Source organism: Solea solea, chromosome 16 (genome assembly GCF_958295425.1).
Source record: "Solea solea chromosome 16, fSolSol10.1, whole genome shotgun sequence".
In the NCBI taxonomy this organism is placed as follows: domain Eukaryota; kingdom Metazoa; phylum Chordata; class Actinopteri; order Pleuronectiformes; family Soleidae; genus Solea; species Solea solea.
In genome coordinates, this window is record NC_081149.1 from 8766517 (window position 1) to 9006251 (window position 239735).

Consider the following 239735-nt stretch of genomic DNA (forward strand, 5'->3'; position numbering starts at 1 on the left):
GTCCGTACACCCACTTTCTCTTTACAAAGTACCACGATACATTACAGGCACATGCAACAATAACATTACACAATATCACAGTTTCCACTCTTTGTGTATAGTGGTGGTCTTACAGATGTAATCTGTCTTCAGATAAGAAAGATTTGCTGTTTGTTTTAGTTGAGGAAAAATGGAAGATTTGTTGTTTCTTCTTTTTTGGGGGGGGGATGTTTGGGATTTGCCGTTATCTCCATCTTGTTCTATCCACACTGCAAGACACACAATCAGCTTATCAGCTCAGTCACTTCAGTGTCTCCTGCAGTGAAACCCTGCTCTGTTTCATGGCAGCAGGGGGGCACAGGGGCACGGTGGGGGCGCGGGGGGCGGGGGGGGCCGTGGCCTGACAGCCACGGCCATAACTTCCACCGAGGACATGGAGGTCATGATCTGAACTTGTTTTTAATAAAAATGTTAAACCATTAAAGTCAGTCCTGATTAAATTATCAATATGTCTCTAAATGAGCCAATAAATGTTCAACTGTTATGCTGTCAAGACAAAACCTATGTTGTAAAGATTTATTTTAAAGCAGAAAATCCTACTTTATAGCTACCATGTCTGTTTTCAGCTGGCGGTTTAAAGTTTGAGGATTCACTTGATTTAAGACGAGCTGTTTTCTTATTTAACCGAGCCTATATTTGAGTCTTTTTCAAATAAAAGGAAATCCTCATAATCTTCATGATTTCAACAATCATTTTAACAGTGAACATTCAAGGTTCAAGGTTGAGACTGTAAACATACAAGAATATAAAGATATATAAAGGGGGGAAAAGGGAAATATAGATTAAACGATATTGAATACTCTAGTATGTACGGACTATAAATATGTATGTATCTACGTATATGTAAGTATCTGTATACATATACATACCAAGTAATAAAGATCTGTCTAAACAACAGCAAGTAACATTTATTTGATTGAAAGTGTTTTCTGCAGAGCTGGGAAGTGTAAGTGGGAATAGAAATGTTAATTATCTCTCAATAGTCTCAAAAATATCGTCTTCAAGAGGAAACTTTTCTTTGATAATGAATCAGTGAATTTTCTTACACAAAAGTTTGTCATGAAGCAGAAATGTCGATAATGTCTCAAATCTCAGTTTTCTCATTTTAATCAAACTTATCTTTGAGCCTTTTGGGATGAAAAAAGGGAGAAACGTGTGGAAAAAACCTTGAACATTACAAATTAGTTTGACTTAAAGTGATTTTCTGCCAGAAAACACAGAAGCACAGTATATTTCTCTCTCATAAACGTGCTAATTGTTAACTCTCTGGCTTAAAAACGACCACTTCATGAAGAAGAAGAAACCTTTGCTTTGTCATAACTTCGTAACAACACGTTTGTCCCTAAATGTCAGTTTCCCTTTTTCTGTCAGTGGGAAAGTTCTAGCATTCACATGACATTAGGAAAATCCCTGTATTCTTAATTCAGTCCGGCCTACATTTGAGCCTTTCTCCAAACTGAGAATTCCTTCTAATGCTATGATTACATAGATTATTTTAAAATGACACTTTCAGGGCGTGTTGTTCTTGGAAAACAAGTGGGCAAGAATCCTTTTTTTCCAGATTTCCTGAACTGTGAATCATGTGAAGTTCATCTGTCGAAAAGTGATGTTAAACTGTGTTAAATGAGAGAAAGTGTTCACTCGGCACAGTCTCACATCCTCTTTGGAAACGCTGACTGTAAAGTGACCTTTAGTGAGGCCACGTCTATAGAAAACCCTCCCGTGAAAAGCATGTACGCCGCTGCTTGTCCTCGCATTGTCCGAGGACTTAAAGGACTTTCCTGTCTCTGGGCTCCGTATCGATTGTGTCGCGACAAAGGCGACACAGTGTTGAAGTCGCTCACACGGTAATTGGGTGTGCTCTTCCATTTGATCTCTTCTGTTCACCTCTTCAGCCGCGGTTGAGTGAAGCAAGAAGATACCGCGGTGCACTTTCTGCTCATTTGGAAACTGGTAATGAAACACATCATTGTGAAACTTCGCCCTCACTTCCTTCCCTTTTCATTTCATCGCCTCACAAGCACGACAGGGCTTAAAAATATATATATATGTATATATATATCATCCTGAAACTGCGTTGCCCCGAGGACTGAAGCGACACATGTGAAATGTGATCTATATACGGTTTTTTTTTCCCTCCACATAAAACCCAACAAGTATGGACAGAGCGGCCTTGGTCTTGATTCTTTCTCATACTGTTAAACATGATTTAACCTTTACCACGAGTCATAAGTTATGTCACTTCTGTGAACAGATGTTTCAAATCTTCTTTGGTCCTTCAGGGAACGAGAGAAAATGTCAAAAGTGGGTGGTAAGGGAGCTGATCATACATAAAAAAGAAAAAAGGACAAAGGACACATTGGCATGTAGACTAGTGGAGCCGGGAATCGAACCCACAACAAGTTGAAAGACGACTCGCCCGACCACTGAGCTACCCGTCGCCCCCTAATGTTTGCCTTGAGAGGACCAAACATATCCACTTTAAATGTGATATTATATTTATTTCACTATATCATCATGTCGCCATAGGGTCCACACGGTGTTACAGTGGCTAGTATTGTTGCCTTACAACAAGAAGGTCCCCAGTTCAGATCCCAGGTCGATCAAGGGCCTTTCAGTGTAGAATTTGTGTATCTGCAGGTATTCAGTCATGAAGACTCTAAACTGACTCTGTGTGAGAGTGAATGTTTGACTCCAGCTCCCCATGAGAGAAAATGTGAAAATTCATGTTGTCATAAATACACTACACAAACACACTATTCATTTCTGTCTGACTTCCACACAAGGTTTCATTGAGCTGCAAACAAAGTGAAAGCTGATCTTCAGTTTGACTCAAAGTTAGATAAAGCGGAGAAAGTGTGTAATTAACGACGCAGCGAGTCCCAGTGAGAAGTGGGCCACTGTGACAATATCTGACTGAGACGGTGGTGGGAACCGAGGTCACTCAGGAACTGGATGGTGTTTTCTCAGCGGAGGAGAAAGAAAAGAAAAGAAAAGAAAAGAAACAAACAATACCAACAACAACAACAGTATTCTTCTCAACACTGTGGTTTGGTTAAGGAGGTTGTGAGAATTCCAAAATGCAACCAACTGTGTTTACGCAAGGCAACAAATTTATGGTCTTGCCGTTTATGAACTCGCAGTGGAAGAAGGACAGCGTTCTCACAGTGTGATGTAGAAAGGCAAGACAATGGAGCATAAGTCAACTAATTAAATGTCATTGTTAATGGATAAATATGTGTTCCAGATTTGACATGACATCACTTTTTATCCTAGTTTCTAACAGGATAGTCCTGCTTTAATTAAATATCCAGAGGTGGAAAGAGTACCGAAATATTCTACTCAAGTAAATGTACCACTGTTTTGATAACATTTTACTTCAGTACAAGTAAAAATACCAGCCTGCAAATGTACTCAAGTTAAAGTGTTTAAAATGTACTTAGAGTAAAAGTGACTTAAGAGTTACTTTTTTAACAAGGTTGGGCTTCTTTCTTGTGTCATGCAAAAAGGACACAAATCTCACGTTAATTGTTTTTAATTAAAAACAAACCTTCACAAATGAAAGTGCTGACAAAATAAAATGTGTAAACACATAATGTATCGGTCACCATGGGTCAAAGGTCACAAATGCTTTCTTACTCACTCAGGGACCTTAATTAATGCTCATTCACCTGTCCTCACCATCATTCACCTGTCCTCACCATCATTCACCTGTCCTCATCATTCACCTGTCCTCACCATCATTCTGTCCTCATCATTCACCTGTCCTCACCGTCATTCACCTGTAGTCACCATTCAGTTGTCCTTACATGTCATCGTTCTCCTGTCCTCATCATAATTCACCTGTCCTCATCATCATTCATTTGTCCTCATCATTCACTGCCAAAGTTTCCGTGTGTGAATTTAATTTTTTTTTTTTTTTTTTTAATTCAGAGGGTTTTTTTTACTTGGTAACGGATGTGATTTAAAACATAGTGAAGTACAGCACTTCCAAGTAATTCATTACTTTCCACCTATGCAAATATCCTATGTCTGCTTAAATTCAGAAAAAAAAAAAATAATAATAGCAATATAAGCACAAATCCCGACAATCTATGCCACAAACAAAAACAGTGCAGTCGCTGTTTGCAGGTCGCGATGGGAAACGAGATCCAACCAGAGGAGTGGAGATGGAGAGATCGATTACGCTGAGGTTTTCCCAGGATCCCACCTCTCTCCAGGGAGAACCAGCCTCTGCTCTGGCGCTCTGTGGGTCTCTCTACTGTCATTACCAGCGATGGGAGCCACAATAGGTCAGAGAGATGAGATAACATTGTGAACAGTGGAGCAGCAGGTGAGAGGCTCAACACGGCACGATTAGATATCCGGGTCCCAGGGTGTAGCATTGCCTGGGGCCTCGGGGGCCCCGGCCTCCACCATCTGCCGGGGTGAATTCCTCCTGCTGGAGAGGAACTGCACAAACTGTTGCTGTGGGGCGTCGCTTTGAGTTTCTCTGGTTACCTTTTATGGCGAGGAAGTGTTACACTTTGCAGCTCTTTTGTTACATAGTCCCAAACGCGAGCTTTAAAGAATGCGAAAAATATAAAGAGTGAGATGCAGACAAAGGAGTGAAACATTCTCTGTTGTTGTTGTTGTTGTTGTTTACCGTCATTAATATTAATGCGGAACCTTTCAATAGAAACGATGGCGATTAAGCCTGACAGCTCCAAAAAACTCTCCGTATAGCAGTGTTTGGAACTAATGTCACCTTGTGATGTTCCCATGCTGCACACAGGAAGTGATTTGTTCTATGACTTTATGACACATGGAGCATTGCGTGAGTAAAGCAAGACGGCTGTAAACAACCTTTAGCACTATTCAGACTGGATTAGTTGTACATGTGTAGATGGAATCTGATATTTACCAACACAAACTGAAATGGAGCAGGGAGGAAACAATGTGTTTAATTTCAGTTTTGGGAGAACATTGATTTCAGTCTGAGACCGTTTGGGAAGAGATTTATTTACCTAAAGCAATCAGAAGTCCTGTGCCTCTGACAAGTGCTTCCGACCTTCTTTTGGTTTAAAATGGTGTTCATCATTGGCGGAAAACACCCAACAGATGCTTCTTCAAGCACCTCCATGCGTGTAAATCCACGGAAAAACTACTTGTTAACAGGATATAACGCAATATTTACACACATATTTACTGCTTGTCTATTAGCACAGGATAAGTATCACCTGGGGTCATTTTTCTAGATGCTTTCATCCAAGGTAAAAGTCGTCGTAATCTTTACTGACACTGTCAGGTAATGATTACAGACGTGGCACATTCAGATGGGACTGAAACCAATGACAAGCTCTGATGATAATTACTTATACCAGTGAGTGGACACCAGTGTGATTTACAGGTGGTATCGTCCAATAGGAGCCTGGTTGTAAGTGACGCCCTCTAAATTTGCATTTGCAAAACCTCAACCTACACAGCAACAGCTAAATTCTGAAAGGCTTTAAAATGGGACTTCCAGCATATTATGACACATGGAAAGTTGCAGAAAAACCCTGTTGTTTAACAGTTTGATGGGATAAACACCTCTTGGCCCCGCCCACCCCTGCTCTGCTGCTGTGTACACACAAACGCTCCCTCTGTCAGGTCTGATCGTACCAGTGACATCCTTTCTGTTCACCAAAGAAAAACTGAATAAAAATCAGCTAAAAAGTTATTCACTGCAGCTTTAATATGTTGGAACCACAGTTGTCAAACTGTGGTATGAGAACCACCAGTGGTACACAACCTTCCTCTGGTGGTATCTGAAGGAAAATCAGAACTACTGTTCTACTCTATATATCTATAGCAGGGTGTGTGATCAGAGTGTGTAGGAAAATGAAACACATAACAAAATAATAATAGTTAGAGTCACCGTATCTCCCGCTTCATGTTAATCTAATGTCACTATACCAGTGTGTGAAGTATGTGAGGAAGAGGAGGATGATGAGAGCAGAAAATCTTATTGGGAATAAATCTGCCTCCTGTGAAAAGTCCGTAGCTGACTTTGCTCGACCTTATTGACACCACTGTATTTTGGTCGATATTTCCTCAGGTGGTACTTGGTATAAACAGTTTGAGAACCCACGAGTTAGAACACAGTGTTCTCTAAATGTAGAATGAATGTAGAGCGGCTGTTACGGAACATGCTACAAACGCAGTCCAGATCCTTGCAGGTTTTTGCAGGGGGTCCCCAAGTGTGAGGCCATCACTCAGCGCGAGCACACCCCGGGGGAAGCTCCGATGACAGCCGTGCTGGATGGTTCACACGTGACCCAGGAGCACTCCGGCACGCAACAGCCCCACCGTCCTGTGACCCTGGCTGCCACCGGCCCGCCACACTTTGATCTGACGAACCCTGCTGCTGTAAAATCGGAGATGCCCGCCACGCTCACACATGCCAGACATGCACTCTGTCACACAGGCAGGCGCGAACACGGCCCGAACATGAGAATATTGAATTAGGAGCTGTCGTGCAAATATAGGATGTGGTTGCAGGGATCTTGAGTTACCAGACAAGGCCAGGTGAGGGTCAGTCAATCACGCTTTTGTAATCGATAGGCTTTGATATGAGGCTCTTCAGGAGTCAACCAGCAGCGCTGAAACCTCAACCATCGGGTCGGTTTCACTCACATAAGAGTCGCTGTTTTCATTCTCTGCAGCGTTGATGAGACTGAAGAAGATCCACATCTGTTAAATCAGTTAAAACAATCTGTTAACGGTGCTGCTGCACACATCAGACACTGATCACTGTGACCAGAACCTTTAACCTGACAGTTATAGATCTCGACATGCTCATCATCCTCCAGACCGTATACACTTTCACCCTGACAGTGAACTCATCCAGCCTCAAAAGAACAGCCTTAATATACTGAAGTACAAACTGTGGTCGTCTGTATCCATGGTCCATGCTTGATATGATGCGTATTTTTAACGACAGGATGTTTTCACACAAACGTCCGTGTTTGGTTCATGAACAGTGTGTGTCTTTGTGCACATCTAGAGCCCATGATGACTTGTCCAGATGTGGACGGTGACCCCGTGCTGACCCTTAATGGAGGCCACAGTGCTCCTGTGGGGTGAGATGATGAACACTGATGTGTTTATGCTGCAGTAAAACAAAAATGAGCCGGAGGAAAATGCATGGAAATGACATAAAAATAGTTTTAAAAAAGCCATTTTGTTGCCATTAAATTACCTATAAAGAGAATTATACTCAATCAGCAGCTGGAGTGACTGAGCTGAGCTGATTATTTGTAATGTAATGCAGTCATACTTAAATGACCGCTAGGATCAGTCACAGAGGGGATTAGAAATGATTCAATGAGAGATTAATTCTCTTTTAAATACATAATCAGTCAGCAGCTGCAGTCAGTGACTCATGAGTACTTTATCATTTGACGTTACAAACTGACGCACTACATTAAATGTATGCAGTAATACAAGCTTTAATCAACATATAAGTCAATATTTATCAAATATGACAATATGCGGTAATGGAAAATATCAAAATAAAACTTTGGAATACCTTACGTTTTAAAAAATTACATCTGTCGGGAAATGACTATATTTTCTGTGAGTTTCTTTTTCTTTTCTTGAGTCTATCCTATGCAAATATTCATTCTATACTAATCCTAATCATTGGACCTGGGGGCCACTGGGTGCCTAATTTGGTCAGTCTATTATGATATTTAACATAATTTCCAAAATAAATGTGTTTTTTTGTATAACGAACAATAGATATTTCACAATATAAATGTATTTATGACGTGCTTTGAATCTATTAAGTAAAAAAAAAATCAGACAATGACGACATTTTCAAACGCAGGCTGAAGACCCACTTTTTAAATTTGTCTTTTCTTTTCTGCAGATTTTCTATTTTAGTTTTTGCCTGAGTTTGGGTTGTGACTCCTTAATATGTACTCTATAAATAAAGTTTATAACTTGTTATTAAGTGGTGGGCCACATGATATTGGATCAAGGGGCCACGAGTTTGACACCTCCAAAGCGTTGCACAGGGAGCTGGATCCAATCCCAGCTGAGACGGAGTGAAAGGCAGGCTACATCCTGGACACATCATCAGCCTTGAACGAGGCCAAAACACAGACAAACAACCATTCACATTTACTCACAAGCAACAAGTAACCTCAGCACAATCTGCACAAGGAGAAGATTTAAAAAAAAAAACACGACCGGGATTTAAACTTTTAAACTTTTACCGTGAGGCACCAGTGTAACCACTGCACCACAGCGTGCAGCTCTTAATACATAAAGGGGAAAATAGGTGCAAACACAGTTCTGTTTTCACGCTCAGCCTCAGATGAGGTTTTGTCGTTCTGCTCGTTGACAGAAAACAGCCCAGAGGATGAAGGGCTTCGTCTGTGACAGCCAAGGTTCCATCACATAAAATAATCCCCCATCTGTTCAGTTCATCATCCACAGTCTGAGCCACTGCTGCCGTGTTCCTGTCGCGGAGCAGTCGCTGCTGGTTGCTGCTGACAACCTCCACACAGGCCGGCAGCAAACCTCCCGCTGGGCCACCAGAAGGCCTGTGTTTTGACAGCGGACAATTCCCCTCATTGGGTCGACTCTCTGAGCTAACATCCCTGCCATAAGACACACAAGTAAGCACGACTGCCACGACGCTCTGTGACACTGGGTAAACATGCTGGCAAACTGAAGTGAATGTGTGTGTGTGTGGCTTTGTGAGGACCTAAAAACCTATAAACCACAGGCAGAGAGGACATTTTGACTGGTCCTCACATCTTTAAAGGGCTTTTACTGAGTTAAGACCTGGTTTGAGGATTAGAATTTGGTTTAGGTTAGGGTCAGGCCAGTACCAAGTGAGGTCCTCACATCTTTAAAAGGGCTTTTTCAGGGTTAAGACTTGGGTTTCAGGTTTAGGTTAAGGGTTAGGCATCTAGTTGAGATGGTTAAGGTTCTGGTAAGGTGCTAGGTAATGCGTTATATCGATGACGTGTCCTCACTAAGATATAAAAACACTGAACAAATCAGTGTTTAATGGCTGTAATTGGACAAAGAAGATGAATAATCATCCCTCTGTCTGGATTTAGTCTCTAAATATGTTTTTTTGTCACAGAAAGCTGCCAACTTGAACTGACCCGAGACTCTTCACAGGTCACCAGTCTCTGATGGATGTTAGCAGTAAAGCTTCCTCTGTACAGCTCGCCCTCACCTTTTGGTGACGGCTCCAAATGGTAGAATCAGAGTTGTTTAGCAGAAGCACAAGATGGCTTCTCCATCACTGAGACGTTGTTTTTTTTTTTTTTTTACCCTCGCAGAATGTTTTTTGTCATTGTTTATTTTCAAATCCGCCAGATATGATGTACGATGACGTGTTTTGACCGCTCGGCGTCTATTTATGATCAAACCCAAGAAGAAAAATCAAACATTTGTAACCGCACATGTCACACACATAAATGGAGCTGGGGAGGGCATTGCCAAAGAGTGCATAACAATGCCATTGTGTCACGACAGTTAAGATCAACTGTGTTTACCAAACAATAAAACAATATTTGGCTCCAAACATATTTGTAAGACTCTGTGTCATGTTCAGTTTCACCACCGAGCAACAGCGTCATCCTAACCCCGGTTTATTATGGTTGCTTGGACTTTTTGAGGGATCTGACCTCTGCCCTCAAACAAACACTCTGTGGGAGCATGTATGGACTAATGTGGGCTCGGCGGCCTGCTGGGCCGTCATGCTCCCTGGGGTGTCTGCTCCATGAGAGGGCCATGTTATTCAGAGAACATCCCGGGGCCCTCCCACCCTCCCGTAGTGTCTGCGCCTGTGGAGAAGAGGACCTGGGAAAATCCCAGTACAAGACGAGGACACTTTGTGGTTTGAAGCTGCCGTTTAGGTAAATATTGTAGCCTGGGTCAGAGCTGGGACAAGAAAAACACAAACGCGATAACAGCCATTTGAGGGGAAAAGCTGTTTTCTCCAAAGCAAAGTTTCAGACTGATGGTTGCTCGTACTCTCTGCTAATTGTCAGAATCTCACATTCACCACTTTCTCCTCTTTACGTCGTCACCATATGCTCCACGTTCACTGGAGCGTTTGAAAATAAACATGTACGGCATCATTATGTTGATAATGATGTGGCGCTGAGGGAACAGAAGGCCGGGGCGGAGTGGAGGACGGAGGAGGGGCTTCACATGAGTCCCATACAAAAAAAAACAAAAAACGCTGCCATGATCTGAAGCAGAAATAAGGACAAATGCAAATGACTCCGCTGGTCCAGAAAAACACTGAACGTCTTTATCTGGACCTCAGACGCTGCTGAGCATCAGTGTGGCTGTGACTTTACAAAGGAATAAGGTTAAAAACAAAGCCCTTTGTTTTCTTGGACCCCAACAATTTCACTTAAAGTCACTTAAACATCTCAAACAGGGAGTGTGGTTTCATTCACTTCTTTCTTTAAATCCTGCTTGTGAGTCTTTATTTCACTCAGGATGAGATTGAAATAAACTGACATGACTGTGAAGAAAACATTAAATAATTTGATTATAAACCTGAAAAGAACCTTATTTTTTAGTTTGTAATTCATTTCTATTGTGAATGGGCTTCTGTATCACGTGGGCCTCACTGTCCGTGAACCAATGAAGTCATAAAACTATATAAAGTTTTGTTACATCCAAATTAAACTCAATGTATTTCACAAGTGGCTTATTGATGTATTCACCCATGACAAGTTCAAGTATGTGGCTGCTTATCAATAACAAAAATATAGTCCTTTGTCGCCCTCTGCTGGTCACATATGCTTTGTGCAAATTACATGTTGAAAACCACTGGGTGGCGCTGCCGTGTGCATGCAGTTGGATTTCTAAAACAAACTTTTGAATGAATTATTGGAAATAATAATTATTCAGCCCCTACCAATATAATCAATTAAAATGTCCTGAATACTGTCCCTTAGTGTCTTCTTCAGTATGTGCACTTAGTTTTTCTATTTTAACACACAGTTAGTTGTGTGGTCATATCTGTTGTTCACACTGAGTTGATTCAGCAGTTCTTAATGCCTTGATGTAATTTCATTATTAATTTTCAGCTCAATACTCCCAATAACCTTGAGTTTGTGTTCATTCTTAACCATATCTTGTCACATGATACTTCCTTTACTTCGCTAGTTGTGTTTAGGATACTGTACGTCAGCTGACTGAGCGGCTGACTTCAGTTAATTATTGTATAATTAAAGTTGTGAACCATTGTTTGTATTACGTTACAACACATCCAACCTACTGCGCTGCAATACTGCAGTTTGCAAAAAAATAAATGTTGAGGATAACAACGATATTAAATCACGTGCCATACTTAATCATAATCATAATTCTACGGTCCTGAATGGTGGCGCTAGAGCAAATGTCTAAATTTCAAGAGTTACAAAATTCCTGTTTGAGCAACTTTCACCACAGTGCAGCCTTACTTGCTAAGTTTCTTAACACAGGGAGTGAGGAATTATAGAATGACAATAAATAGATCCACAAGTGCATGAAAACGATTAACAAGCACAAAACCTGAGCTAAGCTGACTAAGCCATTTCTAAATAGACAAATAATTTGAAGATCAATTAACCAGTGTCTTATTATTAAAACACATTGAATTCTCTACATGTTCAATAAGAATTTCTGGTTTATTTGCACCATATAACAGAAATTATTTAAACTAAATGAGTAGGTGGACAAAAAAAAACTATCATGCTGAGGTTTGGTAAACACTGATCCAGCACTGATATCTTATAGAAATTAAAAAATGTAATTGTGATATTTAAATATACTGTAGTTCACCTGTTGAAACTATAAAGCCGTTTCAGAGGTTGGGTTCAAGCTCCAGGTACAACACAATATTAATACTTTCGTATCTAAAAATGTGCTTATAATGAATAAGGTATCAAGGGCCTGGTCAATGCTGTGTCCATGTTTAATTACATCAAATGCACCAACATGGTCTTTATCCAGTAAGTGCTAAGAGCGAAACAGAGGTCCTTCATCAACAAGCTTTACAACTGTACTAGCACATTGATTATAAAAAAAAGTGAATAAGGTCACACGCCTGTATTATTTAGTAAAACAATTAAGACTCTTAAATACCAACAATAAAAGGGCAATTTAAACAAGGTTTTCTTTATTTGACAATGAGACAAGTCAGCAAACAGCCGCCTTCCTGTTCATAGTCTAAAATTTCTGGAACTGCTTCTTGGCTCCAGCCGCCTTTGTCACTTTAAGGACATTGAATCTCACGGTCTTGCTGAGGGGCCTGCACTCTCCGACGGTCACAATGTCTCCAACTGAAACATCTCTGCAGAAAAAAGAACACGATACAGACATGTTAACAGGTGGTTAGAGGTGAGGTGTTTCTCTACAGTGTGTCAATGTAAGATTTATCTGTAAAAACTAAACTGCATCAGTGATTGCCAAAAGGCAGTGTCGTCAGTGCTTCAAGAGCTTGGAAGACCATCGTGAGAAAAACATCATTTGCAGTGCGTTATTACTTTACCAAGTTTTAGCATCAACTGATTTATACAGCAAAACACAAAATTGAGACAGGACTTAAATTAATTTGACAACATTCACTCATTCCCATTTGGTATGTTTAAAATAAAACTACACATGCGGGAGATGTACCTGAAACAAGGTGACAGGTGAACAGAGAGGTTCTTGTGCCTCTTCTCAAAACGGTTGTACTTGCGGATGTAATGCAGATAGTCACGTCTGATAACGATGGTCCTCTGCATCTTCATTTTGGTCACCACGCCTTTGGAAGATCAACAAAAAATGTTTAGAAACAGCTTTCAATGGTCATAATGGATAACTTACAAAAAACACAATAGGGAACTGAATGGCACACATGACAATGCACCTTTCATTTAAATATTTCACTGTCACTTAACTACATCAGTGTTGCCATTAGGCATTGTCGTCAGAACCCAATGGGCTTGGAAGACCATCGTGAGAAAACATCATTTGTAGGACAGTGACCAACAATATTTGATATTTAGTTAATGTTATGTGCTGGTTGTGGCTTGGATTGCCTCAAGATGTATTGAGGAATTGCACACCGTTTAGTGGACATCAATAGTGGCACATGGGTGCTTTTGAATCTATGTAATTCGTTCACGGGCTGAATTAACTGCTCCAATAATGAAACATCTACTAGATAAGTATTTACATAATCCCGCCAATATTTTCTTGATTCATTAAATCAACTTGAACACTGCATTTTAAGAGCAGTAGATTCCATACAAAAAACTACTGGTGCAATCCAAGCCTGTGCCAACAGGTGAGTGGTTCTCGGATGAGATCAATTATTGAACTGACCAGAGAGGATACGGCCACGAATGGACACATTTCCAGTGAAGGGGCATTTCTTGTCAATGTAAGTGCCGTCAATAGCCTAGAAAAACCACAGACAGATGTATTAGTGTCAAGTAAAAAAATCCGTAAAATGAAAAACATTTATAATGGACTGCATCAGTTTTGCCAAAAGGCATTGTCGTCAGAACCCTGTAGGCTTGGAAGACCATCGTGAGAAAACATCACTTGCAACTAAATAACTTTACTTTATCATCAAAGATTTGCTAGAAGTGTCAGGCCTAAAAGTTACCTCTCTTGGGGTTTTGAAGCCCAGCCCGACACTTTTGTGGTAGCGGGGTAGCTTCTCCTTGGCCTCCTTTCCACCATCTGTGGCCAGAACACGCTTCTTGTTCTGGAAGATGGTGGGCTGCTTCTGATAAGCCCTCTCGGTCTGTCAGAGAAATAAAAACAGGAGCATTATTTTACATTACCCTTACCATATGAAGAACACATTAAGTGTGGGCTCCACACTTGAACACCAGGGCGACTCATTTCAATATTTCCATCTTAACGTCACATGCTAGTACCTCTTTTGAAATATAAAGTTAGCACAACCAATATATCTGCGGTTCGTGACTAGTATTTTGATGACAACTCGTTGGCAAAACCAATATTAACCGAAAAAAAGATGCGTTATTAAAGTGGAACTCGTAGTACCGGGCTAAGCTAACAGGTTAGCATCCCGGCTAGTACAACGCCACACGAGGATATGCGATCGGCAACAACAAATGTCAGCTGTTACGGGTTAAGTTTGTTCAGAAACTGTTCGGAATCGTGTGTAAGCACCGTATAATAGCACATACTCAACAAAAGCGCATCCATATGTTTAGTATAATGTGTATTTTTCGATTTAAATTCGCCACGCCGTTTTTCCAAACGTACTTGTGCGTCCGCCATCTTTGCCTGCCGAGTCGTAAAGAGGCCTATGCATGCGCGCGACGGACGGAAGACGAACACGCACCGGAAGTGACGTTTACGTAAAGGCGAGGCACAACACAAAATAGTCAGTATTTATTTATTTAGTTAGTTAACTAGTTAGTAAGCAACAGTGGCTTAAAATTGAATAATTTAGCTTTCTCAGTTTCAGAGTGCAGGCTGTTTCCTGTCACATTAAACACACCTGTGCTTTTCAAAATGGTCAACTTTTGATGATGAGTGTTACTATTATTTTATTTCTAAATTCAGTGACAAAACATATAACACTTTACAGGGAGAAATGCTAGAGGCAACCCCTACTGAGACAACTTGTGTACAAGACTATTGCTATACAAAATCTGTAGTACCAAGAACATTACAGAATGTCATATCAAAATGTTGCTTAATGCTTATATTTTAGACATTGACAACAAGTGCAGTTTTTGTAACACTGATCCAAGATAGATAGAATGTATATACAGCAGTGTTATGGAATTAGAAATAACATTAAAAACATTCAAAGTCATTTTCTTTTATTTGGATAATTGTAAGTTGCACCTGTGATTAGTTGACCACAGCTGGGGATAATTAGCTGAGTTAACCAGTGAGAGAAACACTGCTGAGGCTGATTAACCAGCCTGATATAAGAAGGTTCCTGAATCTGTTTCAGTTTGGGTCTGTGTTGTCAGCGGGGAAAGACCTCAGAGGGTTTTGTGTTTACAAAAAAAAAAAAAAAAAAAGCAAATCAGTTTCTGTTTTTTGTTTGTTTCCTTGAGTATTTACTCCTACTGTTTAGTTTTTGTGGAAAGGAAAAGTTTACTGTTTTACCAGGGTATACACTCAATTAGTTTCTGCACTTGGTTGAGCAAATATACACTAAATCATATATCATAATTACCATAACTCAAGATTTTATCTGCTCATTATTTATTCATGCATAGTTACAATCTGTCACCAAAATGTCTCTCGATTAAAATAACTAATACTACTAAGAATATTTTGATAGTGGAATATAATGACAAATAGTCTTGTCGCCCTCACATATGCTTTGTGAAAATTACATACTCCTCTAAATATTAATTTACATATATGTGTATGTATGTTTGTTGCCCTTCTAACCTCCAAAGACACTGAAATTGTAAGTTATGACAATGCCATACCTCTCTCTTTCACCACAGCAGTGGTTCTCAAACTTATTTATTCCCAATAAGTTAATTTATTGGGCCACACGGTTGGTTTAGTGGTTAGCACTCTTGCCTTTGCAGCAAAAAGACCCGGGTTTGAGCCCCGGTTGGAACAAGGGCCTTTCTGCATGGAGTTTGCATGTTCTCCCCGTATGTGCGTGGGTTTTCTCTGGGTTCTCTGGCTTCCTCCCACAGTCCAAAACATGCAATAAGGGGATTAGGTAAATTGGACACTCTAAATTGACCATAGGTGTGAGAGTGAGTCTATGTGTGTGGCCCTGCGATGGACTGGCGAACTGTCCAGGGAACTGTCCCCACCTATCGCCCTATGTCAGCTGAGATTGGCACAATCAGAATCAGAATACTTTATTAATCCCCGGGGGGAAATTGTTTAAATGTTAACACCCCCCGCGACCCTCTGGTGGTGGATAAAGTGGTAGAAGATGCATGGATGAAGTTGATTTACTCTCTCATCTCTTCCTCACATACACTTCACACACTGGTATAGTGAAATTAAATCTAATTATTATTAAATGTATTATTCCGTCTCACACAGTCACTGAACTGAAATACACCAGACTCTTCTGTTAAATATTAAGATTTTTACAAATGTCCTTGCTAAATGTTGGAGATTAACGCATGTTTTCAGGATTTTTAAGTCTTTTCAACTGATTTACAGTACAGCATTTTTCAGTTTGATTCCCGCGGTGGACGTTGCACTCATGACTCTTCCAGTGACGACACTTTCTGACCAAGCAGTGGCCAACAGTCTGTTGACGTCACATTTTAATATCGGCTCAGCTCACCTGGAAGAGCTGAGGAGGAGCTAAAGAGCTGCAGGTTGCAGACCCCTGGTATTGTGGAAAAGCACCATTAGTAGTCTCTTCGTTGTAGTTTGGCAAACTAGGGGCCCCCAAACAACATCTTGCATAGGGCCCCCACAAAGCTAGAAACGGCACTGTTTGATATGGATACACTGAAATTCTTTAATTTGTATTCATTTGAAAAAGCAAAAACAAAACTCATGTCTAAGAATCAATCTTAGACAAGTGGGCTGAACCTTGTTTTATAGGGGTGTCTTGACAGTTTTTCAAAAACAAATATTAATATTATTATTTTTATTTCCAATATAAATAACATGATTGTACACTCGCTGGGTGGCGCTAATTGTTTTTAAAAGCTGGCTGCAAATAATATGAAGAAGTAAAAGAAGAAGAAGTCCGTACGGAAACAGAGGCGATCCTGATCTAAACAGACGACAAGATGGCATCTCGCTCGGGAGGAGGCGGTGAAGGTACGAGTTAGCATCACCAGGCATTATTACATTAAATGGAATGTGACAGTGGCGCCAACGATATGGTTCACATATATAATGTTACTCTTAGACAAATGACGGTTGTTCTGGGGCTGTAACATTAAACCGAACTGAGATTAGCTCAGGTGTTAGCGCATAAACATCAGGCTAACGCTTAGCACGACTAGCTACGACGGTGAGTTAGCAAACATAGAAACGAAACATAAACGTGTGTTTATATTAGCGGGTTAAACCCTTTTAATATGATAATGTCAAACACCGCAAGGCTCTCTCTGACTCGTTATGTATAATATACGACGGAGCTAATACTGGATTTAATGTCGGTTAATTAACTTGTGTGGACTCCGTGTACGCGCCGCCGCCTTTGTAAACCGCAAAAGATCTCTGACGGTTTTCACACGGTAGATGGAATAAAAGTCACTTCTTTAGAATTTCGAACAGACTATGCAGTGATTTAGGTGAAGATGAGGCACGTTTTACATTGGCTATTTTTAAACGGTGCTACTAACCATTAGGTGACCTTATCTTTTCAACAAATGTTTGAAACTGTTTTGAAATCTGTATCTCGATCACCAACATAATTTCTTTCTACCTTGGGTGTACAGTGGTAGAACATGTCATATTACCTCATTTAGTTCTTAACGTTTCAGTTTCAGTTGTGTGTGTGTGTGTGTTTGTATATATATATCACACACGTCTTTCCTTCTGCCCAACTGAAGAGGTCATATGTTCTGTTCTGTAGTGAAAGTAACAACATATTTTTCATACTCATGATGCAGCAGATGTGGATGAAAATTATCTTTATTGTGCGCAATAAATAGGCATAAAAAAATAATACTGGTTGTAGTAGGTGCTAGCATAGAAGTCAAAGAGGTAGCAGCTTTTTCAGCCCACTGCTATTATTATCCATATTGGCAGATGTTGGCGTCTTTTTGCCAATATCCGACAATATATTTTTAAAGCCAATATCTGCCTATATCGATAATAATGTTGTGCATCTCTAATTTATAATTGTGAAGGTGTGGTTTATCTAGATGAACTCTGAAATATGACTTAAAATTAGTCAGTTGTTCCCAAAATTAAATTGCAATTTACAAATCGCAAAGACTGTAATTTAATTTAATAATCTCCCATGTTGTTTATCCAATATAAACTAAAAACAGTAACACCTTCCCATTGGGAAAAAACATATCATTCAAAGTTTCTATCCTTGCATCCATAACAAGGCAAATATTGAACTGAAGCTAGCCATGTGAAATTATCCAATAGCATTCACAATATATATCTTAAATGATCCAGTGTTTACCTAGTTATGATCCTAATATGAATATTTTTCTATATTGTAATATCATGGTTGTGAAAATACATGTTTATTATTTATTACCATTTCCTTGTTGTAGTAATCATCATGTGCTTGTGAACAAGCACAGATTATTTGGTTATCAATTCAGTTACTTTTGATTGGATGATTTAAGACTGATTTTTGTTTTCCAGGAAGCACCAAAGATCAGATTCTGGAACTAGGAGCTGTTCTGTTGAAGGAGTGAGTGTCTACTCTTCACATTTCCTACTTTTATTGTTTTGGGCAGGTAGTCATATCATACATATCATTGTTTTTCTCTGTGCCCCCTCTTTGTAGTTTCATCTATGAGCGGGTTCAGAGGCATGGAGATTGCAATGCTGTCCTGACCAGGACTCAGCTGGGTGGAGGAGAACTGTGTGACCCCAACCAGAAGAAGCTTGCTCAGTGTCTGCAGCAGATCGGCGACGAGCTGGATGGAAATGTCGATCTCCAGCGGTAAACTACCCTATATCAAGGTTTTGTAAATAATAGTTTTGTAATTAACCTGCTAACCTCATCCTCGTTGCTTTTTCCAGGATGATAAATGACTCTTCACTCAGACCCACAAAAGACATATTTATGAGTGTTGCCATAGAGATCTTTTCAGATGGGAAATTCAACTGGGGCAGGGTCGTGGCACTCTTTTACTTTGCCTGTCGACTCGTCATCAAAGTAAGCAACGTAGCTGTCAAAACCAAAGAAACTGAGCCATATCTGTGTCATGGGATTACTGTGGTGTAACAAAGCATCTTCCCTTTATGTCCTTCTCAGGCTCTTGTGACTCAAGTTCCTGATGTTATCAAAACCATCGTCAACTGGACTTTGGACTATCTCCGTGAAAATGTGATCAACTGGATCCGGGAGCAAGGTGGCTGGGTAAGGAGATGACTAATGTATTTGCAAACAAATTAGTCATTGCTGATTTCCTGTAAGGCATATTCACGTCTTATGATTTTTAGGAGGGTATTCGTTCCTACTTTGGCACTCCTACGTGGCAGACGGTGGGTGTTTTCTTGGCTGGTGTTCTTACCACTGTGCTCGTCATTCGAAAAATGTGACGGCTATGAGAAGAGGAGGGAGGAGAAAGATGAGGAAGGACCACAACCGAGGGCTATGGGGACAGGAACAAAAACATGATGGACATAGGAAGAACAACAGAAAGACGTTAAGGCAGGGTTGAACTGGAAGGACTTGAATCGAGCCTCTTCTGTGTCCTATTCATTTGAAAGGATCGGAAGCTTGACTGAACGAGCACTCGCTCCTGTGGTTCCTACACCACTGAGGAGGTGACCATAGAGCTTTGCATGATTACATGCACAAAATGTGGTGGGTGGAAAGTTTGTCATACTTCAACAGGGAATATGTTTTAGGTAATTTATTTTTTATTTGATACAGATTAAAGGGACACTGTTTCCCACCTACTACTTATTCTTTAAGATTTCCTTCTTTGCATTCATTTCATTGTTTAGTTTTTTTCTGTTCACCCAACTTGCTTCTCAGATCTTCCAGCTCTCTCCATCCATGGCATCATGGTACCTGTGTGTTAATGAATTTCATCTTCATATGTATTTGTGAGTGTTTACTGGTGTGCATCTGTTATGATCTGCTGGCAATGAACACAATAGTGGGTAGTCACATCCTATCAAGTTAAAAAAAAAAAAAAAGCGGAGATATTTTCTCAAAAAGTTTGTCAGATTTAGCGAGAATACGATACAAATAAAGACATGACACTGCTGAGTAACGTGTCCCAGCTAATGCACAAATCAGCCTTATTTCAGAGCCACAGCGGGCCGTCATGTGAGTCAGTCTAAATTCCTGCCGTGCATCACATTCAATGATATGCTGTCTTTGGGTATTTTCACCAGTGTTGCAATCACCGTGTGGCTCCCAGTGAAAGATTCTGCCGAGAATATCTAGATGTCGAATGGAGCCACACGCCATGGGCCGATGCTTCCGTCGTTTGTGGACGAGGTTGCACTGCAGACACAGAATAGCACTGGATTGCTCACAAATGTTTACCTCACTTTTTACAGTACTGTATTTTTACCTGAATTGTTCAAACTGCAATCTTCTACACACAGCGAAAGGCTTTTTATACATTTTTCTTGTGCCTTGGTGTTTTTTATTTTATTTTTCCAATGGAGTCATTTTGATATTCTCCAAATTTTCACTGTTTTCTATCACATTTGTAATGCTGAAACAAGTTTGAAGCCTCCCTGAAAATCCTTTTGCAGTGACCTTGTATGTTTAAAAAAAATATGGAAAATAAATCTTTTAACTGTTCACATGGATGAAGCTATGAAGTGATTACTTGATCACGATGCCTAGAACAGCATGAATACATGTGTATGTATTTAGATTTAGAAAAGTCAAGCTCTTTGTAGGAAGGTTTGTAAGTGTGTGTTTTGTTATTCTGACCTTTCATATCAGTGTGTATAACAGACAGGATTCACACTAAACAGTGTTACATATATGCAAATTACCTGCATGACATCCACCACATCGAGTTCTGTACTTGTAAAAACTTTGGCCTGATAATGGTGGTGGCAGAGAAGGTCAATGTGGCCAGAGACGACACTTACGTTTAATGTCGTAGTTTCCCTTGTGTGTCATGTCAAAAACATGAGCGTGAAATACAAACCACTAAACTCAACCTGTCGGGTTGTTAGTATCAATTGCGAATGGATGTTTAGCATTTTTCACACAACTTAAATACTTGCATTACCTTTATTCGTAGTACGGGAAATGTCTGTTTTGGACAGCAAGGACTTTGCACAGTCTTAAAAGTTACAAATTTAAAGCCTAGACGTAATTGAGGGAAGAAATAATGTATCACACTACATATAGGTCTGTAGAGTTTATTGACTTGCATTATATGCAACAAAGACACCACAGAATGCTCAGCAATTTCAGTCGTAGATACTGTAAGTAAAAAAACAAACAAAGGCTACATAACAACATGGTCATTATCATATGAGGTCATTTCTACTAAACCTGCAGTTCAGGTCTTTTTCACCTCGCACAAACGCATTGGTCCTCACAACACAAGACAAACAAAAGGCACATGTAAAAATTCAGCACAAGGTGATATTATCAACAGTGAAAGTAACAGCTGCTGCCAATGGAAGGGTAGAGAGAGATGTAGGCTCTATCTTGTCTCCAGCACTCCGTCTCTGATCCGCCACCTCCAGACGGGGCTGAAGTCAGGCGCAGGAACACAGCAGAGTTCCAGACCAGATTCCTGCACCTCCTCGTCATGAGCAATCTGCTGTCCCTCTTCCGTCTCCAGAGTGAACACTCTCTCTGAGATCTAAACAGAGAAACATGCATAAGCATTCAAACAGTCAAATGCCACTTGACACATGAGAACACGGCACTGTGAGCCCCTCACCTGATCGCTAATTCCAGTGGCGATGTGGCCCACTTTCACTCGGCGTGTCTCTCTGATCCGGATGCTTCTTCTGCTGAAGTCTCTGATGCAGACATCCACCCCTGATCCAAGCACAAAGCAGACAGGGACATCATGTAAGGAGAATGATATTATATTTCACAAAAGAAGAGAGAATTTAATGACGATCTTACCTTCAAAACAGCAGGGTGGTGGTAGCTGTGTGTGACCCAGCAAATCCATACTGAAGACCTGCACATCTGGCTGGCTGTTGTAAGAGAAGACGCCAGAGCTGAAGTCGTCTCCTGGGCTCAGGGACCAGCGGCCAGAGTCCTGAGATAACATTTTATTTTTTTTTAAAAAAGGAACCCAAACCAAACATCCAGTCTGTTTGCATGGTGTATTTCTTTTTTTCTAAGCCGTGGCAGTGTATGTTAGGTTACCTTTTTGTCCCACGGCTCCCAGTTTGAATACGCTTCACTGCTGAGACAAGACAAGAGCTGCACCTGCATCTCCGCAGACTGAGGCTGGGACAGACTGCTCAGGTAGAAATCTGCGAATAAACCGAAAAAAGCATAATGAGCACGGTTCAAACTTACGCCACACCGAGGCAGAAGATCGAAAACCAACCCTCACCTCGCTCCAGTTTACGCAGCTCGAGTTCCGACACGGTGGTTATTTTGTTGCTCCGCTTGTGGTTTGGCTCGTAGATCAGTGTCTGTGGACAGAACAGCGAGTTTGGCTTTGACTCGTCCTCTTCTTCTGCATAATCTAGCTCCTTTGTCTTCCTCCCCGCTGTGATTGTGTTCTTTTGATGTTCCTCCTTGTCGTCATCACAGTCGACGCTGCTATTGATGAGTTGCAGGGAGTCGGAGGGGTTGCTGGTGACGTACAGCGGCTCCGTGTACGGTCCCTTTACCGGACTGGTGAGGCCTCCAACTGTAATCACACATATCACATTAATTCTTTATAAACCGCTGACAATTATTATTTCAAGGATCACTTTTACAGGCTTGACTTGATTTTCCTGATGAGTGTTCATCATATCTGTTACTGCCCGTAGTTCCCGAAAGGAAAACCTAAGTAAACAAGTTATATTTTACTTTAGTTGTTATTAATCTATAATGAAGCTGGAATTGACCATCAGTTAATGACAAGAGAATACAGTTTGTATTAAGATGCCAATATAACACTATTTCTGAGAGGGGAGTTGGACTTCTAAAAAGGTGTATTTTTATTTGGAAAGCATAGAAATCAATGAAGTCACAATGAACTGCTCCATCTGTGTGTTATTGCCATGTTATGTATGTTAGGTAATGACACATAATCAATCGCTGAAGAGCACAACAATTCTGGTAAACCGCTGATAACATGGCAGCCAACAGGCGCACAATGAAAAAACAGGTTTTACCCACTTAACAAAAGGCTCACCTACGTGTCTGCCATATTTTAAGAACACGTTTGCCACTTGGTGTCGCTGTTAGATTCAACATTCGATTATAAACCTCTTAAAAAAATATTGTAGACTTATGTAGGTGTAGATTTTATTAGATCCTTTTGTTAAGTGGCTAAAACTGACCGCCATCTTATCAATGAAAGCATGAGTCCAGTTCCCGTGGTGGTTCATGGAGACAGTTGTCAATGGTGATAATGCTTCAATACCTAATTCAAACACCTGACGTATTCCTTTAACTTTGTTTTTTTCCTTCTTGCATTGATGAGAAAACTACAAAAACACACTGTGTGCACAATCATTCACCTTCTCTCAGAGCTCTGTCAGTTATTTTTCTGAGGGCTGACGCTGACGCTCTCTTGGTTGGGTCCTTCTGCAGTCCTGCCTTCAGGGCTTCCGCTGTGCTCGGGCTACAGTCAGGGGGGGTCTCTCTCAGAGGCGGGGGCTCGTTAGCGATCTGTAACCGTTACAAGAAGGTGGTTTGACATGGATACTGTGAAAAGCACACGGAGCGTAATGTGATAAATGTACCTTCAGGTAAAGTCTACAGGTGTAGTATCTTGTCCAAGGTTGACACCCGTTGAGCATGTGCAGTAACATGCAGCAGCTGCTCCACACATCTGCTTTGGCTCCGCGGGGTTCCCCTTTCACGATCTCAGGGGACATGTGGGTCTCCGTGCCCTTTAGATCTGCATTGAATTACATTGGGAAAACACGGGATTCAGACGTGGGATAAATTACTCGTCGTCTCAACAGAAGCGATCGCGTTACACGGTTGCATATTTACCGTTGGACACGCTGAGGCTCTGTCTCTGATTGTCCAGTCGCTCTGCGTGTCCAAAGTCGCACAGGAAGGTGTGTCTACCGTCCTCCGACAGCAACACGTTGTCAGCTGTGGGGGGGAAAAAGAAGCAGATACAGTGCATTCATCTGCATTAAGCACAGTGCTTAACCTCTGCTGCTCTTGCACAAGCTTTATAAATACACGTCTGAATACAGTGAATTAAATCGACTAATCTCAAATCCGTGCAGGGGCACTTTTTCCATAACTTGAGCCGAGTATTTTACAGCATGGACGACATTATTAGAAACGCACAAACTGAGACGGCACAGAAACAAAGGGGCTAAAAGGAGGGAAATATGAAGTCACTGCAGGACAGCTGCTGCAGAAAACTAATGTGGAATGAATGTGGAGACTAATAAACAGGCAACAGATACAGAGATTTGGCTTTACTGCCTCGGTTTTCCTACACATTACAGACACCAGGTGGCGCCTGAACTGCAGAAGCAAAACTGTCCTTTTAGTCTTAAACGTTTGTCTTCCTTTTATGCAGTTCCACTTCTGTTTTTCTCTTTCCTTCTTTTTTTTTTGGGTTATTTCATTTTCATCCCCTGCCTCGTCTCTGTCCAGTTTCTCCTGTCATCCTCTCTCTCTAACTACTTCCTGCTCCTCGTCACACCCACGCAACCCCTAGTTTCAGTCTCCCTTTTCTCTTCTCCTGCTCTCCTGAATCAGCGCATGCGCCGTCTCTCAAAGGCAGCGGTGAGTCACACTGTGGGAAATTCCCAGCTCGTCGTTTTCTCTCTCTGTGGTAGTCTGGTTTCATAACACAGGTGCTGGAGATCAAATCTACACTGTGTGACACTTGTGTTCCACGCAACAGCTGCACAAAGAACCAAAACCTTTTAATGACAACTAATTACACTTAATGACTCTGTTTTCATCTTTCACTAGGAAACACAAGTAAAACATTTTGGTTTGCGTTGTTTGTTCACTCTGAGCCGTGTTGAAATCAAGCTTTGGGTTAGATGCCGTTTAACACTAAGATTACACTTATAGAGGATTTATAAATGTTTTATAATTAGGGAGTTATAACACATACGATTAAATAGGGACAACAGTGGTTTGTTGCTTGCCAAATAGTGAGACAATATTAATGTGTGAAAACTAGATTTAGAAATCCTTTACAAATGTTGTTTTTATGTACAGTTGTATCATTTCTTTCAATTTATTGTGATGGAGTCCTGCTTCTCTTTATAATCATTAATTGGGAGTTAAATAAAAAGAAAAAGGGCAACAGTGGTTTGTTGTTTAAATTTTGTTATTGTTGCCAAACAGTGGGACTGGGAGTATAACTTGTCTATAATTGTGTTTTGTTTATTTATAGTAATCTAAAGAGACAAAAATCTGACTTCATCGTGCTGTGTTCATCCAGCAAAAGTTACATAGTGTTGCTTTTAAGTCTTTTTGTCTTTTGTTTTCCATATATAAACAGCTCTATTTTATATGTTGTTCCAATGTAGATTTTAGAAACTCCTAGGATGGACATAAGACATAGATGTTGTGTTTGAAAACAAACCTAACTGGATTATTAGAGCATAAGTATTGCTACAAAGATATATAACAAATACAGACGAGAAAGGAGGTTTTCATTGCAGCATAACTATTCATTTTTTGTTTGTAGGAAAAAAGAAATATCCCTTTATTATAGCATACCTTTAATATCTAAGTGCACGACTTTTTTCTTCACCAAGTACTCCAGCGCTGTTAAGACTTGCGAGTGATAGTGGAGACTTAAATCCTCTGGCAGCCGGCCTCGCTCCACGATCAGCTGACCCACAGAACCTAGAACAAACAGATCAGGTCAGAGCAGGACACCGACTGTCGTGTTACCAACACAGCATATGATTCATCCTCTCTGTCTTTTATTGTGAAGCGATGAGGAGATGTCTGAAGCAGAAGGCAAGGCTGATGACAAAGGAAACAAAAGTGAGCTAAGTCGTGTTTATCGAGCAGGCATCTCATCTTTAAAGACGTTTGGTGTAATTTGGAAGCTCAACAGTCATTTCTACCCACAGAGCCGCCCACTTTCATATCTCGACATGAATCGTATCAGTATTTCTGTGCACTTTGTTATCCTCACAACACACCTATTCGACCATCTCAATGCTCCGCCTGAGCAGCAGCAGCAGCAGCAGCAGCAGCAGCACTGGCTGTTATCAGGGAGTGTTTGTGTAAAAGGGGAGAAACGTTTACCAGATTTATGGTCCATGAAGAGGAAAACATTTGGCCCCTCTCTGACCACTCCGAAGAGCTCCACCACATGAGGAGATCTGAGGGCACTCCACGCACCCACCTCCTCACTGTTGAACCTCTTCCAGTCGATCTGTGAGAAATCAAACCATAATCACTTATGACCAATAAAACTGGGGGGGGGGACACAAAAGGGAAGATAGAGTTTGTGTCACCTTTTTAACAGCAAATCTGAAGCCTGTTTTGACGTCTTGAGCACTGAGCACTTCACCACATGATCCTTCCTTGATAAAATGTGAAAGCACAAACTCCCTCCCTTCTCTGTACTCTGAGTCCACAGGCTGGATTTTCTGTCAGGATAAAAAAATATATATTTTTTAACAGCATTTAACACAGGTAGAGGACAGAACATAAAATCTAGTGACACTGAACATACTTCGTTGTAAAAGATTAGCCCCTCGTTGCTGACAGAATCAGCTGCTGAAAGCTCGTACTCATCTTCTCTCGCATCCCTCTCCACCGTTTTGAAAAAGGGCCACGCGTAGCATGGGTCCCCCTGACTCACACTGCCCCTGAGGCCAGCGAGGGCCAGTGAGCAGTCCCCCAAACTGCTGAGGGAGTCAGAGTCGCTGTCCTGCCCGAAGGAACCGAGACCAGAGAGGGGGCCACACACCTGGTCCCTCCAGTTCAGAGGAGAGCAGCTGGAGCCTGTGTTGTAAACCTGTCGGCTGTAGAGAGGAGGCCCTCTGTCCTGCTCCTCTGAGTTTTCAACACTGCTGGAGCAAGAGGCACTGAGGTTGCTGTCACCTTCCAGTGATGATGACTCCTCCTGTAGGAAGCAAACAAAAAACAGGGTAGATGAGGCTATAGAAAGCTGGGAATGTCAACACAGAAAGTCTCAATTTATTCTTGAAGATTGTAGAAACACTACTCTCAAGTACTCTCACTTCTTTATAATCCTAGCACATAGTACACACACTATAACTTCTTCTTCTTAGCAGTTTCAATACCCGTTTCACAACTCAAAGAGATGTAGAAACCAAATTTCTTACCAGGATCTGGACCAGAGAACTTCCACTCTCCTGTTCAGGGACTCCAGAGGGCATTCGATGTCTGTGTGGCTGCTTCTCCTTCTTCTCTGGCTTTTTCTTCCCTTTGCGTTTCTGTCTTTTCCTGTTCTTTTTCCTGGGTTTGAACTGCGCTGATGCGGCGCCCGGCTCCTGGACGGAGGCTGTCGTTGGGCACGCCACATTGTTGTGCTCTGAGGGAAGACTGGTGCAGAGAAAAACAAATGTTGAGAAACATGAACTTCATTCCAGACATGGCATTAAACAATAAGGTGAATAAAAGAGTGCAGGCACAGTTGTGGCGCTAACGTCATACCTGCTGGTGAAGCAGTTAGGCGAGGGAACAAAGGAGCGTTCAAAACAAGATGGACTAAATTCCTGGGAGTCCTGGGTTTCACCTGAAGAGAGCAGCGTTAATGTTAAACCGTGTGTGGATGTAGTTATTCATTGTGTTTATTTTATCAAAGAAATATTTAAATATATGTACATTCAGCCTGGGCAATGAAGGTTGAGGTCTTCAGTGGCATTTCCCCAATTTGCTCTGCAGTTCCCTGTGTCAGGAGTTTATTGAGTAAAGGGCTATAATGTGCATAGCCCATTTTGATGCCCTTCCCCTCGTCTTCCTCCTCCTCCTCCTCCTCCGTCTCCTGGTCAGTGGCCGTGCATGACGGGTACGGCCTCTTCAGCTCAGCCTGGGGCGAGCCAGAGAACGGTGCTGTCGAGTTGAAGATCCTGTGCCTCATCGCCATTTCATCTGTTGGATCTGCGAAAAGAGAGAATCAAACACAACTAATAAGTTACTTTCCCCAAAAGTTGACTGAGGACATACTGGTTGTTTCAAGATAGAATAGAAACCCTTTGTTGAAGGGCTGTAACAAATTAAGCAGCCAACTACTTTCTTGATTAATCTTTTTTGTTAATAAAATGTTGTTCACAACACATTTATTGACGATAGACGATTGATTACTAAATGAGTCGCCAACTATTTTGATAATTGATTAATGTGTTTTTTTCAATAATTAAAAGAAAGCTTCTTAAATGTGAATAATTTCTGGTTTCTTTGCTCGATATAACAAAGAAATCATTCAAACTGAATACTTTTGGTCTGTGGACAAAACAAGACATTCAAGAACATCATCATTTCCTGGTTTTGCAAACACTGATCAACAAACAAACAGCATGTTTGGTAGTTTTGCCTTTCAGCAAAACTTGATTGTCAACATTATAGTTTCTCATCAATTCATCAACTGATCGCTACAGCACTTGTGACATGTTTGTTATATAGAGCTACAGCTAGTTTTATTGTAATGGTTTTAACTAAATGTTGGTTATTTTCAGTTTAGCAGAAGGATGTAATTAATGTTGTTTGCTTGTTTTCATCCATTTTGTTTTATTTAGTTTATAACCGGGCTGTATTTATTTTAAAATGCATGTGACTGAAACCACAGGGCTTGGTCTGTTTCAGCAGTAAACACACAAACACACACACACACACACTTCAGTGCAACAATGACATGTTTTGTACTGTGGCTTCAGAGCATAATATACATCTGCCTGTTTGAAGTTGAACACATTGAGTCGTGCCTTGTCAGTTGGGGGAGCGTGATGGTCACTTGATTATCAACATGAGCTGAGAGTTTGCAGTCAGCAGATGAGACAGGAAATTCAACCCCAGCCTTGTTATGACAGTTTACAACCATGTTGCACTCTGTTTCAGTGATAGGACGTTAAGAATGGCACAGCTTGGGCACAGCTGGACCGATTCTCTGATAAGGATCTGCCTTATTACCTGCCTGTGGCTCATACTTCATAATCAGCAAAGCATGTGTGGCAGTAAAATCACCGTCAAATCGACTTTATCTCCTCTCAGCACTAGTTATGTGCATTGAACGAAAGACCTAAGACTCCAGTTGCAGCGGGTTGCATCAGTGCGTCCTTCACACTCGATCACAGTGTTTCCCTGTCGCTTAACTTTTAACACTATCTGCGCCGTACTACTTTATTGAACAGAGGTCATACAAGGATAAACACCAGAAATCTCCTGACGTCTTGCCTCTCTACCAAAAACATTGCCCAGGCAGTGTTTGCGTTTAACAACGCCGACACAATTGTATAGAGAGAGGAGAAAATCTGACACCAACTGTCAAATTTCAGCTAAAGCTGTAATGTCATTACCTTGTGAGGCGACTTCATGCAATGCAAGATTATCCTGAGTGAAGCAATTCAACTGTCACTTCCTGCTTGAAACCGCACTCTGATGAATTTACGTGGAAAGGAAATATAGAAAAAGCCTCTGCAATAAACACAAGCACAAGAACAGCCCTGTGGGTATGTGTGTGTGTGTTGTGTGAGTGTCTGTGAGGGCGAGGGGTGTGTGTGTGTGTGTGTGTGTGTGTGTAGACATACCACCGGATGCCAGTTTGATCTGCGATCCCCTCCCTTGCTGTGAATAACGTGTCATCTACATGTGTAAAACTAGGTGCTCTGTTTGTCTGCCTTCGTCCTTCATGGTCTGATTCTCACTAACAGTTTGGCTCTGTCCCTACTACTCTTCTCTGTCTAATGCTGGCTCGTAGCCAACAGGGGGAGGAGCTGGCTGACTTATGGGAAATGCATCTCCACTTCCCCATATTTCCCCCCTCCCTGCGTGCACTCCGGCGGGGCAGGCTCACTCGCTCTTCCCTCCGACTAGGTTAAAGGATAACACCCTCTGTTATGCTTTTGATGTTTATGATCAGTGACAACACCAAAATGTCAGCTGTCTGTGACCTACTACCATTAAGATTTAAACACAAAGAAGTAGGACACGGCAATATTCAATAACAGTAACTATTTTGTTAAATATATGTCACTACAATGTACACACTTTGAGATAAATGCTAGTGGGGTTTTATCCATGGAGAAGATTATAATATCAATTAACCAGCTTCTTCAACTTTCACCCAGAGGCAAAACTAGATCTTTAATTATCTGACATTTTATAAACGTCAATAATTTCAAAACTTTAATAGGTTTTTGGATGACCATCGTTAAATGTCCAATAAGAGACAGACTGGCAAATAACATGAAGTCAAAAACTCCGCAGGACTTTTCCACTGCATGCATGTTGTTGATCTTTTGCATGCACACATACACCTACAAGACTATAACAAATGTAAAGACTTTTGTGACCTTTCATGTCATCTGTCATGTGAGTGAGCAAAAGGCTACTTCATGATAACCCCCACACTCTTTTTCATGTCATTAAAATACCACTATAATGCAGTGTTTTGTGATAAGAACGTTCCTCGAGTGGGAAATTTGCCACAGAGCGACTTTAAAGCAAGTGCAATAAATGTCGACTGACAAGCGGGTGAAGTCAGGCGTCCTCTGAATTCATCTCAAATAATCTCACTTGCTTTTCCTTTCAGCAGCAAAAACTCTGCAACTGTGTGAGAATCGCTATAGAACACAGGAAGTTTAGAACACCTCATGAAAGGCTCTGCTTCTCCACGCCACTAAATAACAAGTTGCTCGCTGCTTCCTTTATCAAACTGCAGACACTGTCATTGTCAGTTAGAAATTGTTTGTGCCACTTTATAAGCCACACACTGGTTTCTAGGAAGGAACAACTGTCAAATGTTCAAATTTCCAGCAGCAGTGATTGATTTTGAATCAACAGAATGCATGGGGAGTGTGTATCATCAGCAGCAGCCATCATTGTCTGAACACAATATAGCAAATAGCTAGATAGTAGTATATACCTATGCATAACAATTACAGTGATTATTCTACCAATTAGCTCCTCAATTAAGATACGGTGAAATAAAATTAGACAAGATAAGATGTAGTTTGGCATTCCAAAAGAGACCATAAACCAAATATGTTGGGTTTTTCATTAATTCAGTTTAAATTGAACATTTTTAGTCAGCCTTAGTCAGTTTTCTCATTGTCATGTAAACACGTTAGCTAGCTCCATTTTAGTCGGACTAATGAGTGATTATGTGAATCATAGTCCGATTACTCCAGCATGTATGTGCTAAGACGGGCTGGAGACAGACATGGCATTCTGCTCATGCATCAAAATTGTGACCCCGGAAGTAGAAGGAGACGATGTATAAATTGCAGTACTGCTGCCGGAAAAGAGACCCAAAGAACCACATTACGATCCCTTTGTTTTTCTGTAACGTAAAATTCAACAGGAAACTGATTCAATACGTACTAGTTTATAGAGAGATTCAGGCGGAGTGAGATATACATGACAAAAAAATTGATGTTCTCCTCCGCATTTATACTCGTACTTGGACAAGTTGTCCGATTGCATGTAAACGTACTGTTGGTTGTAGCCTTGGACCCTGAAATATTGAGATGGGTATTTTATTAACCTTAAAAAAATGTAATAAGTTGATTCAATTTACGTTTGGTCTAAATACAATATGTAAAAAGAAATCTTTAAAAATAAGTCTTTCATTTTTCTGTCAGTACAATAAAACACACCTACAAGATAGTAACTTCAACTCTGCAATCAAGCTGCATCAACACTTCTCTGACCACGTCGACAAAATCTGAACAGTGTAACTTTTCACAGAGACAAGAGATTAAAGTTGTTGCCGGGCTGTTGCATTGGTTTACATCCAAATGTATGTTTGCAAAGTGATTTGGAGCATTCGTACAAGAACCTTGAGCCTTAAATACAATCAGACTTCAGGTTTATAATCAGTTATGACTTTGCTTTGCAGAGAAACCCTGAGTTTATCACCACTTAGAGTTGGTGGCCACTCTGAGCCAAGTTCTGCTGTACACCCACGCAGATTAATGAAATTCCAAAGCTTTTAGTAAGGAAAGTGAAAAGGGACTCAACCTGAAGTTGGCCACAGATGAGACACAGGCCAGAATTCCTCAAGAATAATGCACGCAGATTCTCAGGAAACTGCCCTGCGAGACACATGTCCACAGTGCGGCTAAGAAACCGGCACAATTTTTTTGCATGTTAAAGTTTTGTTATTTCGACTCTTTTGTCACACCCCTCTGTTTCTCTTACCTTCCCCTTTTCCTCCGAATTATAGAGGAAATGAAAAACAGGTTGCATTGCGGTCAACAACACGATAAAACACATGCATGTTTGGCAGCAGACAGACAATAGTCATCTGTTCCCTCCAAAGATAAGTGAATGACTGTATATTAATCTGAGGGGGTTGAAATATTATTACTTCCACTGATATTGACACTGTCAATGGAAGTATTGACAACAAGACCAAGAATGGTATAATTGTTCATCTTTCCTTCCTGTCTAACACTAAATTAAAATTAAGATGGACTGTTCAGAAAATAATGTGTTGGCAAAATAATTAAAAATAAGTTTCAATCCTACTTTAAACATTGTAAAATGAATGCAGCATTTGTCTGCAGCACATCAGTATCTGCTGATATTCACCTAGTTGATTGTCATCAGATCAGTGATACAGATGTGGATGTTTAACTGGACTATAATACACAAATAATAGATTAAAATAGCTAAGGAACTGATATTTTGTGAACAAAGGTGGTATTTGTATGATTGCATTTGTAATTATTCAAAGTGCTACAGAGTGCGACTCTGAAACACTGAGATGAAGATTTCTTTGTATCACTGAGGAACGAAGGACGAATGAAGGAACAACAAAAACAAACAAATAAAAATCAGCATCTGTATTTCCAACAGTTAGTTCAAACATATGGATCGTATTTACCCAAAATTACACAATCGGTGCTAACACATTCCTACATTTTAGTGACAATTTTTTTTCTTTTTCAATCAAGGACCCAGGTCAGTGTAAATCCAGACCCTGGGTTTTGATTCTGGACCAACAAGAGGTGAGTTATGCTGTACATGTGAGATGCAAAGCAGTAACAAAACTTTGGGGTTGACTCATGTGAGCAGCTAAATCTGGTATGAGTTTATGATGGCTTAAAGGGCCGAATAAGAGCTGACAATGGCATCACATTAAACAGTTCAACATACTGGAGTGGAAAACATTATAACTGCTCTTATGTGGACTTACGAGGTGCAGTTTAGGGTTGAACAACTTATTGTTTTTAGGTTTTTTTAAATTGAAATTGCAATTTGAACCACCACATTTGCATGTTATTGCAAGTTAAGTGTATGATTTGCCCATTTCAACAGTAAAAATTGTACAGCTAGGTCCTTTTTATATAATCTAGTTTAGTTCACTCATTTGCAAACAATAACAATGTTATTAAGGCTGCAACTAGTGATCGTTTTTAAAATCGAATAATCTGTCTATTATTATTGTTTAACAACATTTTTTCAAAGACATTTAGTTTTTTAATATTTTGTAACTGTTTGGTCCATAAAATGTTGAAAAATGTTTTTCAGTGTTTCTCAAAGTTGGAAATGATGATATTCTCAAATGTCTTGTTTTGTCCACAAACCTAAAAGTAGACAGTTTTAATGATTGTGATCTGGAACAAAGAAACAGAAAATATTCACATTTAAGAAGCTGAAATATCTGAAAACTAGTTTTAATTCTTTAAAAACCGATAAATCGATTGTGAAAATAGTTGACGATCGATTAATAATCGAGTCATTGTTTCAGCCTTAAATATAAAACACATGTTGTACATTTACGTCAGAAAACAGAGTAGTTAGTATTTTGAACTTTGAACTAAGAAAATTATATTGCAAATTGCAATTGCAATATCTGACAGTAAAATTACAATATGATACTTTCCCCAAATCTATCATCCATAGCGAGCACAGCCAGTCAATTTGCTCAAATAAATAAATAAAATTTAAAATAAATCACTTCTTTACAGTTTTCTTATGTATTATGTCTCATGTACATCCGGGTTCTGAATGTACATCTGACATCCACTGACATGCTTCTTATGTGTTTATTTTCTGGTTATAATGAGCCTGTTCCTTTAGTTTTAAGATAAAGAAATTTGATTTAAAAAAAAGGGGGGGGGGGGGGGGGGGTCCTTGAAAACTGCATAAGCATTTAATAAGCAACAGCAAATGACAAGCCGACATAAAAGTAGATCTGTGTTTTTAATCAGAGACATCTGGCTTCAATAGGCGTACGTGCAGTTAAAAAAAAAAGAAGAAGAAGTTAGATGACCTAAACCGCTTCAACTTTCAGTAACAACACCTTAACAAAGCTACACTTTGTGGTGATTCTCATTACACATTCATGTACCAACCATATAAAAAAGCGTGTATCACACAGTGTCTCTGTGTGTGTTTATAGATTTTACAGAACTAAAACACTGAACTTCCTTCTCGCCACATTCACCGCCATTCCACGTAAAACTTATCACGACATGTTTCTCAGCCACTCGTTCACAACACGAACATTTGAATTAACCAGTCGTTACCTCGAAATAAAACATGTTACATGTTATGTCCGTCAGATGTTTATCTGATTAAACACATAAAGAGTAATAATAGATATTTTTCTCTCTCGCTTACCGATGCTTCCAGTTCTTGTTAGAAGGCGTCGGCCGATGGCGAGCATCGGATTTGTCAAGCTAACATAATGGCGACCGCAAAAATTTCAAAATAAAAAAAACTATGTTCCCTTAATTTAACACCAAAATGATTAAATCTCATGTTACTTATACATTGTAGAAACAGTGGACATATTGTTTAATGCTTGCTCACTGTGTAAGTAATATGTGGTATAGTTATGTGAGTTGGACATGCTTTTAATTTGAAGTGAAAACCACAGTACTTCCTGACTGTGCTTGTTTTATTTTGACAGTTCCTAGAGAAAGTGGTAGTTTGGCAAATGACATGGTGAGATTAAACTCCTGAGGGGCCACAGAGCAGCAAGGGGCCCGCAAAAACCCAATTAATATCTAACTGCAGTAATTACCCTTTAGTTGAGTAATCAATAAGCCAGTTGATATATTGATAATTAATCCTTTCCAGTGGGATTTGACCATGGGTCTAGAGAAGATGGTGCGTTCCATTTACATTGGAAGTCGGAACTGAGTGTGACGTCGCCTCCGAGTTGACTGTCTTCCAGTTGAGAAGTTGGAAAATTGTATTTAATGTAACAGAAATGTAATAATACTATGTGAGCAAATCCTATGTCGGAGTTTGTAAGTAAATCTTAGTTCAACTCATAAATTCCGACTTCCGACTACAACTGGAACATACAAGTTGTGGTCGGCAGTTTAAAGCTACTCAGACCAGAGCAGCTGGGACGTATGTTCTGCACACAGGAGGACAAACTTGGGATAGCAAAATGACTTCAAATTCAAAGATGCCCAGGAAGAAAATGTCCAAATTAAAAAAGGGGAAATATGCAAGAAAGGTCATATGGTGAGGGATGTGCTCTTCTTGTAGAAGTTGTACCACTATACTAATTGAGTGACTCTTTTCATCCGAGTTGTCTAGTTGTTGCTCTCTCGTTAGAACCTTTCTGGTTGCATGTATTGACAAAAAGGTGCCACAAGATGGAGCCAGAAACTATGGACTAAAGGCACTTACTGCAGACATCATTACCTTCTCTTCACTCATGATAGTCTATTTGGTATGAAAACTAAAGAAAATTAAATATGAGATGGCTTAATAACTTGAGTATTGTTGTCTTTTATAGCCATGGTTCTCAAACTGTGGTACGCATTCCAGCTTCCTCTGGAGGTACTTGCATATACCAGGGTATGTGATCAGAGTGGAGCTGAGGAAGTTTGACTGGAGTGTGTAGAAAATGAAACAAATCCCCCCCAAATATATAATAAATGAATTAATAATAATTTGAGTCACCTTATCACTCACTCCACCTAATTTCACTATACCAGTGTTAGAAGAATATGTGAGGAAAAGGAGGATGATGAGAGAGCAAATTATCTTAGGGAATAAAGGGAATAAGTCTCCCCCCTGGGAAAAGTCTGTAGCTGACTTTGCTATTTACTTACACCACTGTATTTTAACGTTGGTGACAATGGTGTTACTTCAAGAGCTCAATGTTTTGGTACTTTGAGAATCTCTGTTTTAAACACAACAAACAGCTAAAAATATCAGCAAACTCCAACTCCTCTCGTCTAGCACTGATGTTCATATCTTGTGCATACACTAATACATTTCTGATGAAGGCAAAATATGTTTGTAAGAAATGTCACTGTCAATCTCCACCAAATTTGAACAGAAACTGAAGAAAGACAATAAAATTAGATGACTGACAACAACAACCAGTGTTTTTGATTAGTTAGTCGATGACCACAAATCAAATAGAGCTGGGCCAAAATAACTCTCTGAGTCTTATACTAATATTGACAAACTGTAATTTACTTGAGCGATTTCAGCTTCAGGCAGAGATGTCCTGCAGAGCTGCAGGACATTCTGTGTTCGCACCATGTGCTAAAGAGGAAACCGATGATCTGTCAGTTTCCCCTTTTTTTCATTATCAAGCAAAAATCCTTAAATATCTTGGTATTGTGACACTTGTGTGAACGAAAGCCAAGAAATTCACAAGGCAAAACATGGACTTATTTTGTGTAAACAGAACAAGTAAAATGAGATTTCATAGTAACATTTACTTGGATATTTGGGAACAAATGAGATAACTTTTGTTTAACTAATATTAAAGCCAAGAAATAATATTTCAAATTAAAAAATTTTAAAAAAAAACTCAACCTGGTGTTTCTGTCAGTTTGTCACACGACTGCCAGGAAACCTGACAAACCAACTTCATAAAACACAGTCTTACAACACCCCAATTAAGAAACACTGAGAGGATTAAAAAATTACTATTTAATTCAGACATAAACAGTTTGTTGAAATTACATTTTGGTACATTACATACAAATCTGCAATTTATCAAATCACCTGTGGCCACAATTGGCTTAATATAAATCTACAACAGTAAATACTGAAGTGAACATCAACTTTAAGGCCCAGTGTATAAAATTAGGGTGAAATTGCTTTCATTTGGCATGTTGTTTCTTAATATCCCAGAATGAGCCTTTTATATTTATATCAGGAACTGTTTTAACATAACAGCACATACAGTAGCTTCTCCGACACACGTGTAAGGTAAATCATATTCAGCTGCAATTTGCAATAATAAATATTTGTAGATTTTACACACTGTAGCTGAGAAAATGTTGAGCTCTTGAGGTAACACCATTAACACCATTTTTAGAGTTTGTTTTCTACTTTGATTCGATTATATTTTAATTTTGTATAATTGTTGTATATATTTTGGTTAATTGAAAATAAAACTTTTAATTCTATCCAGTGTGCCTATTCTTTTACCTAAAATAGCAAGTATGTCTCCTAATGTGCACAGTTTAAAATAATAGTAATATATAATGAATGCTGCCATGTTGATATGTGACAAAGTAACGTGATGGAAACATTCTGGGAACCGAATGTGCAATCAAAAACTAACGTTAGGCGAATGTTAGGAAAATTTCCATGTCAACCTCAGGACAACCTAGGGGGGGAACTTTCAGGGAACGTTCCCACAACTTAAAGGTAACTTTCCCAGAATGTTCTGGGAACCTTGAGAGAACATTCTGTAAAGGTTGTATGACGGTTGTGACAAAGTAACTCTGGGAACCAAATGTGCAACCAAAAACTAATATTAAGGAAATGTTAAGAAACTTTCCATATCAACCACAGGACAACCTAGGGGGAACCTTCAGGAAACGTTCCCACATCCAAAATGTAATGTTCCCATAATGTTTTGGGAATCAAAAATTGTTAGCTGGGTTATCACCAACGTTAAAATACAGTGGTGTAAATAGGACGAGCAATATCAGATTTCGACTTTTTACAGGAGGCAGATTTATTCCCAATAAGATCATTTGTTTCTCTCAATATCATTCCTCTTCCTCATACTTCAGACACTGGTATCCTCAGCTCAACGCTGATCACATAAACTGGTATATACAGTAGAACAGTATTTCTTGTTTCCTCCAAGTACCACCCGAAGAAACTTGTGTACCACTGGTGGTACATGTACCACAGTTTGAGAACCATGATATAATTTGAACACTTTTCAAAATTACATTTCAAACGGAGTGAATTATTTGTATTGTTTGTCTGTACAATACTGACATAGTTAAACAAAATAACACTATGTTTGTGAAAATTGTAAACAACATGTCAGTTTATGGTAAGAGTGAGTGACTCGTTTAGCGGAGTGCGCATCATCATCACCACAGCTCAGCTCAGCTCCAGGACTCAGACGGAGCGAGCAGACGAGCCGATGCTGCAGTTGTGTTTAGAAAATGGCCGACAGATTTTCTAGGTTCAACGAAGATCGTGATTTCAAGGTAATGTGTGGCAATTGAAGGCACCCCTGCATGCCTTATAGCGCGTTTCGACGCTTCTTGACATGCATGCGGACTCAAACGGGACGAACAGCCCGGACACCACAGTGTATTTCGCTCTACATGTCCCCCTCGCTAGCACCGCAAGCTAGCACAGCTAACGCCAGTTCGCTGCGGCTCTACTGGATTTAACTTCCCTCACGTCTCAGTGTTTGGCCGCGTTCTATACTTGACTCCACTCGTTGAATGTGAACTTTAGCATTCGTTAATGTGACACTTTTAAACGGCTGACTGTTAAATACACACCAACGTTTAATTTGCATGTTAGTGACCTTGGGTAGACTGGTTATTTATCGACATATGCTAACGATCTATAGCTAGCTAGCTAGCTAGCGCGCAGGTAGCAAATGCGAATGCACATTGGTTGAGCGTTAGCCTGAAACGGCTGTATCATGTTGACAGCGATACTTCAACAGCTAGTTAGCACGAGTAAACTAACCCGGTCTGCTTCACTGGGTAAATCAATCGATTGCATTACACATAACGTATGGGTTTACTACTGACTGAGTGGATTAAAACACACATTTGACACTTAAGATAACATATATTAAGAAATTCAGGGTTGCAACTAATAATTTCATTTTCGTAATCGATTAATCCGTCGATTATATTCTCGATTTATTGAGTAATTGTTTGTTCCATAAAATGTTGAAAAATGCTGATCAGTGTTTCTCAAACCTGCAAAATGTCTTGTTCTGTTCACAAACCAAAAGGGATTCAGTTTGAATGATTTCTTTGTTTATGGAGTGAAGAAACTAAGATGGAAAAAACGGATAACTTGTTATAATTCTTTAAAAAAACACTCAAACCAATTACTCAATTAATTGAGTAATTGTTTTAGCACTAACAAAATTCCTTGGTCACTCATTTGCTGCTTTTTCCTCCATGCTTTGCTTTGCTTGTACCTCCATTTGATGGCATTTCCCTGATAATGTTCTATGCTTTTCTCCTCTAAAGCATTTTATAAACAATAGCCATTTTCTAAATGAACATTGACATAATTCTAGCAGCTCTAATCTAGACCTGCAAGGATTAATCAATTAGGTGATCAACAGATAATCCAAAACTACATTGTATAATAGTTATTTGTTGCACACAAAAGCATTCATGTTGTAAAGGGATATTGGTGAGTTTGTCTTTGTCATATGATTTTAAAACATATCAGGGCTATAACTAACAATTATTTTCATCATCTAATAATCCGTTGATTATTTTCTCGATGAATCAAGTACTTGTTTGGTCAGAAAATCTTGAAAATGTTTGATCCGCATTTTCCAAACCTGCAAATGATGATTTTCTCAAATGTCTTGTTCTGTGCACAAACCAAAATTATTCAGTTTTACTGATTTTTTGTTATAAGGAGCAAAAAAAACAGAGAGCTTGTTTTGATTATTAAAAAAATAACAAAAACCTTTTGTTATGACTTGTGGCCTCTTAAAACATCAGATGAAGTCAGCTTGGACTCCAGGAATGTCTTACTAGCATTTTAAGGAGAAGATGTGATCATCTGACTCGAATGTTAAGCTTGAAACGCGTTTTAACTATACCATTGACTCTAAAACAGTGTAGACTGGACAAAGTAGGATGCTAACAATGTCCCTGTTTTGCTCCATGTGTTTGGGTTATTGATGAAATATACAAATCTCGCCTCCTTGGTGAGTTTGACATTTCTGTTTATTCCAAACATGAGTTGAGTCGCTGAATTTTACAACCATTTATGGGCTTTGAGTTCTTTCACATGTCTATCTGTAATCTCGGACCACACCCCGTAACAGTCAAACACAACATTACCAGCTAGACTGCAAAACCAATTTGACATGTATATTTTCTTACTTGGCTGGGTTTTTTTTTCCTCACCATAAAAAAATCTGTCTTTCTTCATGGATAATTTATGTCCTTCCTCTAAATCTCTCAGGGTGTCATTGCACAACCTCTTAAATGCATAAAAACATATTAACCCATCAAACAGGAATGCAACCCTGTGCGAATATAGACTTTTTGACATTAGTGGAAAAACACATCTGGCTGTACAAGAGAAGAATACTCTCTGGTAATGATGGTGTGAACAATTTTATTGCAGCATACGTGTGTCATATGTGTACATTTTTCTATATATAGTGTAATTGCGAGTACAATGATTACTTGTATCCGTTATCCAATTACAGATCAAAAGTGCCATTTGTCTTGGTGTGACTTGTGAACTAAGTGGAATGTTGCTGTGTCAACAGTGATGTTCAGGCTGGGTCAGACAAAGGGTTTAGATGAGAAATTTAAATGCAAACCTAAAGGGAGGCGCCTGTCTCCTTAAGTCTCGTTAAGCTCCTTAAGTCAACTGTTTTGATAATTGATTAATTATTTTGAGTGTTTTTTGTTTTGTTTTTGTTTTTAGAGAATTAATACAAGTTTTCTGATTTTTGAGTTTCATAAGTCTGGTGTCTTTGCTCAACGAAATTATAAAACTGTTTTGGTTTGTGGACAAAACAACAATTCATAATTAAAATAATCATTAGTTGCAGCCCTATGCCCTATATTTCGAAGATAACATTTTATTCTGTAAGTAAGACTCACTTAAAAATATGGGAATGGTTTCTGAACTCAGGAGAGTGAAACTGGCTGGCATTAAACATTTTTGGTTCATATAACATGGGTTATTTTTGGTATAATAAAACACTGATGTATTAAAGTTGTGCTAAAATGAAGAACATTACTCACTCTTTTTATTACATTGCAGTTGCTGTTTGCTTAACATTTAGTCTTGTATCTACTTGATCTACCCATGGAAATGTTGTGGTGAAATAGTGAGCTTATCAGACATGCTGTGAAACCCATGGCAAGTTTAAACATGTGCATAAGGAGAAGTTTGTGTTATTGTTTTCTTCCCTCTACACCCACTGTGTTGGTGTCCAGTGGGAACTCAGTATTCGGCTCTTTTTTATTGAGGTGATTGCAGTGTGGTCTGAATGAGTCTGTTGAGCGCTGCTCCAGCTCAGCACAGTGGAGCTCTGTTTGTGAGATCTCTGTTGTGAAGGCATTCATATGCTCAGTATTCAGAAAGTTTCTCCCTGACTTCATGGATAGAGCTTGCTGCCAAGTAACATAGCTCAGGAAACACCCACAGATGGTCTACCTAATATCCACTGCACAACCAGTCCAACAGCTTTGTTGATTTGCATTGTTGTTGCAGCATTAGCATGTGGCTCATCTTAAGCTGCAGAAACATACAATGGAATTCACGAGCAACCGCAGAATTGGCCAGCAGTAGCTATCTCGTTTCCCGATGTAGGGTGGAATGGAGCATCCATATCACTGTTGTAGCACTAATGGGAATTTACTGTTTTACTGCCCATCGAAGCTCAGAGAAATGAGTGCATTTCAGTGCAGCAGTGGTGTGATGTCTGTGTACCAGAATCAGGGGGTTGAGGAAGCCAATAGCAATGAAAATAAGAAGTAATTGTCTTGGGCATTGTGCTGATGCCACATCAAGTGGTCTGGGCAGAAAGCGAGGAGGAGGACACATAGGAGGAGAGGGAGGAAGCCATTGATTTGTTCGTAAATAAATCCACCTAATCCCTGGCTTCAGTCATGCTGATGCAGGGTCTTGTTTCATCTGAATTAATGACTGCCAGCCTGGCATCAAATCGCCTCATTATTTTGAGATGATTTGAGTGTTTGCTTATCTCTACAAAGCCAGTCTCCCTAGAGAATATGTATGGGTAAGTCCTCATGACCCAGCCCCATGGTATCATTGGTCTTCTCTGTTATCTATATAAACTGTAAGTAGACGAGGGCTATTTTTATTTGATTTATTTTTTGATAATTTAATTGTCTGTCAATTATTTTACCAATTAATCGATTGGTTGTTTTGCCTTCAAAATGAATATAATGTTTTGAAATAGTTGCAGGTTATTTCAGTAATACAACCTTAAATAGGCAAAAGGGAATCTCTCATTGTCAGGGGTTACTAGCAGCTAGTTAAACAATAACACAGTGGCATGGACTGCTTTGGAACATGACATTTTTATGCTTGTGTGAAGGTCCAGAAAAAAAACAGGCACACACCCATGACCTTTATCTCTCCTTTACTGCAGAAGTGAGGAAGCCATCTGTCTCGGAGCAGAAACAGCTCTACAAACACTCCTTTTTGGTTTACGTAGCAAACCCATTACTCACTCTCGTGTCTGTCCCACCCTGGGCATAGATTGAAACACAAATTCTCAGTTTTCTATAAGTAAATATGTGCTTCAGTTTCAGGAAACTAACAGCCTGAGTACGTTCTCCTCTTCAAAATGTACCCAGGAAATAAAGAGAAGCAAAGAAATTAAGTTGATGTTAAATTTTGGCTTTGATTTAAGCATAACTTAAAAATGTACAGATAGAGTTTATGACATTGAAAGTCATCATGTACTTTATATCTGCATTGTGTGCATTTTCAAATTAGGCAGTGAACCCATATATTAATTTTATTTCTGTTGGGCTTTTTACAAGTATAATCCAGAACACACATGTGATCCTTATGGCAAAGATGTGGAATAATCATCAAACACACAGATTACTTTACTCCCATTGTGACAAACGTACATAAGTGTATTCAGTATTCAACCCGTGACATATTGACAGCTTGCAAAGGTCACTGATTCCAGCAACAGCTGAGACACTGACTTGTTTGTCTCTTGATTCACATACCTTATGGATTGTCTAATATAATTACCACAAGCTTCCCCAGTCCTGCTATTTAGTTTGTGTAACTGACACATTTCAGTGTGCCATTGTTTTTAAACACTGAGGTGATAGTAAAATAATAAATGCTGAATTCTTCCTCCGTATCGGTTATTACTGAAAACAAAAGTTTACGTTCCTCATCCTTCAAACTGGTACTTTTTTACATTTTCAAGGCACAAATTAATTATTTTATTTGTTAGGATACCCAAAGATGTTTTTCAAGTCTTTGGTAATATTTGACCATTTTTGCTTCAAAGATCATCTTAAAGATCTTGATTATTTGTCAACAGCTTGTCACGCTGTTCAAGCCTATTATGATTCTAATATAAGCTCATATGTGTGATGTGTCCCGCAGGGTGGGAATCACTTTGACCAGTATGAAGAGGGCCAGCTGGAGCTGGAGCAGGCGTCCTTGGACAAGCCCATCGAATCGGTAAGGCTGCATCCATCATCCCAAATCATTGGACCAGCTGTGAGAGTGGTTATGATTGGTCCAGGAAGAAATTTATTTAAAAAAATAAATAAACACACATACACCTTTTTACTCCATTCATTCTGTCCATGTAGATGCATCCAGTGTTTTCCTGAACGCATCTGCCACGTAACCTGTAGAATCACTTGTCTCATGTCTATTAATACCCTTAAAGTCCCACCCACTTCCCATGTCCTCTGCCTACTCCATTTCTTGTGTGACAGTTAAAATGATTATGCATATGCTAGATCTTTGTGTTTTTATGTAGAGCTTACTGATAAAAAAAAAAAAAAATTGTATCAGTTTGTATCAGTCTCCCATTAGTCATTGTTAGTCATCTTAGCACTGAGATGACTAAAAGCACAAAGTGGATAAAGCACTGTTGTCAACAAGCTGTTATCGAAGCACTTAAGCAGTCTATGAATTTTAAACACAGAAAAATCCGTATTTGGACATGACCAAATTATATTACACCATACACCTGCTTTGGCATACAGAGCTGTGCATTTTTGGTATCCTTCTATGCTGTGATCCAGTGGTGATCGACCCACACAACCTATATAAATATGAATTATTTTACACATCTTGAGACAAGAAACAAGTTTGAAATTGACGTAAAAAAAGTTTAAATGGAGTTTACAACACTGGATTGGAATTGGTTTGCGGTGGCCCAAATATAAACATCATGCAGTGCTTATTCCACATCATTTAGCAAACAAGAGAGCACACATTAGATGGTATGAATGGCTACATTTGTGTTTGAGAGAGAGCGAGAGATTGTGTGTCTATGTAGTTTTAGAATTCATGTGTTAGTGTATAGTGTTTGTGTCTATAGGACAGTTATCTTATTGTACACAACTTGGGGTGTTCGACATTTCTCTCCCGCAGCGAATTGGCCCCTATTAGCTAAGCAGCAATGACCCGGTTTGTATTTGCACGCTCTGCTTTCTTACTCCTATCTTTAGGGTCCATGTAACGCTTCTCTGACTTTCTGTCTCTTTTTCTCTCTCGCTCTCTCTCTCTCACTCTACAACTTTTCTCTCTCTATCTCTTAAAATCTATTTCTCTCTCTCTCTTGCTCCCTCCCTACTACACAGTTATTCGGTGTACAGTACCCTCTGTCATTCTGTGCTGGCATGGTGCTTGTGCAACTGGGACTGCATTTTTCGCTGATGAGGCACATCAATAATAGCGCAGGCAGCTCTTTTCTTTCTGTCCTTCCCCAGTCTCTCCACCCCCTCCATCTTCAGTCTCTGAGGCAGTGTGGTGAGCAGGCCCAAACTCCTCTTACCTCCACAGTGTCAGGTCACCTCTCCACAACATTATGGATGTTCTTTAATCACAGCCAGGTATAAATCCAAATAATGGCCTGCAGTTAAAATCAGACAAATGGGTCTCTTAATCTGTTCAGGTAAAGATCAATATATGCAAAAGGCATGTTTCTTCTACAGAAATAAGATATTTGACACATTATATACATGATTAACTTCCCAGTATCATAATTAATATGATTCTTTTAAGATTTTCATTCAAATGTCCCCCCGGAAGACCAACAAGAACATGAATGCATGTTTTTCAGAGCTACAATCTGGTAAACCAAGAACTAAAACATTTTATATCCTGGTCTAGTTTCAGTAATGATAACTATCTCGCTTGCACACAAATATTCCACTGTGCGTAGGTGGTGGAGAGGGAGAAGGGAAATGGAGAGAAGTGGCCTGCTCACCTGGCTGGAGTGGCTCATTTACTCCTGCGCTATTATTCATGGAGGGGCGCTGAGGGCCGCGCCGTAGCATCACACAGTTCCTCGCACATCAATGGAAAAACAGCCACATCAGAGGGGCCATCACTGTGACTTAGTTTTACATTTCTTTTTGGAAAGTTTGTCCAAAAAAAGGATTTGGTAGATTTTTTTTTTATCCACTTGCAGCCAAAGACATTTACCAATAATTAATTATGCCAATCCAGAAAACTCCTTTAGTTCATCTGACAACATGTGTTGCATCAAGTGTATTTTTCTCACTAACAAAGTCAAAGTTCCTCTTTATATGATTTTTTTTTTAAAACACATCTAAGTTAAAAGCTTTATTGCAGTATTTTTTTTTTTTTTTTAGAATAACCATAAAAGCATAAAAGTTAATGTATGCCAGCTGAGCTGTGAGTACCTGAAGACAAACACACAGTGTTTTGTATATAATAATGTAAATAGAAACGCAGGACTGCTCTGCCTCTGTAGTGTGACCTCTAATGTGGTGGGATTTGTGGCAGTTGTCCACATGTCTTCCATCTTGGAACTGTTGGTAAATGCTTTGGCCCAGCATCTCAGAGCCCCTCCCTTGCCACTTATTGTGTGTGATTTATAGGCAGCTAGAGGTCTGTGGTACTTTATTGGGATCTTTTTCTTCTTTTCTCTCTTTCCTCTTTGGTCTTTTTTGCTCTTTCTCTCTAACATTGTTTTTGCATTGCATGTGTTAACTTGGTAGCATTCAGTGCTATTTCCTCTCAACACTGTCCTAATCGATACTACAGTTTTCCCCCCTTTCAAAGTCATTCCTCCCATGTCTCCTGCCCCCTCCAACCCACCCTTCTCCTGTTCCTTCCCCTTACCTGACCTTCTCTCAGAGTGATATGCAGCGGGCAGCCTCAGAGCCACAGAAAGCACTCACACGCAACATAAATCAAATAAACATGTGGCCACAGGGAGTGAAATATCTTCATAACATGTTGTTTTGTAATGGAGGCTGAGCAGAACCTGGTCACATGAAGTACAGCAGCAAAAAGGTCCATTTTAGCTGTAAACGCCTTCATTGACACAGTTGTTTGTCCCTTCATCCAATGGTTAAAGATTGAACACATGGGAAAGGTCATACTCAACAACATGCTAGTGCTGGGTGGTATACTAGTTCATACTGAAAACCTGTATTCAGTATTTTATACTTTTTATGATGTGGATTTTGAATGTATGAATATGAAAAATGTTTGAGGGGGACCCTTTTCATTGCAGTTCCACCCATGCTTATGGCTTAGCTGGAGAAGTATCTGTGGCAGTAATTGCAGAAATTAGCAATTTCAAGCAAGAATGTAGAGGTGATATACTTGCTCATGCGTACAAAAATACTGTTATATAGTGTGAAACCGTTGCAATTTTTAAAATACAGTGATGTCAATTTTTGGTCATACCACCCAGCACTACTTTACCTTTTTGTACTTTTTTAGTGAAACCCCAATTCTTTGATTAAGCGCCCTACAAGGGTTCAAGGTCATTATTTAGGCCGTTCAAACAAAAATGATAAACGCACCAAAGAACATCTTAAAGCCTTCATCTGTACATCAGTCTGACCCCATGTAAAGGTAGTGGAAGAACTAGCGTTGTGTGCAAACAGAAATGGGAGACCCCTTTACTTATCCTCGCTAAGCTTTTGCTTGGTGAATTGTTCTTCAGATTTGTGAGGTAAGTATGCATTTTTAAGTTTTTATTAAAACTGACTCGCATATCTCTGTCTCATTTTCCCCATCACTTGTAATTTGTTAATCCCTCCACTTCAAGTCTGACACGTTTTCTATGTCACCACGCTTTGCTGTAGCTGAGAAAGCAGAAACCAGGGAGCTGCATGAGTTTAGGAGGAGCAGCAGACAGAGCTGCTTCACCACCAGCTCATGCCAGAAGACATTCCTCAGGGACATGTGAAAGGATGATGAGTAACTACAGCAGCCCACTTCTTACAAGACCGATCCCTAAGGAGTCTGTCTTTATTTGTTATTGAAAAAAAAATCCTACATCTCTTAAAGTGTAGACAATATTAGATGTATGTAGATATTCATAGTCAGGTTAGGTTTTGTAATTTAAACCCCTTCCTCTTTAACAATCTGAACCAAAGAAATATATTGTATTTACACACAAACACAAAAATAAATATGATTTCTAAATACTCTGAGGTCTCTTGGTGGGGTCCACTGCATATCCCTTCCTCTATCTATATGTTTTGCCATGCACTGCGCCAATGATGGCACAATGCACACTTTTACAAAACAACCCTCTCGTAGATCTTTTGTTCGGATAACATAACATTTCCTATTTTTTTTTTCTTTCTCTTGTATTAACACTCCACTGGTGGATTTATTGACATGCCTCCTTTTCTGTTTGTATACAGTATTATGTTTGTTTAAAAGCAGAGAGAGATTTGCATTTTTTAAGATCTAGAGAAGCTAGCAGAATTGCAGTTGAAAGCGTTTGGCCGGTTTCTTACGTTGTGTCACGTGTGACTGTTTTTTTGACAGCCCAGTATTTTAAAGCCAGGTTCGTATGGAAATGCCTTCACTCCACTTGCACTGCTGTTGGACTCGCCGTCGTTGCTTTCATCCGTCTGTCTGTCAGTTCTTTTGGTGCACTCATCTGTTGTTCAACATGCAGTCTGCGCTTCATCTCCGCCCATTTTTCCTGAGCTCTTTTTGGACTGTTTCTTTATTAGTATTAGCAATTGTGATTGGTGCCTCATCCAGCCTGCATCCAATTTCAGCAATAGCATAAAATGTGAGCAATTTGGAAGTATAGCTTTCATCGTAAAACTCTTCAGACCTCTAGCCAAGTATTTTTAATGATGCATTTTTATTTCCCTCCTTGCTCCAAACCTCCAAGTTAATATGAATGTTTCTGTGCACCTTAATATTGCAGTATGGGACAGAAGCAATGCCCAATGTCAGTGGGAGGGGAGGCATTCACTGCAGCAAATTCTGCAGTGTTCTCTTTCACAGTTAAGTCAGGGGACATTTTGTCGACCAGGCAGAAGGAAACAAACGTTTCTAGACACACAGTCTCTAATTCTACGATTAGGATCCTATGATATATCCAGATACTGACGGGCAGGGACAAGTCGTACACACTGGTAGAATGATAATGCAGATGTCTGTGTTCGAGTTATGGACTGATAAAGGCAGTCCTCTCCCCACAATGCAAGGCCTAGCTCAGATTCCTCTCTTATCTCATTCCACAGCGGAAGGGATGTGACAGTTGAAGAGCTCAAACATCATGAAATGGGGGGGGGGGGGGGGACAAACCTCAACAGAAACAGGAAGTGTGACAGTTAACTCTACCTCTATGGTATTGGAGGAAAACATCACCTCAATGTTTTTGAATATGTTCAATTGATTCATCATGGTGAAGCACCACTTCATGGTTCTTACAACCAACATACTTTCAAAATGTTAAGTAGGGCAAAGGAAGGCAACAGTTCGCTCTGAAATAACAGGGGTTTAAATCCAAATGAGACTCAATTTTGTCCCAATTGAGACCTTGTTGGGTGGAGATGCAGCGTGTGCTGTGTGTGTGACTGCCACTCCCTTTCACATGCACTAACCCATACAAGCCCAGCTCACCTCCACCACCCTTCAAACTCACCTTCACCATGGCTCAGCCTGCTCTGTTCTGCCCCTGTGTCCTGACCACCTCGTTTTTTTTTTGTCAAAGAGAACTAATTGAGCCCTGTTGAGCCATCACCTTCCTCTCTGTGCCTGATCCACCTGAGACTAACACAGTTGGAGTTCTGTTAACCCACCCTCCAGCCCTCAGTCCGCCCCGCCTCTCTGTATGTGTACCATTCACAGTGCGCTACTAACACCGACGATCCTTTTTGTTAAATGCTCTTTAACAAAAAGCTGCATGCCGTTTTTTTTTCCAGTTTTGTTCCAACCCCCTCACTTTCTGTTTGTGAAAGTTGATGTCAATCTATTTGTGATTTTAAATATCCTTTTATGTTTGGTTTGTATGTTTTTCGTAGAATGCAGCACTCTGGTGAATGTTAGACAAGCTTGGAATAGTTATAATCACAACAGAAAAAAAACAAAATCACTGCTTATTAAGAAATCTCATTGTCTCCCGTTAATTTGTGCTTGACGATGTAATGTAGTGTGTAGTGGTGGGACGGTCTTGCATTTCACTCGTGTTTTTATTTTTCTGTTGTTGACCCACACTAGTGATACCAGTCTCAGACATGCCCATTGGGCCCCACGGTGTACTAGGAATTCCTCTTGTGTATGTTCCTTGCACTCCTCTTTAGCCTCTATGATTCATTAACATTTGCCTGGTTTTGCCCATATTATTGTCATTATGGTGTGTTAACACTAAGTATGAAGTGAGGTTTTTTTTGAGCAATGAGATTACACACAAAGGCAGTGCAAAGATGTGAATAGACACAGATTTCATGTGGAGCAACACAAAAACATTTAATAATGTGAAAATCGCACCATTCGCTCTTCTTTCTGAAAGGACTAGTGTGCAACATGTGGAAGGGTATATTGGCAGATATAAGTTAAATAACTTTTAGATCAAACTGGAAGGCAGCATTACACCTCTCAGTGTACAGCCTGCTTGAAATGATGTCCTTCAGGCAAAGGCACAAGCCCAAATGCCCAAACCAGCCAGAGTGTGCATTTCCCACATAAGCTTCAGCATCACAGCACAACAACAGCCTTTCTGGCATGTGAAGTCCACATAGTCCTCCGTTTGTTACAGTCTGCAGGCTTGAATGTTAAAGCAACTGTGCAAAAAGTTATGTGATGTAACTATATTGCAGTCTGTAAAGGTCATTATGTCTTTAGTATGTTTTGGAGGGTTATGCATGTTAACAGCATGAATTCTTGGTTTAAGATAAAAAAAAAAAGCATGAATGTGGTTGGGAACAGACCGTTGAAAACCGAGCAGAGATGTTGGAGGTGTCCAAGAACATATACAATGGTTATTTCTAGTATATCTAATGGGGCTACATGCACACAATGTCTCCCTCTCTTCACCTGCACACCCACATACCCCCCCCCCCCCTCACATGTGCTTATTCTATCCACCCTGGGCCTTGTAATGGTAATCCAAGGCCCACTAGCTCCACTTCGGCCTCTTCCTCTCGCTGTATTTCTTTGTGACAGCTGCATACTTGTCATGGTGCTCCCCTTGTCATGGTTACGGAATCACAGCAAGCTTGGAGTTTCTGGTCTTCGTTTTTGTTAATGCAAGATTTCCATACCTGTTTTGTGTCCCGTTCTTTGTGTACTAAGATCTTGCTCTGTAGTGGTTCGTATATATATGTATGCGTGTGATACATATATTACCCTGTCCTTCCTTCCTTCCTTCCTTCCTCCTCCACCTCTTAACTTCTCAGTTAATGGATGTGACTTGTTATCTTTACCATCCTAAACCCCCCCCCCCCCCCAAAATGCTCATGCCCAATTCCTTTGCCTTTAAAACTGCACTCCCATTACACAAAGGTGTCTTGTAGCTTACAGGCTACACTTAGCCTCATGTATTCATTATAGTGGAAAACCTATTCTTCCGCTCAGCGTCCCCTCCCTCTATCTCCCCAACCCAACCCCAACTACCACTCCTTGTACTGTAAGACACTGATGTTATATGCTGTAGGTGATGTGGATGATGATAATGATGATGGTGATGGTGGTGGTGGTTGTGCTGATGATGATAGTGTGATCTGAGTGTTTTTATTTTGTTTTGTTTGTTATTTTGACCCGTGCCCACGGGGAAAGCTCCTCTTATTATTGGAATATTTTTGGTTTTTTTCTCCTCTCTTCTCTCTGCTAGGATAACATCGGGCACCGGCTACTTCAGAAACATGGCTGGAAGCTCGGACAAGGCCTTGGCAAAACCATGCAGGGTAAGAACTCATTCTTCAGTACACTTATGTTCAATGTATGCTGGTGGTACTGTGCCACTACCTTATGACATTTTCTCTCCCCTCATTGTTCCAGGGTTTGTTTTTTAATAGCAGTTTTTCTTTTTTCTTCACATCCTTTTCTCTGACCTTTCCCTTTGTATCTGTTACTGGGCAAAATTGATTATTATTTAAACAAACAAACATCATTCCAGTTGTTCCTGCTGCTGTTCTGGAGCTCTGCAGGCAATGTAGAGGAATAAGCATGAGAGGAGGGACCCCGGGGGTTGGGATTCAGCTATTCTGAATAAAGTGGGTGTTTTCCCCTCCTAAGCACAGTGTAATTTGCTAAAGTTTTGTTTATATCCAGTTGTTTTGCCAATTATCTTTGAGAAATGGTGGTTTTGGAGTTTGGTGTGCTAGTTTGTTTGCATTTTAGAGGACACTAATTGCTTTCCTTCTTCAGTTCTTTCTCTAAATCCCTGGTTGGACACAAATGTTGGCTCTAATCAGCGTAGGTTTTTTGGTTTTAATCTCGAGTGTAAGCTAAATATTTGTTTCTCTTTTGAAACATTGGTATTTTCTCTTTGGGCAGCGTTGCACATAATGAGGAGCACATTGTTGCTTCTGGAAACACAGACACGGCTGCATTTTTGCAGGGACATAACACACTTGAATTATCAGGCACATATGACATATTTGCATTTGCTGTCTTGTCCCAGTGGAATAAAACTGGGCCAACTCTAAAAGCAGGGTCTAGTTGTGAAAGACTGTTCAGATTGTGTCCTCAGGTCTTATAAGATTTATAATACCTGCCTCTTTTTGAACATCTTAAGTTCAGCATTGTGGGTGTTGCCTTACAATAAAACTCAGGGTTACATTCATGGTACAATAGACTTTATAAAATGGCCATTATGCTTCCTTATATTAGTCCATCAAAGGTAAAATAGATACTAACTTTTCATATTAGAACTTGTGCAGTGACTTGGCATCAATTAAACGTTTGATAACATTTATCTGTTACTCCACCTTAAGTGGTCAAACTATTTAATTGTTTCATTGGTACCTTCAACAACTAACTTGATCTGGAATCCTGCTGACTCTAATCATTGATGATACCATAGTCTGTGTCCATTCTCAGCATGGTGAGTGATGCACAACTGAAAGCACATTACAGGGCTCTAGAATGTGGCCAGAAATCTTGCCACACTGGTGCATCTAACATTTCCAGTTTATCATATGCACCAGTGCAACCAATGCAAAACATTAGTACAGAGCTCTGCATTAAATAAATTCTATACTGTCCAGAAAGCTCCTTTAAAACCATATATTTTGTGGAGGTAGCTCTCTTTGGATGACCAGGTTATTGACTTGCTGTAAGAGGGAGAAGGCTCGACACAGCTGAATGTTTGGATTCATCTTGGCTAACGCCAAGTTCCTCATTAGCTCTACTCTGCTGTGCTCAAAGGCTCATTGGCTCAGAGGCAGTGGTGCAGAGGCCTGGCATGTTTCCACTGAGCCTCTCTTCCTGTCTCTTCACTTGCTTTTCTTTCATCAATATCCCCATTCTCTCTGTCCGTCTTACTTTCACTCTCGCTCCATAGCCTCACCCTTGCCTGCACTCTCCAGAGAGGATGATGTATGGCATTGCAGATGAGTGACATCATCACTGACAATCTAATGAATCATTGCATTCTAAAAGCTTGTTTTTCCACATATTTTTTTTGGCATTTAGTCTTGTCTACCTCCTGCAGCATGTCCTTTTCTGTCCTCTTGGACCATCCCATTCTAACTGCAGATGTACCAGTTACGTTTATGTTTCTCTTGTGCACTTGTTTCTGACCTATTTGTCTCTCTTGGTCGCTCAGTTAGTACTCTCCTTGTAAACCCAGCGGTAACATCTGTACTCAATATGAGCAGTTTAATGAGAAACACCACTCATTCTGCAAAAACGAGTTTCCTGCACACACCCAAACTCTGAACAAGTCATAGCCCCATATCTGCAAGAGCCTGTGCAGAATGAGGAAACTAAGCAAGTTATTAAATACACAAGGAGAATTAAAAATGCTGCAATATGTGCTTAGACTGCTTTAGAACTGTGTGTTCATGTTCTTGGGAATGAGAATTTGAAAATTCAACAGAAAGAAAAGAGAGTTTCTTTGTATGCTTGAAACACTGCCCTGCAGATGGTGACATCTTAACCAATGAATCATGTTAAATGTTGTTCTAAGACAATAGGAGTACCACAGGGAGGACATGTTAGAGTGGTCTGTGAGGACATGTTCCTGTGTTTGCTTGTAAGTGGTGTGAGATTTGTTTGCTACAGTATGGAAAAGGTCTTAAAAGGGGTATTCCTGTAAACCACATGTACTGTATCTTGATTCATATCTGCTCTCCATATTTAGACGGTAAAATGTTGATTTATGTATTGGTTAGCTTCCAGAGACCTCAGATCTGATGACTGGCTGTTAAGCTGTGTCTTTGCTGCCCTAGCGTCTCTCGTTCATGCACATATATGGTCTTGCTTCCTCGTGTCATCTCATAGGTATTCTCAGCTTGACCGTGGCCAGGGACCAGAGTAGGCTAAGGGAGCTGCTTCAATCTGGGCAGTGTGACAAGTGCACGTATGCGAACAACGCTGCACAAACTTCTTAGCTTCACATTAGATAGTCTGTCGTTGTTTTCCCCATCTGGCCTTGAACGGCTGAATATCACTCTGTTTGATGTGATAAGGATGTGTGTGCTCTGTGTGGCCAAGAGAACGTGTTGCAGGAGCTGACTGTGCTCGTTTTTGCCGCTGGCTCCACTGACATGTGGTTATATAAGCATTCTGCTTTGTGGGCAGATGAGACTGCGGCAAACTGTCCAGTTGTTGTGTAGGAATTAATGGCCCAGTGTTGGTGCCCACTATCTCTGCTTAAATTACCTAATGCTCTCAGGAGTAGGCTCACAGCACAGTTGCACTCTTGCATCAAATCCAAGTCTGCTGGATGATGATTATAATCTTACTCTCCTTTCCTGTCCTACTTGCCAGAAGAGAAGGTTTTTTGAATTTTAAAGTGAAAGCATTGTGTCCCCTTTTTAAGTTTTCACTGTATTGACTTTGTTCTTATTCTTCTTTTGTCCTTTTTGCCCCTTTTTAGGTAAGGTTTGTTGGATCCCCTCTGTATGTCAGTATGTGTGTGTGTGGGTGTGTTTTCTTTCTCCCACTCTGCAGTTGACCTCAATATAACACCCCTTTTACAGTTTACTGTAGGCTAATGGCCTCTGTCAGCTTCTTCCTCTTTGCTACATAATCACTAAACCTTTATTTCAATCTGCACAAGAGTAAAGTGTTTGATTTGAACAAAAAACAAAACAAATCCATTAAAATCAAAGCAGATTTAGGAAGCCGTGATTCCATCGAATCCCTTAGAATCATCATCTCCACGTATTTTAGATTTTTTTTTTCCTCTTTGAGTTTCCGTGGCTGCTGTCGGGTATCTGATTGGCTGTAACCACGGCTCAGACTGTGAATGGCTTGCAGAGTAGACAAGTTTTCTCCCCTCTGCTCGTTTGCCTGTTTCTACCTCCAAACCTGTTAAACTTGTGTGAATGTGTGTGGTCATTATGTGGGACTGAGACGTGTGTGTCCATTACTGACCGGGCATTAGAGTCAACTTACAGGGAAAGCCTCACCACCTTTCTATACCCCGAATGTCTCTGTCCCCACGGTTACATGCTCCCATCTTCCCCCCCCGTTTCTTTGCCCATCCTGCACAGCATGTTTGTCCCAGAGGTGCAACCCTGCCTGCCCCAAACTGTCACACTCACCTGGGGTTTTAAGCAGTGTTGGAGGTAAACACACTGAACTACTAGTTTCACATTACAAGCAGATGCACAGTTCACATTAATAAGTTTACTTTAGTAAAATGAAAACAAAATGCTCTTTCATAGCAAAGCAGAACCCACTCTAAGCACTGCTTAAAGCCTTTCTGGCTCTTTCCGTCAGGTACATTTTATGTGTGTCATGTGTCCACTTGTTCCGGGGTTAAGCACATCCCAAAACAAGCTTGGTGGCTTTAGGCTAGTGAGGAAATAAAGGAATCACAGGGAGAATTGCTAACTGGGCTGACAAGCGTTTGCAAGGCAAAAAAGCTCAAAGGGGGGAAAATGGTAGCTGTCCCCAGTGGCATTTCATCATCTCAGACTAGAGCTATTTAAAAGGGCACACATGTTTTCCTGTACCACTGTTTGATACACTCTCTTTCTTCCTCAAACTGATTGAGTGATAGTTTTTTTTAATCATTTTCCACCTCAACACAGCTACTTGCTTAACTAAGAAACTGCTAGTTGGTTTGTTTAACAAACAAAAAAAACAATATAGGACTATGGGATGGGAGAGTAAGATGATGCCAGTTTAGAGGCCTGGGGACTGCGACCAGTGGTTGAGAGTGGTGAGAGGAAATCCCTGTAAGCACTTAGCCCTGAGTGAAGGGATGAGGGGGGTGTGGGCGTGATACCCTGAAACCCCTCTGGTAATGAACCCCCTTTTAACCCCCCCTCCCCCAAACCTCCCCACACACATACAACCACACTCCCAAACCCCACCCACCCTTCTCTATGTGCCTCAATCTTCCTGCTTAACCAATTGGTGTTTCTTTTTTACAGCGATTTGATCCTGCCCATGTTGTGCTGATGGTAAACTTAGTGGTAAATGTTATTTTATCCCCCAATTGAATTGTTTTCTTTTCAAATTTTGTTTTGATTTCTCCCATTTTGTTTTCCATTTTCCTCTCATCAGAGCACCAATGCTACATAGGCTGTCAATTCTTTCTGTATTAGTCCTCATTCTGCTGCTTGTATATTATCATGCGTATGTATTACTCTTAGAACATTGTCATTTTGTTTGTTTTCAGTTTTTTTTTAAAAAACCTTGTGATTCACACCCTGTGATTTAGACGCACATTGTTTTTGTCTGGTCCCTTTGTGTTCCACTGGAATGGGTTATGTGGAAGTATTGTCACTGTTGGTGATAGTTTGGGATGACTGTAATTGTTCATTAATCTTTAATTCGGGGCCTGACTCTTGACTCCTGACAGACAGACAGACCACTGCAGTGGCTGACTAACCGACCAAACTCTGTTTTTAGTTTCACTTCTCCTCTGCTGTTGGGCAAAAGGCATGAACACACATGTCTTATGATCTCCAGTTTCTCCTCTCACATCCTTTATGGAGTAAAACCTCCACAATTGTGCAATCAGAGCTAGGTTTAACTGTTACGGACATTCACGCAGAAAACAGACACTGCAGTGGGACTGAGAGTCCAGGCAGGCCACTATATGTTACACTGCCGATGCATCTATGATTTCACAATTAATATGTCATTGGGCTACGACAACTAAATTTATATACAAGGAATGAGGCAGAAATTAAGCCCAAATTATATTCTTGCCCTTCTCTGTGCAGGAAGGTAAGAATACCAGGAAGTAAAGTAATAATTTAGCTAATAATAATAATAATAATAATGATGATAATAATGATAATAACAATAATAATGCATGTTTGTGTGCTGTTTTTGCATTAGCTGCCTTGTTTTTCTTTCTAATTGAGAATTTTTTTTTAAGTCAAATTGGTTAGAAATTTAAACTTGCCTTACTACACATCAACTATTACAGTTTGACTGTAGCCGAGTAATTATAGAAATTCCATACGCCCAATGGTATATATTTAAAATTGATTCATGGAAAAAAAAAACTTGAATTGAATATGTGGTAGGAAAAAAAACTGAAACCAAACTGAATTGATAATAACTATCAGTAAGATGGATTATTGTATCTGGCTGGCAACAGGAGCAGCAGATTAGTCCAAATTCTTTTTATGCCTTTTGTTTTGAAATTCCCATGTCTATCTGTCTTGTCTGTCCTCCCATTCCTTCTCCTCCTCCCCATACCCATGTTTTACCAGGTAAGTATCCCCCATCCCTTGCACTGTCACCATGGCGATACCTGGCCTGTGACGTCACTCTGCTGTAGTTCAGTGCTTGTGTCCTTTTTTATTTTTTTTATTTTACTCTTTGTCTTTATCTCTGCTTTGTTTGGCTGATTATGAGTGGATTAAGCAGTTCTGTGTCAATCTCCAAAGTAGTTTTGATTTGTATATATTTTATACCTTTAATGTTTCATTCTGTTCTTTTTTTTTGGTTGTCTTTGGTTTGTTTATTTTTCTACAGTTAATTTTCTTCTGATCTAGCTCTTTTCACAGCTTACATAACATAGCTTAAGTGAACAAAACAAACTGATCTTTAAGCTCCAGTTTTGAGTTTTGGGCCTGGGACAAGGGAACATATTTGGACATCAGGACATCGAAAGGGGCAGGGGACAATTTGCAAGGGTCAGCCAGTCTGAAGACAGTTTAGAAGATGTCATACAGTAGGCTTTAGATAATAGTGGGAGGCTTTGTTTCCCTCATGGAGGATGTCGCAGTGGCACTCGGTGAGCTCAGCTTCACAGGCAGCTGCTCCCTTTAGACATGCGTACACACACATTGCAACATCACCCACAGTCCCTTGAGCTTTAGCGTCCTTGATAAACTTGGCAATCTGGTTTAACAGGACTGCAGCAATGAACAGGTGGAGGAGGGGTAGAGAGCAGCATAACTACACTGAAGCGGTATTGAAATAGGTTGGCGTAAAGCTGACGTGTTTGTTTTTCTAGTAAGACAGAGACTTGTAACTAAACAACCCGGATGCCCTTGACTTCACCTAATTCCACAAACAGCACTGTCAGTACAGCAAATTCAAACAAAAATCATAATGCAAATCAGCAGCCAGCTCAAATGAAAGAGGAGAAGGATAAATTGGTCTGTAATTGTTGGCTGCAGTAAGCTGTGAGAATGGCTGGTGTTTGGTTCACTGTAGCTTTCTGGTCTCTTTGCACTTCAAGGCAAAATTCTCTAACCCCAGCACCCTATGCTCTAAAAGCAGGCTGTCTTCGAGCTGACCCTCCGTCCCGGTCTCAGAAACTCACCTAGTCTTTTCTCTGTCTCTTCTCCCCCAGGACGCACCGACCCTGTGCCCATTATCCTCAAATATGATGTCATGGGAATGGGCCGGATGGAAATGGAGGTAAGGAGCCATTTATTTTATCGCTTGACTTGATAGGCAATTTGTTTTGGCATTGGACCAACCTCGTTCAAAATCAGTTCAACCTAACCTCCAAACATTTGTGTCACAATTAAGATTACATACATTACAACCAGATGTCAGTGAGAACTTGCAATTAACCCATAACAAGATATACAGTGTGCACTGTGATTTTTTTTCTCAGTCAGTTTACGTTTTAGCACATCTTTGCTGTGGGTTCAAATGTTTTAACTCCATCAGAGTTGCCAGATGCATACATGAGGGGTGGATACTGGTCAGGATTATTGCCGTTTTATACGGAGATGATGATGATGTGTTGAGCGATTGATAGGATTATTTCCTGTACACAATGTGTTAGCTGCTAGACCTTAGACAGCCCAGAGTAAGGATCCCAGCATCATTTTATGCACTGACCTCTTGTAATTACAACTTAAGCCTGCAGAGGTTGCTGCTATCCCTGCTTAGTGGAAGTTACTCACCCTGGCGTTAAACGCCAGGTTAGCGTTGACCTCAATACCCAATTTGAAATGAAAAGGCTTTGTTACAGATAATACTGTAGGTAAGGTGAAAATACAGCTGGTTCATGTCCAGTACTTGAAAATGCCTCTCAAGATGCCAAACGTTTAGCATTTTGTCACATTTTTGGTTCAGTATCATTGATCATAAGGAGGATTTGTGTGTCTGTGACAAAGTGTTCCTGCAATAAACTAAGCATCAATAAACTGTGTGCCTCTGACACATGTAGACAAGCACCGGGAAGACAAACTGAGATTACCATAGCCCGTGTGGCTTAGATGCAAACCATTTGGGAAACGCTGACACCACAGAATAATATTCTATTCACTGTTGTTAAAAACATCGAAATGGGCCAGGTGCTGTGGATTCAGAAGTGATTTGCTTGCCGTTTCTTTTCTTTCCATTTTAGCTTGACTATGCAGAGGATGCCACAGAGAAGAGAAGGGTGCTCGAAGTGGAGAAGGAGGATACAGAGGAACTGCGGCAAAAATACAAGGTGAGGCCCCGCAGTCATGTTAATGTGATGCAAATTTGTATTTGTTCACACTCTCCTGAAGTGGAAGTTGACACACTTTTTCTTCCACTTTTTACAGGACCAGGTGGAAAAGGAGAAAGCCATTGCAAAGGCTCTGGAAGACCTGAGAGCCAATTTCTACTGTGAGCTATGTGACAAACAGTACACCAAGCACCAGGAATTTGACAACCACATTAACTCCTATGACCATGCTCACAAACAGGTACTGTTCACTTTCATTTCTGTTCCTTTTTTATTGGACATCTGTATGCCTGTGAAACTTGAAAAATGATGAGATCCTGATGTTTGTTTCTCTGTGTCGTGTCTTGTTTATTACAGAGGCTCAAAGAGCTGAAGCAGAGAGAGTTTGCTCGTAATGTGTCGTCGCGTTCCAGGAAAGGCGGAAAGAAGCATGAAAAGATGCTGCGCAGACTGCACGAGCTGGCAGAGCAGAGGAAACATCAGGACTGGTAAGATTTTACTTCTGGAGTGCCCTCTGCTGGCTTACCTGCAGGATTCATTTCACTAAGACCATGTATTAAACCAGATGTGTGATTATTTGTTTATTCGTTTTCATAAAAGGTCAAATGTAAAAGAGCTTAAATTTAACTTTAATGAAGACGGTCAAACACATCAAGCATTTTATTATCCACAACCCATATCACACTGGTATCATGCTTCTGTGTTTCAGTACTCCAGGGAGTGGCCCCATGTTCAAAACTACCACAGTTGCTGTTGATGGAGAGAAGGGAGAAGATGGTGACATCATGACACCTGAGAACCCTGTCTTGCCGATGGTGGCAGAGAGTACCCTGGAAGCACCAATCCCGGACAAAGCTGGGCAAGCCTCCCCGAAACCTACTTCTGCCATCAGCTTCTCTTTGGGAAAGAACAGCTCCTTGTCTCCAACCCCGAGTGGTGCATCCAAAGTCAGCGTGTCCTTCTCATTTGCCAAGAAAGCCCCAGTAAAGCTAGAGACAGCAGCTGCAGTGTTTGCTGATCACGGTGAGGAGGCTATGGAAGAAGAGGAGAGCCAGGAGGGGGAAAAGGCTGGAAGTCAAGAGGAGGCATCTGTCTGTGGAACAGAGAGTCCCAAGGGAGCATCAGAAGGAGGTGAAGGAGGGGAGGTTGTCATTGTGGCAGGGACAGAAGAGGTGCAGCAGCCTGATGATGGAGGCTCTCTGGCCTCCACCCTCAACAAACTTAAGATGATGATGAAAAAGGAGGAAGGATATGCTGGACAGGAGCCTCAGTATTATCACTATATACCTCCAGCTCACTGCCGTGTAAAACCTCACTTCCAGTTTTTGCTGTTCATGAAGGCCTCTGACCAGTGTCCGAGCAAAGAGGAGGAAGATGAGGAAGAGGAAGGTATGGAGGAGAAAAAGGTTGAAGATAACCCTGAAGAGCCAGAAGCCACTGTCACTGATTGTAATACTGAACAAGAACAAGAACAAGAACAAGACAATGCCTCTTCAACCCCCAAGTCTGAGCCAACTCCTCCATCACCTAAAGTGACAGAAGAGGTCTCCTCATGTGCAGCAGATCCAGCTTCCACAGAACCCTCTCCACCGGCACAAAAAGCAGAGACCACACAGGAAACTGTGGATTCTAACTTGGGCCCGAAAATCCCCACTGGTCCCTTCTTCCCAGTTCTTAGCAAAGATGAGAGCACTACCTTGCAGTGGCCCTCCGAGCTCCTTGAATTCACAAAAGCTCAGCCTTCTTTGTCTTACAGCTGCAATCCTCTCTACTTTGACTTCAAGCTGTCCCGCAACAAAGGAGTGCGTGGCGGGAAAACCACAAAGTCCCCCAAGCCCGAGGAATCTGATGGCAAGGGACAAGAAGTACCGATTTCAACAGCCGAAGTAGACGCAACTACGAAACCCAGGGCCAGCACGGACAAAGATAAGCAGATGATAAAGGGAGAAACTGGGCAATTGGGAGGTGATGAGCCAAAGCCTGCAAGTGGCAGCAGTAGTGCAAAGAAAAAGAAGAAAAAGAAGAAGCACAAGAAGTCTGCCAAGCACTCAAAACGTAAAGACAAAGAAAAGGGAGCAACAGAAGATGCAGAAGGAGAGACAGAGGTATCGCAAGAAAAGCCCAAAAAGAAGAAAAAACACAAACGGAAGAAGAGTAAAAACAAAGCTCCTGATCAGGAAGAGGCAACAGGTGATGACAAAGCAAAACCAAAGTCTGACGACAAAGCCATTTCATCCTCTGTCCAAGTGACGACAGGAGGCGGAGGAGCGGCCGGAAATACAGGTACAGAACCGGGAAAGAGGAAACGTGCTAATAAAGAAGTGCCTTGTAAATCCGGAGCAGAGGAAGGAGGAATCAAAAAAAGTAGTGAGAAGACCAACACAGATGAGCACAGTGGCACCAAGCGACAAAAGACAGAGTCCAGTGCATCTCAAAGTGCCTCCTGCTCCACCTCAGCCCAGAAGAGTCCTGGTCCTGGCAGACCTCCCAGCAGTGAGAGTGAGGAAGAAGGAGGCTCCAACACTCAACGCTCACGCCATCACAGGTCAAGTCCCCGGGATCAACGCCGCCACCATAGTGAGGAATCACGGCGGTCCTGCAGTCGTTCATCAAGACGAGGGGACAGACGGGGCAGCAGTCGTCGGCGCCATCGTGGCCAAACCTCCCGTAGTCACTCTTACTCCAGCAGCTCTGAACGCTCCTCAGCGGGCAGCAGTGCCTACAGCCACCGTAGCCGCAGCTACTCTGACAGCTACAGTGACTACAGCACAGAGGGTCGCAGGCGGCGGCGCTCCAAACGTTCATCAGACTCCGAATATGAGCGGCGGGGAAGCCGGGGACGAAGACGATCGAGGCGACACCAATACTCTTCTTCATCCTCAGACGACTCCCGCTCACGTTCACGCAGCTACAGCCGCAGAAAAAGACACAGGCGGCACCACCGGAGCAGCTCGAGAAGCTCCAGCAGCTGGAGCCGCAGCACCAGCGCAAGATCCTGGAGGCGTAGCTACAGCCGAAGCCGCAGCTCGGCCAGCCGCTCCTCCAGTTCAGCCAAAGGCTCGCCTCAGAGACGAGGCGCCAGAGGTCGAGGCGACAGTGACGCTAAACGCAGAGATTTCATCCGCTCACGGATCTACCGCTCCCAGTCTCCACGATCATCGACGTCTCGAGGCCTTAACCGCAACAGCCATTCATCCAGCTCGCAGGGTCTGAGGCCAAGTGGGACCAGGGGAGATGCAGGGGAACATAAAAACAGCCTTACTGCACGCCAACTTCTCGAGAAGGTTCAGTCTAAAAAGAGTTCTGATGATTCTGCCACTGGAACAAAGTCTGGTACTAAGATCAAAGACCCACCACAGGGTTTCTTTGGTCCCAAACTACCACCGACCCTGGGAAGTAAAGCCATGCTTCCACTTTTTGGTAAGCTGCAGGCTGGGAAGAAACCGTTGATTCCCTTAACCAGGCCAGATGAAGGTGACAAATCAGGTGCAGGGAAAGATTCTGAAGCTGACAGAGAGGTCATCTTGGTAGAACCTATTAGAGAGTTCCCTCCTCCACCACCACCCCCAGCTCCACCTGTCCAAAAGGTTGAGGAAGCCCCTCAGACCACAGTTGTACAAGAAGAGACGCAGCACCCTACTACAGAAGCCCAAGTGCAGCAAGAACCCCGTCCACTGTTTGAACAGGACCCCGCCATGATGATGCCTCAGTACCAAGGAGAGCCAGGACAGGAACCCCCGCAGAACCCAATGATGGAGTCCCTCATGCCAGAAATGCAGCAACAGCAGCAGCCCCAAATGCATGCCTACCCCGCTTATCCTCCGCCCAACCTGGAGGAGGATGGCATGGAGGCAGAGGAGGATGGACTGGCTCCGCTGGAGAGTCAGCCCATTACATTCACACCTGAGGAGATGGAGAAATACAGCAAGCTGCAGCAGGCCGCACAGCAGCACATCCAGCAGCAGCTTTTAGCCAAGCAAGTCAAGACGTTTCCCTCCGCTGCTGCCGCTGCAGCGGCCGCAGCCGCAGCGGCCGCCAACATGACCCCGGCTCCGCCTCCACAAGCTCTGCAGCAGATCCACATCCAACAGCCAACTGTGTCCATGGCCTCCGGCACGTCAATCACCACAGTGCAACATGCCATCCTGCAGCACCATGCTGCTGCCATGGGCATACACCCAGCACACACCCATCATCCACACCACGCACACGCTCAGTTGGCCCAGGTTCACCATATTCCCCAGCACCACCTGACCCCCATCTCCCTGTCTCCTCTAGGCCACAGCCTTGGTCCCTCTCTGGGACACTCACTGGGTCACACCGGACTGATTCCTGCCCACCCGACAGCCTTCCTCTCTGGCCAGCCTATACATATTATCCCAGCCTCCGCACTTCACCACACACCTTTAGCTCTTCACCACCTCCCACATGCCGCCCTCTACCCCACGCTGTTCACACCCCGGCCCTCGCAGGCCGCCGCAGCTGCGGCGCTCCAGCTCCACCCACTCCTACACCCAATCTTTTCAGGGCAGGACCTCCAGCACCCACCTAATCATGGGTCATGACTATTGAGGAGAAATGCAAGTTTAAATCGCAGATTTCGGTGAAAAGACTTTAACCCAAACTTTTCGGTTTGGTCTTTTTAGATAAAGTCTTAGAAACGAAACACAGTCGGCGTTGACAGGAAGCTCATCAAACCACCATTTTTTCCTAATGGCCTACACAGTGCAGTGAAGTTGTAGCCACAAAGTGGTGCTGCCTGTGTTGGCTTTATAAGCGACACAAAGACTTTTTTTTCCTTCATGGTTTTTCCTGCAATTTGAAAGCAGGACGTCAGTTTAAAGACACTGGTTTATATTCCCTCTAAGGGGCGGGGGATATTAACAAGAACCCAGTTTTTTTGTTGACAAATCAGAGAAACCACTGGAGCTTTGTTTTTGTTGGTGTTCCGCATTAAAATATCATCAGTTTTTGCTTACTTCGGTAGCCAAAGAGACGTATGACGGCTGATGCTTAAAAGCCGAATCCTGTTAGAGGATGAGAAGGAGGAGGTGTTGTTACTAGAGTCAAACAGCTTCAACTAACGTTAACATCACACGTACTATTTCATATTTACTGATGTTCCTTTGTGTTCTCACATGACTACTCGCTTTCTGTTGGATCCCTCTCTTCCTAAGCTAATTTTTACTGCAGTGTCTTGTACATATATCAGTGTGTAATGTGAAGAATCCCACCCAGTGATAATCATATGTAATTACAGCCACGTCCCAATCAACATGACATCGTCACTTACGAACCCCCCGGCTCCTAAAGCCAAGGTGAAATGTGATGTAGGGGGTGTTAAAATCCCCCCGATGCTCAGAGGCAAAGCTCCCGCTCTCTGTGGTGAGGGTACACCTGAATGAATTGCACTGAAATCTGTACATCAAGATGGTGCTTTTGCACCATGTAACAATAAGATTGTAGTATACTGCAATAACTGTACTTTTTTTCTTCTGTTTTTAAATTATTTTCCAAAATGCTCTTCAGGAGAAGGGTTGTTTGTGTTTTTGTTTGTTTTTCTTTTGTGTAATTTTGTAAATAAAACTGCTGTAGATTAACCTATTAACGTTGTAGAAGGTTGACACTGTTGTTGGGGGGGAAACAGAAAAAGAAGTTTGATGGAGGGGAAGATCTATGAAAAAAAAAAGAAAAGAAAAAGACGCCCATGTATTTTACTGAGGACTATTTCTAAGCCGACCCTGGCTGAGATGGAGAAGGATTAGTGCACAGAAGCGACTCTGTATTTTTTAAAGATCTAACTCTGTTTCAGCAAATAAAATCTTGAGTTCATTTGTCCCTATTTTTTTTTGTTTAATGGAATTCACGTGGAGGTCTGAAATAGATGTGTGAATCTCTCTCTCACAATCTCTCACAAAATAAAAAACTTTTATTTTGTTCTTAAAAACGTTTCCGTAAACACGGCATTGTTTAAAAAAAAAAATTTCTTCAAACACACAAACCCCCCAAAACGACTGCAAATGCTGTAGTGTATATATACCAGACCTGTGTGTGGCGCTGTCATGCTGCCACAGAAATACACTAAAAATTGAGAGCACATGGAACACGAGCATAAAGTTAGCAGGGTTAAGGGTTTGGTTAGAGAAGTGTGGCTGTGACCTGTTTTTTGTGTCAGGGCATCCAAAACACCCGTTCCAATATGGACAAATAAAAAAAAAAAAAGATAAGGAACTTTAGCAGATTCTCCTAAAACCTGTCCTTGTCTGTATGGGCCCTGAGGTGAAAGTGATGTTGTGTTACATAAGCGTCAATATTTACTAAATCTGAAAGCTAAACCACAATATGTGTTTCTTGAATTATTGCCAAGGAGTGTTCTCTATAACCATGGTTTCCAACCTGAGGTCCAAGTCCTCCTCAGGGTGGCGCCAGAGATCACATTAAATTTAGAAAATCACAATCTCACACTCTTGGATTATCAGAACTCAATATCACTTAAATGACCCATCTTTAAATCTATTAAGCTATTTATATCGAACATCTCTGTTACCTTGGTTATGATTTGATGGAAACACCGGACAGGTTTTTATTCATATTCACTGTGAGAAGAAGAGGAACAGAAACCTACAAACTGTTTATTTTTTGCATATGAACATTTGTAATTATTCACTTTATTCTTTTGGTGTGTGTGTGTGTGTGTGGACAGGCGTCCGGGTTGGGGGGCCTGGTTTGTCTTGGACACAAGCAAAGTGGGCTTGAAGGTAAAAACCATCCATTCATCCATCTTCTATGAAAATGCCTTGTTAATTGTGCCTTGGTCACTTTCTCATGTCATGGGCCAGATGTACAAAGTCTAGAGAAGGTTCTGAAATCTAGTTTTTCACCAAAAGCAACTGATTTACATTACGTTGAAGTGTTATCATGGAGTTATTGAAGTATAAGCTTCACCTGAGGCTGAGCGGAGGTTAATGCAGCAGGGTTCAGTGTCAAATATCAAACACTAGATGGTGCTCTTGGTGTTTCCTTGAATTGTCTTGTGAAGGCAGTCACTTGTCTTTACCAGTGAAGCTGCTCACATTGGGAAAACAACACAAAACAAGAACCGGTCATGTTTATGTTAGGACATTTTATAAACAAGCAAAGGAAGTGACACATGTTTTGTTTTATTACGAGAATTAAATCACTCACATAGTGAGACTAGACAGATGTAAATCCAAGAACAACATGTACAACAATTACAAAATTGCTTCCGCTTCAAATGGTTTTTACAACACATGGTATTTATTTCCGGTGCTCAGTTTATTAGACGCACACGCACCAAAATACTGTAAATCCCACTGCGTTCTATGAACTTCATGATCATGTTAAGGAACATCTTTGTGAACCAAACATTTTAAAAAAACAAAAACTGATCGACTGATTCGAACTTTCATGAACGTAGGATTTACTGTAATCTCCATTTTAGTATTTTTCTTTTTTACACACATTATATTATTTCTGCTTCTTAAAAGTGAACCTTTCCTGCTTTTTATGCTCCTCTATGGTTTATGGAGAAAACCGTGTTTATGAAACAACCGATTGGCTTCTCACTCCATTATCTGACAATTTATGGAAATAAGTCATCGATTTAATCAGAATGTCATCGGCGGCATAATCCAACATGAAAATAATCTGAGTAAACATAGACACACAAAACCTATTTGTTTATGAGTACTGTGTTTGCATTTCTTGTGTTAAGTCATGCTTCACGACGAGGACAGTGTTAGTAACAGATTAAGGAACAGAATAAAAAATAAAGCTTCTCTAAATGCAGAAGAAAGGCGAGTTTAAATATGTGGTTTAAAAGTGTTTCTGGGTCCAGTCACAGGAGACATTGACGGTTTCAGAGTGGTTTTCAAACTAAACTAAACAAAAAGAAATTGGACTACAGTTGTGTGGCAGTTACGTGAGGGAAGCAGCACAAAGTCCAGGTTCCTCTTGAAGCTCCAAGTGGAATACAAAATACTGCGATTAGAGCAGAGTAATTTATACCAAAAGTTACATTAACCTGATCTTAAAATGCTTTTTAGCTCTTTCATATCTTGAGGGATGATGTGCTGCAGAAATGTCCGCGACCGATCGTTAGATGCGTCGACGGCGGTCAGCCCAAGTATCTGATGACCAGGAATATGAAGACGCAGGTCAGCAGCATGCCTCCGATCATGATGAGCTTATCCTGGGTGGCTCGCCTCTCGATCAGTCTCATCACCGTGTTGGACAGCCCTAACATGTTGGCCACGTCCAGCATCTTCTTGTGAGTTCCCTGTGTTGCGGAGTCAAAACACAAAACAGTCACGCGTTAGATGCGATTATCTCCGCCAATTGATCTGATTACGAAGGACGCAGTGAGTGGGGCCGACGCCCCTCACTGACGCGCCGCTCACAGTCAGAGGGTTCTCATGGCTCGACGGCGGCGCTGTGAGTGCTGATCGGCAGACACGCCCTGATAAGAGGAGGCCTGAAGCAAAAAAAACCCAGGAAGACCATCTCCTCCCTGGAAACAAGGACTCACCCTCCAGTGGAGCTCATGCACGCCAACAATGAGACTATTGTGATCAATTTGGGCACAAAGACACTGGGTCAGAGGAGGAAGCTTTCGTCTTTTTATACTTTTGGCTGGGCCTAAAGTTTTCTTTTCATTATTCTTTTATTTTCAAGTACAAGCACTTTCCCTTGTGACTGCATCATTGTCATGTAAATAGAGCTGAAACTAATTCTTTTTCATATAAGTTGATGAGTTGTATGGTCCATAAAATGATCCTAAAATAATGATGTTCTCAAATGTCTTCATTTGTCCACAAATTATTCAGTTTGAATCATTTCTTTGTTCTATGGAGCAAAGAAACCAGACATCGAAGGAGCTGGAAAATTAGAGAAACACTCTAAACTGATTAAGGGATTATCAAAATAATCCGTTAATCGTTGCAGCCTTACAACAGTGACAACAGTGTGGGTCACCACAGGAGTTTCTAAAAGTGTCAAAAAGCACTTTTATTCCACATCCCCCCCTTATTTGACTTTCTTTAAGGTCTTTTGAATAAGTGCATAATGGTTTGAAATACAAAAAAAAAACAATAGCCTTTTGTATGTACTTAAGATATGGCTGCCATCTTGAGGTTACATGTCTCATGCCAGAAGTGGCGATATTTTTCTTTAAATTCTTTTATTTTGAAGGATTCCATATGACGACAGTGTCATGTGTGTCATTTCAGGAGGAAGTGCGCAGTCTAGCATTTGTAAATAGGGAAAAACAACAAAATAAATCACATTTTTGTGTTGTGCAACACTGAGGACGTTATTTTGGCATAAATTGAATAAACAACCCATGAATATGTTTGTATAAGTGAGTCATTTCATTAAAATAAAAATGGTTTAGTCTATAATATGCACTTCATGTGTACACAGCACATGATTTTACGGGATTTGCGGCGTGTTTCACTTTGGACGGACTTTGACTTATCACTGAAATGATCGACACATCCTTTGTGGTTGTGTGAAGGCCACCCATGACATGTTCAGGAAAGGGAGGAGTGAGCAGAGTCTTTTGTTTGCTGCATTCTGCAGTCTTACCATGAGGTGTCAGTATTTCTCACACAATCTTACTCACTGGACCTTTAACAGTGCTTTAAGGCAAAGAGTGTTACTGCACTATTTTTGAAAAATAAACTTGAGCAAATCCAAACTTTTGCTCGTGTGAATGGCTCCTTAGGCCTGGAAAAGTAAACACCTACTGTGTATTGTATTGTATTAAATGCAAGCTTCTGCTGGGATCTTGTTTTAGCTTCAACATGTTTAAATAACAACAAAACCTTTTTGTAAAGTGCCTCCATTTCATGAGTTTTAAGTGAGCAGAACCTGAATTCTCTGCTCATTTTCTGCCTTCCACTAAATGACCAGTTGCACTATTACGCTTCTGCTTCACATTTCTATCTCACAAAAAGAGAATAACATAAACAATACTATATTTGGATATTTTGATTGTGCCATTTTAGGCCTGCCAAAGGGTGCTCAGTCTTATGCTACACAGAAACTTTTGATAGTCTTGAGTGTGAGTGAACCTTGAGTGTGGACCTCTGTTCCCTGAGGCCGTTGAGGATGCTGCTGCCGCTGCCCAGGAGGTCGTCCATGCCTCTGTGAGCGTTGTGTAAATTGGAGTTGAACTGCAGCGTCTCGTCGATGGGGATGGAGGTGTCTGCGTCCTGTTAAACAAAGAACAAACAGCCCGGTTAAGCATTTCATAACATCAGCTACAGTTCCGTGTACTTTTCCCCAGTGTGTTTGCACGTGATGTGTGTGACCAACGTTGGTCGTGAAGGTGCGGCTCATTAGCTCCTCCCTCTCTCTGTCCTGGGCCTCGTGAGCGTAGCGTCGGTGCTGGAAGTTTTGCAGAGCGGTGCGCAGGTGCTGAACGTCGTATTTTAGCTGGTCCACTCGTCTAAGGGGAAGGAAAAGGATACAGTGAAACTGTTAAATGACCTCTATAATAATTTCTAAACATCTTTTTGTGCTAAATTTTATGTATTTTAAATTACATAACTGAAGTCCTTTTCAGTGTCAAATATATTACAGTACAGTAAATATAATGGTACTAGTATGGAAATTATTTTGTAATTAAAGTAATCAAAAAGTAATAACTTATTAAACAGGGTATGGACCTTATTTAAATTCTGATTCATAAACATTTACATGTGAAAGTATTACACTGATAGAAACCTATAGTGCCTATCATTACAAGCTATAACCTTAATATTACAGTCTAAATACCACACTACTACCACTGTAATTACCAAAGTGGGACTTTTGGTTCAAACAAGAAGGAATTACCATAATATTTCATCTTATTTTCAAAGTTTTTACCACACTTATTACCTTGTAGTTAATGTAATGTAATGTAAAATGCTACAAATCCTCCATCTGTGTGGTATAAAAACTGGTGAACCTGGTAGAATCCCATGACACTCACTCAGCTACCTGCTGGATGACATCACTCATCCTATCATTGCTCAGGTTGGTGAGAACATTTATTTTCCCCTCGAACCTCACACAGCTGGTGTCAAGTGTTCCTCACAGCCTCCCCCTCTCTCCCCCTCTCTCTCTCTCTCTCTCTCTGCTGAGCTTCGCTCAGGCTCCACTAGAGCTGTGCACAGATCAGAGGAGCGCTGTGGGATGGGGTGGACTGTGTCCCCTAAGGCCTGTTTACCCAGCTCAGAGATGAATCTTTGCCCAATGCAGCAGGAATGCTGGTGATGACGGGGTTTCTGAGGAAATGTTTTCATAGAGCCGCGTCGCCACAGGGCAGGACCAGCCTGTCTGTCTCATCTCCTACGCCCTCCCTGTGCATTTTATGAGATATGACTCGTCCTGCCAGCTCTGGGGCTTTAGGGTCACCACCATCAATCGACTCAGTCCCAACTCACAATTTGGCGTTCTGACGGCGGTTTGGTGGCTCCTTGCTGGCCAGGATCTCGAGGCGCTCTAAGTGGTTGAAGATCTGGTCGATTCTAGCCTGCAGCTCATTCTCCAACACTGGAGTATTGGGGGGGGGAGGAAGAGGAAGAAAATGACAATAAATTATATCCAGTTAGGGCTGCAACTGATTATTAACATTCTAAAACCTTAAGTTCCTGACTTCTGAGAGATAGGAAACTTTATATCATTCCATATCAAAACAAACACTTTTCCCTGTGAATTCCGTAAAATATTGTCATTATTTTATTAACATGATGGATTACCGTTACATATTTTAAGCTCATATCACCCACCGCTACTGTACAGTTGTTTTACTCCCAGAAAGATGGATTTTTCTTACAATTTGATGAAACACCTGCACGGGATAAATATGAGAGCAAAAAGGTGCAAGAAGAAGATCAGACTGTCTTAAACCTAAGTATTCAACCATAATATATAAGGAAAAGTTTTGTTTTTAATAACTTTCATAGGGAATTATTATAGTCCAGATATTGATATAAATACTGTATCAGATATTTCCCTACTTGCACCGCTATGTTTCTAGAGAAGACCGAACAAACTAATCAAGCAGAGCATGTGTTTCGCAGAATGACATCCTGTCTCTTATCTGAAGGCCACTGCAGTTCCTGCACTCCATGTGTTACAATCTGCAGTCTCACCATTAGATGTCACTTACTGGACCTTTAACAGACTATTCATTTTAATGCTAAATCACATTTTTTTTAGGCTTCCCTTGTGACTCTTGGAGAATTATCTCTTTTAGTGGCTTTTATCGATGAAATCCCCTTTCTTTCTTTAATAAACGTTTGAAGTTAGCGTGCTTCATCCCCACTGACGTTAAAACTCAACATGATGTCATAATTTGGGAAAGGAGAAAGAGGGGCAGTGTTGTCTGCTGCCTGGCTCCCACCATTATCTAGAAGAAGCCCTCCCTGCTTCTGTCACTGCATCCACCCCACTGCTTCCTGTCCTGGCACCAGCCTGGTCTCAAGCTGCTCGAGCAGGCACCAGCCGCGGGACACAATCAAGCAGGGAGACACAGCAGCCCCCCCTACAGTCATTATGTCAGAGTTAGAGAGAGCAACAGGCAGCCATAACAAAGACTGAGCACTGAGCAGAAATTAAGGAGAGTGCAGTGGAAGTGGTGCCATCAACACTCGTAATAAGAAGCTGCACGTGATCATCATGAGCAGCCCATTAATTTACATGTTTGTTTTTCCCCTAACATGATTTCCTTCAATTGAACGAACAAAAACAAAAACAAAAAAAGCTAGAAGAGGCTGAAATCGAGACAATACAGTACACTACAATAACACCACAACAGATAAGAATAGTACATTAACTTGAACTGATAAGTTGGTTAGTTGATTAATAAAAAATTCACAAATTTTACAACATTATGGCTTTTAAAATGTAAATCTTTGCTAGTTTCATAGTGTCCTAAGAGAGGAAATGCCACATTCGTCCATTTTGTGTTGACAAAACAGGCAGTTTGAATATGATAATGAAGGGAAGCATTTATAGCAGTCATTCTTCATTTTGACTGCGAAGAGCTGAAATACAGAGATCTGTAATACAAACCCAGCTTCTTTAAAGTAAGATGTTCACTCTGTATCACTTCTACATCAATCATTTGATTTTAATGACAGAGATCTCCACAACGTCAGTCACAGCTGGGTACACACTACAAGATTTTTGCCTGATTTTACCCACGATTCACAGTTAAGCAGAGTCTGCACCAGTCAGCACTAGTTGGGGACAGTCAGCATGGCTAGTTGGCACAGAAATCTGTTAGTGTGTGAGGGGGAAAGACTCGAATCAGCCAGTGTGTGAAGGTGACAGACCCGACCCAACCTCAGCTGCAGTCAAACATGTTCAAAGACTCTGAAAAAAGTGTGATCCTCAGTCTTTCAATCATCATTAAATAAAAAAAAATCTGCTGAAACCATTAAGTCTTTTCAAAATCAGTGAGAGTTGTGTAGTGTGTCCCCAGCTTTAGATTGTAGATATTTTGCAACTAAATTGCAATGGAATTCTGACTAGTTATATTTCCTGTTGAATTTTTTTCTTTATCTTGAACTGGAATTACACTCGATTCTACATACTGGATAATATTTTAAATGCACATATCAATAATTCACATTGTGGTTATCTACAGTTTAATTAGAATATTTGTATAAAAGTGTATTGTTTAATGTCTAATACTTTCATTTTGACAAAGAAGAACTCAGTCATGATGTATGTCATGGGACATCCAGATGTTAAAACAGTTTTAGCTTTGCGGGTGGTGGGGGGTTGCTACTCGCAGTTGCCCATTTAAGCCCTGTTGTGGGTCCCGAGTGTGCTTTTTTGTCATTATTTTGAAGGAGGCGAATCAGAGGTGAGCAGCAGCTCTGAGGACTCACAGTGAACCGACTGTCGGTCTGTCTTCTCCAGGTTCCCCATCATGGACTGAATCTCCTGGATGTGCCTTCAATTCACAGCAAACAACATCGCATTAGCGAAGGTAAAGGCAAACATATAACTCGACTTTTCAATGAATATTTGAAGAATTAAGAAACTCGGCGAACAACCACTCATACTGATAACAACATTAGCCGGTGTGCTGTCACTAGTTAGCTAGCTGCAACAATCTTCTAAGACGTTTTCCAGCTCCTGACAAACGCACTCACTTATTTGTCTGATGATAAAGCGTCTCCATTTTCCCTGATGTGACAAAATGCCCCGCTCCCCGTTTCCTTAATGTCGTTCTTTTTCTATTTACAACACCTCTGTTCTGACAGGTGGTTCAGCTAGCAGGATAGCTAACGGTACAGCAGCCAGTGTACACGTCATCAGCTGAAGCTTTGTGTACGGAAGTAGGAAAGCGGAAGCTCCGCAACGTCACGGCAAAGAGAGATTGATGAAAAACGAAGAGCGCTCACTTCGCCTTGAATTTGTAGTCACAGAAAACATCTACTTCCGCTTTTGTAGGGATGTATCTGGTTTATCTGGCGGTAAATATAGTTTTAAATTACTTTTACACACCGTAAGTGTTGTAAAAACCCACTTTTGTTCATTTTATATTGACATTAATTGTGAAAGTGCAAAACTAAGGCAGAGCAAATAAAGCCACATACTCAACACTCCCAACTGGTTTTTTTTCTGGAAATGCACATTTTCTACTAGTAAGAAAGAAGAAATTCATACCACGGCTGCACAAAATTGCAGTGATGTTTTATACGTGACACAAACACACAAACTAATGATGAGCAAAGCAGTTGTTTTCAGAGTACTGAATCATTAGAACCAGTTAATTAGAAGATTAGTTCACTACTTCCTACATGTCTGGAGCACAGACTCACACAGTCACTGAACTGATATACAGATGAACGAGTTGTTATTCGGCTCACAGTCGCTGGGTTTCAGGAGTGCTGTCACTAAATACACCAGACTCCTCTGTTAAATATTGAGATTTTAGAAATTTCCTTGGTAAATATTAAGTATTTTTTTAACTGATCTACAGTTTGGCATTGTTTGGTTTAATTCTTGTGTTGGATGTCATGCTCATGACTCTTCCAGTGACGACACTCTCTGACCAATCAGTGGCCAGCAGTCTGTCGACGTCACATGTCAGTATCGTCACATGTCAGTATCGTCACATGTCAGTAAAAAAAGTACCAGATAACAGGTACAATCACTAATGGAAAAGCATAAAACAAGTAGAGTCGTGCCAAGCCATGCTAGAACCGTGTAGTGCAAAAGCACCATAGGTAGCCTTCAGGTAGCATCACATCTCAAAAGATGTTGAGTTTGTCTATTGTAGGCTACTGTAAAATACATGTTAGTACAAAATGGTGGTATAGCTGAGCCAGGTCCTGATATTTTATTTATTTATTTATTTGAATTAGGACAATGCATATTCATCAACATGTCAGCATAGAGCAACAACGTAAATATGCCGGAGTTAGCACAATAGCTAATTTTCATCCGTTGTCCTAAGGCAGGTTAGTACAGTAGACATTCAACAGGACATGATACAAAAGAATACATAAATCACAAGACATTACACATTACAAGTAAACCATAGACACAGACCATAGACAAGTTACATGTAGGTTAAGATTAAAACTTTGGGGCCCAAGAGAAAGAAAGAAGGAAAAGAAAAAAAAAGTGAATAATCTAACTGTGAGTGCATGTCTGGTTAGTTTTCAACCATTGTTTCAGAGCAATTTTAAACTTTGAATAGGTGTCACAGTTTCTGATATGGGCTGGTAGCCTGTTCCATGTGCCTCTGATAGACTCCACCATTTGGCCAAATTTAGTCCTGCGCCTTTGTACGTTGCAGTCCCCTCTGGTCAATGCTCTGGTGTTTATTCGACCGCTATTTTTGCATATAATGTCGCAATCATTTACATCGGAACCTCGGAGTGACATCATCCCCAAGTTTGACTCCCAGTAACCACAGATGTCCCCACTGATGGACAGTATATGTCTGTGTCAAGCTCTCAAATCAAATAACCCTGACCCAAATAAAAATCAAAAATATTACTTTATAATCCTCAGAGACAAAATGATTGCACCAGCTTTAAAACACTTAAAAATGTAGAAAAAAAATTTCATTATATGACATTGAATTTGACAATATAAAGCCTCGGTCTTGTCCATCTAATTTTTAAGATCTTTATTCTTTCAGATTATACTGAATTAACTACCTTCTTGTTTTAACACATTTTTTTTCTTGTTTGACAAATAATGAACTCACAGAAAAAAGGCAAGGACATGTGATTGAGTGATGAGTTTATTTGCCATGTGCATTAAAAAATACAGTGTACAATAACGCATTATATTCTGGCACTCTCTCAATTTGTCAATTAGGGCTGCAACAATTACACGATTAATCAGTTATTAAATGAATTGTCAACTATTATAAGTGATTAATCCGGTTTTTTTTTGTTTTTTTTAAAAAAGCTTTCTGATTTTTTAGCTTCTTATATGTGAATATTTTCTGGTTTCTTTGCTCCATGTAACTGAAACTGAATGAATTTGGTTTGTGACATTTGAGAACATCACCATTTCCAGGTTTTGTAACATTTTGCAAGACTTTCTGACATTTTAAGGACCAAACAAGTACTTGATTAATGTGAAAATAATCATTAGTTCCAGCCCTAATTCAAATAAATACATTTGAAAAAAGCCTGAGTAAAAACATACATAAAACAAAGCTTTTGATTGATTTATTATTTCTTTTTAGTATATTCACAGTAGTCTGATGCTGTAAACAGTATTTCATCATAAGATTGTTTGCTCCTTTGTAATAACTCAATAAAACAAAAATCAAGCTGGAAGAAGTACATTTTTGGAAATCTGAATATCTAAAATCACCTTATTTCACCTTAATCTTTCCGTCTGAGATCGTCAATACTTAAACTTAGAGCAGCAGAGATCAATAAATGTTTGCCCTGGTGTCCAACAGAAGGTTAATCTGTCCATGTCCGTAACGGAACAGTCAGCGTTTCACAGATCTAAATCCTGGCCTGGGGATACATTTTCCATTATATTTGATATTCTCTCAAACCTAATAGCTGACAAGTGTAATAGCAGAGATCCTTTCCCCTACTGAAACAAGCTCCTCCGAGAGCATATAGCGTAATCTGTTGACATGTAGACATGTGACAGGAAAGACTCCAACGAAACATGTCCCGGGGGCAGCTTTTGTCAGCTCAGCCTGACTCAGTCTAATTAGGCCAGCGCCTTTTTTTTTTTTTAGGTGTCAGAATATTCCTGTCCGTCCATCCAGAAACTTCCTTCTTGCCCCGAGGTCAGAGACACCAAAAGCTAATGATATCAAACTTTTTCACGCTGAGGTGAGATTAGAAGTCGGACGGCAGACGTCTGAGGAAGGAGACGTGTTTGCGCGTCACGGACACGGAGCCCTGTGTGAAAGGGCCGTGATTGGATTTCCCATAACGCGGCGGGGAAATTTCCCAATGCTTTCTTTGGTGATTTAAGGGCAGGAAAATGGTCCCCGGGGGCGCTGCCTGCCTGGCACCTTCACAAAAACCACATCCCAATCACCTCTCACCAACCTTCCATCAAATGCACGGCTCCCTTTACCGATGTGGGAGCGGCGAGTCGATGAGGCCTGGAGCGAACGACGCCGAAGCATCGTCTACGCATCCTTTAACCTAATGAGTGCAGTGAGCCGTTACGTGGTCCAGTTTGTGGCTGCATTTGTTTACCTCACCCCGCGATAAGGAGTCAGTCCAGACAGTTTTCCATGACTGCCTGACGGTACTTGAGTTGATGGTTGTATCTTCAGGCTAGACACTTCTCAACAGAGGTCCTTTTCACCCCCACCTCCCCCCACACACATGTCAGAAACCTTGAGATGTGTTCATGCCACTTCTTGCTCTTGCCGTTCACCATTTTCGGTTGTCATAACACAACCCCGGGGCGGCGGTTGGTTGTGCACAGCTTTAACCTGTTGCTCTATCTCCGAGCAGCACATGCTTGCTTCCCCTTGCTCTCTCTCTTTCTTTCTTTCACACTCCTAAGGTCGTAGGGTTCTCGCCGTCTGTCCTTTATCTCTCAGCCCTCGGGAGAGGATGAGATGAGCTTACTGGTTTTCCTCCACACCTGAGCACCACAGGCGCAAACTGGAATCCAGACTCCAGGTGTGGAGCCCCGATCACGCCACTCCAACTGACCGTGAGAGATCACGCGCGGTGATGTCACCGCCGTACCTCAGTCGGGGAACGTGTTTGCGTGACCGATCGGCCGAGGAAGACGTCACGTTTGTTTCTTGACTAAACTTTGATATTAGATACAAGATTCAAGATTCTTTAGTGTCATTTCACATGGTTTTAGTGAAAAATACACACGTTGAAGTGAAAAGACGTTCCTCACCAGCTTCTGACACAATTCACAATGTAATAAATTGCAGGAAAAATAAAGTAAGCTGAGAAATAAAACCCAACAACAAAAATCCAGGATTGTAAGTTACATGAAGGTTACGTACTTTAACGTAAGGTTAAAGTATTGCATAAAATTGATAATATGTTGGCAAGAAATAGAACTAAAGCACTCAGATAAAAGTACAACTTTCTTTTTTAAAAGATGTGTGTGTGTGTTTGTTTGTTCTATGTGAGGACCAAAAAATCTAAAAACCATATAGGAAGTGAGGACATTCTGGTAAAGTGAGGACATTCTGGCTGGTCCTCACATTCTGTCACCCCTTAAAATGGCTTTTTGGGGGTTAAGACTTGGTTTTAGGATTCGGGTTAGTATTGGGTTTAAGTTAAGTGTAAGGCATTTAGTTGTGAAAGTTAAGGTTAAAGTAAGGGGTTTGGGAATACATTATGTCCTCAAATGTGTGTGGACATTTAGATTTGATAGACATCATCATTTGTGACATTCAGGGTTAAGTTAGATTAAGGTGAGCGCTCTAAATTTACAGATTCTTCTTGTTGTCATTGTAATTAAAATAAAAAAATCATTTGCTTCATTAAAACCATTTAAAAAAATAACTCAATACAAGTCTTAAGATTGAAAAATGAACACAATTTAAATTAAGTTAAAACTAAAACTAAAACCACAGGCCACAGTGGAGATGCGGGAGTCAGGACTATTGTGTAAAGTGTGGGATATGGTCATAAAATAATTATATTTAAAATGGTAATCACTATTTTATTCCATTCACAACAACTGTATTTAAAAAACAAAACAAAAAAAAAACTGTTAAGAAACTAAGAAGTCTCATGGCTTCTTTGGAAGAATTACAAACCACTGATTATCTGTGCAAACTGAATGAAAGTCAATGCAGTTTCCTTATCTGAGCAAACCTGATGGTTTAGGATTGGGGTTAGGCATTTACAGAGATGGTTAAGGGTAGAGTAAGGGGCTATGGAATGTACTCACAACTGTAGGAAGACAAATATATGTGTGTGTGTGTGTGTGTGTGTGTGCGTGTGTGTGTGTGTGTGTGTGTGTGTGCTGCTTCACGTTCTCCAAACAAAGTTTAGTGCTGGATGAGTCGTGTGGTTCTGTGTGGACAACATGGCTGCAGAGTTCTTGTTCTGCACGGAGAACACCGTACACTCTGTGATTACCCCCCTCCCCCTCAATAAAGCTGTTTTTGTTCATCAAGGTAAAATGATATGTTATGAAACACTTTTACACGACACACTTAATGATGTTTTCCTGGCAATATAATACATCATAACTCTGCGATGATTGCCCAAGACAGACAGACAGAATGAAGAGGCCAATTATGAGGAGCAAAAACCGCCTTGGGTCGAAAAGTTTTGGATGCCAGTCATTTTTTTGGAGACACACTGATGTTCTCACTCCCCCCAGGGGAGATGATCCACTCGTCTTTGAAGCCGTGATGAGACGCTGAATGAAAGCAATTGAGGGCCTGTCAGGGATGGCAGCAGAAACTCATAAGCTTCCCGTGTCTTGGTGGGTTTTGGTGGAAAAAGCTGGACCAGAAGGGTGAATCTTCCTCAGGTGCACAGGGTAGGACGCTGGCTTGTCAGCCTCTATGTGAAGGGACTGCAACCTTCGATCAAATGACCGCAGAAAGACTCAAAGTGCCCACAGAAAGACACCAAACAACCACAAAAAGATCACAAAGTGATGCAAAACAAGTGCAAAATGCTAAAGAGACACAAAATCATCACAGAAAGATGCAAGGTAACCCCACAGTTAGAATTTTTTTTTTGTTGATGTGACCCGACTGAGGGAGTGTTTGTGTGTATATGCAGTGGCAGCACAGGTGGGTGGGGACGAGAAGATTTTTTTTATCTCATCAAACTCGTTTTGCGGGTGCTTCTTTATGTTGTCATTCAAACTCCAACCTGTTTGCAGTTGTAAAGGGTTAAATGCATGGTTATCTTAAAGAGGGGAAAGTGGATTCTTACAAATAAGTTTAAATTACATTTTAAGTGTTTAAGTTAAAAAAACTCATAGAAAAGTTCATAGTTAGGATCATGTAAGAAAACACCCCTTTTTTTTGTTTACTAAGTTTGCTATTATATTATACTATGTTATGTTATATTATCTTATACTATGTTACGTTATATTATATTATCTTATACTATGTTATGTTATATTATCTTATACTATGTTATGTTATATTATATTATCTTATACTATGTTATGTTATATTATCTTATACTTTGTTATGTTATGTTATATTATCTTATACTATGTTATGTTATGTTATATTATCTTATACTATGTTATGTTATGTTATATTATCTTATACTATGTTATGTTATATTATCTTATACTATGTTATGTTATATTATATTATCTTATACTATGTTATGTTATATTATCTTATACTATGTTATGTTATGTTATATTATCTTATACTATGTTATGTTATATTATATTATCTTATACTATGTTATGTTATATTATATTATCTTATACTATGTTATGTTGTGTTATATCATATTATACAATAGTATAGTATAGTACTATACTATACTTTATGATGTGATACTTTACTATACTATACTTTACTATATTATGCGATGCTATGCTATACTTAACTATACTTTACTTTACTATACTATACTATACTATACTATATATTATATTATATTATTTTATATTATATTATTTACATGTATTCATGTTCCCATATCTGCACATATGCATTAACCCTTTATACAGTCATCTTGCTTTACTAGCACAGTGTTGCAGTTGCCTCCGTTTGTCTTGATATCAAACAAATCACTTCTCGTGTGCAGCATGATAATGATCTCATGCAGTCGGCTCAGTCGACCTTGTGTGAACTGTATCTGACAATGGTTTGAATGCAACGGGCTTTTGTTTATACTTAAAAGTTACACGCTGCAGCTTTAAAGCTGAAAAGTAGTATTTGTTTCCATTAAGATTCCATGTAACCATTAATGAGCTCTAACCTGTTGCCCCACCACTGCTGAAGGGCTGTTTCTTCTGACCTCACAGAGTCTGTGCAGCTGTCAGACACGCGCACATACACACACACACACACACACACACACCTGTGACCCCCGCCCATCTGAGGATGAGAGATGCCGTCCATCTCTGTGGTGTGATGACAGCTCCTCCAGTGTGGAAGCACAAACAGCCGCATGGCACGGAGCTCAGTGCTGGGTTTCCCCGCCTGACGGCTTCTTACCACAGTCATGCACAAACCCTCTCTGACCTTTGTCTCCTGATTAACGTCAGCGTGTCACTGAGCATCTGTGTGTGTGTGTGTGGTTCATGAAGCTCAAAGGATTAGTGAATTTAATGATCTGTTAATGAAAGGGAAAGAATAAAGTAGGGTAACAGAATATTAAAGCTGGCATGATGCAACTTTAGATATAGTCATTTTACACCTTCTAAACTAGATGTCTCAAACTTGTGGCCTATTTAATTTGATATCAAGTTATAATGATTTATTTCTGTATGTTATGAATACGTTTTTTTGTAATCCATGTACTGAACAGTTGCTTTTTTCCCTGTGGTTGTAACTGACCAGCCCCCTCCTGACCGTCATTTAAGTTTGAGACGCATGTTTTAAACCATTTCAAAGACACAGTTCTCCAAATGTGTAAAAAAATATGGTAACACTTTAGATAAGGGAACGCATATTCACCATTAACTATGTGCTTACTAACATGCATATGAGTAGCATACCATACCTTTATTAGTGATTATTAAGCACGTATTAACACCTTAATCAGGAACAATCTTAATTCATGTTGTAATAGAGGTAAAACAAGATTATGTAGAGTAAGGTGTTAATACATGCTTAATAATTACTAATAAAAGGCCAGTGTGCTATTTGTGCTTGTTAGTGAGCACCTAGTTAATAGTGAATATGTGTTCCCTAATCTAAAGTGTTACCGAAAATATTCTTCTAATTCTTAATTTGTATTGACATTTTTACAGTGATTGTATCACATTTGACATTTTTATCTATCTGATATCCAATCCAGTATCAAACCGACACTGATATTGAGTATTTCATCAGCACATCCCTACAAAATATCCTAAAAAAATATAGACTGTCTTCAGGTTTGCTGCCTGAGGCCAACCTGGAAGTAACAATATATTAAAATAGTGAAAGAGCAATTGACTGAAAGTCATTACATACTTCTCACTGGATTTACAGCATCAGTAAATATTATTATGTTTATGGGCAGTTAATCGTCTCAATTGCTTGTTTCAGGTCTTCTTCAGGCCACCGGGCCAGTGCACTAATAGACTGGTCGGTCAAGTGAAAAAAGTCTGACAGTTTGGGAAAAATTTACATTTTATTAATTAGAAATGAAAATATCTTAATAATCCAGTATGGTATTGCAATAAAAACCCTTTGCACACCATAATACATAGTTCACAACAGAGAAAACCCAACCATTTATGATGCAAAATGAATCTCTAAATAACAAAAACAGACAATAAGAATTGAAACATTAAATCAAAATAGCATGTAGACAATTACCATTAAAACACAGGACAAGCTTAAATGTTGAATTTATTAACGTGATAAATGTAACCCTAATGCGTTATTATGATGATAGAAATGTAGGGCTGCAGAACATCAACGGGGGGGGGGGGGGGGGGGGGGGGGGGGGGGTTGCATGTCTGCATGTGGCCCGTGGGCCGCGAGTTTGAGAGCACAAACCACAAACTGTATATTATACAGTCTATGGTTAAAACAAGGAACACAGCAATATTCTTCTCAAAATTCACATGAATTTCTCTAATTTTAATTTTGAGAAAGTTTATAAAGTAGATAAGTGTCAGTCCAGAGGTAAGACATCTTCTGATGCAGAAAATAATAATAAATAAAAATCCTGAGAAAGTTTAGTTCCTGGCCAAACACCAAGGATGTCTTCTCATGCAGCTTTATTCTGTAAATCCTCAGAACAACATTCAGGATTATTAGTGTAAAACTACAGTGACTGTGCCGATTCAATAAGTACAAGCGCTTAAAGTGATGAAGCTCAAACAGGCAGCAGTGTCGTGTCCTGGTGTAAAGCTGGACATAACACAAATAATCACGGACGGTGACATTCCAGACTTATTTTTCAGAAATGTTGCTGCTTGAAAGAACACACAGCTCTGCCCTTTATCTGTGTTTTTCTCCCTCGCGTGTTGTTGACCTGGGAAAGTTTTGCTTCGGTTGTAATGGAGGTCAGTCTGTGTGTGTGTGTGTGTGTGTGAGGGAAAAGGCAGAGGAGGACCATACATTTAGCAGGGGGAGTCAGTTATGCACCGCTATCGGCTGGTGCTGCAGGTGTTTCTGCGGAGCTGCATGGGAACAACCTTCCCCAAAGAGGTTCCCATTCAGAGGAGGAGGAGGAGGAGGAGGAGGAGGTGGCGGGTGGGCAGTGGACTGGTCATGGTGAGGGGGACATTTGCATTTAAACACTAAACGTGCGCTAGAACACAATTAGAATGTGTCACTAGTTTGTTCAGAATCAGCCATTTATCATGTGTGACGCATCGTCTTACGTGATTTTCGTATTCCCGTAGCAGCCTCCGCATTAAATCCACTTGAAACTCAGCTTCGACTTTTCTATTTCATGACACAGAATAGGTTTTTTTGTTTTTCAAAAACGTCACTTCAGCGGAAGCTCGGCTTCACTGGGAGCCAATAGAGCAGTGGGCGGGGCGTGGTCGCTGGGTTTCTGCATGAAGATTGGAGGAACTTTCTGAAAGGCGGAGCCAGTTTTTGATTGACAGCTTTGCAGAAGCCATAGACCATTTTAATTTGTACATATACACTGTAAATAAAAACACTATTATAGCATTTCACTTCTACATAATTATCTGGTTTCCTTGTTGTAGCTTATGTATAAATAAGGGCCTGTTTCAGAGACCAGCAACCGCCACTGCTCTATAGCAATTAAGTTGCACTGATTTTCACAAAGCGTCGTGGGGACACGTTATAGTCCGAGACGAACAAAAAAGTTTATCGGGGCCATGACCTCAACTCAACAGGAAGTAAGCCATTTTGAATTTGGCGTCCATCATGGCCATTTGCATGCTACGTAAATAAACAAACTTGTCTCAGCGACTTTATTTTGTGTTATTTATTTCATCCTCAGCTCCAAGTACCACCAGAGGAAGCTCGTACCACTGGTGGTACACGCACCACAGTCTGAGAACCATGTCAGCAGACAATGAATGGACTAAATATGTTGTCACTCTGCGTAGCAGCTACCTGTTTTACTGTAATCCCCTTCTTTTCTGTGTCCTCAGGTGCGAATCCATCATTTCAACCCTGCTGCCTGCTCAATTGACCATCACACATGTATACACCGTGTCATCAACCACAGCGAGGGGCTCCTCAGCCACGTCCCCGTCGTCCACCCGAGCCTCTGAGCCTCGGCCCCCCATAGAGGTATGCACTCAGGCTCGTCATAGCTTTAGGCAGTGCATGTTCTTGTTGTGGGTTGAGCAACTGCATTAGTCATTCCACATTCCAGATTCCTACCCTGTGCCGTATTCACAACTCAGTCGCTCTCTTTTTCTAAACGCCTTTTCCTGCACCAAATCCATCGCTCCACATCGTCCTCATCATTTAATGTTCTGTGTGTGTGTGTGTGTGTGATGTCACTGTGTGGGGATTAGAGCCAGTACTGATGCTATCAAAGCAGCGTCTCTTCAGAGGCGGAAGTCTCTCGCGCCGTGTTAGGTGTTTGACCCGAGGCGCTGCAGGTTCTGATTACAGGACGAGGCTGCGCTTTGTGTCCTTGAGCAAAGTGTCCGCCAGGCCGTCCACGCTTCAGTGAACGTCTGCCGTCTTTACACAAATGAGTGATGTATAAACCCGAAAGTTATGTATGTTGCTATGATATTATCTTTTAACTAAGCAACACAAATATAATACATATCTGGAAAAAAGCCACAGTGTCTGATTTCATCAACTTCATCAGAATCTGTCAGGTGGTGCTCAGGCACCTGCCCTTTTGACCTTTGACCAGAGTGGAGACACTTTAAGTTTAAAAGACGTTTTATATGGGAAGTGCTGTCAAATTATATATATTTTTACACAATTATTCACCTTTTACTATGTTTAACGTTGTATTATTTGAAATTCACAAGTCAATATTAACAATGTAAATGAACTTAGTTAATCTTGATAGTGAATCAAATAAATGCAAAGAAAGTTCCTTTATGAATTGACTTTTAGATTTAAATTTGGTCATTATTTAAATTCAAATCTGAAAAAGTCTACTTTAATTCAACAAAAGTTAGGATTCAATCGTATCAATAAGTGTGATTTTCTTTTCCTCCTTGAACCAGAACTAAATGAAACATTTGTGAGACAATCACCCATGAGTTAAAAATAGATAAAATCAAGCCAAATAGAAATGAAAGTGTTTTTCTTGGCTTTGCTTACTCTGTGTTTACTGAGCTATTAGTGTAATTATATTAAATTAGAGCCCCTGAAAACAGGACACATATGAGCCATAATATTTAGTGAATTCAAATGAAACATAACTTTATTGCAGAAAAACACTGATGAACACAACTTTGGCAGCTGCTGCTTTTAGCTGCTTCTGTAGAAATGGTAACATTTAACATTAGCAGTATAAATGATCTAAAATGGATATTTGAGTATTATCTTATCAGAAAATGATAATCAATGACATTGATGTCACTTTTTATCATATTACTTAAGTAAAAGTCTTAAGGACAGTATATGGCAAGTATCAAAAGACATTTTCTGATATAAAATACTCTTAAGTACTTAAGTTTGAGAAGTAAAAATAAGTACAGATACGTGAATTTTGTTCATTTTCTGGCATTTTTAAAACAAGGCTTAGGTGTTAAAGGGTTAAAATTACCAGAAAAAATTGTCAAAAATAGGTAAATTTTTCACCCCCCCAAACCCCTATGACTCAGTGGTACAGCCCTGCCCGTCAGAGTCACCTTTACCTGAACCAGACCAATGCAGACACAGGAGATAGAGTTACCACCAGCATCACGCTGCTTTATCTATGTCATTCAGTGTCCAAGGGTGACAGAGGAAAAACTCCAGCGTGCAGACCGCCGCCTGTGGCTCCCACCCGCACAGGGAGAAAAAAATAATAATAACACTACAGACACACACTCGCACACACTCCCACTGAAGTGACCACAGGTGTGCTCACACACACACACACACACACACACATATGCAAAACCCTTTTCTGCCCTCACCTGTCTCTTGTCAGGCCTGTTTCAAACACATACACAGACACAGGATCTGGCATATTGCGCCCCTGCTCCCATCCAACCCCCCCCCCCCCCCCCCCCCCCACACACACACACTCTGCTCAAAGCAGCCACCCTCGGGGCCTGTGCGTGCGAGTATGGCTGTGGACTCGGCAGCCCCCCCCCCCCCATCTCTGCACCCCCTTCCACTCAGGGCAGTGAGGGAAATGAAGGCTTTAGGAGTTTCATTATAAAACAACAGCAGCAGCAGCCGCAGCCGCAGAAGCAACAGCAGCAGGGGATCGGACTCCCGGAGCCACAGACTCATCCCTCCTCATCCCTCCATCCTCATCTTTTTCCCCTTTATGTCCTTCAGTATCTTAATATCCACCCTGCTGCCTTCGACACACTGCCCCTGTCTGTGTTTTTGAATCGCAGCAGTCACGGTGAATAAAGTTAAATATTGATCCACATTATTATAATATGCCGGGTTAATATGGTGAGTCAGTAGTCTCACTGTACTGAACTTATTTGACCCGGGTTATCAGACGGCTGACGCACGTGTGGATCGCTGAAACTGAGGAGGGGGGGGTTTCTCATTGGAACACAGGATATGTGCAAAAGCTTTGATTTTTGCTATCACATGTCTCCAAAATGTCAACAATTGTGAGCAAAAAAACCCCCCAAAACCCTGGCCCTGTTTACAGCTTTGTCTCAGTATTTTTCAGTCTTATCCAGTGGGCTTTAAATGTTTAAATGTTTTATTTCACTGTAAACATGAGAAAGAGATTCTGTGATTCTTCTGTGGTACAATGTTCCCCTAAGTTAAGTTAAGTGAATTCCTTTATTATGGTGCAGTGAACATACATTTTTAAAAAACATCAATGATTACTGATAAAAATCTAATCTGCAATTATACGTCTTTCACATAAAAAAACGTACATTTAAAATATCTCTACTTGATCGTAGATCTTGCTAATCTCCCAATTTTGTGAAACTCATCTTATTTTGGCATTCATAATCATAAGAATAATAATATGACGTCATTGATGTTCGCTGATATTTGTCCTCCTAAAACTGAGGACATAATACTCATTTGAAACCCCATAGATTCTTAAACCATGAAGAAGCAACAGCACTTTCTTCAACACTACTATTCATATTTAGAAGAAGTAAATGTAACTCATTTTCTTTCTTTTGCAAATATTACCAAAAAAAACACTAATTCTGCTGAATTAGGAGTTAGTCTGTTTCAGAAAATTTGGTGTCGTTCACATTGTTTCTCCCATTTTCAAATGAACCCAGTGACTCTTGACTCATCCCCTCTTTACCCCTGAAACTGAGGATCGCCCCCAAGACACACACTGCACACCCATGAGAGACTCTCAATGCACTAATTAAACTCTTGATTTTACACTCTGATGTTCTAATAAGGAATAATAATGGGTAATCAAAGTAATTAGGGAGCAACATCAAAAGCACCAGAGCACACACACACACTATAAACATAAATACCTTGTACAATAGCCCTCTGTGTGTGTGCTGCAGCTTCACTGATGCCTTGCAAATGAGCGGAGGGTTATGATTCACGGATAAACTGCTCTCATCGTCGTCATACGAGGAGAAAGGGGAGGGGGGGGGTTTGATGTTTACTTTCTAGTGATGAATCTGGGGTCAGATGCTCAAGTGAGACAGCATTCCTCTGAGTCATCATCGTCATTATGATTGTCATCGTGGGCCGCCGCGCTGGCCAGAGGCACAACACCTGTACGCGGCGGTTGAGGCCGACGCAGCGAGACCACAGGCCTTTCAGATGAAAAGGAGGGCAGGGCAGTGTGAGGCGGGAAGTGGTGCAGGCAGGTGTACAGGCACCCGACACCCCCCCCCCCCCCCATTGCGTGTGAAGTGTGTGTGTGGGCATGTGTGTGTGAGACACAACAAACACAGGAGCTCTGACAGAATGTGCGACCATTTATTCATCTTACTTGTTTTAAATAAGAATTTACTGCAACAAGATGAAGGAAACAAATTTACCCTTTTTTAAAAATTTGATACACATATACATATATATGTATATATATGAAAAAACAAATGCAAATGAAAGAACATGTATCTACAGAGAAAGAGAGAGAGAGAGAAACTCTGCATAGCTCATAAATCTTAATGGTATTTGCCAAAAGATTGAGTGAGGTAGAAAATTACGATTCCACATTGTCACACGCCTGGAGCCCTGACATGAGTTATAGTCGTATCGTATATATTTATACAGTTCAGACTAATCACTCAAACTCAAAACATAAACTGGCCAATAAAGATGAACCTTCTGGGTCTGGTACGTGCGTTCCACGTGGATGTGGATGTAGTAAAGAATGGGATTCTGTTTCGCTGATTAGCAATTTTGGGGGAAAATGAGGAGCGTGATTGGCCCGGTTCAAAAGGCCCAGGGAACAAAGATGGGGCTTAAATTAGACCACATTTGAAGCTTCAATCAGGCCATTTTTAAACTTGAAAGTGCACGACTCTATAAACAGAGCAGGTCAGAAATAGAGCAGTGCTGCTATGTTTACAAATCAAAATGTTTCCCTCATGATCTCCCCAGGAAGTTCCCTTTGTTCTCTTGAGCACACATTAGATTTCCATAGACATTTCCATAAGCGCAACTGAAACCCAGCTTGTTTCTATAACACAATAACCCGGGTGATGCATGTGGCCACGACGTCAATTAATGGCATTGACCCGCCCTTCAAAGCTTCCAGTGGTTGTAGGCTATTTATACATACATTTAAAACATCCACGATTAACTATACACTTTTGTTTTCCATATGTAGCGAGAGCAACATAAGTGCTTTTTTGGTTCTCCACAGCAGGACAGACAGGTCCATTCCTCTGAGGCCGCGTTAGCCTCGGTGGCAACATCGTGATTTATAAGGAGGGTAAAGTACAAAGCAGCAGCACGACGGACACAATGACTGATACAATAAATAGTCGGATAAAAGAAGAGGGTAATTACAATACAATAAAAGTCAGTGTCGGAGCTTGCACTGCTGGTGGCACCCAGTCCGGTCCAGTACCTGTGTTTTTAAGAGCTCGTTTCCCCCCTCAGTCTCAGGGATCTCAGTGCATCCAGTGAGCAGTGAGCAAAGCAGAATGGCTTTGAAAATCTCCTCATCTACTGTAAGCGGCTGCATATCAAATCGGTGGCGGTTAGCGGGAGAAACGGGAGATATTTGAAACGTTTAAAAGTGGATATTCCGCTCCGTAAAAAAACCCCAAAATCATGCAAATTGGAGCTGAGGCGTGAGCGGTGTGTTGTGTGAGAGGAGGCTGCACTTTCAGTCCTGCTGATACGTCACGTCACGCCCTCCATCTCGTGCTTTGCTCACGCGGTCTTGCAGGTGTACACCTCCTCTTCCCTCACGCACGTCTGACACTCCACGTGACAGCACCAGCGCACCTGGCAGTGGCAGGACATGCTGGTGAGACGCATGGCCGTGTTGTAGCCCCGCCCACAGCACAGACTCTGACACGAGGTGTCCTTTGCACACGAGCGGCCGCCTGTGCCCGCCGAGTAGCGCGAGGGCCTGCAGAAGCTGGGGGAGTCTTCCAGGTAGACTAGGTCTGTAGTTCGGAGGCTCTGGCTGTGACGGTGAGGCCCCGTGAGCTCCGTCTCCCCCGTGGCTGCGTTGGTGACGCTCAGCACCCGCATTGCAGTGTCATGGCGGTACTTGAGCAGCCGCCCCGTGTCGTGGAAAGGCGGCAGCTGCTTCCAGCAAGTCCGTACGGCGCAGGAGCCGGAGACGCCATGACACTTGCAGGTTGTTTTCAGCCCGCTCTTCACCGCCTGACATGAGAGGAGGAGGAGGAGGAGGTGGAGGAGGAGGAGGAGGGGGGAAGCAAAAAGAGAGATGTCAGTTTCTCCAGTGTGATTCATTACCTGGCCTCTTATCTGGGAGGTCTATCTGGACAGAGTTTCCTGCAGGGTTGGGAAGAAGGTGAGGAGGAGTGGAGGTCTGCACCTCGGTGAGCCTTTAGCTCACCTCAGTCAAAAATTTTGACATAATGGATTGAGAGGGGGGCTGTTCAGGATGCTATATTTCATTTACTTCACATTTCTCACTTGGACAGCTCGTGCAATTTTTCCTCAATGTGTTGAAACTGGCTCTGTCTGCTTCTGTCTTTCCTAAAGCCTGAGGCAGAGGTGACAGACTCTCCACCCTGTTTTTCAGAGCATGCCTGCTCAAGGAAAACACTGATAAGAATTTCTGCACAAGAAAGTGCCAAGAAAAAAAAAAAACAAAAACCAAAAAAAAAAGGTTTGTGACGATGACCGCCGCTGATGTAGGTTAATAGTTCACTGAGCTTGATGGTCAGTGATGGGAGCGTGATGATCAGTCAGGCTGCTGTCTAAGTGGAGGCCAGAGACAGGTCACACACCGAGAGAGAGAGAGAGCCAGAGGGAACTTTCTGGGTTGAAAAGTTCTGCTGAGTTCCTCCCTTTACAGGTATGAACGCCTCAGGGGCTTCAGAGCAACCATTGAGAGCTAAGTTGGTGAAAAGTGGGGAAAACATTTAACGCAGTGAAGATGAGATAAGATAGTCGCTCCTTCCCCTTTTGTGTTTCTCGTTTTTTTGTTTCCACTCTAACTTGGTCAAATAACCTGGTTAAATAGTCGTGGTAATGTGTTGAATGGGAATTCACTCCTGGGTCAAATAACTCAACAAGTGCATGCAGGTTATTTATCGGCTTTAGCTCCGATCGGCATCGGTGGGAACGCGAGACTTACGTGAAAATGCTTCACATAGCTGTTTAAACCTTGAGAAAGCACTCAAAATGATTTCATTTTATCGTTTAAAGAGGCACCAGAGTGAAGAGAAGCAAAATAGTGACCACTTTAACATTATCATTGAGGGATTTGGAGTTGGTTTTGTTTCTTTTTTGCTTTGACAATGGTTGAAAGGCCCTATCATACGGAAAAATAATTTTCTGTGCATAATCTCTTTTGTTCTTAAGATTTTTCCTTAAACATCGCCTCGTTTTAAAGAAATATCTTCATACACACTGTAGCCTGTCTGTGGCTTTGTAACGCCGCCACAGAAATACAACAAAAACAGAGAAGAAGACAAGGACAAACCCCAAACTGAATAAAATACGAAACAAAACTGGTTCTCGTGTGTACGGGGCCCTTCGTGGCTTCACCCACTAATTTCACTGTGAAGAGGCTTTACAGTCGATGCGAGTCGTAGGAGCAGGGACCCCGGGGCCTCCTGCTGCCTCGCAGTGGTGGTTATGAACATTAAGTGGATTTATGAAAGGCACAGTGATCCAGTAAGAGGGAAAAAATGCCTGCTCGTATATTAAAAAAGAGGCCACGGTTATAATCGTTCTCTCCGACATGAGGCCTTTAATTTTCTGCGGGCCCCGCGCAGCAAGCTTTATCATGCCTGAGAACACCTGGCTCCAAAGATCCCACAGCCGTCTTGTCTCCCTGTGTCTGTATTATCGACCAAGGCCAATGACAGCAGCACATAAGGGGGGGGGCGTTTGTTTGTCTGGCTGGCTCTGAGAGAACTTGTGCAGGTGAGGATTACAATTCTGTACACTCTGATGATGCAGGAGTGTGTCAGGGGTATAATTGTCATGTGAAATTGCAGCCCAGCTAATTGAGCTAATTGTGGCTCAGGTATATAGGTGCTGCTTTTGATGGTCCTGGGTGGTAACATCATCATAACATCGAGAGTGGAGGAGAAGGAGAAGGCACTCCACTCACCCGAATTCCCGCATTGATGTTGTGGATGTCGACCTGAGCCCTCATGTCCTTGCTGACCCTCTTCTGGCCGAGGAACTTCTTCAGAAACTTGGTGCTGTATTTCAGGTTGTCGCCGCAGACCCCCCACTGCCACGCTTCCCGGTGCTGGATGCCGGGGGAATCGTCGCATGTGCACCGCTCCATGCGGCCCGAGCTGCACGCTTTGGCCAGGGCGTGCGTCAGTGCTGCGGAGGACACTGCCAGTAAGAAGGCAGTCTCTTTGAATGCTGTGGAAAAATGGAAACAGCAGATACTGAAATTAGTCAACTTTTTCTGGAGCCATTAAAAGATTCACACACGTGTGTTAAAGCTGCAGGGATTCATTCAAAGGTTGTCTCTTGTGCCACTGAATAAACATTCAAGTTTACAGTGTGCTCACTGTGTCGTCATGGTTGAAAACAATGTCAGCGTTACACCGCAGGTTTTCATAATTCCTTCCTCTGTCTGACCTTCTCTTTTGGATTCTCGCTGTGCTGGGTTTTTTTTTTCTCTCCTTCACTCAGAGCTGTCACCAGTGTATATTTTGATCCAATTAATTATTATTTTGACTAGGAAGGATTTTCCCAGATGAAAGCGGGTAATCACACCACCCTTTTCCTCTGGGAATGGGCGCTTTCCCGAGATAAATATAACCACAGGGCTTGAGAGCGCTGCACCGCAACACATTTCTCAGCTTTCTACTCCCTCATTACCTCCGTGCTGACCTGTTCATGCTCACCCACATGCTGATATCACATGCATAAATCCTGGAAGATCCCTAAAGCATTTTCTGTGCACAGTCGCCCTGTGGGAGGTTTGAGCTATATGGTAATTTAGTCTATGGACACATTGATTTTTTTTTTTTTCTTCTTTCTTCATAGTTTGGCAAATCAATAGTTACATCAGACCATGCAAGAAAGAGTAGACAACGTATGGAAAAACCTTTCAGGGGTTGGCACAACTCCAAAGACTTACATCCCAAGTATTGAATAAAAATTCAAAAGAGTAAGCTGTCTCACAAATGCTTTGGTGTTGCATTATAGGAAAATGGTTTAAATAAGGTGCACAGCAGTGATTTTATAACCCCTTGAGACAAAGGTACATTTTTATTTCATATAAGGCAACAATAACTACTACCAACAAATAAAAGTAATGTTATTTTTTTTTAAATGTCTTTTTGAGATATTAGTCAACTGACAGAAGAAATTGTGTGCAAACTACTGTAGGTGAGTGATGGAGCTGTATGTAAAGGTGCACCTGTCTCACTCAACAAAAGACATAAAACAGGCTGTAATCCACAATAATCCACACGTGTCCACTAATGACAGACACATCGACTCACCTCTCTTCAGGAGGCTTCCCCGTCCATCCATGCTGCAGTTCCAGCGCTCATTCCTGAACTGATAGCGACACTCCAGGAGGCTGAGGCGCACCGACTCCCGCAACGTCTCTGCCAAACCAGGCTCCCTGCGGCAAAGCCTCTTCTGCCGCCTGGTCAGACTCATCTGCTCGCACTGCTTCAGGTGAGCCTTTCCTGTCGGGGCTTCATTGGAAAACGGAGCAGGTAATAGCACCAGGGGTTCCCGACCTGTCAGCCTTGGAGAGGAAAGAAGGGAACACGTTAGACGTGAGGTCTCCACTGTGACTAATGAAATATTCTCAGTTGCACATGTTTTTATGATTTTATTTTGTGCGTCGGAGCCAATTTGTTGTTTGACGCTCTTTGCGCATGGATTCCTGAAATGAAAACAACTCTCAAAAACATTTGGTAGCTCAAGTTTTCTAATAAGTTAAAATATCAGCTTTTCACAGTTAATCTGTCTTAATTTGGTTAAAATACGCCCCAGGTTAAGATTATTGGTGTTTGTGGTTAATTGCAACAATTTCGCACAAGAATTTGCAAAACTGTGGATATTGCTTATAGTGCGTTTTTTGCGTTTAGTGCGCAAAAAACGCGTGCATAAATTGCAATGCTGACATTATGTTTTTTTCGGGGAGTTCCGACGAGCAAAGGCAAACATGAACATGTGGTGCGTAGAAATAACAACAACAATAATAGTAATAAAGAAAACACAACAATGTCTGACCCAAAGTAAGCTGCAGAGTGCGAGAGGAGGATGCAGAGCGCAATGAGACGCAGTAAGCAGGCGGTCCGTGGGAGCCTGGAGCGCATGGTGCCGGGTTGGCGCTGCTCTTCATCTCGCTGATTCTTCAACGGAGGAAATCTGTGCCGTCTGCTCGGCGCAACTCTTTAAAAGTGGCTCCCACGCGCACACGAACTTTCAATCCGGTGCGCCTGGCCCAGCGGTCCGCGGGGAGGCAGCACGCTTTTGTGTGGGGGCGCGCGCATGGGGGAGGCACAGTTTATTACCGCACCCTCATTGGACTCTCTCGATATTGCCGTATGTTACGTCCCACTGTTAACGCCACCCAGGTGGATGGAGCTGCAGGGCGACTGCGTTCACCTGCTGCCATTATAGAAAACTACCCAAATTATGGGTGAACATTTACGCACAGGAATCAAACCCGAATATCTTTGATGTTGAAGTTTATTTATGCTTGGGGCGGCACAATAATACATAATATATGTGTTGATTATATAACACATAATAAACACATAATTGCTAAGGATGTTTTGCTTCAAAATTGCGAAATGTTTACGAGCAAAACTGACTTTAACGGTCTGACATTTTAATAATGATCATTATTGACAGATTAAAACACCATGCTTTTGGCCATTACAATAGAACTTCAACCACTTGTGTCAAAAATGATTTTATGTTTTGCACACATATTTGTATGCAGTTATTTTGCAGCACAGAGGTTTCATGAGTCAAACTCCTAGGTTCAAGGTCAAAGAAAGGACTCTGAAGTGTTCTGGAGCAGCAGGTTAAAGCCATTAACATGGAGAAGAAGTCAAATTAAAAGGGAACATCACTATTTTTGTCTCAAAAGTTATTACGTTATAATCATTTCCATTAGGCAGTAAAAAAGAAAAAAAAACCACGAGTCCTGCAAACAAATCAAAGCAAAGCAGTTTCAAGCCTGAAGTAAATGACCCACATGGTCTGGAATCAAAGGACGCTAAATTATATGTTGTTAAAGGTCAATACAGTCTGTTCTTCCAATCAAGCTACAAACCACATGTTCCTCCAAAATGTTTTGGTTCTCCAGTATAGGGCAAAAAACACACACAAACAAGGATGGAGCCCCATCTAGTGGAACCAATACATACATTCAATATAGGGACAAGAGAGTGGGCTTTGCAAAGCAAGTGAACTAAAAATAAATAATGGAATATGTAATATGTTGATTTTTTTTTCATATTTTTTTTTGCCATGATTCACATTCACATTCATGCATAATTGCTTCAAATAAGCCTTTTACAAGAGCCAAACGGGCCATGTGTATTGAAGCAAAAACTTACCACCGACAAGAACTACATCATTTATGGCTTGCAGAGGCCACCGTAGTCCAGCACGTGCTTGGAAAAGGGAGCATGATTTGTTCGTTGCAATCTGCAGATTCACGATTAGATGTCGACATTGAAGTTAAAATGTGTGTTAAACGGTTGAATTACCTGGACCTCGTCAAGGATTTGCAGGTAAACCAACTACAAAGTTTTTCAAGTCATCCAATCACGAGACCACAACTCCACAAAAGCCAGTCTTCCTTGCTCATAAGGTCACCATTATTGGTGAATAATGGTGTGTTCCAGTCGTAGTCGGAAGTCGGAATTTCCTACTCTGAAAAAGTTGGAGAACCCTCAGTAATCCTGACATGGGATTCCAAGATGGTTTGCACTTGTACAAACACCAATGGCACTTCTGTTGTATTTGTTTCACAATAAACTACGGAAGCACTTTGACGCAAGAAGACCCGGGTTCACGACCTGCTCGGAACAAGGGCCTTTCTGCGTGGAGTGTGCATGCTCTCCCCGTGTGTGCGTGGGTTTTGGATAGATAGATAGTTTATTTTCAAACATGTTCAACATTTACAATGACAACACATTTCGTCACATGTTTGAAAAGGAGTAGGCAGAAGTATATTCCTACTACACACAACTCAATTTACACTGACTACTTTATCCTATCACCAAATATTTACACAGTATTTTATACAGTGTTCTCAGCTTTTAAACATGGCCATTTCCATCACCGTCCTGGATGAAACTGCTCTTCTTCATTCTTATATCTATTTAAAATTTGTCATTTGTATTTTATTTTAAACCAACTCATAGCACGGTATCGTCGTTATGGTACGGTTAATTTGTACATGTGGCCCCCCCACTCGATTTTTTGCGGTTATAACAGGCCCATAGATTATAGACGGAATATGATTCTAAATATGATTGTTAGCTGTTGTCGTGAACACTAAAAATACTTAGTTTAGTGTTTTTATTACAGTTATTGTTACAGTTGTTATTTGTGAGTCGGCGACAGGCTGTACACTGAGAGGATTAATGCTGCCCTCCACAGGTTGAAGTCCTGAATCACAGTTCTTGTTCGCTGTTGGTTTTCCCCTTAAATCAGCAAAAATGTCCCAAAAAAGTCAGTCAGTCATCATCTACCGCTTTATCCTCCACCAGAGGGTCGCGGGGGGTGATGTACCAATCTCAGCTACATCGGGCAGCAGTCCATCGCAGGGCCACACACAGATAGAGAGAAACAACCATTCACTCTCACACTCACTCCAGTGTCCAATTTACCTAATCCCCACATTGCATGTTTTTGGACTGTGGGAGGAAGCCGGAGAACCCGGAGAACCCGGAGGGAACCCACGCACACATGCAGGGAGAACATGCAAACTCCATGCAGAAAGGCCCTTGTTCCAACCGGGGCTCGAACCCGGGTCTTCTCACTGCAAGGCAAGAGTGCTAACCACTACACCACCGTGTGGCCCGTCCCAAAAAAGTGATAGATTTAAATATATCTTCTTAAAATGCATATATCTAAACTATATTTAATTAATTTTGATAGACCCTCTTGTTATTTTTTTCTAAATATTTTATGTAACACTAATTAGTGACGCTGGCGTGTGATCTATCTCAGACCAAGAGACAAACAAGGACAAGTAAAATCATTTCTCTCAAATGTTACTAACCTGGAATATGATTTACAAATACAACTGATCTCCTCACAGATTTATGATTTGAACAACAGCTAGAATTTGTACAAAAATAAATCTCTACAATGGTAGTTTAACAATGACATCACAATGCTTCTTGGCTATTTCCCTTTAAGTGGTGCTACATTACTAAGGAAAATGCTAAAACCTGCCAAATCTTCTCCTCCAATGTCAAACAGCTTATTCTGCTATTGACTCCCGTTTGGTGTCGTTAATTGGATTGGATGATTGAAGTCTGAAGAAACAAGACATATTATTGGCAATTTAACAGTTTATTGACTTAACAAACAGGGGCCACAGTCGCATGTGAAAGAACCATACAGAGCCACAACAGCCGGGCACCTCCTTCTCCTCCTCCTCATGCTGGTCACCAGCTTGGTCACACTTATGTTGTGGGATGGCATCCCATTATGCAACCAGCATTTGTCACAAGTCAGCCAACGTGGTTGTGTTGGTCACTCTGGCACAAGTAGTTTCTAATGAACCCCGCTCTGTGGCAGTGAGTGCCATGGATAGAGTGCCGTCCCAGACTATGGCAATATGGGATTGCCACTGGTTGCAGAATCTCATCTCGGTATCTCCCTGCATTACGATTGCCTCCAATGATGACAAACCTTGTTTTTCCAGTGAGGGAAATACATGTAATCCCCCTGCATCCTGTTTCTAGAAACCTGTTATTCCTGTTTAGAGTCAGTAACAGAATAAGCTGTTTGGCATCAGCAGAGAAGATTTGGCAAGTTCTTCATGGGCGCAACCCACACATGCATTGTCCTTACAAATGTGGCACCACTTAAATGGGAAATAAACCGGCTTTCCAACGGTATGAGATGTATTGCCAAGGAGCATTGTTAGAACAAATTAATAATCGACCAAAAACAAATGTCCTTACTTTTTATGGTAAGGCCAAGGCAGTCCACTCTTTCATCCAAAAATGTAAAATCGTCAGAACTAAACCCTGTATAAATAATGAAGAACAAGTTTTTGCTTAGAAGCATTTGCCAAGAATGCTTGTCATGTTGGTGCGCTCTGTACACAGGGCATAAAATTTACCCAGCTAACAATTTTTTGTTCCTAGAACGTTGGGGAACGTTACCTTTTGGTTGTGGGAACCTTCCCTGAAGGTTCACCCCCTAGGTTGTCATGTAAAGTTTTCCCAACGTTCCCCTATATCCCCTTTGTCAAAACCTTCATACAACCTTTATAGAATGTTCTCTTTTGGTTCCCAGAACGTTTCCCTAATGTTGCTTTGTCACAACCTTCATAGAACATTATTTTGGTTACATTAACATGACAGCATTTGGTGCATATTATACACTAATTTATTATTTGTAGTCTTACTCTTACATGAAACAGCTACATACCTGCACAAAACGCCCAAGTTTGGCTTGCATCAGCACTCCGCATTCTCTGATCGGCAGTGATGCGGCATTTCGTCTTTCTAACTGCCATTAAACGCACCACGAAGAAGAACGAAGGGGCGGATGACGACGACGAAAACGACGACGACGGCACTGTCAAACGCCATTTTATTGTCAGACACAAGCAGCGGAGAAGGGTCGAAAATCGCTACACAAGGTAAAACTACAAAATTTACTTACTTCAATTAACACCCGAATGGCAAATATACACATTGTAGTAGTATTTAAAAAATAGAGGCCACGAAAACGCAATTTTATGTGTACAGGAGGCTATAGGTCGTTGGTGGTTGAAGTTCTTTAGCAGTTTCCTTAGCAGTTTAACTTAGCACGGCTGTAGAAGTTTAAAGCATTTAAAGTGTAAATCGCCTGGGCCTTTGGTTGACTTAATAACCATATAATGTATCAGCCATTATGTGTATATACCGAGTCATGTCTGTGCTTTTAATAATCCAATGTCCGTAGTGAGTCATTAAACGCAGTTTCGCTAGCATGCTAGCTGCATGCTAAGCAATCGCTACGTGATGTCTGTTGAAGTATCGTTTACTTTACTGAATTGTTGGTATAATATAAACAAAAGTGCGTCAACTATTTGAACCTATAGTGTAGCCACTACTAAAGATGGCGCTTTAACCGACACATTTTATTTTACCATGTACATAAGAACATGCTTTGTGGATTCTAAAACTTCTACTGCAGCGCACTTCTTTTCACTTTCTCATTAATTGTGCCTCACAAGTACTTAGTAATGTTAAATACTTTAACATTAATTGTATCTCATAAACTATTTCTGTCACCCATGCTTTTGAATGGTCAACAACACCTTTGCGTCCTGTTCGTAGAAACCGGTTATTCCTGTTGACTCAAAAGAGAATCTATGCAACATGGTCTCGGTATTGGTTTGAGAACCTGTATGCTTACCTTACTCATGCCGATTATTATATTATCGGCGATTAAGCAGTGACATTGATTCTAGCCAATTTCTGTTATCGGTAGAATCGTGACGGGATGGATATTTAAGGTGACTGACTTAAATGCAATATATACAGTTCGAGTGACTTATTTTCACTCGGGAGATAGTGATTTTATGATCTTATTCATGTTTTTCCACTACAGAATATTAGCTAAACATATCTTTGCTGTTTGATTTTGTTGATGAGTAATCACATGGAACCTTGTGTCTCCTCTGTATCCTTAAGTGACACGCTTACAGATCTTAACCAGTTAAAATAGAATATGAATGAATGGATGAAGAGATGGCAGTGAATGAGCTCATGAACAACTGGCTTAGTTGACCAGAAAATCAATATGCATTGAAACATTTTGTCAAATGTATTTATTTATAACTGCAGTTTCCTCTTCCCAGTTTGTGTTGTCAGATGCTTCTTTAAATGAACACTTAAATGTGAAAACTGAATCAACAATTTGTGAAGGAATTGGTAATGACACAATTTTTATCTGCAGCCCAAGCAGGTACCTTGTGACAGTAACATCAACATTGAGCACCACCTCTTGGTGTCAGTCCATTGGAACATATGGACTTTTTTCTTTACATTGTTGGATAATAACTATAGAGAAAAGAGGTGTAAGCTGTAATTATTTTAATTTTGTTTAACGGTAGATATGTTGCCCAGAATACAGCACTGCCTTAATCACTGAGTTTAAAGAATGTGCCCCCCCCCCCCCCTTTTTTTTTTACATTCTGGTGCTTATCTTTATTTCACTGGCCTCCTGTAATATGCAGCCAAGCCAAACAAGCTGGGGCACATTATCTGTAGTTGTCAACATTGTACAAGCATCTGTACAATTTTGGGAGAAACGTAATGTTATTTTCAGCACCTTGATCACTTAATTACTGCTGGACTCTGTTGCTTGTTAATTTTGTTAATTACACATTTTCTGATATTACTAAGGGTTGCAGATTGACAAAATGTCACACAGACAGAATGTTGATGGGAACAATTGTTGTCTAAGACAGATTAGTCATTAAATCAGTGTCAATGTGAGAACATACTTTATATAATTTTGTATTTTTCTTGATAAGAGACTTGCATCACTGTGCAATGGGAGATTTTGATGTTATTTTTCACTGTCGTTTGGTTTGTCATCGTTAATTGATACAGTTTTGTGATGGGTGTCTGTTTGTTTGTTTTTTGGTCATGTTATACACTAAATGATAAATAAACTACTCCTTGTTATGAAAGAAAATTATTTGGGAAACTAAACAGGTATTTATGCATTCAAACATATCGTACAAAGCAGACAAAGACTGTGCATTCTTGATTCCTCAGCTATGTAGCTCAACCTGACTGTTAAGTGAAGGTAACTGATTATCTGGTTGATCTGAAGGGGTTCTTGTGTTCCAACCAGCCTCAGTACTCTACATCCTCTTGCAACGTTTGTCTCTGTCATAAGTAAGTGGTTATTTTTCACACCACATCGAAAATACATAGAAACTTAAATCAATTGGTACCTTGGGTCAAAAAGAAAACAAACCAACAATTTCTGTTTTTGTACCAATGCAATTATTACAAACTACAACAACTCGACCCAAAACTAATTTGCTGTGCAACCCACTGGGCAAGGAGTATCCTGGTCTTTGCCGTGAGCAAAGTCTAAGACATGAGCTCCACTAAATTATGAAAGGATCACAGAGACTCATTTGACACCTCCGTGTATCAGCTGAGCTCATCGGAGCTGCACGGCACACTCGTGATTTATGTTTTTATTTGGGATGGATTATAGTCTTCAATTGCCCCCTTAAAAGCACAAAAAGGCATCAAGAAAAATATATTTATAATTGCACCTCCTAAGTGGGGAATTTGGACACTGTTTTTTCGCAACCTTTAAAAACTAAAAGGTTTGTTATTACAAAGAGAGAAATTAGAGAATAAAGCGGTAGACGATGAATGAATATCATGAGGTTGTTGGAAATAACCAACCCTGGTCTACGGTACCCAACCCTAAGGATGTTATAATTGCATGTATTTGTATGCCAGCATTACATTTGTTTTGAGTTGGCAGTCACTGTGTTTTAAGGTCAAGCCTTTTGGGCTTATTTTTATGGGGTTAATAGGACTTGAGAGAAAGCAGAGGAGATAGTTTTTCATTGAAATGCATATGTACATTTGTATTTGGTTTACTGCATTACTCCAGTAATCGGACACAGTATTTATTTAATTTTAAAGCAACATTTCTAACACGATCAGCTCCTGAAGGTCGACCTCTTTGATATCTGGCAATGTCTGCAGTAAGATAAAATATTTAGAGCTCTGACCTTGCTTAGTGTTCAATATTCTTTGTCTTTTCATAGGTCAGCCAAGATGGGAAATTTTCAAAGCCTTTTTAAATCATTCTTTGGCAAGAAAGAGATGAGGATACTTATGGTTGGACTGGATGCTGCTGGAAAGACCACTATCCTGTACAAACTCAAACTGGGAGAAATTGTTACCACTATTCCTACCATTGGTGAGTCTTCTCCATCTTCAGTAGTGTGGCACTAAAGAGGAAGTACCACCTTCCAGTAAACTCAGACATGTATAATAGCTGTTTTTTCCTTGCATGTGCAGGTTTTAATGTTGAGACAGTGGAATACAAGTCCATCAGTTTCACAGTGTGGGATGTCGGTGGCCAGGATAAGATCAGGCCACTTTGGAGGCATTACTTCCAAAACACACAAGGTAAGGAGCCTCCTGATATTACCACACTGGTTTCTTTGGTGTTGCCCAATTGGTAGTTAAATCCTCCATTACACACAAAGCCCTTATTCTTTCTTTCACAAAGACCCTTTTCCCTTTCTCAGGCCTCATCTTCGTTGTGGACAGCAATGACAGGGAGCGAGTTAACGAGGCAAGGGAAGAGCTTAATCGTATGTTGTCTGAGGACGAGCTGAGGGATGCTGTGCTTCTTGTGTTTGCCAACAAACAGGTACAATTTTGTAGCTGTCATTTGCAGAAAAAAATATCACTTAACTAATTCAACCAGTGAATTCATTTTAATGATGATCATAATAATCAAACTTCTATAACTTTTTCGGGTCATTCAAAACAACTAAACAAAATAACAAAAGGGGGTAAGTCTCTCTGTAAGTCTAATCTTGATCGAAACAATGTCACAATCTTGACCTTTGAAAGCAAAGGTGGAATTGAGGATTTAACCACACCCCTATTGTGACATCTCCCAAAAAACATGTTACCTCCACCTTTTCAACTATGGTCCCGGCTCTTCTCGGCAAGACACAGCATGGTTTAGGTTGCTTTTCCACTACAAAAAAAGTACCTACTCAACTTGGGTGGAGTCATCACTGTACGGCTGTATGAATCTGCAGTGACTGCGTTTTACATGCGACACACACAAGTGACTAGTGTCTGTCTCCTCAGACAGAGGAAACTGAGTTCTGATGTGTTGTGGACAGGAATTCCAGAGGGTAGTAGCAGCGAAGGCGAGGAAGGCTCGGTCCCGTAATCAATGATAAACCCCATATAGGAAACTCGCTACCAGAAGATGACCTTATTAGTATAATTAATTCTAGTAGTTAGTGGCTGTATTATTACAATTGTTATTAATATTAATATTTTTTCGTACATCTGTTATTTCCTTGATTACTTAGTATAAAAAAACTAAGGATACAAATATCGGGATAATAATCAATATCATTAACTAATTTGAAGCTTTCTCAACATCAGTGACATCTGAGTATGTAAAACAATATTTCTATAAACGGATAACATTGAAATCAAAGTATCTTTCCCTGTTGCCAATTAATCATTCATTAATAATGCATTATCATAATTGCAATAATAATCAAAGTAATTATGATATGAAGTGAGGGCACCTATATTTTTGTTAAACTTGTTAACTTTAAAATGAGGACATCACAAAGTTTGATTTTACAGCCCACACATTGGGACGCATTGGACTAATTATTGCAGCTGTAACCCAAACTTTATTTAATTCATAAACCGGATATGATATAAATGCCACTTTCAGTATTGCCGTTTCATTATACAGAGACATTACGGAGTAACCGGTGTAATTGAGGAAAGTTGTTTTTTTGTCTTGTTTAAAAGTTAAGTTTTCTGCTTCCAGGACCTGCCCAATGCCTGCAATGCAGCTGAGATCACCGAAAAGCTTGGTCTACCCGGTCTGCGCAATCGCAATTGGTATATCCAGGCCACATGTGCCACCAGTGGAGATGGTCTCTATGAGGGCCTGGACTGGCTCTCGCAGGAGCTAAAAAATTTGAAATGATGCTTCTGTCTCCTCCCTGCCTGTCATGTCTCATGTCTAATGTATAGGGAAACCGCTGGTCCAAATCCTCCTCATTCCTCTTTTCCTCTTTTTTCCCACTGAAGAGTGGTACCATGGGCCAGCACTCGCTCCCTTGCATCTGTGTACTGTGTGGGTTTTTCCTTCTGGATGATTGAAAGAGTGTGTTGTATGTGTGAGCAGAGTGGGAGCAGCCCTGCCGTGCCTTGACCACAGTTTTCTTTCAAACATCTCCTGCCTTCAGTGTTGGTACATCGAAAGATACAGGTTTCCACAAAGTCCACTGTCATCGGTCTACGGCGTTTGTTAAAAAGAACGACTGCACACAGCATTAAGGTCTGTATAACTGTTTCTCAATCGCCACAGAGACACTGTCAATGTATATTTAAGTAAAATGGCTGACACGATCATGTCATGTTATTTTGAGAGTTGTTTTTTTATTTTTTTTGCACATTTAAGTTTTAACTCTAGCAACAGACACTGGAATACGTGACTCCATCTGATCTTTCAGAATACAGTATATATCCAAATTCTTCAGCCTGTAGATCCTGTCGGGTTACAATGTTGTCATTCTGCAGCCACTTTTTTCTTTTTCTATCCAGCCCATCCCACCCTGCTAAACCTGACTGTACATACAGGTTTAGAAGGATCCACCATGGCTGTTACTAGAAGAAATAAACATTCTACTTTGTGTTTTGAGTGTAGGTACAGCTTATATAGTGGATGTGTTTTGTGGATTCCAGCTACATAAGGCCTTTTTTGTGGCGTTGCTCCCACTCTGGATTCTTATTTACTCATTATCTTGTGTTCTCTTGTGCGTAGTTCTTTTGGTAAGGGGCTGTTCTGTATTATTATTATTATTATAATAATTATTATTATTATTATTGTTATTATTATTATTATTATTATTTTATTTTATTTTCACATTGATAAAAGCCTGACCTGAAATGCTCTTGGGACCAATTAGTTTGATTCTGGATTTGCCTGCACAGTGTGAAATCCTCCCACTATTTTCCAGAGGGTGCACACATCCTCTTGACCAAATCATTAGTGCTGTGACAGACATTACATTTTGAGTTTTAAATATTTTTGCTAACCTCACTGTAAATGCATGTTTTCCCTTGCATATATCCAGGGTTTTTGTCTCGAGTTTTATTTTTTTTATATTTTGTCCCTCTGATGCCGCTTGCACAGGTCTCATCCGCTTGCACAACAAGGGCTCGAGTGAAGCCTTTGCAGGGGTCTTAAAGGCAATAATCCTCCCTATGGCTCTACACCAGCTGACAGTTAAAATGTACAATTGAGAATGTTACATCAGTTCTACCAGTAATTGATTACCACACAACCCACCCATCCCCCCCAAATGCTCCTGCAGTTATTAAGGAAACAAACTTGGAACCGTGCACACCCTGTAATGAGTAAAAATGACCCTAAGGTCATAATATCACTCTGACCTCTAAAAGGGAAGATTATTTCCCCTTCTGTGTTGTTGTTGTTTTTTTTGTTTTGTTTTTCTATAACGTGATGTTTTCTTGGAAAAACTTGGTAACTCAATGACTAATCCCTTTGGCTTTCTGTATCTTTACATTATGGTGTTTTCTCCAGATGCATTACATAATCAGGCATATGGCAAGAAATACAGATGTATGCAATACTACATGAGGAAATGTATCCTAACAACTGCGTCCACCTACTCATGTTCACATGTGAAGCTTTAATTTTTCAAAGACGGTTTATGTACAGATGACATGGTATGTGCATATGTATTTCTTAAGTACCTTTTAATGCTTTTTCTAAACTACTATTGTAACAGCTGATAAATGCACTATAATAAAGAGATCTCTATTGTATATGTCCGCACAGGCTTCCCTCATTGGAAAAACTTTGATTTCGTGGCAATTACACGAGACGTAATAATACGATTATACGAGGCTGGGCTGAAATACGTGTTTCAACTTCAGGTACCTTCGTCTCCTGATATAAATATGAACTCATTCTGGGAGAATAAAAACGATTCATTATCCCAGAACGATTCATACAGTCGTATCGTGCTTGTACACTACAATTAAAAAATTATAATTTAATCTTTAATTCCAGCCAGTTTTACACACCTTAAAAGCTACCATTTAAAGTAGGGGTCTCGAGGGGGGCAGTCAAGTGGGAGGATATCTATATTTGTGACAATATTTCACAGAATTTCACAATAAGTGTCTGTTGACACGGAATAAATATTTATTTAATACAAAATCTATTACTTCAAAAACATCTAGCAGTAACTATCAGTGTTCAAATACTTTGTTACTGTACTTGAGTACAAAATTGACAGATCTGTACTGTATCTCTAGATATCTTTGTTACTACCAAATAAAAATCAGAAGAACAGTTGGAAATGGTCTGTATTTATAAACCACTTTTCTGTCTTGATGTGGCAGTTTTGCAATTCGCACGGTGCGACATAGGGTTAAGTGTCTTGCTCAAGGACATATATAGGCTGGCAGAGCTGGAAATTGAACCCACAGCCCTACAGTTGAAAGACAACTGGCCCTACCACTGAGCTACCATGTCTCGATCTGAACACCTCCCCTTTTTTTGTAATACTTTTACTTCTGAAACGTAAGAACATTTTATATCAGAAAATTACTTTTGATACGTACAGTAAATGTCATATACTTTAAGACTTTTACTTCTAGTGAAGTAATTTTCTGGTAAGATACCTTTTAGATACTTTATACAAGACTGCTCATTATGTCTTGATATTATAGATTTTTTTTTATTGCCAGTCAAAGGCATATAAAACCTCATCAGCCACTTCACGTATGTTTAATGCCTCTGGCGTCGTCAAAGGTGTGACAGGTGTCACAAATGTGCTCTGCCTCTCCGGAGCATATTTTCCTTCCCGGTGAAATGTATGAAACACGACACTGTCACCATCTTCAGTGTGTTCCCCGTCAGTCAGCTGTACACTCGTCTGTCCTCCTGAGGTTATTTTTCACAACGCCACATCATGATGTTCTGCAGAGCTCTGTCACTGACAGCATGGCAAATCCAAAAGCGTGTTTAAGTTCTTGCACACCACATCTTGACATCCGGTGTGAAGATTTCTCTTGCCAGCGCTCACTCCCAGAAAGAATGTCAGTCTCTCTCAGTGTGCAACCAGGGAGAAGAAATTATTAAAAAAAAAGCACTGCTGATGAAATAATCATAATGATTTAATTAGTTTCCTTGATGTTAATTGCAGTTTGTAAAAACACAGACGATACACCTGAAGGTTGCCATTGTCAGGTGGAATCAGTAATCATGTTTGCTGTAATAAATATTTAAGCCTCACAAACAAAGAGGTGTGTAAAAAAAATACACCAAGGTTATAATAGTTACGGATATGGGTTTCATTTAGTTTTGACTTTTTGTTTTTAAATTCAGTTCTAATTAGTTGTGAGAGTGGGTTTGCTAGTTTTTATTTGTTTGTTAATGCTTACTTTTGTTTAGTTTTGATTAGTATTCGTGTAAGTTTTAGTTTATTTTGTAATATGGAGTATTTGCCAGGTTTTAAAAATGTATTTAGGACAAATGAACAACCATCACTGAATCAAATATAACAGTCTTCAAGAAATTAGAGAAATCAAGAAAACATAAATAATAATAAATAACCCTCATGAGACACATCTACTAACAACATAACAAATGTTGTGTTTAACTTGCATAGCTGTACTGTATGTCCCACATTGTAATCTAAAAACAAATTCAACACATTTTAACAGAATGAACCTTTCAAAATTGCCGGCAGAGAATAAAAATAAATACACCTAATTTAAACCCAAAAGGATTATGTATGAAATTAATTTACGAAGACGATAACTAAGCACATTTCCGCTACAATTTTAGTTAGTTTTGTAAACACACAATTCAGTTTAAGTGAGTTATTGTTTTTTTTTTTTTTTTTTTTTAAACTAGTTTTTATTTTTATGTCAGTTAACGAAAATGTTTTGTTCAATTTTAGTTTTCGTTAGTTTTCCTTAACTATAATAACCTTGGACCGCACTAATGTTACCATTGTTACCATATAGATTAATACCAGATGCCTTTCATATACCAGATTTGTGTGGTACTGGTCAAGCAGCACGATATGAAAAGTTGAATTATTATATTCTCTATTTTCAGTTTTGATAATATTCCATCGCTGTGTTGTCGAGCTGGTTTTCAGACAACACTGCGCACTGACTGCTTTATTTTCACTGTTTGGTTAATCACTTCCTTTCTTGAATGAATTGATAATGAAAAACAATCTCAAGTTGCATTACAATAATTAATTGTTAGTGTGATATTACACGTGTCTTCACACTGGTACGAACAGCTACAGGAGGCAAACCCATCTCTGCACAAGAGAAATGATTAAAACTGACACCTGTGGAAGTCAGAAAATTAATTAATAATAAATATTTTAGAGTTGCAGGCTCTGACTGTGACCACTGGAGGGCAGCGGACACTTGAGAACAAATGACAACGACCTGTACTCTGTCCATTCTTCATTGTATGTGACATATTAGAGATTAAGCACACACTCTGAAAAAGCCCTTTAAAATTGTGGGACCTGGACAAAATGTCCCCACAAGGTCAAATGTCCCCACAAGGTCAAATGTCCCCACAAAGATAGTTTTTCTTTTAATGTTTTTTGGACCTCTTATCAGGACGCTGCATTGACATTGACTCCATTCATTCAGTTTGACAGCCTAACCACATATATGTATGTATATGTAGCGTTCCTCCTTTTTATAACTTGTGTATTTTTGCAAACACTCATGTCCCGGTGTTTTTGTTTCCCTGATTGTATTTTCATTTTTTATCCCTTGTAACATCAACCTGCCAAGGGACTACAGGCGGAAAATTAGCTTCAGGCCACAACCGGGCACATTTACATTTTAATGTTTATTAATATGCATCGTCCGTTTCCTTAAATAGATAAATAGATAAATAAAACAAACAAAAAACAGTTAACCATGTCTAAACCTAACCCTTAACATAATGTCAGTTCAAATCTTAACCCTAAACTTTTACCAGTTCCTCAGAATGTTCGTGTTCTGCCTCTTTGGACCAGGACCATTTGGACTAAACTGCTCCTAACGAGGCCAGTGTTTATGCTCGAAAAATAGAGGTAAAAAATACAAACACACACACACACACACACACACACACACACACACACAGAATAAACTTAAAATCACGTTGCTGTGTTTGTTTAATTCGCATTCTGTTACAAATTTGACCCGTTTTTGTTATAATTTACCGAAACACAGTGAAGAGCATTGTGGGGCTTTTATTTGTTTTGAAGGAAGTCACTTGGACATTGATTTTGAGGTTTTGTCAATTTCATTTACCTTTTGCAATCCCAACTTCTTCTGTTGTTTTTGGGAATGAGACATATATCTCTCTGTCTGATCACATGACACATTTATCTCTAAAACAAAAAACTATATTTTTTTGGGGGGGGGGGGGTGACGTGGCCCTTTAATTGTGTTGTTGTATTTCCGTAGTAATAGATATTTACAAAGACAGTAAAATACAAAATACTCACTTTAAATGCTGCAGACGATACAATCCCCTACATAAGGTGCTACGTAAATGCAGTGTGTGTAAAACGTATAATTTTTTTTTAAAATGTCAACTACTCAAGTACAGTATGAGTTACTTATCCTTGTACTTGAGTGGATGTTTTGCGGCAACGTGCACTGAGTTCAAATCTGCTCGTCAGCACGTCAAGTCACTCCACAGCTCTCTGGGGATGCATAAAGGGATATTGCAACACGTTGGGCAGAAAGTTTTAGACGAGATTGATCACCGATCCACACAGGTACATGTCGCATATTCAGACAATGATGGGAATCATTTTTAAAAGAAGTGCCTCGTCTCTGACAGACCTGAAGCACAACTTTAGTGTAATAATGAGACTGATGGTCTCAGCGGCGACACTGCAGGACACACAGTGACAGTGAAGGCAAGGGTATCCCCCCCCACCCTCTCCTCTTTTTCCACCCTATCTAGTTTTCAGGTGGCCTATTCTCAATAGACTTGTTACCTTGGAAACAGGACCTTATGTATTTATAGAGAGCGACTGAGCAGACATGGAGAAAGGAGAGCAGGAAACAAGACATGGGCGGATACAGGTTTTTTAACACGCTGGGATTACAAAGAGGCACGATGAAGAAGTCATTCAGTGTTGTCAACGAACGGGAGGGGATTATTCTTGTTAACCCGGAGCCGCAGATCTAAGGCATTTTCACTTGTTCATTTGACATCATGTTTTCTACAAAACCAAACTCTATCTGTCTATGAGGTTCCCCCTGATATTAAGCAAAACCGGAATGGCCTGAAATAATTCAAATAAGATATGTAGAGTCACAGTCTCCATCCACAGCGTGCTCCTCTTGACCTTTAGCAGCTGCTCTCTGGGGATCTCTGTGATCCAGAAAATCTCTCCCTGTGTTTTTTATTATCTTCCTTATTTTGCAATGTTATTATTTATTTGGCAAATAATTTACCCTAAATACCCACATTTAAACTAAATCTCAACCTAATTCCAACCTTTAACCAAGTCTTAACCCTACAAAAGTGCTATATTGTTGTGGGGACCAGACAAAAATATGTCCCTCATGTAGTGTGTCCAGGTTATTGGTAATTAATTGCTAAAGGGAACAGTGGAGCGTCTGAAGCTTATATTTACGCCATGCAGTTTTGTCATATTAGTTATTTTGAATTTTAAATAAAAAGGGTTGTAGTGTAAAATATTATAGTACTGTACAATGCAGTTTAAGTTACACCACCAACCACCTTTTCATGTGCATGTAAAAATGATTTTTGGCGTGCAGAAGTCACAGAAGGTGCTCAGCAGTGAGCCTGTCGCTGCCGGGGTGGTGTTTTTAAACCCTGACCATCCACCCACTCACACCAAAGAAAACAGACTTCACTGCTGACTACTCCTTTTTTTTCTTTTATTATTTATTTATCTTTTTCTTTTCTTTTTTTTACATCATCACTGGCCTTTCACATCGCCATGGCAACGCAGGATTTGTCCAGCTGACTGGCAGCAGACCGGTGCTGAGGCCAAGAACTCTTTGATTTCTCAGTACAGATGCAGTTGAAGCGACGTGAAAAACAACACGCGTCATACAAATCCATCACCCGAGAAATGTACAAGTGTTTTCCATGCACTTGTGCCCCGCCACAATAAAATACACACACGCACAAGGAGATAAGGAAACACTGTCATAAAACAGATCTAATGAAATCCAAATAAATAATAATAATGATGATAATAATAATAACAATAATGATAATGATAATAATAATAATAAATAAGCATAATTATAAATGAAATAAAAATAAGTGTAAAGGGAACCTGACTGTACTTGCCCTGACCTGAAGGTTGACGGTACAAGTCCCTGCCAGGTCAAGGGTGTTGGGTACACCTGAGCTCATTGTTAATTGGTGACTCTAAATCAGAGGTCTGAAACTGAAATGACCATGCGGGCCACTATCAGGGGACAGGAGAGCGCCAAACCTTAAAATTATATCACTACTTTTCTTTGTGGTATAGCAAAAACGCCATTTGTGGTGATATTTCACACAATTTCAAAATAAAAGTCTTTGTTTTCGTTGTCAAATGGTATATAGTTCACGATAAAAACAAAACAAAATGTAATTACCATGCAAGATAAATGTATAAATATCAAAAACACATTAAGCATGAAATCATAAGTTTGACACCTCAGCTCTAAACTGACCCCAGTGGGTTGTGTCAGGAAGGAAATCTGGCGTAAAAATCTCTGCCAAACCACGTGTGCGGATCATCTGCTGTGGCGACTACAAGACAGGGAGAAGCTGAAAGTAACAAACAACAACAACACAAAACCCCATGAAATACTTATAAAGGAATAAATAAGTACATTAAATCATTTTAAATTAAAAAGCAGACTGAAATGGTCTGCTGTCAACTCTTTACTTTAAATGACAGTTTAAAGCATCTGCAACCTTTACCTTTGCCCTTCTCCATCCAAATGCATGTAATCTGGACCCATCAAATGAAGATAACATCATGTATAATGTTTTCTATATCGATATACTATATGTAACTAACTATATGTAAGGACTATAGTTTGGCGCATTTATGAAATTTAAGAGCTACAAAAACAAAACTGTTGACATCTGTTAGGAGAAAATTAATAAAATAAAAAGTAACCCACTTTGAAATAAATCATTTTTTGGGGGATTTTATGTAGTTGAAGAAGATAAAAGGGTTTAAAGGAATTGTCATGACACAAACCTGCTAACATCACCAGCTTTTATCCATCATATTTAGACAAAACTGCAAGTTGTTGGCTAATAACGCTCTGTCATGTTCTATGTCTGATTGTCATGTTGCCCTTTCTGCTAGGGAAGAGGTACATGACTTTTCTATCCCTTATCTTATGAGCTGTAGTTTCCTTCTGAACATATTTCATGATGTTCTGTTGTCATTATTTCATTTGTTCAGCCGTGTTCCGTTGGATCCATGCACTTTTGTGCCATGTCTCATGTTCTGTGGTCATGTTGCCCTCTCTGCTGTGATACTCCACACGTGCCTGACTGATGTTTTTGGTGGTCCGGCCCTGGCTTCTTTTGGTCAATAAAACCCAGAGTATGTGACCCCACTGGGTGTAGATGTAAGTGTTGTCTGGAAAATAAAAAAAAAATGATGTGCCACAAATTAGTGTCATATGAGCTGACGGATCTGAGATCATCCCCAAAAGCTCTCAGCTACATTACCATCTCGGTACATAGTGCCCGTAAGGGAATGGTCACACAGCCGTCGCCGTTTGGCCCACACATAGTAGATGGTGCATAATAGCTGGTGACACATTCTGTGTTTAATCCGTTTTTTGGCAGACATTTGTTATTGTTCTTTGGGAGTTGGCGTGCTGAAACGGTGGCTCATCTGCTCCAGTAAACATTCTTCTCAATTCTTTCCACTAGAAATAAGGTCATAAGTGAATTAGCAGCTGCAGAATCGCTGCATTAGGTTTAAAGTGGTTGGATGACAAATGTTGGTCATATAACAGGGACAGTCTCATTGCGGTGCATTTAGGTCCCCTCTCTTCGTAACTCAGTGGATTCTGCTGCTGACTCTTCTGCTCTCCTCTGAGCACTATCATTGTGTAAGTGTTCTGAAGGTGACATATGTAACTGTGCTTATATACAGGCTGGGGAGGGAGGGAGGGAGGGGGGGAAGGTTAAGAGATGATTGATGGGCGATGACAGCTACCTCACAGGTACAGTAGGAACATCTCGGCTCCTGCCTGGTCAGGTCGTCCTGGCGCCCTGCATTCGCGTCACACTGTCATTGACAATCCTCCTGCCCCCCCCAACGCCCCCTCCTGCCCCCACAGAACAACCTCAGCTGGCTAGTTTCCACTGAAGCGAGGACAGATCTGTTGTGCCACTGAATGTGCCAAAGGATTTCTGGGTCGACGAGTTTGTGCTGCCGAGGTGGAGAGAAGGCAGGAGGAAAAACCGGACTGACCGGCTTCCTTTTAGCCCTGAAGAGTTGACCAGTAATTTGTTTTAAGACCATGGAATTTTGTAAAATACCTAAACACAGATGCCTCGTCGTGCAACGTCTGTCTCAACGCCAACGTTAAAACAGCAGCTGTAATTTTATTAGCAAACAAAGTGTGCTCGTGAACTGTACAAAGCCCCTTACTCAGCAAGTTACACCTCTGCAGTGTTCACCCTCCGTCTCGAGGAAAATATACAAACCCTGAGGCAACAACATGCCATTAGGCATTTCCGCTCTGCTTTTCCACCACTGTTTTCCCAAACAATCAGTGTCAGCGCTGTATGAAAAAAGGTTGTGCAGTAAACTCACAAATCATTGAAATGATCTCACTGACACAATTCCAGCATCCTTGGACTGAAGATGTATTAGTCTTGTAGGTTTACTTGCTTTGTGCAAGTGTATAATAAAGCCATGCAGCGGTGGTATAAAAACAAAAGTCAGAATGTCTTGTTGATGCCAGAGGTCACAGGAAAATGACCTCTGGCAATGATTTGAAACGATAGAAACCAAGGTAGTATTCAGACCAATGATGAAAGCACAACAAACCTTGAAATAAATGGGCTACAGCAGCAGCAGAACAACACACTGGGAGTTGCTTTTTTTTGTCCAGTGAGTGTATTTACACTAACATTACTATCCTCAATTACATAGGCTTTTACCAAACCACATTTAACTGTTATTAACATTCGTATACCAATACTACATCAAATATGGTAATGAGCTATTTCATAGATTTGTGCAGGGCAGTACCACCAGAAATCCTGAGGGGGCAGTGTAGTGAATAGTGCAGCCACAGGTTAAGAGGAAGACATGTCAACAGTGGCTTCGGCTACTGTACATTTGTCTCTTTCTAAACAGGACAAAATGAAGTTATCGCCACCATCGACTGTGCATTTGTTGTTATTGTTGTTGTTGTTGTTGTTGTTGTCAGACAGCTGCCCTCTAGTGGACGTGTTGCTTAACCCAGAGCTAATCATGTGGGTCCTATAGTGACGGCTACATAATTTGGAACAACTCATACATAGAGATTCAGAATCTGTTTTGTAGGTACTAACATAATACTGGACTAAAGGTGTTTGCTTTGATGGTTTAGCGGCATAAGAAACAGAACAACGGTGGATCAGTGGTAGAGTTAGTCGTCTTCTAACAGGAAGGTTGTGGGCTCCGGTAGTCTACATGCCAATGTGTCCTTGGGCAAGACACATTGCTCCTGACGCCTGTGCCGGCAGCATGTGAACGGGTATGAAGAGGTGTGCACACAGTATGTAAAGTAGTAGTAGCAGTATGTAAAGCAGCGTTGAGTGCTCATCAAGACTAGAAAAGCAGTGCATAAATACAGACCATTTACATCAGGGGTTTCAAATTCAAATGACCTTGGGGCCAATGAGCGTCTTCTCTGGTCAGGAGGGGGCCAGTCAAGTAAAAAAAAAAACAATGTTCTGTCAGGGTGGGCAATATAAGCTTGAAGATATTCATATTCAAACAAAATTTCATTAAAAAAGTGTTTGTTTTGACCTGGAACGATATGTATATGTATATTAAGGATGCAAATTGAATCTATATATGACAAGAAACAAACAGAAACAACTGTTGTTATTAAGTGGCGGGCCACATGAAATTGATTGGCGGGCCACAAGTGGCCCTCGGGCCGCAAGTTTGACACAGCCAAATGTGACAAAACAAATAACAAATATGATAAATCAGATTCGTCAGGATCCATCGAGATAAGAGCAAATAAAATGAAATAAACAAACTGCACAATAATAAGCTAAAAGAGGCCGTACATTAAATAGGAGTAGTATACAGTACATATATGAATATATGCATACTGTACATGTGCAGCAGCTGCAGTACAGAGCAGACATGCAGGGGGTGTGAGTGTCCATGAGGAGATGTGTGCTGCAGCAGGGCCTGAGGCTCGTTTTGATCGTGTAACTGTGTTTTTGTGCAGAGGTTCCCAAATATGATTTAATGACCCCGGATTCATTCATGGCACACGTTCTGACCTTATCGCGAGGTGTCTTGTAAATTCCCCTCACAGTAACTTCGAAATGGAGTAAACGGAGGAATCACTTTGTGCTCTTGTGGGGGTTTGTCAGCTTGTTTTTGTCTCTTACAGGTGGACAGACCCACGCACTCCCTGACTTCAAAGATGGACGTGATGGACAGGAACAGTGTGAGTATTCTGACCATGCATTATTCATCCTTCTCATCATGAAGAGGTCCCTTCATCCCCCTTTTTCCTCTTCATCTCTTGACATTTTACTGTCCCCCCCTTCCCCCTTCCCCCCATACCCCCCCCCCCTCTATTTAATTCATCAGCACACATTAGCTCCTGCAGCAAAGAGATAGCTTTACTCTGTTTGACAGCAACAAGCTAAATCTCTGTCATTTCACTGGCCCTTCTATTAAACCTTCATTTTTGCCCCATCTGTTTGCGGTTTCCAGCCACTTGTGGCTCGTTGGTTTGTCCACTTATCACGCTCAGTATTATACATGATTGATTTCAATATAGAGTTTATTGTAAGTGTGATTGGACGGCATCGTTGAGCAGATGACATAATGTTGGCCTCGCTTCTTTACTGGTGATTTTTGGTAGTTGCCAGGATTTAAAGCGATGGACGACGCTTGTCCCTGTGGACGACGCTTGTCACTTAACAAAAAGCCTCATTTAAGATAATCTAAACCACTCACTTCCTGCACCAAAGTACATCAGTGATTTTACATCAAGACACCTCGCTCTAGCCGTTGTATTTTTCACACACAAACATCATAGCAACACATCCACAACCTGAACAGTAATATGTTTACAACTGACTAATGGTGCATTCCAGTTGTAGTCGGAAGTAGGAATTTATGAGTTGAGGGGGCTTATCCTATGTCGGGATTTGGGAGGTCGCTCCACACAGTGTTCCAGTTGAAAAAGTAAAAAATAAAATGTTCTCCGCTATCTCACTTACTAATCCCCCCAGAGGACTGTGTACCCTGACTCCCATTTAAGGTGCATTCCATTCACATCGGAATTCGGAATTGGGACTGACAGTAGCTGTGAGTTGACCACGGAAACACTGACGCAAACATACGTATAACAGTTGATAACAATGCTCATCGTGTCCACTTTTTAAACAGTATGTGTACGACAGTGTATTTACTCTTGACGTGAGTGGCAGCCATCTTAGAGTTTTATGGTAAAACACTCGTGTCGGACGTTCGCCTATTGCACAAGTCGTGACACGACAACGCGATGGCCACTCAGCGTTGAGATTCTCCAAATGACGCCACGTACTTGCCAGCGGCCAAACTCCGCTTAACAAATTTCACCGAAACTCTCCACGTTGTGTCCGCCTCCGTGCGGTGTTGTGAAGCCACACAAGGCGACGGTTGCTTCTCTGCAGACGTGTGTCCACAGCAGAGTGCAACAATGCTTTGGTTGATGGTAAAAAAAAGAAATGCCCGTTACTTTGTTTAAAATACGGCAACTTGTGATCCTGCGGCGTGATGCAACAAATTGCGTGCGGTGAGAATACAGCATTAAAATCCTATGTTAGGGTTTCCAACGTTTAGAGTTGGATTTGAGAAACCTTTCCAATTGAAGGAACGTTGTTGTTGTTGTCAGACAACTTCAACCAAAAACATTTCTCCCCTCCTGCTCTCTCTGGTGCTGACCCCCCCACACTCAAAGGTCCGTGACCCTGGACTCTCCTTTATTACTCTATCATGAATTGGGTCCAAGGCCTGTGGCAATGCAGCATGCCTCCTGTGTCTTTAAGAGAGAGAGCGCGATAGAGAGAGAATGATTTGTGCTGGTGAGGAAATAAGGCATGGAGGGAGCCAGTGGGAGCGCGTGGGTGAGGGAGTGTGAATTTATCATGGGCAAAAATGTGTGCTTCCCTCTTTGCTGTGCGCTGAGCATCCCTGCACCGGCATGCACAGTCTCCCAAAGCTGATACAGCTGAAGCGTACACCAAGCTCCCCCCCCACCACCACCACCACACTCTCTCTCTCTCTCTTACACACACACACGCACACGTGCTCGCAGCCACACACGCGCAGTGCTGTCAGGAGCGCCGCTGCTGGACCAGCCATCTCGCGAAAGGAGGTTCCAGCGCAGGGAAGAGAAAAGCCAGAGTGGGAGCAAGACAAAGAGAAGGAGGACGGTTAGAAGGAGAGGAGCGAATCGGAGCGCGCGGACCGGCACGAGGAAGGAAGAGACACAGCGCTTTGTGAAGAACAGCAGCAAGAAGCGAAGGGGACAGGAGGAGGGAGGAGGAGGACAAGGAGAGGAAGAAAAAAAAAAGAGAGGAGGGGGAAACAGGAAACGCGATCACTTTCAGCTGCAGCGGTCCGTGTCGCAGCATGGGCAATGCACCATCTCAAGGCATGTCAACCTTATCTTCATGCATACTTGTGTAGCGGGTTTTGTTTTTTCCCCCCTGTCCTCCTGTCACACTCTGTGGAAAGCAGAGGATGTGGGGGGTGGGGCTGAGGGCTCGCGGGGAGCAGCATCACTTGGAGGAGAGTGATGCTGAGAGGCAGCATCGCTCAGTGGGATGCAGGCTGGGTGTGAGAGACGCTGGGAGATGTTTTGGAGGGCTGGGGTTGTGGAGCGCGAGTGCCATCAATGGAGCAGGTGGTGCTGGTGGGTGTGGCCTTGTGTGTGTGTGTGTGTGAGTGAGTGAGAGGGTGGAGAGAGAGAGAGAGAGGGGGGGGGGACCATGGAGTGGGATTTTTGTCATGTGTGTAATTGAGCGCACAGTGCTGATTGTGTGTTGCAGTTGCACCTGTCAACCACATGGGTGACCTCTGGGAAGTGAAGAGCTCCAAGCTCTGTGTGTGTGTGTGTGTGTGTGTATTAACCATACCAAGTGAGGACATTTTGGCTGGTCCTCACATCTTTTAAGGGCTTTTTTTGGGTGGTTAAGACCTGGTTTTAGGGTCAGGGTTAAGGGTTAGGCACTTAGGTCAGGATAAGGGGCTTCTATGAGGGTCCTCACTATGAATGAAGTGTAAACCCGTGTGTGTGTGTGTGTGTGTGTGTGTGTGTGTGTGTGTGTGCGCGCACGCATTTGCTATCTCTTCAGGGCCTTTTTTTGGGCATAAACACTGACCTTGCCAGGACCAGTCGTCTTCATGGAGACCAAAACCTTGTCCCAATGAGGCAGAACCTCTTTTGTCCAAGGCTGTGGTTAAGTTCAGAGCTAAGATTTGACAGTGTAGTTAGGTTCATGTCAGGGGTTAGGCATTAACTGGTAAATGGAAAGTTAAGGGTAAGGCTAACCCAGATTAATGGAAGTAAGAATGATAATCCTTAAAAGAATAGCTGCGTGTGTGTGAGATGATCAGATAGAGATGAAGCAGTGAGGAAAGAGCCAGCTGTGTATAAAATAATGATTTGAGTGAATGGGGGATGGTACTGTGTAAATGGATGATTGGATGGGTCAATTCCTTCCTAAGATGCTCTGTGTTCCCTGCAGGCATTTCCCTCTCTCTTTTATCAATCCCTTTATCTTTCTTTTCATCTTCCTCCTGTCCTCCCTGTCACCCTCTTTCCAGCCTGAAAATGCAATACATATACAAATGAACTGAAGGTTTCTGCTTCCTGGTGAGAAGCAGGTGTGGTTTATGTTTGAGTTTGAGAGGACAGTATTTAATTCTGCATGCAGTATTCTGAGATTCAAGGAGAGAGAGTGCAAAATTGAAAAATGCAGATCATAAGGAAGGAGTAGAAGAGGGCACGGTGGTTAAAGTAACAAGGAATAAGCTGGGGAAATATATTCTTCATGCAGGTTCAAACACTTGTGGGATTTAAATGTTTCTTTGACAGTTAATAGAAGGAAAGTGGTTGGTCTCACGATGCAGAGGAATAAAGGGGAGAAAAACGATATACAAGAGAAACCGGCTCAGGGAATTCATCCACCTTGTTCTCCCTCCTTTTTTCCCTCTTCCTCCTCCTTCCTCACCTTCAGCTCTCGTGTCACCCAGGGACAGACTGCTAGATATAGTGGGGGAGAAGGGGAGGAAGTGAGACATGAGACATGAGTGAGAGGACGTGAAAGACAGGCGCAAGAATGAAGGGAAGTTTGAAACAGCCGAGGACAAAAAAAGGGTTGGCTCATAGATGGACAGGTAAGAGATGCCGACGTCTCACAGAGGTGAACAAGAAAAAAAATGGTCTTAACGAGGGCTTTACTTGTAATGATTGTGAGGGCTGAGCAGCGGAATAGTAAACAGCTCTGTAAACTATGGAAAACTGATGAGAGGAGGGTTTTTCACCACTGTGTTTTTAGTGGGTGACCTTTAGGATTTTTTTATATCTGTGAAAGTTGATGTTTGAATATGTGGCAGATGCTTTTGTTGGTATTTGAAAACATGTAGGGAATCAGTGTGAGGCTCATGTAAAGGTGAGATAAAGCCCTGACACCAGTGAGAGGTCTGAGTGTGTACTGGATAGTTTTCTTGCTTTGTCGGTGTAAAATGCTGTCTGTTTAAGATGGTTTGTTATGGATTGAACCATATGAGAACGATCAATACGCTTCTTCCCTATAGAAGCAGAGCTTAATTTAATCATTTGCCTGAACAAAACATTTCCAGAAGTCTGCACGGGAAATATCGTGACACAATTTTCTTCCTCATCAGTGTAACAACGGTTCAATATTTATCGATATAATGTTAATGCAGTTATGTGCAAACAATTTGACATACAGCACATAATTGCTCGTAAATGTTTTGGCCCAGATTTATGAAAGGTTTGTTGTCTTTTGTCCCTCAGGAAATGTAAAACCACAAGTAACGTTGTTTTTTTTTGTTTTTTTACTGAAGATCAGTATTTAATCTTTAATTATCAGACATTTTATTGCAATATTTATTGATATTGACAAGGGCTGAAACAATGACTCGATGCTTAGTCGATTACTGAATGAATTGTCAACTATTTTGAGGGTTTTTTCATTACTAAAACACGTTTTCTGATTTTTCAGCTTCTTAAATGTGAATATTTTCTGGTTTCTTTGCTCCATATAACAAAGACATCATTATAACAGAATCATTTTGGTTTGTTGACAAAACAAGACATTTATCAACATTTTCATATTTAATTGGTTAACCGGGACAATAATCAACATCAATCGATAATGAACATCATTGTTAGTTGCAGCTGATTTGACTTTTTAGTGATATTTGTAGCTGAGCCTTAACCCGGAATTATTCAGGACTTATCTTTGCTAAGCTGGCCAGTAAAGAAGTATGGCATAACATTTTGGTATAAGCGATCACAGCAAATAGATGCATATATATATATATATAAGCCCATTACAGAGTTGTACGAGTCCACAGTGTGAGGCTAAACCGCGAAGAATAGATTACACGGTGTTGAGCATTAAAGCCCAGAATTAGGCTGCTGAAGAGTGTATGCTTTTCATGACGTTGTGTGGAGACGCGATTGATCCAGGTAGTTTCTTTGCCTCCATGTTGTGTGTCGTATGCTCGGCTGAGGTTTACGTCAACTCACATGTCTGTCATATCTGCTGATCCCCTCTTGTGAGGCAAAGCCGGGACCGTGTTGAGGAGGTCCCCGCTGTGACGGAGATGCTGCTGTGCTGCATGTTGGAGTGACACTACGCCGTGTGAAATGGGGAAAAAATATTAGACATGGCAACGCCGCATGTGGCGATGTGGTGAATAATAACACGGTATGAAACCAAATCCGGTCGGTCTGAGGCGGAAAGTGTGAGGATCTGGGTCACAGAGGCACAACCCAGGTACAGGAAATATTACAGCGATATTTTTACGAGGCGATAGTAAATCACTTTTGAGATGCCGGGTATCGATCAGTCGTGTGGCGGAATGAGTAGAAACCAATTTTTGTCCCTGATTCAATACCAATATCACAACCTGTTGTACCTGCAAATACAATATCAGTCCGATTTAGTCCTTTACCTTTTTAACAGGTCCTTGAAATCCTTAAATGTGTGTGAATTTGGCCCTTGAAAGCTTTTGAAAATCACCCTGGGTCATTGAAATTGCTTGAACTTTGTGCAAGAGAAGTCAAGTTGATATTTAGGTAAATGTCCCCCCTGTTTGTTACCACGCCTCCTACACGCAGAACATACCAAGTCAAGTCGTAATTACTCTCTGTGTTGTGGACACTGTCCACTGTCTCTCTCCATGCAAGCCAATGAGTAACGTTGAGCAAGAGAGAGCAAATGACAACGCGATCCCTGGGAAATAAAAAATACCAACATCTCTGAATCACAAAGACCGACTTGCCCCAAGATCTCAAGGACAAACGCTTGTCCAGATGCAGAGCGTGCCGCAAATCGATAAAAGTGGACGCCATGGGTGAAGTGGCTCTTACAAGTTGCCCTCCCGTCTTAAAGCTGTGTCAGCACATTCGGTCTCTAAAATTTGAGGGAACAGGTCCCGGAGCCTAGTACAATCGCAGCTGACGTAGGGCGAAAGACGGGCAGTACGTAACCCTACCCAGAGAAAAACATGTCCGCACAGAAGAGCTGAACTGGGATGTGAAGGGTAATCTCGCTGCGAGGCAATAGCCCCGTGCAACCCCAGTGAAACTGCATGTACATACTATAAGAGTTTAGATGTGGGAGGATGAGTATATGTGACCTTCACCGCTAATATTATGATTCAGACCCCCTGCAAAGTGCTGATGACCAAACCAGTGAGAGCTTCAGATAAACACAAGGCTTTTTAATAGTAGAATACCTTTTTTTGTTTGTTTGTCAGAGCAGCTGAGCTCCTCTGGTCTGTTTACCAGCTCTTTTCATTTCAGGAGACAACAATGAAAAACAACGGACAGGTGGACTGTGCTGTGTCACGTCATTATGCCTGCTGGATATTTATCTAAAATGCAAGAAAACTTCAAATGATCCACATTAGATGTGTGCCTTTGTTTATTTTATTCATCCACGGATCATTTCACAAGCATTATGATTTTTTTTTTTTTTTATTCCAAATGTTTATTACCAAATCAACAGTTGCTCGGAGCTTTTAAGCATCTGTTATTGGCAGCGGAGCGCAGTGAGGCGCGTGTGTGTGTGTGTGTCTCTGTGTTCACGGAGTCATTGTTTTGTACTTAATGCACCTGCTTATTCCCCCGCTCTGTGCCACACAAAGCCCCACCGATGCTGCGCCGCGATTGGCTGATGGTGATGCAATGTTTTGTGGCGGAGGAGCTGCATGTTCTGAGGGCATTTCCAACGTAATTGACCCTGCTGGGAATGGTGTTGCCAGAGTTGTACTGATGTTAAAGTTAATCAGCCAAACACAATATTAACACGACATACAGACTTACAGTCACTCCACATATTCCGGGGCACAACCTTTCATGCGTACATGGGGCTTCGCACATAATGACTGTGTGATGGGGGGAATGCCAGACTTCTGTGTCCAACCCAGCAAGCTGTGTCTTATATTAGTTTTGTTTCATGCAGCGTCCTTGTCATGGCAGTTTGTAAACGTGCCAGGGCTCGGGCTCACATACTGTACTGTACGGACAACCACATGCATGTGTGCAAATGATGTGCTCCTGCATTAGCATACAAAGGGACATTTGTATACAAGCAGCATTTGGATATCGATCAACGCGTGCGTCAATGTTGTATAACGATTCTGTAAAAGGAGCCGAGACTGTCTTTGCGTCTCCTTCAGGAGTCTCTGCATTTTCTCAGGTTTCATGTTCTTGGCAAGGTTTCCTTGATTCCAGCAGAGGTTTGCAAGTGAACAATCTTTGTGAATGGCTCTGCTTTTTTTTCTTTTTTTTTTCTCCCCTCCAGAGGCTTGCAATCTATATGATGAGTCTCTTGCAGCAGCCACAGTGATACAGTAAGCTCTCAAGGTCATCAAAGATTCAAGAGTATAAATATTACATGCATTTATCAAAAAGGTCCTCGCTGCCATGCTACATTTGTGTTGCGTGCATGGCGGCAGGGACTTGATATGAACCGTCAATGCAGTCGCGAGATGGAGAAACTAGTCTTGTAAATTTTGATACAAATGTGACCTTTGCAGAGAAAAATCGGATTCATTTGATTTTGTTGTCAGGAAGTAGGGGTGGGTCAAAATATCGATTTGGTGATATGTCGTCGTCGTTCCTCCTCATGTGCAATATGATAATTGATATGCCAGGGCAGATATCGATATTTTAATTAATAAATGAAGGCGCTCTAAAGTAAAACAGTCACTAGCGGTTTCACTCGCCGGGCGTCGCTACTTCATGTCTCCTCACGGCGGTGCTGCTCAAATGAATGAGGGAAACTTGGGTGGAAGTTACTTGGCTGCAGAAGAGGGAGTTCACGGTGTTCTCTTTGTTGTGAATAAATGGAGAAACTTAAACTTAACTTTCCACAGACGCTTTGTCTTCAGTTACACAGATATCGTAATGTATCGCTTTATGATTGTCTTGCAATATATTGATTATCACAGAATTGTTGCATCGTGATATTATTGGTATCGTGGACCATGTATTGAATATCGCATCGTAACGTAACGTATAGTATTTTAACGCGTTGTGTTGTGGTGTATCGTATTGTATCATTGTATGGTATGATTTCGTATCGTTTCGTATGATTCGTAATATTTACTTTTTAATAAAAAATGAAATATTTTATTAACATTCATATGGTCGTGACAGAGTTCAGTGATGTGAAGGATACAGAGAATACTAGTTTAAGATCATTGCAAGTGCCTTACCCTATGTTTTGTGTACATAAATCAAATGAGATTGTTAGTTGGAAATCAAAAAAACGCAAAAAAAAAAGACAATAAAATGAACCCACAGCAGCCGCGTACACCATGAAACCTGATGAATGTGCTGTGTGGGTCCTTCAGGCAACTATTTACTTCATAATTTTCGCCTCTCACAAAGCTCTTGTTGGTCCACAGTGATGTTGGCAAAGTCCTGCTGCCCTAATGTGCTGCTTGAAAGCTCCGGCTCGTGGGCCATAAAAACAACTTGTTGTGCGTTAAAGTGTTCTGTAGCGAGACACAACAAAATGGACTCTAAATCAAAAGTATAGCTCTTTGTGCTGACGGAGAGACCAAGTGGCCCGGAGCTGCTTTTGTGCTGGGGTAAAAAAAAAAAGGTCCATATTCGCAAGTGGTCTTGAAATGTAACGACAATAATGAGAATAACTCATCTTGGCATGACGGTTCACTTCTGTTTGGAGGCTGTTTGGCACTTGTTCCCCACCAACAATCAAAGAGGCTGTTGACTTCCAAGACAGCATGTGTTTGCTGGTTTACTGTCAGCTTTACAGTGCAGATTCATTTGGGAAAATGGAGGTTTGTTATTCAAATTCATCAAATCTGTGGTCATTGTTTTTCTAGTTGGATCATGAAGGAAAATATTAAAAACAGTTTAGGTACTAATAGATGTGCGCTGCTGATGAGTAGATAGTGGTACATAACAAGTATTTTTTGTTTTGGCTTTCCCGTCTCACATATTTGATTTTGCAGAGGTTTTTTTTTTAATGCTGGACACTCTCCCTGACGCAACCCTCCCATTTATCAGGGCTTGGGTTTGGCACTCGGAGTGATGCAGCGTTCCCCCCCTCCCTGTGAATTTAGAGCAGGCATCTGAAACTCAAATGGTCTGGGGGCCACTGAGCATCAAGTGAAATCCTTTTAAGCAACTGTGTGGTGGGGGTGGGAGATATGACCTTAAAATGATATAACGATAAGCTATACTGATATAATAATATAATGATATTACTTAATGTTATCTGTATAGCACCTTTCATTCAAGGATTGCAGCTCAAAGTGCTTCATTTCAATGAAAGGAAAATAAAATATTTAAAAAGCAAATGAAAAGGAAAAAAATGGAATGAAAAGGAAAAGTCAAAAAGTAAAAACCCCTGTTTTATCTTTGAAATAAAACAAAATATGAAAATAATACAGTACAATACAACACAGGGTGGAATAAAATAGGAAAGGGCTCGAGTCAAGAGGTTAAAGCCCTGTTTTAACTTTGAAATCTGCATCTGCATCTAAAAATGCAAATAAAACACAACACTCAATGAGGATCAATGAGGATCAATGGGGTTTGTTGGTCTGTCTTACCACCTTATGTTTACCAGACCAGATTGAGACATTTATTTATGAACCCGTGATCATTTTAAGATTGACTTTCATGTGCTTCATTTGCTTCCTTGACGGGAAAGAGATTCCAACTGAAACGTCTGAGCAGCAAATATGACTTAACAGTTAGTTTAGCGTTAAAATATCCAGTAAACAAACATTTACTTTTAATACCAGTTCATTTAGCATTAAAAAACAGAGGTAGTTATCCCAGCCCCGTCTCCCGAGAGCATCTCTTAGGCTCACTAATTGCCATCTAATATCATGTTTGTTAAAATTGCTGTTAGATTGTTTTCTTTTTTCCTTCTCTGTGCTAAGATAACCAGCAAGTGGCTTCACGTAGTTACACCAGACAGGAACGTGACATCAGGCTTCCCATTTAACACATGAAGAGTGGATGCAGTCGATGTGGACCTCTAACTTTAAGAGTCAATCTGAGCAAACTTTTACATGATATCATGTCAACTTTATATTATATAGCACATTTAACAACCTTAGTTGGACAAAGTGCTGCACAGGTGCAACAAATACAGAGCAAAGACAACATGTCGAGGTATATAATATAATATAGTAAGAAATAGAGAAGGCAAGTTGTTTAGCTCAGCCTGAGTTGAATGCCAAGGAGAAGAGGTGTGTTTTCAGGAGGGACTGAAAAGGCTTGATCACCTCTGGTTGTACACCTTGTTCTTAGAACATCCAAGAGCAACTGATTTGAAGATCTCTCTCTCGGAGGAATAAATGTTAAAGTGAATGTTGACAGTCCTTGAAAATGTAACCAGAAAACACTCAGGTTTAAGGAGGTTGTTGTTGTCGTCGTGTCCGAATGTTTTGCCACAAACTTTCAGCACTGAAGAAGCCTCCAGAGCGAGAGGTGAAAAGAAAAGTCCAGTTGTTCCAGTGACCTTTAAGAGCAGCTTAGGTCTTAATGGGTTAAGAAAGGGAATAAAGGTGAATGGAGATAATGTAGGGTCTGCATTAGTGTGTCACAGAGACCTTTCAGGCCTTTCTTGTCACCCAGTGATGGTCTCTTCTGGTTGCATAAACAAAAGGGTGCTGACCACACTTGCACTAGGATTCTCTGCATCTACAATATCTGCATTATCCTGTTCTTGTGAAACAAAAAAGTCCGTACGAGTTTCACCTTGTGTTTTAGTTGTACCCAAAATAGCAGCAGTGCCTGCACCTCTTGTTTGTAACGTTCAGCAGAAATGGGGCACATGGTGTCACATTAAAATATCCCCGCTTCCCTCCCTGCACGGGACAGCAGGAGTCTAAACATAGGAGATGCAGATCATGTTGCAGCGCTCTAATCCCCACAGAGGTTGTGTTTTGTTCCGTGGACATGTTTTTGCTGTTATCATGAAACATTAAATGCCGCAGGTGCGAGTGAACGCTTGTAAGAGCCTGGAACAAGTTGAACTGCGTCACTCGCACGCTTTGCCAGAGTGGGATGGAGTGCCTTTCATGCAAGGAACATTTCAAATACTTGATATATTTTAAATGCTGGGCTTGAGACTCAATTCTGGCAACCGAGTTACTTCACAAACGGTGCTGGACTTAAGCAGTTGAGATGCTTGAAAGAATGAGATAGTTACTCATTAAATGAAAGTGGGAGGGAAATGGAAAAAAAAGAAGCTTTCTTCTTATTCAAACAGTTTTCTCATTCCTTCATCTCTCTGCACTTTCTGGTTTTATTCCTCGGTATCAGGAACAAAGCCGATATAGGGGACAGTTGAGAGCAGATTCTGTTCTTTTGCTCTTCTTCTTCTTCAACTGCAAACAAGTCACTGTTTTCTCTCCTTTGAGGACAAGTTTCCCCTCCTCATTTTCCCTAAAAGGAGCTATACCCTTCCCACGTTACGGCACACTAATGTACAGGTAATGACTTGCAACGGTCTGAAAAAGCACACGCAGACAATTTAAAACGATGGATTTTCCTTCACGGAGACCGCTGTGACTACAAACATTGCATATGAAATTCTCGCAAGAGTCCAAAAATCGCTGTCATAAGCTATTAGAGCAGTGAGTATGAAAAGGTCAGATCTGTTTTCCCCTGATATATCTATAGATATATATCTGTATATATATATATATATGTATATATATATATATATATATATATATAGCACACGGCTTATGAAACATAACCCCGCCAGTGTTCAATAGGATCAACATGGGCAGCAGAGAGAAGCACACAGTGCACAGAGTGCGTTTTCTGGATTGTACTGAGCAATAGGTGGAAAGAGTGAGAGGAAAATGGCGGTGCTTGAATTAACTCGACGTGTTCTCCAGGTTTTCTTTTGTGCGGCGCTCACTCGGTTGTTGTTGTTGTTGTTGTTGTTGTTGCCGGTGCTAGTGAGTCACTCATTGTTCATCATTTTAGCAGCAAGGAGAGGATATAATGGATGTCAGTGTGATGTTTGACCTTGTTCAGTAACAGTCGGGAGCGCAGTTGGGGAATCGGGGTCGTAATCAGCGGCAGAGCCGGGGTTTTGGCCTGTAGGTTACAACAATGTGTTCCCTCTTTTTATTTTGGACTCAGGTCTTTTTTTTGTTCAGATTATTGATAATTGTTGTTTAGGGCAGGATGGTTATGAGGGTTTTTCCTGCAGGTACTGCAGCTTCCTCTCTCTGTTCAAAGACATGCAGATTGGTGTTTGGTTAATTAAATATGAGCGTCTTGTAATTAGTTGGTGAACCTGTCCAGACTAGTGTGCCTTACCTTTCTCCAGCTGAAATAGGCTCTCCCGAAGATAACGGATGCATGGACCGTTGTTGTTGTCGTCAAAGTCTAACCACCTTGATTTGGCATCTAAGTGTGATGACATTTGCTATTTGGCACTAAACACAGTTTCTATTAGTTTTACAGCCCCATTTAAATAAATAAATAAATAAATAAATAAATGAATATATCATGGTCTGTCCCTGATGTTGTGCCATTCAGTGCATTTCCCTGGCAAACTGAAATGTTTGACCTTCTGCCAGTGTCTGAGGACTTGTTATTTAGATCATCCTCTGGGGACCCACCGGAGCCATATATTTGGAAATCACTGCATGCATGCACACGAAATAACAGACACCTTAGGTTTAGAGAAGCTCATGCGTTCACCAAGCCCTTCATCCCTCCCACAGTTACTAGGAAACAGGCGGCTCACACAGCCGGCTGTGGAGAATGTGGAGTTGCAGCCACGGAGCAGACCAGCAGTGATTATTAGAAGTGAGGATCCATGGATTAAGGCTGCACAAAAAAAAAAGAATGCATGCAATAATGTCCTCAAATATGTTGGGGGGGGTCAGTTCATCGACACCACAACACGCAACAGATCACATATTATCTCCCCCTTCTGTACTTCACAGCCACACACAGAGCATCTTCTTGCTCATGGGTTTGGTGAAATTCTTTTGCCTGAAAACATCCCCGTCTCAGTGTCTGACATTGTAAATTGGTGCACCCTCTGGCGTGACAAATGTGTCCGCTACCCTAATGACTCCACTTTGCCATGAGAGCGCCTTCACACTGATAAACAACGCGTTACACTCATTCAGCATGCATGTTGTGCCGCGCCGCCATACATCAAACAACTGCTTTTCCAGCAGGAGTTTGGAAAATAAGCACAGCGTGCTGACCTTGTAATCCTTCTTTACATGTGCTGCTGTGGATTTGACTGCCTTTATTTTGTGTACGGGCGGATCTAAAGCAGGTTTTTGACACAGAGGTGAGTGCGGTAGTTTGGCTCACTCCACCTGCTCCATTTGGTTTAGCAGATGTGTGTTTTTTTTTTTTATTGGCACAAAAAATGGGAGCTGGCTGGTGTTTCATCTTTTCTTTCCTTTTCCATTCTGCCTGTGGACACACCAGGGTGCCAAAGGCCATCATGGTAAAATATCAGCTGCACCTTGAAGACAGAATCCAGTACGGCTGAACGATTTTATATAAATATCTAAATTGTGTGTAAAATTCGTGCAGCTCTGTGAGAAACAAAGATGTTTTCTTCAGTCTAGCATGTGATGATGTGTATAGGTCAGGACAATTTCATCTAAAATGGTCACGCATTTTTGCTTTAGCCCTCTCATGACCATCATGATAATCACGCCGTCTGGATGTATTTTGATTTTATGAGTGAGTGCTTCTTTCTGCCCCCTTGAAGATAACTTTCACTTTCAATATTTGGCAGTTATTCAATCGTTTAGGAATTACGGTACTGAGAAGCTGACGCCACAAACGTGTGACACCCTGGTGGTGAATCTTGTCTGTGATTGGACGATCGTTCCGCGGAAGTCCTGAGCTCCCATGAGCACAAAGCTCTATTTATCTGCTTTTCTGGTATCCAGCCATGAGGGTCGAGGGGGCGGGGTCACACCCTGGACAGATCGCCAGTCTTTGAATTTTAGGAGTTACAGTAATGATGGTAACAGAAGGGTCTAGAAATATTGTGCCTTCTTGCCATATTGCCATATTCGATCAATTGTTCAGCCCCAGTAGGGCTGCAACTAATCATTATATTCATAATCGATTTATCTGTTGATGGTGTAGTCAGTCATAAGCTTGACTTAGCTAAGTGTTGCTTGGGGAGCCTCAGTGAGAGGCTCCAGAGTCGCAGCGAGGTTCGTGCAGCCCAGTCCGCTCCCTCCCACTACCAAAAAAAACATGCTTCACTGATGGAAAAGAGGACACAGAAAGGTCAGCGCCTGTCATTTAGACCCTTTATTATGCATTGAGTTAAATATTGCCTGGCAAGCATTGATGGATTATGTCACACCGTGGCCACACCCCAAGTCCCTCGTCTCAAGGCTCTTTTGAGGACAATTTGCAAGTCATTGTGTCTCCTTGCATCTTTTAGTAGACATTGTATCTATGTTTTTAGTATCTCAGCAACTCTTTGAGGTTATTCCGGCTCTGTTTTTGTTTATTTGTGTGTCTTTGGCGTCTTTATGCATCTCCTAAAGTGGCGATACAGCTTCCTATTCTCGTTCATTCATCTGTTGAAGCAGCAGTGTCATTTCAATGCCGTCAGAGATGGGATTTTTATTATCTTTTTATTCTTTTTAAAATCGCCTCCCTGGCCATTTGGGTTGTGATGGCTTCAGGTTGCGCGGGCAGTGTTTGGGCGTCCGATCATTTCACCAGCGTCATCTCGAGGATTTCTTAAACAATCGGACGTGTCACTGACACTCTGAAACAAAGCTTCAAATATTCATACCTTCACAGAATTATTAATGCACCGTGAGCTCTGGGGGGGGTGAGTTTGAATTTTACTGGTTTCATTAAACACATTTTTCTCCCAGCTGTTTCTCAGATGTGGAAACGGTTGCACAGGCCACTGTGGACTTTTTTCTCTTTGCTTTGTGTCCTCCGCGGTATCGTCTTTGAAACCGCACAGCTGCTTTCTTTTTGTCCCCTCTCCACTTTTGTGCGATGTGTCGAGTGCAACTCGGGAACATTTGAACCACATTTAAATTGGAGATCATTCCTGGCTGCAGTTGAAGTTTTGCTGGGAGAAGTAATAATTATGCGCGGTGCATTTTATACTGTAACACTTTTGGCCTAACTTTGAATTGTAGACTAATGCTTCCAAGAGAATAAAGGAGCAGACACATTAGGCGTGAGGTACTTAATAAATGCTGACTCTTGGCTGAGTCCAGCACAAATTGACAAATTCGTTGTAGCTCACTGGGTTATCATTGACTGTCCCAGTGTTTGTCACAGCACAGTGCTTGTTATAATGTAATCGTATAGGTAATCGATGTCAAGTATGGTGATGAGATTTTCGAGGACACAGAGTTGTCGCGTCCTCGTCGCTTTTGCAGAGTGTCTTTGTTTTGAAGATCTGTTCTAGTGTGTGTTTGTGTGTTGTAGCATGTTCACCACAAAAAAGTGGATTGCACAGCATGCAAATGTGGTGTGTAGGAGAGAGTTTGCACCATGTGCACGCGCAAAGAGGCTCTCACGGGTCTTCTAGCGTGCTTCTTCACGGCACTCCAGTGTCCTGACTGTAAAACAGCCGACTTTTGACATATTAGGTCATAAAAGGAGTCGTCACCTTAAGGTTTTTGGCACCTTTTCAGATGTTATCATCGTTTGACTCAATGCTTAAGTGGATTTTCAATTTAGGAGGATAATATTAATCACTAATACTCAAAAGCAACGCTAAATAGACTCCGAAGAAGCTGGGATCACTGGTCGTTTACACTTTGCCTCCGTACGGTGCCGGTTTTTCTTTCTGCATTTATTTTCTGGTCTATTTTTTGGTCCGTGCCCCCAAGTGTGAGAGGGATAGGGAGTATGTGTGTGTAAGTGTGTGCTATGTGTGTGTCTGTCCCCTCTTCTGCTATTTGTGATAATGACAGCCGGCTGCGTTTGAATGATTCATAGCTGAATACTAATGAGACATGCTGCAGATGTCTCGCAGAAGCCAAGCTGTGCCCTTTAGGTGTCAGTCAGTCCTGAGAAACACCGGTCACCCGCACATCTCACTCTCATCAGCCCAAACCAACCAACCAAACCCCCACCACCCCCACCCCCGCACCTCGCACCCCATTATGGAAAAAATACAACCAAGTCATGCTGCAAGTTTTTCATTTTCTACTCGTTCGGGGCTTAATTTAACCTTTCCAACTTTGTGTGTGTTGTTATGGTAATGTGTGACACTCGCACAATGCTCACACGATTGAAAGCAATATGAGGACCAGATTAAAATAGATTAATCATTGCAGCCGGAGCGATGCAGTAGATGAGTTATTTGGGCAGGCGGTGCAACAAGAACTTACTGGAGAAGGTCACAGGAAGAACATCGGCGTTGTGCAACTGAGTGAGTCCACAGAATTGTCTGTCTAATAACAATAAGGAGCAGCATTGGCCTTTAAAATGGGTCCTTTGCTCTCACTTTTCTTCTTTTGTCTTGATGGTCATATATACCGGATGCTGCCTGAGCATAGTATGACTCAGTATTGATTTCTCTTCATTCTGCTGCGTCGGTGGGTGTTTGACGCAGGAGTTTAGAGACACTCGGAGCATTCGCCTATTTGCCCTTTCTTCCGTTTCTCCATCCACGCTCTTGTCCGTCCCATCCGCACAGCACCAGATGGACCTGTGTGATTATTCTCTATAGAGCAGCAGGATAGACCAGAGTCTCAGCAGGGTGTTTTTTTAAATTGTGAAGAAAACATCCTCGTCATTGATTCCAGTGCGCCTTGGAAAACATTACACACATTACACAGTTTGAAAATGTGGAAACTTCCCATTTGACTCACGGATGTAAAACTGCTTCTCAAGAGTGGAAGTGAGTTTAAACCAAGAGCATGTTTAAAGTGCTGTTTACAGCTATATAAGTCAGGATCAGCACATTCTCAGAGCCTCAAGATGGAGGCTATAGAGTGGCTGCAGAGTGAAGCATATGCATGTGCATATGCAGGCAGGCACCACACTGTGCATACACACAAAGACACGCAGTACTAATGCTTATTCATTCTCATTTTATAGCATTTAATCATTTGGAGGATTTCTTATCTTTCTTTATTTCACATTAGAGTTCTCAATGGGTCGGGCCGGTACCTCGGGCTTCATTTTTTCAGCTTATAAAACACATTTCTTGCAGGTTGTGAATGATATGTTGTTTGTTGTGAATCATTGCTGTTCACGTGTGATGAAGAGTAAATCTGGCTGCCTGCGTAACCCCTGACATTGACCAGAGTATTAATTGACAAAATTGACGTCATGCTGTATTGACGATGACCGTAAGGTAGCGATTGAGTCCTCAGGAAAATGTTAAATGATGTTAAATTTGTGTCAATTTTTGTTGTCAATTTCTCAAATATTGAAATATAAACAGACTTATTTTCTTATTTTTGCAACTTGTGGTGTTGCCCCCTGCTGGTCATTCAATGTCTCAGGCACGTTTGCATTGGCTACTATCTGAACCTGGATAGTACAAGTGGTCATAGAGGATTTGAGTGTGACGAGTACATGAGCAGACTCCTTATAAAAAGTCAAAAAAGCTAAAGCATCCTGACAAAAAATGATTGGATGATGTTTTTACAGTCTTCTACTAAGGATGGATTTTTTTGTTGTTGCAGATACTCAGTATATGTAGAGTCGACATGTTCTCCTGCCAAGAACAGTTTTGTAGCATTTACAGCCAACATTTTTTTTCCCCTGCTGCTATGCTTCGCTCTTATAACGCACAATAACTTTCACCAACTTTCCAAGCTTTTCCACCCTCATAATGAGGCAACCAACGTTAATGAATTCCAATGTGCGATCCATCTCTGCAGACCACGTAAGTGGAAGCTTGTCAGTGTCATTCCCCAGAGCATCTGTTGTAAATCAGTATAAGTGCAATTAAGAGATACTGGGCTTTGACACCTGCATCTGCTTTTTTTCCCCCCGCTTGTATTGAGTTTGTATTTTACTCTGTGTGGAGATCAATTCCCATTTGCCCCGCTCACAATTCCAGGCTCCGCTGTGCCAGGTTGCTTCGTCAGTATCACGATCATCACTTTACCCGTTCTTCTCTTAGACATAATTACTTTAATTGGACTGAAGCTAAAAAGGCGATTTTGTGGTGACTAAAAGGAGATGAGAGGCATTTGGCAGAATTGCTCTGAAAATCCTCTGTTTTCACTCAGATGTATGAATAGGTCCAGGAGGTCGCGTCTGTGTATTTTCTGCATATGATTTTTGGGATTACAGAGGGTAATTGAGTGTCTTTCTGTAGATCTGACAGCAGGAGGCTTTTTGCTGTAGCCATTTTGTGCATATGTGCAGAGCTGGGATGTTTCCGTGCTTCTTTCTCTCCCCCCCCCTCTCGTGCTCTTATTGCCTGTCACTGGCTGCTGGAAATGTAATTCACTGTGCACTACAATTCATGTGTCAGGACAGAGATGTGTTTACTATAAATCTGGCTCGGTGGTCAAATCATTACAGTCACATTGATTTTAATCACTTTCATTGGAGAATCTCTGGCAGATTTCTGCTTTTGTATTCACCCCAGTGTTGTAGAAGAGCAGGTCTGTGGTTACATTACAGCATCATCAGCTTGTATTATTGATCTGCAGCCTTCTCTATTAAAACCAGACAAGGATGTGCTATTATTATAATAACCAAGACTTATTGAAGAGGCTTGTCTGTGCTTCTGTGATGCGAGGGGAGGACATGACGTTGGTAAATCTTTTCATTCCTGTAAAAATCCAGAGCTGAGGAGACAAAAAAGTATTAGCCTTTAATTTGTGATAGTCCCCTATATAAAGACACAACTGTGACTGTGACATCCAGATATATCAGCTGCAGATCTATCAATGACATCGCTGTGTTAAAGTACCAAACCAAACACAGTCTACGGTGTTTACCGAAGGCAAGCTATTTACATCGATTTCATACTCGGCTTTCCTGAGGCATTTAGCCCACTAAAGCCAAAGTGATGCTTGGTTTCTCAAGAACATTTCCACTCACCACAGAGGTGGATATAGATTTGTACTGGCTGTTATCAGACAGCAAGTCTATTCCTCTCGGCAGTTACGTGCCCATTGTCTGGTTTGTCCTGCTTTCTCTCGTGCACTCGCCTTAACATAAGCATATGTTTGTGACCCACTAGCCTTGCTCTGTGCACCAGTCCCCGGGCCCTTTTTCTGTCATTAAAGAAAAAAAGCAGTTTTATCATCTGAGTCAGCTCGTGTGTGTCTGTGGACTCCATCTCACAAAGTATCGTCGCAAGTTTCCAGCCAAAACAGTTTCAGTCCTTTTCACACCCGGTGCCCACATTGTGTAGGTAGCAAATGCAAAGTGCGACCGTGGGTGTGTTGGTCTTAAAATGAGGTGTGGCTGAGTGTTTTGTTGGCGCTTTGCTATACTGAGGGCGGCAGAAAGCCGCTGCGCCATTGACAAATAAGATCCTGGTCTAAAGTCAACAGCACAGTATTTTAATGGGGGATTAAAATGCACCTACATTCACAATGCACGTCCACTCCTCTCCTTCCTCATCAGCCAAGAACCACATACCGATACTTCAGTGAAGGTTCTTGCTACAACCACAGGTTATCTACGTCTGTCTCAGATGCCTCACGTGCTATGTAACTGGCAAAAGTGGAGATGTACACGTCCTCATGAACTTTGTTTTTAAATTCATCATTTTCTCACAATATGGCAGCCAATCGCACTTTACGCTCGTAGTATATCACCCTCATAACACTGCTACTTGCTGGGCAGAAAAATGAGCAGATAATTGGTTATGATTGCCATGAGAAGCGTTGCGTTTGGATTTAAATGATTATGTTTCACATTTAACTTGTTTTCAGATTTTTTATTTATTTGCTTCAACAATAAAGGTGGAAAAGGATCTTTTTTCTTTTTTCTTTTTTTTTTACGGTTTAGAGAAGCAGAAAATGTTTCTCTTTGTCATTGTGTTTCATAGCAAATTACGTCACCTCCATAAGATATAAAGTTCATATTTTACGATTTCCTGTGTAGTCTACGTAATGCTTGAATATAAATCTGTGTAAGAAGAAGATAGTTGAACTGAGAGTCCTTCTTGGCATCGTCTTTCTCGTCCTTGGCATCCATAACATTGCCTTCATTCCTCGTTCTTGCTCTGTCTTTTACCTCTCCCTCCACCTCTAAACTTTAATGTCACCCATGCACAAACTTCGGAACAATGGCGCGCACGTCGTTACAGGGTGGAGCGGCTCTTGACTGAGCAATTCTGGTAGCACCTTGGCCCCGCTAGCGCTGTCTCTGCAATCACGCTCCCACCGAGGGCGGCCTTTTCATCTCAAGCCTTTCACAGAAATCTTTCAGATGAAGAAAGCGAGTGATGGAACGAGCGAGATCAAGGGAGAGAGAAAGTGCAGAGGAAAGGAGAGGGGAAGTGCTTCGGCAGCCTCCAGCGCTTGTCTCCCTTCTTGTCTTTGAATAGGCACGCTGCTCATGAAGAGCGCAGATGTTGAATGTATAGACGAAGTAGTGGGGTGTGTTTGTGTGTGTGTGTGTGTGTATATGCACTCTCATTGTGTGTGCTCACTGTGTAAACAGTTAGCCGTCCTGTTAAGGCCTCTGCTACATCAGTGTCTCTTATAAACATGACCGCTGAGGCGTAAAGTTATTGTGGGTGGAGAATGTGTCGTGGATAGCGTTACAGTGCAGTGCATTAAAGTACAGCACTGAGATGCATCACTGAGTTAGCTCCAGCTGAGGAAGGTTGATCACGTGGATAGCGGGAAGTCTGCTGGCTGGTACAGGTGGGAGATGTACGGTGAGGACTACCAGGTGTTTGTGTCTGATGGCCAGACAGTTGGGCCGGTGTGGGTGTTGGGACCCGGACGTCCTGCTGCAGGAGGTAAGCAAGCATGTGTAGCCGCAGGGATCCATTTCACTCACGATCGGGTGCCACCAGCTTGTTTTGAAATGTTACCACTTGAAATAAACAGAAACCTTCACCTGTTTGATCTTCAGGAGAATTCTGCGCTCACTAGCTCTTTCTCCTTTCTTTTCCACCAAAAACTTTGGTCTTTCTTTGCCACTGTCATGTTTGTTAGTTTTTGCTTTGTGTAGCATTTATCTAAAACAAACAACTGGCATGCTGTGTTGCCTCTCATAAATCATTTAGGCCTACTTTGTCTGCCAAGTGGAGCCTGGGAGAACATTTCACGCAATGAGTGTGACACATTTTTTGCTTCCGCATTCTCTTTGCTCCTGAGTTTCGTGGCCCCTGCTGTCTCTGTCATTTCTGCATGATTGTGTGTAAATGTGACGTGGTCTGTCTTCCGTGCTTTGGCAACTGCGAGATAATTTCATGTCCATGAGAATATTTTTGACGCTTGAATAGAATTGAGGAGAGGCTGTAAAAATCCGAGCTGTGATTGATCATTGGAGAAGGGATGGGGAAGGGATGTACAACTCCCCGTTTTCCTCCCCTTCATTTTTAAGTCACCATCTGCCTCCCTTTCTCTCAAAGGCCTATATTAGACAGGCAGGGAGGCTAATTAGCCTGTTCAATCCCATTCAGAATGTTCAAAAGACCTTGAAGTGAATAGAAAACTGCTGGATTGAGTACTGACAGGTGGCAGAAGAAATGAGAAAACTATTGTGTCACCCTCTACCATCACAATGATCAATATGACAAATGTCAGAGAAAGTTACAAGCTCATGTCACTTAATGTGCCTCTCTACGTTAAGCCCTGAGTTATTCTTCCACCTGAGTGTCCAAAGACATCTGCTATGGTCCAGGTCACATAAATGTCATCATCTGCCAATGTCTGCAGTGATCCACACGGACACCTTTCCAGTCCAGTTTGTGGCAAGTTATTTTTGGTCTACACAATAAAGAACTTGGTAACCTTGGACGATTGCTCAAGGTGTGGCGATGAGGTCATGGTGTACAACACTTGGCTCCAAGAATACAAGGAAATACAGATTCCTGGATTGGTATGTTAGATCGAGTAAGGAAGCACACCGTGGACACGGATGACCCAGACCCTACCATATGCATAGTCTTTCTGTTTGCAGGGTGAGCCTCAGCAGGAAGTAAGGACTCTGTTTCAGTGGAAGTCTCTGGGAAAGTTGGGGAGGTAATGGTGTCACTTTTGTAAACCATGTTCCCATTTAGGGCCCAGGTTTGTGACCTGGTCAGAACAAGGGACTTTCTGCATGGAGTTTCCATGTTCTCCCCGTGTGTGTACGGGTTTTCTCCGGGTTCTCTGGTTTCCTCCCACAGTCCAAACACATGCAGATTTGGGTATTTTTGGGCAAATTGGACACTCTAAATTAACCGTAGATGTGAGAGTGAGAGTGGCCCTGTGATGGACTGGTGACCTGTCCCACCTTTTGCCCTATGTCAACTTGGATTGGCACCATTGCACATCTGGGAACCTCTGGTTACAGAAAGTGCTAGTGAAATGTCAAAATGGGAGTTTGTTGTGCACCCGCTAGACTATGTCCCTAATAGTCTGTGCTCTATGCATTGATGAATAAAGATGTGAATTTGAGCTCACCATAAAGTGCAGCCACATATGAATCTCTGTGAGTGCTAGATTTGAACCACTATATTCTGGGCGCACGGGGAGGAAGTATGATGGTAATGATTTCCACCTCTGCGGCACGACAATCAGACGCTGATAATTAGTTCTGCCATTATAGCACTCTCAATCAAGCGGAATTCTCTGCAGCTATGAGCTGTGATTTCAGACAGTGTGGATGTGTGTTTGTGCATTGGTGTGACACTTCTGCTGTGACTTTTTTAGATTATGACTATGACAATCATTAATCCTGATTATCAGCCTTGAGTATTCTAGTTCTATCAACTATCTAAGATCTTGTTAAATGAAACAATCTATTTTTTTTTATTATGAAACTGGCACAGCTGAGGAAACGTGTTTTCACACATCATCACAGTGATGTAAAACATATTGTGCAGGCCTCAGTTTTACTAGTTTATTTTTGAACAATTAAGGAAACAATTGCCTCGGTTAACTGTCAGTCATCATCTGGGTGACAGACAGAGCGATGTCCCTTTTGTGCGTTCGACAAAGTGGAGCAGGGCAGGGAAAAAAAATGAGATGGATGTGGGAGACGGTGAGAAGGATGGCAGGAGTGTGCACGATTGAGATAAGCAACAGAAAGACGGGGAGCCAGGCAGAAGTCCTCTCCCACACACTGGGACCCCAGAGATATCTCCCACAGAAGCGGCGAAGCTCACTGCAGTTGCACTGTCACGCAAGGACATATGAAGGACACCGAGGCAGGGAGAGACAGAGAGCCGAGGATGGCAGCAGGCGCTCAAAATGAGCAGAAGAGACAAAGGAAAAAGAAAAAAAGACACCTTCCATGGAATGATATCACTGTTAGCTCATGTCCTCCATCATAAAAACCTATTATCACCGAGTTCAGAGGACAATTTGAAAAGTAATACCATCCTCTTTTTTACAAACCCGAACAAAAGCACTGTGCTCTAATTCAACAGTAGGTCTGTATAGTATTAGACTCTCTGCTTGAATTATGGCTCTTAAATGTGGCGTGATGTGCCATAGGGCTGCAACTAACTCATATTTTCATAATTGATTCATCTGTCTTGGTTAGTTCATTATTTGGTCCAACGTCAAATGTCTTGTTTTGTCCACAAATGGTTTTAATGATTCCTTTGATTTGTCGAGCAAAGAATCCCCCCCCCCCAAAAAAAAAACGATTATCAATATTTATTGTTTAACGTCTAATTGTCGCAGCCCTTGTGTGTTGCACTAAACTGGCACAAAAATATGTCCTTCCTCTCCTTAACTGTGTGTCTGTAGTGAAGCTAGACTATCTCCTCCCGAAAGCAAATCAAATACTGTGCTTGTCATTACCATAATATTGATGTTGCATTGAATTCCACAATATTTAAAAAAGCATTAAAGGTGATGCTCGAGTGGGGTTAATGGCACACGTTTAATAGTCCATAAAAAAACGGAGACATCCAAGTCTACAAAATAACGATGGCCACAAATAGGATTTATTTTTTTGTCACTTTAAACAAACAAAACTCATCATTCCATTGCAGTCGATAAAATGTTCCGCTTCCCATTCTCCCCGACTATCAGAGGGCAGCACTCTATAACCTTTTACCAAAAAGTGACAAATGATTTTACCTTAACAGACAAAAGAAAACGTCCCTGTTAGTATCTCCTGGAATTATTATAATCGAGCTCTAACCATTCGTGGAAAGTGTCAACAATGTTTTAATAGAATTTGTGATTTGGCAACTGTGCAGCTGCACTTTATAACTGGGATTCAAACACGTCTGTGTGTTTACTGGTGTCCTCCACACCAGACATTTTTCTGAATGCAGCAGCACTGAATTTGAATTTTGAATTGAATGGACTGACTAGTGTTCATTTTATCAGATAAGAATCATTCTGAAAACATGTCATATTTGCAGAGAACACATTTCCTGTCTTGCTCCCACTTCGTTCTCATCACCATGACTAAACTGTTAAATGGCCGTGTGATGATGACATATACTGTATCAGGGTCGTTGCCAACAACATGTCTTGTCTGTTTTCTTCAACCATTTTAAGCGATGCTGTCGGTGTGGCTGGAGGGAGGCCAATGCAATTTTGACACTTCAACTAGATAATCTTCACAGGAATTGGTTGGATTGCTATTCATTCCCAGGAACAACATCCCAATTACTTTGTTTCTTTACTCATTGTTGTAACAGGACATTGGAGCAGGACGCAGATTGGGATATTGGTGGACTGTTACTGTTCAAAATATAATAGCACCTTGATTGAGATTTGTTTTCAATTTGCAATGGCTTTGAATTTAACTTACTATTTTAAAAACATTGATGTACAAAAAGTGAGGCGTTTTCATAAAGTTTTGACATTTAAATACTCATGGATAATGGTGCCATAAAATTTAAGTGACACATGTTTTACTTGACCTTCAGCTGCAATGGACACCGTAAGCACAGGATAACACCTTTGTAGTAACAGCAATGTGGCCTCTTCTTTATTTACCCAAATCTTACAGTCACATGCTTCACAAAAAATATAAATCTTTTCTCTTCTATAATGAGCATTAGGCTTGACTCACACGTGTGTGGTCAAGGCATCGTGTGAAAAGCTTGTTATTCAATGTGAATGGAGCCATGTCAAGCGTCACCGGACCACATTATGGGTCCGTTGCTTGGCTTTGCTAGCGTGGCATAAAACATGTTTATATGTTTATTTCAAACGCTCCTGGAGCTCACAGACAAAGTTGCTTTTCCCCATTTCTGATGTTTTTTTGCCAGACAAAATGCACCCAATCACGTTACTATCACTTTAGCAACATTAGCAACTCCTGCTACGTAGTTAGCCATGACAGACATTGCTCTGCTAACATCCGATAGCTAGCACCAGTACCACACTTAACACACAGTTGCAACACGTACACTATGGACAAAATAAAACAGACCATTCTACCAATAGAGACTGTAATGATGGATTCAATTACCCGCTTTTTCAGCTATCACAGCTTCCGAAATTCTTGGAAGCCAAACCATGTCTTTGCATAGTCCTTGCTTTGTGCACTGGGGCACAGTCGTGTTGGAATAGAAAAGGGCCTTCCTCAAACTGTTGCCACTAAGTTGGAAGCATAGAATTGTCCAGTATAACTTGCTACGCTGAAGCGTTAAGATTGTCCTTCATTGGAGACAAGGGGCCGAGCCCAAAGCCTGGTGGAAACACCTGAATTCAATACTTAACAGGTGTAGCCAAGTACTTTTGTCCATAAAGTGTATTATTGTATCACATTTGTAAATTTGTATCTTATTACTTCATTTTCTGTGCCCTGTTCTCCTCCATCTCCATAGTTAGGTCATATTTCTGCAGTTAACTGTATTTCACTGGCCTCTGTAAGTTAGTGGCTGGTTTACTGCTTATTGGACTTTATTCTAATTGAAGACGCTGGCTAGACTGTGTCCTTGGCCCCCTGCTCAACCTCATCAATGATGTGAACGTTCGAACTTGGGAGCGTCGCTCCCGTGGGTGAAAGGCTGAGCTATCCCTCATCATCCTACTCCCCTTTCTCCTCCTCACCGAGCGAATTTGGGTCAGACCTTGCGTGACGGACATCCTGCCATTATCACCAGTCAGACGCACAAAAGGAAAAGGCCAAGAGCTGCAAAGTGCTGTGGGGGTGTTGGTTGGTTGGTTGAGTGGATGGAGTGCTCTACTCCCGGTTATCCCCTGCGGCGTAGAACCACGATTGCATGTTCCTACAATGGGTGTCTGCTCTTGCGTCCCCTTTGACACATTCACACCCTGCTATCATCTCTGGGAGTGAACAGAGGCATTCACACACTTAATGAGATGGCAGTAGTGAATCAAGGTTGTCTGCAGGAGGACACGAGGCACAACGGCTCGTCTTCCTTTTGCCTGTTGCATCTGGGTCTTTTTAGGGTTTAGAGAGCGCCGGACCTCATTTGTCCGACTCTAACCGTAATAGCTTTGACTTGTCATCGCCATGTGGAGATGACAAGGGCGTGCACCCCACTCCATTTCCACGCTGTCAACAGATGACAGGGGTCGTGTTCAGATTCAGCCTTGCCTCTTGTGTTTCCCTCTGTTCATCGCTTCACTGTCCACATCCTCATCCTTGTTTTATTCCTAAATCTGCGTCGTTCACGTTCACAAATGTGTGATGTCTCACCCTGTTCACCGCTGCCTATGTCTTTTTTCTCCGCTCAGTCATTATTAACACTCTGCACACTTCCTAATTTGTTGTGCCAGTGATGCTGAAAAAAACAGAAGAGACAAACAAAGCAAAATATCAAGACTCTCCTGTGACCTGAAGAATTAAGAGTTGATTATACCAACTTTAGCGTTTCTGGTGAAAACACACAAAGATATTTTAGTCCTGGCAATGGCAGTAATCTGGGAATCAGATCTCGACAGTCGACAGAAAATATAGTTGCACTAGAACAACTTGATATTTTATACTGTATTGATTTTTATTGGAGTTTTATCATTATGGAAATGTTCTTGACAGTGGTTTTGTGGAAGTGGTTTTGTTTTGTATTTAAATCTCCTACTGCTAGTTGGCTCCCGTTCCTTCCACTCTGCTGTCACTAGACAAAGAAAACTGCATATTCTTTGTGCATACAACATTGGTTTTCTTAAAATAGATTACTTTTTTTGGGGGGGAAACAGTATCCCAACATATCCTGTCACTACCCCAGATTCTTACCAGTACACAGCGCCAATAGGAATATGTTGTATTTGACACAAATTAGCCTCAAAACATCCAATATTTCACTCTTAACCCAATGCAATATTTAAACGTAATAAAAAGGCAAATTCCGTGGGTTTTTCTTTTGGGTTTGCAGAACAGAATGATTGACAGGAACCTTAGATTTTAAGACCAGTAACATGGGGTTTGTTTGATGGCATTGTGAGTTACATGGCATGTATGTCAAATCAAAAATGGGCTCCTGAAGCAACAAAATGTAAGATTTTCTAGACGTGCTGCCTGACTTAAGAGAAACAATTTAGTTTGATCTCTGATGTGAGCATGTGTGGATCAGTGCGTGTTCCCATTACGCACAATTGTAATGCTGCACTGAAAGTCGGTGCATTTTTATTTGTACGTGAGTGAGTGATTTGTCAGTTAAAGATGTTAATATTTTGATTTAGCATTACTTTGCTGCAGGCAAGACTGCAGCAAAGTAATCCAAGAAAAGAAAAAACTTTTTCTGTCAGTTCTTAATTACAAGCTCCAATCCTCGCCTCTGCAGTGAAGCTATGCAGCTTTCTCTCCCATATGGCTCTATGTGTGCAGACAGCTGAAGAGACAGAAATCTCCACCCACATCACTCATGACTTTCTGCAACAGCAGACCTGATCACACATTTCCAGTTCTCTATTTGAATCCACCAAAATCACAGGACTTAATACTTTGATATCTAAGAATAAAGGAATCCAGTGACACTAAGTTTGTCTATGTTTCGGCCAAATATCAGTATGAATAATGTCCATCCATTTTTCAGGTTGGTGACAGCTACCACCAGGTATGGTTAGTTAGGCACTTACTTTCATGTCTTTGTGAATTATCGCAAGGATTCTCAACCCAACGACTTGAGTTGGGTTTGGACAAAAATCCAGATATCATTGTCAAGCTTGAGTTGAGTTAAGTTACTTGATAAAGTAATTTCAAGTTATTTTAGTGAGATCAGTGGCGAATGCTCTTAAGACAGCAAGGGAAACTCAGCTTCCTCTAAAATGGCGTCAAATATTTTCTGTGTTGTGTTTACATTACGATACTAAATGTGTGTGAGGACGCGATAATAAGTGTGTTCAGAATCAGCTGTTTATCACGGAGGACGGAGTGTCTTATGTGCCTTCCAAATTATAACCACTCGAAGTTCAGCTTCAACTGTTCTCTATGGGATGGCACAGACTAGTTTTTTTTCACTGTGGTGAGCTCGACGGTGATTGGACAAAATGCAGCCAAAACGTCCCTTTCATGGAAGCTCAGCTTCTCTGGGACTCAATGGAGCAGTGCGTGGGCGTGGGGCGTGGACGCTGGGCTTCTGCATGATGATCGGAGGAACTGTCTGAAAGGCGGAACCAGTTTTTGACTGACAGGGTCGCAGAAACATACATGACAGCAGAGCCTTTTCTGCCCCAGTCCTGTGTGGATTTTGCGAGAAGTCTGTAGACAAATAGCTGGTCGTTAGCTTGGTGGTATAGACCATTCTTGTAGCACTTGCATTTCAGTTTTACATAATAATCATATTTCCTTGTTCTAGTTGTGCATTTTATGTAAGTATTTATCTATAAATAACTGGGTCTGAAATGAGCTTCCCCTGTTCCAAAGACCAGCGACCACTACTGAGTGAGACATAGAGTAAAATAAGGCAAATTCAAATGCCAAAAGTCAGTGATGAGTTAAGTTTGAATAATTTATTGAAGTACAGCTTAGTACCGAGGATAACAGAGGTAAAATGAGACATGAGCAAGCCAGACGCTACCTCAGATTCTGATGAGCAGCTTGCCAGGGCTGATAGTCGCCTGTCTATGACAATGCCACGAACTGTCTCTGCAGTGGTCTGACAGTGTTGAGTTCTGATTTCTTGAATAGAGCTTAGATTGTGCATCTAATCATCTCCTTTCAATGAAAGTTTAGGAACAACAGGCATCAAGTGTGATTAATGTCACTCTTTAACTTATGATATGTAGGAATTTATCAGTATTTAATCAGAGAGAGACCGGCTGTATGAATGTACATGTGAACAGTTAAAAAGTTGTTTTGTCGAGCTTTGAGTGCTACGATATTAACGCAGTTGTGTCGACAGTTGTCGTCAGGCCATTAACTAGCATTGAAAATGATTTTACTGTTAATTGAAATATAGATCAGGCTCTTGTTGACTGCAATCACATAATGAGATTAAACAAAAACATTTCTACAGCAGACATTTTAAGCACATTTCTAACTCCCACATTTGCCCACTGAGTTGTTTCTATGAAACTGACTCATGCCTTGTTGCTGCTGATTGTGTTGACTGGTGACATGGGATTGAAGAGCCAAAATTAAATTGTATTGAGGGCCCTCAAAGGGCCTGGAACGGCCCCATTGAGGCGAGATCATTGCGGAAAACCCTCCAACACCCTCTGTAAAACACACAGTTAACTCCTCACAGACAACACGGGATGAGCAGTGGTTTCATTAAAGCTTTTGTCTTCTTTTTCTCTGGAAACACGCTCCAGTTTAATATCTTGTCCTCTCTCTCTCCCCCAGCACCTCATTTGATCCTCTCTTATAAAGTATTCTGCATTTAGGTATCATCAGATACAGCAGCTCATTACCGCTGATATTTGAACTCCGTTTGATACAGACGTCTCTAACTGCAGCCAATTAAGCAGTCAATTAGTGCCTTCATTAGAGATACTGTCGGAGGTTTGGGGTTTTTTTTGCACACAGATTATCCAAGTCGACATCAGCACAGACAAAGACCGAACAGATCGAAGTTAACTTTTATGGTTTAAGCCTCTTCTCTGGTTGTCTTATTGTCAGCAGGAAGCTGAGGTTTTCTCCAAGGACGTCCAGATCTGCACTGATGAGGCGAAGTACAACTGTTAAAACGCAGCTCGCTGAAGCTGTAAAGCCTCTTAAATAGGAAGAGCGCTCATAATTTGCCACTCCGGATGTTTTTAATACATGGAAGCATCGGAGTGTAGAGGCCAAAGAGAGGGTTTTAAAGTGTGACATGACAGAAAAGTAAAGGTGGATTGAGGATGACAGAGAAGGACAGTTTCCAGAAATACAGTAAATGCATGTGAAGGTAAAAGCAAGCCCGTACATAAAAGCATTAGCGCGGGCTTGTGCTATAGTTAAGATTCCTGTCGTCATAGTAGCAGTTTGATGTAGTGGCCCTGTCCTGAATGTGATGGCTGCCAGAGTGCAGGGCAGACTTCTAAGATCCAGAGTCTCACAAATTACTTGCTGAAAAGAGGGAGTGACAGAGTGTCGCCGTGACGGTGATGGAGCCCACAGTGCAGTACCAAGTAGCCAATAGCCGATCAATATGTCACACAGTCCTGTCCAGCTTCCTGTTAGAAGAGCTGGCCTACTCCCTCCAGATCTCCTTCAAACCTCACTGAGTCTCTGTTTTTCTCCAGTGCTGAATGCTAATTCGTCTGCAGGGTGTCAGGTTCCCATGTGCACGCTCTCTAACGGTCATTAAAAGCTGCTTAGGACTTCACAGAACACTGCACTCTATTTCCCCCCCCCCCCTCTTTCTCTCTAAATTTCATTGATGCTAATTTGGATTAAAGTCTTTTGTGCAACAGAAATCAACATTGTTAATAAACTCATTGGGATTTCTCTCAGTACACAGCCATGAGAGGCTTTGTTAGACAACACAATGTGCGACCATCCTCTCTTTACCATTTAGTGGGGTTTTGAAGGATGAACGAGTGCCTCTGTTCCCATCATAGAACTGTGCGGTCATCGGGGACGGAGGATTGATGGATAGACCTTGAGAGGGCAGCTTCACAAAAGTGCTGATGTAGTGCAGCAGCATGATTAATGTAAAGCCCTGCCTGTATTTGTAACAGTGATGGACTTTGGTTCTTATTCCTTGGTTTTTATTGTATATATGTATATTAGGTTCCCCCTTTTCTTTATAAAGCACATCTTTTGCTCATTTATGACATAAACAATAACATCCAGGATTGTGTTAGTATTTATTTTACAGTTTATGTGGAAAACTGCAAACGCTGCGTAAAAAAAAAAATAAAAAATCACAAACTCTGTAACAAAAGAATTTAAAAAATACAATATGCAGTGTAAACACACTTTAATCTAATAGTTTGCTTATCACTTTCTCGCGAGGACTCGGGGGTGCCTAATCAGCGTTTGTATTCAAATGTACTCATTTGTATTTCCGTTCCATTTTTCATTTTCTATTAGTGTAATATTCTTTTTTTTTTTTCAAATTTTCAAAAAGAACTCATTTACAATTAAATGTGCTGAGTCTTACTTGCAGCAGGGAATGAGGGAGCAGTTTTGCCGTTGTGCAGAGACAAGACATGGGCGCCGAGACGTCTCGGCTGTTTGTGGTGAAATGTAGTAAAAACAGATGCAAATGAGCCTTTAGCATGTTGCGCTACAGTATGGAGGAAGATGACTTTGCTGTTCTGTGAGAGCGACATACATGACCACTCTTATCTCTTTCAGACCCACTGCACCGTTGAAACGCTGTGAGTTTAATGCTCCCCTGCTTCCTCGTTCCCTCAGTGATGGATGTACGATCAAATAATGCACTTCATTTGTTCATAATTGGTATTAGCATTTTGATTGTGTTTTTCTAATTCTACTATTTTCTTGTCAGACAATGACCCATGAGGCGAGGGAATTTTAGCAAACAAAAAGTGTCATACCCTTGGTTTGGAATAAGAACGAGCGGCTTCATTTGCATTGCTGTGTGCCGCTGCGGAGGACTCTGACTTAACTGAGAGGCGAAGCTGATGGGAATTTCCTTCTGTGAAAGCAGAATTAACAAACAGCACAATGGCTGACTCATTGTGGTCTTACATTGTAGTGTTTTGAAGTGCGAATGGCCCAACATGGCTCCGCTGTCTGTTTTTGGATTCCAGGTGGACGTTAACGTTAAACTGCAGCACTCGCTCCTCTTCATCGCTGGAGAAACTCACCCACACGATGACGAGCACTGACTGACACACATTCAACAAGCAGCAGAAACAGGGAAATTGTTTTTTCCGATCGCAGCCTTTCAGAGGGGCTGACTCATTTATGCCACGTCTAACTTTGGTCGTTCATCATAATGTGCAGGAGCCACGGCTGTGGGGGCCCAAATCACATAACACTGAGTTACAGCTGGCCCCAATAACATTGGATTACTGCAGTGTGGGTCACAGTACAGTCAACAGCACCTCAGAGAGAAACGGAGGGAAGGAACAAAACCCAAGCTGCTGTAGGCGTTGAGGAGCGTTATGGCCCCATAAAACACGAGCTAAAAGGCTCAAATGAGACCTCACATTAAGCAGATGCTACACAAACTTTCTAATGCAAAATATGAGGAAATTGCCATAATGCAAAATAACGCAAACAAACGGTGATGGAGATCCAGCCACGCAGGGCACTGTGACCCAGGCGTTTCCCTCAAAATTGGATATCAAACAGGTTTAACCTGCAGTAAATCAAACAGAAATTAACAAAGCAGGAGTACTGGTGATTTTCAACTAAAACTGAAATCACAAAAAAAAGTCTCATAGGCTCATGCACATGCTCCCTGGAGCATAGCACTTTCCTGTTCAGTTGGGGGCATGGCCGTGTGTTGGTCAGAAGAGACAACAAAGAAGATGGTCACCATGGAAACTTGCCTGAGGTCATGGGAGGAGGTCTGCCGGGTTACTGCACATGTACAACCCTTTGCTGAAAGAATACAAGGAAAAATACATGTGAGGGGGACTCCTGGTGAGAAATGTATATTAGATCAAATATGCATGAATGGAACACTAGACAGACACAGGCCCTTATGGCGTGTGTTCACAGAGTTTCGGTTCGGTACGGTGTGTTTCCATCAGGAATAGTACCAAAATTACCAGCCCCAACCGTTCAATTTTTTTAGGTTCCCCTCCCTTGGGGTACCAGAGTAATGGTACAGTATAGGTGGAGCTAGACCCACGACAGAGAGCTTATTAGGCAACAGAAAAGCCACCATGTATTCTTCTTCAGCCCACAGCCTATTCTCATACAAAGACTAACATCTTGTTGAAACAAACAGCCACAAACTGAGTTTGCTGGATGTCCTCCATTGTTGTCCGTTGTGTCACTGATCGTTGTTGGCGCACCGGCACAACGCCGCGCTACGTCTCTCGCTGACACAGCCACCGCAACCGCACTGTACCAAACCAAACTGCACCATGACGGAAACGCGCTATTATTATAGGTATGAATGGAACCACAGGGAACTTATGCGCATGTGGAGATGGGAAGCAGCACTGCACGGACTCAGAGCGCAGTAAGACCATTAAAGGGGGTAGAGAGCCAGAAAAGTCAGGGAGAGAGCAAACAGAGAGAAAGAGGGTAAAAACAAATGACAGGTGTGCTCCACTACTATGGCCACTCGCAATAAGGAGAGATAAAAAAAAACAGACTTGTGTAAAATATAGGAGACGGACGAGAAGGCAGTAAAATGTGGGGTACTAGTACCACAAGAAGTGAATGCTGAAGGAGTCCACTTAAGAGTGTTGCAGAGTTTATACGGCGATGCCCAAGGCTGTAATAAATGTGCTGTGTTGTGTGTGTGGAAAGAGGGAAAATGTCACCAAAGGTTGTTAAGGGTGGTAGATGTTCATTCTCTTGCTCTGTCTTCCATTGAGACTCAAAGGAGGTCAAAAGTCTTGAAGCACTCTCTCTCTCTCTCTGAGTTTCTTCTGATTCTGTGTGATGCCCTCACTCACTGTCACTTCAGAGACTCGGGGGTCACGCAGAGCTGCAGTGTTTCCACACCGCTCACGCCGTCGACATCGGGCGCAGACCTAAGGTCAGGCCGAGGATCGTCAAACGCATAACTTCGTCTCCTCTCACACCGCTCTGTCTCCATGATTCAAATCTTTGGTGAGTGCGTCAGAGAGATTACCTAACTGATACTCAAGTGTCCCTGAAATGAGGCATTCTGAAGAGCCCTGCCGATCCATTACTGTTAGCGTCATGATTAGCTTGCAGCCATTTAATCAGCAAATCCCTCCGTCGTCTCTTTCCCCGTGCAGTTTTGTAAAAACTCATACTCCATTTCGTCAGTTTCTGTGTTTTCTAAGTCCAGTCTTTATCGGCTCAACGTTCTTTCCTTAAGCTTCCTCTTATCTGAGGCATAACTCCTCCCAGCGGGGGAACGGAGTTGTCCTGTGTGGCCAAGCCTGCGTATAATAAGACAGATGTGTCCTCTTTATCCACCCTCTCACACGGAGATATCAGCTTCGTCCAGCGTCCACCAAGTCTTTGTTATCTCAGCACTGGACAGACTGTTTGTGTGATGCAGAAAGAAAAGAGAAAGATCTGGTCCAAAAGGTCACATCCCATGTTCCTCAAGCTGTCACTACAGTCTCTCAATCTCTATTTCTGTCTCTTTTTCTGTGTGTGTGTGTGTTTTGCAGCAGTCACACTGCAGCATTAATTAGCTGCTGTTGTGGAAGTAATTAGGCAGCCAGCCTATTTTCACCTACTTAACCTCTAGCTTGACACAAATTCACCTCACACAGGGAGGATACTGTGCATCTCTTTGACTTGGGTGTAGAGTGCGGCTTGGGCTGCATTTTTCTCTCTGAACCCAAACCAAGCCTGAGAGAATATTGACTGAACTCGACCCAAACCCGACTCACGGTCCTGTAGTTTTTGTCCGACCCTGGCACTCGACGCAGCCTTTTATTTATAGTTACCTCAAATGACATAAGATATAATTTCATACAGGAGGAATACACACAAGTTACACACCGTATGAGTTATCAGCAGCACTTAGGGGTGTAATCAAATCTCACTCAGTTCTTCTTCATTAACTCTTGTTGAGCTGTAACTGCTGATAACTACTAACAACCGTTGTGTTGTATTTTGAGTGGTCGTGGAGGTAAACGATAGCATCCACTGTAGATGGCTGCACTAGGTTAATCATTTTTGTCTCGTTATGACATCTTTTTACTTGTCTATGAGGGCCAGAATTGATAATGTGAATATTTTGTGGGGGCCAATGGTCTCTCAGACCTTTTTTCTAACAGTAAACATCACATACAAATGCACTATTTCATAACTACATTTTCATTGTCACAATTTTCGTTTTTGAATGGCAATGTAACCAAATCTAAGCCATTCAGGAGTGAAAGATGAAAAAAATGTGCGACAGGTGGGCCATAAATAATACATTATATAGAACCGGAGCTGCGGGCGGTACAAACATCAGACTGAGGGCCGTGATTTGGACAGGCCTGGTTTACATCATATTTTTAGTAAAGCAATTTAAGAAAAAAAAAAAAAAAAGCTTTTTCATTAAGACATTTTAAAATGACCATGGCTTGGGTCAGGTATCCATGCTCTACTCCAATGCTGCCTTCACTCCACCTGAATTAAGTACAGTACTAAGAATTTGTGAGAACAATCTGATCTCCAAACTCAGTTTACAAGAAGGCTTGCACCAGATCTTAAAGAGACACACACACACACACACACACACACACACAATACAACGTGTGCCAGTATCAGCAGATACTTTCAGATTGCCTCGAGTCGACCTGTCGCGTTTGAAGTGAGTGTTACTCTCCGTGCTTATCTGATGAAACTTAACAGTCAACAACTATTTTTACAGAAATCCTGCTGGCTGCAGCTTTAAAGTGAGAAGATGCACTGGGGTGTGAGCATTCGTGTTTATTTTGGGTGTATTACGACTGTCAAGTGATATGAAATCGAGACACGCTTTTTAACCCTAATCTAACCCTGACACTAATTTAATTGCTAATAATGTAAAATACATACATTTTTTGATGTCTATGGATCTCTTCTGCAGACTATCCATCCATTCATTCATCCATTCATCTCATATTATTGCACATAATACTGTAACCACACTGCTGCCGTCACTCAGCCACGGCCACTTTTATGTATTCCGATCGCATCCAAATCATTTGATCTCAATCCCTCGCCATGTATTACACGGCAATACATCACAATCTATATTTCTTTACCACACACGGTCGCACAACATCTTTCCACGCTCAAGTGGATCATCTTGCATGTTTTTTTACTGCTCAAAAAGGGAGATATACTTTTTCTAGTGCTGGAGAACTACACCTGAATATTTGATGAACATGTTTTAAATCATAACAACTGTGAAGACAGAGAGCGAGGTGACCTATGAAGGGAAAGAAGCTGATTACAAGTGAGCTGTGTTTTTGTTTTTTTAGTAAATGGTACCTTTGCTACCTTAAGTGTTTATATATATATATCCGCTATTGGCACCACATTCTTTTAGGATACAAACACTCTGAGTCAGAGTAGAGAAATAGAACTCGAGGAGAAAAGATGGTGGATGGAAATGGAAAGATGCAGGACGGTGATTAGCGACACTCCGTTTCGGACCTGAGAAGAGAGAGAGGAAGGCGTGCGGAGCTGCAGGAGGGAGCAGTAGCTGGTAGGACAGTGGAAATGAATAAATATCAGGTTGATTGAATGTGATGGCGAGAGGCGGAGACAGGGCCTGCTTTCCAGGTGCCTTCTTCTAAAGATAAAGGGAAGGAAGAGAGGAAGGAGCAGTGGTTCTCTCTGGGGAAATGTTCAGAGGAAGTGGAGAATAAGTTGCGACATGGAGCAGCACCGGATGCTAAACGGCTAAAGATAGCTGGACAATATATTGTACCCTTCGTTCCATAACCAATTATGGCCGCCTTTAATGACCAAGTCATTTATTTGCTGATAGAGCATAATTGCATGTCAGAGGGTTTGAGTGGTGATAACTGAGCTAATAAATCTCACATGATTTACTGCAACCCCACACACACACACACACACACACATAAACACTGGGCCATTTAATGCACACAAAAGGCCTTGTTAGCCTATCTGCTCGCTGCATCACGGTTCCCTCTCCACTGGAACGTTAAGTAAACCAGCAGAGATGCTAATGCGATTAATGCACGCTTGCTCCGTACACAAATCAGAATAATTAAAAGGTCAAAGAGGGCACAGCAAGCCATTATTATCTCATCTGTGTGTATTTGTGGGTGCTAAAATGCTCCGTGGGTAGAGAGAGAGGGGGTAGTTTTTCAAAGGTAAACGATGCGCTGTTTTGGTTTACTTGTTGTTTACTTGTCCTTGCGAGGCATTAACTCGCCCGTGTTAGCTCAACAACACACTGTCCTTCAGCCACACACAAGCACAGAGTGTGTCCACACCAACGCAGAGTATCTTCCGGAAAGCGTGCATGCACACGGTGCTGATATGCTGTCATGGATGTGTGTGTGTGTGTGTGTGTGTGAGAGAGGTCTGCAGGGAGAAAAGCTGCAATGTTCAGCAGTTGTCGAGCCCAGTGTGGCCATTGTCAACCTTGCACCACTCAGCAGGGGCAGCTGAGCATAGGGTGAGGTATCTGTGGGTGTTACGCTCCGCTCTTTGGTCCGCTCTGGAGGACGTGGTGGGCGGGCCTTTGTTACAGAATCACACACTGGCCGCACTACAGCTAATGACAGTTTTTCTCTCCCCTTTTTTAATGACAGCCACTTTAATATATATGCTTTCAAACCCTATGCGTACAGGAGGCGACGGATGGCAAAGTAACCTCGGTCTAATAACAGTCAATCAACATTTCTGCCACTTTTACAGCACTTAAGTTTCAGCTCGACAGGCAGGGAAGGACAGTTAGCTCTTCAAAGTTCGTATCGATCCTCTTTAGCACCCGCTGTACATTAGAGGAAAAGTTTAATGTGTCCATATGAACAACGCAGCACTGTGCAGAAATGTCCATAAAACCTGCAGGAGTTAGACATGTGGACACTGCTACAGCTCAACAAAGAAAAAAAACAGTTCAGGAGAAAAGACAAGCACATTTTATAACCTAAAATACACTAGATTCCAGTGTTGTTTGAAGTTGTTTGAGCAAGTATCATTAAAGCTACCCTGTGGATTGTTTGACCACTAGATGTGCTATGGAGAGGTTTTCCATGCGGCTCCACGTCTTGTTCGTTCATGTGCACACAGGGATCCAGACTTTTGCACAGTATTGTATTTATTTGTCAGAAAATTCATAATAAGACATTTCCCAGTGACTTACAATGGGCGCCAGTTGATATCGATATCGATTTGGTGATATATCGTCATCCTTCCTCCTCGTGCAAAGCAATAATCAATACATCAGGGCAAATATCGATAATATATCGGTCTAATGTGAACAGTCCCTGCCAGTTTGACTCGCCGAGCGTTGCTATGTCATGTCTCCTCACGGCGGTGCTGCTCCAATGAATGAATGAATGAACTTGGGCGGACGTTACCTGGCTGAAGAAGAGCGGGATCATGGTGGAGAAAGCTACGTTAAGAGATGCCCCATCCACGTTTAACACATAGACTTTATGCACTTTTTTCTGTGTTGTGAATAAACAGAGAAATCCTGCATTTTTAACTTCTTACTGTCGTTTTGTTTGCTTCAGTTAGACAGATATCGTGATGATTCGCAATAGGATTGTCTTGCAATGTATTGATTATCACACAACCGGTATATCGTGATATTATTGGTACCGTGGACCATCGTGTCATGAGGTACCCTGTGATTCCCGCCCCTACCGTGCCGTGTCGACTTTGACGTCGTTTGGATAAGAAGTGGAGGAGATATCGGTAGAAATACGACAGAAACAGCTGAAAGGAGCGGCTTCAGCACCAGCTTCAGCACCACAAACTTTGAAATGTGCAAATATTAAACGGGTGCTTCACTAGCGTAGTTTAATTTACAATTTCAACCACACCATTCAGCCGCTCAGTGGGGCATTCATTTTGAAACACACACTGAAAGCAGATTCTCTCCTAGCACTGTTTTCTTTTAAGGGTCTTCAGTTCAACATGTGAAAGCCCCTCAGGTGCAGATTTAGAGGAAATCTAACATGTTAATTAAAGATAATTTCTGTCAGGGCAAAACCTTGCCTTCCTCCACCTCTGGTTTGAACCGTGGCTGTTGGTCGGCGTGGATTGAAGTCCAGGTCCACTGGTGTCAATTATGAGTTGTTTCCTGATCTGGCTTATGTTGCCACTACGGGCTGTGTGGGTTGGCTGTGAAAGTACACAGCACTACAGCACAGTGTAGCTTGGAAAAACACAAGTTATTTTGGTATCTTTCTCTATGTTTGATATTGGAGACAATCATACGATACTTGTCTGCTCCGCTTGTTGGAAACAGGGCTTTAATGCACGACTTCTCTTTCTTCCCAAGGCTATGATTGTTTAGTATCTGAGTAAGGAAGCACCCCGGGGGCCCGTGTGTGTGTATATACAGCCACTTTAATGGGGGCTCTTTTTATTTGAGCGGGTTATGATACAGAGATTGACAATCTTGACGATCCCTGTGGGAGCCGCGTGGAGCCTTCCCCCGCCGCTATAGATTTTCAGAGATGGATGAAAATTAAATTTAACAACTCTTTCTCAGGTTACTTGTAGGGAAGGCGGGAAGTGTGGGAGGGGAGAAGTGGAGGCAGATGGAGGTGAAGGGGGGGGAGGGGGCGGCGGCGATGCGAGAAGTAGGCAGGGAGCGGAGGTGTTGCCCGGGTGACAGGAGAGGAGGATGAAGTGGGACGTGCCAGTGAAGCAACAGTAATCTGCTGCTCTGGCTAGTTGACAGTATTCACACACACAGAGAGGTTTGTGCACCTATTCTTTGTAGGACACTGCATTGACTTCTATTCATTTGAACAAAGCATTATCCTTAACCTTAACCACAACCTGTTAATGCCTAACCCTAACCTTAACCTAACCACAATTCAAATCTTAAAACCCTAAAGGTTTTGCCTCATTGGAACCAGGTTTTGATCTCCATGAGGACTACTGGTCCCGACGAGGTCAGTGTTTATGCCAGAAGATACAAGTACACACGCAGTCTTAGTCCATCCGTGGCCTCCAGCACACCACCAGCAAACACAGGTCCACAATCAGTGTCCAGCAGGAGGTGGACAGTCTGTGAGGTGTTTTATGGCCACGGCGCTCCATGCAAACTTGGCACGACCCGCTCAGACTGACATAATGAGGGAAACGGCGAGAGGGAGGGAGAGAGAGAGAGACAGCGAAAGAGAGTGGAGTGAGGAAGACAGACAGGCAGGGACACACAATCAGACAGAGAGAAAAGAGACAATGTTCAAGAAGTGGCAGCACTACTTCTCTCCTCTTCCATTTCTTCTACAGTCTCTGTGAGTGTCTCTCTCTCCCTGTGTTTCTTCCCGTACTGCTCCTCCTCTCTCCCGTCCTTTTGTCACTCTCTGCCTTCCCACTCTTTTAAATGTTTTGGATGGTTTTTGTGTGTGCGTGTGTGTGTGTGTGTGTGTGTGTGTGTGTGTGTTTCACTCGATATTCTGGCTAAGCCAGTGTCCCAGTGAAGTGGCGACGGCTGGGCGATGAATAAGGAAATAATGGGTGGAGGCATGGATTGACCTTGGCGAGAAAAGAGTGAGACATAGAGGGGCTGAGAGGAGCGCAAATGGAGAATACTGGGAAACCCTCAGGTGGGCGCTTAGAGTGGTTCCCTCTCTCCTTAAGTCCTGATTGTTTTTCTGTCTTATTTTCTCTCTCTTCTCTTCCCCTTCTCCACTTTGTTCCAGGACATCTTTCTTTCTTTTTTGTTGGCACATGTGCTTTGATGCTCGCGGCGTTTTATCTTGATAACCTGCAGCATTGAGGGACTAGGATGTGTGACAGTGTGTTTGTGTATTTGTGTGATTGCCGGCGTTATTGTCATGAGAGTCACGTAGCTCTGCTGTCTGCCTCCGCCTGCCTCCTGTATGTTCAAAGGCTGTGGCGCTCCGTGGCTCCTCCAGGACTCAAACTGCGGCTGCTGCTGCTGCTGCTGCTGCCTCTGCCGCGTTTGTGACACGGGCTTCTTCACAAACTCTGTCATGGCTTCCTGTGCACCTTTCGGGACTTTTTAAAGTCATTTGTAGCCAGTCACTTTGAGTTCATCTGATTCCCAGAATGTCACTTCTTCTTCAGATGCTACTCTGATTCACATCCTTTCCCATGTTTTTGTGAGAGTGAAAATTGTTTCATTGCTGTTGGAGCTGATTCGGATTCACCGTCTGGCTTTTTTTTCCCCACACTGTCCCTTTAATATTGACTTTGACGCGTGAGCGTGCCAAAATGAAAGCCTCCAGTCAATCAGCGTTGCCACTCCCTTTTTAAACTAATCATTTTCCTACTGTTTGTCAGTTGCCGGCTCATATTTAGTGACAGTGCAGGATGTGGGAGAACAAGCTGTTAGTAGTAGAGCAGCTGTGCCAGTTAGACTGGTTATTCTTCATGATTATACCACTCTAATGACCTTAGTGGTGGTGTGTGTGTGTCTGTGTGTGTGTGTGTGTGTGTGTGTGGGTAACCATTAAGCTCCTGAAGCGATAACGAAACTGACAAGAAAGTACAATTTCTCTCTCTCTGGATATTGCTTCATGGTGACCCAACCCATGGCTTTCACACTCTGTCACTGAGACCTGACATTAATGAGCATGGGTATGTGTGTGTGTGTGTGTGTGTGTGTGTGCGTGTATGAGAGTTCTCACTAGCCTGCAGGGTTTTGAGAGTCAATACAGGCCAGCACCTCTCCTCTCCTCCCTTCATGGCACAGTGAATCGCAAATGAGGATGTGCACGAATGTACAGTATGTGTGTGTGTGTGTGTGTGTGTACATGCATGTGCATGTGAGAAGCCTGTGCAGCGATCCTTGATGTACAGCTTGGCCTCCCCCTGCTCTTGTGTTGTGTAGCTTCTCGAGAAGAAAGTTGTTTTTTTCCTCCCCTGTTAATTAGTCAAGTGAATCTCCTGAGTTTGAACCATCATTTATTCATCATACCCTCAGTTCGATCCTATCGCTGAATAGCGAGTTAATGTGCTTACATGTGTGTGTGTGTATATGTGTGTGTGTGTGTGTGTGTGTGTGTAGTGTTTGCTTGTTTGTGCATTTGGGATCAAATCCCCCTCAGAAATCAGGGTTCACAAAGTCATATCCACACACACACACACAGACACACACGCACTCTCACTCAGGTGCACACTTATAGCAAAGCAGTCACTATAGGGATGAAAACACAGTGAATAATTCTACATACAATTACTTTCCTCATCCACATCGTCTCACACCCACGCTGTTGTTTTCATATAATGAGTTTAAACGACTGAAGACGGCAAGAGGATACGCAGAGCGAGATCAAACCTGCAGCTGACATTTGCATTGGTACTGGGATTTCTTACATCTGTGGAGGAGATGTATGCGCGGCGTGATGCGGGATGAAACGTGGCTGATGTGTCAACATGGGTCTGTGTGACGAGAGGAAGTTTTGTGGCTGTCTTCGCGTAAATCCGCGTAAATAAATGTACGAACTCTATCTAAATTAGGATATTTAGAGTGAACTCATGATATGAACGGAATCCTCGGAGCGAGTGGGAATGTGGAAACTGATGATGCAGGAAATATTACTTAAGTGTTTTTTTTCTCCAGCACACTTCAACTACAATTTTGGGAAATATTTACGTTTTTTTTTTTTACCAGAGAGAGATGTACCAAGCTGTTATCTGGGCTGTGTAGATTAAAATGAAATGTCTTACTGAACAAGAAGAGGCTGAAAAAATGACGTTTGTGAAGGACGTTTTAGTAGTTTAGTTAGTTTAGTATTTGCATGGTTGAATATGTGATTATTGGCTCAGAATTGTACTGCAGAATTAGTTTCTCCCCTGTTACATGACAGTCCAGTTCACCTGCTTCACCTCAGCTCCTCTAACAACTCCATATGTCTTATTTTTTCTACCATTTTTATGTTTGTTGGGCATCTGTGATGTGGCAATAGCACATTTTCACTCAGAGCACGTGCCCGTCCTGCTGGCAACAGACCTTCTGCTCATAAAAACTTACTTCAAAAAAGTCACTTTGGACAGAATTGGAGGCGGTTGCAGCAAAGCTGAGAGTTCATCACATTCAACTAATAAAGTTTGAGCTGAGTCGAATTATCTGCTGTTTATGGAGGAAATAATACATCACAATCATTTAGGGCCCGAGGTGACATCTCCAGTACTGCTGTTCATCATCAAAACTGTGTACAGTAAATATGTGTTAGGGCTTTCTTGTGTGCCTGAAAATCATGCTTGAACTAATATTACTTGACACGCTATTTCGATCAAAGTACCGCACGCGTGTGGCGACAAAAGCTCGAGGCGTCGCCAACTGTAGCTAACAGTTACGCTCATGTTTTCCCTTAGTTTGCCATCTGTGGTGCGGAACCAAAATGATGTCTACACGTGGCTTTCATTTATTGTCATGATTATCTGCTCGGGAGGACATTTAAACTTGTTTTTCCGTTCCCTGTTGTGATGACTACTTTACTCAGTCTGAAGCGTTTGTAGGCTGTATATTTTGATTTCAAATTTGATTTTAAGGTTTACACCCAACCTCATATGGAGTTACTATAAGAAGTGACAGTGCTATTGTGTATAAATGTCAAATCTTTTTGCACGAAGATATCGGAGTATTGACCACAACAAGATGCTGTGCAAATCAATGTTAATGCATTGCAGATCCATAATGACTTTACACCACTGTATGCGCGGTAACAAAGGGTTCACTTTGAAGGACGCAGCTTCGCTCAGCCTCGCCACATTCCCCCTCCGGGCAGGGGTCGAACGTGGAGCTCTCGATCTGCCCCGTTTGTCACAACTACATAGATGAGAAGCGAGATGTGGGGGTGAAATTGGCTGTGAAGAGTGAGGAGATGATGAAGGGCTGTGGCAGTATTTCTGAGAGCCTCCCCTCCTCCTCTCCCTTTTCATATATATTTTCTTTTTCCTGAGCGTTCACAGTTACACGACATAAAAAAGTCGACCTCTGGCATAAGATCTCTTCGGGGATGGGTTCCCTTTAGTGTTGTACCTCGGATCTATCAGCATTTTTCGTGAAAAAACGGTTTTACCTCGGCTGTGGCTGCACGTGGGCGCTTCCTGGTGGATGCACTGTGCACTAAATCACACAGACAACATGTGATGCCTCGCTGATCTTTTGTCAGGGTCCTCTCTTTTAATGGCGTCCCTCCACAAGATGATCAGAGGTCAGTATCAGTGAAGATGACTGAGTCTGTTACATTGTCCTGCTCAAAGACACTTCAGCAATTCAAATTCCAATTTTATGGACTTGGTCTGGCACATTCCAAATATGCAAAAACATGATCATTTAAACTTGTTCGACGAGGTTTGAACACAGGTCCTGTCAGTCATGTTTCACTCAGGTCTCTAACCACTCCTGAGAAAAATGTCTGGCTCTTAAGCTGCTAAATGCTCCGTTATGTTCACCAGCTTGTGTGCTGTTTAGTCCTGAGCCAGTTGTGTGCAGTGGCTTTTCAAAAGGTTGAGTTGAAAATTGCTGCCTGCTGTGACCAGGGGCAAGAGGCTTTGAAGGCCCCTGGGCGTATTTACAGCATTTCCAACCATAGTGACATGTCATTCTCCTCTATGACTGACTATGATAATATCATGTGTAATGACACAGAAACAAGCCAACACTCACCATTAAGTTCTGAAAGTTCTTTCATGTTGTCTCATTGTTGTGCCATACACTTGTGAAATGTATGTCTCTATACACTACAGTTTTGCCATTCACCCATTCATACAGCCCATTCTATCACACATCTGTCATAACCATTCACACGTTGCCTTGCCCAGGGACATTGGGCATGGGTGTGTAGACTAGCAGAGTCTGAGATTGAACCCCTGACCTTCTGGCTGAAAGACAACTCGCTCCACCGCTTAGCCATGTCACGTAATCAAACAGTTTTTTGCTCCCATTGGCAAAAAATGTGTGTTTTATAGTTCTAAATGTGTTAATTTCTTTAAATGTATATAATGTCTCAATGCATTCTGTCCCTTGCCAGAGGAAGTTAGATATCACGAGACAAAGTGGCAGTGATTAGGGACAGAATCATTTAACCGGTCATTAGTAATGATCAAATGGTCAAAGCAGCTTTTGTGAAGCTGTTTACATGCGGCTCCAGGTGATTCATTCCCGGTCTCAGCGGCAGTTTTATGTCCCAGTGATCCACAGCGTGCACAGGGTCAAAGGGACTTACTGAGGTTAAATGTGGGGTCACATCAGGAAATGTAAAGGAGACTGGATTTGTGATAATGCTCGGCAGGGTGCGAGATGAGGGCAGATCTGTAGCATGCAGCGTCATCTACAGAGGGAAACATGTGTGCACATCTGCTCCGAAACTTGGCTGGAGGCTGAGAGAAACAGCAGGTCACAACCAGATGTCAGCTGGAGATAAGAGTGGTGAGTTGTTGTTTTGTTTTTTTGTTTTTTTTAACCAAAGGCAGTCAGTGTTGCATTTTGTTGTGGGAACAGTAAAGAAAGGATGCAATTAAGAGCAGAGTGAGAGAGAGAGAGCACGAGAGACAGAGACAAAGAAAGAGGAGAGAGAACATGCCGTGAGTGACTGGCAATCTTTTAAGTGGGAACTGGAAATGTGTCCAGTGAAGCATGAAGGGATCTGCAGTCAGAGCTTGGAGGGGGGAAAGTGAAAAGACGGCAAAAACTAAGCAGAGAACAGAGATTCTGAATTTTTTAAGAACAACCATGTTTACGGGGCAGCAGCCCTCACGAGCGTTTGTGAAATATGACAAGCTACGAGCAAGTCTCAGGTAAGGAGACTCTGAGAGACCCGTGTCTGTTTGTGTCTCTCTGTCCATCTTCCAGGAGTTCCCCAGCGAGATTTATGTCCTGCTGTCAAACCTGAGACAACCTCCTGTCAAACACACGTTCCAAAGTCTATTTATAACCAAACACTTACTCACAAACACTAATGAGTCTCTGGGTGACAAATGGGTTTTGGAGGACACCTTGCACACCCGTCTTCCTCTTCTCTGCACCCTCATTTCCCATCGTTCATCCAGCTCTTGGCCCCAATACACACGTCTTCCTCCTTAAATTTCATTTTGTTTATTTCCTGGTGTACAAACCACCATCTGGCCCACTTCTGCCAGCCCTCCCTCCACTTTTCACTTGTTTTTTTTTTTCAAGGCCTTAAAGCATCAATTTGTCTCCTCTTCTTCACCAACCTCTTTCTGCCAAGCCTCAATTTTTGTCTGTAGCTCGCAGTTATCTCCACTTCACTTGTCTCTCCTCTTGCTTTGTAGTTTCCTTTGTCTCTTAGTCGCCCCGTCTGTCCGTCTCTGTCTCTTTGTCTCACAGCTGGAATTGAGTCAGTACTACTGCTGGATTAGCCATGGGCTGCTCTGCCAAGTGCTCTGGGGGCTGTGGGGCAAAACACTTAACAATTGTCAGATTTCTGTTTCATTGAGCCAGCAGGTGGCAAGATGAAGAGCCACCACAACAATGACTAAAATAGAGACATGTCTTGACATCTCTATTCACACTTTTATAGTGTTAGGTCCCTACAGGAGTCCTGCTGCAGCTCCCCAGGTGTGATAGCCATTCTGTTGTGCATATGTGTCCAGAGAGGCAGATTTCTCATGGGCGTGATTGGCAGCATGAGGTATTAAGACTGAAGGAAAACAACACTAAGATGATGAGCCCCGGGGACTCATCGTAAAATGTCACTTTTACTTTGTTAAATGCTACTTAGAGCTCTGAGTATAAGAGACTGTGAAATGTTAGCAAGTGCCTGCAGCTGTTGAGCCCACTGTACAAGGCAGAATGTGGCTAAAAATATAGGCGTACCACAATGTAAGTCACACTGTCTGTGTATGTAAATGTGTGTTTGAAACGTTGGCTTGGCTACATTTTTTGGCCCCTGTGACAGACTGGTGACCTGTCCGGGGTACAGGGGTGTGGTCAAGTCCCGAGTCTCCAGTGTTACCCAATGGCTCACGAACAACTATAAAAAGGTCGTACATGAAACCAAAACACACAGAAAAACAAACACAATCTCTGCAACAACAAACTGTGTGCCCATAACTTTTGCCTTCCTGCCAGGAACTACTGTATTTCTAACGCACACACGGGGAGAACATGCACCTGGGTCTTCTTGCTAACCACTACACCAACTGTCTTACAAAACAAGCAAACAAAATAACATATATATATATATATATATATATATATACATATATATATACACATATACACATATACATATTTATATATATATATATATATATATACACATATATATATATATATACATATATATGTATATATATATAAATATGTATAAATATATCAACCTAAAACTCCACATGCAAAGTTCAAGTCCAGGTCAGTGCTTGGGTCACAGTTGAGTATCGAGCCCCGGGATTAGGACTTGAGTTGAACTCAAGTACAAAAACACAGCCAAGGCTTATTTACCCACATCTCACCATGTGTCACCTGGGATTGTCTACAGCTGCCCCGTGACCTCTGAAAAATAAGTTGTATGCATGGATGGATGGATGGGTGGATGGATGGATAGACGGTTGGATGGAGAGATGTTGTGCTGCACTTTCACCCTTGAATGTCAAGTTTGACACTTTGAACGTGTCACCTTGTTTTAAAAATTTAAAAATGTGGCTGATTCAAGAAAAAAGTTGCCAGAAGATACATTTGACTCCCTCTCTCTCTCTCTCTTCCTTTGATTGATTGATTTCAAATGCTGCATTAAAAAAAAAAGGAAAAAAAAGTGTTGCTGTGGCAGCAGCAGCATTCACTAATCCTCGTCCTGCTGCTGTAAGCTATTTAGAAGTTACTGGAGCTCAGATGTCGAGGTTAGTCTGGAAGATGAGAGAAAAACTTTCTCCAACTTTCACCTGCTACAAAAAAAAATGCAATTTATTACATGGACTTTTGTTGCATTTTGATCTCAACACATTTGTTTCCATTTAACCTGTCCAAGCTCGACCTGTGGTTTTGTAGCGCTCCTCTGTGGGTGGAACGCAGTGTAGGCTACGTTGTGTTTGGCTGTTGTTTACAACTCCAGGCTTGTCAGAGGGTTGTCTTTGTAGTTCTTGCTCTTGCAGTGGGTGCTGTGTTGTGTTGTCAGTGACAGCTTGTTAACGTCTAACTCACGTCAGCTCATCCTCCTCCTCTTCCATGTGGACTGACTGCTTTTCTCCTGCTCACCTACTCTACATCATGACAGAAACCCACACCCACCCTGTCTTCTCCCTGCACCCTAACCCAACATGAGATGGTCAAAGCAGAGGGAGACATGACAGAGAGGGGGGAAGGAATGGTCATTATTATAATTATTGTTATTATGTAGCGATAGAGTGCGACGGAGTATTAGGGCCGGACTTAAGACCTTTTTCCCTCTTTATTCAATAAAGTCATAATATTATGAGAATAAAGTCGTAATATTATGACGTTTAGACTACATGTGTATAATACACGCTTAGACTACACGTGTAGAATACATGCTTAGACTACACATTTAGACTACACGTGTAGAATACACCCTTAGACTACACATTTCAACTACACACTAAGACTCCATGCTTAGACTACATGTTTAGACTACATGCTTAGACTACAAATTTCGACTACACGTTTAGACTACATGCCTAGACTACAGGTTTAGACTACACGTTTAGACTACATGCTTAGACTACACGTTTAGACTACATGCTTAGACTACACGTTTAGACTACATGCTTAGACTACACATTTAGACTACACACTTAGACTACACGTTTAGACTACATGCTTAGACTACACGTTTAGACTACATGCTTAGACTACAAATTTCGACTACACGTTTAGACTACATGCTTAGACTACACATTTAGACTACATGCTTAGACTACACGTTTAGACTACATGCTTAGACTACATGTTTAGGCTACATGCTTAGACTACATGTTTAGACTACATGCTTAGACTACATGTTTAGGCTACATGCTTAGACTACAAGTTTCGACTACATGCTTAGACTAAACACTTAGACTACAAGTTTTCGACTACATGCTTAGACTACACACGTTTAGACTACACGCTTAGACTACGTGTTTAGACATAGCTGTATACTGAATTATTTTTATCTCCAAATAAAACTACAAATGCAGTACTTTGCGTTGATTCTTTGAAGCCTTTACAGACAGCGCGTCAGACAAGATATAGTTTTTCCCCTGCTCAGCCTCTCTGTGATTATGTTTGTTATTTGGAGAGTTACCTACAAATGTGTTTGTGTGCGAGAGTGAAGAGAGGGCAAATTGACCAGGGAATAAAGACTGCAGTGCGCAAAGATCAATAGGCATGTGAGGTATGAATGGAAAAAAAACCTGCATCTAAACATAGACATGGCTCATGATGTGGCATGCATTATTGCAGGGCCAATAGCATGTGGACTGATGTGGCTGTTTGCAGAAGGACGGCTGATCAATGATTCATGCAGGAAGAGGAAGTGATGGATAAGCCGCGTCTGCACACTTCTCTCTTGGAGTCCAGAAGGGTCAAGGTCACACATACAGTGTGTAAAAGGCTTCTTTAAAAATCACAAGGACATGGAAGGATGAAACCAAATAGAAGCAGATAGCTATTATTTAACATGGGGAATGCCTTTCAGTTGCCCTTTATTCCATCTACTCCATCTACACTTCAGATTAGAAACAGAGACATGAAACGTAGAAGCAAATTCTCTTTGAACTGAGTTACATGACACCAACACGAAACAGCTGTCAGTCATGAACATGCATTATCCAAATGTAGCTTACATTTAATCACTACATTAGTAAAACCGGCTCCTTTCGCAATGACATCTCCCCTCCTTCCAACTCAGTCTTTTTTTTTTCTTTTTTTAAACAACCAGTCATCTGGAACAGCTCAGCAGAAATGAATATTTCACTATAAATTGTGACCAATGACATCATTAAAAAAGAGAATAAATTAAAAAGAAATGGCCTTAATCTTCAGTCTCACCTAAATTCCATGAACATAATCTTTCCTCTTGAGGCTCAGTAAAAGTGCTAATGGCTGCATAGTAATGTCAGTGTGCAATTAGATTCTCCACATTAAGTTCAACGTTCAATGTTTGTGTTCTATCTATCTATCTATCTATCTATCTATCTATCTATCTATCTATCTATCTATCTATCTATCTATCTATCTATCTATCTATCTATCCATCTATCCATCCATCCATCCATCCATCCTCTATCTATTATGTTCCACATGACCAGTAATGTACATATAATAATTATGAACTTTATGAACTCAGTGAATCTAACATACAATTATATCTATAACATCTGTTTTCAGTGGATGACTTTCAGACTCAAAAGTCAACCACAAAAAAACAAAAGTTTGTCAGTGAGAAACTTTTTTTTTTTGGTCCTCGTCTCTGTGACAGAGATAAAGAGTCAGGCAGCAGAGGGTGACGGGAGATGTGGAGCAGAAGGTGTGGCTGCGGCTGCTGTTTGGCAGAGCATTCCACTCTGAACACTTTGTACTATTCCCTGGAGGAATAGTGAAACAAGCAATTACTCCAACATCCCACTAGGGACTGCTGTGTGCCACACTCATCCCTGGGCTTGACAACACCCTCCCCCCAAAAATACAGGGCTAAAGTGCTCAGTGTGATATTTCATCTCCTGATCTGTAGCACGGCTTTCAATTTACTTCAAGTGAAAGCGAACAGACAGTGTCTTTTCATTTGGGGCACAGTTTTAATGTGTGTGGGTTTGATCTCACTGTCTTATATTTGGCTTTTCTTATCACAAAAGAATGTGAAGATCAGAACAGTTGAATTTTGCGGTTCACAGGCTTCTGAAATAAGAAATAAAAAGCTAGGAGGGACCCACCGTCGTACCTTCCATCCTCTGAGTCTCCATTTGTCTTTTTTTTTCTTCTCTTCTCTTCATTATTCTGTCAGCCGACAGAGAGCGGTTTGTGCCGAAGCCACATGGCGATCGGCATCATAACACACATCTGAGACGCGTTGACTCGACAACTTGTAATCTGTGCCACATCTGTCATCGGCTGTGTCAGATGTGTGTTTATGCGTGCGTGTGTGTGTGTGTGCAGACGGGGCCGGGGCTGGCTAACTGTAGCTTGTGAAACAGCTGACCTGTTGCCAAGGAGACAGATCCGCAGTGACAGCCGCTGTCATTCTCATCACCTCTAATGTCAGGGGTTCTTTTATTGATCCCTTTCATTTCTTTGTTTTTTCTGTTTCCTGGAGGTGAAGTTTTTTGCCTCTTGGAATATTATTATTATTTTTTGCCCCTGCCAATTAAACTGTCAGGATAATTACCATCGGCGGAAAGGAAAGTTGTTCCTATGTTTTCACTTCTGCAATTGTGTGTGCACAGTGCCTGTTTATTTATTTACGAGTGCACTACCCGTTCCATATGTGCTTGTTTGTTTGTCACTGTTGCAAAACAAAAAGTTCTGTCCTGTGTGAGAGATGGCGGAAGCAGCTTTTCTTTTTTACTCACACACCTGTCACATTTCTACCTATATTTCTTGCATTTCACGCTGTCAGAGTCAGCACGACACACACTCGTGTCCTTAGTAAGTCACCAGCCAAGTTTGAAGACTGTCAACCCGATCCACTGGACAGTTTTGCAATTAACAGATGGATTTATTAGAGAAGGGACATGTAAATATGCCAGATTAAAGCCAGTGGCTAATTTACATGTGTACAAGATGACAAGATTTCTGCTTTGGCATATCTTTAAAAACCAAACCAAACACAAACACACTAGAACTATAGAGTTATATGAACTCAGCTTGATCTCCAAGGGAATCAAACCCCTGCACTGCAGCTGAAGAAGCTTTAAAACCTTCAAAAGGATAGTTTGGGATATTTGATGTGGGTTTAGTATGAGACATTGATACACTGTCATGGTGAATTCGGTGTGTTACATAGAGTTTTTTGATTGCGCTCTGCAGGTTTCCTGTGTGGAGAAGCAGCAGGTGCGAGCAGCTGGGTACAAGCTCAGTGAGAACATGATTCTTACCAAAACTAAAAAAAAAACTAAATAGGTTTTAGATGCTTAACAAAAGGCTCCACTCAAATTTGGTGAACGTGAAGATTACACCAAAATCACAAAGTAATAAACTTGCCATTAAACTTACCGATAGAGACCTACTTTGTCCGGCGAGACAATACATATTTGTCCTCTTTATTTCTTGAAGATGAGACGATGACGATGACTGCACCGATGTCCTAAACATCGGACTAAGACTATGTTAACCTGCATTATTGTCGGCGGGAAAAGACGAGGCATGAAATAAAAACTAAGATATCCAGCTGTCACACCTCCAAAATATTTCTGAATGAGTTCACGTGCAGTAGCTTTATTTACGGTACGTGCTGCTGCTGCGACGCGATATTACCTGGAGTTTTCTGCCAGAACCCCCGGCTTCTGAATTGTGTTGTTACAAAAATAAAATACTAAAGTCAGAACAAGTTCATAACCTGTGAATGTGTCTCTTGAATCAGCAAAGCCAGACACTTCAGGTAATTGTGACATTGGATCAATATTTAAGATGTGTTTGAGAACACTATTTCACTGACATGATAATGTTTTTTGTTGTTCATGAAAAGACTAAGATTCATTCAGTTCTCTTTTGACCACCAGCCTGTGCACTTTTGAATGCTTTAAAAGCAAAATATCATGGCTAGTGCATTCATTCAAAGCAAAGTGAACGTTTATCCCATTAAATGGTCGTCTTTTTAACGTGAAGTGCAGCTGAAGTCTGTGCCAGGTGCTTTTTTTGGGGGGGTCTCAAATGAACTCACTCCAAGTCATTTTCCTCAGCGTTTACTCCTCACAGTCGCGTCACTCTGCCTCATGGAGCTGAATGCGTTCCCTCTTCAACGTTGTCCCTTGTCTTTTCCGACGCCTTCCCCGCCGCACCGACCCGTCTGCTCTGGTAAATCATTTAATCATCTGATGAGAGTGATAAATGAATTCCAGTATGTAATGTCATTCACTTCGTTGATTGATTACCCATCGCCAGAGCCTAACTAATCTGACAACAGATGTGTTCCTGTGGGAGAGAGAGAGGGAGCGAGAGCTGCGGAGGTATAGTTGGCTCTGTCTTGTTCGAGAACGGCACCATGCTAATACTACAGGAGGTTTGGCAGCGGGTCTACCAGGAGTAATACATGTCAGATCCGGCTCAGTAATCCTGCCATGTAGACATGTAGAGTGGGAAACTTTACCAGAGCTGAGATCCTCTTATTCAAGCAGCAACGATGACAAGATTTACTGCAAATTGCACATCATTACACGATCATTAGGAAACCTGAGGCTCCCGGGCTGAGCTGCACAAATCGGGTTAGGCCTGACATTTTCTGGGAGCAGTATTAGACAATAATAATCATGTTAAGGGTGAGGGTTTTTTTTGGTTGTTGTTATTTTTGGTATTACAACAAAACACTTTAATTCACTAAATAAAGGCTACATTTAGGTGTAGGACTTAAATGAATAAGGCAGGGCAAGTTTATTTCGTCGGAACAAAAACACCTGGACATAGTTTGCATTGTTTTTGGCCTGTTTATGGACATTGAGACATTAAATGTAATTTGAAATAATGTTTTATTTCAAATTTAAGACGCAAAATCTGGTGTTCATGTACAATTACAGTGGGGTTTTTTTTTAAGTAAATTATTTCAAATTGTTAATACACTATTTTGACATGCAGTGCATGCAGATACTGAAAGTTATTCTTTAAAAATGGTCAAAAGCACTTAGTCACAGGACATTCTCTGGTTCTTTTAAGGTTTAAACAAGCAAAAAGGTGTTTAATGGATAACTAAGATGATTATTTAAGAGTTTAAGAAAACAACTGCAGTAAATGAATCATGTTTTCAGGCCTGATTTAAATGAGTTGACCCCAGGTGTTCAGGAGGTTTGTTCCACAGGTGCATCATGGGAAACACATAGTAAACCTGTTCCTGATGATTGTAGAGTTCTGGGTGCTTCATAGAGAACTAATAAGTCTGGGATGTATTTTTGGTCCAAGACCGTTCAGTGCTTTGTCGACCAAGAGTAAGATTTTGAAATCTATGCTTTTGACTCACAGGAAGCCACTAAGCGTCGCCTGGCCTGTAAAGACTCAAAGTCCAGCAGTTATTGGAGGAGACAGAGTTGGACATCCAGAGTTTTCCTTTGGAGCAGCTCTTGAGAACTCGTTGTCCAACAGTAGCAGCAGAATAGCTTTTGTTTTTCACTCCCTCCCACATGAGAGAACACAATTAGTTCTTATATCCTGTACACAAGTCGTGATTTTTTTTTCACGTTACGTTCTCCTTGTGTGTCTTGCTGCTCAGCGTTGTATGAGATGTGAAACTTGGAGCTGGACTCTCGCGCTCCCACATACAGGTTGGCTATTTTGACAGCTGTGGTTTCTTCCTGTCAGACTTGGCAACAGGCCTGCAGAAGAAGAAGGTTGTTGTTGTGTAATCAGCCTGCTGCTGTCAGTGTGCTTGGCCTCTGGAGCAGAGAAACAGACAAAGGCTACGTCCTGTCCACACCAAAATTAATGAACCTGCAGTCTCTGATGTACAGTAGTAAGACATACTGCCGTTCTGTACTATTACGAAAGCTTATAGTACTGTATATTTCCAAATAGTGTTGTAGTACTCGAGATTCTCCATGTTCTTCGGTTTCCTCCCAAAAACATGCAGAGGTTAATTGGACACTCTAGGTTGAGTGTGAGAGTGGATAGTTGTGTGTCTCTATGTGGCCCTGTGATGGACTGGTGACTTGTGCAGGGTGTGACCCCGCCTTTCGCCCTATGTCAGCTGGGATTGGCACCGGTGGCCGTGTGACGATGGATGAATGAATACTAGGGCTGTAAGATTTGTGGAAATGAATATTAAATTTGAATTATTTTTCTCTGACAGATATTTCATTACCTGCTTAGGTTAAAGAGGCTATATGCAACCTGTGTATAAAATAGGTACAGCAAACCAAATGAAAAATTTTTAGAAAGCATTGTCCCCCCCTTCTCTCCAGTGACTCTACACTGCTGGGGAGTTTGAGGAAACGATCCCACATGAACAGATGGATCCACAGAGAACCACACTTGTACCTCTTTCACATAAGATGAACATAAACAGAACTGTAAATTAATATTTAAATTGCGAATAAAAAAAGGATGTTGTCAGAGATACATGTTACATACTGTACAGCTCTTTTAAATGTAAATAAGGTTTACTCTAATGTAAGGTAAATAACGTAAAGATAAGAATATGTACTGTATGACATTGTTTATTTAGCAAATATCACAGAACAATGAAAGCTTTTATTGCAATTTGCCACTAACTTTGTTTCAAACTGTGATTTGAAAACGATTAGGATATACAAAACTATAAAAAATATAGCTAATAAAGCATGAAGAATGTACATTTTACAGACTGCGAACAGCCGCAACAGGTGTGTTACACCTCGTTTAACCATAATACCAAAATGGTGTGGATTCCATCATTTTATTCACACTCTGAGTTCCCTCAAGGTCTCGTCCACTTTATAAATCACCACTGTTTACATTTGTGTTTACTCATTGTCGTTCCTCCTCCTGGCAATTTCCCCCCGGTACCTGCTCTCGGTCAACATTGCCTCCTGTTCTTTGGGTGTCATTTAAAATCAATTGGCAGAAACCTCAGTGAGCGTCCTCTTTTATATTAAAATAATAATAAAAAAATATAGATAAATGCATCCCGAGGAGATTTTTTTTATACCATTTTCCACCATACGATACACAAAATGCAAAATAGAACATTCCCAACTCCCTTATCACCCCGTTCCCCTGGTGTCGCCTCATCCTGCATAATAACTCTTCATATCTCTTGAATATGCACTCGCTCTGCACATCTCCACTTCGAAAAAAAAGGAAAGAAAGGCTTTTCTTCAATCTCCTTCTCATGTCGTCAGATTTTCTTTGCTGCGTAAGCTCCTCGGCTCGTCCAGATTTCACACCATCGGTCATGTTTTAGTGAGGTCAGTCCTTGTGCAGTGCTTTTTTAATGCATGTGCTGGAATCTGTATGTCTGTGTGTGTGTGCGTGTGTGTGTGTGTGCGTGTGTGTGTGTGTGTTAATAATGCAGGGCCTACGGGACGGATAATGACCTATTAAACCCGAGAGATTTAGTATGGAGTCCTTGGCAGGCGTCACAGTGGCGTCTCTATTACCAGTGACCTCCACCTGAGTGGTTTCTGCACACACATTTTCAATTTTTTTCCTCAGTAAACTCCGGCTCCCCCTGCCTGCCAGGTGAGGCAGTGCAGTCCAGTTTTTCTGCATGTTTTTTGCTTTGAAGTGACAGTTCTTTTCAGGTTCCTTCTGATGTGATGTTTGAAAGAGAGCTGGCAGTTTGGGATTGGGTGGGTGTTTTCTTTTTCTCTTCCACCTGCTGCAGAATGGCACAGTTGACCTGTTTGCATGTTTAAACCCCTCAGGAAGATCTGGCTCCTTCATCCTTGTTTTTCATCTCCACTGTTTTTTCTACATCCATGGTTTTATTTTATAAAAACAAACAAACATCTGCGTAGTGTGGGAAGTACCTTAAAGGGATACTGAAGTAAAAAGTACCAGGTAGTGACTTTGGTCAAAGTAAAAGTCTTAAAGCAGTGGTCTCAAAGTCAAAGGATCTGAGTGCCAATGAGCATCTAGTCTGGTCAGGAGGAGGAAAAAAATAAAAATCCAACTTACTGGGAATAAAACAACTGTTCAGTAGGGGTGGGATATATGAGCTTGAAATATATAATCGTATTTAAAATATTTTACAGAATTCACAAAGTGTTTGTTTTGATATGGAATGATCTAAAGTTCATAAAAAATACATATATAACAGAAATAACTTGATTTTAGGCGGTGGGCCGCATTAAATCAATTGAGGGGCCGCATTTGATCCACGGACCTCGAGTTTGAGACCTTTTGAAAAGGACATGACATTTGTACTGTACTGAAGTATTAAAAGTAATTTTCTGATGTAGGAGTAAGGATTGAGTCATGGCGGATCAGCGGTAGGGTGAGTTGTCTTTCAACTTGAAGGTTGTGGGTTCAATTCCTGGCTCTGCTAGTCTATATGTGTCCTTGAGCAAGACATTTAACCCCATGTTGCAGTGTGAATGGGTGAAAAGTGTAGTGTAAAGCAGCTCATCAAGACTAGAAAACCTCTATGTAAAATGTAAAAGTTGCTAGAAATACAAATAAGTAAGTACGATAAGTTAGTACTTTAAAATCATTATTTGTGAACGTAGCCAAGAATGACCGTGGCAAATAAAGAAACAATAATGAGTTTGATAAGCCTCAGTTGTCCTTACTTGCATTCATATGAAGTCAGTATAGAACATAGTTCTGTATTTGGAGGAGAAACCTGATACAGCGCACATGAAAAATGACTGCAACAACAAGAACCTCTGAGAACAATAGCATTGTTCAAGTTTCTCCCATGAGGGGAAGAAAAGATAATCACAGTCCAAGTCGACGTAAGTTATGGCCGCATGAGACTCAGTATCGTATCGACTTCGATCCCGACTTCAGTGTGTGATTTATTTGCCTGGAGGTTCTGACTGTAAATTACTTGTGTCAGTAATTAGAAATGCACCATGAATAATTAACAAAGTTAGAATCATCACGAATACCTATGATATATACTAAGATATTAATGGCATACTGAGAAAAGAATAAAAAATTAAATAAATATCTTCGTCAAATATACAACAAGTGAATAAATGGTTAGAGACGTGACCTAATATAGACATTTAAGAGTGCGGTACCCGTTCACCGTGTGTCTGTGTTGTTTGACATAACTTAAACATAGGTGCTCCTTGCATTTATAGATGGCTGTCCTAGAGAAAATCTTGATTCAGTGTCTTTGTGGCTGTCAGATATTAGTGTGCCGTTTTAAAGAGAAGTCGCCGGTTGCCACTGGTGACGCTGTTACCCAGCTCCAACGTTCATCTATCACGCTGTGTTCTGTTGCCACTCTCCATCACTCTCATGCTCTCAGACTCAGCGGTTTGCTGCGTTGTACAGCTCTGATGAATATGTTTCGCTTCGATCGGGTTTGAAAGCCAACAGGGTTAATTCTCATATTTGAGCGGTGCCTCTGTCTCCTTGACCGCTTCTGGATGGATACGGACATTTGTTGCCTTTGTGTGTGTGTGTGTGTGTTTGTGCTATGACTGAATGAATATTTTGGGTGTCAAAAAGAGGGAACAAGTCCAGTTTGGGTTTACAGTTGTGGATTGAAAGCTCCAGTGTGTAAAAGGTAGATGGAATATTTTAATTTAAACATGAAAATGACATAATATACTTATTATTTCATGCGTACAATCACCTGATTGTATGAATTCTTACCCAGAATGAACTGCCAAGAGCCAGTTCAGCTCTACTGTGTGTTTACAGTAGCCCAAAATGAAATAGTTTTGATGGAAACTGAAGGTCACATCCTTGCTTGGAAGGGAAGAGGGAGGTGACGCATATTCAGCTGCAACTTCTCCAATAAATGTTGCTCACTTTTACACACTGCACCTTTAAAGGAGCAGCGGCAGGGAATAAACGCAGCGTCTCATTAATCACATCAGGTGTGGTCTGCGGTATACTTTCCTCCTGGTTCTGTTCTTTCCTGGTCCATTTCACTCGGGCACGTAGGAGGTCTGCAGTACTTACGCCACACTGCAGACAAAAATGACACTTGATGTCGAGTGAGACGCTCTGACACCGCGCCGAACAAGGTCAGACACTCAGAACCATTTCCAGGCGGGAAAAGGATCAATAACGGATCAGATTAACAGCAATAAAAACAATAATGAATTGTTGTACGTACATCTACAAATGGATATTTGAGTGGTCTGCTCACTGCTGCCCTGCAGTCTGGCACTTGTACACTTGTAATATGAGAATTTGCATGTTTTTATGGTTGATGTTTACGTCCAAGTGGCAGTGGGCCAAGGGTTCTTCTTTATAGCTGCAAGTGCCAAGGGGTGAATTGTTCCCCATTTCATTTTATGGGGGGTGATATTAACAGCGTTTGGAAAAATGTTTAGAACAGAGATACTGAGTCAGGAGTTTGATCAGCACTCGTTAGTCTTTTGCAGTGGTCCGGCTTTGACGCATTACACTGATGCTTCAGTGTTTGCTTTAGTGTGGGTTTGGATGTTGTGCTCTAAATCGCCCGTGACTGTGCACATGCATGGCCCCTGCGCGCACCAGGTCACGAACCCAGGTCTATTTGCTGCAAGGCAACAGCTCCAGCCACTAATCCGCCGTGTGACCCTACTTTAAATTGTGATTTCCAAAGACAAAAAGATTTATGTGTATTATGTTTTGAATAACATGCATAAAATGAAGTTGTTTATCCCTTTAATATGATCTTAGACTGAGTATTAAATTGGGTATTAATGTGGGTCCCCATATAGAACGTTTGGGAAATTCTGCTGAATGGTGTCTATAGCCTGTGTGCTGTGTTCACTTATTAGTTTCTATTTGTTATTACTTATTTTTGCATGTTATACGTCTATTTAACAAATGATTACACAGTACATTCAATAAAGAAGTTTAAACACCCTATATATACTGTCATGTCATTGACGTGAACGAGCCTGACCTGAGCCTGACCATCATTTTTGGATTTTTGCTCAAACCTAGCAGGCGGGGGTTATATGTGATATACAGTAGATATTTATACAATAACAAACAAGTGATGTCTGAAAACAATCGAAGGTTCAGGTATGCTGCACTGCATCTGCCTCCATGCAGGGCTGTTAGGGGCCTTTGACTGAGCTATTTTCCCACCTGTGGCCACCAGTCAGTGTTGCACCCTGTGGGGTTGTGAGGTCCAGGCTTCCCTGACAGAGGGAGGTGCAGCTCTTTGATGTTCCCTCATGCACGTTCAAGCCACAGAGCCTCCGCACTATCTAAACATCCTATATCTCCCATCTTAAAGTCGATTATAACGCTGCCTGTCTCCGTCTAGCTTCTTATTCAAGGTAGCACCTGCCACCCCGGTGAGACAAACTGAGCAGCACTGATGTAATGAGGTGTGGCTGGTGTGTGTTCCTCTTCACACCCAGTGGCAGATGTATGTGGACCTGGTTTTCGACAACAGCCTGTAATTAAGAGGCTCGCGCTCTCCTCTCCCCTGCTACTGGACTAATGTTATTACAGAAAAAGACAGCCGGCTTCTACCAGGACGACAAGAGAAACAAAGAGATGCATTATGCATGCTACCCTCTCTTTACTGTGTGTCCCTGCCACATTTTATAGGCCTATCTTCTCCTTGAATTTATTCTACACGTGAATACACACACTGGTTGTCCGCAGTGTCAGATATACAGCCCCGGAGATGCATCGGTGGAGCCGTAGCACGCTCTAATTGTCTGTGCCTTTGTGTATTAGCAGGTACTTTCCGTGCCTCCACATTACTGCTGCAATTTTTTTGACTTGCTTCTTCGATATTCCCCACTGTTGCCCAGGGAAACAAAGTTTGGCAGTGGGAGGGTTTGTGGGCGGGAGCGAGACAGATGGAGACAGAGGAGAGAGCGATTAATGAAAGCATGGGTGTGTCGCTTCTTATTGTGCTTGTTTTGATGATTGACAGGGTGCTCCCATCACCTTGCGCAGCACATTGTAGGCGTCTCCGTCAGTTTCGCATGACACCGCCTGGAGCCGTCTGATGGTCTCAGGCTGCCATCACGTCGAGCAGCACACACTGACCTTGCTCTGATGGCTTGCTCTCGCTGCCCAACCATCTATTTCACCCCTTTTAACCCTCCTCTCCTGGCACAGTGGTGCCTCTAAGCTTTTAGAGATTACCTTAATGGAGAGAGAGAAAAAGTGAGATGCACAGTCCTGCTGGGTTATGTGTCTTCTTAAGTGACGAGCAGCGAGCACGACCGGCGAGCTCAGAGCGATGGAAACAAAAGTTCCCCTTTTTTTACAAGTTCAAAGTCTCTTTCACTCTCTGGATCCAAACGTCAGTCTTCATTTATCCACGGGAGTAGATTTCAAGGTTTGTGTGACGGCACGGGAATCACTTGCCAGTCACTTGTCTGGATTAGTGTCATGATCACATGCATTTAGGACACATTTAAAAATGTCGTGCATAACTTTGGATTTAAATGTCACACATTGCTGATTAAGCTCAGTGTTTAGAGCTTGTGTTGCTCGGCAACATTCCTTTGACACAGGAGGTGATTCAGGTTTTATGGCAAGGTGGTAACTGGAATATCGTGCTCGGTGGGAGTTTCAAAAGTGAATTCTGCTGCACAAAAAAACCCAGTCGTTCATTCAGCCACAGATTAAATTACAATGTACATAATTTCTGTTTTCAAAGACCAAAAAGATGCATTATAATAGGCGTAGGATTTGTTACTGATTACCTGAATAAATTAGATTCTGATTAACAAGATTCGGAATCGATTATTAGAAGATATTTCTGTTTCCCGTACCAATTTTGCTTGATTTTGAAAGATAACTAACGCTGTAAATTGAACAAAATTTGGTTTGCATCATTAAAAATATTAATACTTACAATAAAAATTGAATCCAAAGTAGTTACATTGATGCACTTTTTGTTAAATCCAGTACGACCACACAGTGTGAATCCTACAAACTCGTTTGAGTTAAAAATTGACAGCCTGGAAGTACTCCAGGCAGTTTGAATGACCAAATTGTCCAGCAGAGGGCACTGTGAACAAGATAGCGGTGACCTTTCGCTGTATTGATGTGACAAAGGAGGACACAGACTAACTGAACTGTCCTCTTGTGCGGACAATCAAGACATCTGAAACGTGGCACGTGGAAGCATTTTTTGGTCTTTGACCGTCGATGGATAAAAGAAACAAACACGTGTGTGGACTTTGTGCAGAGGAAAATCTAAAGGATTTTGTAATGAGGATCAATAAGAATTGGAAAATACATTCGTTTATCTCTCCTTCAAAAAGACAACCACACACCTTATAGATGATAATATAATAATATAATCCATAATAATGTTCATTAAAATACAAGAAAAAGCTGTGTAAAAACTGTGTGAATGGACATGTTGCAGTTGTATAATGTGACACTGCAGCAAACAGGGTTGTTGGCTTGTGACCTGCAGGACTTTTCAAAGGCCTGATTGGTAGTTTTATATATTCCCACTTGAGCACAATAAGTTACAATTGCCAGCAGCTGTAGACCTCGCTGATTGGCTTATTTCCTGTTGCCTGTAGCCACAGCAGACACGCTGGATTTGCAGCTCGCTGTTTCCACCTACCTCTGCTCAAATGTATTTATTTATTTATTTATTTTATCTTTTCCACACTTTCATGTCTGGTTGATATTCAGCTGGTCTATCGTCCCTGTGCTGTCACATCTGGCAGCGCACCAGGAGGCCTGCCATACTCGGCAGTAAATTAGGTCGTGTATGGGGGAAGAGCTCACCTTGCCTTCCCCAACCACCTGGATAACAACATAGCCTCTGGTCAGGACCCTGCTTTATCAGGAACTGGGGAAAACGTCTTAAAAAAGAAGGAAAAACTGTTTTCTTTCAATTACTCAATGTGACATTGGGGGATCATTGATAAAATGAATACCCAGAAAAATATTTACAGGGATCTGATTCTGAGAAATGACTGAATGATTAGACATTATAATCTCATGAGACCAAGGACAAAAGTAAGCAAAAACAACATCAGATTAAAAAGACATGATCATCAACAAAAGAGAGGATTAAACTATTTTAATGTGTGTAATTTCACTCCTATAGATAAATTATAAACCTCTATGTATATATACTGTGCTTTACTCATGTATTAGACCACCTGTCATAAAAACATGAATTCTTTTTCATTTATTTGGCAAATATCAAACATAATTTCACATTTGAGGCAGCTCGCTGGGCTTCTTCTCTGAGAGGTCACAAATTAATCAAGTGTAACATTCAACTACTAAAGCAAGAAAATAACTATAATTTGACATCTTAATCAAGAAATAATAATGCACTTTGCTAATTTTTTATGTCAGATGGGTAATTTGGCAATTTTTTAGCATTAAAAATATCATTATCACTTAAAGAGCTTCTACATCCGCAGTGTCAAACATATGACCCGTGGACCAGAACCGGCCCACCAGAGTGTCCAATCCGGCCTGCAGGATGAATTTGAGGAAATTTTCACTTTATGATTAGATCCTAATCATATAGTGAAATACTATATTTCTCAGTACTACCTGTGACTGAATAGTTGTGCCTTTGTAGATCTACTGTGATCTGTAAGTTGTAATGCACATTTATGTGTAATTTACCATCTATATCTCAAGCCATTTAAGGCTGTTTCATAATATGGTTTGTAAAAAAGAGACTTAATTTGTAAAACAAATGGAAAAATGTGGAGTTCTTCACTTTGACACTCCTGTTCTACATACTGATGTATTAACCATTACAGAAACATACAAAAAATAATTTGGATAATTAACAACACTCTTAATTTAGGGCAGATGGGGGTCTAATAAATGTGTTAAGCACTATAAGGACACAAAACTTAACCTGCAAAGTCGTTTGTGTTAAAAAAACACACACACAGTAGAAACAAACAAACAATAACAGTGAGAGCCATAATGTTTACCAGTGAAAGCTTTGAAAGAATCCAGAGTTTAGTGTTTGTTATTATGTGTCATCTGCTGCATTTGGCTGCGAAGCAAGAAAAGGTCTGTACGTCATGATTTGGCTACGCTGAAAAGCAGAACATCTTTCTTTTTTTTTACATATACATACAAACGTACGTCTGTTGATTATTATTATTGTCGTGGGAGGGCTGGCAAACGCTTTCGTGTCACGGCCTGAAATCACTGACGTGCTGCGTATAAATAACCCAGTGAAGGTGGCGGAGACGTGACTCACGTTGAAAAGTTACTTTCTCATTGAGGAGCTTGATCCTCGGATCCATGACGGAAACACATTTTAGGCTTCACTGAGTCGGACTGTTAAAACAGACTACATCACTCACAGGTTTTTATTTTTTTTTATTTTGAATGCTTCAGAGTATCTTTTTCCCCGTGCAGGTAATTTCTCCTCCCCAGTTTGTCTTGTCTTATCTCTCACTGCCCACCAGAGCAGGCTCTTTTTATTTAGTCAGGTTAATGCTCCTGAGTGTGCTCTCTATCTCGGCACTGCAGCCCAGGCCTCATTGGCTCGCCTCACAGATTCTATCGCCTCTGATTGTGGCCTCCTGTTGCCATTCAAGTCACTGGTTATTTAGTCGACCAACAGGCTGCACCTTTTTTTCTGGTCTTTAGATTGTGCTGTGGTTCTTGGACATGCTGACAAACACTGCTTTCTTGTGATAAAAGGGTTCAACCCATCAAGGACCTTTTATGTAGCTTTAAATGATGCTCGCCTTGTGTGGGCATGCACTGATTGTTTTGGCTGTCAGGCTTATTGTCTGCATGATTATGTGGAAATGCAGTTTATTGGCTGTGAATGACAAAAGTAATGATACATTCTTGTTCTTTCACTCTCCTGCCCACACACAACTTTTATTTCCACTGTGTTTAAGAAGAGAGTTTTGTAAACGGCTTTGCAGAGAATTCACAAACTGCACTTTTTGGGAAAGTTTTTGGGCTGTGTTCTTAACCAGAGGTACAAAGAGATGCATGTGTGTTACACAACTGAGTTTGGGCCTTTCATCATTGAAGTTAAACCTCCTTAAATGGAGCTGTTGGAGCATGTTCCAGCTGAATATCTTTCACCACAACAAGTGTGTTGGGGGAAACTATGTAACCTACAAACAATAAGTTGATTTAAAGAAAAAAAAAGTATTATTACTTTATCTACAAATTCTGCTGAATGAAAATGTTTTTTACATAAATATTTCACACTAGATTACACAGTTGATTGTTAATTGTCCAATGTAAATGTCCTGCATGTGAATGAATACACACTTTGTTATCAGACTGAAATCACAGTTTCAGACAACACAATTAGGAAATCAGAACGATATAATGTTGGAGATAGAGCTGCAACTAACATTTATTTTCTTGATGAATCGTTTAGTTCAGAAAATGTTTCCCAGACCTTGAAATAATGATCTTCTCATTTTGTCCACGAATCAAAATTATACCACTTTAAAGATTTCGTTGTCAGATGTTGCAGTGAAACCAGAAAATATTCACATTTAAGAAGCTGTTTTAATTATTAAATTAAACCGAATAATCAATGATCGAATTAGTTGAAGATTAATAATAATAATAATAATAATAATAATAATAATAATAATAATAATAATAATGATCGTTGCAGCCCTAGTTGGAAATAATTCATACATTCAAGTTCTCATTCTTGAATTATATAATAATTAAACAAATTGCAAACACAAGATATGATATATTCAGTATTTTCCTCCACTACTACTCATCAATAAAACTAATACTGATTTGCCACGGGCCAAATTTCCACTTGGCCCGTGGCCAAATGCAGAGGAATACTTTCCCTAAGGGGATTAATAAAATAAAATTCATTCTATTCTAAGCTTTTTTTTGCAGTTGTATTTTACCCAAATCATTCAGTGTAAACCTGGCCCCGCCCACAATCTACTCAGCGTTTTACTACTGTTCAGGATCTTCAGTCTCAATAAAAAGCCAGAGCACATAGACCCAGACTCTGCCAGCTATTGTAATGGGACCCTGGAGTCAGGTCCTTGTTAGCTGATGCACAATAAGCTCCAGCCTAATGAAGTGTAAAGCAGAGATCTGGGAGGGTGCGAGGAGGGCATGAAGAAAACAGCCAGTGGCCTTGGTTTGTAGTGTTACACTGGAGCTCAATGCTAATGCTGTTAAGTGGCAAGTCAGTCTATTCCGCCTCTCCTCTCCTCTCCTCTCCTCTCCTCTGCACAGTTTATCAGCACTTCATAATGTGGTGGATGTTAGTAAGGGCATGCTGCACAAACAGCTGATCACACCCGAGTGCGATCTCTCTCGCTATCTCTGAGAATGAGCAGAGTGAGAAGTGGGTTCACAGCCGATGCGCAGTTTGATCACAGCCCCCCTCTGCCCTTCCTCTGTGTTGAGGTTTCGTCCACTGGGGAGCGTTTCAGCCTCACATCTGGCCAACTTCCCCCCCCCCCCGCTCGTCCTCTGCGTTCATTAACAGTCCGTTTGTCGCCTCTGCCGCTCACACGCTCGGCTCACGCTAACGCTGCTGATGAGCCTTTAATGTACAGATGGTCCACTTCGTTAAAGAGCTTCCTTTTAATCCCTGGCACGTTTTTTTGTTCTTTTGTGTCAAATGGCGTTTGCAAGAAAACTCTGCTGTCGTGTTTGTTTCTGCAACATTGTCTCAGCGTCCGCGCCTGCCCACTGCTCCATTGACTCCCAGAGAAGCTGAGCTTTCGTGGAAGTGACGTTTTTGCCGCATTTGTCCGATCACCGTCTAGCTCACCGCAGTGAAAAAACCCTATTCTGTGTCGTACCATAGAGAACAGTTGAAGCTGAGCTTTTTACGAGATTTTCTGTGGGCAGATCAGTTTTTCAGAGTGAATGAGATTCAGCAGAGGAGCTTCCCTTCTTGATCGCTGAATTAAAAGCAAAGGCGTCACAGTTGTTCAGCTTAGTCCAGTTTTACTTTGGGTTTGAGTCATTGGGAGATTCTCCTGTCTTTAAGTAATACTGATGGAATTGTTTTTAGTTTGTCGACTCTGTAGGACTTTGTGGTTGTTCAGACGGAAAGAACACTCGGACCTGCTGAAGTTGTCTGCAATGGTCTGGGCAGGAGGGCGAGTGGGCTACATGATCCTTCTGGAGCTTCTCGTCTACGAAAGCGTATTGCAACCAGCTTCCTTTGGTTTTTGAGATGAATGCAATACGCTTCCGTACAACAGTAATGCGAAAATCACATTAGACGATCTGTCTTCCGTGATAAACAACTGATTCTGAAAAAATAGTGACATGTTTAGTATTGAAATGTAAATACAACACAGTACTGTCTTTGAGGAATCGCCAATTTATTTTCTACCTGCAGAAAATCTGTCGTTGAATGTTGCATGATGATTAAATGTGTTGTCATTTTTTTAGAAAACTCTGCCTGTGTGAAAAATGCATGGAAACTCTCATTTGCCATTCTCTGGGTTATTGAAAGACACAATTAACATTCATGGCAAACCATTTCCCCATATGTTGACCTTTTTTGAATTCATTATAATGCATTCATCATGCATTAACCAATTGTAATTCAGACAAAGTGCTATGTTTTTCCAAGATAGCACTTTTCTGATGGTCATGTGATGATGTTCTGGTGCGGAACACACAAATTAACTCTTGGCATGTTTCTCTTCTAGCCAACGCTGGGGCCTGTTATCCTAAGCAAGGTAATGGGCGAATGGCACCCTGCTTTTTTTTTTTTTTTTTTTTAAACACACTTACCATCCTTTTGTTTTTCCCCAGTCATATTTTTTTGTTTGTGTAACCATACATCTCCTCCCGACTGTCTCCCTTTCTTTCCTGTGCACCTTCCACCGCAGGCTGTGTTGTCTATCAGTCACAGCGCTGATAAAAAGCCAAAGGCTGTCAGAGTGATGCGCCTCCTTTATAAAAGGACAGCAGAATGGGTAAACCCCAGAGACGGGACACAGAGAGAATATGTAAAGAAAGTAGTAGAGGGTGTCAGAGGATTGAGGGAACGCTCGGGGAGAAGGACAGGAGTGGGCGTGTGTGGAAGATCAAGGTCAGGACTTGAAGAATTGCTCCGTTATGTTCCCACCTGACTTTGAGTTGCAACATTTTCAGTATTTTGTTTTCCCACCGTTTTCTAAGGAAACAATAAAAGACATTTAAAATCCCAAGCAGGCATATCACTATGGGTTGTTTAGCAAAACAAATTTGGTTTGAGCCTCGTCCTGTGATGTATTACAGCGGTATTTTACTTTCCTCATTTTTCTTCCTCCTCAGAACTTGAAATCAATAACTTTGCAGGGAAACTGCTCTGTGCTGGTGGCAAATAGTCTAACATCCCATCCCATTTCTCTCTCTCTCTCTCTCTCTCTGTCTTCTGTCTCCTCTGTGCCTTAATTTCTCCACTCTCCTTTCTTGTATTCACGTCTCCACCCGGCTCTCCCTCTGCATGCTCCTGTCTTTTTGCACATGACTCCCCTCCCTCTTTCCGTCCTCGCCTTCATCCTCCCTTCTTCTCTTCTCTCTCTTCGCCCCCTGCAGATGCCGAGCGCGGTGGCAGTCACATGATCTCCACAGATGACTTGGAGTATCCACGAGAGTACCGGACGCTGGACAACAGGGGCCGCCGCTTCTCCAATGTGGGCCTCGTGCACACGTCGGAGCACCGGCACACGGTCAGTGCCGCCCAGAGCCTGGAGGCCCTGACCAACCTGCACAAGGCGGACATGGAGCGCAAGCGGGACGCGTTCATGGACCACCTGAAGAGCAAGTACCAGCAGCAGCAGCAGCAACAGCAGCAGCAGCAGCAGCAGCTGCAGCATCCGCACCACAGCCCGCACCACAACCCGCCGTCGCCCTCGCCTTCCCACGCCAGCATGAGAGGCAGTCAGTCAGAGCGGGCGGCACGTGAGCAGGTATGCACTGCACCACCTCACAGTGGCCAGTTAGCGACTCACTCACACATTCATACAGTGCAGCACTTTTTCCATCACACATCCATCATACTGTACCGCCAGGAGCATCGTGGGGGTCAAGTGTCATCTTCAGGGACACATTAGCTGGGGATCAAACCCGTGACTTTCCTGTTGAAGGACGAGGCACAGTACCACCGATTCACAGCTGCTCAGATACAGATAAACTTCCTCGTCAATGTCAAATTAATATTTATTCATTAGTAGTTATGATTTACGACGAATAAATTATTTGCCAGCTTTTTTGATAATTGATGAGGTCAGTTTTAGTGTTTATTTGTCTAAATGAAAACAAGTAATCTGATTTTTCAGTTTCTGAATTTTTTTTTTATTGGTTTCCTTGCTTTGTATAAAGATATCATTAAGACTGATTTATTTTGGTGTATTGTGGTGAAAACAAGACACTTTAATTTTTCAACAATCATTTAAATAACTGTGAGTTGCAGAGCTATTCATTAGTTGGTTAATGTTGTTTGGAGGTGGATTTTTCCACTTAATTACACTCTTAGTGTACAAGTGTCTCTCAGTTGAGAGTGGAATTCTACGGTTCGATTTGATTCAGTGCTGCATTGCGATGCAGTTTTCCATATAAGTAAGTACACGTCAGAATTTAAACATTTCTTTATGAAAGAAATTGAAACGAAAAGACGAGCTGCAAATTCTAACACAATCGACATATTCGACAAGAAATAGTACGTGGCTTTGAATTTGAACTGAGGCAGAATCATCCATGTCTGTGTACTGGGCCATGTGTGTCTTAGAAATAATTATTTACAACATCCCTAACGTTACAAAAAAATGACCGAATGTCACATGTGGACAGTGCTATTTATCATAAAGTCACATCATTTAGTTGGAGCCTTATTTATCCTTATTTATACTATTTCTTGTCAGATAAAAAGCAGCACAATGGTTCAAAATAAGCTGATGGAGTCATGGACAACCTGCTCCCTGTTTGTCTGCAGAACTTTCATTGAGGAGCCACTCGTAACACTCTGGGGATAATGTGTTTCCTTCATCATCTTTTCATAGATATTTATCTCCTCCTTTCTCTCTTCACATCTCACACACACACACACACACACACACACACACACACACACAGTGTGAGCACCGCTGCTGTTTGTATTTTAAATACATTTTTGTGTAATCATGTGACATAGAAAAACACATCAGGCGAGAATGAAAGGGAGAGCGAGTGAGAGAGGGAGGGCGGGTGAAAGACAGGTGGAGTCCGTAGTTGCCGTGGCAACCTCGCCCATATATGGCTAGCGGGGATATCGCATTGCAAAGGTCAGGTTGTGTGAATAGGGAGGAATTAGAAAGACAGAAGTGAGCGAGAGCAATAACAACAACCACCAGGAGGCACTCAGTTTAAAACAAACAGACATAATCAGCAGCTGTGAGAGTGGACGGTCCAAAGGTGACAGGGCATTTTCACTGCACGGGGGAGGAAACAGCAGCAGCAGCAGCAGCAGCAGCAGCAGATTCCTCATCATCTCGTGGATGTGCAGAGCGTGGACAGAGAGGAAGGAGGGAAGCGGGGAGGAGGAGAAGGAGGAGCTGGAGAGGAGCAGAGCACCCATTCAAGCAGCCCACTGCTCAATTAGCCAGCACCAGCAGGAGCCAAGCATCCATCTGCGAAGGAGTTAATCGGCTGGTGTTGTAATGAATTAAATAAAGAGTTTCCGCCGCATGTGCTTCTGGAGAGAGGGGGGGGGGAGAAAGAGAGAGAAGGGAGAGAGACATTGACTGAGGGGAGAAGGAGAAGGAGAAGGAGGGGAGGGTAAGAGAAGCAGAGAGTGGGAGAGACCCGCGATGAGGATTTGCACCTGACGGACAGCCTGAGATGACTGGAGTGGTGGAAAGGCACAGGTGCACTGCAGGTGAGATGGGACTGGAAGCCAGCTGTCACAGAGAGATGTGTGTGTGTGTGTGTGTGTGTCTGTATGTGTGTGCCGGCAAAGATTAGTTTCCACGCCTGTTGTGTTTGTTGTGGTTGTTGTGGTGACGGTGTGCGTATGCTCAGAAGCCAAAGCTCAGGCTAGACGAGGGCTGAGTGGACGATACTGTCAACTGCACACAGAGCCCTTTATGTCCATCTGTCTTCTGGGTGAGCATGCATTTATGTAGACTAGTGTGGCTGTTTTTTGTTTTTTCGTCTTTTTTTTCTGTATTTAACTTTAAAGAAAGAGTCCAAAGGCTGCGGTAATGTGAGCCGGACCGCAGGGAGAAGTGACAGGGAGAGAGCGAGTAGGAATGATTGAGAAGGGAGGGTGCAGAGAGGATGACGACATGAGAAAGAGACAGGGGTGGAGGAGGGGTGGTGAGAGTGCAGGCTGCTTTAGATGCTGGTCAGGTAACGCTCTGCTCTGCTCGGTGAGGCTACTTCCCTCTCATTGAGCTTGGCGGCCAATTCCAGTGTGTGCACATCCACGTTTGTGTGTAGATCCATGCATGAGTGTGTTGACGTTGCAGTCAGGGAATGCATCTAACCCCCAGAAACCTCCAAGTTGAATCCAACTGACATAAGTTACACAGCCTCCACAGAACTCAGCGCATATTCATTTCAAGAGTGAGCTTCAATCAATGTGTCATCAGGGATTAAGTCTGTCTTTAGTTAGTAGAAACACATTAAATGCACTGATGTTTGCCAGGATGGATTTAACATTACAGGGGAATGACATAGTGTCTTTCTCTCTCCCACACACACACACACACACACACACACACACACACAGCAAAGAGCCATATTTGAAGTCCATGCTCAGTGCATCTGCCTCCGTCAGCAGAGCAACAGCTAGAACAGCACGAGGTGCAGGAGCATAATTGTGTTAACTTAACCTGAGAAGTGTGAGTAAACCTCATTACAGCAACAAACAGAGAAACACTGACAGACACACACACACAACCACACAACCACAAATCGCTCCTGAAACCATTAAAAGCCTTCACAGTCATTTGGGTTTGTGGGGAAAAAAATAAAGTCATTAACGTTGTCTGAACAAGTGAGCGGCAATTATTTATGACACGGCCCCCGCGATGCCCATGAGCTGCTGTTAGTTTACCCGATTATTCAGGATGAAGCTCGACAGGCGGTGACTGACACACAGTTTGGTCGACAAACCCAAACTGAAAAGACAAAGTGTAGTGTCTTATCTCATCACTGACAGTGACCTACTTTTCCCATGACCTCTCCCCCCTAAGTCTGACTGAGAAACAGAAGAAGAAGAAGAAACGGGTTTCTGAAAACCTTTGCTCACAGTAAAGTGTGAATCTTTTATACTTTCAGAACTCTCGCTGTCCTGAAAAAGCACTCTATGTTTTAAGTTCCTGCTATAATGCATTTCTCAGATTAGATACAGGCTCTTAAACTCTTAAAGGTGTCCCTTTATTTTATTATTGGACAGTCTACAGAAGCAGTTAATGGCAAAAAGTACAACTAACAACCACCGCGCTCCCGGCTCCTTAGTGTCAGGTGATTTCTGTTGTTTAGAATTAATTAATTTATAATTAACATACTGACAGGACTGCCTATTACTAAATATTAACATTTGCAGAAGACAAAATAATTCTAGTTTATGGTTTTTAGATGATATGTCAGGGTGTGGGGGGGGGGGGGGTCACATGGTTGTGTATGTGGATTTTCTGCGGGTTCTCAGCTTCCTCCCACAGTCCAAAAACATACAATAATGAGATTATTTAAACTGGTCACTCTAAATTGACTGTAGGTGTGAGAGTGAATGGTTGTCTCTATATGTGGCCCTGCGATGGACTGGCAAACTGTCCAGGGTGTGACCCCGCCTATCGCCCTCTGTCAGCTGAGATTGGCACAGCACGCCCCCCCCCCCCCCAAACCGCCCTCATGTGGAGGATAAAGCAGCCACATCAATGACCTCCTAATGTCAATTAAAGTCAGTAAACATAGCATGCTGCAGTTTTGTGTTAAGAAAACAAACACGGTTTCATGGATTCAGGCAGTCTGTCCCCCCTGCTGGCAAAAATAATGGATTAATCCAAGAGATGAGACCCCCCCCCCCCCCCCACACACACACACACACACATGTTACACCAGCTGCCGTACAGATAATGAAAATATGGACGCGAGCGTGCCGACGTGTCAGTCGATCGAGCGATCAAAACGAGAGACGACAACTCTCGTTACACTAGAGTTTTCCCGGCTGTAATTACATCAGCTCACACACCAACAGCACAAAGCCAGACTTTGTGCCAAAATGCGGGAGTAAAAAAAAAAGTGGGGAAGAGAAAAGAGCAACTGGATGACGGCCAAATGAGTGAACATAATGAGAATGAGATTACAATTAGGTAATAACGATGGCAAAATGCTGCCCCTAATGCTCATGTTTACTCAAATAATATTAGCTTTTATTGAGACAGTATTAAAAAGGAAGCCTGATAATGAGAAAAAAAAACACCAGACATCATAAATCATAAGCTTTTTTTTTTTTTTGCCATCCCTGCGACAGGGAAAGTAATGTGAGTCCTGGGGAAGTGAAGCTGGATGGACTGAAAACTGCCTGCAGATAAGAATAAGAAGTAGAATAACAGTTTGGATTGGAATTAAAATTCATGAACTCTGCCCAGTCCTTCTTTTTTTAAATATTCCATGTCATTTTTGTGGTTTTCCTGCACCGTCATCGGCTTGGCCTGGTTTCGTGGGCATGAGAAATTCACCCCCCCACCCCAGAGGCCACGCGCTGGCAACACATGAGCACTTTTTCATACATTGCAGCACAGCGGGGAAGGGCCAAGCGCACAGACACAGAGATATACAGCACCCGAAAAATGAGCAGGTGAGGTGGCAAAGCTCGGATGAAAAGGAGAGAGCGCACAACAGGTGGATCCAGAGTGAAAGAGACGGGGGGTGGGGGTGGGGAGTGAGGAGGAGTGGTTGCTCGCCTGTGGTGGAGGAGTCTGGGAGCGAGGCCAGTGCAACAACAGAGTGGGCTGCTGTTTCATTCGATTTCTCTCTTTTCATTTCTTCACCAGAGCCACAGCCAACAGTGCAGTCTTGTGTCAGGTGCATTGTAACCAAGATGCCTGCAAAGCACAGCCTTAGTCTTCGCAGTGACACCGATGAACAGATGAACTCCTCCGACGCCTGTGATTGGGATTCAAGAACTTTTATTTTTGTTTGGATAAACATGTCAAACGTGTTACAGATGCCAGTAAATCTGAGCTCTGAATCTGAGTACATGTTTTTTCAGACAAACTAAATGGAAAGCATTCCAAAAACGTACAAATAAAGGCAAGAATAGGTGGCAGGCTATAAAGGTGAACTATTTTCCCATTTTCTTTAAACTTAAATGTTAAACAAACATGTTAAAGTCCTCCGCGTTAGTTACCATATTCAAAAAACAAATACGCGATGAAGATTCAAAGTGAAACGACTTACTGTTATTTTTAAACGTCTATTAAGCAAAAAATATTCATGATATAAAACTCTAAATGCTTTTTTTCCCCCTCCTACAGTCTACAGTCTGCCTCCTAATGAATCCACTTTATTCAGTTTTCTTTTTAAATGGTTTCTTATTTTGATTTGAGAAGGAAAACCGCTAACTCTCTGCTTTCTTTCCTCTCCTTTTTGCTCTTTTGTCCGTCATGAATCTCCACAGCAACAGCCCAACTACTGGAGCTTTAAGGTCAGTGCTCTGTGTCCACGTGTCCCTGTGTGTGTTTGTCCTTCCTCCTGTACTGTGTGTGTGTGTGTGTGTAAGAGAGAGATCGTGGTGTGTATCAGGTTGCTGTAGCAGCGTCGGTGTCAGAGTTAGTGACAGCCCTAAACTTCTCCAGCTCCATTTAAACTGCAGAGACAATTCCCTCAGGAGTTATGACACAACATCTCCACCTGCTTTGCGCTTACACCCCGAAGTCACGTGACCTCACAGAAGAAATTAGAGGTGCCGTCGAAGGGCGTCATTGGAACAATGCTTTGACATCAGCAGAGACGCTCGAGCCACGATTTGAGCTGCACAGGGTGATTTATTCATAGATTGCACAGATGGAATATGGAGTTGTGTACGCTGAAATACACTGACATGGAAATGCATTGAGACTTTGAATTTAAAGAAAATGTGTGTATTGGAATGTGTTATTTTGTCGAGGCGTCTCAAAGACAGAAAGGCGTGTTAAACAACTTATCAGTGTGTGTGTGTGTGTGTGTGACTGTGTAAGAGGAAGAGCCTCGGGCTTATCTATAGTGTAGTCTTCTGTAAATCCCTGTGCACAATATCATTTGGACAGGGTGAAAATGTTACTGAATATCAATAACCATATGCCCTGACCCATGGGGAAGGCTCTGCAATTTATCTCTCTCTCTCTCTCCCTCCCACAAGTACTTTAACTTCAAACAAGAGTGATGTGAAGTGGAATTTAAAGCCTCGTCCGTCGCATAAATCTATTACCCAACCAAACGAGTTTAACCTCTGCCGGACCCTCAGGTGGGCTGCAAAACAGTGTGGGTGTATGATGGTGAGAATTAAACCCGTACGTCAAAGTTCATCAAGTTCTCTAGAGGAACTGAAGTTTCCTGGAAGACGTTAAAAAGTACAGTTGTAATGGTTAGTGTTTGATCCCACAGCTCCTGATGTGGACATCCTGTGCATCCATGTCTAGGTCACATCTTCAGGCTTCCCTACGTGTTGTTAAGTCAAAGTTAACGGAGTAGTGATCAAAATGTGCAGAAGTCACAAAATAGACAGTTTTTCTTTTATTTCTGTGCATCAAAACGACACAAGTGAGCTTTGAGCGGTGACATCATGTGACAAATTCTGTCCAATTTTTAAAAATGTTGAGTACTTTTTGCTCAGGTGTGTTTATATAGAAAAAAAACAAAAAAAAAAACGAGATTGTCTATAGGTTGTACTGAAAAGCAGGATTTAAAACACTCCATATTGCACATTCTTATAGCTTCTGCACATATGTTTTAACATAATAATGGGAAAAAAGCAGCCTATGCTCTGTCCTAAGGTATAATTAATTAATTCATTCATTCTTAAATAAAAAGTAAACAAATGCAGCCTTTCAGTTTACAACGATGAAAAGTGGAGAAAAGACAAAAACACGTACACTTAGAGATAAATGTTCCTGCCAGTCATCTTATTGATTGATGTAGTTATTGTTGTGGGTCTTTAAAAAAACTTAAAAAAACCTTTTTAATCATGATTTGGTTCCTTCTTGGCACAGAAGTCAATCCGTTGATATTGCTTTGCAGCAGCCGAGAAAAGGAAAAAGAAAAAGACCGTCTTTATTTCACCTTAAAGCTTCTGGGAGCTTCGACCTGCTCACTCATCACGCCACACGTTATCTATATGAACCCAAGTCTCCTCCTGGATTCCCCCCTTGCATCTGAAAATAAGCACTCCATGGAATTGCGATTACACCTCTATAAATAAAGCAAATGTGTACAAATGCACTGTTTAACCCCAGTGACAACAGTTACAGGTGTTGGCTATGAAACATCGCACATAAGTGTATCTGCGGCTGTGATCCTCTGTTCTTTATGTATCTGTCAGAGAAGAGGAAACGCAGCAGCGATCGGAGCCATCGTCTCCGCCATTTTGCTCCCTCTCCTCCTGAGTGCTGCAATTGCCTCCACACACACATTTTTGCAGCAATTTGACAGAGCAATTTATGCCGCGCGTTGATGACGCCTGGCGCTACGAGGACATGGGATTCGAGGAGTGTCGGGGCTTCAAGGAATTGTGCAGAATATTGGGCCTGAGAGCTGAGACACAGAAGAAGAGAAAAGAAAATCAAGAAAAATAATGACAGTGGCAGGAGGAGGAGGAGGCGCAGACAAACAGATGTGAAAGATGGATTGATTCGAGGAGCTGTTTTCTCTCCATTTTGTCATATTGAGAGCTGTGAAATGTTTCTTGTGTGGATGAAGAGTCGTGTTGTGGGGTAGAGGGAATACTCAAATACAGACAGCTATAGCTATAAAAAAAAAAAAACTCTGTGCTGCTCTGGCCTCTGCCACTGGAGACCCAGAAAGATGAAAATACAGTGACATGAGTCACCTCAGCGAGAGTCAGAGGAGAGATTTGGGGGAGAACAAATGAGTGACGGGATAAAAAGTGAAGAGAGGAAGGTAGACGACTGGAGGCAAAGATTTTGTGGAGGAGAGAGAGAGACACGACTCGGAGGAGGAAGAAGATTGAAAACATGCAGATTGGAGGGGGTTTGAGGACGGTGACTTTAACGACATGTGACCATTTCATGTCCACGAGCCAAAGACGTCTTTGTCATTCTACATAACGTCAAGTTGTGCGTGACATTATTTCTGTTGGTGATGTTCTCTGTTGTATTGTCTTAACAAGAGAACTCTTGTAATCAGGGAAAAGATCAGAAGGAAAGAAGTCTAGCAACAAGACTAAGATTTACCTTCATGTTTAATAGCGGTCACCAAACCCCATCCTTGACAGTTATTAATGCATACGTGCTTGTTTGTACGTTTGACAACATGAAACTTAAAGTTTTAAACCTTTAACACCACATTTTTGCCTATTTTAACCATAAAAGGGCCTGAGAATTAGTGATGAAAAAGAGTAATTTTGCCCATTTTCTTTCAGTATGTTAAAATAGTGTATTAACAAAAGAACACTGTAGTTGTACACCAAATTGTGCATGTTAAATTTGAAATTTAAACAGTATAAAACATATTTAATATAACATTTGTTTGAGTCTTCGTCTCAAACACTCTGGTCAAAATTCCTCAACTCCACTCCGATCACATACCCTGGTACAAGTAGAACAGTATTTCTGAGAATCATAGTCATACTGTATTTCCACACGGCCTCACTCTGACATTTTGCTTCAAATGTTACCATAAAATTTGTCATTTTCTTACACAGCCCCACTAGACAATGTCAGGAGAGTATGATACGATATTAATGCTTCCACAGTTACAGGAGAATGAACAGCATAAAAGTGCATGAAGATGAGCTACAGAGGTCTGGATAACGGTAATACCAAAACAAATTCACTGAATCTCATCGAGGATGCCGCGACAGCAGTGGAGGCAAAATTGGACAGTAAACGGAGAATGCCACAAATCCATCCACTTGTCTGGCAGCCAGCGTATTTGTTGTTAAGGCAATTAATCAAGTGTCATCCTTCAAAATGTTCTTCAGGATCTGAGCAGAAGTTAACATGAAGATGAGCGGATATTATAAGATTAGGTTTGCAGACAGAATAAAAAAGAAATAAAGACTTGGATGAGCTGTCCACTCCCATATGTAAAAAAAAATAATACCTTGACCTCAAAACAGAGCTCTGTGTGTATGAATGTGAATGCACCCATGCTTTTGCTTGCACACCAAACAGGAAACAACATGGTGGGAGGTTGCATTGATTTTAAAGCCGCGCGTAGCCTCGGGTCTGTTGTCTGGCTGCCGTGTCCTGCTTTCCTCTCCGTTCGCTTGTGTTTCGGTGTAAGATCATCCTGTTCCCGACTTGTTCCGCCGCGTCTTTATAAAAGTGTAGAGTTCTCAGCGGTAATTGAGTGTTGCTGAAAAAGCCTGGCTCACTCTTGAAGAAAAGGTTGAGTTCTGGGGGGAGGGCAGGAGGGAGGGAGGTGAAGAGGGGAGAAAGGAGGAGGTAAAACCAGTTTGCAGTCACAATGATGTTGATGTTTTTTAACACCGGCATGACTCGTACGACCAGCTGCGTGACCAGATGGTGTATTAAACATACATTTACACTGCAAAATGATGACAAAGAGACATTTTCTGTTTTCGTATCACATAAATCCTCAATATTATAATAAAGTCGGTGTTTGGAGCCGACCGTAACAAGGCAAACGACAGCTGTGGTAAACCTGCACACATTCATACACAGAGACAGAGGGGACCATTATTCAGTCACTTTCCTGACATGGATTCCGTTTTTGTTATTCTTCTTTTTGAGGTGCTGTGAGCAGTGAGCTCAGTCATTCAGCACCATGTTCTCACTTCCCTTCTCTTTTTTTTGCTTTTCATAGAAAGCTCCAACTAGGTTATTTAGCCTTGAGACAACGCACAAGGAGAATGACTCAAGAGTCTGAAACAATGAGTTTTTCTCTGAGACAAAAACAGGGCGTCGCAAAATCAATATATTGTTGATACTGTTGCTTTCGCGTAATCGAGAAAATAAGCAGCAGATTGTAAATCTGTTAATCGAGTAATCGATTATGAAAATAATCGTAAATTGCAGGCCTAGTCTTAGAAGAATTTTAAAATAGTGATATTTGTAGTAGCTTGATAATGGTAACAGTTGCCAAGTTACCTTAAAAAGTATTGAAAGTTCTGTTTATTAGTGTATAATCTGCAATTCAGGGACTTGAAACATGTTCATTTGAAAGCCCACATTTTTAAGATTATCTTTGCTCAGAGGAAACAAAAGTTAGCTTTCACAGTGGACACTTTGTCACGTTTCCGTCTGATAACATTAACGATGACTCTGTTCAGTTCAACTAAGTCAGAACGGTGTGACGGTGAAGTACGAACCCTGAAATTTAAAAAGCAAAATGAAAGTCATCCTCATTAATCTGATTATGTGACCTATCACAGTGTCAGACATGGATGAGCTCGTACAACTCCCTGTACGGAAAACAAACAAGGTCGTTTCTCATAGTGTCTTAATTATTCCTTTAAATACAAAGTTAGTGCATTTATACCTGAAGTGGATGAAGCTAAACCTCAGCGCGTGATATCGCTCTTAAGAGCTTATCATTCATTTAATGATTTGAATGCAGGATTTTAAAGAATCAAGTGCTACTGTCGATACTCTCTCTATGTTCAGCATGTTTCCACTCCCTGCAGCTCGTCACCACGTGACACAGACGTGCTGCTGTTGACTTTCTGTTCAGTGTGGTCACAGTTTAGATAAATGACCCCATTACAAAATGTGGTGGGTGTTATCTGTCAGAATCAGGTTGTGTCCGTGTGTGTGTTCTCAGACACGATCACGTGACCACTATCATTCAGGGTACAGTGACTGAATGATGTACACTGTATAGTATCGCATATTTACAGACGGAGCATTCAGCATACATCATCAAAATGATGTTTCCACACGCGACGTGCCTCATAAACATACTGTACGTCTAAAGAAGCAAGGCTGTTGATTTAAAAGAGCAAATGACCAAATGATCGCGCTTGTCACATGACGCAGGGTCTCCCCTACACTTTATTACTGTGACGCTGCAATAATTCATTGATTAACTGACTGACACTCCTGATTTATCTCATTTTAATTAGTTACACCATTAATTGCCTAACTTACACATCTATCAGGCAGCAAAGACAAAGAGTCTACAGTCGACTCGTGCAGCTGTGACGCTGCGTTTAGTCGTGTCCTGAATCTCGGGTTTAGCACCAAGTTGGCACTTAACAGAAAATGCATTTCATTTTTCCATTACTGTGGGTCATAAAGCAAAGTACTGGACAAATTAATGACCAATTATCCAATCATAGTTTAGATATTTCTTTTTTTCTTTAAACCACTACCTCAGCTAATAAAAAAGGAAGTGGTTTGATAATGTATTGTGTTTCGCTGATTTCTTACATTAAAGACTGCACATTCAACATTAAGTATCGTTAAGTTACTGTACAAAATTCACTTTTCTGTACTTTATTCGTATTCCTAGCAACTTTTACTCTACTCTACTACATTTCCGAAATCAATTGTGTACTATCACTGCTATATATTTATTAATAGCGCGTTTCTAGTCTTGATGAGCTGCTTTACACTAGTTTTGCCATTCATCCATTCACACACTTCATCATCGGAGTCAAAGTCCCCCTATACCACTGAGCTGCCATGGCTCAATCCTAACTCCTCACTTTTTTAATACTTTTAGTTTTACTTCTAAAACGTGTCATGTACTTTAAAACACTTTTACTTAAGTAATATTATCATTTTCTGATAAAATACTTAGTATCCCCTTTAGGTACTTTATACAAGCCTGCTATGATAAACTCTCGCAGCAGCCCCCGTTGACTGTGCAGCATCGCCTTGTGGCTTATTGTTCATTCAACAGAATCATTAATGGATGCATGAGTGTGTCCTGTGTTTATGAATGAAGTCAAACCGCTCGGCGAGTTAATGACTGCAGAGATGCCTCCCATTAATTAAAGACCACATTAATGAAAGTCACAGTCGATCCACGCTGAGTTCTGATGCACAGGAAGGAAGAGGGGGAAATATTTGGGAAGAGGGGTGGGGGAGAAAAAAAACAAGTGCATGGATGAGGAGAGAGAGACACAAACTACTGTCCTATGGCCAACGATGTGTCTTCCTCCGCTATCCAAACAATCTGCAGATGGCATTCAGGGAGCTCATTACAGCGACCTCAGAGCTGGAGGAGATGCTGCAGCAGTGGGGGATCAGGGAGCCAGTTCAGTGATCTCAGCCCTCAGCTGCACTAACAGTCTCTCAGTGAGGGATGCCTGGGCACGGGCCAGCAGGATAAGCCCACACCGACAGCCCAGGATTTGCATTAGCTTCTCCTTCCTGCCCGACAAGCATACGTTTACAGTTTGTGGCTGCACAGGGGACAAGAGTGGAGATGGGGGGGGGCCATGTGGGATGTGTGCAAGTGTCAAGCAAACGCGCCTAATCGTATGCTCCGCTGAAAACACAGCTTCCCGTATCAATTTTGCTCCTCACCCTCCTTAGATGAGTCACGGAGGCTGATGCCCTCAAGTGCCGTGCCACTCGAGTATAACTTTATTGTGTTTTCTCCTCGTGTCAGATACTGTGACGTTAGTAATTCTTAGAGAACGACTGGGAGCTAAACTATTGTCAAGGTCTTATTAATCCTGTAACACGCTTCATTGTGTGGGAGTCTCATTTGGGTGTTCACTGTCTTTTTTGTTTACTCCATCGGGCCAATCCATTCTCTCCACCTTGATTTTTACCTCTCGGTGGTTAACTCTGTCTCCGTGTGTTTTTCACCCACAGAGCCGCAGCCCACGGCACTCCCAGTCTACCCAGTCTGGGCTTGCCGACCAGGCCGCCAAGCTCTCCTTTGCCTCTGCCGAATCCTTGGAGACCATGTCAGAAGCCGACCTCCCCCTGGGCTTCAACCGGATGAATCGCTTCCGCCAGAGCCTGCCGCTGTCCCGCTCCGCCAGCCAGAATAAGCTGCGCTCTCCAGGTTAACATTTGAAATGCTGCTCAAAAGGGAGCACTACATGCTGTTGGGACTTGAGACTTAAGGATTTGCAGCTGTCTGTTCACTCCATATACCTGGTGCTGAAAAGTTATACTCTCACTTTATTTCCCATAAAAGTTTTGGTTTAGTCCACTTGCTCTCCTGTAGAGCGCTGGAGAGCGAACTTACTGTTCCAATTTATTCAGCCAGAATACTCAAGCAGACCTTTTCCTGTGAGGTCTGTGCAGGTGTATAAGCGGCATAGTTATTTTAGTGCCTACTTATTTGACTGTGACACGGCTGCAGACCTGCGTAAATCATGCAGGACTGAAGATGTGCTCATGTGCAGCTGAACTGCAGACTTAAGAACAGGTTTACTACTAAAGGGCATCTGCAGTCTGGCGAGGATTAGTGTGAGGCTGGTCCAAACACATAAAGACCAAGGTGTGTTTTTATATCAGACTTGGGAAGATAAAAAAGAAGTGGCCGTAAAACTAAAGTGGCAGTGACTGATGAGGGACATTTTGAGTGAGGAGTTCAGGCAGAGGGAGAACAGCACAGCTGCCAATCTTCTTTACTCAACATCTCTATATAACGTCTGTCTTTGTCTTCTTCTCTCCCAACCTCAGCTGCTGTATCTCACTTATCTTTGCTTGACTTTTAATCACTGGTCTTTCTTTGCTTTGTTTGTTGTTTTGTTTGTCCCACGGTGTATGAAGATGAATATCCAGGTTAGTCAGGCACCAGAGTTGCCTTTTTCCTGTAAAATCAAGGGTTGCAGCAAAGTTTTCTATATGATGTGTGTCTAATTTGAAGAGTCAATTGTTCATTCTATTTTAATCACTACCATGCTTTGCACAAATCTTTGCACCTTATTTGCACACTGCAACTCCTGCAGTCTAGTTGTGTACAGTGTCAGTGAATATTCATGCTGACATTTTGAAGGTGCAAATCATTATCTGGATCTCAAATCACTAAAGAGACAGACAGACAGACAGACAGACAGACAGACGACTTTATTAATCCCTTTGGGAGGTTCCCTCGGGGAAATTAACATCTCCAGCATCCACACACAGCACTGTTAAAAATAGAGAGTAGAATAAAATAAGATAAGAATAAAAATAAAAATAAAAATAAAAAAGAAAATAAAAATGAAAGTGACCCATGCTATATATATGTATGTATACCTACATACACACAACACCTATATATATATATATATATACATACATACATACATACACATCTACATGTATACACATACATACATACATATACACATACATACATAAAGAGGCAGAACATGTTGTATCCTAATGAGCAACACTGTAAGCTACAAAACTGCAAAGCAAGTCACAAGATTTCATAGAGTTGCCTGTCGTTTTCCCACCAGTTGCTGACTCTAAGCGTCTCTCCTCCCGTCCAGGCGTGCTGTTCCTGCAGTATGGCGACGAGACGCGCCGCGTGCACATCACCCACGAGCTGAGCAGCATGGACACGCTGCACGCGCTCATCGTCCACATGTTCCCGCAGAAGTTGACAGCGGGCATGCTCAAGTCCCCGAACACGGCCATCTTGATCAAGGACGAGGCACGCAACGTTTTCTACGAGCTCGAGGACGTCCGGGACATCCAGGACCGTAGCATCATCAAGATTTACCGCAAAGAGCCCATCTACGCTTCCTACCCTGCTGCTGCACACCTGGCCAACGGAGACCTGAGGGTGGGTAAAAGCAGAGAGAGAGAGGGGGGGGGGGGGGAGGGGGGAGATCCATGAGTGGCAAACTGGGTTATTTAAAGAGAAAATGCGATCTGATCTCCTTCAATTCTGATAAATGAGAACTGAGTTACGAGTGAAAAGTTCTGTAATAATGTGTCTCTAAAAAAGAGGAGCAGTGCAATTCTCTTGTGAGGTGTTTTATGTATTTTAAGGTACACTTTGACAGGCTGATGCAGTGTGAACGGTTTTAAAATTTAACTGGTATTCCTCCTGGGGATGTATTGATGTTGCTCATCTTTAGGATGCCCATCTGTTGCCGCGCAGGCACTAGAGAACAATGTTCCTCTGTAAAACGAGCATTTTAACATCTGAAGCTATTTCTGCTTCATTGAAGATCAAGGAAGCCGGTAGGAGTCTGCACAATTTACACAACCCTGCATTCCATCTGCAATATTCCTCACAATACACAGACCTGCTATTAATGTTACAAATAAGCAGTAAAAAAAGAAATATAACAATTACTCCTGTGCATATTTGGAAATCTTATTATAAGCTTTGTTTTTATTCAGTGAAGTGTTCCACATCATCTTTCTTAAGCTTCTTCCCATGCATATACATCTGTGCATAATAAATGGATGGAGCGAGAATAGAGGTAACAAGTCAAGGTTCAAATAGCGTTTTATCTATTCTGCCGCTTGTATAAGCCATACCTATTCGGAATGTGCAAATCAGACAGTCTCCTATAGCTGGAAATATGTTTATGAAGTTATCTGTCGGCATACAGGCTCAGCAGCATCTTCCCTTTTTTGAGATTTATCAGTTTGTTACATGGTGCTGTACGACAACTGAAAAGGGGAAAAATGGGTTTCAACTTAAGCAACACATGAAGGATATATGAAAAGGCAAAGCAAACTACTTGGTTTTTTGACGTAAATGCACAGCAGGTAAAGTGAGGCAAACGTGGGTTGAGAAAAGCGCGTTTAGAGATGTTTTGATGCTGTGTGAAGAAAGGCAGAAGGAACTGAAGTGAAAAAAAAAGCCAAGTGGAAATATGGTGAACATAAATATTTTACTGAGTAAACATCATCACGACTCTGCTGGAAATAAATTGATCGATTGACCTCTTGAAATGTTTCCATTCTGGCCCACGCAGTCTGTTTTCACTTCAACTTTCAAAAAAAATAAAAATAATAATAATTTCTAGACCAAATTCAGCCATTGGAAAATTAATTGGTCTTTGGAGAAATGTTTCTTCTTCCACTGACATCTGCGGATTGTGACAGCCTGTCATGTGTCAGTCAGATCTAAGTCATGTTCAAGTCTGACACATGGCGAACACTCTGGTGTGCAAATCACCATGGTAACGCCCTGCTTGTTCATTTCAGAGGGACATGGTCTACTCCTCTCGCGACTCTTCCCCGACTCGCCGCCTCAACACCCTCCCCTCGTCGTCGGCCTCGGCGTCCTCTGGCTCTCCGTCCCGCTCACGCCTCTCCTACAGCGGGGGACGCCCTCCGTCCTTTGCCGGCTCCCATCCTCAGCACGAACAGCCCCGACACTCGCACCATCCCTCAGCCAATCACAGCGCCAACGCGAGCCTGTCGCCCTCACCCAGCGCCATCCTGGAGCGCCGTGACGTCAAGCCCGATGAAGAGGTTTCTGCGAAAAACATGGCATTGATGAAGAATGAAGGGCTGTACGCAGATCCCTACAGCTTGGTGCACGAGGGTCGCCTCAGCATCGCTTCCACCCAGTCTTTAGCTGCCATCGGAGACCCCTTCAGCTTCCCCGTTTCCAGTGGCCTGTACCGCCGCGGCTCGGTCCGATCCCTCAGCACCTACTCAGCTGCTGCACTTCAGGGAGACCTGGACGACTCTCTGTACAAACCGGGAGGTTCGCTCTACTCTGACACGTATTCCTCAGCCACCCTGGGAATGGGTTTCCGCATGCCGCCCTCGTCGCCACAGAAAATCCCCGACATGCAGCTGAGGGACAGGGACTATTCCAGCTCTCCCAGCAGAGCGTCGCCTCTGAGGCAGACGTTTCGCAAGGACTCGACTTCTTCCTCTGTGTTTGTGGAGAGCCCAAAGTCAAGGCCCAGCTCCGGTTCAGAGCCTCTGTGTCTGACTGCCGGCCCCGGGGAGGGTGGCAGGGCCACGCCTGGTTTTGGTTCTTCATTATCTGGTCAAGACCCTGACAGCAGCAGGTCAGTGCCAGTGACACTTTGACTGGTTATTACATGTGTGACATTTGCCTTCCAAAACACTGTTTACACTATATCATGCAGTAGTTGTATTATAATCTTACGGCATGACTCTTCTGGCCATCTAGGGCTAATTGTACTCTCCCATCATCATTAGTATTTAAATACCATGTCCTGATGTTTATGATTATCGTCATAACATTACAGATCTGTTTATTCCTAGATTTGATATAGGTTGTTCAAATAATGTGTAAATAATGTTTGACTCAGTCAAAATGAGTCCTGCAGGAACACAGTGTTTGTATTTGTGTTAAAGCAGTTTTGGTCTTTCTGGTTTGTCACTGTAAAATCAAGTGAAACGACATTATAGGTAGAGCGATTTATCATTTGGGCTGATCAATCCGGCCAATTATTGCCATTTTTATGAACTTATTATCATCTTTAGTTTACACAGTTTTGTTCTCACAAAGATGGTCAATGCTGCTAAGTCCCTAAAACTCTGTTTTATAAACCACAAGTTCATTTGACAAACTTTTTACTGCTTTATGTAATAAAGCAATATTTAGTTATAACATCCAATTGTATTTAAATTTCAGTGCAGAAACAAAATGTAGATCAGAGAGTGTTGTCCAGGAGATGTCCATTTAAATTAAGCAATTCAGTGTCTCATTTATTGTTTTTAAACTGTTAACTACTTAAAGACACGGCGTTTCTTTACCTTTTATTATTAGATTACATTCTCCTCCGTGTTTTTCAGTGATCCACAGCTGTACCTTTTCCTTTCTTAGGGATCATCGGCTGGAGCGGATGGAGGCCATGGAGAAGCAGATAGCGAGCCTGACCGGCCTGGTCCAGAGTGTGTTGACCAGAGCACCGGACAGCGACAGCACGTAAGACTCTCCATTAAACCCCATTAACCCTCTAGAACTCACAGACACGGCTTCGGCTCAGACACATTATTGACAGGAACAGCAGCGGTGCCATTATCAGAGCCATTATCACTTCCGTAGCAGTGAAGTGGTGCATTACTTTGTGCGAGCCGATCACAAGCACTAAACACTAACTGCACTGCACAGCGCTATCGATTCATGCACTGATACACGGACATGTATGGCTGAGTTTCCCCCGTTCACTCGGAACATTCTCGTCATGAACAGAATATGGGCTCATTAACAGGGAGACTTGTTAAAGTGATCAGTCTTAAGAGTTTCCACGAGTCGTGCCATTAGTGTTAGCACTGTAATTGGCTTGCCCTGTGGCCATTGATCCTCAGATGCGGCCTGCTGCGTCTCTGCATGATGGCGGGCTGCCCTCCGGACCAGGGGAGCGAGTTTTCACGGCCATTACCTTTCTCTTCCAGCGAGAAGACCGAAACCAACAGTGACGGCTCCGCCACTGGAAGTGAGTACAGCAGCGTAACTGAGACCACAGTCCACTTGTTACTAACACTACTCGGGGTTCCCACGGGTCCTTGAAACCTGAAAAATCGCCCTTAATAGACATGGGTCATTGAAAGCGCTTTAAATTGATTCTAGAAAGTTAAGTTGATATTTTTCGGTAAAGCCCTGCATTGCTTGATGTACGTAAACTAGGCCTACGCAGAACAATTCTACGCAGAACAACGAGCGAGTAACATTAAACAAGAGAGAGCAAATGACGTGATTTCTGGGAAATGAAAATTCCAAAATCTCTGTCTCACCAAAGAAAATGACAAAGACAGACTTGTCCTGATCAATAAAGGTGGACACCATGGGAGAAGCGGCTCTTACAAGTTGCCCACATTCGGTCTCCTGAGTTGGTCTTGGAAAGTCCTTGAAACGTCCTTGAATTTGTTGTCAACCAAGGTGTGGGAACCCTGACTACTGCTAATCCCCTGCTCTCTAAAAAAAAACTCCCTTCTCCTACTAACAGTGAACTGGTTATTTTAAATTAGCCTTCACTGACATGAGTTGGAGTTTCTCCTCTCTGCTCGGTACGTCGCTCCTCTTTCGTGACAAGGAGTAAATGTGTAATTCTGCTGTGTGTTATTGTCGCGCTGTCACATGAGTGGGAGCGTGATGGCGGAGAGGAAGAGGAGTTTCGTGTGGACATATTTTACAGTTGTAAATGAAAGAATTGTGAACTGTGAGTGTGTATGAAGCCTTGTCGCTACTGTAGCAACACCGTCATTTTGAGGCACTTTGGGTTTATTTGGTTTTATAGAGGCACTAAAGAAATGCATTGAGTAATAATTTTACTAATCATTTTCTGCAGATTTCATGTTTCATCCTAGGTTCAAAAGCTGTGTTTATAAGTAAAGAGTACTGGTATCACACACATCATTCTAATCCAGTCCAGTTAAGTTTCCATCAATTAACTAATAAGTTGATAAGTGACTATTCTCTGCAGCCCTGGCAAAGTGTCACCTACTTTTCTATGGACTTAATTGTCTGCCAAAGTGCAACCGAACCAGACATTCACTAAAGAATTAAACAGCATTCATTTAAAATTCCTCTTTTTTCTGCTTCTGCTTAACATTTTCTTTTTTCTTTCATTTCTATTGAAATTGAAGAGTTTCCAGACGGCTTATTTGCTATGAAAATAAAATGATGTCTGCTAAGAGAATTGTAAGATATCAGTGAGTGAGACAAGCTTAATATTTTTTTTTGTGAAATGTTAAAAAAAAAAAGAAAAAAAACCCACACTAGGGGAAAGTGTAGCTTGTAACAGCATTGGAGCTGTTACCACAAACAAACAACATACAAGGCTGTAAACATGACAGGGTTTAAGACAAATAGCTCTAGTGGGAATCATTCTTCAGCATCTGTGGCCTGAACGAAACCCCAGTACGATTTCACTTCCCCCTGATTTATTCCTTCCATCCTCTACTTCTGCTCTCCTGTTTTTCCTCCCCTGTTCTCGTGTGACCAGACCTTCACAGCTAAAAACAAAATCTCCCTCACACACTGACCCAGTGCCAAAAGACTTAGCCATCACCGGGGTCATTCTCTCTGCTGTGGTCAATACAAACGCTCTCCGGGATCATCATATTGATATGAACTTTCAAGACTTTCCCTCTCTCTCTCTCTCTTTTGTTTCCTCCCTTTCACTCTTCTCATTAATTTCTTGATAACTGGTTGAATCTTTTTATATTCCAGCTGGACGGCTGAAGCGCAAAGGTAGTTGCCATCTCCTTCTCTATCACCCCTTTTCTTTTATTTCTCCTCTCAGACACCTCTTGTCACCTCTCCGCCCTCTGTTTGGGTGTGTGGTTTTTCCTGGGTCTATCCTCACATGTTCACGGAGCGCAGACCCTCCCTCGTTCTGTCTCCCCACTGTTTGAATTTTCTGCCTGGTTATTCCTTTGGGAATTATCAGTAGGTTGTTTTGTCTCAGACCGAGCACCTCTTTTATCTGTGTGTGTGTGTGTGTGTGTGTGAGAGATTGTCGCATACAGTCTGTGTGTGTGTGATTACCTCGGGAGTCAAAGGCCATACTCACAAAGCCTTCTATTAAGATAAGAGCATGGCTATCCCCTGTGTGTCTCGACTGAATAGATGATTTACACTTCTATATTGGTTACTAATAGCATGAGCTCATGTTTCTCCCCGTGGTCTTTTAGAGTTTTGTGAGTATGGCGCTTTTTTTTTTCCACATTCACACACTGTATTTGCTTGTGTGTGTGTGTGTGCCCAGATTTTCCTGCATAGTGTGTATTTGTGTGTTACCGTTTACACTGTACGTCATGCTAGCTGACTGAAAACCTCAGCGGAGCACAGCCGAGCACACTAACCCATTTCGTTTCCCCAGACAACCTCCCTGTGACCTCCCGTGTCCTATACTCTGTAATTGACAGCTCACACACCATCAGCACCTCTAGCTCTGATGCCGCCGCCACCTTCTAACAGCATCAGCCGCTTGCAGATGCACCTCCACCTGCAAGGCCTGCAGCAGAATGCCACCGACCTGCGCAAACAGCTCGCCCAGCTTCGTAAGACACAGGTATATATACCACTCACTGTCTACATCCTTTTAAGATCTTGAAAAGACTTTTTCTGCTCAGGTTTGTAAATATTAGTTTTTGTTCATAATGAGTCTCCTTTTCCTGCCAGCTGAATCTTTATTTAATAAATAAATACATCACGACAAAGGAAGATAACTCTTTACCTGATACTGTAGATGTGACTTTACCTCTATTTCATTTTCCTATAATCCTAGAGTTCCAAAAAGAGTGTGCTATTGTTGTTCAGTGTTTTGCACATTAAATGCTTTCTTCGACCGCTTGGGTAAAACTTGGTGAACAGCATCATCAGTGTAAAAATTTAAATGAGCTGCACTGAAATTATTGTGGCTCAATTTATTGAAATAACTAGTAAACAAAAGTGGGCCTAATACAGAGCCCTGTGGCATGCCCTTGACAATAGACACAAGATCAGAAGGTAAACCTTCAAATTTAATCTGATTTGATAGTTTGAGAACCTGGCAACTGCATGTTTAGAGAGTCCAGTGTTAAAAAAAGCTACATTTAAAAAATATCATGGTCATTTGTGCCAAAAGCTTTTGACAGATCTACAAAAAGGGGATGCACACTGGTACTCCCTATCGTTTGCAACAGAAATGCCATTTACCAGCTTCATTGCTGCTTTTTAATGTAGTGTTAAATGACAAATTGATATTTATAAATGCAAGTGAGAAAAAAAACAATTAAATGTCCTGGACAGAACCTAAAATACAAATTGAATGCGCTGAATGTTTATTTAACAAGTCAGGTTGACGCCGTCAAAAAGGCAGCGCTCAAATGCCATATTATCAACATAACTCATATGAACATCCAGCAAAAAGGATGATTACAAACAACCAAGGTTATAACCGTTGCTATGAAATGATTCTAGCACAGAGTCTGTCTGTATATTATTGTGTTTCCGCGCAGTTATCGTCACCTGGAGAATGTGGTCAGAGCCCCGGTTGTATCATAACACCGGCAGATGTTTGCAACTGGATTCCAGCTGGTGATATAAAACTATATTAAGAAAAGTATAAAATAAAATAAAAAAATCAAAGCGCAAGGAAGATTTTGACAAATTTAGAACTGATGCTAACGGCTCCCCTCAGATTTTTGCCTCCACCACAATGAAACAGAGGCCAATAAAATTTGATGTACTTTGATGTAAAAAAAAAAAAAAACACCAGCATGTTCCCCTAGAAATAAGTCCTGTTCAGTGGATTATCCACTGTGACCAAGGTTCAGGATTCAGTGCTTCAAGGATGCATTATCTTTATTTGATTTAATGGCAGTAAGAGTGATTCTTTGCAGGGTCCCTCCTACCACGCAGATGGCGTGTGATTCGTCCAGACGTCCACAAATGGACCCAAAGCTGAAGGGAACATTAAATTATATTGTAGCGTTTCCACATAATGAGGGCAGGAATGAAAAAGCTGATCTGTTTTAAAAGCACAGAGACAATTGAATTAGCAAAGCAATGATCCAGTCTCAGAGATCCTCATCAGGCATCTCTCGATTAGCTTGATTCAGCACTACGCCGTGTTTATTTTACATATACACTGTAACGCTGTGCCTGCTTGTCGCTTTTGATGTGTATTTGATCTTCACCTCTTTTGTGTACAGACAGAAACACACACACACACAATATTGCCAGACACACTGAGAGCATTGTACCTTTTTGGAGGATTTATTATGACATGTAGAGATAAAAACCCACTTCACATTGTGCGGCTCTGTCAATGGAAGTACAGAATGTCACGAGGCGGACGAAGGGTTAAAAAAAATGTGGAGAGCGGGTCCTTATTTATTCCATTTATCCGCTGATGCAAGCGGTGCCATGGTTACAGTCGGGAGCAGTCAGGAGATGTCAGAGGCAGAGAAGAGGTTTCAGTGTCTCGCAGGGGTAAAAGAGAAGGCAGGAGCAGTGACAGATGATAGTCGCACAGCGCCTCTATTTGTTCCATCAGCGAAGTTCACTTTTTTTTTTTTTGTCTGTCTGTCTGTTTGTTTGTTTGTTAAGTGGCTAAGCAGTGAGATGGAGAGCCAAACGGCCCCGGAATGACTCTTTGCTGTTTACCTGCCTGTTTGCCCAAGTGTGACCTCTCCACTTACACCCATATTTGATGGACCAGCACACTGAATGTCACATGTGGCTCATGAATTATACAGAGGAACGGTGCAGGAGAAGCAGGCACCTGATAGAGACTGAAGACACTGCTGCAAAATGATTTATTCTCGATATCGCTTTTACAATAAGTTACTACACCCCCTGCTTTCAGCCTCCTCCATCCGCATCAGCACTGATGGCAGGATAATAGGGTAATACTTTTAAACGGTAACAATATTGTTGTCTTGCTCCACTTCCTGAAACATAAGGCTGATCAATAATTAATTTTTCTTGCATACCAGGTGCTTTCATCTCAGGGAGTTGTATTACATCCACTAGTCTTTGTAGAATATTCCATTCATAACGCTGCCGGGTTCACGCTCAGTGTCTTTGGACATTCTTCATTCTCCTTGGAAGCTTCCTGGGCTTTCAGAGGATATAGGGAGCTGGTGTATGCGCGTTCTAATAGTCGAACACAAACAAACTGCTTGCTTAAGTGCCTTCAATAACGAGGTATTCAGTGTAACAGATGAGCATGATAGAACTAATGTTCCTCTCCGATAACAAAGTTTAGAATAAACCCCGAGGCCTCGAGGATAGGGCAGAACAAAATGTGCATTTGCTGTAAATCACTTAGCCCTGTTTTTTGTTTTTTTTAAAGCCTCCTCTTTGTCATCCCTGTTGTTATGCTGAGATGGAGGCAATAGCAGATTTCATGGCTTCGACAAGCTTTTCTCCTGAGGCCATGAAGGCCAACACTGATACAGTTCTTTTCCAAATAACCGCTGAGTATGTAGCAGCCTCCTGCTGAGGGAAAGGGCAATAAATGCTAACTGTAATGCTGTTTGAATGTGTAGATGGAGAACCAGGATTCGGTGAAAACTCTGCTGAAGCGGACGGAGGCGGAGCTGAACGTGCGCGTGGCAGACGCCCTGAGGAAGCAGGAGGATCCTCTGCAGAGACAGCGCCTCCTCGTGGAGGAGGAGAGGCTCAAGTACCTCAACGAGGAGGAGCTCATCATCCAGCAGCTCCAGTCAGTAACAACAGAGGAAGAACAAGAATTCACTGAATCACTGAAGTCCCACAAAATCTGTCTGTAACCTCACAGTGGAGGGATTATTTGGTTCCGGTTCGATATGCAAACTGACAGTTATGTGGTTTAAGTTGATTGTATCGTGTATTTAATAATGCTTTAAGCACCACTGTTCATATATAATTAGAATGAGTTGACTTACAGGGTGACGCAATGATAGGAAGAAATGTAATTCAGCCCGGCATAGAGCAAGATGCTTATTAAGATCGGAAATACGAGAGTGTCCAGCCGCTAATTGAAGTGACTGCGAAAACCAGAGCAGTGATCTACCTTGAGATTTAATAGTCAGATATGTTCGGCGGCGTTATAATTCCTGGATTTCACTGAGAGCATTTTAGTAGATGCTGAATCTCTCCGTCTCTGAGCTGCATTTTGATCACAGACTAATTGGCTGAACTGTGAGATCACTGCTAATCAGTGTGTGTTATTCAGCCTGGCTAATGGCCAATTTATTTTGCTTAATTATACATATAACTTTGATTTCGTACATTACTGGAGGCAGATGTATTGGACTAAATATTAGAGCTGAGCAAATTGACATTTGTGCGACTCCTCTGTTCCACGTTTTCAGTTCAGTTGTTGCACTGAAACGTTTAAAGAGCAGCCTGCGCTTCCCCCAGTTCATCTGTCCAGAACTGTGTTACCGTCCTGTACTCAAACAGAATAGTTTTGAGATGAATATTCAGGAGTATTAATGTGTAGCAGAGGAATCCCTGGTGTTCAGCCTTCTGTCTGTTCTATCTCAGCGATCTGGAGAAGTCAGTGGAGGAGATCCAGAAGGAGTCATCCGTCAACCCCAAGCTCGTGTCGGTGCAGGAGTTGGAGGAGAAGGCCAGTGTTCTGAGAAAAGTGGGAGAGACACTCACGGAGCTGAAAAGTGAGTCACATTCTGTGCACAGGGAAAGACTCTGGCAGACAGTTTATGTTGCACTAATTAGTCACCAAGGCACAGACTATCTTTTAGTCACCCGCAGCCGCTCTTGCCAAACATTTATTTAAGTACAGTAGTCTCAGATTGCTCAGTTTGCTTTTAATGAACTCCCCTGTTCATTTACAGTAACCTAAAAAATGTTCCGTCTGATTACATTAAAGGTCTTTCATTGACTTCGACAAACAATAATTGATTTGTTGTAACGGACACGCTTTCTCCTGCAGATCAGTTCCCAGGCCTGCAGAGCAAGATGCGGGTGGTGCTCAGGGTAGAAGTGGAGGCCGTCAAGTTCCTGAAAGAAGAGCCGCACAGACTCGACGCCCTGTTGAAACGCTGCAAGACTATAACTGACACCCTCGCCACCATGCGCAAGTATGAGCCTACAAAAAAAGAAAGGGAAAGAAAAAGAAAGAAAGAATGGTGGCACATAGTAATGTAGCAGTCAAGACAAAATATTCACATTTCACTTTTGCTGTTTTTTTGGCTCACGTCAGACAGAGGGAAACACATTTCAGCACAAATCTTTCTTCACAGCGCTCAACTTGGACCTGCTCCATGTGAGAGCAACAGTTCATCAAAATCTGCTCCACTTTTAAAAGCCTATTAAGGAAAGTCTGTGTGTGTTTAATATTAGATCTGTCCTCGGAGACCAACAAGTTTTAATTGATCCTTTAAATATTAACACGAGCATTTTGTTCAACAACCTCGTACAAAGCAACAGTTGCAGAGAGATTTGTCTAAAATTACCTCGCATGGAAACTTGCCCACTTGTAATCAGTTGAAGGAAACGTCACATTTTTTCCGTCAGCGATTTATGAATTTTCATAAAAAGTGATGGACAGACAGACAGACCTTCAGGGTCAGGGATGAGTGATGAGATATTATCACTAATTAGACTAATTATTCAAAGAAGGAATGGAAAAAAAAGAAAAGAAGAATCCCTGAAGATGCATTAAACCTGATAAAAGTTAATTTGGCCAGCTGCTGTGGTGAAGGCTCTTTTTAGTCACATGAGTTTTAAAATAGAAGCTTTTAAAACTAATGTAGTGAGTGTGGACTGATAAAATGTGGCCTTTAGCTGTTGATGTTGTCTATTTTCTACTTAGGCTTGTGTGTTTACTCGAAGCTCCTCACCTTCTGGTTCAGTTCATATCTCAAATTAAAGTTTTTGGTAACTAAAATGTGTTCAATTGTTCAGGTCTCAGTTAGGTTTTTAATTCTCTGGAGGTTTTTAAACATTCAGCAACAAATGTTTTAGTTATGGATAATTCATGCCTGACTTGCCTGTCCAGCCTGATTATCCATGCCTGACATCATGAATAATTCAAAACATCACAACCCCCTGAAAATGAGTCAGATTAGTGTTAAATTTCATGTTATTAACGAGTTCATCTTCCATGCCTTGCCAGACAAGCGAATGATGGGGTTTGGAAGAAGCAGGAGGACTTTTCCAGTCCTTCACTGAAGCACAACAACGACGACTTGCGAAAGTTGTCAGACTTTGACATTCCCACTAGCTCACCTATCACCATCAATGACCTCGGAGGAGGCAACAGTCTCTCTAACTGGAGCCCCCACTCCAGCATTAGCCGGGGTCACGGAAACCCATCTGGCCCTCACAAGGACAATTATCCACCTGTTCCCCACAAGGGCAAAGCCCTGGAAGAGCTGGAGCGCCGTGCTGCTGCAGACAAAGCTTTGTCCGTGGAGGTCCGACTGGTAGGAATGACTTTTTTTTCCCCACCACCACCTGCTATACGTAATCTGTAATCCGTGACATTACATGAAGTGTTTAGATCAAGTTCTCAAATCCACAGGCGGCCGAGCGGGACTGGGAGGAGAAGCGGGCCAGTCTGACCCAGTACAGCGCTCAGGACATCAACCGGCTGCTGGAGGAGACCCAGGCCGAGCTGATGAAGGCAATTCCGGACCTGGATTTTGCTGCCAAGCAGATTAAGCCCGCCTCCAACACAACAACTTCCTCTCAGAATCTGCAGAGTGGGACAGCGACCCCAGAGCACCGCGTCAGCAAGCCCCAGCACAAGCTCACCGGGAAAGACGGGGGATCCAGGCGTGGCTCTGGTACGTGCTTCAAGTCATACCATTTTTGGCAGACTGACACTTTTATAGAACAAGAGCTTTGTTTTCCAGATAATAAGAGTGTGTTTTTAATGGACTTTGATGGAAAAATACAGTCGTTCTACAGTCCTTCATGTCCTTCTATGTTGCATTTTGTACCAAATTAGGCAGCTTTTACTCATGATGTACGACTAATATCATCTTAAACATATTAAGCAAGATGTTTCTCAGTATGCTGGCACTCTTTCCTGTTCCAGATGAGCTTACAGTGCCTCGATATCGCACAGAAAAGCCCTCCAAGTCTCCTCCTCCACCTCCACCTCGACGTAGCTTCCCATCTTCCCCGAGCATAACCTCCCGTAGTGGAGAGCCTCTCATTCCTGGTAAAAGTATAAAGGTAAGATATGGTGAGGTGTTGTTTTGTAGAAATAAGGACTATTTTTGTTCAGTTTCTGAGCTTTTGGACTCATTTTCTTTTCTTTTATATTTGCGATCGTAGAAGTCTGAATCTGAGGAGGCTGAAATACAAAAGCCTCATGTAAAGCTGAGGAGGGCTGTGTCTGAAAACCCTCGTCCTGCATCGACACCTCCTACACTGGCCTCTGGGGACAAGGAGGAAGGAGAGGAGGATAAAATCGCTGCTGAATTGGAGGTAAACCTCACCAGGGCTGTGTGTGTGTGTGTGTGTGTGTGTGTGTGTGATAATGAAATCAGTCGTCTGGTGTTAAACGACTGCGGAAACTTAACAGTTTTTATTATAAATGTTACAATCACAATCTGCCACTGGCTCTCTCTCTCTCTCTCTACAAGCGTACACTCGCACACAGTGTGTGTGCTCAGATTATGCTTATTGTCCCTGCCACATGTTCGAGCAGCAGGTGCCGTATGTCCCCCCCTCCCCGTGGCGGTGGGTGAGCTCAGAGATCACATACTGCTCAGTCACACACATCATCACCCAGGGCTCACAGATCAGTCTGACAGATGGACCCTGATGGCTGCTTGGGGTGCATTTGAGATGGCCTGCCTGAAAGTTGAACTATGAGTCGGCGGCAACTGGTTTTGATTATTCAGTCGCGGTTGTGTTTTTGTGTTGTTTTTTTTTTTTTTTTAACCTCCCTTTTCCCTTCCCAGCTGTTTGAGCGAGCCCCAAACAGGTTCACCTTACCCTCATCCAATTCCCTGCCTGTTAGCCCTTTCAGTGGGGAAAGTGAATCCCCCTACAGACTGGACCTGAGGTCTTCTCAGACCCTAGGCACTCAGGTAATACTGATCCTGATTAAACCCCAATCTCTTTTCCTTTTAACCCCTCTACAACTGGAATCCTCCTTCTGAGCCACTGCTCAGCTTCTAGACGGATCCATTCACGACCCTTCTCCCATCTCTTAAATGAACACAACAAATGCTATCTCACACTTATTTAATGATGTGTAAGTCGGGGTTTGTAGAATCCTAACCCAAAACTTGCAGAATATGTCGTACAATGTACTCAGTAGTGGTTTTAATGCTTCTTTTTTATACTATTGCACATGCATGTGATAGACAGTATAATCAGTGTTGCCATATATTGTATTTAGAAATTAAAAATATCATTAAATAATACTCATCAGAAAAGTAGGAGCTCCAGTTAGTTGGTTAGTTCATTGTGGGTTTTGAACGGCAGTTGGAGAAGCTCTAAGTCATAATAGAAAAACTGTTTTGTGATTAAACTTTTTATTTGAAGAAAAAATAGGTTATATAGGATATAGGATTTTGTATACATGGCATCAAGTGTTCTCATCAAACCAGATAAGAAGAGAAAAATGATGAATAAATTAAATAGTGAATGATGATGAAAGAAAAGAAGAAAATAATTCACATCATTACAAAAGCACCGACACTCTGTCACAGTTCTGCTAGTACAAGAGTTAAAAAATGAGAAATAAACTAGAAAATAATAAAAATGAAATAGAATATATAGCAGAGGATAAATTAAAGTAGATAAATAAACAATAACAGCTGTAATATTAATACTTTTGTCTGCACCATATTCACCTTCACCTATCCATGACTTCTCCTGCAAACAGTGTCTTATAATAGGATGATACATTAGTAAGATGGTAGCAGTGTCAAGAACATCAACAACACAATAATAATGTTTTTGAAGTGTATGTAACTTTTCTCCCAGGAGAAAACAATTTAAAGATAGTACAACTTACATTTGCAAAGAATGCATTGCTTTTTCAGAATAATGTAAAATGTGCTCTTCAGCTGGTTGATACGTGTGTGATAGTTTTATACTTATAGGGATCTTTCTAGAAATATAGTACACATTACTAACTCTTTTTTTGGTTGTCTTATTATACAGTGTGCATCACTCTCACTTAGAGTTGTTGAAGTTTGCTGAAACTAAATCTACTTCGATGTGTTTGACTTTGAAAGCTCAAGTGCTCTCCTCATTTATAGGGAAGTGGCTTGTCTCCTGTCCCCCACATCGTGTTGACACAGTGTTCCCCGGTTTCGCACACTTCTGCAGAGGAGCCTGTCAGAGATTTAGGAAATGCCTCCACGCAGGAGACTCCATCTCAAGATACTACGGAGGCTCAATTCACAGAGGGAAGAGTTTCATGTGGAAGCTCTCCTCAGCGGGAGAAGCAGGACGTGGAGCTAAAGCAGGAGCTTGCTCTGCTGCTGACTGAGATGGAGATGAGGGTGGTGTCTTCTCTTGAGGCCCAGGACCTCATCAAGACTCTAGGAGAAGTTATAAAGACTCTGACCATCTTACCACAGACAAAAGAAGTCCCTGAGGCTCAGCTGGGAGACAGACCGCTCCTTGTGCTCTTCAGGGAGGAAAAAACTGTCAGGGAGGCTTATACGCTGTTGAATTCCCTTCTGGATTCTTCCAAGCCGGTACCCAAACCCAGAATAAAATCCTCCCTTGGCTCTGGGAGGCAGAAGTCTCTGGTGGAGGCTCTGAGGAGAGGAATAGAGACAGGGGATAGGACGCTGAGGCTCCAGCACAACACTGTTACAAAGAAGAAACCTCCTGCGGCAGAGCAGGGTTTAGAAAACACTCCTGAGTGCAGAGGCTCTGTGGACTGGCATGCCAGTCGGAGAACAGCAGACGTGCGCCGCAGCACCTACAAGAGGCTGGACAGCTTGGAGGAGACCATTCGAGAGCTGGAGAACACCTTGATAGAGATCAGCGGCCATCCGAGTGCGGAGCAGCTCTACGCTGACACAGCCGTCAGAATGGCGCCGGCACAGGTGACTGGAAGTCCGTACCCAAAGACCAAGAAGCCTCTGGTTCCACCCAAGCCGTCATCAGCGAGCGCAGCATCAGTCCAGGTTCATTTCTTACGCCCGCTGTGCAGACTCCTGCTCTGAAGCAGCATGTCCTCTTCTTTTCTTTCATCACTTCCTTACTCTGGGTGTTTGCTGGGAATTTTCAAGCGTCTGATGTTTGCTCCCCCAATTTGATCGGCATCAAAATTGTGTCTCTAATTGAAAAAGATGTAGAGGGGACAGACACCAGACTTCCTCCTGTCTCGCGTGCTCTGTGATCAGTGCCAGAGCTGTGGTCCTGCTGAGCTGATATATTGTTAATTGTTCCTTCAGTGATCTGTCCTCGTGCTGTACACTTTGTTTCTCTAAATGGAAATAAGCAAGTTCCATAGATGATACAAACATCTCTTATTTCCTCCTCTAATTTTCTGCCCTTCCCTTTCATCTTCTTGTGTTTTTCCCCTTAGAACTGTTGGACTCTGTACATCAACTCTTGTGCTTTATGGGGGTCCAGTGTGTAAGAATTAGTGATATCTAATGGTGAGGCTGCAGATTGTAACCTCAGGGGACTACGGTGGCTTTCGCTTAGCAGTAAGGATGGACTCTCTGGGAGGTTTGTCCTTTCAGGCTACTGTAGAAACACAGCAGTGCAAGATAGCAGCCTCTGTATAGCAAGGCCCTTGTCGGATGTACGTACATCTAAAGGGCGTCCTTTTGGGCTTGTCAAACCCAAAAGGACGTAGTTTAGTCAATTTCTTCCAATAAACCCTCCTAAATATTACACACTGGACCTTTAAATGCATTTTTTGTGCACTATGTCACATCATTATAGGATAAACCAAATGTTTAATAGAGATTTCTTTGTGTCTAGAAGATGAGAAACTGAATCCAGCATTAGGAGTTGACCGCTGTTGAACCGTCATGAGAACAGAAGCCAGAATCACTTCTAACACACCATTGTGTAATATCTAGCGACTCCGTTTTGAACTCCATTACCAGACATTGCCAGTAGCCTCCTTTCAACTCCACCCCACCTGTCAGCAACTCAGCTAAAAAGTAGTGATAATCAAAAAAACTGCGTCGCTGTTTCGGCTGCCACCGCGCCGAGACGTCTCTGACAGCTTGCGCAGCGTTCTCCGCGCCTCTTAATGTAAACCACCCACTCAGGGCAGGACTGCAGCGCTTGATAGTCACACTGTCACAGCGAGTTTCAGCCCTCTGATGTCCAGCCACAGCGCATTCCCATGGACACGGATTAGGATTACTGCTTCTTGACACATTATTTCATCACTCTCAACTTCTTCATTTCAGCATGGACCAGTGCTGTCCAACATTTATTTGTGCACTCACATACTTCACACTGGCAATGATGAATGTTTTCAGGACATTTAAAACAAAAAAAAAAGAGTTGAGTTTTATATTTGTGTCAATATTTCGAATGTCAGCCTAATTTGTGAGGAAAAAAGACTTGCCTTATGAGATCACTGCAGCTAATCTTTTATGAGTTTTTCCTTTCACTTAATGTCTCTGTGAGCAGAAAAGGCACAGCTGGGTGGAAATTTCCCCCCCGTGTGTTTGTTTTTGTGCAAATTGTTGCAAGACAGAGCGACTCAGCTGGAAAGATTTCAATGGCAGTCTGCGCAGTGTCGGATCAGATGCTGCGTTTCTCTTCTTCTTTGATAGATGTTGAAGCTCTGCAAATGTGCTTGTTGGAATCAGTCACGACACAGAGTTTATGTCTTTCTTAGGCGTAAACTCGAGAAACTAAAGGAGGAAACTTCCTGATACTGCGTGTCCACGGTCTGTTTAACACTTCCTCTCCTCTCTTCTCTATCTATTCTCTCCTTTAGGGAGGAAATAGTCCCGCCGTTACTAAGGTTCTCCACTCCTCAGCTACCTCCAAGCTGAAGCACCTGCAGCAGAACAGCACAGACAAGACTAAAGGTGGCAAGAGGGAGGAGTTCCTGAAGATGCAGGGCCAGCAGCAGCAGCAGGTATTGTCTTTATATTCAGCTTAATCTGGCAGCAAGTGTGCAGCTGGGATGGGATTGTCATTTTCAGTCAATACCATGTTTGAAAACAGCAACAGTCACTACAGCATGGTACAAAAACTGCTTTAAACACAGTAAATCATGATTAAAAAAGTAAAATAGTAAACTATTGAAATGGTAAATTGATCAAATCTAGACAGATCCATCCAGATAAAAAAGTGGTGGGTCTTTAAAAGCAATTTCAAAAGTTTGATAGTTAGTTAATAGATTTCATTTGAAGTGGAACATTGATCAGAACTTTTCAGAGGAGTTTTAGACGCCTTAATTGAGGTGTGAAAATGGAGGAGGATGGTGCCAGTCCATTAAAAGCTTTAAAATCAGTCTTAAAACAAACAGGAAGTCAGTAGACGGAGCGTATCACAGGTTTCAGGTTTCAGGTTACGCTCAGTATTGGCTGCTGCCTTTTGTGGCACCGTTCCAGTCCAGGCCACAGACATATTCTTTTTTCAGGTCTTTAAAATAGACTTAATAATAGGGGTATAAAAATGATAAAAAAAATGGAGAGCATTATTGAAAGGCATTGGCTATTACTGTGTGCTCAGCCTGCAGTTGAGGCAAAGGGAGGTAATGAGCCGTGTCTGTTATAAAGGAAGACAATAAGAGAGTTCCTTAGTTTTGGAACAGTATTAAAAACATTTCTCACACATTTTAAAGACCTTGTTCGTCACATTGGGACAAATTGTTATATTAAAAGTTAGATCTTTTTTTAAAGCAAGATGAATGTGTGCATTTTAACCTCTGTGAAGCTGGGAAGAGAACTTGGCTTGTATCTGAGCAAATTACCCAATCCCCATCGGTCATTGTAAACCGGACACTGTATCTTGACCCCAGCCACATCTAAGTGTACTGCTTGTTCCAAACCAAGGGAAGGGTTGAGTCAGGAAGAGCATCCGACGTAAAATCTCTGTCAAAGTTAAAGGTGCGGATCGTCCACTGTGGCGCCCCCTAGAGATTTATACACCACACTTTACTCCTCAATGTATAATGGTCACAGTTTGTGAAACACTCCGAGATTAGCTTATTATTTCTTAATTTAATTTCAAACTGGTTTATTTGAACAATTATAAATTCTCTGATGTTGAAGACACATAATTATAATAATAATAATAAGCTTAATTTACATTATAATGTTACAGGAAGTAAAAGTAGTAAAACAACACAAAACTGGGTAAAACCAAACAATCAGTTGACGGAAAGAGTAAAAATGAATTTAGGACAAGTCATTGTCATGTGATTGATGTTCTATTGGCTCTGTGTCCCTGTGATGGGTAAAAAATGACTAACACTAAAAATCAAAGTTACATTATTATTATTATCATTAACATATATTAATTTCCTTTTATTAGTTCCTAAAAATGTAAACATATGAAGTCAGCCTGGTCACTGTGAGTTCAGGAAGTCTGAAAACGTTTAAAATCCTGCCTTTACACACGAGTTTATATACATTACATTTGCCTCAAAGCTCACTCTGCACACTCTAATCTTTTTTTTTTGCGAGCGTTTTAATCGCCGGGCATTTTATTGCATGAACGTTTGAAAAGACTGGACATAAGGATGTTAGATTGCACTCTGGAGGCCAGGAAATTGAACCGTTGAAGCATGTCGGTCCGGTTAAGCCAAAGGACGATTCTTGCACCTTGCCTGTGCTCAAGAAAAACCTTAATGTGAATGTAATTTGAAAAATAACAGGAGCAGTGAAGTGCGCCTAAAGCCTCGCGCAGCACCGGCCATTCACACAAATTCATTCTTGAAGATAGCAGAGAAGTAAGTGCGTCAGGTGCAGGGAGAGATTTGAGCGATGGAGGGGAATAATGAAGCGCTGGTCACCTCAGACTGAGAGAAGATTGGAAGGAACCTCCGCAGTGATATGTCATAATTACCCCTCGAGTCAGTGGCAATCATGGATCTTTCAATGTAAAGAGGGCAGTTATCTTTCACCACGGTTACGTCTTTTCATGGCACCTCTTTTTTGTGTCTGCCTTTCCTTCTTCCACTTGCATTCTACAAAAGCTGCCCCTTTTCTTCCCCTTTTCACTTCTCCCCCTCCTATTATTGTCTTTTATTCCAAAGCAGAGTGGATTTCCACACTTGTCTGACGGAAGTAACACTAATCCTATTATTTCAGTACGACACTTGCATGCAGTGCTCGGTCTCTCTGTCCTCAGACTGTGCGAAAGCGTTACCCTCGAAGTGACAGTGGACATTCAGCGCTAATTGACAGCGTGGGAAGTCGGCGCCAAGCTGTTTAGGGTGGCAGCAAAACTGCAACTGCATGACAAATAACAACAGTGACCCAAACCTAGAGAGGAAAACACTGAGCTGTCTTCACAATTAGTCAAAAAAAAAAATGTCATCTGTGGCATTTTTGAAATATGAGGTGCAGCGAGTCGCAGCGAGAGATCAGGCTGTCGATTATTGCACGAGTCGGGAGAAGTTGAAGACGAGGTTTATCAAAAACAAGCACAGGAAGTACATCCATAAGGTACATTCATAATCTATCGGTAAATCAGAGCATCATAAAGCTTAGTATTAGCAGTCGTGTATAAAAGTGCAAATATCTTATCAGAAAATTACTTTGGTAGAAGTTGATGTCGCTAAGTCACTAAGTAAAGTTATTACAAAAACGAGGAGTTAGGATTGAGTGGTGGATCAGTGGTAGGGTGAGTTGTCTTTCAATTGGAAGGCTGTGGGTTCAATTCTTGGCTCTGCTGGTCTATAATATGTGTCCTTGAGCAAGACACTTGACCCCATGTTGCAGCATGTGTGAATAGGTAAATGGCAAAACTGTAGTGTAAAGCAGTTTATTCGGTAGTAACGAGTAACAGAGATAGTTAGGGGAAATGTACATAATTTATTAGCAAATGTAGTGAAAATGTGAATTTTTGAAGACTGAGTGTTAGGAATATGAAATAAAGTGTCGCGAAAAAACTAAAAACCTGAGCAAACTTAACATTATTAAAAATGTTTTTATTATTATTCAGCCTTATTCATCCCATTATGTTTAAAGTAAAGTAAATAAATCATGCAATTATTCTTTACTATATACAAGTCACATCCATGATTAGTCATAAAATGAGTCATAAAATGAATACATTATTGTGCCAAGCTCTTGGTACAGCAAGTGATTGTCCTGTTATTCCTTGTCCACCAGTTGAATTCTTACTTTTCACTTTGAAGGAATTCAAATTCAAATAAAGTTGTCACATACATAGTCATATATAGCACAATGTGTCGTGAAATGCTTTCAGTCACCACATGTAAAGTAAGCACTTAATTAATAAAAGAGTACTATAAGATAAAAAGTGAGATGGTTTTATAATTTACATTTATTTCATTCCTAAAAGCCACCCTTTCTTTCAAGTCTGTTTTACTTCATAATGGTGTGTTTTTTTGTTGATTTTCTTTGCCCCGTAAAACCTTTATGACTCTATGGCATTTCATGCCTTGCAGCTGATCACGTCCCTCTGTTTCTGAAGCAGATTTAGCCAGTTAACCTTGTGTTAGCGACAGCAAAAACAGTGTCAAAGTAATGGATTGAGTCAGCTGCCCAGCAGTAATTAAACACAGGCAAAGAAAACAATATCAGCTTTTATTTATTAAGCTTAGGATTTCCTTTGCTGCTTAAAAAAGGTTGTGAGATATTGGTTTGTTTATTATATTTTACTTATGCAGTATTATTTCATAGTGTCTCTTTTACTTCTCTATTTTCAAGAAATAAAAGTGTCAACTTGGCGGGAACAACTGCACAGATTTTCTGGCAGCGGTCGACGAAGTGTAGTCACGATGCTGAGAATCCGGTGTTGTTGCTTTTTTTTCGACAAGCTGTTGCATCTGAAGTAGCTTTGAATTAGTCTTCAAACTTCAAAGTAAGAGAGAGAGAGAGAGAGAGAGAGAGAGAGAGAGAGAGAGAGAGAGAGAGCACAGATCCTGACAATTTAAGTTACAGATGGACGAGGCAAATAATCTTTCCAACTAATCGTTTTAAATCAGGATACTGAAGCAGATGAACACGGAACACAGACGTGTTGGAAAATCCTGCAGATTTTTCTGCTGTAAACTTCATCAAATGTTCAAGGAAGCCAGCTGATTTGCATACAGATTTTAAGAGATAATTAGAAATGTTTGCCAAAACAAAACAACAAATCTAGTGTGTAAAGTGTAAAATTTTGGTCATTTTCATCTGGGAAAAATACATACTTTCAATAACCAGTCACATTTCGTCAGGGCCTGCCAAAAAGTGTCTGCACCCTATAAGTCTAGATTGTTAGGGCTTACATTCTCTGTCTTTTTTAGCATTAGCAGTAGAGGAAACCAGGTGCATGTACAGTGAATTTGGTCAATATCTCTCCTTGCAATAAAGAGTTATAGGGTGCAGTCACTTTTCGGCAGGGCCTGCTGAAAAGTGACTGCACCCTATAACTCTGGATTGGTAGGGGTTACAATCTCTATCTTTTCAGAATGAGCAGTAGAGGAAACCAGGTGCATGTACAGTGAATTTGGTCAATATTGCTCCTTGCAATAAAGAGTTATGGGGTGCAGTCACTTTTCGGCAGGGCCTGCTGAAAAGTGACTGCACCCTATAACTCTGGATTGGTAGGGGTTACGATCTCTGCCTTTTCAGAATGAGCAGTAGAGGAAACCAGGTGCATGTACAGTGAATTTGGTCAATATCGCTCCTTGCAATAAAGAGTTATAGGGTGCAGTAGTGTTGTAGTCAAGACTACCTAAACCGAGACCAAGTCGAGACCGAGACCAAGACAAGACCAAGACTTTGAGGGGTCGAGACCGAGACAAGACCAAGAATTTGAGGGGTCGTGACCAAGACAAGACCAAGACCGAGGCAGTAAAAGTTGGACGTGGTCCCAGCCGTCTCTGTTCGCGTCACTTTGCAGAGTTTACACGTTGCGCTGAGTTTTCTTTTGGAGGTATTTATGCACAAAAAGTCTTTATGGTTCAGGTAACCACATTTTATTATAGATGAGTCGGCTGACATCTTCTCACGGCCTCTTCTCCTGTCACAGGGGTGACAGCCGTTAACAGTGACAAAAAGTTATTGGTTGTACCCGAAGCAATACGATTTACGCAAAATCACAGTAATGATGCACATGCAATTTATTGATATCCCCACAGTTGTGGTCTTGACCGGTCTTGAAATAAAATCCTGAGTACGCTTTGTCCAAGACCGAGACAAGACCGAGTAAAAATGCAGTCAATTCCGACACGAGACCGGGACCTTCAAAAAGTGGTCTCAAGACCGGTTTCGAGACCAAGACCGATCTCGAGAACTACAACACTACTGGAGACATGAAGTAGCGACGTCCCACGATTGAAACTGGCAGGGACTGTTCGAGAATTTTGTGAATTCAAATATGGATATTTGCCCTTACACTGCACGAGGAAGAACAACAATATATCACCAAATCGATATTTTGACCCACTCATAGTCCAGCGCGTACCCCGCCTTTTGCCCTGTCCGCTGGGATAGGCTCCAGCCCTCCCATGACCCTCATGCGGAGGATAAAGCATTGAATGAATGCATGAATCGTTGAATTTGTGATCATTTAAATGTAATGTCAAACACACAAAACACTTAATTCCATTAAGTTCCTACCACAAAAGACTAACACAAATAAAACAAAATGCTAAGCTTAAGTATTCGTACCAATATTGTTATTTCAAACATCGTTATCTGCCCAGAATTTCAAAGTCGGCACGTCATTGCAGATCATTGTTCAAGTCAATAAAGGTTGGAAACATTGGATTCTTCACTTCCTCATGAGCACAGTCCTTAAAATATTTCTAGAGAGAAACAGACTTTATCAGTGGAGCATTAACTGTTCACTGTCAGTGTTGGCGCTGATGTTATCTGTGCGTATAAAAGTTAACAGAGTCATTTTGATGGCGTTCTGCGCCGCTGTGCTCGGACTCTCTGCTCAACAGAGCTTCACTTAGAGGCATTAGAGCGTCCCGGGCATGAGGATCCTTCATATCAATGTGCTGGATAAGAACCGACAGCTCTAAACCACAATTTCTCCACATTTGCTTTGGCTCAGATCAAGGGAAAGCATGACAATGTGAATCGCTTTTGTCACGCCACTAAAAACCCTATTTTTTTTATTTTCCCATTTGGCCTCTTATTACTTCTGGCTGCGAGACCGGGCTAATTAAAGGTGCTGGGGATGAGGTGAAGGTTGTGAGGGAGCGTTTTTTGGCAGGAGTGTGAGAAATGAAAGGCGCCTGCTCTGCCATGCTCACAAAGCAGAGTAAATGTGTGGGCCAGAAGCTCTGCTCTCTGGGGATGACTGGCAGCAATAGAGCAGGTGAAAACCTCCCCAGTCCAGGCACGCACACCTGCTCTCCTCCCATACAGAACTAATCCTCTGTTATCTCCATAAATAAAAAAAATAAAAAATGAAACTTTATAAAGAAAAACTTTTTTTTTATCTATTTCCTGGACTGAACTTGGCTACACTTTGTTAAAGAGAGACAAATACTGTACATGTTGTGACTGTGTTGAGTTTCATGTGTTGGAACAGTGCCACCTGCTGGCTATTTCCAGATTACATGAAGGGGACCAAAGAGGAGACAGTGAACAAGGTGTTTTTTCAAAGTCAAGGATTGGTGCTACAGAGACGAGGAAAACATAAATATGGGACATGACATCATTTGTGCCTGGTAAAACATATACGTGCAAAGGATTGTGGGTACTTTTGCTGCACTTTGTAGAATTTGAAGCAAAGTGGACCAGTTCTTCTTCAGGGTCCGATGAAGTAACATCCTTAAAATGTCGCAGTTCAAGCAGAGATCCTTCCCTGACTTTGAGAAACACCAGCTTGTCTGTCTATCGGGTAACAATCATTTTTTTTAAAAAGTGCCAAAATAAAGATGGTCAACACTCTCATTTGCAGTTGACCACCTTCACTGTTGCACCCTATGATTGAAAGTTGTGTCGGGTCATCATGCATATAAAGATGCGAGCTGCTTGGCATCACACATGATGGCAACCTGAATAACAATCTCCTGTGTTTGTCTCTTGTTGTGTCTTCACCCTGACCCGCCCTCTGTCCCTCCACCACATGTCTCCTCCTCCTGCGGAAACAACCTCATCCACACCCTTCACCCTGCGTGACCCTTCATCTCCCGACCTGCAACCGTGACCCTGCAGCAGTGAGCGACCTCTGCGTGTCCAGCCTTTTCAGCTCCCGTCTTTCTTTCTTTCCTTCTTTTTTTTTTTTTCATGTCTCCTTGACGACAGAGCGGCACATAACCTATGTGCCCCTTTTTTCTTTATCAACTGCCTTCACATCTGATTGTTTTCTCTACACTGAATCCTGTTCTGTGTGTGTGTGTGTGAGTGAGTGTGTATGTGTGTGTGTGCAAGCATGCTTGCATGGGCATGTTTGACCATAACAGTAAGGGAAGGTGCTGCAGGTGACAGTGCTCAGCAACGACCATTTTTAAGACTTTAATTTTCCACAAATTCCCCCTTTGGCCCATGAAAAATCCTCTCTTTCCACCCCTGCCTTCCCCACTTCTCCTGTCTCCTGTGTCCCTGCTCTACCTGAAGGCCTTGGGGATCAACAGGAGCAGCAGCAGCAGTATTGAGCCACACCTCTCTGGCATCAAAACGGGCGTTTTCCCCAACCGAGTGCCCTCTTCATCTGCAGTGTTCGCCCCTGGATTGAGGAAGTACCCCCAGGAGGGGGCGCTACCATCGCTGACGGCCTCTTCCAGTCAAGCAAAGGCGCTGCTGGCGAGTCTGTGTGCCTCCGGCCTGACTGCAGAGGCCCTGCTCCTCTCCTCCACCCTCCGTCAGCACCGGCTCCTGCGTGAGCGGCGAGCCTCATCCCTCCCTCCGTCTGGCAGCCGGTCCTCCTCCCCTACTCCTGCTGCTACCCCCTCCTCCTCCTCTTCATCATCTTCCTCACCCACCACCCCTACTGCGTCCTTGTCTCCCTCGTCGAGTCCTCTCACCTTCTCCTCTGAGAATCACAAGCTCAGCAGCCGAAGCTTTGACAGCCGGCACGTTACCCCTGGCAACTCCCTGTGATGAAGAAGAGGAAGAGCACGAGGAGGAGGACACACCTTTTTTTTTTTTTAAAGATGCCTCTTGGCCTTTTCTTTTCTGTTTTTCAGGCCTCATGAGTCACCGTGTATTCACGAAAAAGAACTACCATACTGTAAATGGAGTTGCAATCTTCTTCTTCTCGGACATGTTTCGGACTCTGATCTGGTTCCACAGTTTCTCTAAAGTTCTCATACACAGTCATACTGCCAGTTCCAAAGCTAGAGAGCGCACAAACGGGGGCTCCCTCCCACCAGCTGGAGGATTTCTGGAGGAATTCACTGACAGCACCGATCTCATATAATACCCTCACTCAAGTGGGTGGTTAGCAGAGTAGATATATACAATATAATTATCTTGACTGTGACTTTTATCATAGAAAATAGGATGCAATAATCACAAAGTGAGTCCTGTAGTCGTGTGTGTTCTGGATAATAATTTACTCTCGCTCACCTGCGTCACAGCAGAGCGTGAGCCTGCTCAGAGAGACTAAAAAAGAAAAAAAAAAAAAATCAACAACAAGTAGATCAAGTTGATGGTTGTGGTTTCAAGCTGTTTCGTGTTCAAGGGACATTTGTGGCTTTCCTCACATCACGTGTTTTACATGTTTTACATTCTGAACTGGTGCTAGATTTTCCCCTCTGTTTGTAAACAGAGTTTACACAATTGTCCCGGATCTCTGAGAAAACACCAACTCTTTAAATATCTATATACATATTTTCCTTTAAAAAAAGAAATGAAAAAAAGAAGATGGATTAACTATGAGAAATTATACAAATTTAAATTATTAAATCACTATTATTCATACAAAGCACACTGCAGCGGGCACAGTTAGGCGCACAGTGAGACAAACAGAAGGGAAAAGTGCAAATCATGTATACAAAAATAGAAAATGTTATAAAAAATATTGTATGTATGTGTGTGTGTGCGTGTGTGTACGATCTAGTAAATGATGACAATCAGGATGTTCCTTCAGTAGCATCTCACAGGTCGCTGTGGCATCTTAGCACCTGACATCACAAATCATCCCAAAGACTCGAACACATCCAGCTACAACTGACACACACATTCTGTCACACCTGTGAACACAAATTGTTGTGTTTTTTTTTGCAGAAGCACAAACTTTGTTCTGCTTTATCCTGTTTGTTTGTTTGTTTGTTTGATTTTTATACCATATCTACCAGAATGAGATTTCACCCTTTAAAGAGTGTTTTCTGTATTCATTAGCAGGCCTTATTGTCTAATGTGATACTTTATCTTTCACTCAAGTGTTTTAATTGCGCGAAAAATTAAACAGCACTTATTTAGATGTCAAAAGAAAAAAAGAAAAGAAAATAATCAAGCACAGTTTTCGAGCACAAAATGTTTCCCTAAATCGAAAAAAAGAAGGAAATAATTATAGCACATTAATTAATTGATTTATTTCTTGCCTGTATGCTCAAACGTGAAACATTTATTATGAGTGTGAGGCCTTCAATGCACCGCAGTGACATAACTTTATGTAAAGCACATGTTCATGATTCCCTAAGTGAAAAAAAAATCCAAGGAACAGTAGCGTAGCTTCAACAAGGTAATTTTTTTTTTTTTTTATGATTCTTTGGGCCATTGAGATTAAAACGTGTGCCCATGTCAAAGAGGAGGCGGCTCGAGGAGAGAGTGGATTAATTGTGTTTGAAGGCTACTTTAATTAGGGTGGCTCTGAGTTGCTTCTCCTCCACTGATAGAGGGCTTTTGATATAAAAAGGACCCGAAGATGATGAGAGGAAGGGTTTGAAAACATGGCTGTTTTATTTCCCTGCCCCTTGTTTCACTTTGCTTCATCTTTAGTGAGGAATTAAAACAGGTTTGGCAAGGTTTTACCGGGACAATGCTTAATGGGCTCCAGTTATGAACAGTGCTATATGTAATTATCAATTTTTTTTTTTTTTTTTACCCCTTTCACACCTGGTATTAGCATCCTGACTGACAATCCGTCCTCAGGACACATTCGAGACCGTGTCCTCAGCTGATATCGACTGATTCACGGTTAATTTATTTGTAGCCACTGCCATTTGTAACTTTTTTTCTAATGGTAAAAATCTTATTTCATGAGTAGAGCTTTCATGCACTTTTTTCTCACTCTCTCTCTCTCCCTGTCACTCAAACACAGACATACACACAACAAATCTCTCTTATCTCTCTATAAGCTAGTGCGCAGTGAATCAGTTTCCTGTTGACCTTTATGTCACAGAAAAACAAACAGCGAGCTGCACGATGGACGGTGAGATGGATCGTGCTGTGGTTCTGTATGTTTATACGTCGCCTGTTTCTACTTCTGGGTCAAAGACCAGTGGAGGAAATGTTGGTGCATGCGCAGAACGCCAAGTCTGACTCCAGTTTGACTAAGCATATACATGCAGGAGTAATCGCACTGTTAACTGCATTATCCAGGTATGTTAGTCCGACTAAGACTAGCTCGATTTTAGTCAGACTAATGTGTTTGTGTGGCATTAAGAAAACCAAAATATTGCTTCAGTCCGACTAAAATTGGACTTTTAACATGTTTGAAGCCAGATCTGATCATTTTTGATGTATTAGATCAGATCAGTGTGGATGGATGTTAATATCAGGTCTGATTAAGGCTATTCGGGTTTACTAAGACATTGCTTATGCCCTTTGAGAAACTCCTGCCTGGTTTTTTTTGTCTGTTTGTTTAGTTGTGACCTGTATCAGTGTGTTTTTTTTGTTTTCCAGTGCCTCTAAATATTTGTTTTCGTAAGTCCTGAGTTGATCTCGTCATTCACAGTATTGGATCAACAGCAATGACAAAACCACACTTTTTATCCAAAGAAGAAAAAAGAAGGGTTTTACACCATGTTATTTTTTGCAGCACTTGAAATGCAGAGTGTGTGTGTGTGTGGCTGCACCGGCGACATTTGACTATAAACGCTCCCTCGGCTCCGAGAACGTGCAAAAACTGCAAGTCCAAAGCACATCGAATTAAGCCTCGCCCCAGGTGCTCTGTACTGTAGCTCTGCCAGGCAGGTTCAAGCCCCGAGTTTCATACTGAGTGAAGTCAAATGAAAGGAATTCACTTACTCATGCTGTTCCACACTCAAATCCATAACTCTCAGAATTTGCTGCATTGGCGTCTGGTGAGCGCTGGCGAGGAAGTATTCATGCTTGGTCGCGTCCCCGCCCCCCCCACACCCCCCACACACCCTCCAGCCCCCCAACCCAAGTGACACCTGAGACGAAACCCTGCGAGAATTGCGTGACGGTGCTCCCTGGAAACTTTTTCCTTTCCGTTTTCTTTTCTTTTCAAGAGAAGTGTTAGTGAGCTGTGATTTTTTCAGACATGGCAGAAAAACTCATGCAAACTTGAAACGAAACATAGAACACGATATACATATATAAATATATCCAAGTGAGATGTTTGTGTGTATGACATTATAATTGTGAAGAAAAAGTGTGACAAATATACATATATATATATAAATATAAATATAGGCCTAGAATAAAATGATATACTGTAAAATGTCATCATCTCTTCAGTTTTATATATTAGTGACCATTTTTGTACAGATGTTTTCTTTTTTAAGAGTCATTGAGAGAGATAATAACATTTCACACGGAGATTATTTATTCATATGCAGAACATTTTTATATTTGTTTAAGAATATCTGTATAGATACCTGTTAGAGCCTCTGTAATATACTCTGAAGTTCTAGGACTTTCTTTATTTTATGTATGTTTGTGTAATTTAGTTTTTCGGAAATATCCTTGTCCCAAAAAAATAAAATGGTCGTTTCTGATGCGAAAGGTAAACTTGAAGGTGTTAGACTCTGGACTAGTGCCTGTGCTTTAGAGGCTTATTTTGCTACAATTTCTTGTGTTTTTTTAATGAATTATTTTATTTCTTCACCCCCATCTTGTGTTTGTACTTAAAAATGGTATTACTAATAGAGGAGATGGTGAAAAAAAAAAACCCTCGGTGTTGCTACTACTGTGAAAGAACCATTATTATGCCTGAAGGCTTCATGTGGAGCCTTGCTGCTTTGACACAAGATAAAAAGGCTTTAATTTTCCTCCGTGTCATGTTTCCATGCCGACAGGAACAGTAGCAAAGTGAGCGCATTCAGAAACAACACGCTCTGAATCATTTCAACAGGTGGGAGTACTTTATTTTCGTGCTTATGCTGCTCCACTTCGTTGTCCCAAGTGACTTTAGAGTAGCAGTGAAGCTAAAACCACCGTGACGGATCAATAAGGGAATCTGTGTGTTGATTTGTGTGCCGTTTTACTATCTTCCTTTTGCCATTGTATCTTTTTTATATGTATATATATATAATGAACCTACTTTCTCTCTGTCGTATGAATATGATGAGATTTTTACATGAATGTGTGGATGTTCAAAAATCCTGGCATCAAAAATAGCGGGAAAAACAAAGGTGACTTTGTAAATAGGCCGCCGAGTCATTCCTATAGCGAGTTTAGCAAAAATTGTTATGTCAAACAAAAAGATGTTTTATGAATCACCTGTAATGGCGACGATGGGTACAAAGTTGTATAGAAAAACAATGCATGTATAGTTTCAAGCAATCGCACGGTGCAGTTGAAAAAAAAAACAAGAAAAGAAACCCTTTGTTGTCTACGTGTTTTCTCAAAAAAAATGAGAACGAGACAGAAGAAGGGAAGCTGTTCTATGGAAGGAAGATGTGTTTTATTTCTGGTTATCTGTGACACAGGCATGTTTCAGTCTTACTGTGATGTTTTGTGATGATGGTGATGATGATGATGATGATAGTGACCGAGAGTGCTGAATGTCTCGAGGGTTTGGAAGCTTGAACGCACCCCAACCAGAGAAGTCACCTTTCCACAGAGTGATTCTCCCATTTGTAGAGTAGTGTGACATAAGAACTAAAAACACAGAAAACAGATCTATTATATGATGATATATAAATTTAAAAAGCCTACTGATACTGAAGATACTAATTTATTAGTGTGGGTGCCATGATATTCTGTGAGAAATGTGTGTGTTTTTCCTGTGAGAAGACAGCGGGCAGTCGAACCTGCCTTCTTTTGTACATAACTTGCTGTGATTGTGTGTCTAATAAAGTGCAGCTCTCTTGTACATTTGTGGTGCCCGCCTCACTCTCATTGACACTTAAAGATCCAGTGTGTAACATTAAAGACAATAACATAGCATGAATTGAATATTTTCTTTTGTTTGTCAAGTTTATTTCATTCATTAAAAAAAACTACACACAAATCTTTAAAGTAAAATAATAAAAAAATGAACTATCATTTTGTAGGTTCATATAAGTATAAAATCACTTTACAAATGTTTCAGTTTTTTAGCCTTCCAAAATATGACAAAAAAGTCATAGTTTAGTATGACGTCCAAAATGTCATATTTTAGTATGTTGTCCAAAATGTGACAAAAAAGTTGTCCAAAATTGCACCAAAATTTCAAAGTTTAGTATGTCGTCCAAAATCACTCAAAAAAGTCATAGTATATAGTATGTTGTCAAAAAAGTCATAGTATATAGTATGTTGTCAAAAAAGTCATAGTATATAGTATGTTGTCAAAAAAGTCATAGTATATAGTATGTTGTCAAAAAAGTCATAGTATAGTATGTAATCCAAAATGAGCCAAAAAAGTAAAAGTGACAGTCTCAGTCTTTGACTGATTTTGGACGACATACTATCATAAGGGGGCCACACGGTGGTGTAGTGGTTAGCACATTTAATTTACCTCTAAATTGACCATAGGAGTGAGTGTGAGAGTGAATGGTTGTTTGTCTCTATCTATGTGTGGCCCTGCGATGGACTGGCGAACTGTCCAGGGTGTACCCCGCCTATCGCCCGATGTAGCTGATATTGGCACAGCACCCCCCGCGACCCTCTGGTGGAGGAAAAAGCGGTAGATGATGACTGATGACTGACTGACTATCATAAGGCTTTTTTGTCACATTGTGGACGACATACTATACTATGACTTTCTGTCTCATTTTGGAAGACTTACTATACTATGACTTTTTTGAGTGATTTTGTAGGACATACTATACTATGACTTTTTTGACTGATTTTGGACAACATACTATACTATGACTTTTTTGACTGATTTTGGACGACATACTATACTATGACTTTTTTGTCTTTTTTTGGACGACATACTATACTATGACTTTTTTGACTGATTTTGGACAACATACTATACTATGACTTTTTTGTCTCATTTTGTAGGACATACTATACTATGACTTTTTTGACTGATTTTGGACAACATACTATACTATGACTTTTTTGACTGATTTTGGACGACATACTATACTATGACTTTTTTGTCTTTTTTTGGACGACATACTATACTATGACTTTTTTGACTGATTTTGGACAACATACTATACTATGACTTTTTTGTCTCATTTTGTAGGACATACTATACTATGACTTTTTTGACTGATTTTGGACGACATACTATACTATGACTTTCTGTCTCATTTTGGAAGACTTACTATACTATGACTTTTTTGAGTGATTTTGTAGGACATACTATACTATGACTTTTTTGACTGATTTTGGACAACATACAATACTAGGACTTTTTTGACTGATTTTGGACGACATACTATACTATGACTTTTTTGTCTTTTTTTGGACGACATACTATACTATGACTTTTTTGACTGATTTTGGACAACATACTATACTATGACTTTTTTGACTGATTTTGGACGACGTACTATACTATGACTTTTTTGTCTTTTTTTGGACGACATACTATACTATGACTTTTTTGACTGATTTTGGACAACATACTATACTATGACTTTTTTGTCTCATTTTGTAGGACATACTATACTATGACTTTTTTGACTGATTTTGGACGACATACTATACTATGACTTTCTGTCTCATTTTGGAAGACTTACTATACTATGACTTTTTTGAGTGATTTTGTAGGACATACTATACTATGACTTTTTTGACTGATTTTGGACAACATACAATACTATGACTTTTTTGACTGATTTTGGACGACATACTATACTATGACTTTTTTGACTGATTTTGGACGACATACTATACTATGACTTTCTGTCTCATTTTGGAAGACTTACTATACTATGACTTTTTTGAGTGATTTTGTAGGACATACTATACTATGACTTTTTTGTCTTTTTTTGGACGACATACTATACTATGATGTTTTTGAGTGATTTTGGACGACACACTATACTATGACTTATTTGACTAATTATGGACGACATACTATACTATGACTTTTTTGTCTTTTTGTTGGACGACACACTATACTATGACTTTTTTGAGTGATTTCGGACGACGCGCTACAATATGACTTTTTTGACTGATTTTGGACGACGTACTATACTATGACTTTTTTGACTGATTTTGGACGACATACTTTACTATGACTTTCTGTCTCATTTTGGAAGACTTACTATACTATGACTTTTTTGAGTGATTTTGTAGGACATACTATACTATGACTTTTTTGACTGATTTTGGACAACATACAATACTATGACTTTTTTGACTGATTTTGGACGACATACTGTACTATGACTTTTTTGTCTTTTTTTGGACGACATACTATACTATGACTTTTTGACAGATTTTGGACAACATACTATACTATGACTTTTTTGTCTCATTTTGGATGACATACTATACTATGACTTTTTTGTCTATTTTTGGACGACATACTATACTATGACTTTTTTGACTGATTCTGGACGACATACCATACTATGACTTTTTTGAGTGATTTTGTAGGACATACTATACTATGACTTTTTTGACTGATTTTGGACAACATACTATACTATGACTTTTTTGTCTCATTTTGGACGACATACTATACTATGACTTTTTTGTCTTTTTTTGGACAACATACTATACTAAGACTTTTTTAACTGATTTTGGACGACAAACTGTACTATGACTTTTTTGAGTGATTTTGGACGACATACTATACTATGACTTTTTTGTCTTTTTTGTACGACATACTATACTATGACTTTTGTGAGTGACTTTGGACGACATACTATACTATGACTTTTTTGACTGATTTTAGAAGACATACTATACTATGACTTTTTTGAGTTATTTTGGATGACATACTATACTATGACTTTTTTGAGTGATTTTGGACGACATACAATACTATGACTTTTTTGACTGATTTTGGACGACATACTGTACTATGACTTTTTTGTCTTTTTTTGGACGACATACTATACTATGACTTTTTGACAGATTTTGGACAACATACTATACTATGACTTTTTTGTCTCATTTTGGATGACATACTATACTATGACTTTTTTGTCTATTTTTGGACGACATACTATACTATGACTTTTTTGACTGATTCTGGACGACATACCATACTATGACTTTTTTGAGTGATTTTGTAGGACATACTATACTATGACTTTTTTGACTGATTTTGGACAACATACTATACTATGACTTTTTTGTCTCATTTTGGACAACATACTATACTATGACTTTTTTGTCTCATTTTGGACGACATACTATACTATGACTTTTTTGTCTTTTTTTGGACAACATACTATACTAAGACTTTTTTAACTGATTTTGGACGACAAACTGTACTATGACTTTTTTGAGTGATTTTGGACGACATACTATACTATGACTTTTTTGTCTTTTTTGTACGACATACTATACTATGACTTTTGTGAGTGACTTTGGACGACATACTATACTATGACTTTTTTGACTGATTTTAGAAGACATACTATACTATGACTTTTTTGAGTTATTTTGGATGACATACTATACTATGACTTTTTTGAGTGATTTTGGACGACATACTATACTATGACTTTTTTGTCTATTTTTGGACGACATACTATACTATGACTTTTTTGACTGAATTTGGACGACATACTATACTATGACTTTTTTGAGTGACTTTGGACAACATACTATACTATGACTTTTTTGACTGATTTTGGACGACAAACTATACTATGACTTTTTTGAGTGACTTTGTAAGACACACTATACTATGACTTTTTTGAGTGATTTTGGACAACATACTATACTATGACTTTTTTGTCTCATTTTGGACGACAAACTATACTATGACTTTTTTGTCTATTTTTGGACGATATACCATACTATGACTTTTTGAGTGATTTTGTAGGACAAACTATACTATGACTTTTTTGTGTGATTTTGGATAACATACTATACTATGACTTTTTGTGTTATTTTGGACAACATACTATACTATGACTTTCTGTCTCATTTTGGACAACATACTATACTATGACTTTCTGTCTCATTTTGGAAGACTTACTTTACTATGACTTTTTTGTCTACTTTTGGACGACATACTATACTATGTCTTTTTTGAGTGATTTTGGAAGACTTACTATACTATGACTTTTTTGTCTATTTTCGGACGACATACTATACTATGTCTTTTTTGAGTGATTTTGGACGACATACTATACTATGACTTTTTTGTCTCATTTTGGACGACATACTATACTATGACTTTTTTGTCTCATTTTAGACGACATACTATACTATTACTATTTTAGGTGATTTTGTACAATATACTATAGTATGACTTTTTTTGTCCCATTTTGGACGACATACTGTACTATGACTTTTTTGAATTTTTTTGGACTACATACTATACAATGACGTTTTTGAGTGATTTTGGACGACACACTATACTATGACTTATTTGACTAATTATGGACGACATACTATACTATGACTTTTTTGTCTTTTTGTTTGACGACACAATATACTATGACTTTTTTGAGTGATTTTGGACGACGCGCTATAATATGACTTTTTTGACTGATTTTGGACGACATACTATACTATGACTTTTTTGACTGATTTGGACGACATACTATACTATGACTTTCTCTCTCATTTTGGAAGACTTACTATACTATGACTTTTTTGAGTGATTTTGTAGGACATACTATACTATGACTTTTTTGACTGATTTTGGACAACATAAAATACTATGACTTTTTTGACTGATTTTGGACGACATACTATACTATGACTTTTTGTCTTTTTTTGGACGACATACTATACTATGACTTTTTTGACTGATTTTGGACAACATACTATACTATGACTTTTTTGACTGATTTTGGACGACGTACTATACTATGACTTTTTTGTCTCATTTTGGACGACATACTATACTATGACTTTTTTGTCTATTTTTGGACGACATACCATACTATGACTTTTTGAGTGATTTTGTAGGACATACTATACTATGACTTTTTTGTGTGATTTTGGAAAACATACTATACTATGACTTTTTGTGTTATTTTGGACAACATACTATACTATGACTTTCTGTCTCATTTTGGACAACATACTATACTATGACTTTCTGTCTCATTTTGGAAGACTTACTATACTATGACTTTTTTGTCTACTTTTGGACGACATACTATACTATGTCTTTTTTGAGTGATTTTGGAAGACTTACTATACTATGACTTTTTTGTCTATTTTCGGACGACATACTATACTATGTCTTTTTTGAGTGATTTTGGACGACATACTATACTATGACTTTTTTGTCTCATTTTGGACGACATACTATACTATGACTTTTTTGTCTCATTTTAGACGACATACTATACTATTACTATTTTAGGTGATTTTGTACAATATACTATAGTATGACTTTTTTTGTCCCATTTTGGACGACATACTATACAATGACGTTTTTGAGTGATTTTGGACGACACACTATACTATGACTTATTTGACTAATTATGGACGACATACTATACTATGACTTTTTTGTCTTTTTGTTGGACGACACAATATACTATGACTTTTTTGTCTTTTTGTTGGACGACACAATATACTATGACTTTTTTGAGTGATTTTGGACGACATACTATACTATGACTTTTTTGACTGATTTTGGACGACATACTATACTATGACTTTTTTGACTGATTTTGGACGACATACTATACTATGACTTTTTTGACTGATTTTGGACGACATACTGTACTATGACTTTTTTGTCTTTTTTTGGACGACATACTATACTATGACTTTTGTGAGTGACTTTGGACGACATACTATACTATGACTTTTTTGACTGATTTTGGACGACATACTATACTATGACTTTTTTGACTGATTTTGGACGACATACTATACTATGACTTTTTTGACTGATTTTGGACGACATACTGTACTATGACTTTTTTGTCTTTTTTTGGACGACATACTATACTATGAATTTTGTGAGTGACTTTGGACGACATACTATACTATGACTTTTTCGACTGATTTTAGACGACATACTATACTATGACTTTTTTGAGTTATTTTGGATGACATACTATACTATGACTTTTTTGACTGAATTTGGACGACATACTATACTATGACTTTTTTGAGTGACTTTGTAAGACACACTATACTATGACTTTTTTGACTGATTTTGGACAACATACAATACTATGACTTTTTTGACTGATTTTGGACGACATACTATACTATGACTTTTTTGTCTTTTTTTGGACGACATACTATACTATGACTTTTTTGACTGATTTTGGACAACATACTATACTATGACTTTTTTGACTGATTTGGACGACATACTATACTATGACTTTCTCTCTCATTTTGGAAGACTTACTATACTATGACTTTTTTGAGTGATTTTGTAGGACATACTATACTATGACTTTTTTGACTGATTTTGGACAACATAAAATACTATGACTTTTTTGACTGATTTTGGACGACATACTATACTATGACTTTTTGTCTTTTTTTGGACGACATACTATACTATGACTTTTTTGACTGATTTTGGACAACATACTATACTATGACTTTTTTGACTGATTTTGGACGACGTACTATACTATGACTTTTTTGTCTCATTTTGGACGACATACTATACTATGACTTTTTTGTCTATTTTTGGACGACATACCATACTATGACTTTTTGAGTGATTTTGTAGGACATACTATACTATGACTTTTTTGTGTGATTTTGGATAACATACTATACTATGACTTTTTGTGTTATTTTGGACAACATACTATACTATGACTTTCTGTCTCATTTTGGACAACATACTATACTATGACTTTCTGTCTCATTTTGGAAGACTTACTATACTATGACTTTTTTGTCTACTTTTGGACGACATACTATACTATGTCTTTTTTGAGTGATTTTGGAAGACTTACTATACTATGACTTTTTTGTCTATTTTCGGACGACATACTATACTATGTCTTTTTTGAGTGATTTTGGACGACATACTATACTATGACTTTTTTGTCTCATTTTGGACGACATACTATACTATGACTTTTTTGTCTCATTTTAGACGACATACTATACTATTACTATTTTAGGTGATTTTGTACAATATACTATAGTATGACTTTTTTTGTCCCATTTTGGACGACATACTATACAATGACGTTTTTGAGTGATTTTGGACGACACACTATACTATGACTTATTTGACTAATTATGGACGACATACTATACTATGACTTTTTTGTCTTTTTGTTGGACGACACAATATACTATGACTTTTTTGTCTTTTTGTTGGACGACACAATATACTATGACTTTTTTGAGTGATTTTGGACGACATACTATACTATGACTTTTTTGACTGATTTTGGACGACATACTATACTATGACTTTTTTGACTGATTTTGGACGACATACTATACTATGACTTTTTTGACTGATTTTGGACGACATACTGTACTATGACTTTTTTGTCTTTTTTTGGACGACATACTATACTATGACTTTTGTGAGTGACTTTGGACGACATACTATACTATGACTTTTTTGACTGATTTTGGACGACATACTATACTATGACTTTTTTGACTGATTTTGGACGACATACTATACTATGACTTTTTTGACTGATTTTGGACGACATACTGTACTATGACTTTTTTGTCTTTTTTTGGACGACATACTATACTATGAATTTTGTGAGTGACTTTGGACGACATACTATACTATGACTTTTTCGACTGATTTTAGACGACATACTATACTATGACTTTTTTGAGTTATTTTGGATGACATACTATACTATGACTTTTTTGACTGAATTTGGACGACATACTATACTATGACTTTTTTGAGTGACTTTGTAAGACACACTATACTATGACTTTTTTGACTGATTTTGGACAACATACAATACTATGACTTTTTTGACTGATTTTGGACGACATACTATACTATGACTTTTTTGTCTTTTTTTGGACGACATACTATACTATGACTTTTTTGACTGATTTTGGACAACATACTATACTATGACTTTTTTGACTGATTTTGGACGACGTACTATACTATGACTTTTTTGTCTTTTTTTGGACGACATACTATACTATAACTTTTTTGACTGATTTTGGACGACATACTATACTATGACCTGCGATGGACTGGCGAACTGTCCAGGGTGTACCCCGCCTATCGCCCGATGTAGCTGAGATTGGCACAGCACCCCCTGCGACCCTCTGGTGGAGGATAAAGCGGTAGATGATGACTGACTGACTGACTATACTATGACTTTTTTGTCTCATTTTGGAAGACTTACTATACTATGACTTTTTTGAGTGATTTTGTAGGACATACTATACTATGACTTTTTTGACTGATTTTGGACGACATACTATACTATGACTTTTTTGACTGATTTTGGACGACATACTGTACTATGTAGTCTAGTATAGTATAGTATGTTGTCCAAAATCACTCAAAAAAGTCATAGTATAGTATGTCATCCAAAATCACTCAAAAAAGTCATAGTATAGTATGTCGTCCAAAAAGTCATAGTATAGTATGTCGTCCAAAATGTCATAGTATAGTACGTCGTTTAAAATCACTCAAAAAAGTCATAGTATAGTATGTTGTCCAAAATGTCATAGTATAGTATGTCGTCCAAAATGTCATAGTATAGTATGTCATCCAAAATCATTAAAAAAAATGTCATAGTATAGTATGTCGTCCAAAAAGTCATAGTATAGTATGTCGTCCAAAATGTCATAGTGTAGTACGTCGTTTAAAATCACTCAAAAAAGTCATAGTATAGTATGTCGTCCAAAATGTCATAGTATAGTATGTCGTCCAAAATCACTCAAAAAAGTCATAGTATAGTATGTCGTCCAAAATGAGACAAAAAAGCCATAGTATAGTATGTCGTCCAAAATCACTCAAAAAAGTCATAGTATAGTATGTCGTCCAAAATCACTCAAAAAATTCATAGTATAGTATGTCCTCCAAAAAGTCATAGTATAGTATGTCGTCCAAAAAGTCATAGTATAGTACGTCGTTTAAAATCACTCAAAATGTCATATGTTATGTTATCCAAAAATAGACTAAAAATTCATTCTTCA

At 41.2% G+C, this 239735-nt stretch overlaps 9 protein-coding genes and 3 non-coding genes across 22 annotated transcripts; 5 read left to right on the forward strand and 7 right to left on the reverse strand.

Annotated features, from left to right (window-relative positions):
• Window positions 1–12180: 12180 nt before the first annotated feature.
• rps11 (ribosomal protein S11) lies at window positions 12181–14419 on the reverse strand. The gene is made up of 5 exons (XM_058652553.1): window positions 14320–14419; window positions 13688–13828; window positions 13402–13477; window positions 12709–12838; window positions 12181–12382 (listed from the first exon to the last, which is right to left on the reverse strand). The coding sequence occupies exons 1-5, from the start codon at window positions 14332–14334 to the stop codon at window positions 12259–12261; spliced, it is 486 nt and encodes a 161-aa protein (XP_058508536.1). The 5' UTR covers window positions 14335–14419; the 3' UTR covers window positions 12181–12258.
• Window positions 12479–12563, reverse strand: LOC131442886 (small nucleolar RNA SNORD35). The gene has a single exon (XR_009233428.1). It is a non-coding gene; the product is annotated as a small nucleolar RNA SNORD35 (small nucleolar RNA).
• Window positions 12970–13052, reverse strand: LOC131442883 (small nucleolar RNA SNORD35). The gene has a single exon (XR_009233425.1). It is a non-coding gene; the product is annotated as a small nucleolar RNA SNORD35 (small nucleolar RNA).
• Window positions 13546–13628, reverse strand: LOC131442884 (small nucleolar RNA SNORD35). The gene has a single exon (XR_009233426.1). It is a non-coding gene; the product is annotated as a small nucleolar RNA SNORD35 (small nucleolar RNA).
• A 2314-nt stretch (window positions 14420–16733) lies between the features above and the next one.
• Window positions 16734–20476, forward strand: LOC131474827 (apoptosis regulator BAX-like). The gene is made up of 6 exons (XM_058652517.1): window positions 16734–16830; window positions 18346–18394; window positions 18491–18649; window positions 18730–18865; window positions 18965–19069; window positions 19153–20476. Exons 1-6 carry the CDS (start codon window positions 16800–16802, stop codon window positions 19249–19251), a joined length of 579 nt encoding a protein of 192 aa, XP_058508500.1. The 5' UTR covers window positions 16734–16799; the 3' UTR covers window positions 19252–20476.
• A 559-nt stretch (window positions 20477–21035) lies between these two features.
• On the reverse strand, window positions 21036–34628 carry map3k14a (mitogen-activated protein kinase kinase kinase 14a). 3 transcript variants are annotated; one of them, XM_058654504.1, is made up of 16 exons: window positions 34586–34628; window positions 27623–27898; window positions 27452–27533; window positions 27121–27340; window positions 26505–26897; window positions 26284–26418; window positions 26072–26201; window positions 25532–25660; window positions 23822–23926; window positions 23566–23723; window positions 23341–23491; window positions 22218–22520; window positions 22025–22134; window positions 21776–21914; window positions 21585–21685; window positions 21036–21503 (listed from the first exon to the last, which is right to left on the reverse strand). In XM_058654504.1, the coding sequence occupies exons 2-16, from the start codon at window positions 27882–27884 to the stop codon at window positions 21342–21344; spliced, it is 2580 nt and encodes an 859-aa protein (XP_058510487.1). In that variant the 5' UTR covers window positions 27885–27898; window positions 34586–34628; the 3' UTR covers window positions 21036–21341. The 3 variants fall into 3 exon arrangements, with proteins under 3 accessions (XP_058510487.1, XP_058510486.1, XP_058510488.1); XM_058654503.1 differs by lacking the exon at window positions 34586–34628 and adding an exon at window positions 29542–29670; XM_058654505.1 differs by lacking the exon at window positions 34586–34628 and adding an exon at window positions 29311–29403.
• A 3640-nt stretch (window positions 34629–38268) lies between these two features.
• On the forward strand, window positions 38269–65270 carry gpatch8 (G patch domain containing 8). 8 transcript variants are annotated; one of them, XM_058653059.1, is made up of 9 exons: window positions 43539–44575; window positions 47930–47948; window positions 51234–51306; window positions 55954–55995; window positions 58341–58408; window positions 59352–59438; window positions 59536–59679; window positions 59796–59926; window positions 60148–65270. In XM_058653059.1, the coding sequence occupies exons 5-9, from the start codon at window positions 58382–58384 to the stop codon at window positions 64001–64003; spliced, it is 4245 nt and encodes a 1414-aa protein (XP_058509042.1). In that variant the 5' UTR covers window positions 43539–44575; window positions 47930–47948; window positions 51234–51306; window positions 55954–55995; window positions 58341–58381; the 3' UTR covers window positions 64004–65270. The 8 variants fall into 8 exon arrangements, with proteins under 8 accessions (XP_058509034.1, XP_058509036.1, XP_058509035.1 ...); XM_058653057.1 differs by lacking the exon at window positions 55954–55995 and having other exon boundaries at window positions 43549–43612; window positions 44540–44575; XM_058653051.1 differs by lacking the exons at window positions 47930–47948; window positions 55954–55995 and adding an exon at window positions 38269–38403 and having other exon boundaries at window positions 43535–43612.
• Window positions 65271–66582: 1312 nt separating this feature from the next.
• Window positions 66583–73803, reverse strand: gosr2 (golgi SNAP receptor complex member 2). The gene is made up of 6 exons (XM_058653060.1): window positions 73616–73803; window positions 73349–73413; window positions 70892–71000; window positions 69777–69909; window positions 69533–69673; window positions 66583–67737 (listed from the first exon to the last, which is right to left on the reverse strand). Exons 1-6 carry the CDS (start codon window positions 73642–73644, stop codon window positions 67576–67578), a joined length of 639 nt encoding a protein of 212 aa, XP_058509043.1. The 5' UTR covers window positions 73645–73803; the 3' UTR covers window positions 66583–67575.
• Window positions 73804–88075: 14272 nt separating this feature from the next.
• Window positions 88076–94274, reverse strand: wnt9b (wingless-type MMTV integration site family, member 9B). Its single transcript, XM_058654711.1, has 4 exons — window positions 93991–94274; window positions 93246–93499; window positions 91886–92151; window positions 88076–89958 (listed from the first exon to the last, which is right to left on the reverse strand). The coding sequence occupies exons 1-4, from the start codon at window positions 94074–94076 to the stop codon at window positions 89497–89499; spliced, it is 1068 nt and encodes a 355-aa protein (XP_058510694.1). The 5' UTR covers window positions 94077–94274; the 3' UTR covers window positions 88076–89496.
• A 4161-nt stretch (window positions 94275–98435) lies between these two features.
• arf2a (ADP-ribosylation factor 2a) lies at window positions 98436–105563 on the forward strand. Its single transcript, XM_058654209.1, has 5 exons — window positions 98436–98605; window positions 101759–101913; window positions 102015–102125; window positions 102248–102372; window positions 103534–105563. Exons 1-5 carry the CDS (start codon window positions 98451–98453, stop codon window positions 103693–103695), a joined length of 708 nt encoding a protein of 235 aa, XP_058510192.1. The 5' UTR covers window positions 98436–98450; the 3' UTR covers window positions 103696–105563.
• An 11644-nt stretch (window positions 105564–117207) lies between these two features.
• Window positions 117208–224470, forward strand: srcin1a (SRC kinase signaling inhibitor 1a). 2 transcript variants are annotated; one of them, XM_058653061.1, is made up of 22 exons: window positions 117208–117677; window positions 183330–183359; window positions 184204–184577; window positions 190271–190297; window positions 197601–197796; window positions 199220–199515; window positions 200898–201718; window positions 202504–202605; window positions 202989–203116; window positions 204853–204873; window positions 205551–205696; window positions 208662–208837; window positions 209644–209774; window positions 210053–210200; window positions 211238–211547; window positions 211646–211910; window positions 212165–212304; window positions 212407–212559; window positions 213039–213167; window positions 214350–215231; window positions 217019–217162; window positions 224385–224470. In XM_058653061.1, exons 1-22 carry the CDS (start codon window positions 117656–117658, stop codon window positions 224388–224390), a joined length of 4647 nt encoding a protein of 1548 aa, XP_058509044.1. In that variant the 5' UTR covers window positions 117208–117655; the 3' UTR covers window positions 224391–224470. The 2 variants fall into 2 exon arrangements, with proteins under 2 accessions (XP_058509044.1, XP_058509045.1); XM_058653062.1 differs by lacking the exons at window positions 213039–213167; window positions 214350–215231 and having other exon boundaries at window positions 117214–117677.
• Window positions 224471–224703: 233 nt separating this feature from the next.
• On the forward strand, window positions 224704–230397 carry LOC131475162 (uncharacterized). The gene has a single exon (XM_058653063.1). The coding sequence runs from the start codon at window positions 224715–224717 to the stop codon at window positions 225267–225269; it is 555 nt and encodes a 184-aa protein (XP_058509046.1). The 5' UTR covers window positions 224704–224714; the 3' UTR covers window positions 225270–230397.
• The last annotated feature ends 9338 nt before the right edge of the window (window positions 230398–239735 follow it).

What these genes read in the sequence shown, in the direction of transcription:
- map3k14a (XM_058654503.1), bottom strand. Translation starts at nt 29,596, where the DNA reads ATGACACGTTATTCACAGCAAGGGAGGGGATCGCAGATCAAACTGGCA. An exon ending in CCTAACTGCTTCACCAGCAG is followed by an intron (nt 27,341 to 27,451) that starts GTATGACGTTAG and finishes TCTCTGCACCAG; the next exon opens with TCTTCCCTCAGAGCACAACA. An exon ending in CCACTGGAATTAGCGATCAG is followed by an intron (nt 21,504 to 21,584) that starts GTGAGGGGCTCA and finishes TTCTCTGTTTAG; the next exon opens with ATCTCAGAGAGAGTGTTCAC.
- LOC131474827 (XM_058652517.1), top strand. Translation starts at nt 16,800, where the DNA reads ATGGCATCTCGCTCGGGAGGAGGCGGTGAAG. An exon ending in GGAGCTGTTCTGTTGAAGGA is followed by an intron (nt 18,395 to 18,490) that starts GTGAGTGTCTAC and finishes CCCTCTTTGTAG; the next exon opens with TTTCATCTATGAGCGGGTTC. An exon ending in CCTGTCGACTCGTCATCAAA is followed by an intron (nt 18,866 to 18,964) that starts GTAAGCAACGTA and finishes TGTCCTTCTCAG; the next exon opens with GCTCTTGTGACTCAAGTTCC.
- rps11 (XM_058652553.1), bottom strand. An exon ending in TCGTGGCCGTATCCTCTCTG is followed by an intron (nt 12,839 to 13,401) that starts GTCAGTTCAATA and finishes GATCTTCCAAAG; the next exon opens with GCGTGGTGACCAAAATGAAG. An exon ending in CACCTGTCACCTTGTTTCAG is followed by an intron (nt 12,383 to 12,708) that starts GTACATCTCCCG and finishes TTTTTTCTGCAG; the next exon opens with AGATGTTTCAGTTGGAGACA.
- gpatch8 (XM_058653051.1), top strand. Translation starts at nt 38,359, where the DNA reads ATGGCCGACAGATTTTCTAGGTTCAACGAAGATCGTGATTTCAAG. An exon ending in CCTTGGCAAAACCATGCAGG is followed by an intron (nt 51,307 to 58,340) that starts GTAAGAACTCAT and finishes CTTCTCCCCCAG; the next exon opens with GACGCACCGACCCTGTGCCC. An exon ending in TGGGCCGGATGGAAATGGAG is followed by an intron (nt 58,409 to 59,351) that starts GTAAGGAGCCAT and finishes TTTCCATTTTAG; the next exon opens with CTTGACTATGCAGAGGATGC.
- arf2a (XM_058654209.1), top strand. Translation starts at nt 98,451, where the DNA reads ATGCGGCATTTCGTCTTTCTAACTGCCATTAAACGCACCACGAAGAAG. An exon ending in TACCACTATTCCTACCATTG is followed by an intron (nt 101,914 to 102,014) that starts GTGAGTCTTCTC and finishes TTGCATGTGCAG; the next exon opens with GTTTTAATGTTGAGACAGTG. An exon ending in TTACTTCCAAAACACACAAG is followed by an intron (nt 102,126 to 102,247) that starts GTAAGGAGCCTC and finishes TCCCTTTCTCAG; the next exon opens with GCCTCATCTTCGTTGTGGAC.
- gosr2 (XM_058653060.1), bottom strand. Translation starts at nt 73,644, where the DNA reads ATGGAGACGCTTTATCATCAGACAAATAA. An exon ending in AGACCGACAGTCGGTTCACT is followed by an intron (nt 71,001 to 73,348) that starts GTGAGTCCTCAG and finishes CCAATACTCCAG; the next exon opens with TGTTGGAGAATGAGCTGCAG. An exon ending in CGCCGTCAGAACGCCAAATT is followed by an intron (nt 69,910 to 70,891) that starts GTGAGTTGGGAC and finishes CCTTCCCCTTAG; the next exon opens with ACGAGTGGACCAGCTAAAAT.
- srcin1a (XM_058653061.1), top strand. Translation starts at nt 117,656, where the DNA reads ATGGGCAATGCACCATCTCAAG. An exon ending in GGCCTGTTATCCTAAGCAAG is followed by an intron (nt 183,360 to 184,203) that starts GTAATGGGCGAA and finishes CGCCCCCTGCAG; the next exon opens with ATGCCGAGCGCGGTGGCAGT. An exon ending in ACCCTCGCCACCATGCGCAA is followed by an intron (nt 210,201 to 211,237) that starts GTATGAGCCTAC and finishes ATGCCTTGCCAG; the next exon opens with ACAAGCGAATGATGGGGTTT.
- wnt9b (XM_058654711.1), bottom strand. Translation starts at nt 94,076, where the DNA reads ATGCGCTCCAGGCTCCCACGGACCGCCTGCTTACTGCGTCTCATTGCG. An exon ending in CACTCTGCAGCTTACTTTGG is followed by an intron (nt 93,500 to 93,990) that starts GTCAGACATTGT and finishes TTCCTCTCCAAG; the next exon opens with GCTGACAGGTCGGGAACCCC. An exon ending in GGGAAGCCTCCTGAAGAGAG is followed by an intron (nt 92,152 to 93,245) that starts GTGAGTCGATGT and finishes ATTTTTCCACAG; the next exon opens with CATTCAAAGAGACTGCCTTC.
- LOC131475162 (XM_058653063.1), top strand. Translation starts at nt 224,715, where the DNA reads ATGAAAAATCCTCTCTTTCCACCCCTGCCTTCCCCACTTCTCCTGTCT.